Raw genomic sequence first — 243,793 nt, 5'->3', positions numbered from 1 at the left:
ATAAACAAAAGCTTTGTTAAAAAATGTTAACATCAGTTTTGTAATAAGGATTAGATTAAGTGTAGTGAACTTCCCTTCAGTGGTCAGATTTTCAGTTGTTACCCAACATGACCTTTACCCAGCTGTTACCCAAAACAATGTTTTTTAAACAAAAACTGTGTACCTTGAAAATTCTACATGTCAGATGATCTCAAAATGAAGATTTATTTAAGGGTCTGTGACTAAGGTCCATCAAGCAAGTCTGCTGATGGACTCTCTGGTCTTGTTCATTAGCTGCTTCATTAAGACTTTCAGGAGACAGGTTAGAGGTCTGTGTTCCTTTGCTTTCAGGCTTCACAGTACAGTGGAAACAAAAGCTACACTGCTTTTGTAAGTTTGCATTCATCCATTTAGTAATATTTTCAATGGATCCTGCTAAATTCTGCTTTAAATAACAAGCAAATGAAAATACAGTATAGTCAAACTTTAAAACTACCACCACAAACAGTACTACCAGTTAGCAGAAAACTCAAGTGGAGGACCCTGACTAGAAGCAATGGTGGGAGACATGGACACATACAGGTATGGAGCATTTGTCCAACCCCTAGACAATCAAGTTCAATACCTATTGTCTTCAAACTAGTGGCTTCCTGACTGCATGGTCACCTCTTTTGCAAACAGATCTTTCCCCGTGGCAAATCCCAGCACTAAAGTGGAGCCACACAATGTGGTTCACCTCTTGCTCCTGCACTTTGTGTTGCCAGCTCTTGGGTGGCTGGACATTGCTTCTGTCAGGAAAGAGCACAGGCAGCGACACTCAGAAATGTTGTGATAAAAAGAGGCAGCCAGTGCCCTCCTCAGTGTTTTGTTTTGATACTCTTCAGCTCTCCATTACACACGATAATGAGAGGCTGAATACCCTGGGTAATGACAAACCTAGCTAGTTTTTCTTTTTCTGCCCACTCAGTGTTTCTGCTCCATGGTTCCCAGGATGCTGGATTAGCTCATAGGCAGCAATAAAAAAAATGTGCCACCCCACTGGCAGCATCCTTAACCCCGGGCCCTGAGTGGAGCCGGCCAGGCTGGGAGAGCTCAGGTGGGTTCAGCATGGACAGAGCTGCACCACTGCTGGGTTTCTGGAAGCAATAGAGCTGTGTTCACACACCACTGCATTTGAGCTAAATCCTGCCAGGTCCACGCTGGCTTTTTGCCCTTGATACAGTTTACCCACAAATTAGATAATCCATCCATAGAAAATGAGAAATGGATCTATCAGCTGTTTCTTTTGTAAAACTACCACCCTGCAGCAGCAACAATGAAGCATGACCTCGGTGTAGGCACTGTCGCTGTTGCTTTGACACCTTGCCGAACACATTCTGCATGCCAACAACTACACCCCTCAGTGAGCTGACACAGGTACCAGAAGCTGAACCTTAGGAGGTCTTTTTGCCTGTGCCAGTCATCCTAATCATCCACTGCTTCTGACATCTCAGCTCCATCACTCGGCGCTAGTCCAGCTATTTCTATGCAGTCCTGTCATGTGCTCTGCGGGCACAGCCTGAACCTTTGCCATCTGACCATGTATTGGTTTGCCAGAAGCTCGCTCTTCAGTACTCTCACTTGCACTGGTTTGACATCAAGATAACCCACTGACCTGACACTTCAAAGCCATACAGGCAACTCAACATGTACGTAGATGCCCATGGATTTCTGAAAATATTCTATCTATCTGAGTGGAAAATAAGTAGCCAAATACCAGTGAAGGTCTGTGCCCAAAAATTTTAGAGTGTTTCTATCAGCATCTGCAGGTAAGGATTTGTTATGGGGACTTCAGCCTTCCACTAGTACTGGGAAATGACACATAGACACTTAGCTGCAAAACCCCAGTATTTGGATGTTCAGTCCCTAGCACCTATGTACCTCTAAACTTCCAGTCCTAAGGTCTCAGTCCTTTTGCCTGTGACTATCTGAAAAAATAAACCTCACAAAGCCTTATGAAAAGGGTGATGATATTCTGAAAGTATTAACCTAAATTAATAAGACCTTTGGTGGGCCATTTTAGTAGATCTTCTAGGTAGATCTGCTAACAGATTTGTTGTCTGGAGAGGCTTTCTGCCAGTCCACTGTATTCTGCCTCACAAGGGATTACAGTGGCAAGCCTGAACTTCGGTATTAAGAGAATCAAATTAATTATGGATCATTATATCTTAGTAACACAGTTTGGACTTTTTGATAAACTTTTGATATTGTACTGTTTATTGATAACGCTGAGTTGTTATACAGTTTCCGTAAGTGCTGGAGTAGAGATTCACAAATAACAAGTGATCACTTTCCCTTAAACCAAACGCATTTACGGGATTATTAGATCAGTAGTAGCCAGGAACTACATGTCTTTCCAACGTGTCTTTTGAACTCGATCTTCTATATTTATACTAGATTTTTTTTCACCAGTAATGAACTTAGATAAAACAGTGTATGTTCACTCATATGTGTTATCCATACACTTCTGAATACCTAGGTGGAATTGCAGATCATAGTTTGCATTCCAGCATCCTGGAATGTGATACCAGCCCTTTCTTTGATAATCTTGTAAATGCTGTGATCTTGATTGTCTCAATAAAATTTTCTTCTAAAAGTCACCCATGAATTTCAGAAGATCCTTGTACAGATACTTAAAAAAATTAGTCATTTTGTATATCTCATTTGGCCAGGTCACACTTAATGGGTGTTGGTTTAGAAGTCCTTGAGAGCATTTTGTTAAGTTCCCACTCCCAATTTCATCAGAAAAAAGTCCATGCTAACCCTCATGTCACACTTCTACTTCTCTGTGCCCAGACTCACAGGCTTGCTCTGTCACTAATCCTCCGACTTCAGGGAAACTGTTGGGGGAATACGATGCTATTCACATGAGTAAAGGCATCACAGCCTGTCTCTTCAAAAGTTATTTTTCCTCTTTAAATCTGACATGTACCTAATTAATCTGGTATTTATAATCTTGAGAGCTGTGTAGTTTACTCCCAGCTACTAGTTGTAGTCCTTCTACTTCAATGATGAACTGCACAGGGGGACTGAAAAAAATTCAGCCAAAACATCCGTCGAGTAAAGCTTCGCCTCCCAAAAGAGAAAAACTTGACAAATCTGACAGGCTAGTGCAAAAGCAACATAGAAATCCCTACCAAAAATATGTGGGAGGGAACATGAATTTAAAATAGGACCGCCTAATTCGGCTGCTAAATCAATGTAAGGAGCTCCGTAGGTCTGTGTGTGCGGGAGGGAGAGGGAGAGACAGACAGGGAGAGAGGAGCAGAGGGAGGGAGGGAGGGAGGGAGGGAAGAGGGAGGGAGAGCAACGTGCCTTTCACAGAGCTGGGAGCTTGATGGGAATGTTTGATTAGCTCCTCTCTGAAAGAGAAAAGGTGTCCAGGCCTCCCTCTGCTGCCTGCCTCTCCTTCTGTAGAATAATGTTGGCTGGAGTTTGGGGTACAGAAAAACTTGGAAAAAATAGCACTTTCATACTGTGTGGAGAAAAGGAATAAAAAGTTGCACACCTCAAGCAAGGTAATTCTGATGTCATTTCTCTGCTATGTTTATTTATGGGGGAGAGGGGGGAGTTGCTTTTTTGCCTGTTGATAATAGTTAAATATTTTCACTGCTAAGAAACTGTAGGGACGTAATTTTTTGTTTAGCATTCCAGCTGTGTGCATAGGATCAAAGACCTAAGAAGATGAAGACATAGATGTAGAATGAAACTGTACTTTAAATTATATATACTTTATTAAGTATTTATAAAAGCATTAAATCCCTACTGTTAAAGTGGACACATATACTCACTGCCTGAACAGCAAGAGCTTAATTATTTGATAAAGAATAGTGTTAAGTATTAATAAAGAATATGTTAGTCATGCACCAATAGACATATATATGCCAACTGTTCAAATAGTGTGTAACAGGTAATGCAACTTGTTCCCTAGGTTTAAAACAGTTTTGCTTTTAAGACTTTTTGTCTCTTTGATCAATAGGAAGGTGTGTGTTGTATCATTATTCAGCACTACCTGACACTGGGGAATACTAATCCCCAAGATACAGAATGGAAAATGGTATTATTCTATTGATATGTATTTATATGGTGTGAACTCCCTTGCTAGATGATAGATACAGATGTATGAACAGTACAGTAGCCTAGATGCTATATATCCTTTTGTGCTGAGTGCTTGTTTTGCTAGTGAGGTTCCAAAAATGAATAGCATTGTCAAGCCTGCCACAGCCATTCAGCTCTCTGTGGAGAGATTAGAGTCTCGATAAGTCTCTTCAAAATGTGATTTCTCTCAGACTAGTATGAACATGAACCAAATGCCCCAAGCAAACTTTGAACCCCAGTAAATATTTTGTTCCTAGAGTTTATGGGAACTACACCACATTCAGAGCAATAAAAGAATTACAGATTACAGAGGCAGATCCTCCTTGGAGCACATTCTTTTTCCTCTAACCTCTCCAAAATTTGAACAAAACTCCAAAATCAAGTGAGCACACACAGATAAAAAGTAGTTTAGATGGCTTTAAAAATACATTTGACTGAGAAGAGCAATGGAGTCATATATGTTTATAGTTTGTATTTTACCATATACATCCTAAAGTTAAAAACACCTTGTATTTGACTACGTTCAAAGAATATCTCTGGGTTTTTGTATCTGTAGTACCATGTTCTTCAGACTTTATTCAGTTCATCACTTGAATGACAGTCATGGCTGTAAGACTGGTCTCTTTCAGAGATGCAAGGAGAACTCAAGCAAAAATAACTGTATTACACACACACATTACTTTTGGAATATTAAATTAGTGTCTTATTTTAAACAGACTTATTTTGCTTGCATATTTTATCTAATCCTTTGAGTTGCTGGGGTTGTTCTCACTGGGATTACAGAAAAGACTTCCTGTCTTTCTGTTATGCAAGACATAAGAAATATTTTTTTAAAAAAGAAGCCTCGACTGTCCTACCAATAAATCTGAATATTGCTTTGTGCTTCCACCTCTAGTAGGAATGTTATGTTCTTAACTTGCTCACTACTTTATGTAAGACACTTCTTTTCCTAGTAGTATTCTTACACATGACTTACCACTGGCTGGTTGAATCAAGTAGTTTTACTAGCTAAACCAGGTTTCCTCACACTTGGGATGCAAGAAAGGTACCCTATATGGATTCTTTTCTGTCTAATAAGAATGAGATCCTACCAAAGTCTTTCCTTTAGTGGAGACATTAACAAGGTGTTCCCTCTTCACCCAGCTACTTACTTACTTTCAAAGAAGTAGTAGGAACTTAATTTTTACACTTCCTGTTGTCACACTTGATTAATTGGAATATTTCTAAAAGGAGACTGCCTGAGCTACAGTGTGAACACAGAAACTGGAAAAACAGGCTAATTATTTCACGTGAAACAACAGAATTATTTATTATTTCTGGCCATTGCTTTTTAGAAAACATTGCTAAAAATAAACCTGAAGTTTACATAACAGCAGCATCAAAGACTTGACTGTACCTGGTCTGCCTGGAGAATTTTTAACTTTTTCCTTTTCACCTCTGAGCCACAAATAAAGCTCTAGACAGCAAATACTGCCCAGTAGCTTTACATGCTAACCCAAGGCTCGGGACATGCATGTTTAAGTCTCCGTTTTACCAAAAGTCTCCTAAATGATGATAGGTAAGTCATTTGGGGCACCTGGCTGAAATGAGCAATCAAAGTGATAGCTCAGTTTACTATATGCAGCTACGACTGTATTCCTTCTCCAGTGTAACACATTGGCTAAACACATAGAAAAAAAACGCTGTGGCACCCATAGACACGAACTCCCTGAACACAGAGGGACTGGCATGGGCAGATGCCGGAGCAGTGAGGTGCGTGTTGGCCCAGTGCAATGGGGTGGGGAAGCACCATCTTTTCTGGATGGGTGGTGAAAAGTAATAGTCTAGGATTTCCTGACAGCCCTGGGGGATGTGCTGGCCCCCTGAAGCTTGGAGTCCACCAGGACTCCTCCAGCGTGCTGCAGCAGCAGCTGAGGTTTAAACCTCCCATTCAGGGCTCAGAAAGTAGACCCTAAACAGGTAGTATGTCCTTCCTTCTGAATGTCCATCCATCATACAGGTCTCATTGGTCTGTGTTGGAAAACAGAAACACAAAACAAAAATAAATGCAAACCTAGAGTTTTGGGGGGTTTTTTAAGGAGAGAAAAATAACAGTCATAGTATGTGTTGTATCTAAAGCCAGGGAGGATGGAGCTACAGCAGTCACAGCTCTGCCCTCCTCACCTTTCTCCTGTGGAGTAGTTTTTAAGGCCGGAGTCAGAGAGCGAAATAGGTGCTTAGCACCTACTTAGAGCACTTCGATTCCTCTTTTGAACTTGCCGGGGCACAAGGAGCCCCCTTGTCCCAGCGCTGGCCTGGGGTGCCTGCGCTAGAACTCAGCTGGACCCTGGGACAATGCAGCCCCTGTTCTGCGCCAGGCTGTCACACAGAGGCTATAATTATCTCTCTTCTAATGACCAGCCAGGCAAGATAACAGTTTTTATGCTATGTTTAGAAAACAATGTCTTACTACAAATTGATGGTTCATTCGCCTGTAAAAGAGCCTCTCTAACAGCCCTGGAGCAGCTGCCACTCTTTCGCATCCCAGTTCCTTTCTTTGCTGCACATTTCACACTTGGAAAACTTGGGTGAATGCTGCGCAGGCAGCGCAGCCTCCCCCTGCCACAGAAGAGGCTCGGAGAGCCGCAGAAGTGCCCAGAAAATCTGTAGCCGCTTAGATTGTATCTCTATTAGTAAATTAAACTCCGACTGTCTGGCTCACAACAGCCTGCATCGCCCTTGTGAACTCTCTTAGCCCCAGACCCGAAGGGGCTGCAGGCACTGCTGTCAGCACTATGGAGGGGAGCAGCGAGACTGCCTTTTACTGACTCCTGATAATGCCCTGCGGAAGGCAAACTGCTGCAAAAAGTGGGATGTGAAGGGACTTGCTGCAGATAAAACAGGAGCATGTATTACTGATGAGCTTTTCTTTCAGTGCTGTGGCCCACAGACAAGTCGGGGATCTGCTGAAATTATGTAGGCTCCTAAGGCATCTATGGGGTAGCTATGCTGGCCAGCTGAGATTGCAGCCTGTGTGGATATATCTGACCCTCGCAAACACCGGGAGGTATCAGAAGTGGGCAGTCCTGACAGCATGGCACTCATGGGTTAGCTACCTGAGTATTTGCTCTGGGCTCTGCAAACATTTTGCACCAAACTCCGGGCTGGGGCAGCTGCACATTTAGCGGTGTCTGAGGGCTGCTCCCACATCCTCTGCTGGTGCCCTGCCAGCAGAGGAGCAGAGCCCGCTCCCTCTTTCTGCAGCCGGCTCACCCTCACCTCTCTTGCCACCTTCTCTGAACTGTTATCTCTGCTCTCCTCTGCAGCAGAACGTGGCTGGGTCGCCTTGAGCTGCCTTTCCTATTCAGGCTCATTTTTCAACAAATGAGCCCTGGAAAAAAAAACAGAAAATGTTGATCAGAAGGAAAATTTCCCAATGACTTGGAGCCAGCAATATTGCTCATGAAAATGTATTTTAATTAAAAAAAATAACACCATCTGCAGCTTTTGCCTTCCCTTTTGAAGCAGAGCACCTAAATCTATAGCTCATATCCCAAACTGGAAACACATTTGCATTCAGAAGACTATTTATAACCACCTCTGCTTCATTCAAATCACCTAGGTTTAAGCAGTTATTAACCTGACAAATCTTACTGTCATGACTGAACGGGCTTTCTAGCACCCATTAAGTCCATCCTACCTTTGCTTTATCTCCAGAGCTTCAGAGTGCATTAAGAGGTCAGTGGCACATTAAGAACACGATCTGTGTCAGTTATCCATAATGTGTCTCATTCTACAGGACATCCCATAGACACAGATACAAAAAATACTTTCAAGATCAACTTGCATTTCCAAACTGTTTTTCAGCCTGTCACCTTATAAAATAGCTTTGTAAATGTAACACATGTAACACAGCAGCCAAGAGACTCTCAGCTGGCAGCTAGTTTCATATGAAAAAAAGCGCATAATTGCCAAGTGACAGTTTTACATGCGCCAAAATTCCTGGGAAAATTCTGCATGATTTTGTGTAGCTTCATGCAGTCCTTTAATGTCCCCACCAGGATGAGTTGGGGATTTCCAACACCTCCAGGTTTGTACATAAAACAGTGGAAACTTTTACCTCTCTAAAATCACTTATTTACAGGGAAGTTTGGACGTGGCCACCTCTGTGCCTCTCGATCTCCCTGCCAGGTTCTTTTAGGGATTCAGAAGGCTTCATTCTTTTTATTTTCCCCAACTACGTAGTTTACCCTTGAGTCCGTAGAACAAGGGTAAGACATAGAGGAAAGCTGGCAGGAGTACTGTGTATCCTGGCCCTGGTCACCTTCAGTGAGTCAGAGTTACGAAAGGGTAACAGCTTCATGACTTCAGAGGCTATTTTCACAGCTGCCAGCCCGGTGAGAAAGATGGGACCCCATCCTGCTCACCTTGGTGGGACCCCATCTTTCTCAACTCTCTTGCAATGCATCTGCAGCACTCCAGCATTTTGTTCTCCTGGGCTTGGTGGAAGAAGTTTTTGGACATGAAGCATATGAAGAAAGAGAGGCTGTTTGGAAATGAGGCTAAGTGGGAAGGAGGGGAGTGTCCAGATGAGGGAGCGGAAAGGTTAGAGAAGTTTAGAGTAGTTGTAATGGAACAATTTGGTACAAACGGGATTGCCTGCAAGGCATCACACAAGTCAGACAAGTCTTCTTTCACCCTGCTTTGTGGACAGTCTTTCCACCAAACTGCATCTCAAAATACGTGGTAATTTGGGATGTAAAGTGTCAGGCTTCCATGGTCTACATCTTCTATTCTCAATGGTGAAATCTGTGTGTAGAAAGAAATACGCAAGTTAAGCAATAATTAGATTTGAAGTAGAAGCTCGTATGGTAATCTCCTAAAGCCAAAATTCAGAACAAATGTCCTGAGCATGGAAGTGGATTATGCGATATTGAGGTCTGTAGGCTCAGTTTTGTTTTAAAAACAAAAGATCATAAATTACAAGTTCCTGCTCCCAGTCCATGTGATAAGCTCAATTTTCCTTTCTAATCATGGGCTCTCAGAAGCAGAATCATATGATTCATCTCTATGCTGAAACAGCATGTTTTAAAAGCTTCTAATACGCAAAATTAGTAAATCAGTGTCAGCCTGGTCCTGAGACACATTTCTCAACAATTTCTGGCTGCACATACACTGTCACAGTATCTGGGACCAGGCTCTGGAAGCCACTTTCTCTGCCACCATGTTTTCTAGCTTTTCAAGTCCCCTCCAGGGCACTCAGATATTGAGAGATGTAGTTTTGGAAGCATAGCCATCCCTCAAGTTGTCTGCATGACCCATATGCTAGAGAGCCCACTCCTGCCAGTTGTCAAGAGCTGCCAACACACATGCCATAAGGCTGCACAGCTTGGCCCACATTATGTCAGGTCTCTCACCAGCACCTCCACCAACAGCATGTCTTCAGAGACCCAGCACTACCCATAATAGCGTCATTTATAATGTTGGCACCCATGCAAACCCATAGCTCACTTTCATCCCAAAAGCAGCATGGAGTCCTCAGATGTCTTCTGTAGTCATTAAAAAATGGGAACAGTATTCACAGGTCCACAGTTTTCAAATGGCTCTCCACAACAGCCACATCTGGTGAGAGACCTCAGCTTGAATGTGTCAGTTGGGTTATGGGTGGGCTGCAGACCAGCACCAGGCGGGAAGGGTACAACTGAAACAGCCTGTAGCAAAGCCAAAGCAGCAATGACCATTAGGTGGGGAGGTCAGCCTGCCGCAGTAATGAGGCATAAGTTTCCATCCTCGCTGCAGCATTTCACCATGAGACCTTGAGGAGCAGGACTTGCCTCTGACCCAGGAGGAGGAGACGGGACAGACTTCCAAATCCAAAGACCTCTCTGCACACGACAGCAGAGAAGCATCCAGCTTATCCATAGAAATATTGGTAGACTCTGCCTAAAGACTAGACGAGACTAAAGACTAGCCTTCGATGTTCTCTGTGAGGAGCATGAGAAAGCGCAGGTCTAGTGAGGAACCTTAGGAGCCCCTCATGGCTCAGACCAGCAGGACAGGAATGCCACCTCCAGTAGGAGATCCAGATGTGCCTTTTGCACCTGGCTACCACAACAACTTATGCATATCCTCTGAGCATCCAGGTGGCACCTCTATATCCCATGCCCAAGGAAGGGGGGAGCCTGGGCTCCACCTGCAGGGCGTGGGTAGGGTGGCCACGCACAATGTCCTGGGATGTGGGGTCAGGCATCCTGCCCCTCGGCAGCCAACCCTGCAAGGAGGCAAAGGATTTGGAGGTCCCAGCAAAGCAGCACTAGAAGATGACTGAGGGCCATAAGGTGTTTTGGGGCTGTTTTCTAATCTGCCTTTTGTAGCAACCACCTTTGTAGCACAGGTTGGTCTTTTCTAAACTAAATGTATCAGAGAGGTATCAGAGAGCTGGAGGGAAAGGTTCCCAAGCAGAAAATGCACTTAGTCAGGAAGAAATAATATTTTTTGAAAAGTACAAAATATATAAAGGGAAAATGTTAAGCAGTGCAAGGAGCATGAGACTATCATTTTCACAGAGAACTATAATGCAAATTGAAACTACTTTCTTAACTTTGTTTCACTGGTTTCCACCACAGAAGCAGATTTGAGCCTAGCTTTTCAAAATGCTTTCTACAGCTTCCCCGGTGCTTCCTGATTTGCTGAAGATATTTTATATAAGATGCTTCCTTGATCAAGTTGTCATTACTAGACACTGATGAATTTCACCACTTACTGCCTTATTTCAAACCAGTGCCACATGCCAGGGTAGTTCCAGATACTTTTTTTAAATTACGTATATTTTCTGAATCCTTATCCAACCAGTCCATGACTTTGGCATGAGTCATCAGTAGTCATACTGACTGCAGGAGATACTGAATTGGTAAAGGTTTTCTGTGAGATAATGTATAAATTTACTAGCATGCTCAAGGATCAGTTTTGCTTTTGACCTAGACATATAACTCACTTTTGTAGTAAAGGGATACATGTAGCTTTAATAAGCAAAGCCTAAACATCCTAAAGTTTCGCTAAATTTCTGCTTCTAAGTTCCTACCAAAAAAAAAAAAAGGTGTCAAGTTTTGTTTGAACATGCTACAGAAATTCCAAAAACCATGCCCAGGGTGATGTGCAGTTTCTTCAGTGCCTTTAACACAAATTCTTCATTTTTAGACCAAATATGTACCTTCGGGGGAATTCTGACACACTACAACAATTCTTAGTTTGCAGACAGTTCAAATAGCATGGTTAGTCAGTGCTCTTTTCATTGTGAATCCAACCTGAGAAACCAAGTATTATACTTTAAAAAGTCACTTTGACTTGTTAAAACCATGTGTTGGAAATAGAAATTGTGCATTTTCTAAAAAGTGAAAGAAATGTGGCCACAAATCTCATGCCACAAAGCTAGCACAGCCCTCAGGCACTGCTGAATTGCAGGTACTTCCCTTTGCCCTTAGTTTCTTGGAGAAATGGCAGTGCCAGGGATTGATGGTACCTGGCTGGGATCTGACTGATGTTAAGCAGTAGTTAAATTATAAAAAGGAAATAAGTTCTCTGCAACAGTGAGCAAGCTCCAGTGCACAGAGGGAGCATGGGCTTGAGCCTGGGAGCAAGGGGGGCAGATACATGAGCAGACAAGAGCCGTGGTGGGGAGGAGGATGGAGAGAGGGAGTTGTCTGGACAGGGATTCACAGGTTTGAGCTAACAGCGATTCCCAGTGAGCCATAAAAGCTGCACATCAAAATGAAAAAAGTTAATGCATAATACATTAACAGAAACTGGGAAAGTACAGTGTACACCCTCATAGAAATCATCATCTGGATAGTCCAAATTATATTTTCTCTGTGAGTGGGTGATATATTCTAAATGTACCTCTTCCTTCACTGGAAGGGGCATGTCAGACCAGGATAATTGATGGTTATCTTGCTGAGACAGATGAAAAAGTATAATCATTGCAGTTTTATTTAGGGTCTGAGAAAGGTCCAGCAAGTTAAATCATACTGTAGTTTTAAATAAATTACCTTCTTCTGAAAGAGCTCTGTGGAAAGTACAAAAATCATTCGTCACTGTTACTTCAACCTTATATTGGTTTAATTTCAGGGCATTGCATGAACACAAAATGAGTAGTGCAGGGCTGCTTGGGTGTTTTTATTTGGCTCTAAATTGCTGGGTATAGCACCTTTTCATTATACCTACCTGAATGGAGCTATTTTGGACTAAATTCTTCTTGCAAATCTGCATATAAACGTTTCTTAAAGCAGCTCTGAAAAAAAGGACTCCTGTGCCCAAGGTGCAACTTGGGTAGAATTTAGACCTCTGAATCCACCCATAGCTCACTTCAATGACTTGAGAGTGACCTGACAGGTACCACGTGAGAGGTACTGGCTACCAGCAGTCCCCCTAGCCCTCTTCTGAGTCAGGGACGTCATGGAACAGAGTAGGCACCATTTAAAACATAACGTGGCAGCCACAACAATCAAAGCTTTTGTAATAAGAAGCAAGTGGTGAGAGCCCTTAATCAGGGATAACTGTATCAGGGCTGTCCGTGGCCTCAGAGAGTTTGAACCCATGTTTCCTTCATCACCAAAGAGGTTCCCCCATCATAAGACTCCAGGGCACAAAAGATTGGGATATCCCCCATTCTCCGTAATGAAGCAGGACCCCTGTGCAACCAGGAATGCCAAACGTGGGGTCAGAAAGAGAGCAAATGAGAAGGGGCCTGACTTGCTGTTTGCCTGGGAGCATAGCAGAGCCAGTCTCTGGCTTTGCTCCTGGAAGAAGCATACATTTCAGAGTAGCCCACTACTGCATAAAAAGCAGAGTGAGTCCAGGGAGAGGGAAGGTCCTAGGACCCTATGTCCTCTTCCCCATGTGAATGTCCAAACCACAGGGCTGCAGCAAGGCTCTGGGGGCACCTGCACATCTCTTAGCATCCCAGACACACAGTGGTCTAGTTTCAGTAGGGAGGGGAGAATGTGCCCAGGCATCCTCAGTACCCTTGGGGATGGCACCCTTGCTCTCAAAAAATATCTTCAATCACTTTGTAGAGGGCCTGCAAGAGGTGAGGCCTCTGCTCTCTCCAGAATCATTTTGAACTCTTGGGGCTTCTCCAAGCAGAGGCTATAACCTCTGACCACCTCTGAGCTAACACTGCTGTGCATGGGTAGCCAGGGTCTTTCAGGCCACACGGGGAAACTTTCCATGTTTTGTTTGTTAGGGGCAATAGGCCTACACCCGTTTCAGGCAGTTCACAGACCACCCAGCAGGCTAAACAGCCCAACCTGCCTGTAGTTACCGCACACTGACACCAGCAAGCCACGCCAGCCAGCTGAACTTAGAGAAACAGGGCCAACAGCTACGCTTGTATGGCAATATGGTGTAAACCAGCATGTGTTCAAGAAACGGAGCAGTGCCCAAGCCCCCAGCACCCATCTCTGAAGCAAAAGGCCTAAAAGGCAAGGAAAAATGGCAACAGCCATTCCCCTGCTGTCGAAGGGGTCACTGCTGGGAGGGTGGAAGACCACCACTGACCGGGTGTGGGATTCATGTGGCCACAGAAAACAGCTGGCAAATGGTCTGTAGCTACTGCTTAGGTGGTAAAGGAAATTACTCAAAATTAATAGCCCTGACTGTAATCCTAATGCTAGCTGTGTATGTTAATGCAAAGACTCTTTAAGGCAAAAGCACAAGCTGTCCCCAGGCTCAGAAACTCGTTTAGCAGTGGCTTGGTTGTTCATTTTATTAAACACACAATTGCCTAATGTGCAACGCCTGATACGTCTTACAACTCCTGCACTACAAAGGAAAGGCCTGCAGCCATAAAAGCCCGAGTTTCCTTGTCGGCTCTTTCTGAGGCGCTGGATAATTAAGCAGAGTGCATCATGGTGCTCTGAAGCTCAGCACTGCCTCCAGGAAGCATTTTTGGGTTCTCAGGCCTGATTCCACCTGCCTCTGGCTGTCTGGCCAAAATGGATTGCAACCACAGCAGAGGCTCCTCTAAAAGCTGAAGAAAGTTGAAGAATGCATATGGTACAGGAAACCTTGAATTTCTTATTGACACTTCCCTCAGTGTGGGCAATTCATTTCTTTTCTTCTCTTTGATATGATAAAGTGTATCATGTCCTACCTTTGCAGATGGTGCTAGTACAGACATTAGCTTTCTTTTCCTTCAATTATAGCAAGCCCCTTGCAATTTCCTTCATATATGAAAGAAAACAGGTAAGCATTCACTCACCTTTTTTATAGCAGAAGGTGATGAGGTCTGTGATATTTTTTAATTCCTGGACGCATATATTCTATTTCAGACCACTTAAAGAGTAAAGTCCAGCATCCCACGCAAACAAGCTCACCCTTGCAAAATAGCACATAGGATCTTACCTTTTGTGATCTGGCCTGGGATACCTACAGGGCAATCTAAGCCTCTGAAATGAAATATAGTTATCAACTCAGCTTTTCTGGCTCAGCAGAACTCATTACCTGCCTTTTTAAAATAAACAGCCGCTTGGATTTTTTTTTTTTATGTACAGACTTTCAGAGCGACACAGTGCACTGAGGGTACATCATTCCTTCACTCTGACAAGAAAGGGGGTGAAACTAAATCACATGTGACAAGCGTTAGCTATATTACTTACTGTGCACCAAAATGAACAGCTATTGCACTGCCGAGCAAGGTACAATACCACAGGGACAGAGTATGAGCATGAAACAAAGAAAGAGTTAAAAAATCCTTTTAAAATAGATGAAAGAAAACAAAAAAGAAATCTAAAATGTTTTATTCTAGAAGATGACTATCAGCTCTTGTTTATCCAAACCAGTTTACTCACACCTACACCAAGCCCACCTGATTTTCCCATAAAGGGCACATATTTAACTCAACCCACAGTGCTTAGAGATCATGTTGTTAACTCCATGCTACTTGCTCAGATAGCTTTCAAACAAAGTCCACTTCTGTTTTTTATGGTGCCAGTGCTGCTGCGATATTACAACCCCTTGAGAAGGGGAACAATAACACACACTATTGTGATACAAAGAGAGTACACAAATTAATTTCTGCAGCACAGGAGATTACAGGAAATAAGCAGCTTACTCCTGCAGAGACAAAGCACATGGCACCAGCAAAGAATTTCAGTTTGCACGTGGAATGGACAGCAGTGCCTGACACCAAAAATCAAGGACTTACTTAAAACCTACGCTTCCATCAGAAAAATGTTATAGTTTGCCATACAGTGACAATTTATACCGATTTAAACCATCTGTTTGTTTGTAGCATGTAGCAGCTCTCTCAGACCTTTATAAAAGTCAAGCTGCTAATAAAAGGTCAGTATAAAAATCTTACTTTATATGCAGAAAGAATAGTTTGCTAACTCTGGCTCTTCCCTAACATTCAAGTTTTTTCAAGTATCTGTGGTAGGGAAAAAGTAATCAACATTCTTTCAAATAGAAATTTGATTTTAAAAAGTAAAATAGGATCTGCACTTGGAAACACTAAAGGAGGTGCTTCTTACTACATTTATACTTGACTTAGCTGGGATTTAAGCACATGTTAATGTAATGCATATACTTAACTACTTTCCTGACATAAGATTAACTTCTGTTATGGCAGTCTGAAGGATACAGATGGGAAAAGGTACTCTGGTAAACAAAGATCCAGCATACAGTTTAGGAGATTTAATACTGAATCGTCACTAGTCACCAGGATGGACTGTGCTGCATTAATAGAAATCTGATAAGGAGAAATTGCAGCAAAACTCATACTCCAGACTAACCCAAAGTAGAAACTTTTGGGTTTGTTTCAATGGGATCTATTCATTTGGTAAAGGAACAAAGGAGCAATAGCTTTGTGTTTAATAGCAAAGTATCATTCTTGATCTACACATAAAACATCCCCAAACCTCCCAGTGGATCTACACGGACTAAAAAGCCTGTCATATGCATTGATTGGAGCCCTGCTTTCCCTTTCCTTCCCAGAGGAACAAAAAAACCCACACTGTTTTATTCCGGGCTGTTGCTCCTTTTACCAGTTTGAAGTAGTGGATGCCATGCTAGTGCACAGTATAGGAGATCTCATAGGGCTTAAATCAGGTGACTCCCTAGGCCCCTAATACAATGAATGCACACAGACTTACCACAATGGAAAGCTTGGAGGCTCTAAGCCGGACACTTAATGGTTGGCAGTGTAAATCCTCCTGCACTTTCCCCCATGTGACAGCCCAAGGTCTGAAGGCCAGGACCCCCCTTGAGAGTGTTGCCCCCAGAGCTGTGTCACAGGATGTCTATGCATTTTTCCTGGCATGCCAGTGCCTAATGTAGAAATTAATATAGTGGCAAAAATAAGTTTCTTTACTATTATAATTTATTTCCATCAGGATACTAGTATGAACTGCACCAGCAAAAGTACAGAGTCCACCACAAGATGCTTTTATGTGTAGCTATGACAAGAAATCTGTTAAGTAAATCTAACAGCCTTGTCTAAATGCTTCTGTTAACTTTCTTATTGATAAAATATCTGTTACTGCAGGCTAAGGGGTCTGCTGAACTCATTTGCCCCTGAGACGCTTTACAGATGAACTCCCTTTAGATTTCTTGGCCTCTTTCTGCAGGAAATTCATAATATTTTAGGAAAAAAAGCCCACTTTCTGTTGCCTTGAAAAGCAATGCCACCAGCAGAGTAGGTGGAAATTGCAATTGCAGCCAAGCCTGGGGTAGTGCCGCCCAAGAGGACTGGGATGGCTTCTGGGGCAGCTGGCCTTGGGGACAGCAGGGCCTTCAGAAAGCATGGAGAAGGCTTGCGCAGCACTGGTGATACAGGTGATTATACATTTTGTAAGACAGGAAAAGTTAAGTAGTATTGGACTCTCTCCACAAAGCGCACAGCAGCCCACCCATGAAGCTAGCTTTTACATGGATCCTTTACCATCTCAGACCTTTTCTACTCTAATTAAACTAGAGATGAAAATACCTCAGCACAGAGCCAAATACTGTCAGGACAAATTCTCACAGCTCTCTTTGACTTTAAATATGCCACTGCTGAATATATTCGCTGCAGATTTTGGGAATGCTCTTATTAAGATGCCTTTTCTGAAACCTAAGTCAGTGCCACCATAGTCTTTAATGGTGCACAGTGGTTCTGCAAATGACTTGCAACTCTTATTCTGCCTCTTTCTTTTTCTGGGATTGACCTGAAGTGAGAACTCATTGCAGGGGGGCAATTTTTTGATACTTCTGACATGGTGATGGCTTGAGACATATAACTGAAAAGCATCTGAGCTAAGTTCCTCTGAACTCTCTTCTACAGCTTGTTACTATTTCCTTTAGCAGCTTCATGGTGGAAATGCACTGCAGTAAATGCTTAAAATTTATTTTTCTTCCAGGAGATGGGCAAGGTTTTTTTCACAGAAACTAACAGTGACAGCAGAATATTACCACATAACTGCTCTTGCTGCTATGGCTTGTACAGTCTGGGGTCACCCCAGCTGCACTGTCTATCATTTTGCAGAAAGACACAGTCACCTTGTTTAGCCACTTTCCACACCCCCAGGATTCAGTTTGGTGTCTTCTGAGCAACCTCTGTTGCTTTCAGCTTTAGCAGCCTAGCAGGAGGACTGTTTTAGGAAAGACATAGTACTATTAGAAATTGATACTGTTAGTATGTTCTGGCATTTGAAGTTCTCTGACCGTAGCACAGAAGCAAAAATCAGACGTACAGCTGGCCCATGTAAAAAGGTTTATAAATTATATAGGCCTAGAACTGGCTGAACTCAGTTTAGTCTAGCATACTATTTTAGGCATCGTCACTCAAGAAGCATGTGGTTTTCTTGAAAAAGAAGAGCAATTAAAATAAAAAATGTGGAAACATTGTATATGAAGACAGATTGACAATTTTTTTCTCTGTCTCCTGTATCTGCCTTGTCAGTCTAAATTTCTTTCTGTGGCTGCCAAAGCCCTGTTTCTGAGTACACGAATTGCTATGTGACATCTGTCACTGCCATTTTTCCAGGAGGCAGATATCTTGCTTTTCCTGATCATTTGCAGCTTTAACATTCCATGTATTTTCTTCCTTGATAGCAAGCTAATTTTTATTTTAGTACGAATCTTTCCATTTGTAAGCATGTAATCAGGTTCTTTGAAGACCAAGTTTATTTTGATCCTTGAGTTTTTCCTGTACAACACACAAATATTTTCTCCCTCTCAGACTTTTTACTCTGATATTTGTCAAGCATCTTGTAGCATTTTAATGACTGAGATTAATTATGAGCGCCCAACCCAGGATTCCCTCAACAATCACCAAGTAACTGCAAAAGCAGCATGGAAGGTGATGCTCAGGAGGAGCTGAGACGGGTTATCTCTGATAAATTTGTGTTCTTGCAGCCTGGCCAAGAGCTTCAGGGATGGCAGGGGTAAGGAATTACATATGCAGACCTAGAAAAAACATCGTCCAGCTGCTCTGACAGAGTGCTCTTAATCTCAGGTGCTTGCGCATGCACACACACACATCTTCAGAAAAGGAAAGAAACCAGTAATTTGGCTCACAAATGATGGCACAACTGCAAGATACCTTACGCATCGTCCTTCAGGAGTGAACGGACTTATGTTCCCCATGTCTTTATGAGATTGCATGGTGTGGTTTGATGTGCAGACAATACAATTCTGTGATTGTGTCTTAGAAGAGTAGTGAATGAACTTGAATAGCTGTCACAGCATGCCTGTACCCATCGTGCCCTCTCCTGCCACTGGCTTCAGAAATAACTATGTGGAATGAAATCTTGGTTTCCTGAGGCAAAAGGCAAATCTTGGACAGAAGTAAAAAATTAGTCTATGGGAATACCACAGCCCAAACACCATCTCCTCTGTGGACATCAGCTGCTCTACAAAGCATGAGAAGAGGACGCAGCATGTGAGGACTGTAAAAGGTTGAAGAAGAGTGCACAGTCCCTCTTCCCCCACCCTTCCAGTGTCATCTGCGATACCTCCAAATGCAGCCTGATGTACTCTTCTTTTCCTTTTCAGTGCTCCTTAGTGACACATCCAGATTTTGCTTTACTCGCCATGAAGGCCACAGTCATTGCAACCTTCTTTGGTAAGTACAGCTGATGTGCTGCAGTTAGTTAGTAGTTTGTGGGTTTGTACTCTCCTGTCCTGGCTGACCAGTGGCTGCTGGTTTCTTCTCCTCCCTTTGGACTCCATGGCTGATGAAGTTCTCAATGGCAGGTGGAGTAAACCTTGGCACAGCTTTTCAGAAACAGCCTACCCAAACCTGCAGAGATCTCAAAGTACATGACCAGCTGCATGCAGTCCATATCAGAGGGCACAACGGGGCCTGAAAAATGTAATGTAAAGATTCCCTCCAAAGAAAAAGCAGCTGTTTCTTACATGGGAGCATCCCTTCCCTATTTTTCTCTGTGTTCTTGCTCTCTCCATGAACAAGAAGGTGCCAAAGGACAAAGGCTATAAATGTGTCTTATTTTCTTTCCCCTGCCAGTCAGACAGGATCTTGCTTTTTGGAAACACATAGAGACTCCAGAATTTGCAATTCATCTTACATGAACACTCCAGTTGATCAAGCATGATTTCTTAGTGTACTTTACTTACACGTCTCCCTTTGATGGAGATCCAGCCACCACGTAGCCTAATGGTGCTGTATGACTTTAATTGTGATATTCCCAGGCAATATTTCCTCTAGCTGCGGTCCTCAAGTCTGGCAGGATAGCCATTCAAATTCAAATAGCTCAAATTCATAGCTATCTATGTAGTTCTTCTATCTTTACTAAGAGACCAAATTACTTTCTCCAGATTAAATTATGCCCTAACATTGCATGTCATGTAGTTGGGACTTTGCACTTTATTTTCCACTGGTTCGCTCCTTTTTTTTCTAACTACAGTTTTGTTTTGGTTACACAACTGCACCAGTGACAAAAGGCCCATACTGCATCTATACACTGTCACTTCAGACACTGTGAGACTGATTTTTCTTTTGAAAAAGTTCTAGGAGTGATTAAGTCTGCAAATTCACTGCAGCCACTCTAGGGGGAGAAGAACATAAAAAAAAAGAACTAAGACTGCTGTTGCATATTCTAGTACGATTAACTTAACAAACGATGAGAGGATCAGCCAACACATCATACTTTCAATTCCCTCTGAAAGCTCAGAAAAGGGAAAGGTGAATAGGAAAGTCAAGATATTTGTAATGAAATTATTAATTACCCATAATACAGTGCTTATAAAATAAGCACAGAGAATGAAGAGTTTTTGTATGTCATGCACTTAGCAAGTAAACTTAACAAGGTAAGCTACATTCATATATTGTGATGTATGTTTTAACATAACAGTGTATGTCTCTTTTACTATTACACTTTTCAAATCATAATTCTACTTACTGAAGAAATCAGTGCCCTTGCTGGGACAGGATACTGGGACATGCCACACTAGAACTGATAATATTCCCATTTCATTTTTTCAATCTGTTGATTCAAATTTGCAAAATCTTGTGCACAGGAGCTTGTGGTGACTGATGTTGACAGTTCCCCTTTTTCCTGATACTATGTTTTCTTTGTTTTAGGCATGTCTCTCATATGTACATATGCAGCTAAGGAAGCCACAAAGAAGATGAAAAAGGCTAAGCTATGTAAGTGGTCCCAGTAGTATTCTTGGCTGCTTTACAGCAGGCATGTCTGATGCATAAAAAAAGTGCAAAGTGAGGTTATATTCTGGTGACTGTTCACAATTTTCTGCAGAGCCAAAGGGAGCATATGCTAACTAACATTCTTTTATTGCAATCAAATTACTAAGTAACATGTGCTACTGAACGTGTGTAAAGGGGAAATTGTGTACTTTACTACTAAAATGTATCTTCATAGGTCATTAGGTACCACATAAGGATCTAAGCAAGCACTAAGGTTTTCAAAGACAGAGACATAAATGTGTGCAATGGACTTGCTGTAACACCAAGCATAGGTAGCTGATTAACATGAGACAAGTGGTGCATGTCCTATGCACTAGGATGTATAAATTTCAGTTATACTGCTGTAAGAGCATTTCTGTCCACAGATTATTTTGCTGATTTAGTTGACAAACAAGCCTGCTGTGACATTGTGAAGTCACACTTAAACCCCTTGTTCAAAGTAAATTGCACCCAGCAAATAGTTTTAAAAATTAGGGACAAGATAACGGGCTGTGGCTGCAGCCTGGTGTTATGGAATGCACAGAACTACATGAGCACCGCAGGAGTCTTGGGAAGCATCCTGCCTCATGTGTGCACAGCCCTTCCTGGTCCTGAGTCGCAGGCACCTCTTCCCCTATCCCCTCCTTCCCACGTTAACCACAGCCTGGGTGACTACATTTCTTTCTCTCTCCCGCAAAGTGTCATAAGGGATATTTCCTTCAGAGAAGCAAACATTGAAGGTCAGAAATCCTCAGGCTTCTTTATTCCATCCTTAGTTACAGCCACATCCCTCGGTATAGAGGTTATAACGTGTTATATTGTAGATGCAGAACACATAGACATGTCTTGTATCCCAAAATCATTGATATGAAGGCATAAGAGGAGGGCATCCCTGTCACTCACTCATTATTGCATGACAAGGTCACTCAGCTATGAAAACATTCAATCTGACTTTACCAAGATTTTGCACTCACAGATGTACCCCAGATCGATTGTGATGTCAAGGCGGGGAAGATAATCAATCCAGAATTCATTGCAAAATGCCCTCCTGGATGTCAAGATGTAAAATACCGTGTTTATGGCACAGACATCTATGCTTCCTTTTCCAGTGTGTGCAATGCTGCAATTCACAGGTGAGCGAGTTTAATATGAGCAAGGCACTCAGACAAAACTGTCATTTCAGTGTAGGGAACTCTCTGCTTTTCAAACTCTTTAAAGTTCCCACTGCCTTGTAAGTTTGATTGCAGGCTGCTGTTCTAGTAGAAAACCTGCAAGAAAGACCATGTCTGATGCAATGGATCCAATCTTATAAAGTGCTGTCAATCTTGTATTCTGATTGAAATCAGTCATGTTTGAACACGTTCCTCAACCTTTGGAGAAGTGTCCTGAGATTTGCAGATCTCTCATGCATGCATAGCAAATTACTGTTGTACTATTATTATTCAAGTGGAAGATAGGGATGGAGCTGCTGCTACTAATAAAGCTTCAGAAAAAAATAGGCATATCACCAGTGATGAATACATATAACTCTCATACTTCTGGGATTGGTTTTGGTTCTCCAGATTTGAATTTAACTGTCCTTGACATCAAAGGCTGAGTAATGTGCTTTCCTGCCACAGAAAAGGACACTAGACAAGAAAATGTATATGACAAATTTTATAGCACAAATTTTGCTGAGTTTTATTAGCCATGCGAAAATGTGCATAAAATTTTAATGGAGAATAACTTCACAACCAACCCCGTAATTGTAGGCAGGATGCAGAAGGCAGGATGCATTCAGCTGAAAATGCAGTAAGAACTTATAAAACCTGATTGATAGCGTGGCTTCATTTGGAGTTATTTGAGCTATTGCAGTGCTTCTAGTTCTGTGAAATAGCTGGGATCTTGAGTAAAGTTGAATAGTTAAGGCTTTGGGACATTATACCCTACCTCTGCACTGCGCAGTGCACAGGCCAGCGTGCCTGTGTGCATAGGGCTGCCACCTCCTGGCTGCAGCTCTTTCTGCTCAGACCCTTGCTGGGGAGATGACTGCCAGGTGACTGGCCTTCAAACGGCAAATTCTTCCTTTAGATACTAGTGCACAGTGGAAATTGTTTGTCCCTGCACACAGAGCTTGTCTCAAAGGGAAGTTACAAAATACTGATAGCGACTGCAATTTCCCCTGTAGTTCAAATGCTGGCTGCCTCTATTGTTGCAGTGAGGGTTTCAGTTTTCCTTGTTTGCCAGCTGGGTTTGGCTTTGTTAGCTTATATGTTGAATTTCCACAGACAGTGAATTTCCTTTCCTTACAGTTATTTTACCAGCAGCTTCTTGCAGTCATCAGAGAAAGCTACAGCTCTAACATCTTCTTCACCATTGTTTGCTGCCCACTACTTATTTTCCTGCAGTGTCATTACTGTCATTACTGCCCTACCACCCTCTAGAGTCGCAGTCGCTTCCTGGTTTGCCTGCTTTCCTAATGATGTCACAGCAGGTTGCATACACTGAAGGTTTTCTGTTTGTCTTGAGACACATGTTACATCATATGTCAAACACCATTTAATGTGCACTGCACATGGAGCCTGCCAGGTTTTCTACAGCTTCCAGCAATATTGTGTTCAGTTTACTCAAGGCTGAGGTCAGAACCAAGCTTAGTTTTTTGCAGATAACATACTGGAACTCGAAGAGAACAATTTCTTTACAAAAAAAAAAGTCAAGCGAGTGGGAGGTTTGCCTCAAATTTGTACTTCTGGCACATGGGTGGCCTGAAAACTCCTCTGAGTACCTCTCCCTCCATCTTCAGTTACTCAATCAAGCTTGCAGGAATTTTAATGAAGGCAGTAGCTTGTTCTTGTGTGCAACTAGGTCAGTCTTAAACACAGGACCAGTAGATCAGTGGGAGGAGCAAACAGATCCTGACAGCACTTTGTAACAAACTGCTCTTTCTCAATGTGGAAGAAGCACAAGTATTTTATAGCAGCAGACATAGTAGTAGCATCACAGCTCCAATGTAGCTCCTGGTTTAAAAGTGAATGCTTCATACCTCTTGCATTGTTGAACAGTTTCTAAGTTTGGGGCGGGAATTTCCACCTTCAGACACAATGTTTCCCCTTGCAGTGGTATAATTGACAACACAGGTGGGAAGATCCTCGTCCAGAAAGTCGCCGGCCACTCCGGTTACCGCGGGAGCTTCTCCAACGGGGTCCGGTCCCTGTCACTGCCACGCTGGAGGGAGTCCTTCCTCGTGTCAGGTACTGTGGTGAGTGCTGGAGCTGCCTGCCCTCCCCGGCTGCTCCCCACTGCACGACCAGCCGGGCAGCAACAGGCGGAGGGGGAAGCAACCTTCTCATTTTAAAGACCTGTTTAGTCACCACAGGCCCATCCCACCTAGCTTTAGCATGAATAATGCACTTGAGACAGTTTTTATTCTGGGCTTCCTGTATTGCCCGCAGAGACATACACTCCACCAGCGGTGTGCTCCGTTTAGCCCAGTGTGGGTCTGAGCCCACTGCCAGAGGTGACAGGCAGTCTGGATTGACTCTCTGAGGGCACATTAAGTCCCTCTATTGATATATGAAATCCGAGCCTCGGTGCTGATGGGGAGCACTTCCTATTACACTTGCCCTCCACCCTGGTAAGTAGTGCTGCTAAGGGAACTAAAGGGCCTTTTGGCAGTTTGAAGCAACCTCAGCCCACACCTGAGTTCACATCTTCTGAAGTAACTTCTGACTTCTGTCAACCCATCTCAAGCCACATATAGCCATACTGTATTTATGCAAACCCTGTATTAAGCAATTCTATTGGTGTGTCCCAAGTATGTTATGAATTCTCCCCACCTCTGTTAACCAAACTGTTTTGATATCTACCCAGTGCAGGGAAATCCATCTTAATTTACTGTTGATTCCTTTTTTCTTCGCATAGCATATACAGCAGCTCACTTGCATTCACTGACAAAATTCACAGATTTTTTTTTTTTAAATTAGATCCCCTTTACACCAGCTTTAGATTATTTAAGCCCACTTGCACTCATTCTACCTATGTGAAAGAAGGGTCTAATTTACATTGCTTTACATACAATTTCTAAATCTAACTTCTTGCTGCATCCATACAGTGGGTCAGTTCTTGCTGGTCTGCACTTTTGGAGGTTTAAGATAGGTATGACCAATTGATATTGGCTAACTACATCATTCCTGGAAAAAGTCAACAGCTGAAGGATCTGAACAGCCACTGAAAATAAAGAAATGTTCTTTTCATGTGAAAGTTTGTGCGCAACAAAGGGGGTCTCAGAAACTGACCAAAACGAACTGTCATCTGGAGTTTGCATTAATACATGTGGATGCGCTTTTTGCAGCATTCTGCCATGGGTACACTACATTATGAGAAGGATTTATTTTGGATGAGTAGGAATTTCCCAGAATCGCTGAATTGCTACTTGTACTTGTTGCTGTTTTTTCCCCAGCAAACAGCACACTGTAATTCCAGTACATAAATGGAAAATAAGATGTTTTTTTTACCTCAGCAGCTGCTCAGTTGTTATCCCATAAAACTGTAGGAATTTTTGATTTATAGTAACAAATCTTTATTCTTAATTAATGAGACACTATACAAGAAGATACAAGAGAAAGTTACAAGTTACATGTAAGAGGAGATGATGAGAAATCTGGGTATGTGTAGGCATGATAAGATTTGTCCCTCATGCACTTAATTTTATGCATGCTGAGTGCTCTCACTGACGTCAGTGGAACTACTCAGTTTATAAACTAGCTCAAGAATAAATCTAACATAATATATCCTATAACATATATCATATCATATTACATATATAAAAAGGAAGAAAACTCTCACTATACCTACTGAAAATGTGGGAATTTTAGAATTTTAGAGAGAAGTTCAGAAGACTAAAACCCCAGGAAGGCTGTGCTATTCATCTCAGCAGCCTGAGGCTGACTGCAGACAGATCTCACTCTGATACAGAGATGAGTTGGGTTTGTTTTTTTTTTACAATTATGAGTCACAAAAAGACAGAGCTGCATAAAGCATTCCCCAATAAAAATACAAAAAGTCACCTAAGGGATTAATTTCAGAACAGCTTTAGAGCTTAAACTGAGTCCCCTATTCTCCAGCTGAATTCCCTTTCAGCAGACCACTCCCGTACGTGATACTGTACCCTGGAAATGTGCCAACAGTTTATTCCCAGTTAGGATATTGTCACCAAGAGTTTGTGATGTTTAAACTGTGAATGAGCATCTGCACAAAAGAGCACGGAAGAGGAATCCTCGGGGGACCCAGGCGATGAAGAGGTGTGATTTAGGGGCAGTGGGGAAGGAGGTCTGTCCTCTGGGATTAAAGCAGCCAGCACACCAGGAGGTATGCAAATGCACTGGTATTCACTTTCAAGCACTGAAATGCCTTGGCATTCACTTGAATGACTCCATTCAGTTTAGTGCGAGTTTTGCAGTTAATGGGTTAAGAAAATAGAGTCCTAAACCTCTGGGTTTGCTAGAGTGAGGAACCACCACCCCATAGCTTGTACTTCAATGGCCAGAAGTTGAGGTTTTCTGCCCACATGTAACCCCATTTTTAAGTACATTAAGCAAACTCCAACGTAGATGTAACTTTTTCCAGACAGTGAAAAAGACATGTTACCATTGCTCCAGAGAGCAGGGCCACATTCATGTCAGGCCTCAGACCTACCTTTTGGTCACATATGGGATGCAAGTTGCTGTTGATCAAAAACCCCAGACTCAAGGAGCAGCCAGCCTTCCCATCCTAGCCAGTTTATTTGCACAGCAGCGGGCTTCAGGTTTGCATTAGAAATCAGATTAGCACAGAAATATTCTAAATTAAGATCAGAGTATTATGCTATTACTGCATCCGTGTACCAACCACTCATACCTGACAACTTTGCCTCTGTTGGGGGTAAAGAAATGCATCTAGAAATCATCTGCAATCCTATAAGCTTTCCATCTTTCTACTAAATTGGCAGAAGAGCTCCCTAGTCCTGCTTGGCTCCTGATCCCAGTTTTAGCTTAGGGGGAAGTGGATGTGAAGACCTGCTGCCCTTCACTTAGGCCAGCTTCTGTGAGAGAGCCGAGGGCAAGAAGGAAGCTCTTTCCAGCTTGTCCTTGCATGCTAACTTGCCAGCTCTGGTCTTTGGCAGATCTGTGTTGACTTTAGTGGAGCTGCTCTCAGTTTATACGACTGTAAATGAGAAATGGAATAGCTCCTTACATCATTCATTGCCTCATTAGTAACTCAAACTAACTTCTTCATCTAGGTCTTTTTAATGACATCTGAAATTTCAGAGAGGAGTAAAACAAAGGAGACATAGACATGAAAAGGGACAAAGGACAGTGCCTCTCCAGCTCCAAGGCCATCCCTCCACAAAGAGGACCAGTTCCTCTTGCATATACCCTTCTTTGTGGGCCATCATGGGGGAAACAGCCTTCAGTTCCCAGGAGCGGCTCAGTCTGTAGCAGCTAATTCTGTTCAGTGCTGTTGGTCTCTGGATTAGTCACCCAGGATGACAACTGATATGTTCACAGTGCCATACAGACCTTCTTAAAGAATCCACTGAGGGAATAAAGGAAAGCAAACCTAGCAGCACCATCAAGACTCAGGTTTTGCAGGAGGTGGAGGTAGGTCTCACCTGAGGTGGTCCAGGTGCATGACACAGCACAGCATCTTGTAGAAACAATCACCAGGGTCTGGAGGTCCTACAACCACTAACTCCTAGAGGCCAGAGCAGTCTTTCCTACACTGGGCTTCTCTGCAACACTTTCCATTCAGTGATATATGGGAATATAAAAACTGCCCCAAGAGTTGGAATTGCATGGCCACATGTACCAATAGAGATGGCATCTGCTGCAGCACTAAAAAGATTTGTGGTTTAAAGCTTAACTGGGAAACGTACCTCATTGTTTTAAGACAGGACCCTCATTTTAGATCTAAATATAGGTACCATATGTTCCCACACACAAGCACAGCCTTCTCTCACTGTTATTACTGAAAAAGACTGTTGCTGGAAATGGCATCTTGCAAAAGTGAGGTCAGAGAAGAATGCTGTGTGCGTGACGAAATGAATCCCACATCAAACATGCTTTCTAAGTCAACTGCATAGTCCGGCACTGGAAAAGGCTGCCTAGGGAAGCTGTGGGTTTAAGTACAGGTTATACAGATGTCCTTCAGGAACAGTCTCCTTATGCTTAACACCATCTGAGAGCAAAGGAATGAACTAACTGACCTCTTCAAATCCTTCCCAGGACTGTGTTTTCATGCTTTCCAACTTTTTTTTTTTATGATGCTGGATTTAGGCATTGGTATTTTTAGTGGTACGGTTTTGAGATTTCTGCCATCAGATGAAAGAAATCTTCAAGAAAATGAGTTGGGCAGTAAAGAAGTGGGGTCTGATTCTCAACACATATGTTAGATGAGAATTTTATTGCACGAAAATTTAGAATATTTTGTGATGTTTTCTGATGGGGGTTTTTTTGTTGATTTTTCTTTTTTTTTTTTTTTTTTTTTTTTGTAGAGGGCAAGCCAAGAAAAGGTGTGACATATCCATCAACTCTTGAATATTCTTCTCCGAAAAGCACAGCTGTTAAATCAGGCAAGTAATTGTGATTGACTTTCCCTTACATCCATTCACAACTATCTGTTGTAGCTTCTTGGTTGTGTAATACAAAGATATAATTATTCAGAGCCAGAAGTTCATGCATCCCTTAGCATCTCATCCAAATCCCTCATGGTATTTTTTTATGTTAAGCATATGGAAATTATCCCAGACAATTTCTATTTTTTGGTTGTACCATGTTTCACAGACTTCTGTTTCTAAGTAGTTTCCCCCTTGCTTTAAATCTGTTAGTGAGTATGATGTTGTACTGATTATATGAAAGCATTTGAGGTTATAGATGTTGACATTCTCCTATTGTTATTCATGTTATCTTTTGGGATATTCAGTGTTGAGAGTATAATAATAAACAGTAATATAATACTAATGACACAGATGGCAATGCACAGCAGCTTTATCTAAGGATGATACGATAAGGAACTACTCTGTAAGACTCAGTTTACATAATTTAGTTGTGTTCAGAGATCTTTGATCAAGTCTCACACCAGGTGGTAGTTGATATTCAAGTTTGCCACTGAAATGACACTTGTTTATGCCCCCTGTAACAACTGTGTAATGTTCAGGCTCTTCCTTGGGGGTGTGAACTAAAACAAAATTAACGGCTCATACTACTACACACTTCCTTAACATGTCTCTTTTGCTGACTGCTGAGCCTAAGCCTTCCTGAGCTTATCCACTGTGAGCTGTGGTATAACAAAATGTGTTGCATCTTCCCCATGAACTCAAATGCCTGTCAGTGGGTGCATCCATCCAAGGCCACACAGAAGTTACTTGGAGTCCTGCTCTTCTCCTGTACGTTATTGTTTGGTCCTTGGAAGCAAAGTGCAGAGCTCTTTCCTCATCTTTAGGCTTTTATTTGCACAAAGGCAAATTTAAATCTGATAGCTGTAGCTGTTCAGACTGAAAATACATCACTCAGAGCCATGTCTCTAGTTTCTCATACCTTTGCATTTACAATCAAATAGGTACAGATTTGTATATATCTTGAGCAGGTATGCAGAAATTACTGACCAAATATTATACACTGCTAGAAGGGAGGCAATACCTTAGAAATCTTGGCTTTTTCTAAGAAACATTTACTAAAACTACATCTCATCATTCCCAAATGTACCCACACTTGAAGTATAAGCCCAAACGCCTCACACCAGACCAGGGACAATCGCAACGAGGGTAGAGCTTAGCAGGCAGCAAGCAATGATTTCTTCCACCAGTGCTAAAACCCACATTATGTGAAAATCAGTGTAGAAATGGGGACCATCATCAGGTCATATCTCTGTCACGCAAACAAAATACCAGGAGCTTGTTCCTGCAGCAAACCAGAGACTCAAGCAGCTTCCTTCACTTTGTTCTTGAATCAAAGAGTATGAATGAAAATGTTAGGATCCTAGCAACAAAGACTGTTGCATTCACGCAGAGAAAACCTGGGATGATCAAAGGAGCAAGTAATAACTGTTACATGAAACCCAGTACTTTAGGATGCCACTGCTTTGCTTTGCCCAGCCCTGTCCCACAGGTAGCAAAGAGATCTGATACTCACAATCCACCTTCCCCGAGCCCAGCTTGGCCCCGTCAGCCCTCCCACCTCAGCCCAGCCATCTCAGCTGTACTCTGTTAGAAACAGCTTGTTCTTAAGACAAAAATCTCTCTAATATGGTGCTGGGGCCATCTTGTGATAAAGGATTCCCTACTTCTCTTTTTAATTTAAAAAAACTACCTTTTTCTTCTGATTTAAATTATAGAGACCACATTGTTCACTTGGATACTTAAACCCACTATCTGTTGGAGGTAAAGGCAGTCCTTTGAGGATTACACTCACTTGCTGCCAGATTAGTGAAAAATCCTGCTTCACACCTGATCAGCTGTTGGAGATGCAGTTTTGGTCCTCATCCCAGGGATGCTGGAGATTCATAGTGCCTGACATTTCTTTAAATGCTGCTGGTGGTTACAGTGCTTCCCAAATGCTGGGCAAAGCAAGAAAAACCTTCGCAAAACTGTTCACAGCTGGTAAAACCAATCAAAAGATGTTTTAAAAAATAATACAAATCTTTAGGAAACCATCAACCCTGGAGTAATTTCTCAAATAGGTCAATGCTGCCAAAATCAACTAGAAAAGAGAAAAAAATGGAAGATCAAAATCCTCCACTACTCGGTCAAACATAAAAGCACAGGCAGATTCTTTTGCAGGGTAGCAGTAAATGAACTGCAATAAATGTTCCAAGTACTTTGATGACTTTGGGTCTTAGAAGAAAAAAAGGACCAAAAAAATCTCCCTTTTCCTTCTAAGGCAGTCCGTGGCATTGAGGATTTGGCCCCATGATGATCTGACAATGTCAGGCAAGAAAGAACTACATCTGAACGTGAATTAGTGACTGAAATATTGTATGTTAGCTGGTATTCCCCAAACAGTGTACACACACCGTGACCCTGATTCTCAGGACACACTGTTACTCAGAGGAAAAATCAACAACATGATGCATTAATCTTATGAGTATTGGTTTATTAGTGGTAAAAGCCCATATATATTGCTCAATTCAGAAATTCTATTGACATTGGCAGGAGCTTTTGGGCAGTAAAAATGCCTAAATTTGGCACCAAAAATATGGGGTGAATACTCTCTAGAGCCACCCAGCCATCACTTTTTCTTGCTTGGTGAGAAATCTCTGGTTAGACTGACTGACTACCTAATGCCAGGTGATGGGATGCCTTCCTTTGGAAACTGAAAATCTCTAAATAGGAAAGTTAAATTATTTTCTTCCAGAGCTGCCTTTCCTAATGTGCTTAATTTTGCTTCAGAGCCTAAAAAGCTAGAGCAAGACCTAAAAGCTACAAAGAGTGCAGATACCGCTAACGCGTCAGAAAAAGCATCGGAACAAGGTATGGGTTGGGGATCTCAGTGCCCTTTTACAGTATTCAGCCCGGTCTAAACTGCCTAAACAGCTTTACCTCCCCGTCCAACCTCCTCTCTACAGCCTCTTTCCCACCAAACCCACCCCATTACGTGAGTAGCTGCAGTGGTGCTTGAAGAGCATGTGCCGATTCAGAGAAGAGAGGGCACACTCTCAGTTTAATTTCTGCCTGTGCTTTGGGCGAGTTCAGATGTCATGAACTTCAAAACCCTGCATTAAGGCTCTCAGCAATCTCCTGTGCAGAGCATGTGCCCTGCAAACCCTTTGAAGATACTGTGAGGGAGATGGGCACTCTGCCTGCAGGAGCACTGGGAACGGCTAGCCCTCAAGAGCCCTCATCTTGTGTTAAAGGCTCCACCAGAAACCCAGCCAACATGTACCAAGGCAACATCTTTTCTCTGCTCTTACTATGCTGCTTCCTTGGGTTTTCTGCTAATACTGTTAGCTCCCAGCTTCCTTGCTCCTTGCTGCCTGGGGTATAAAGCTGGCTGATGTGCCTGCTCCCTGCTCCAGCAGCACCATATCACAGGAGAAGACTCACTGTGCCCTCTGTCTTCTTTCTTCTAGCGCAGCAGCGTGGAGCAGGGCACTGTTCAGCCCAGAGAGCCATTCACACTGATTTTTTCAGCTGAGTTGTTTTGCTTTTCTTCTGAGCTCTCTTTCAGCATTATCCCATTAAAACTGTCTGAGATCTGAGTTTTTCACTGGCTAGCATTAGGTGGTAATTAATCCACCAGACAGTTTCATGACGATGCTTTCCAAAAGGAGAACATCCAGCAATAAAATACAAGCTTGTGCTGTGCAGCAATGAATAGACTGCACACCATTCCCTTTCAGTGTACACAGTGTGTCAAGCCATCCCCAGGGCTATGGGCAGGAGGAAAGGAACAAGACTGAGGTGAACATGGAATATATTTTAGGGCAGTTTTTTGTAGGTAGATGGAGAAGATAACAGTGAAGGATCTTTTTTGAGACAATGACTTGAAAGAACTGTAAGCAAGTTAACAATTTCATATAAGGATATTTAGGATGCAAATTTTGCAACTAGAATTGTCTCTGTTCTCACAACAGATGATGCATTTTAAAAGTAGTGGCAACTGTGAGATGAGTCAAAGTTAGATGAAATCATCAGCACCTCCCAGGTGCTGCTCTCCCCCACTCCCCTCAGCCAAAGCCCTAATGATCCCTGTTCTGGCTCTGACCCGCTCCCCGAATCACCGTTACCTAGAAGTTGTCTTTCTGCCAAAAGCATTTTCAGTGCTGTGATGGGCAATGCATATTTTATTCTGGTCTGTGACTGAGAATGGCCATCTTTTATTACCAGGTATCAGTTGATTTCCATTTATATGGACTTTCTAGCTGTTTAATTACACTGAGAAAAGATGATGGCAAAACAGAAGCTGCAACTGACTGGTTGAACCATTTCATAGGTCTGAGACGTCTGTGAGGTTGCTAGGTGTTCCTAGCCAAAGCAGAAAAGTATAGGGGAAACACTAAGGCTGCAACAGGATGTTGTCAGCACCCCCCAGACAGTGGTGTAATACTGTGTCACACAGGCACCTGTGCGACACACCCACACAGCAATGAAGGCACTAATGGCTCCACAGATGAGGATGCTTGTACCATCCTGAGGAGAACAGCAGTGTCTGGGTTGCCTTAAACAGTGAGCGCTATTAATGATGCTTCCATGCATGTCACACATCCAGCTGCAGTGATCGTGTCACTGTTCCTACAGGCGATGCAGTCCGCAAAGAGCATCAGACATCTCCAGTGCTGACACCAGCTACACAAATGGCCACCACAACCCCAACACCAATGACCACGACAACAGATCCTTCCACCACAACGCCAAAGCCAGCCACAACACCTGCGACTATCAGAACCACAACAGTTGCAGCTGCATCCAAGACTAGACCTGGACTGCATAGGGTCAGAGATATAGGTCAGTAGCATGGATGTTTGCATTGCTTTCCTCCTGACCTACAGCTTTCCTAAAATTTAAGGAAGAAGACATGCAGCTGAATATACCATGATTTAGTGGACCATTAATTCAGTAATTCAGTGTAAAAATATTAGGAGTGGATAAAAAAATTAATGCCAGCAGATAAGTTGGAGTTAGAGTTGTACCTTTGAGATACATACAAAATTAGTGTGTCTCACCTAAACACAAACATGTAGATTCTCCGAGATGAGAGTTCATCTGCAGTAAAATTATGGCTAGTCTTTATCTTTATATATAATATACTGGCCTATAAACTGATTCATGTGGGAGTAAGCTCTCCATCCCCAAACGCTGTCATGATTTTCAGGGATAGGAGTCAACAAATAGTTCTTTGATTCACATGTCTGGACTGAGAGTTCAACAAATAGGTCAAGACTGATTTAGAATTAATTTTGTGATAACTTTCAATAAATGAAAGTTGTAGTATATTTTTTGTAACAGCTTTTGGATTTTAAAGATTAAAACACTGTGAAGGACATCTCATATGACTTTTGCACACCTGGTTTTCTTTAATCTTTCCTTCTCCATTTATTCTTACTCATTAACATTGGGGTTTTTGGTTCAGTAGCTGAAAATTAAAATCTCTTATTTTTAGGTTCTAGCAGTGTCCACCCAGCATACTCATCTGTGGTAGCTGCAGCATCAAGTAAGTATGGTAAAGTAAGTATGCCACAAGGCATGCAGTAGAGTGTATTTTAAGGCAGCAATGATTCAATAACCTTTCAAGCCTCAGCAAACTCAATGACTGAATCCACATCTGGATTTAAAATGAAAAACAGATGCTTGGCCTGAACATCAGAGATGCTGATCACCCACAGCTCTGGGGAAGCCTTTCTAGTGAATATCTGTGCATTTCAGCCTTGACAAATGCTCGGTTTTGCAACACTTGAGACAAAGCTTGTGCTGTTTGAATCATGATTTCCTGTTGCTTCCTTCTGTCTTACTCTCTCAAAGGGAGACTTGATTTAGTTGTAAGATACGTGATGCAGAGGGCTGCATAGCCATCTAAACTTAGGGCTGAGAGCTCTGAAATGCCGAGTTATGTTAAACCAATGCTCTTTCAAAAACCTCAGGCTGTGGTTCTGAGCCTGGCATACATGTGATGTCAATAACATGAGTGGCATGCCAGGAATAACAACAGAGTGGCGGCTGCTCAGAGCTCTGCATCTCAATCCAGAAGCCTGCTCCCATTCCAGCCCACAGCCTGCAATGCAAGTATTTAGAGGTGTTTTCCCGTACAATGTGTAATTGCTTAGCTGTGCGGTCAAGTAAAGAAGAATATTTTCAACTGTTTTCAAGTTTCTGAGCATGGGGATACGATTGCTTTTGAGTGAAAAGGGAGCTGGGCCATCATTAGGTTTTATGCTCTGTTGCTATTTCTGACTGCCTTGCGCTTGGCTTCGCTCTCATATACATAACTGCAGCCCTCCCTGCTGCCAAGTAATTCAGAGCCAAGCACACGGCAGGGCAGGTATCTTTCAGGCAATTCAGGTCTTGAGGGAAAGCATTGTTAAGTCAAATATAGCTGCGAGCCCAGAATAAGGGGAGGGGCTGGAGGGGTTAATCTTACTGAGTCAAATGTGCAGGTATGTGTATGGGAGGATTTACAGAAGTGCCAACACAATTCAAAGGAGTTTAAATTCAGTGGGAATCTGCATGATTCAGTACCTAATGTGCCTGTAAACCTGGTCCTGCTTGTTGCTTTCTTTTCTATTTCCTATTCGCGCAGGCTGAGCACAGAAGAGGCCATTACTGTCTTTACTAGCAATTAGGAAACCCTGTTTGAGGTTCCCCAGTCAGAGATGCATATTGAGGGTAAAGTTCTGGCAACACTGAAATCAGTGGGAAGGTTGTATTTGTCTTTAATAAAACCAAACCTTCAGTCAAAAAATGAAAAAACAAAAATAAAGCGCTCACTTTTTCAAGTCTTTCAATGGTCACTTCATTCCAATTTGGATCCATCTTTCTTCACAGTTTTCTTTACTGAAGTTCTAAACATAAATTAACTCCCAAAAGATTAAAGTGATCAGAATTAGGGATAGGTTATTGTGAGCTGGAGGAGTGGTGGAGACCTACTTCTGATTTCACAGACTTCATTTCTAGGACCATGTCCAGCATGTCTGTATTCAGTATTTGGCTTCCTGGATTCTCCTGATCTCTTCTTGATTCTAAAAGAGAAGAACTGGCTAAAAAAAAAATACAGAAAGTATAAATAGAGTTTTGAAGCAATGACTATACACAAAGCAGTTTATGAGTTTTCTCTGTCTGAGGAGCCTTTAGGACTTACTCCTATTATTCACGCCAGAGTTTCTGATGACGTCGTTGGCCTTAACCAGAGTTTAGCTTGACCGGACAGAATCAAATGTTCTCCTGTCCATCTTGGCTCACAGGGACTCACAGACCTACCTCTCACAGGGCACTGGTAGTCTGCCTGCAAAAGATGCCTCAAAAGTAAATAGCCTTGAAATAGAGCACAGTCAGAATGAGCACGGCTGTGGCTGCTGTTAGCTCCAGTGTTTCCATTTCCAGCCACTGGTGCTGGCAAAAGTTCACAGAAGCAGAAAAGCAGGACTTGCAGATTAGAGCATTAAAGCAGGGGCAAAACTCCTCTGTCCTAGCTCTTGCTGTTCTTTCCCCTTTATCTTCTGTTTGTCAAAGATACAGAAACAGGAAAAGTATCTGAGACTCTGCTCCATCACAGGACCCCTGCTTTAAAGACTTGATGTGGCAAAACTGCTAAAGGAAAAACCACTGATGTGACTAGCATGACATTTGACAGCTTATTCCTATCTGCCCTACTAGCAAGTGCAGCACTTCACCAGTGCGGTATGTCGTAAAGGATGACCCTGAAGGGGAAGCAGCAATGGCAGCAGGCTCTGAAAGTGGATGCAAACTCTCTGTGGCTCTGGGCACAACTTTAAGTTCAGCCACGCTCTGGTACGATGACAGCTTCTGCCTCTTTCCAACAGCAGTTAACTAAGCACACTCCCAAGGGCCACGAACTCACTTGCCCTCTCCCATCCCAGCTCTTCAAGCAATCCTTTCTTGCACAGCTGCTTGGACCCTAGGTGAGGATTGAGAATAAATCCAGTGCTTCTGTGAACACTGCAATCATAAACCATGTCACTATCCTTGGTGCCATACTGAGGCACTGAGCTGCAACCAAGCATCAGGCAGCGAGTGCCTGGGCATCCTCAGGCAAGGCGCTGCCCTGCTCTCTGTGCCCAGCTCGGTTCAATGGTTGCACCTCTTTTCAGACAGGGACTCTAACCTGGATGCTGCCTATCACTGTACACTACGTTGCTTTCATCCCCAGCTGCAACTTACTATAGTAGTAAAGAGAAAAAAGAAAAAAAGAATGAGGAAACAACAGTAGTGCAATTGCTAGAGAAAGCATTAAAAGCTCTTCTCCAGCAGCACCAGACCACCAGGGCTTATACCTTCAGGATGCACTGGGTAAGGGCTCCATCCTGGCACTAGGGAGAACAGCTGGCATTTATTTTTGGATGCTGCCTTTCCCCCCAAGTTAACCCTGACTACTTAGCCCATCAAAAGTGCCGACCAAGTTGCAGAAGGCCAGGCATGTTTTGTGCACAGCGTAGCTGCTGGCCTTCTCAAATCAGTTTCCATCATTTGCAAGGTCCACTCCAAATTGCATTCCTCGCTGCTGTCCGCATCCTTTACTGCCTCCACGCCTCCCTGCTCACTACAGGACTTGCTCCCAACCAAGGTTTCTCTACTCCACTGCTCTCATTTCTGACCCAGTTCTTGGGATTCTCCTGGTGACTGTCCATCCCCAGTTTGTTACAGACTTCTCCTAGTCCTGCCTCAGCCTCCAGCTTGCACAGAACTCTGCTTTAATGAACACACATTCATGGGCCACAGGCTCACTGGCATCTCAGATTTGAAGGAAGAACGAGCCTTGCACACCATGGAAGTGCGATTCCAACCTTTCCCCACTACCACCACTGTGTTTGCCCCTGCCAGCAAAAGCATGGCAGAAACCAGCTTACTGCAGGGATGTGGTAAGACGCCTTTGGGAGGTACAGCGAGAGGGAACAGCCCCAACGCCCAGCACAGTCAAAAGGAGCATAGAGAAAAATCCACATTGCTAACGGGGGTGTGGAGGGTAGGGCTAATTCATTTAAAAAGTGGCATAAAATACTTCTGATACTGAACTAATCTCTCCTTACCCTCTTGTACTCTGTTTCTACTGACCTTTTAAACAGTGTTATGTACACATTTGGACTCTTCTGTGGCAACCCCAAAACAAGGCGAGCTCTCAGGCTCAGAGTTAATTTTCTTCCACCTCTTTGCCACATACCGATCTCCTGCGTGGAAAGCATGCCCTGCACAACCCCATACAACACTGCTGCACAGACAGACTTTTCCCTCCACAGCCTGAAAACTCAGCCTGTGCTAACCATGGTCCATCTGGAGGCAGACCTAGAAGCTTACAGAGTTTAAAAGCCTTGACAGTTTTGGCAGATGAGCCTGTTATTTCCTTAAACAGGATCTCTTTGGTGTCTGGAGTTTACAAGGTCTCTCAGGCCAGCTCCTAGAAATCCCATCAAAGGGCTTCCAGCGGCCTGTGCAGGTTCGAGTTTGGGTCAAACACAAGCTATTTGCTGTCACCTAATTTTGCAATATCAAGTTCCCAAGGAGCAGCAATTCCTGTTTTCTGAGACAATCATTCAAAATTATCTCATTTATGTTATCATATTGATAAAAATATCTCATGAGCCCCTGTCCAGTGTTCATAGGAGTCAGCTAGAACATTCCCACTGATTTCACCAGGCTTTGGAATTAATCTTTCTGGGAAAACTAATGAATAAAGGCTTGTTAAAGGATAAGTTTGTTAACAAGCTTCTTAAGAATAATTAATGAAATGAAAAGCATGATTAAAGACGTGGTTTTCATCTGCAAATGCTTTGAGCCATTAGTATTTTTGAACAATGGAAATTTAATAACCCAATCACCTTAAAAAAAGCCTTTTGTGTACACAGTGGTGAAGACATTTCAGACACATGAATTCTCCCGCATTATTTCTGTCATTGTCTCATTATTTACAGTCTGCCTGCTTGCTTGTATCCACTCACTCTCTGCAGAAAGGGTAGTATCTGGTCTGGGGGGTTATTTTGGGTTTGGGGCTTTCTTTAACCTTTCTCACATGACCAGCACAATTGGATGGTACTGAAATAGAAATAAACATAGATAACTAGTGTGAATGAGAGAAGGAAAGTTATAAGGGAAAGCAAATCACAGCAGTGACTACAAATCTTTTAAATGCAGACCAGAGACCTGTAAAAGTAAATATTCTTAACTGAAGGGAATGTTAACTAGGCTAATTTATATGACAGACAGAGCAAGGCAATGCTTTTTTAAGCAGGCTCAAAATATATAGCTAACATCTGAGAAAGTATATTAATGAAAACACTCTATATATGAACCATTAACACTGATAGCTATAAAATAACACTCAGTGAAAAAGCCAGGTAGCAATAGTCCTGAACAAAACATGGTATAAATCACAGTTTTCCATTTTGATGTCTACTTAGGACAGGTTCAGGCTGCACAAGGAAGAGGACAGAATACAGGTATGTCTTAAATTAGTAATAACTAGTAGATTTGTATTGTGAGAATACTAGAAAACCTTGTGTTTAAGTTCCATGTACTAACTAATATAATATTTTCAAAGCATTCAGGGGCACTTCCACCTCTGCAAGTAACAGGAATATTTTACGACCCAATACAGGTAAAGGCATTACAATCCCTTCTCTAAGTCCTCCCCACAGCTAGTTCCACCACTCACATCTACTGAGTCATGCAGTAACGCACTGCTTTTCATTCCTAACCACCTTCATAGCAGGATGCAGTGAGAGCACATATCACACGGGTTATTGCGTGACAATAGTGCAACATTTAGGAAAAAAAATGAAACAAATAATTAAACTTAGAATTAAAATAGTATTCTAAAACCATTTATAAGGGTCTTTTATAACATTTGCTGTTGCAAAATGAGAGGGGAACTTTGTGTCTGTGTAAGTTTGGGGGATGAAGGCCTGACCCTGAGAGGAGACACATGTTTTTAGTTTCCAGGCCCTGAGCATGATGAGCATCTCAGGACCCACTACCAGTTGTTCCAGTGCACCAGTGAATAGCTGTACTGTGCAGCACCTACTAACATTTAAACTATTCTGCTTTTGCAACCTCTTTCAGCTTTTAATTTTTTTTTTTTTTTAATTCATTGTTTCCATCTTCCTTTTCCATTTGGTTTGAAAACGTGTGCAGAAAGACAGTTCAGGGCCACTGCATCCCTTGCGATCATGCTTCTCTCTCCTCGCCCACTGGTGTCTAACCTCTCACCTCTTTGTCGGATCACACAGGTATTCAGCGCCAAGAGCCTGTTGCCACCTTCCAGAGGGCTGCCGGCTCTCCAGCCCACCTGGGTGAGCAAGATTGCTAGCAGCAGATTTTCTGCTCTCTTTTATAGTTTTAGCAACCCCAAATTAGCCCTCAGGCAGTACTGTGGATCGTTTTCATGTGTCCTGGAGGAGGACCCGGGCAAGCCTCACGCACTGAATGCCAACTAGCAGCTTCCTAAATGAGAAAGGCAAAGGACAGCTCTGTCCCTGGCGAGCTGTTGTTTCAGGCCGTGGGAAACAACATCTACTGCAGTGTTTTCAATTTTCCTTATTTGTTAGTCAAAATGAGAAACAAAAAAACAGCTCTGTGCAGCCTATCAGGTCTGCGATCAAGCTAAATCTAATCTTCTGTTCCCAGGAGCCTCCAGGCTGATTGCAGCATAGAGGTTGACTTTAATACTGAGGGTAGAAACATCATCTGTACCTTCCTTCCTCCCTGGCTGTGCAATTTACCATCCTTCACCAGCAAGCAGCCCCATCAGCAGGCACTCTGCAAGGCCAACAACAACTTCCCAGGGCTCCAGAGCGCTCGGTGCATGCACAAACACTAACTCTCCCTTGACGGGACAGCAAAGTTTCTTAGAGATGGATTTTGTCTGGCAACACCCAGACCATGGTGAGGGATGGGAGCCGGGGTGGCAGCAAGGCAGGCAGGGCTGCCTCTCACCAACAAGGGCTGCAGACCCACAGAGCCCCAACAAGAAGAGCAGAGCCGGTCTGGTGGTGGTACCCAGGACCAGCCGACAGCCCAGGCTGCCACGCAAGTCCCCAGCGATGAGACAGGTCTGACCAACTGAGGTAGGACCCAGACTAGCAAGGCAAGGTCAGGATCAGGATCAGGATAGAAAGGTACAAGACTAGACACGGGTACAAGGAGCAGAGGCGAGGGTGCGCGCTTATGTGCTGTCCCCGAGCAGCGCGGGTGGAAGCCCCCACAGATGCCTCCCACAGCCCTTTCTCACTCACAGGCAGACCTTGCTCACAGCTCCACTGTTGCACCCAAGCCTGGGCCAAGGCAATAGAGCTGTGCTGCGACAGAGCTGACCTCTAGCATGGGCAACCAAACCCCTTGGGGAGGGAGAGGCTGTGGCACATGAGGGTGCTCCCAGGGCCCTGTGGGCTTTGGTGAGAGTTGGGAGGCACAGGAGGAGTACTGCAACAAGAGAGAGCAAAGTGGTCGTTGACACTGAGGTTAGAGGACATTATTATTCAGTAGAACTTTCTGGATAATACCGGCCAAGTAAGTTTACCCAGCAATCTCCTCATCAAAAGGACAATTTGTAGTTGACCTAGGTGCAGCATATTTAAAATGGGTACACTTCTTCTCCTAAGATTTACTCTGTTCCCTCACTTTTCTACCTCTCTTCCTTGCTTTAGTCTCCTGTTCTTTCTGGTGTCCATCCATGTTTGTCTTTCTCATATTTTTTGGCCGTATCAATGTCACAGCCATTTCTTTTTTTCTAATCTCACATTTTTTGTACTCCCCAACTCCCTTTGTCCTTCTCAAAGTCTAGTGCCCACCTTCAGAGGGGAGACAATATTTTCCTGGACTGAATAGCAGAGCAAATATGTTGCCTGTAAACATGCTGGTCATGGCAATGCACTAATTATGTGACACCACACATAGGGTGGGGATAGCCTGGGGTGGCAGACCTGACTTCCTGGGAGGGCTGAAATGGGAAAAGCTCTAACATCTGGACCAAAGGATGTGCTGGCTAATCCTCACGCTAGTAGAATCTTTGCCAGAGAAGCAGGGGAACATAGTGCTGAGTCTTGTTTAAATCAGAGTTTGACCCCACCTAATTGCTTAAGGCACCTTAAAGGTCCCCCCAAGGTGATTACAAAGCACAAATTTCCCATCATAAATGATTCTGTTTTCTTCATCACAGAACAAGATGGAAAAGAGCCACAAACACATACCTGCCATATTCCCAATGAGTCTTGATCTTTTTTTCAGCCCACGTTTTGGCAGCTTGGATGTGTTGCTTCCAAACAGCCAATTTTTCTAACAATCAAAGGGAAATTCCTGAACAAGTCCTTGCTTTCTTGGAAAGGAGAGTTGTTTTTCTTGATCCTACCAAGTATGTACACGCTGCTCTGCAAACAACAGTGATCAGTTCTGTGGGTTTGGCCAGGCTGTCGAGGAAGTTCCTCTCATCGGCTCAGGTTAGCAAAAGGGTGTGCTGGTAAAACACCCTCCCCGACACACTGGTTGCCTGCACAGCTTCTCACTGCACATGCTTCAGAAGGTCCCAAATCTTCCAAGCTCTTGACAATGCACATTAATTCTCTTGAAATCCCATACTCGCTTAGCCCAGAATTTTTTTTGAGACAATTATACTGAAGAGTTGTGGTGGTGGTGTCTTTTTTTTTTTTCTTTTAAAGACTAGTCTTGTAGTATTTTAAAAATCAACCCTTGATTTTTATGGGCATCATCAAGTGGAACAAAAAAAGCCCTAGCTACTTACAAGAATAATAATTTCGTTTTCAGATATGCATTTCATTGAGAGCTTTCTTCATTACGTGTCTACGACTACATGCAAGAAATAAAGCTCTTGCCTGGATTTATGGGTCACTCAGAAAGCTGTGTATTCTGCATATTTGCAGCCAGCTACCCAAAATCCTTGGCACTTATCTAGTGCTTTTCTTCATTAAGAAGGAAAACACAGGGGCTTTCTCACCACACAAAGTTTTAAAAGGGTGTGAGCCATAAGAAGACTGCTTGAAGAAGCAATAGACAGCTCCCACCCATAGGGATTTGGACAGACTAGAGCACCTGTGGTCATTTGAGTTGAAGTAGTTCTTGAGAAGAGTGAATCTAGAAAAACTTCAGCATTGCTCCTACTGACAAAAAGCAGTCTTTTCCTTTTTCAGCATCTGTCTGTCTTTTTTGAGCTTAACCAGTCAGAGAAGTTAGCCGAGTTTGTGCTCTGAGGTTAGTCCCTGGCAATGAGCTGGCAGCAGAAGCAAACCTGTGATACATGGGACGGGCACATTCCATTGCTCTGCATCCTTCAGCTCACATCCCTGCTTATGAAGAAGAGAAAAGACGGGCAGATCTTTGCGCAGCTCCTCGGCTGGTTCCACGTGCCGAGCACTTCCTACCGCTTTAAGCACGTTTTCCACTGCAACTCGCACAGCAGCATATTTGTACAGAAGACTCAAGGAGTGCGGGGTCTTCTTCATGATTTGCTCTTTGGCTGTTTTTTTCAGCTGGTCAGGCTGAAAAGTAGCTTCATATGAATCTTTTCTTTTCACAGTTACTGGACGCTTCTCCACCCTGGGAGGGTGAAGCACACCTTTTGAGATTATCTACTTACAAGCTGGTTTCACTGAAATCTGTTGTTCTTCTCAGTGACAGCATTCAGGAGACACGTTGGCCACTCTGGTAACAAATAAGCACCACCACATAGGGTCCTCCTGCTCTGCAACCAGCACCCCTAGCTTCAGTCGCTGCTGTTTCCTTATGACTCTGCTGAGGGATGTACAAAATTATTGTAAACGACCCTGCCCAGGTAGATGCTAAACTAGGAATATTCCTCCTGTCTCTCCTCCTGTTTCCTTCCCCGTTACCCTGGCCTGCCCTTCCTTCACCCTACTTCTCCTCCTAAGCAAAATCACACTAAAATTTCTGTGTGTATCATGACTGACTTCTCAGCCCTTCACTTTCCTCAGTTTTCAGATTCTTCATAGGGTGTCTAAGCAGTGCTCAGCATAAGGAGGGAAAGGGGTCTGGAAAAATCACCTTAGCAATGAAACTTGATGGGGTTCCTCCTACCCTAAGGGAGACGATACATCTTAATCAGCCATCTGTCTCACGCAACAAGTCTCCCTCCCAAAGAGAAGCTGAGAGCTCCTCGCTGGGACTGCAACCTAAGGACGAGGTCAGTGCTCTCACTAGGCTGGGGGATACTGGCAAGCCCATGACTTTTTCCAGACTTACATTATGGTTCACCCACTGGCTCTAGTCAAGACCAGCTGCCAGTCTGAGTAGGGAATCTCAGGCACAGGAGGCAGTATAGATTCAACGGGCCTGAGATATACGTCTTTGTAAACCACCCTGAACAAACCTGGAGATGGACTGTGAGGGGTCAAGGATCTCACCAGTGCTCCTTGGTACTGTTCTTGTCCTGGTCAACTGCAAGGGCTTTCATCTGGCTGTAACCCAGAGCAAAACATCACTTTTTGGGAAAGCTCTTCAGCAGGCTCCAAAAACAAAGACACTTTGGGGTTTATTTATGAAAGCAGAAGTTTTGATGAAGTTTTCCATGCCTGATAGGCTGCAAGCAAAATTTAGACAACTTCTTTGTGTTTGGATGGGCTGAGGGGATAGAGAAATCTGTAGATGAGAGGTACTTGCAGATTTTCAGTGGAAAACAACCTAAGGCCAGCAAAAATATACTGAAGTCAGTATACTTGCCTCAGTATCAATTCAATTTAGAGGAACAAGACTAAAACAGATCTAAAGAGGTGTATTTAAAATCATAAAAAAGATTAGTGTTCTGGAGGCAGTGATATGAGGCTCCTAAATATGGCTTGAAATGCATGCATAAAGGTTTCCAGGTTTACTGATTTCCTTAGCTCCTAGTTGTTTATGATAAATCACTGTATGAACTGACCATTCTAAATTGAGTCAGAACTTTGTAATCTCTAGTAATTCCATTATTTTCAGTAATATTTTTTCTTCTCTTTCATGTGTGAAAGCAATGGAAACAGACTCGTGGAAACCTGGATTGAGTCTTTTTGACACAGGTAAATATTTAAAGCACCCAGTAACTAGTCTGGGAATAGTCGGTTTCCATCGCACATGGGAAAAGCTAAATCTATTCATCAGGCCCATGACACTGCTGATAAAAATATAATTTTAAATACTGTAATTATTCCTTAAAATGAGAAGTGAGGTATGTTATTTACATCTTAGTAGTTAAAATTATTCTGTGCTTGCATCAGTCTCGAGTTCCTGCCTAAAGCAAGAGCAGAACAGATGAGCTCTGGAAAGAGTTGGCAGCTACACTGCAGGAAAGGGGTTCTAGCTACTGAAATCCATTCGTAAATAAGAAGGTAATTTGGGAATGCCACAGTTGGGATCGCAGTCTAGAGCTGCAATCAGTGAAGAAGACGACAGATTATTCTGATATCAATGTACTTACGAAAGACATTCAGATAAGAAAAGGTGGGTTTAAGCCAAGTGTAGAGAATAATGAGCATCATTGAATTTTCTGACATTTTAGCCTTAAAAACTTACAATATGGAGATGACAACATTTTTATAAATACTGGTGAGTGAGGGAAAAAAAACTACATTTGTAGCAGGCTCAAGTAGCAATGAGACTAAGACTTGCACAACCCTTAATCAGAAGCAGTTACCAGCTGCAGATTCTATGTGTTCAATATTTAAGGGATCCCTTTCCTCAGGAATATTGAAAGCAGACTACACAAACTACAGGCCAATTCGTGACAGGGTACTCTCTCTCTTACGAGGGGCTGGACCATCCAATACAAGTTGCCTTTTCCATCACTGGTTTTGTTGCTCGAGAGGGCTGTGCTGGTAGCCCTTGTAAAGACCATTCCCTTGAACACTCAGCTTACTTCACAGCTGAGGCATGACTAATCCTTGCACTGGCTGTGACGAGCAGCATAGCCCATACGCATTAGCTTGCAAATCTGGTGTCAGCAGCGGTGGCTGTTGAGTCAAAATTTGCATCGTCCCAAACATGAACATCTCCCTTCTCCAGCAGCAGCCGTCTGAGCCAGAGAACGGAAGCATTTCTATCCTCTGAAGCTTAAACCATCAGTGTGCTTATTGAGAAAAAGCTACAGCACTAGGGCCAGGGGTGCAGAGGGGTATTTTGAGGCAGAAAATGACAGATTGCATTAAATGCAATGAGAGGTTGGGCATGGGGGAAGGGATGTTGTATCAATAGTTTCTCAGCAACTGAAGTGCCTGCGTAGACTCGTGTGATAAAGTCTGATGAATTCAGACTGTCACTTCAAAGGAATGGTTTCTGGCGTAGATGTAGTCACTGCTGTCTTACATAAATGAATGGGAAGTTTAATCAGCATGGACAGCTGTGACAATCAGTGAAGGGAACTTTAATTAGCATGGAGTAGACTGCCCATGCAAAGAGTTGAAATTCCCATGGCAATAAGAACATTAAATTGGACTGGCAGAACAGGGACGCCCATAGAGACTGACCACCTCCCCAATTAGTTGGGGAAGATTATTTGGTGGGTGACCTTATTGTTACAGTAAGCACAAATCAGCCAGCTGACCCACAACCTTCAAGAACTGGTAATTGCACTGGCAAGTAAAAATGAAAAGTGCTGCATCGCCTACACTTGGGTTTTCCATACCAACAAAGCTAATGTCAGCTGTATGCCTGGGTAAGGAATACAGGTTTTATTGGATGCAGATAAATGCATGAGGCAGATAACTATGAATTAGCTTCCCTGTACAATTTAGTTGCTAAAATGAGTGGCGCATGTTAATATCTAATTTCACAACAGTGTTAAATCCACCTACTTTCTGTTCTGCAAATAAGGCAAGTGGGGAGAACTGCACATATGGGATACCAAGCTGGCACATGTGAGGTATGTGGTACGCAGGCTGCAGGATGAAGCATGGCTTTGGTCTATTACTGAGGAACTGTTATGTGCCCGTCTAATTAAAGACTGTACTAGAATCTACACAGTCAGGAGGGCAAGCTCCTGACTATATCAGGTTTTAAAGAAAAAAACAAAATCATTCTCATCCACGTGGATGACAAAGAGAGCCTATGTACCGGTCCAAGCCATTGCTTCCTTTGTCTCTTTCATGTTGCCCATAGCTTCTGCATCAGATAAACCCACCATAAGTCAGTGCTGCCAGCAAAAAAAGCCATCTTCCCTCCCAGCCACCCTCTACCCAGGCACCTGTGTGGCCAGAGGGTGAGCTGCATCAGGGAGCTGGTCCAGCCCATCATTAACCTTTTTCTTTCTTCCCAGTTTAACTCTGCTCTTTCCCCCTTCTCCCTGTGTCCCACCGACACCAGGCAGGCACAGGAGCTGGTAGGGGGGCAGGAGCAGGCAGGAGGGTGCCTGGCAAGAGGAGGGCTCTGCTTTCGGGCAGTGGGGCTGGTTTGCACCACCTGAAAGCGTCTGTGGGACTGTGCCTGCAGGCATTTGCACATGGGAAAAACAAAGGCAAAGAGGGGGCATTGCCAAATCATACTGGTGAGTTTTCCTCTCCTGGGTTTGGGAGGCCATGGCTGCCGGTGGAGCAGCAGGGTCGCCAGATGCGAGTGCACGGCCCAGCCTCAGCCTGCAAGAAACACTTGGCCCTGTGGCCACTTCCTTCAAAGTGCTCTCCTGCAGCTCCCGCTCCTTTGCTTTACTTTGCCTGGCTGCTGAACCGCCCTCCTTTGCATTTATCCAAGGAGCAGCCACTGACACACACCAGCCTAAGCTCAAAATTCACTCTCCTCCTCTAACCCTCTCCTGTTTACCCTCCCTGCGCCGCTGCTGCTTGCATCTCGTGCCACTGGCGTCTCCCCACGTCACACTCGTGCTTCGCTGCGCCTGAGCTAGTGGGTTTTCTCCCATCAAGTATTTTCAGTTAAAATACTCCTCAGTCACCCGCACCCCACTGCGCCTCACATGGCAGAGGGTTTATCTCTCGCGAGCAGCACCTGCACCTGTACAGGATTTGCCTCATGCTCTTCCTCAGGCCAAAAGCAGATTTGGTCGCTGGCAGCGAGACTTTCAGGCCCGAGACAGGTCAGAAATGTTTGCTGCAGCAGATGTCACTGGACAGAGCTCTTTTGCGTCCCGCCCTGTTCCAAAAACATCACTTTTCCTCAGTCAGGAGCCAGTGCCCACCCTCATGCAGGGCTGCCCCAGCACCACCACCCTGCCTCCCCCTGCCGATGTCTCTCCCACCCAGATGGGCCTCCTGTGGGCAAGCGCACACCACCAGGTGCCCTCTCCCCTGTTCCTTGCCTGCGAGCTCGTCCCAGGTGTGCAGAGGAGGGGCGAGACAAGAGGCACAAGCCAGCAACATGCTGGACAACAGCTCCAGCCAGGAGGGATGAAGCCAGCTGGAAGTCTGGCTCGCCAGCCCACCTTCGAAGGGGGCCAGCCTGCTCTGGCAGGAGAGGGCCAGCTCCACTAACCATGGGGGTGAGGCATTTCTGGCACAAAAGTCAGCGTTGGGATGGGTGGAGAGCCCCTGTGCCCTTTCCAGAAAGCATCTGCTCCAAAGCTTGGGTAGGAGCACGGGGAAGCTGCACACGGGGGCCGCAGACACGGTGTGCGCAGTGACAAAAAGCAACACCAGCCCTGGGGCTGTCCTAACCCAGCCGGTCATAGCCCATAGCCAGGGAAATTCTCAAACAAAACACACACAGAAATCACTAGCTCTTGCCATAAAGAAAGCAGGGTTAACCTTTGTGCCCTTCACCTGTTTCATTCCTATGTGACCACATGGGCTCCTGTACAAGGCCAAGCCCAGTGCTCCAGCTAGCTTAGTGTCCTAGCTCTAGCAACAGGCAACAGCAGATGGCTGGGGACGAGCAAAGCGGAGGGAAGTCACACAGTGCTGCCATTAGCAGGTCTGTTTATTCCCTGCAGTAGAAACTTTCTTCACTGGCAGCTGAATTTAAAAACAAGAAGCCAAAGCAACCTTTCTGTCCCGTGAAGATGCTGCAGTGTGCTATAGCCTCCTGGCAGGGGGTCAGGCATCAGGTTGGCTTTACATTAGGCACTGCATACTCAGACTTAATACAAACTTGGCCCCCGACCCATAACTACACACAGCTTTCAGCATGCATGTGGAAGGACTCAAAGTAGTTCTATTTGCCCCTTATGAGGGGTGGATCATTAGACATAACTGGAATGGAAGTGGGAGTGGTGATGGAGGGAGCTGGAGATGGTATTTCCACCCATTTTCTTGGCTGTTTTCTGCATTATTATGGCTTGGTCATTAATATCTTCAGCAACCAGTTTAGGCGGTGCATGTGCTCAGAGCTGTTACACCTCTGGTCGTATTTAGGTGGTGACCTTCGCTGATGCCCCTTTGCCACCTGCTCTCTTTACATACGCTCTCATGCTTGGCTTGCTTGTGGCTGGTGGCTGTGGAGACACAAACTCTGTAGCACCTAGTAATTTCTCATCTTTTTTCTATATTAAGTTCACATTTTCCAGAGTTACCTTTTTACTGTCTCTCTGAAGTCTGTAGTCTTTCCTTAACTTATTTGGTGATGGAGATTTAAGCCATTCTGCTGTTCTTTTGACCAACTGCTTCCTTGGTGAGCGTTTGGTTTGGGGCTTGTCTGATAATTGCTGTCTCTTCTGAGGATTATCCCAGCTAAATCCCCTTAATCTTGTCATGCTGTAGTGAAGAGAAACAGCTCTTTGCCCTTGCTTGGGAGGGAGATGCTGTACTGTAGGAGACTCACCAGACGTTCAAGTCATGAGTGAAGTTCAACATTTTCAAACCTTCTGACGCCAGCCTGATGATGCTCTGTGAATCAGTGCATCTCACAAGGATATAAACTCATGTTCCCAAGGCTGCTACCATCCAAATATCTCAGCTGGGGCCTCAGCTAAAATCCACTAGCGACCCGCGAGACTGTTTCCCATGACTTGACTGTAGCTCTCTGCCACTATCTACCCTGTTTCTTTTGTGCTTTCCAAAATAACCCCATCCTCCAGGAGCACCTGAGGGGCTGTGGCTTGCATTGTTTCCCCAGCTGTAACATGGTGGGGTGAGTCTCTGCCCATACCTTCCTCTCCAGACAGAAAAACAACATGCTAAATCTGTCGCTCGTCTGCTTCCGACGTTGTGCAGCTCATTGTAAAGCACAGGTGAAGCACGGCGAGCCAGTGGGGTGGCAGCGCCTGTTCTCTCAGGGGCAAAGCACTGGGAGGTCACCACCCCACACCATAGCCACCAGCCTCTGCACCTGAGGAACCCTCCACTTACACATGCTGCTCTCAAGCCCTTGCAGTGAGGGGACTGACTCACAAAGGGGAGTCAAAGTTGGTGCTTGGAGAGATTTTGGTGGCACTTCTAGAAATGCCTCCAGTCCTGTTTTATCCTAGAAGTGATGTAGGTGGAAAAAGGTAAGCTCCAAGGATGTGCTCCCCATCCTCGTTTCCCTCCCACGTCAATCCTCAGGCTGGGGGCACTCTGCAGCAACCCCCTTGCCTGCTTCCTTCCAGAGCGAGGGCAGCCACTGAGCACACACCGATGGAGCCTTTCCTTCCTCTCTCTAGGCTTCAGTTCAAAGGAAGAATTGAATCCAAAGCCGCTGGAGTCCACCTCCCAGGGGAACCCAAGTATGTACTTCAGAATTAATTTCATAATTAAGCATTACCAGTTTATTAATTACACATTGCTAGAATGCATTCAAATTAAAAAGCAAAGGGAAGTTTTCAAGAAAGCCTAAGAAACTTATGGAATGCATTTTTCCCTTGCAGAGCAACAGGGAGCATTCTCCGCTGACCTCTCTCAAATACATAATTGGTTTTTGCTTCTACAGGGAAGGAAATAACAGCCAAGATTTAGCTTACCTGGGCAGGGAGATGGTGGCTGCTCACCGCTACCTTTTGCCAGGCAGTATCAGCTCCATGTTCTTGGGGTGCAGAGCTTCACTCGGGGACTTTGATGGTGGAGGACAGCAAACCAGTGTGTTGCAGCCAGGGTTAGAGGAGCGAGCCCTGCTGACCAGAGCAGGCTCCCGCGGCTGTGCTGAGTGTGGGCACTCTTCCCCCAGCAGCAGGTGGGAGGGAAGGAAACCACCTGAAACGGGGACCCGGTGCCTGCCACAGCAAGGAGAGAGGGAATGCAGAGGGAGCATCAAGGATCCCTCAGTCCAGGGATGGAGATGTAGGGTCCCCTGCTCTGAAAAGGAAATCTTCTACAGCCCTTTATAATTAAAGGCAGATTTGCCCATTAACTCATCTTTAGATGGTGCCCAGAGTAGAGGGAGAAAGAGAACGCAAGCTGTGAGTGGAGAGATGGGGTCATCTGCCCCCTCCTCGCAGGAAGCCGCCCTTGGAGAGGGTGCTTCACCCTCCCACCAGCGCCTGGGTCCTCTCTTGCCCATCCTCCAGCAGCTGAACGCTGTCTCTCACAGAACTGGCATTTCAAGGACTCTTTACATTAACTACTGAACCAAATGTCTGTATATTCCCAGGCACTCCTCCTTATACTTAAAAGTATTTTTTTCCCTACCAAAGCTGTCAAATACACCTAAAACTGATACAGAAATAAGGGAAAGAAGAAGAAAAGGGGAAGGATCTGCCCTACAGACCCAATTGCACTGCAGGGAAAGCAGAGCTCAGTGTAGCAGAGACACAGGCAAGCACAGCTGTGTTTCCAGCAGCTGAACTGAGATAAGGCACACCAGAATCAAAACTCTCATCCCACTGATAACTTCTAGGACCATAAAAGCTGTAACTCAGACCTTGCCTCCCTGCAAATCAGAAAGTGCTCAGCTCCCTACAGAGTACCTTTTAGCCTGTGCTTTTGCAGAGTCCCACTAATATCCCAGCACCAAAATACTCCTGTTGTCTGAATCCTCCCCCGAAATTAAGTCTGTATATAAGTGTATGTACATCTTTGCATGCCCGGACCCTGCTGGCTAACAAACTCCCCTCTTTCCACATATAGCCCACATGGTGTAGCTCCCTTTGAAGGACAGGATATTCAGGAAAACTTGGCTGTTAATTGAGGTATTATTTGTTGTGGGTTCCTGGCCTTGCCTCACGATCTGCTGTGAATGAACACGGTTCTCAGTCACGCTTCTCTAATTCAGCATTATTAAAATTAGAAAAACAGACAGCTACAGGAGAAAAAATTGAAGGTAATGAGACGGAAGGCAGTTGCATAAGCCAATAAGAACAATTGGCGCTTTGTAGCCTTTGGGCTACCTAATGATTAAAACACACTATTTTGGACAGTCTGATTGGTAGGAGGCATCATCAGAGGGAAACCAAGAGATGGGGATGACCCGGATGCCACAGGGGGAAAAATGTTAATTAGCACTCTAGTTAAGCCAAATTTTGATCCCGCTCCTGGTTGCAGTCCAACCGATGAGTGTTTTGCCACCAACTTGCAGAGATGTAAAAGCAGGCTGGCAGTGATGAAGACAGCATTTGCAGAAGCACAAAAATGAGGTTCATCTGTGTAATCAGAGGGAAGAGTTTGTTTGGGTGCAGGTGTAGCTTTTTGAGAATATTGCTTTCAGCCTAGAGAGGCAACACACAACAGCACACTGCTGCTGCTGCACACACAGGTACAAGCCTACAGCTACCTGTGAAAAGAGCCCCCTGCTCAGTCTGAACACACCAAGCGAAATCATCATCCCCAGTGTAAGCTCCAGCCCAGAATGAAGCTGCTGAATGGTTCTCATTCAGAAGCACAGAGCTGCCAGGACTGCTGTCAGCAGCTCCTTGAAGAGACCTCACGATGTCCTTAGCCCCAAGGCACATCCTGGGCATCACACATTTAGGGAACCGAGTGGGTCTCTCTCCCTTCTGAGCAGCATTAACACAATATGCGAAGAACTGTTTCTGTTACATCTATTGTATCAATTAAGCCCACAAAAGCGTAACCAAGGAAATCCGTGTAGTCTGTGCTCTGCAGGTGGCCAGACCACAAAATCTAAGGGTCACATCTGGCTTTACAAACTCCCACCACCTCTGGGCTGTGAATAAAGCAGGCCAAGCCCAAGCCATGGCTGTGAGGGCACAGTACACGAGCCAGCTTGCTCCTGGTGTGGCTGACCTCTCCTCCCTAGCCCCCAAATGCAGTGCTCCCAGACTGACCCCTGGGGACAGCTTCTTGCCCTTTTGTTACCCAGCTGGGCTTGGATGTTGTGAGGGAGAAAATCATGCCAAGGACCATGTTTACCAATGAGCAGGACAATGAGCCCCCAGCTGTGACTTCTCCTTGTCAAAGGCTTTTTGGTAGAGCTTGCCCAGCAGGACAAGTCACTGAATGCAGACTTTTCAGGCCTTTGCTTCTCACAAGAAGCACAGCTATAAGAAAGGACTAAAAATATTTTCCGTGTTTGTGTGTCTCTCCTCAGATTGCAAGGTTGATTTGTCCTTTTTGATGGATGGGAGCTGGAGCATCGGTAAACGCCGCTTTCAGCTCCAGAAGCACTTCCTTGGTAACGTGGCTCAAGCCCTTGGCATCGGCAGCACTGGTCCTCTGATGGGCATCGTTCAGTACGGGTAAGAGCTTCTTGTGCAGCTACTCCCATTGCTGCGGGGCACAACTGCACACTCTGGCAGCTGTAGTTCCGTGGCTGATGCATGTTAAAGCTCTCGCTCCAGCTCATAATCAGGAACTGGGTAGCACGGATGGGTCCTGAAGCTTTTGTATTCTTGCATGTGAAGCAAGAAACTGACAGCTGCTCTCATCTCTTCTTTTAGCGATGACCCTTCCACAGAATTTAACTTAAAAACTTATGCCAACTCCAAGGACCTGAGAAACGCCATTGAGAAAATCCCACAGAAAGGTGGACTTTCCAACGTTGGTAGGTGATGGGGCTGCCTGCACGTTCTCAGCTCAGGGAGGGCTCCAGAGCCTGGGCTGTAGTGAGCCCACACCTATTCACCGGGTACAGAGGCTGTGACTGAACGGTGCTCAGTGCTAGGGCAGGGCTGGTGAGGGGGTACCGCTCCTCCCACTGTGACCTGCCTGCGTTGGTCCAGGACGCTGCAAGTCCATTGCAAGTGGACAGCATTTACCTTTCTCCTCGTGGGCAGGTCCCACTGATGTGTCGGGGATCCTTGCTAACCCACCGTGTCACCCCCAGCCCCTCTGGAGCGCAGGAAGTGGGCAGATGGCGTTCAGTGCAGGAGGGCTCACGAGGCACTGGCACCAACAGCAGCAACCTACCCTCCTGCTCGAACAGCCACACAAACCACTCTCCCCCGGCTCTCTCGGCAGGGCTCCAACACTCGAATCGGCCCTCTGCCTACCATTTCGTGAGATATTATCAGGGAGAGTGCTTCCAGACCTGTAACTCATCCTCATTGCCTCTTTTATTCCAGGGAAGGCACTTTCCTTTGTTAACAAAAACTTCTTTTCGGATGCAAATGGAAACCGAGGTGGAGCACCCAATGTAGTTGTAGTGATTGTGGATGGTTGGCCAACCGACCGAGTGGAGGAGGCCTCCAGGCTGGCCAGAGAATCAGGGATCAACATTTTCTTTGTCACTATTGAAGCAGCTGCTGAAAGTGAGAAGCAGAACATCATCGAACCAAACTTTGTGGACAAGGTACTTACTGGGCTGGGCTCTGGCCAGGAGCTTGGCTCTGACTACATTTTCCAAGCTGTTTCATTCAGGGCATTTCCCTTTCCTTCTTACCACTTATGGTTATTTCTTGTCCTGCTTATACTGTCTTGAGGTCTCCTGTACGAAGAGCCAGGCAGCAATGCTGGTCAGAAAGGGGATGAAGTCTCTAAAATTCTGGTTTGAGACACATCATGGAGCAAATAGCTTTTTACTAACGAACACTGGCACAAACGTGCAGTCATACTGACACGAGAGGTTTTCAAAAAATACAGTAGTGTGACGAAGCACAATTGCAGCCTGAGTTTTCCATGAGCCTCCTGCTGTGCATCTCCCACCTGGCAAAGGCTGAGGAGCCCTGTCAACATAATGTCAGTGTTGCATTTACAAACAGGTCCCATGCATGCAAATGTTGGGACACTCCCAACACAGGCACATCCCAGGTGTTCAGCTACTGGATAACTCAAACGTTTTGTTTCCACTGTTGATCTGATGTGGGTTATTTTTCTGTTATTTGCTTCTGCTGCTATGGACTTCACGGTAGCTCTTGGAGAGGGAGTAAATCCCTGCCATGTGCAGCAAAAAAAGAGAACACAAACCTTGAACGATTTGTATTTGGCACTAACGGTAGCTGCCTGCTCAACAGTGCTTCAGGGCAAGCTGGCACCCAGTTACAGCAGGAGGTATCTACCAAACGCCAGACCAGGCTGAGCTCAGGAAGCAGGGTTGAGTTATCTGGTATTTTCAGAAAACAGATTCCCATCTGAGCCGTGTCACTCTGCCATGAAATAATCTCCCATGAGTTTCAGAGCTGCTCCGGAGAGCTGCACTGCCTCTGGTCAGCGTTTAATTGGATTGTAGTCTCATTTGCATTTAATGTTTTTAAAAGGGCAAAGCTACAGTGAGTCTCTGCAAACCTGCCAGGGACACAGCAGAAGTGGGAGTAGAGTGGGCTCAGAACAGGAAGGTAAAGAGGGAACGGTGACTTGACACTGCTGCATCGTAACACTAAAATAGCTGCAAGACAGTAAGAGCAAAGAGCAAGAGAGCAGGACATGGTGAGGAGCCCAGACTGGTGGGAACTGCAACTCCCTTGCAGCTGTTAGGTTTTATGCAAGTCAAGACCAGGCACCAAGAAAACAGTGCCTCGGTCTTTTAAAGCATTCGCACACACACAAAGTTGATAGATAAAGCCTCGCTTAACAAAATATGCTTACCCAGAGACCTGAGGCATTAGCATTTAAAAGGTGTTAAAGCCAAGGACAATCTGATCCAGCCCGACCCCACCACTCCCCCCCACCCCACGCTTGATTTCTCCCACTCCCTCCTCTGTTCCACCCCTATTTCCTACCCACACTCACCTGACTCCTGCAGATCTGCTCCCTACAAGTATTCAGTTATAAAAATTAATGATTTTTTTTTGCTATTTGGCAGAGCCAGCACAATGGGGAATCTTTACGGGCTTTTTGCATTTTCACTGAAATTGCCTGGTTTTTTTTTCTGCTTAGAAGGGTATAAGCCAAGGATAACACAACTTCAGTGTCAGGTTTCTGTTCAAGGCAGTAGGGTTTGTCAGCAGGCAAAACCTTCCTTGTTGCCCTGAACGACTGGAGTTGATATTGCCACCTGGCAAACACACAGGCTCCCGAAATGCCCACTGGAGCCACTAACAGCAGCTCTGTGATTTGGATGCTTTTTCTGCAAACAACATAACTCTTCTAAAAAAGCCTGACAGGTGGCAAACTTGCTTATTACATTTCTTTCACTACTGTAATACCAGCTCCATCCCACAGCTTTTAAAAAAAAGGCAGGAAAAACTGTCTCATTACACAAGTATCTGTGATGTTACATTGACATCATTTCCCAGGGAAGGAGATGGTGACTGGAAGAGAGGCCACTTCAGACTCAGCATTGCTCTTTCCAGGAGCCTATCATTACAATTCAGCTACATACCCCAGCTGAAACAGGCAGACTGAATTTCCATTGCATTCATCCTTGTGTTACCTTGCAGGCAGTGTGCAGGACAAATGGTTTCTATTCCATCAACGTGCCCAGCTGGTTCAGCCTACACAAGGTGGTCCAGCCCTTGGTGAAGCGTGTCTGCGACACTGATCGGCTGGTTTGCAGCAAGACCTGCCTCAATTCAGCTGACATCGGTTTCGTAATCGATGGCTCCAGCAGCGTTGGCACCAGCAACTTCCGCACAGTCCTCCAGTTTGTAGCCAACATCAGCAAGGAGTTTGAGATCTCTGACACTGACACCCGCATCGGAGCCGTTCAGTACACCTATGAGCAAAGGCTCGAGTTCAGCTTTGACAAGTACAGCACGAAGCAGGATGTGCTGAGTGCTATTAAAAGGATCAGTTACTGGAGTGGCGGGACCAGCACAGGAGCAGCCATCAGCTATGCATCAGAACAGCTGTTCAGCAAATCCAAACCCAACAAAAGAAAGATCATGATTCTCATTACAGATGGCAGGTCTTATGATGATGTCAGAGTGCCGGCCATGGCAGCTCACCGAAACGGTAAGCTCTTCTATGGCTACCTGCTCTCCCTACATGCCTCAGCATTTATCCAGGTCAGAGAAATGCAGTTTGCTATGATTTGAAGGCACTAGATGAAACTTAATGAAGGAAGAGTAGCACCTCACCCTGGGGTCTCACTGAGCTCTAACAAGAACAGCATCTGTTTAGTATCTGAATAAGGAACTTAAAAAAAAAAAAAAAAATCACTTAAATCTAGCAAAATGCAGCTATGTCTAGGAGATGTCAGGGGATTCTACAGTCTTAGTAACACATGAAGCCTCCTTTGGCTTTCCAGTCAGGATAGTCATACATCTTCCAACACAACTGTAAGGCATTTGCATTGGAACAAGAACATGTTGTTCAGACCCAGGGCAGAAGCTTTACTATTGTTTGAACCTTTTTGCTGTTGGCAAAAGGTACTTCCAAAGCACAAACTACACCTTTCCTCCAATTGAAAATACCATTTTTTATACAGACAGAGAGCACTGCAAGTCACTGCCCACGTTTTTGTGGCCTGGCAACTATGTTTGCAGTATTGGTCTTATATTTAACGCAATGACAACTTTTATGCTCATTCTAAACTCTGGGTTTCTTTCCAGGAGTTATAGCTTACTCCGTTGGAGTTGCTTGGGCAGCCCAAGATGAACTGGAAGCCATCGCAACAGACCCCGATAAGGAGCATTCCTTCTTCGTGGATGAATTTGACAACCTCTACCGCTTTGTTAATCAGCTCATCCAAAATATTTGCACAGAATTTAATTCCCAGCCACGGAATTGATGAACTTGAGCAAGGCAGGACCCTTGGGCACCATGCTGAAGGCACGCCAAGTGCCACAGGAGTAATGCCAGCCCTCAGTTCAAGAAATACTGGAGGTGTTTTTCTCTGGCACTTTCCAGTCAGCAAGGCTGATTGCAGCTCTGTCCCTATGCATGATAAAAGCTCTGTGTAGATGGGTTTTTTTTTGTTATTTCCTTGCAGGCTTCAGAAACTCTGATTTAGATGGGTAGCAAAAGAGGCAGTAAACATGGAGGAAATAACTGGAGCTGTTTGAAAAGCTGCTTCCAGTATAGAGCCCTGGCTTGTCTGATTCCCACCTTTGGGCACACACAAGCTCCTTAAAATGTACCACCTGCTTCCTGAAGTGGCCAGGTCCCTTCGGGGAGCAGCCATGCTGTTCAGCTGCTGTGGCAGAAGCACCTCCATGTGGCATTGCCCACCAGATGACACCCAGGTCAGGGCTGAAATACCAGATGCTTTTCTGGGGGGGTCACACAACTCAAATTTGAGTACCTTCTTAAAAGCAGGCACTCTCTCCATAAAGCTGTCTTGCCAGCAAGTTAAGCTTCAGCTACTGTAAACTCAAGCATTGAGATTTATCCAAACCCAGAGACTGGAAAGCAAGTCAGAGGAAAGAGTCAAGCTGTGGGACCCTACAACTGTTTGTCAAGCCCAATAAAGCCCCAAATCCACAAAGCAGCCAACACGCATGAACTGGAATCTCGTCTCCTACAGTACGGCATTAATATTTGATTCTGAGAAGTGTCTTGTCCCCTTAGCTCTCTTGCTCCGCTCTTGTGAGGCTCAAGGCCTGCAGGACCACAGGAGAGCTCCCAGGAGGAAGAGACTCTTTGAGAAAAGCTGTGGGTTTAAGTTGCTTGCAATCAGAAAAGCATTTGATACCGATCACTCTATCGTTAAACCACAGCTCAGAATAGCTTACAGCAGTCTCTAGTGTGAGGAGAGCTATTCAAGAGCCATTAACAGGATTTAAGAGGGAATTATCTGAAGTTCTGTATTACACACCAGCAAAAGCAGCATTTCCAGCATTCACAGATACACTCTCCCAAATTTGGGATTGATTTCTGTTTTAAGGATTGATTTCAAAATGAACCAACTACAGTCCCGGATTATTCAAAACACAGTTGTTTCTTAAGTGAAGAACTAGCCGTATCACTAGTCAGTAGGAGAGTAGTGACACATTAATTGGAAATATTACTGAAGTAGCTAAAAAATTACCAATTAAGTAAGCATAATGCAAACTAACGAGAACAGCAGATTCTGCATGATCTACCTGGTGTGGTAACATAAGCCAGGCTGGGGTCCTCTCAAGAGGCTATCGAAACCAATCCTGGATGAAACAGTTTTACACAGAGAAGGTTCAGATTTTCCTCTCAGAACAAACATGCAGTTCCAGCTTTAACATCATCAATATAATAATCAATCAATATAATAATGCTACCCAGACAGAAGATGCAGGGCACCGACAGCTTCCAAAAAAAGCAAAACAAAGACATAAATTATATTTGTATGCAGAGTTTTTAACACTAATCTCTGCTGCTGCACTTCCACAGCAATAGCCTCTTGGCTTGAAAAAAGTAAAGATTAAGGATAGAGAGTTAGGTAGAAGCACAGCAACCCCCGATACTCCCATCTCCTGACCCACCTCCCTCACTACCATTCTGCTGAAAGCACTGTTCTCCGTCAACAAGGGACATTACATGGGCTGGACAAAACTCAAACGCATAAACTGAATTTACTGGGGACTTCAGTTCAGACACCAGATTTACTGTCCGAAGACCTGTTTGCTTGGGGTTTAATTTGGGGCTAGCTAAGAAAAAGGCCTACATCTTAACTATTAGCTACTCTTAATATTGTGGTTTAATTTTTAATGCAATGGCTTACCACCACATATTGTTTTCCATACTGGCCGTACTCTTGCAGCACAGAAGACTGGTACTCTGCAGAGACTCCCCAATGTTTTGCTTGTGCTCTGCTGAAAGCACAGCACAGCCAGCCAGACATTAGGAACAGTTAAAGCCACATGTGTCTTTAGGATATGCATTTTAATTTCCTCCAGAAGCTTAAAGTTCAAGCAATGACAGTGACCTTTCAAATGCTCTTTCAGAGGGAAGTTGCACAGATATCCTCTGTGTCAAGCATTTAGAAAGGGCACTTCATGGTCTGTTGCTTAAATGGTTTTATCTTAAGGCTAAAGAACAATGATGGCACTTGGTTGCCAATGTGCATTTTTATTAACTTCTCAGGATGATGTTGAAATTGTTGGATCTCAAAGCGTGAAAGAGATGTAATGTTTAATCCGACTCTCCACTAAACTTAGATGTCCTATTCATAAACACTGTAAACTTAAGCGTAAGCCTCGAAACTTGTAAGAATACACCCTTCCATTAACAGAACCGAGTGGATCAGCACAGAACACACTCCTCTTAGCCTTCACCTTTCATAGCAATCAAAATACTTGCCGTCTACTAAAGTCTCTAAATACTGTTTTATTAAAAACCAAGATAACTTACGTATAAATCTTCATAAATGTTCAAGGGGGGTATATTTGTTTGAAGAAAGCAGCAGAACTCCTTCTGTAACATATACAAGGTATTTTGAGCTTATCAATACAAGTTGCTGTATCTTTTGCAATAAAATTGTCCCAAAGGCATATGCAGTACATGTCATCTCATATGTGGTTAAAAAATAAACACCAAATATGGTTCATACCATTTTAGTTTCTGAAACACAGCTGGGGTTCTGACTAGATTATGGAAGACCTAGCAAGGTTGGTAAAGCCCCAGGTGTTACAATGTTGTCCTTTTAACATGCAGAGCTGAAAAAAGTCTGAGAGTGAGCTATCAGAGGAATCAGTCATTCAAGCAGAGTCTAATGGATGAAAGGCATCAAAATCGTATGTACTTTCCCAAGTCTGCAAGATCACATCTTACTCAGACCCAGACTTCTTCTGAAGCTGAAAAAAAATAAACACAGTCTCTACACACTTTCTAGATGCAGGGCTGAATCAGAAAAGGATCTAGACGTCCAGACGCTTGATGCTGGGCCACTTAGATGCCTGACCAGCACAGTGGAACCTGCGATCTGGCTGAGGCATCCCAAAAAGGTCACCAAAGGGTTGGACGTGGAGGCAGGCAGCCAGCCAGGACTGGGAGCTCTCTGAACTAGACACTGGATACATAGCCAAAAGGGGGTTGTCTGATCACCCTCTCCCTAGGAAATAAGCATCTTTGCACTCAGGAGTTGGGCTAGTGGCTCACCACTGCTCAGCAATCACAGTGCAGAACTCTCACCTGGAAATAAATACCAACATGCATGCTCTGGAAGCCTTGGGGGAGCTCAATGACAGCACCTCTTGCCTCTAACTCCAGCATTAGCTACTCACATTCTGGGTGCAATTCAAAGTTAAACCATCTCTTCAGAGAGAGGTAACTCAAAGTCCTGCTTCCCAGCAGTATCTTACCTTGCTGGTCCAGAAGTGGGACACTCGGCACCTCTGCTGTCACTGTGCCACCCTGCACAGAAGGCATCACCTGCTGTGAGCACCCTCCTGCTCCTCAGCTGCTGCTGCTTCGCTGGTTCAGCAAGAGGAGGGTTTCCACATGGCAGCTGCTGAATTTTGCTTTTCTGACAGATGGGCTTCCCCTTCCTTCTCAGGTTCCTCCCCCCACAGCTCTCCAGCACATGAGGGGAACCATTCCAGTGAGCAGGAAAAGCTCTGGGGTTAAGCATCCAGACAGGAGAAACCCAATCTAAACGTCCTCAGTGCATTTAACACCCTACCTGTAAACTCCACAGAAAATTATCCACATTACCTACTTGGCAAGTCAAATCAAGCTGTAAATATCAGAAATACTACCTAGACACCAAACACCAAGTCAGTCTTCTGTGGCATACATACCTTAGATTACTTCATGGTTGAACAAAGTCACTCACTCTCTATCATTCTTCTAGTTATTTTTCTCTGCCCATCAGCAACGTTACGGAAACAAGTTGATCCCTTTTCTTTTCCATTCCCGTCTCAGTTTGAGAAGTCTTAAGACAGTACCAGGCCATCTACATTTGCTAAATCACCTACATACTGAAAACATTGCAAGTGTACATCTATATAGCTGAGTGCCTCAAATTCCTCAAAGTAGTCTTTCTTTTCCTTGTTAAAAACTTAAACTGAGGGGTATCACAGGTTTTAGCACTGCATCAGCTACATCACTCACAATCAGCTCTCAGTCATACTGGATGGCAAGAGACACAAGTGTTATTTTTCTTAACACCAGCTTAACCCCTTCTCTGATTTCTAATACTCTGTTAATGCAGTTGAAGAACTCCAACACTCACACATAGAAATTACTTCTTTTTAAGCACAAAGAGAAATGGCAGTTAAAGTTTCACCATAGGGCCGAAAAAAATATACTCACTTTTCTCATACCCAAATCATTATGGGGACATGTCTTGTTCATAGGCAACCATAAGAATGCTAGGAAGGCCCCCCCATGTGGGAGGGTCACTCCTACATTGTTCATGAAATCTTCTTTCTCCCTACCTCAGGAATCTTCTACTGACCCTCTCTGGAGGCAGAATACTGGCGTGAACGCAATTGTAATGTCATTTCATAAAGCAATTCGTCCTTTCCTACGAGCAGGGAAGATGAGTAGGACTAAATCAGAAGGGTTATTTTACTTACCAAGGAGATGAGAACTTCTCTTATCCCACCTACAAGCTTAGAAAAAACAGGATGGACTCGCCAACAAGTTGTTCTGCTCAGATCTGTGTGGATTCCCATACCACCTCCTCAACAGTGCCGTTCTGAGCATCTTCCTGTAGCAATGCGACTGCCATCTGTGATGTGTGGTTTGCTCTCCCTCATCCTCTCCCCAAGGGCAGAACCATGCACTTATTTTTATGCTAAATATATGTTCTCCCCAAGAAGCGCACCACGTCTCGCTGCGAACAACGCACTGCTGACAGACCAGCTCCTGCGCAACGGCACCGTACCCACTCTGCATGCCTGTTCACCCCGCGAAGATACTGGGGACTGTGTGCCTAAGTGCATGGAAAGATGTATGGTGCTAACAGTGCCAGGATGGCAGAGCAGTACAAAACTGAGACATATGGAGAACAGGAAAACTGAGACACTACTGTGAATGGTAACATGTTGCACAGTTCAAAAGGAAGTTTGCATGAAGTTACCTCATGCCCCTCCAAACGCCCCTCTACTTGTTCTAGTCTGAGTGCACTTCCCCCTCCTAGCACACACTCCAAGAGTACAAACATCTTGTGATAAAATGCAGAATTATGAACACAATACAAAATGTTGAAAAATAGTATTTATTAGCACCCAATTTACATAATTATATGGTACAAATGACACTTACTTGCTGCTGTAACATTAAAGCTGCTCTTAAAAACCATTGCTTATTTCTGGAAGTCCATGTGATCTTGCTCAGCACAGAATGCGGGTACAGTATACAGCTACCCCACTTCACTACTGTCATACCAATACAAATATCTGCATGGTTACCTCAATGTGGTCTCATTTTAAACGGCACACTAACATAAGAAGATCTATATAATTTTAATGACAAAATATTTACTTGACTTATTCAGGCAAATGAATGTAGCTTTAACTATAACCTATCCAAGAAGTTTCACAAAATATGAATTGCAGTGAAAAAGAGAAAATTCAGGGCTGCAGTTGAGCAGCTCAAAAATATACTGGTGTATTTCAAAATAATCTCCCTCTGAATTTTCTATCTTTGCCATTTTAGATATTTAGGACTTTAAAGTATTGAATTTTAGTAAGAATAATAGTGTGTGTTTGAAGAAGCATTTTCATTTAAAGCAAAAATTTATACTTCTTATAATAAATGCTTATGAAATCTTTGGAAAACAAATCACTTTTTCACTTTTCTCATGTCCCATGATTAAGAAGCCTTTCTGAAATTATGAAATACATTAAATTTATGGACGCTTACTCCCAAGAAAACTATTTCCTTCACAAGTTTGAAAACAGAATTTCTCACTTAAAATAACATTCACTTTTGTACGACAGTAGCATTTAAACAAGGTAATTTGGTGGTACTGAAATTCTGACACAGCCTTGTACTGAGCCATACACAAAAACTGACAAGAAGACTATTTCTCAACGAGTAGGTATTTCTCATTTGGATCCACCACTTTGCAAGACACTTGAAGCCCAACATTGTTTCAAAGTAGTCATTCAAAACTGGCCTGCAAAATCATAACCTCAGCATAATTCTGAAGGGGAGTCTTAATTTCCTTTAGCTGTTTATGTATTGGTCACAGTAGCCTTTTCATATCAACTATCTGTCATGGAAATGACCCCAAACAGAAGAGGAGCAACTGTAATTACTAGCATTTAAGTGGTTATCACCTGTGGTATCTTCTCCAAAAGAGAACTGTCAGGTAACTCTAAAGTTCAATAGTTATTCTTGTAGAGTGGAAAAAAAGTAGATTAATATAAGCAACAAAGAAAATCCAAACTATGGTCCATACGGCAAAGAAATTTGTCTTTTTTAACCTGATGGTTTCTTTTAAAAGAAACCAATTGAAGATATTTATATGAAATACAATGCAGGTAGCTGATAGGCTGAGAAATGTCAACAGAAAATCTTAGAGCAACAATAGTCTTCTCGTCATGGGTTTTCTTCTACAAGTTTTTTCAAATGCATGATTCAAGGAAAACATAGCACAAGACCACTTTTCAGTCTGCTTGGGCTATAAAGGTACAAGAAATGATTAGCTAACATGCTCAGTTTGCATTTCCAGAAAAAGTGCTAACACATATGAGACAATTTTCAAAACCTATGCATGTTTGTAAATGTCTGATTGCAAGGAAACAATTCTAGGAGCCACACATCTGAAAACAAGCTACATCCAAAAAGCACTGTATCTTGATGACAGGAAGAATAAAAAAATAAATTCTTAATGGAAAAATATTAGCTTGAAGTCCATCATTTATCCCTTATACAATGTTTTTGGCTGCTTTTTGTAAGTAATCCAAAAATAATGAAAATATTTGGCTTGGCAACAAGTTATCCCCTCCCTTTCAGAATAGTACAAATCCAGCTGCATAAATCTTTTCTCAATGTCCCAGTCTAATACTCTGGTGTGAGGACCAAGGGTTTCTTGAAACAGCAAGGAAGTAATTTTGGGAGCCTGCAATTCAAACTGAGGGAATGCAAGCAGACCAGGCTTGAGGACTGTGTCAACACAAGGCTTTGAGCAGCTTAAAAGCACACATGCAGGCATGGTTTAAATGTGGGTGTGATCTCCCAGGATCACAGCGTGGCTTAGCAGCATGAGCAGGGCGAAACTAGTTTAACACACAATACTACAAACCAGACTTAATCAGGAAGAAACTTGGGCTAAAAAGCATATATTATTAAATGCCTTTTTAGCTCAGCCATAGTTTGGATTTTGTCATCTAGCAACAAATCTCTCCTGACAATGAACCAGTGGAGACCCACAAATTGTACTATTCAACTGGATTTACACCTTCTGTAGTGGAATTCAGCTTCTCAAAAACATGTTAAATGATACAGCACTTCGTAAGTTTTCACAACAGACTACAGAGCAGCAAAATTAAGTCAGCAGGTGGGGTAAAGAGATAAATCAGTACAATTAAATGAACTGTGAATAAGGAGGTACAAATCAGCCTTTTGGTGGTGGGAGGAGTAGGGCTGAAGCTGAAACCCCACCACCCTTCAAAGAACACTTTAAGAGAAAATCAATAGTCCTTTATGAAATTTACCCTGCAATGACACTCCACTGCAGGTGAGATTTTAAGATTCTCAGAAAATACAGCCTAAAGGAGGATTTAAGTGGGAAGATAAAAACCAGATATCAAAAGGATAGATAACCTGCACAACAGGTATGTTCATTAGCACAGGCAGAGACATAATTTTAAAGGTCTTATTTCCCACCATCCTCCCTCCTGGGATTAGTCCCACCAGCTGAACAAGAGCACTTGCCTGAGCAAGGACTATTTACACAAAGGTCATCCTAGTTCCCCCCAGCTGCCCAGGTGTTTGTTCATTTGCTCTATTGTATGTAATACTATCTTCTACAATATGGGTTATTTCTTGTAAAACACCCCTATATAACTGGATAGATTAACACTATAGTTTTCATCGGTTTCTCTGCTGCTCAGTAAAAACATTGTGGTCGTTTTGACTAGCAGTTTACAGGCCGTTCATTGCAGTAACAGTGTTTGTCTCTAAGCTTAAAGACACTGAGGATGAGTCAAGACTGTTCACCTATTGTAACCCTCTTCAACTAAAAACATTATTGACTTAAATAAAATATTCTCAATGCCTTCATGTCTTTATGGAAAAAGAGAGCTTCCTGAAACATCTGAGTGTTTTTTTCAGGGCAATCTTTGCTTCCTCTCTGTCACTTGATACTAACAGCTATGCTGAGCATCCCTACGATGCTCACCAACAGCAGATGCCCAAGAAAACTCAATAACCATGTCAAAGATTGAAACACCTTACATATGGTAAATTGGTTTGTGTAAGTGGTTTACTACCATATTCTTCATTCTTAACAGTGTAGTCCAAAACAATTTCCACTAAACAGCCACAAATTTCAGAATGATTTTAAATGCCATATTATAAGCAGCATCATGTTTTCACAGTTATTTCCATGAATCTTATCAGCTCACCCATAAGAAAACTGAAAGACATACATGCTAACTGAGTCACAAATTACCTGGAACCACTGGTCCCATTCACATCTCGTTTGTATGAGAAAGTACTGAAGGAGTATTTTTTACAGAATGGGCCATTTAATGTGAAGTGAGTCATACAGATGACACTGTATTTAATATATATTAAATATGTAGATTATGACCAAAGAAAAAAAAAGAAAAGAATGAGAAACAAGCCTAAAATTCTACTCCGCTTCCCAAATTTTGTGGGTTTGGTTCAATACTAACGGACATCATGACACAAAGTCTTAGTCCTGCAATGCTGTTTTTAAATAAATGTTTATCCAGAAACAAAAGAGTAGTCCCACTACAGTGTCTGAGGAACTTATCTTTGCATAACTGGGTCCCCAACATGAAGACTATGTTAGCAGAAGAGTAAGTTCTGTTCTTAGAATTTAAGTAATAAGCTATAACAAATCTCTTGCCATCTCCTCATCTAAAGTGTCATGGTTTTGAAATTTGAACAATCTCCACCTTTTACTTTGACACAAGAGTGCATAATTTGGAATCTGGATATATACTAGATTTTATCCTTCATACAACCGGCAACCAATTGACAAATAAATAAATCTGAAGAATCATTATGGGAAAGCCTTGATAACCTTGTTACTCTAACCTTTTAATGTTTTCTCCTTTGTGATACCATCGGGCTAAACTCTGCACTGCTCCCCAGCCAAATTCTCCCATGATGACACCAGTCACATGGAGGGCACATCGGTTCTGGCCATTTAACCCACTACCTATCTCCTACAGGGTACAGCAAAGGGTCTCCCTGCTTCCCTCACTGTTCAGCACACAATCAAAATGACCGCTGCCTACAGATCTTCAAAGTAAAAATACAAATAATCTCATTTCCAGATACTCCCATGCTGCAGAAATTACTTGTTAGATTGCAAACCTGATGCTTCAGCAAAGAGGACTCCAGGGAGAACACTGCTATAGTCTCTTGTACAGGCACAGGGACAACCACAATGGCTGTATTTTCTTCCTTAACTCAACCCACATTACTAGGTTTTACTAGGTTTACTAGATATTTCACACAGGTGTCAAGTAGGCTCCCTAGGACAGTCTGCAAAGACACTGCCAAACCACAGCCTGCAAATGCTTCCAAATACAGATCTTTAAAGGCATTAAAACAAACCCCAAACCTGCTTATCTGATGGCTCTGCCTGCTTTTTAATTTTTTGTTTCCTTTGGGATGGACTAACACTTCTGCCAATCAAACACTGCTCAAATGACCCATCAGTTTATGGAAATTGCTGCTCCCCAAAATTACATTGTTAAAACACGAGGAAGGAGGTGGGGAAAGGGAACTTCTGTGATCAAACAGGTGTACTGAAAAAGGTGGTGTAACTAAGTCCTTTATCTCTTACACATTTATTCAGAAGGACAAGTTTCTGGTTACTTTAAATTCACATCTGCAAAATGGTGTTGTATGACCTAATCACAAAGCTGTATGGTGAACATCACACACTTGCTCAAACACATTACATATGGGACTGCTTTAACATAACATTATTTGAAAACATACGGCCTAAAAAATAACCTACAGTACATGGCATATAGTTCTACAGGCTTCTTGCTAAAGAACATATTTTATCAAAATAAAGATGAATGAGATCCCAAAATATTCTTTGGGTGATTTTCTTACAAGTAGTAAAATCTTTTACATGGTATGTCTAAAGTTTTCTCTTTGAGGCACAAAAAAAAAAAAAAAAAAAATGCAGTCACTAGGATTTTGTAAGAGTGAAGATGATGTTTTCCACAATATAATTATATCTAGAGCTTCTTCCAGCTCCAAATCATTTTGTGCAAGCATTTTGGTAACTGAATCAAATATGTGAAAGCAAACAGCACAGTGAAGTAAATTAGAAATAAAAATGAGAGTATTTAAACCCAGTGAACCAATTTTCAACATATGGAAGGACTGAAAATTCTCCCATTAAATTAGTTAGTAAAACCAAAATCAGTAGCACAGGCTAATATACAAAAAAGATTATATGAGTTAACCATTAAAAAATGTACCATGTAAATTAGATATCGGAAAAATAGCAAAATCAGTAGCACAGGCTAACATACACAAAAAATTATATGAGTTAACCATTAAAAAATGTACCATGTAAATTAGATATCGGAAGAATAGTAACGGTAAAATGCCATATACTGATGTTGCACAAAAATGCTTTTCTGCAAGAATAAGCCTCAGGTCCAGGTTTGCTTACATCTTCAACAGATGCATGTATCACATTCATGAAGTTACCAATTACATTGAACCAGGAAGAACTGCACATAGAAGGGAAAAAATAAAAATAATTTAGCGCCCTCAGAGATCAGAAGTTCCAAGCTTATAAAACCCAGGATAATCATGAAACAGGAATTAAGTATCTAGCTGCAAAAGAATCATAACAACATACTGAAAGTGAAGAAGAAACTTAAAAAGCAACAATGCTCAAAGTTATTTAAAACAGTTGTCAGAAATAAATACAATTTGGGTTTGCAAGACATTAGCCAGAAGACCAAAGGTTTGGTCTTCCTACACAAAAGCATCATGTTAGAGGGAAAAAAAACCCAAACAAACAAAACCCACACTTCACAGATGACCTTCAGACTAAGTCCAACAAATCATGCATGTGGAATGGTGTTGTAGGCACCAAGCTATGGAAAACTGAACTAAAAAACTGAAAACAAGAAAAAGTTGTGTAAAAAGAGCAGACTAAAAAATAGCTTGAAGAAAGTGGAAAGGAATGGAAATATACAGCTAGAACCAGTGCGTGCCTGCAGGTTCCAAATTACAAAGATGATGAGGAATATGTAAAATGGCACAAAACATGGCTTAGAATACTGGCATGAAGTTACAAAAAAGAACTACTAAAGATTACGTAAATCCTCCTGTCAGTGAGACGTAATTGTTGAAATAATCTTCGAAAGCAAGCCTAATTGTTTAGAACATACATAAAACCTCACTGGTCAAGACAATATTAAAATGCACAAGTCTACAACCCTGCTTTAGCAAGCAGATGGACTAGATAACCTAAATAATTTTTTCATCCCTAACTCCTATGATGAAGTTCAGAAGATCTGACAGGCTCATGCACAATACCCTGCAGTCCTACAAGTATGTGAGCAAGTACAGTAAAAAGACATTGACATCGATTATGAAGACCAGCACAAAAATATATGTACTCCACAACCTCTTTGTAAGGCTACATTTGTTTTGTTTTTTAAAGGCACCTCATCCTCTAGCTATTGCCAGCTTTTAAAAAAAAATCACTTTTCCGTTTGAGCAAGAGCTCAATAGTGAGAAGGAAACATCTTTCAATTCACATTTCAACAGCCACTTCTTACATTCAAATTGTAATCAGAATGACAGTCTTTAAAAACAAGCATGCCGGCCTATTAGTTTTATGTACAGCAATTTAAACAACTGTAACTACATATTGTATTGTGTAAGCAAAAGCACAACATTCATTTCATACTCACACCATTACTCTTTGTATACACAAACTCAGGAGAACTCTTAATACTAAAACATTAAAATGCACCCATGGAGTCTTCCCTTACTAGACACATTTAATACATGTTTACAATATATATACACATATATAATATACATAACTTTTAGGATTTTTCAAATAAATCTTTGTAATTTCCTCTTCAAAAAGAAATAAAATAATGACACTGAAAGAAATATGAGTCAAGTACACAGAACTCTCACAAAGTTGAATGCTCAGTTTTGCAGCCAAGTTACCCCCTTTCCATCATAACCAAAACACTTTATAAAAACTAAATAATCTGAATTACTATCGTAGTCATCTGTTTCATGGTAAAAGTTCTAATCTTATCTATGGAAATATATTGCATATCAATATGATGAAGTGACATATCTGAATATTCTGAGCAATAAAAGGTATTCCAGGATATTTTAGCAGTAAATATAATGTGTTGCAGGCTCAAACAGCACAGGTCAACCTTTTATTCTAAATAATACAGTTGATTTAAACTCTGAGATCAGCTTCAAATGTGGTCCCATCCCCAAATGCCACTCTAAAGACAACACAGTCAAACCCTATATTGGTATCTTTCAATGATTCGTTTTTAAAAAAGTGTCAGTTTAAAGGTAAAGATTTATTTATCAGTTTCCAGTCTTAACCTCAGGCTGGTATGTGGAAGAGTTGCATTGGGTTCTTTCCTACTCTCACCAGCACCAGAAATCATCTCCAACAGAAATTCTGCCTTCTATTCCCATTAGAGGAAAACACCAACTTCAGGCTTATCAGCAGTAATAACTCTGATGATGACACACAATAGAAAAGAATCCACTCACCTCCCTCTTTAAGAAGGGATAAAAAGACTAAAAGATCAGATTAAAAGTTATTTGTTATTTAAATCAACAGAGAAACTCTGATTACATAAACAAAGCACATCTGTTGAGTAATTACAAGAAGCACTCACTCTTCAGGTAACCTGATCAATGGCACAATATGCCCAGTGAAGTGGACAAGTTAAAAAGTTCCACAAATGGTGAAGCTGGAAAATACCTCTAGAAGTAGCAGAATCTCTCAAACTGATGGAACTTTGTATAGATCCCACCTATTGCACTAGTAGGACTCATACACAGCATCACGTATAAGTTTAATCTTCAACAGAAATATTTCACTGTTACCCTTAATGCCCAGAATTATACCCTTTTTAGCAGGAACAGCAAGAGGAGATAAATGTTTGATAGTAAAATTGTAGGACAGCTTCTTTGGAAAGGTTTGTGATAATTTTTTGTGCCAGATCTCCAAGAATAAACAGCATTATAAATCTGAATAAGTTAAATCTGCTACTACAGTATATACAGACTGCTTCAGTCTGTTGTTAATTGGGACTAGACTAAAGGCTCAGCTTCTAGCCACGTGCTAATACAGTCTTTAAAAAATTATATAATTTTTTTTGCAAACTAAATATTTAGTGTATAACACAGAAGATGTAACAAAAACTTTACTGCATTTTAATTTATGTTAGTAATTTGCTTTCTTTTAATTGCATTTATCTTAGGCTAGCAGCCAGGTGGCTGAGATTAACTATCCACTACTACTCTCTGAACAAGATTTACTTTATTAATACCAAAGGAATGACAAAGTACCTCTCACATGACACAGTAATGAGCATGTGAACTGACACTTTTTCCAGGTGATTTAATTTTAAGTATATTAAGATTCCTCAATAAAAAGCATCCTAGGAAGTTTCCCTCCTTTCCTACTCCCTGATGCAATTAGACCCCTTCTTTCCAGTACTCTGTTTTATTAATAGAGAATACATAGACCTAGTTTCACCCAAGGCCTGCCTGGACGAAAATTCACACCCTCTGAAATAAAACCATTTCTTTTGTTTTTTAACTATTTGAAACTGAGAGTTTCCAAGCTCTCAGCACCAGCTGAGCTCACAGAAACCAGAACAAACGTCAATTTAGAAAACAGCACCCTGCAAAACTAAACACTTACAAACATTCTCTGAATTACAGGGCAGGATAAGAAGACTCATGCCCTCCTCTCCTCTTTTGTGCAGCTGGTTAAATATATACAAAGCTAGAGTTGAAAGGGAAGCACTCTGTCATACAAACACTTTAGCCAGGGCATCTGCTCCTGCACTGGCAATATAGCATTTGGAGGGGTGGAATGCCACATCATGAATGGACTCATCAAATTTTTTGCGATGAGCAGTAAATTCTTGGATGCAGGTCTTGCTTTCAAGATTCCACAAGCGAATTGAACAGTCATGACCTAAAAAAAAGGGAAAACAGTTGTCTTTATAATTCTCATGTCTGCCACCATTATGAGAAAAAGAAAATTAAATCTGAATGTACTTACTGCCAGACATCAAATACAAGCCATTAGGATCAACAGCTAAACTTGTAACTGCATCTAAGTGAGCTACCATGGAGTGGATCAATTTTCCTTTGAAAGAAAAGATTTATTTAGATTATTTTCTGCAATTTACTTTGTTATCTGTATTCACTGCTTAAACCCTACTGCAGTTCATATTATAAATACAAGATCTCGTCCCCGTGATTGAATCATTAAAATTTTGCAAGAAGTAATTCTTTTAATGTTTACAGTCTCAGGAGAGCCACAGTACCACTATCACCAACTTTGTTAGACCTTTGTTTTATGTCTGCAAAACCACCGAGAAGCTGCAATCACTGTGCATTTTAAGTATCTGCCCATTAAGTGAATTAAGCACGTTCAGGAATAAGATCTTGACTGGGAAGGAGGGCAGGGGCTGAGTATACTAATAAGTAATGAATATAAACTACATAAGAATATGGGATAATTTTAGTCAACTCAGAATTAATGTTCTATTACAGCTTATTATAATTACAGTAATGATTTCATGTTAAAAATAAGAAATCATGGGTCAAATGTGGGTTTTATTGTTGCAGAATATAATAAACCAGGGAAAAAATGCATGTCCGTTTCCTCTCCTATTTATTATAGAACTACATCATCAAACAAATCAGCTATTTTCAGCTTTTTCTTCAGCTTCCATTGGGTCCTTTCACTTCTTGTTATTTAATATACATCTGGAGAGTAGCAACCTTAAAATAACAAAAATATTGAAAGACCTCAATTTAACTTTTAAGTCAGTGTGACCTGGAAGCAGAGAAGTCACAAACTGAAGATTATCAAGATCCACAGTCAAAATACCAGATTAATACTACCATTCCTATCAAAAAGTCCTTTAAAACCTAAAAGGTTTATAATTACACATCTCAGTGCAACTCTCACTACAAATGAGAAAAAGTATTATAAGCTGTCCAGCTGTTTCTGCAGAAGTCAGAGATCTAGAGAAATACAGTGGATCAAATTGAGAACGATGCCTACAAGAGAACTTCTACCTCCAAGCCATCAGGCAGAGGTCTTGGAAGCACTAAAGGAGTGCCAGAGCTTCCTGCCCTCAGATCAAAATAACACAGACAACATAACAGAAGAAACATGAACATAAGCACATGAAGATTTTGAAAAAGCTTCCTTTTATGTGAAATATTGATAACTCCCATACATAAGGCATTTTAAAAGAATGGACAGAGGATGATGCAGGTTCCTTATGACTGTGCCAATAAAGTTTTAAGTGGGCTGGCAGTCTTTGGGCTCTACTGGTGATGAGAGACTTCTGTTTCAGAGGATATCCAATTCTTGACATCCCTCAGCATTTATGTGAATAATATTAATCATAATGAAATTCCATTTATGTTTTATGTTATACAACTGCTATGACTAGGACCTGCTGAAAAGATGCATACCTGTATTGTTGTCGTAGAATTTGATGTGTCTGTCTTCATGAGCAGTGATACTAATTGGAAGAGTTGGATGGCTGATGACTCTGTTTATCTGACAGGAGGAACTGACTGCTAAGAAAAAACCCACACATATCAATACATGTAAATTGCTAAGTTCTTTGAAATACTGCTACTAAGAAATAAATATGCAATCAATCTTATTTGCAAAGTAATTCTTTCCTTTATATAATGGAAATTCTCAGCCAGCACCTTATGTAACGTGGTTTACTCTAAAATACTTTCCAAATTACAGACACACAGAGGCATACATAAACCATATGTATGAGTGTAAATACGAACAAATAAGGTTCAACTTTTGGCCATGATTTTAGATGGGTGCATCAGCCAAGAACGTGAAGCCAAAAAGTGAGTGAAAATACCTTTTCTGCACTTCCCCACCTCCACATTCCTCCTCTTGTAAAGCCAAACTTTCTTCATAACATAGAGACAGTAGAGGAAAATTAACACCACAGGCAGTATGTTTCCAAGCAAACAAGATCCCATGCCCTCACCCTCACAGAGCAAAACCCACCTACTACTATTTGATATACATGGATTAAAATTCTTATTGAAGAAAAGGATGTTAGACTATTCATAGGAGAGCCACTTTCCTAGCCTTCAAGAATCTTGAAATATCATATATACACACATACACCCCACTCCCCCCCCCCCCCCCCCCGAAAAAAAGTATAGGACTTTATTGATTAGAAATCTAGGCATTGCTGTGACGCACAGCCTAGTGCAAGTGTGGTCTTAAGAGGCATAATTACCACAAAAACACAAATAGCCACTCTACAGAACAGCAAAATACACTTATCTTCTTTCATGTGGGGGTTGACTGTATTTAGTTAAACTGCTGCCAAAGAACACTCACATCATCTAATCAAAATTCTTACTAAAATAAACAAAATAGAGTACTACTATAGGACCACTTGCTACTGAGGTGGTAAAGACATCAATTTACATCTTTCTATAAAAATCTGAACTGTCAAGTAGTGTCAGCATCCACAGGACACTTCAAAATTATGGAAGTGCAAATTAAGGAAAAACCACATTCATATTAATAACCCCCCCTAAAATTACTAAAAGCACATGAGACTGCATCACAGCCAGCTATCCTCACAGTTTTAAAATGCCAAGTAGAGTGAGGCTTATACTGAACAGCGGAGTCCCTAAGTGGTGGTGGTAGGTTATTTCAGGTGACTCTTGCCTAGCTCTTGTAGAAATAATATTTTTTTTCAAATACATGTAAGCTTTATAGTACTGTTACATAACTAAATATACTAAACAGGGAATGCTGGTTGCCATACCACAGTCTCGTTTTCTTAAAGGAATATTACTGAATTACAGAAAGGAGGAGATGGTGAAAAAAATAGAAGAAAAAAAAAAAGAAGAAAGGTAACTTCCACTGAGTAGAGATAACTGATTAAAGACTTTTTTCAGACAGGAATAAAGATGTGAGTTAAAAAAGGAAATCCTGCACAGTAAGGAATAATATAAAGAAGGGAAACGGCACTTTCCATTCCCTCTTACAAAATGACAGAGTAATTTAACTGTTTTAAAACAGACAAGCAAAGCCAACAAGAAGGGCTTACTCCCTTTTAAAAATATAATTAAATGGTAGAATTCAGTTACAAAACTTTCAGGGGAAAAAATTATCAAATATTTAAAAAAGACTGAAGTTTATATTATTAACAGGCTACCATTTTAGCCTGAATATGAAACTTCATGCTTCAGCTCATTCCTGTCTCTTTTCTAATGCCAGGGTAAAATAATTTACTGATAGCAGGCTCCTTACAGTTTCCTCTAAAACTTCTGATCCAAGGCATTATATCGGACCTTGTGAATACTCTTCCACTGGAGCGTATATAAAACTTAGAAAAGGGAGGAAAATAAAATACGAAAAAAGAATCCACACACACAAACTTCCAAATTTTTAATAAATTCAACTTTAGATTTTCCTGATATTACCTCTATCTTGCAATTTTGACTATGGAGAGAATGGAAATCTTGAAGCTGCAAAGATCATTAGGCTGTATAGAAGAAACCTGTGCTTTTCCTTGTGCTACTGTTCCTTGAAGAGGAACTCAGTGTGGGCTTGTTTCTTCTACCTTCATTCAAAAGTACGTGTACTCTTCTGCTACTGAAATACCCACAAGGTCTGCTGTAGTAGTAATAATTTACTGTTACATCTCAAAAACACAGCTTGTAACATAATTCATGTTATAATTTATCATGACACTGCCTAATTGGAAACACTGAAAAGACTATCAACAGTATCGATCTTAAACAAGCTTTTTTTTTTTTTTTTTTTTTTTTTTTTAAATACATACTAGTATCCACACTGGACTCCAGGGTAAGAATTCGTTGCCGTGTCTCCATGTTAAAAATGCTAGTGTGTCCACTGTTAAATGATGCTACCATGAGGCTTGGGTCACTGCTCACAAGATCTACTGACGAAGGGATTCCCATTTCTAGAAAACCATGTAGAGAACATTTTCGTAAGATTTAGTTGGTGTAACGAAAACCAAAAAACAAACAAAAAACCCAACCAGTAAGCACTTTAATGTCATAAGGGCCATGATTATGAAAGGAAATGTTACATTTTAAAATCTACATTATGCCAATCTAAATTATTGCCCTGTATGATCACTATTTTAATCCTATTTTTCTGTCATACATATCAACATTCTTTACTAAGATGCTGTATCTAGAACTGCAGCTGGACAGAAATCTACTTTGAAATTAAGAAAGTAAGAACACCCTGACCCCTTTTCCTTCCTTTAACTGTAAGACCAATTCTCAAATAAACCTCCATTGCATCAAGTAAAAGGACATAAAATTGAAGTGGTAAAACCATCTACATGACAGATGATTAATGTTATTATTAACCTGGGCATAATCAGAGCTTAAAAAACTCCAGAGCTTTCCAGGTGCAGGTTTTATATGCTGACACTATCAGCATGGAAAGTTGCATAAATACATTATAAACTCATATTACAAGGCTTCGTCCATCCTGCCTATTATGGTATACATCTGATCTTCTTACACTGTAGCTACCTAAGCACTACAGGACAGAAGGCCAAACCAGCAGAGCTTGGGTATAGAAAATATCCCTTAGAATTTTTCTCTTTGAAAGTCCTGTTCACCACTCGCTATGTGAAAGAACACCACCGGTTGCAACAGATGCCAGGAGGAAGAGGTAGTATGAAACACTGAATGTTAAGCAACCTAATGTCCATGGATCCAGATAACGCAGGAATATCATCACCTCTTTCTAAACGTAAGATTCACGGGAAAAACATCTTTTTTGGACACATGACCTCAGGAATGCTGGTCAGCAATGGTGGTACTTATCTAGAGGTACTCCAAAAAAGCCAAAAAGGATTGGTGTAAGAAGAAAGCATGTATTGTTTCTGAAGTGACCTTTTCTACCACTGCCACGATTGCTTATCTGCAGCTTCCTGGTAAGCCTACAATGGTTAATCTAAAGGACTTAAATGATGACTGCTAGATATTTTAGAGTTTGTTCAAGGTTCTCAATAAGCCATAGGAAAACTCAGTTTCAAAGGAGGATCTTTGAATTTCACAACTGGGTTTCATTCCAGTTTGGAATATAAAAAACCCCAAGATTAAAACTCTGTGAGGCAAGAATACTCCCCCTCCCCCTCCCTTAATTTAATAATTAAAAACCAACCAAACAAAAATCAAAACAAAACAAACAAACAAAAAACCAAACAAAAAGAAAACACTACCAGGAAGTTTTCAAAGTAGACAGGTAGGCAAGCTGGCAGCAAACCAGTTATGTTTTTCACAGAACCCTGCAGACCTTTGGAAACATAGTTCTGCAAGAACTAAAACACATGAAACATTTCTGTTTTGCTCAGTCTATTTTAACTAACACGTAATGGCAGATCCGACCAGCTTTACACCGTAAATCAGTAAGTCTGTTCAGTTATGTCGAAGTTTATTTTGCCTCAAAGTTGTTCTGAAGAGCCAAGGAACTGTCTTGGTTCGTGAGTTGCCTTTAGGACCATCAGCTCTAAGAGAGTTTGGCAATGTCAACAGGCTCATTCTAGAGCGCTTAGACAGCAACTTCAAGCAATTATGCTCTAAACGGTAGGATTTTGATTTGTGCATGACATTTCAGTAACTGGAGTTAATTTTTGTGTAGCAGTGTTTAGGATGACTAGGTTATTGCTATTTAGTTAATGCACAAACTCAGAAATTCAACTAGAATATCTGTGTTAGAGGCACAAGGAACATAATCTGGAAGGTACAATGACACGGGCCTGAGACAAAGCACTGGTTACTCCAAACCTCTGTTGGGGGAAGAAAGGGTTTCTTTATTCTGGACAAACCAAAAGCAAGGGCCTAATGGAAACTCAGTTTGAATCTGAACTACAGAGTTGATACATTATACTCCATGGTTCTAGTAACATCAGCAGATCATCTGCAGCAGCTGGCTTTTAGATGTGACTGTCCCCCTGTGTGTAGGTATCTATTCAGCTGGCATCAAAGGAGAAGGGATCCAAAATTTACTCTTCCCAAAAACATGCATAACGATATAAAATCCAGCAAATCAAACAAGAAAGATTTCTATTCAGTAGCCAAAATTATGGCAATCTGAATAGTGATGCTCATGCACTTTAAGGTAGGGCAATTTTCTGTACCTTGATTATCATTAAATATATTGAGAGCTGGAGCAATTTCTGTAGCTTTCCATAGACGTATAGTGCCGTCTGCTGAACAGGATAGCAAACGCTGGTGTGCTCCACTGTAAACCAGACCCCATACTGCATCTGTATGGCCTACAAAAGCACCTCTTAGAACTGAAGGATCTGCGAACAAAACACAAGAAAACACATTTCAAAACAAAATTTGAATTAAGTCAATAGTTGTATCTTGGTCTGTGTTTATGGACCAACCTTAAAAAGCCAGTCCATAAAACAACCAAGACCAATCAGGTCATATCAATACAGAAGTCTCAATTATTCTTGTATGAAGATGCTTGAATTTCATCAGCATATGTGGCATTCAGTTATGCAGTTTACAACTAATGGAACAAAACAATTTCTCAGCAGAAGGGGCAGTATCAAAGTTTGAAAAACACACTTTGATTTTAAAATTCACTCTCAAAAAAACATTAATGGAACATCAGTCCCTTTTTCCCAAAAGCCAGCTTTGAGGCCAACCGCATCTCAAGCTATGAGAAGTGAAAAATGTTTTAAAACACAGACACAAGGCTGACATCCATTCAGATCTGGTAAATCTTACCAAACTGGGCCTTTTTAGCTGTTTGCAGGCAACATTAACAACTTTGGTCTCAGACTATACAACCTCTTTTTATCTCAGCTGCACAGAGATTTGTCGAAGAAAAGAACGTTAAAAATACATATTTGCTGTACTTGCCAAGTATCAGGTTTAGTCCTGTACTTTTTCAACCTAGCTGTTTCTCAAAACTGTGATGAGATCAAGGCCTTTTTAAAGAAACTGACAAATTCTATCTTCTCATGAACCAGGATCAGTACTAAAATAAAAATTTACTAAAAGTAATTGAAGCCATTCAATTTTCTCTTTTAAATTCTCAAAGAAGCATTACCTACAAATTTTACTATTTTAGCCACATAACATTAATGTCACTAAATGTATCATTTCACTGGTGTGTGTGACAGCAACGTACCGTAAGAGTCATAGGGATCGATGTTTGGGTTGGTTGTATTCCAGCCATGGATGAGGCCATCTGTTCCCCCACTGTAACACTGTTCACCATTACTGCTCATCACCACACAGAGCACTGGTCCACTGGAAGAAGCCCCCCACAAAGAAATGTTGACTATTAACATTTTCATTATTTAAAAAATAATAATAATAATAAAAAAAAAATCAATAGAATCTTCAAATTTCCCCGTTAGATACAATTCACTTGCTGCACGACTGCAATAAAAATTCTGCATAGTCAGACCATATGCTACAACACTTCCCACAAAAAAACCTCCACAGTATTTGGTACTGTAACTACAATCAGGACAATTTAATCATTATGCACATGAAATGTGAAAAGTGTCATGCTTTTAAACTATAGGCTTTGTTATTTTGCATAAACAGCTTTTTTCCCTTTTTTAAAGATCTAAGGCTCTTTCATGAAATCAATTCAGTAGATTTAAATTCACTGCAAACAGCTTCATTTTACAGATGCATATATCTGACAAAGAGGCAAAAGCTGCCATGATGAACAGAACACCTAATTGAATTTGAACTGTATAATTTGTAGGTTTTTCTTTTTACAGCTGTGGTGTATCTAGCTCCAGACATAAATAATTATGCAGAAAGGAGATGAGCATATGCAGATATTTTAAATAGCATGGGAACTAAAAGCATCACAAGCAATCACTTTCTGACAAGGTGGAAATTACTTTTTAAAAAGATTCTGCGTCTGTTTAAAAAATCACCTATTTCTCAAAATATGACAGTGTTTCTCAGGAAATACTCACTTATGTGCTCTGAAGGTATATATTGGCTCTACATCAAGAGAAGCACTCCTAAATGAAGTACAAGAAAATGTTAGCATGTATATGGTCTTACACAATGCTTTACCGTAATTTGCCAGAATTGCTAAATTCTTAAAATCACTGCTACGTCTTTTGAAGTGTTTCCCCACAACTTCTCTCCCAACATGATTTTTCATATGTCTAGGAATTCTTTGCATTCTTTCCAAATATGATAGGATTTGTTGGTTTGTTTTTTTGTTTAAAGACCTTCAAGGTAGAGAGGCCACAAACTCTCGCACACCAGTCAAACCAGTAGGTAGGTACTTCAGTTGTAGGGAAGGAGTGGAGGGCCATCAGTATCACATGGAATATATCATTAAGTGTTCCAAATCCCTACCCAGAGCAAAGGAGCTTATGACACCTTGGTTTTATATCAATGCTGTAGCACAGTTACAAGCCACTTCAAAAACTGCTGCTCTGGACTTTACCAATCCAGTGCTCATTACAGACTGTGAGAAGACCACATGCTTTGCCCAGTCCTCCTAAAAGCTATGATGTACTCCCTCTACTATATCAGCCCCGCTATGAATTTGCTCTCATTTCTGCAAATCCCCAGCAACATGCAAAAGACAGTGTACAAAGGAACCTAGCAACATCTCAGTCAAAGTTTAAAGCTATACACATCTATACGCATATATGTGTACACATATATATAAAAATGCATTTTTATACATTTATATACACATGCAAGCACACTAACAGGCCACACTCAAATATTTTCACTAGTAAATTAATTTGCCATGTTATCTACAAAGAAAATACAAAAAAGTGAATGGTTTTCATTTTCACAAACAAAACACATTCACGAACAGACATGGATTTCTTCTGGCACTCTTTAGAAATCCCCATTCTTCTCTAAGAGCTTGTTTTCCTACTCTTGAATTCAAGGAACAATTTCCATTAACTCCAAAGGCCATCCAGTGAAGTGGCATCTACAATTTTTTTTTTTTTCCATGAATGAAAATGTTTTTTGAAACAAAACAAAACAAAACAATCTTACTTTTTTGCTGGGGCTGTTTTTTGTAAATTCCACATTTTTAATGTATGGTCCTCTGAAGCTGTTATTAAGACTGGTTCAACCGGATGAAAAGCGAGACCTCTTATTCCATCAAAGTGACTTCTTAATGTGAATTTGGGGTTCCAAGTCTTTCTCAATGCATCCTTATTGTTTGCTATCTAATAAAAAAAAAGAAGCCAAAATTGTAAGTAATCTGGAAGGCACAAGGAAAGGAACAAATCAGAAATTTAGTTTGGCATTTTCAGAAGATGTCAAATTACCTCACCCACTTCTCATAACAACCTGCTCTTGAGCAACAGTCCCTTTAACACTGATCAGACAATTCAAAATGAGAACAAAGGCAGATGTATGCCACAAAAGCAACCAGTAATGTTGCATCCACAGTAATGCATTGTGTGCAAATCTGAAATACTCCATGTGTCTGTCAAGTTACACAACGTAAAAGCTGAAAAGTACCTCTTTGACTGATACTGCTGTGAACTTAGTTTGGTATTTGAAATTTGATCTATACCTACTGGCTCATTCATTAACACGGCCTGACTCAACCAAGCTGTGGTCCCTGAATATCCGAAGTACCACTGACAGGGCATCTCTGAAGTAAAGATCTAAGAGAAATAGAGAAGCATCTAGCAGCACAGAAAGGAACACAACCTAACTTACTCACCTAAGGCAACACAAGCTCTGTAATAATGCAAGACAAGTAAAGCTTGCCAGAAAAAAAAACAAACCCACAAGAAACCCCCCAAAACTGGCAAGCGATAAGCTATCATATTTACAGACATAATTATTTGGCAATAAATGCATTTTAGCAGATCCAAACAGAAAGCCCTTAAAAAAATAACAGTTACTTCAACATTGCTTTCTGAACAAATGTTGACATAAAATGCTGAACAGACTTTTATCACTCTGTCAGTCAACACTGCCATATTTAAATTTACCTTCCCATAATGACTGCTGATGGCGGTTATGGAAAACCAGGAAAACAAACCATTGTGACTCAAATATTGATTATGTCATTATGTTGAAAGCTACAGATAATTCCAAATGATTTAGTATCATTAACTGCAAAGAAGAGACAACTGTTTTGAGCTACTTCAAGAACGTACATTTCATTCTGGAATGTGGGGCGAGGCGGGGGGGAAGGTTTAAGAACAAAAGTGCTTTTTCTTAAGCTTTGTTACTTCTGGATTTAGTAATAAAAATATGCTCCAATTAACAGGTTCTACAGATTTTAAACAATGAGAAAGGAGTTGTAACAAACAGCAGGTTTAGTTTCATCATATTTCTTAGTAATTATGTACTGTCTTGCTCAGGAAGACAAGTCAGTTTTTTTGCCAGTGTACTGAGCTGAGTTGGCTCAACGAAGGAACAGACAAATGCTTGAGCTGGTGCAAGGAGGGGCAGGACTGCAAAGTTAGCAGCTCTGGCAGATTTTCTGGAGATTGGCCAAGAAAGTCTCAGCAAAAAGGGTATGAGATGTACAGAGTATCCACAAATATCTGGAGAGGAATTTGGTTGCCTCAACACAGGCATCTAATGCTGCTTAAGTGATGGAGGGAACCCTGCCTGTCCTCCAGCTGCCATAACAGCAGCACAGGTCCTGTGTCACATCCATGAAAGCCACAAAGACACCTCAGACAGCCTAAGAGTGCATGCCAGTTCTGGTAGGATAATATTCTCCATTTGCTTTTCATTCATTCAGAGATGTTCTTCCAAAGGAGTCCAAGATGATTAGCTTATAAATTGGGAAGTAGATGGAGGGCAGTCCCAGCCAGCAGACCAGCAGCAGAGGTGGGAACAGATCCCAGCCCTGACACACTGCCTGCCTGTCTGCACCACCATCACTCCTCTTCACCCACCAGTCTCTCACAAGCTGTGAGAGGCTGGGTTACTAACACAGCAGCCAGCCTTCTTTTCTCTCTCCCCACTAAAATACAACAGTGAGGTAAGTGAGACTTGAAAAGCAGTTTGGGGCGGGGGGCAGGAAGGAGGTTCAGACCACAAATTAGCACCTGATCTGGATTTGCCACTAATAGTAATATTAGTGTCTATACAGACAACTTGAAAACTCCAGAAACAGCAATTGTATTCAAGTAGGATTATGGACACTTCTCTTGTTAAAAGTTGCAGGAAATCAAGCAAGGGCCTACTGCAAAGTCCAAAACCTTCAAGTCAGTACATAGTATTAAATGTAATGATTCTGTAGTTCAGATACTCCTACATAACATACAGTACTCAGTCTATAATATTTTTATGAAGCTTCTTAATCTACCCAGAACACTAGGGAAAAAACAGAACCAACCAAAGCGAACATTTGTTAAGACAACAATGTGTAAAGGAAGAAAAACTTAAGAGAGTATTGGCTACCAATCTGGCAAATTTCATCTTGTTAGATATTCTAAAGAACTTACCCACAAAAGGAAAATTTTCTCTTTTAGGTAATAAATTAATAATCTCCATTACCCAGTGAAAACCAGTCTAATTTACTGACAGACAGAGCAACATGTAAAAAACTTAAACCATGAAATGAGGTAGTCTAATGCTGCCGTGTTTTAGAAAAAAAGAATCCAGTAAAAATGTCAGTGGGACGAAAGGGACTGAAAATAGGAAAGTGTCTGCAACTCTTGAGAGAAAATATGTTTAAAGACCAATTCACATGAATCTTTCAACTTCATTCTCCATATGATTCAAAATTGACACTTAAAAAAAAAACAACAACTAAATTTCCACTACTCCTACCTGATTCACATTTGGCAGCTGGAAGAAGGTATGAAGTAGTCCAAAATAAAAACAGATTATAGTATTTGTAAGCTAAATTTCCAGTGAAATTTGAAATGGAAAAACTAGCCTTTCTTTTTGCTTCAATAAAGAGCACAGTGACAAGAGCAAGGAGCTTTGTAAACAATTTTTTTTTTTTTTAAATTGTCAGCACTAGAAAAAGGTAAGAGTTGACGTAAGCATGACTATGAATTCCTGATCACAGGACTTCATAAAGGCATTTGAGAAGTGAACAAACAGAAGTTAATATTCTCAACCATACAGAATAGGATAGGGGTGGATAAAGAAATGTGAGATTCCATAAATGAAAGCTGTTAGCTCAGGATATGGAGACAGGGACAAACTCAATAGTTTATATGGAAACTTGAACAATGAAGTCAAGCACTGAAACATTAAGATCTTGTATGGATGGTTTAGGTTTGTCAGTCCTCTGAATTTAAAAATTCAGCATCTAAGTTTTAGATGTAACTGTAAAAGAAATGAAATTTGTACACCATCTTACCCCTTTTTGGAGACAAAGTTAGGGAAGATTAGCAAAAAAATTAAGAACTGAGCCCAAATTAGAAGATAATGCTAAAATACTGAATTTTAGCAGAGATGTTCTATATCATCGCAATCCTGATGATTCACAACACATCACATGCTCAGAAACTTGCTATAGTAGTAGAGCACATCTCTGCAGTGTCAGTCTCAAAATGTGTGTAAACTTTTGTTGACCATTTAATTTATTGCTTTACAGGTACATACAAGGGTAGAACTTGAAAGCAAGGACCTGCAGGTTTTTTCTGAAGTCTCAGGTTTGATTTGTGATAGTAAAATCCCACGTGGTGATTAATTAAGAGTCAGATTTACTGAAGGGCAGGATTCCTCCCCAACACACAATACTAAAAAATCATCTCTGAAATCCCTTAACCTTGACAGAGCTGGGCAGCGCAATAGCAAGATTAATCTGAAGTTGACAGATCACAAAGGCGCAAATGATTAAAGTAATACCTGAAGTATCTTTTCTCAAGAAAGCAGAAATACAGACAAAAATTGCATATGACTGCAAAGAAGCAATTTTAAGAAAGATTTTTCATAAAAAGTGAAAGAAGCTGTAGGCTATATGCATAGCCACAGAAGTGGTGGCCACAAGAACCTCCTAGAAAGTCTCTGGTTCAGCTTCCAATTTGAAATGAGACTACTGCCCACACCAGGTAATGTAAGCCACAGCTTTCCCCCAGACAAGTCTTGAACATCACCCGGGAGAGGGATTGCACAGTTTCTCTGGGCAACTTGCTTCAGTGCCACCTACTACATAACACTTTCTCCCCTAATGTCCAGCCGGAACCTCCCGAGCCATAATTTGCTCCTGTTTCCTCTTGTTTTAACACCAGGCACTATGGAGAAGCTTGGCTCTGTCATCCTTGTAAGTACCCTTCCAGTACCTGTAGGCTGCTATTCAAGCACCCCCTAGCCTCCCAACAACTGAACAAGACAGCTCCCTTAACATCTCTTCATCAGTCACATGCTAGTGGACTCTCCAATTTCTCTACAACACTCATGAAGTGGAGGGCCCAAAACTGCATACAGGTATGGCCTCACCAACCCCATGCAGAGGGGACATTAACTTCTCTCAGTCCGCTGGCCATGCTACTCCTAATTTCACTCAGTGTCACTGGGGTTACAAATACCCAGCTGTATCACTATCACTAATTACATTTACTTTCAACTATTTGAATGGCATGGCAGGCAAATGAGAGGAGGGGCTTGCAGAGAACTTAAAGGCTGCTGTGTACGGGAAGAACAGATATGTCAAGCAAAAATTTGTGACATCCTCTGGCGGCATAATTTTAACAAGAAAATGTTTTCTGCTGAGTCTACACACATGTAACTTGCATCTGCCTTCAGCAAGTAGACAGTAGGACCTTGAGCTACCATTAATAACCACTTACATCATAAGTCAGTGAATCTGCCTCATTGGCTACTGTAAGGCCTGCCAGTTCTCCAAGACCCAGCTCATTTTCAAGGGCTTCATCTGTTCCCATAATGAAAGATTTCCCTGAAGAAGGAGGGAATGTTAAAGCTTCCACTGCAAGAAAATAAAACAAAAATATCCTGAAACATAGGTTTATACAACATTGATTAATAAAAGCATAGTTTCCACTTCCAAAATACTAAACGTCTCCCAAGTAGCCGAGGGCAAAAAAATATAAAGATACACATAAAAAATAGCCATTCTAAAGATAATCACTGTACTTACCAATAAACAGTATCCTCTGAACATAATACTTACACTTGAGGTGTGCACGTCTCAAGACAGTAAGCGTAATTAGCCACAGGAGGGAAGAGTACACTACCATTCGCCCATATATAATGCAAAAGTAACACAGAAAAGCTCAGGCCCTTCCCCAACTCAGCTATAAAATATGCAAATAGGCTCTGGAGAAGTAGCAAAAATGTAGATAAGAATAGCTGGTGGGAGCAGCTGGACTGTTCCTTCCTAAAACCATATCCACACACATCCAAAAGCATGTCTACAATGAAGCAGTTTACACGCACTCCAATCTAGCAATATGACTGGAAGCTGACAATTCATCACTACTTGTAAAATCAGTTTAACTACCAAACAGGTTAGTCAGCACTGAATTCCAGGTTTTTATAGCAGTATCCAAACTTACTAGTTCACAGCTGCTATAGCACGCCTATAGGAGCTCCAGTCACTGTAACATAAACACGTCCATAGGCAGATTCACTAGAAATGGCAGGATCAAAGGCTAAGAGGAGTACAGTTCACACGCATATACCACATAAGACTCTGTACCGAGTGCTGCAACTCAAAAGAAGCTGTGTCTTTACCAACTTCCCTGTACAATAGCTCTCCAAGTCTACACATCACAAAAGGGGGACTGAATAGATGGAAATGTGTTATCTTCTGGACACAAGAGACTTCATTCAATTTTATACACCTTTTGTCTCAAATTACAAGGGTTTTTTCAGTAAATTACAATTTTTTCCCCTTTTAGTGCCATTGTAAATACAAGCCTTGGCAAATACTGTTGCTACCAGGGAGAGTAGAAAGGAAAAACCATCTCATTCTCAGCATCTTATTTAGTCTAACAGCACCAACACTAAGTTAAAACCAAGCAAACTATGGTTTACAATGAATAGCCTGATCTGTTCAGGCTGCTTCCCTCTTGTCCCAAAGGCATCAGATTCAGATGCTATTCAACTCCCCTCCAGTCCGCCCAGCGTAAAGCAAGCTAATCTTCCTGTCTTCTTTCCGTTCCACACTCATACCTCTATTGAGTGTCCTGTTTGCTTTCTATTACTTTTTACAACCAAATAAAAGCCTTTCAAGCTCTGCCATTTGATTAGGTCTCTTAGTTATTACCTTTTAATCACAAACATCTCTTACTTTCTTCACCCTGAAGCCTAAACTACCATTCTCTTTTTCTCTCTTTTGAACTTAGGATGTAATATTCCACTCAACAAGCAATACATATAGGACATCTAATTTGAAAAGTTACTAGAATAAAAAAAAAAACCTGTATGCCAAAAATATCATAGAGTCTCAGATTCATAAAGGAATACACAGCTAATACTTTGTAATACTGAACTCTGATAACAATCAGCTGTCCTCTTCTGTTTTTGTGAGAGTCCATCTGAGTCTCTGAATTAAAAAACACATTCTGGAAAGGACATGAAAATAGAGCTCTGCTAATACGGCTCTCAGTACATGTGAGAAAAGTTGGAAAGGAAACATTCAACAAAAAATTCCTCCACTTCTCAAAGTGTTGCTAAGTTACCCCCTTCGTTCATAAAGAAAATCACTGAGCGTTTAAGAAATAGAACTACTGAGATCTTTGGTAACTATGCCACACGCCGGGGCTTTTTATGCATCTTAATTATAACTTGGCCGACCTACTTTTTCATGCTCACTGAAAGACTGCTAAGTGAAACCCGTGTTTGGCTCATTTTTCAAAAGACATATTTACCATTTAAATAAAGAGCATGATATGATCTTCCACAAATTAATGTAGCCTCATGTATTTATTATTGTGCTGCATATTATAACAATTCAAATGCTGAATCAAATAGATGACTTAGCAACTTTCAGACATAACACTACAGTAACCACATGCCTCATTGCAAAGATGTGTGGCTTTCCATACTTGGACTAGCTGCTATGAGAATTTTTTTTAATTTTTGGAACACATTATGGAAATTAACACACTGGCAAGCTGTAAGTTGTTCTGTATGATTGACTACACAATCACCACATGCATTTAAAAGCTATACCTAGTCCCTTTTGTTTACCTGCAGAGCTTGTATCTTTGCACTTAAAAAAAGAACACATACATATATGTGTGTGTATATATGTATACATATACATACATTTATAATTATGTTCATAGGGAGAAAATAGATGCTCTTATGTCCTGAGAGTTTATGTTCCACACTTGACTGCCAGGCCTGAGTACAAACAAAAGCAAGTGACTTAAGATCCTCATATCCACCAAGTGCCAAATGTTCAACGGTATTCAGCCAAGACTTTACCTAGGTAGGTGTCTTGACCTTACTAATAGTGACCAGAGGGGAGGAATGGAAATGCCATTTATCACACTTAGACAGAACTCATAATGCTGAATCAGCATTTGTAAAGTGCTTGGACAGTCTTAGAGAATGATCTTTAAACAGAAGTAACTATAAACATCTACCCTTTACAAAGGTGTATGCACATTTTTAATACTTACCTTCATCCGTCCTGTTTATCTCATGTTCAATGAGCCTTGAGCTACTGGGCCTAGAAGAAGGTGCAACAGATGGCTGTAATGAAGGGAGATCATCAACATCTCTCAAGTTTGCAAGCATATCTTGCAGCTTTGACCTGTTGGGCCCTAACCAGAAAAAAAAAAATAATTAAATGGTTTATGCATAGTTCATGACGGCACGACTTACAGCAGATATACTACGACAGCACATGCAACAATGGATCCTACCCTACATTATAATGTTACCACAGAAAAACTAATGAGCACCTATTTTCATCAGTAACTAATCATCCAGCATGAAATGAGTTTCTTGAAAAGAAAGTGATAGAAGCAACTGAGAATTGTGAACGCACAATTTTCCCCACATTTATCAACTCATACTGCTGCTTGCATGGGATGCTGAAGAATGCCTCCAACTGAGTCACACTGATTATTAGAATATTTACTTTTCCAAAACAATAGCGGACATTTGTGAATATTTTAAACTTTGTGCATCAGGTACTTTGTGCAGCATATTCTTATGACAACATGATTATTTTAAATTTATTTGTGCAGTAGTGCAGTATTGTGAACTATATAATCCAAAAAGTTATATTAAAAAATATAAATGCAACTGGATTCACTGGCCTACTTCCTGAAGCTACGTATGGTGAAGACCCATGCCCTTCTTGACACTTACCTGTGCTTTGCTCCATCATTTTCCCACATCCCTGTTTTGACTGTTTTATATAGGATTGAGGCTGAAACATATCTTCGGTAGTTTTTCCTGTTGTAAGTTTAATTAAGAATGGGAAAATGTCTTACCCATAGTCCATTATGTTTTTTCCTAGACCAGTAAATAATACAGCTATTTTTAAGCAGCTTTAACACAGAAGTGTACTCTAATATATGTATTCTCTCATAAAACCATTCTATGATTCTATTATTACTTCACAGGAGTGTTTACTACAGCCTTGCAAAATCATAGTTTACTAATGCAGTTGCAAACTCTACTTTGTCCACCCTAACATAATGACTGATAATAAACTAAATTGTATTTAACTTGTCTGTCACGAAAATATTACTTGATTCAGGAAAACAGTAGGTAGGATTTTGCAAGATTGTTTTACTGTAATATCTGATTTATAAAAACAATATTTTACTTAATAGCAGTTCCGTGTCTAAGCACCATTTATGATGAGATTAAAGTCATAGAAACAAACTTTGTACAATTTAATGTCAAGATATTTAGTCCCTTCTTTTTCCCTGGACTTCCTTCCTCACACTCTTCTTCACTATGTGCAATATCATGAATAGCTGAAAACACGCTGTGATTCTTCCTGATTTTTCTGCATTGATGCCCTTCCAACGATGGTTTGTCCATGGAAAGATGCTTAATTTCTGTACTGCAGTAAACCATTTGGTATCCCAAGATCAAACCAATCAAATCAATCCAAAAGGTACTGTAAGTGTACTGAGCAGTAGTTATCTTCGTGAAGGAGCACTAGATGTCCAAGTGCTGCCTTAGATCAGGAATTTTTCTCATAAATATATAAAACATGTTCCAGTAATATATATGTCTATATTAACAATTAAATATTAAGTTTTATTATAAAAAATAAAAAAGCACTCAACAGCTGTTCAAGAATATAATTTCAACAGTTTGATTAAATAATTTCTGCTAAGTTAACCCTACAACTATTTACCCTGAACTACACAGAACGTCTGTGTATTTTAAAAATAACAGACAAGTTACAAAAATCAATTTCACTGAAGTCATATATTGGTATGCCCTCTCCATCTTAACTATAAAGAAATTTAGAGTCAATTTTGTGAATCGTGAACACTTTAGTTGGCCAGCTCAGCTTCTTGTCAGACTTGCAATTTATTTCCAGTAACTTAAATGATTCCAAAGATGACAAAAATATCACTTGAGAAATTTCAAGTATGGTAACAATTTACTTTTTTTCATCAAAAAGAAAAAAAAGTGGTTTAGTTTGTGTATTTGATAGCATAATTTCAGCAACATAACCAACTGCTGAGCAGCAGCTTATCACAGTATCAATACAAAAAGTAAAACAAGTCAGCCTCAATGATGCGAGGATCTGACGCCTTTTGCGTCGTTACGCATGTCTCTTCAGAAGTGAGAATTTTCTTGGTATTCATAAGCATCTTCCCACAAAGAGAGAAACATCCCTCAAATTTCTTACTGGGCTACATGCAGTATTATTAGTTTACATCATTCACATATGAATTCTCAATATGGCTAGACGTTTGAAATATAGCTGTGAATACAGTGTTTCATTTTAAACACTTCATCTGAGTTCAAAAAGTTTTAAAGCTTACTTATCAAAAAACATCAATTTTACAAAATAGATTTGTATTTCAAGAAATATAACAAAAAATACAATACAGGGCTAGAAACTGTATCTCAGATACTGATCACAGTCTTTTTGTTTGGATAACAATACCCAACATTTTAAAAAGCTAGTCCCACAGGGATGAAAGTCAATAAATAAATCCTGTGATTTACAAATAAACTGATGGTCAGAGTTGCTTCCTATTTCGAGCCCTGCATAACAAATTACGATGACAGCATGATTTTCATGTTGTGAATGTTAAGTATAAACAGGGGTAGAAATTAACCTGTTTTCTCCCTCTGTCATCTAATAGGATACTCAAGACAGTTTCTGTTTGCTTTTTTTTATTTACATACCAGACTTTAACTCTTCCTGTGAAACTGGCATGTTTCCAGCTAAGAAAGGGTTCTGAAGTCTTCTATATTAAAGCGTGAAGTATTAAACCAATGCCTTTTACAATTTAAGTTTCTGAATAACAGAAGTATAATCCATGCTCAAAGCAAGAATTTTTAATTAATCCAACACCTGGTTGGAAGAAGTTATATCTAATCCACCTATTTATCAGGTAACTTGATTGACTGTCATTAATTTCAACCCCTGAGAACTGGTGAACAGGAAAGCAGTCAGGAGCAGCAAAGTAAAAGAGTAAGTAATTTTAGGAAAACATTGAAAGAGAGATAGAATTAAGGGTGTGAAAGATGTGAGATTTATGATTTTAAGGTGCAATGTTTTCCACTTACTCTTCACCCCCTTTTTCCCCTTGCGCTCCTTTTTGTATTGTTCCTTGAGTTTGGTTATTACTCCCTGGTCGACATTCCAGGCTTCAGGCATGAGACACTGGTCTTCCTTTTCTAAACAAAGTAAAACAAATGAAACATCCTTTTTCAATAACGTCACCAAGTGATCTCCACTGAAGGAGGTAACAGCTGCTGTCAACGGCATTTGTCTTTTATTTTAAACAGACAGAAATAGCACCAAGCTTGTGAAAGCTGTAAAACTGCTACTCACATTCCACTTCTACTGCTCAGAATTTTCTTAACAAAAAATTGAGATGAAATTTCACATGCCTAATTTCTATAACCAAGCACATAGCTGTTCAGAAATGTAAGCAACATTTACTTTAAAATAAATCAGGACGTATTTTTCAGCTTTTTTCTCCTCTAGGGAAAGAATTATTACATCTAGAAGCAGCAGCTATGTTACTGGTCAACATAACTTTACAACTCAGATGTTGCGTTGCATTTCAAATTCTCATTTCATTGCCTTTGTGCTATGTTGTCATTTACACAAAGCAGCAACACATTTAAATCATTTTGGAACACAGTATACATGTCACTAAGGTTTGAATAAAATCTTAAAGCACTAAAGCCATGAAATTTCACAGAAACTGGAAGACCTGAGTTACTGAGTTACTAGTCTTTGAGAAAATACACAAAACATTTCAACATGCCTAATGAAAAAAAGAATCCCCACTTTTAAAAAACAAACAAACAAACAAACAAAACAAACCAACCCATCTCTCAAATTGCTTCCCCTGTGACATGATACAGGGAAGTATGATACTCGGAAATTTTGAACAAAATGTGTTATGTGAGTTCAAAGCTCTAAGTCATTTTTTCCATATATAGAAAGACTGTACTGAGGCAGCTTAAAAAAAATAATTTATGAGGAAAAGCTGTATTACCTCCCTCCTCACATATATTTATTTTCATGACCATTACAGCTACAAAATTTTTTGACATGCATTATCTTTTTGCTTTTTTTCCCCATTAAAATCTCAACCTTATTATTTAAAAATTAATTCCTTTCAGACCAAGTTTGCTTTGTACATCAATAAACTATTCTAGACCTTTTAAAATACGAACAATAATAAACTTATCCTCAGACTAATATGCAGAAAGAGTATTAAATGTCCATAGAGGAAGCAGAACACTATCAGTCACAATCTGAAGGAGTCACTATGGTTGGACAGAAGATACAAAACCAGACATGGGTTATTATGGGGACTGACTTGTTAGAAATAAACTATGCTGAAAAACACCTAGGGATTCTCCATCAACATCAAATCAAACAGGAGTCAGCAACATACTCTTGCAGCAAGGGAGATCAATCCTATCCTGGGCTGTATTAACAAGAACATAGAGAGCAGGGTGAGGCAAGCGATTACTCCCCTCTGTTTGGCACTCATCAGACCACACCTTGAGTACTCCATCCAGTATAATATTTCTTATACTGGGAAACCTTGTAAATGTAATGCTAAGTACCTACTATTGACATAGTATAGCAAGTCCAGGGAGCCACTAAGATGGTTAAGGCAGCTGGAGCAGGTGAGCTACAAGGAGGGGCTGAGACTACTGTGAGTGTTCGGCAATGGCAGAAGAGGCATCTTGGTACTGCCTACAACTACCTAATAGGCAGGTGTAGAGAAGACAGAGACAGACTCTGCTTAGACTTGCATTACAGAAGGGCAAAATACTTCTTACTATGAGGACAGTCAAATACCAGAATACTGCCCCTGAGAGTTTATGGGAACTCCTTTTTTGGAAGATACTCAAAACTTGACCAGAAGGCCAGAGTAACCTGCTGCAAATGGATCTGAGCAGGAGGTTGGACTAGATGATCTCTCACCCCTTTCAGTCATGATCCTATACTCAGGAGTGACAGATTAAATCAAGACCTGAAGTCTTGAGACATTAGGCTTTTTGCAGCTGCTATGAAAATACAGAGGTATTAATAAGCTGAAGAGAGGCTCTAAAAAAGATGGTCTGTGGGCTAAGTCATGTCCTCTTAATACACATGCCCAATTAAGTACCACTAATGATCACAAATTGTGTGAAGAACTGAAAAGAGTTATGAGAAAATCATGCTTGAGACAAACAAGTACGTATTGTTTCTGGGACCAGGTTATAAGTTTTAATCATGCTTTTCCTCCCTGGCTAGACAAGATTTTTTGCTCTCCTCCAACAAAAAGTTTAAATGAATTTATATTAGAGTGTATTGTTGCCAGGAAAATACTTAATACATTAATCTTCTACAGACTGTCCCAGGATGCTTCCTGCATGTCCCACAGGTTCTGTTCAACCTCACAAGTGGATCCTGAACTACTACCGTGCAAGTGCTTTATAGTTTAAAAATTACTTGAACTCTTCTGAGGACCTGTCAAGCCAAAAGGGTTCAACAGATTACTGTAACTGATCACTAGTGGTTGGGATCCAAAATGAAGCAAGGACTTCCTTTGTTTGCTTCTATCCTCACTACACAACATCACTCTTCCATGCTACATTTAACAGTTTCACTTAAATCAAATTAAAGTGATTCATAACAGCAGTTCCTTGAAGAAGCTTATTCTTATATCCAGTTACAATAAGAGACACAGGTTGTGAAACAAGTAACTGAAAAACGTGAACGTCTATACTCAAAAAACCCCTTAGTATTTCTAGAAATGAAACTACTACTTTCCATGACAATTTATTTTCAGTGTTAGACTTTTGCTCATTTGTACTGAGCTGTCGTCAATGAAAGTAAAAATAAACCAGAAGTGTGAATTTGAGAACAAAAAAGCTCCTGTTGGCATACTAACTTTTCAGTGACACAAGCAATAGCTACACTTATCAAGCATAAATGGATAAAATTTAATATTAAAGACAAGTATCAGAACAACCTAATACATAACATTCCTAAATTTGTTTGGTGAACAGAATACTGACTGCTGTATCTAAGGATATTGAGGCACATCCTCTTAAGCAGAGAGACTACACCACACTGTACAATAATTTGGAGTCCAGCCAGGAGCTGGACATGGCTTCAGTGAAATACAGCATCTTGGAGCTGTTAGCTAATGTGAGATCCACAGCTCCCATGGCTTATTTGTCTGTCGAGGTTTCAGATCCATTATAAAGCTCAGTTACTTCCCATTCATCTCCCATAGTCCCCTCTGTGTCCACTTATGCTTAAGACTTTCCAGAGCAGCTTAAGGAGGAAACAGCTCCCCATCAAGATATTTAACCAGTCTCTTCCTTCTTCCCTTCCCTATGCAGTGGGTTTATGCGGAATAATTATGTCAAGGTAAAGTGGATGCTGGCATTCTGGATTGCAGGACACAAACCTCAAAGGACAGAGAACAGTTTGTAAAATGTCTCTCTAATGACTAGGGAGCGTAAAGATCTATTCTTCTGATAAATTATAAAAGAAAATTTGAGCAACTGAATAACTCATATTGCCCAGATTGCTAACACACAACAAGAGTACAATTAAATCAGTCTTTATGACTCACATTACTCTCTGTATCAAAGTGGGAGAAACCAAAGACGACGAATAACTTTCATGTCATAACTGTAAAATACAACTTTATCTGAGCCCTTCATTAGCATGGGTCACTGGGAAAACACATTGAAATTCCACTCCTAAAATTCAAATTCTGTCTACCTTATTATTAAAGAAAAGGAAAAAGATACTGACCAAAAACATAAACCTTGAAGAATCCTTAAAGCAGTATACAGAAAAACGAGAATATTACATCAAGACGACTTCAGTCTGCCAATTATTTACTGTAGGAATACTCAGAAGGTGCTGTGATCATGACAGAGATCTCAATCAATCAATCACTCACAATATATTCTTAGCACATTTTTTTTTCTCCTGGTACAATCCATTAAACTTCCTTACCCCAGTCTGTTCCATCTCCTGAACTTCTTGATTCCCCATCACCTTCATCAGAGGTAACCAAAAAGTCAAACTCTTTCAAAGCTTCTTCTGTATCTCTGTCTTCACTGCTGTCAGATAGCACTCTTTTCCTTACAATCTGAAAGGTCAGGAAGGAGACAAAAAAGCTGAATCAAGTTACACGCACATCTTTATACCGAGCAGTACCGTCTTGTCTTCTATGCAAAATCCTAACAGGAAGTTAAAGAAGCAGAAAAGTATATATTAATAAGCAAATCTGGAATAAGCATACAGACTTTGTTCAAATTTCTAAGTCAAAATGAAATTTGTCTGTAGATCTTTCTTCCCACGAACACCAATAATCGATCACTGGATAGTAAGTCTACACTGACCTAGACCACTATTTTTTTTTTAATACCAGAGAAGTACAAACTTTCTCTTAATACAGATTTAAAAAAAAAAAAAAAAAAAAAAAAAAAAAAAAGCAGCAACACACAAAACCCACAAACAAAACCCCCAGAATGCTGTAAAAGGGACTTCAGCAAAACCAAACTCACTCTGCTTCTCTGAAAATAGCCTTTTTAACTCTCATCCCTGAAATCACTCTACATGTGGACCAAAAGACAAGCCTAGGGAAAAAAAACAAACCAACTGACAAGAGATAATTTGCTTAGGTTTAGCAAAAAGCATTCCATCCTGAATACTTTCTCAGATATTACTGTTATTTAAACATGGTACTTCCATGTTTAAACTGCATTTCCCTTTCAAATTCAAAAGCAAATTTGGTAAAAAAAAATTATAAAATTATCAAATTTTGGTAAAAGAACAAATACATGTTTTCATGAAGGACCACATTGTATGCTTTCTGCATACAGAAATGCAGTAAATTTACTTTTCCTCCAATAATCAAAATGGACTAGAAACTTTACAGTTATTTGACTAACAGGTGAGTTGATGCCATGATACATGAAATCTGTAGCATAAATTTCTACAGAAAAAGAAAAATTACATTCATCACAGCATTTTGACGTGGCACCTTGTGAAGGGTCAAGTCTGAGAAGACTTCAATATCCAATAGTTGAACATCTGCCAACATCCCATCGTTCATGAGGATGAATGACTGTTTCCTCTAAATACAACGAACCAATTTCAAAACCTGAAGCAATTCTAAATTTCAAGCTTCATTCCTTCAGCAGGCTTATTGAACATACTGTATTACAGATGATGTTACAGAAGAGTCTCAGACATTAGTTCACAGCCCATGGATGAGAGGAACAAGCTTACAAAGCTCCTCTTTAAAACTGATGGGTTTTTAAGTGTTCATTCTTAAAACTGATCATAGAAACAATCACGTCCATCATAACTCTTATCTACTTCAACTGTTAGGGAATGCAACTCATTGAATAAATATTAACTTTGAAAAGAAGAGGATAAAATTGAGTACTGATTGTATGTATCTATCTTATGTGATCATATGACCAAATCATATAGCAAAGTATAGATCATGAGGGAGTTTCAGGTATTTAACTGAATAAACAACAAAAAAGTTTATTAACCACATGTTAGAGTTTTTCCAGTTATACTTTTTCTTCTGTCCACAAACTATTTAAAGAGAAATGTGGTATTTCAGTTCTGTACCCTACAAGGACAAATTTCTACAAGTAATTTTAAATATCAATACATTTATATAAGTATTCAAGAAACAATGCATTTTTGACGTGCAACATTACGAACAATACCTCCAAACTATCTGAAAATTGTAAAAAAAGGACAACCGCTACCTTAAAAATTGTATCCAATATATATAAAAAATACTGGGCAGGATGGAATAGTAGAAAGACAATTTAAAAAATTTTAATCTCTTGCTGCAAACTTAAAGCAATAGAGATGATAAAGCTTAACTTGTATGCACAAACTCAGATATGCATATATAATTCCTCTTATGCACACATGCTTGGACAGACCATCATAAAGATGCATTAATGATTTGCACGTGTACATACACAGTGATATACTTTGCATATAGGCATCTCATTAATCTCATTTTTTCTGTTCTTCGTAACTTTTTCAATTATTTTTTTCCACTCACTGTTGCAGTATCAATGATTGTTTTCTCTCTTCCTTCAATATCTTCTTCATCTTCTTCATCACTAAAGTCTGCAGCTGCATTTTCAAGAAACTTGAAGGTCTCTAGCAGAGAGGCAGAGTCAGTCAATTCAGGTTTCCTAAACAACAACAACAACCACCACCATCATGAGCCGAAAGAAATCATAACAACATCACTTTTGCAATTTACCAGTCTGTTCTGTATTATGATGTCCAACAACACGAGACTAAAATAAGCCTACAGATAAAACTAGACTATTACAGGTAAAGGGCTTGTGGATTAAAAAACTAAACATTATCCATAAATTATTAGAAGCAACTGTTTCTCATGCAGCTGCAATTACCAGGACAGACACTTCAATTTTTTATTTTAAAAGCATGTTAAAGCAACGTTCATCTGGTATGTGCCCAAAAGCAACATCAATACTGATATACCATCACTGAAAGCCTCAGCAGCAAGGATATGAGTTACAGATACTAAGTTGGCCTCCCACATGTACATCAGGGTACAGGAAAATTTTGCTGCTGCTATCTGATGTTCCTCACCTTTCTGGGAAACATCAAGCTCTAGGTCTATCATTCATTAACTTCTGAGACACGGTAAATTTGCCACTATAAAACAATATAATGGGAAAATGTCACTGATGACTAAATAATGTTTATGTAGATGTTAACATTAAACAAGCAAACGGATGAAGACTGGGTAAAATTACAACTGCACTAGCACAAATTCAGGCAGTGCCTCAGAACAGGAAGCGTAAGGGTTGTCATATTAACAACTGAAGAGCAAGAATCCAAGAAGCAGGACTGTAACCATTATTAAAACTCTGATGAAAGTACAATTAAAGAAATCCTAAAATTAACAACAGGTACCGTGTTTTCTATGCAGAAGACGCACTTCTCCATCAATCCCTCAAAGATAAAGTGGTTAAAAAAAAAAAAAAATTCAGTTTGAATTGTAATGATTACTTCCAGTAAACCCTTTTGCATTCTTTATATGACTTTACAGCAAAGACAAGCTTTATTGTTTCCTTACCTTTAATCAGTAGTCTTTTTCATAGTTCATCACTAAATGCACGTCATCTTGATTTTCACAACCACTGAAACAACAGAATTCTCTCTCTCTTTCAGAATTGTAGCTCTAAATTGTCTTGAACAGTCACCCTTACTACTAGCAAGTGTCTTGCTAATGCTACATTTTGCTTCTGCTATGACCCATTTCAAAATGTTCAACTAACAAGCCTATATAGTAAGACCTATTAAACTCCCTGCAGTGTAAACACCTGATTATCTGCCCATCACCCACTTATTCCAGTGTTTCTTCATAACACTTTTCAAAGGTTTATTACAGGAAACATCCAATGGCAAAAGCTCTGATGTGTAATAAGGCATGACAAGCAGCACACTTCCTTCTTTACGCAGTCTCTGCTCAAGCAGTTCTACGCTTACATGACAAAAATTAGCAGGAGTGGCTTCTTCATAGCCCCAATATGTCTGCATCTCACTAAGACTATTTGCTATTCTATCCTTTTTTCATTTACTCATCTTTACAGCCCAAAAATACCAATAAAGATTTCACTTGCCATTAGAAATTCCACATACACAGCACCATAATATACCATGATGTATAGTATGTTTTCATGGTCACTGGTTTTACTGAGAATATTCCTTCCACTTCCCATAGCTTATCTTAAGATAAGAACAAATCTCAAACATGTTTCCAATTTGCCTTGCTTCCTGCAGTATTTTGACCCTCTTGTTTCTATGACACACCTGAAAGCGCTCTGTAATATTTTTCCTTTTCTTAAGTAGTCAATGCTTTGGCAGACTATGATACCTCATGAATCTGTAGTAATAATGTACATTTTCACAGAAATCCTAAGGTACTGTTATTTCACTGTTTCCAACATACAAATCTTGATAAGACAAAACTCGTAATGTGCTTCGCTTGACTAACTTCTTGATTTTCAGCAAATTTTGTGTGTCCTGGTCAGCTTTTAGTGGACTAAATCATCTGACCACAATTGTATTTCTGTTTTTTCCTCTCTACTTTGCCATGTAAAAACATCATGGCTGCTGATCTATATTAGCAACTATCAGACACGCTACAGTAAACAACATATGAACCAATACCAAACAGAGAATGTAAAATTTTAATCAACAGAACTTCCTATTAAGCGACAGATATTGTTCTACAGGTACAAAAATTTGTAGTAATTCATATCTAGATTTGGCTCAGTCCTCATTTGATCTTAAATCAGGCTTTCTCACACTGAAGTTCAAAGTGACCACCGAAAGAGAAGGTTGTATCTTTTTTAAGTAACTGGTCTGAATTCAACTATCATATTAACTGTTACATACTTTATTGGGCAGGTCATATACATAATTGTATATCTCTATTTACACAGTAGGGTAAAAGGCATCTCATGCATTGCAAAACACAGTAGTTTATCATATTTCAGAATTCCTGCACAGTACAAGAAAGTACAAAGTCAGCATAGTACCACAAAAGATTATTTGTGCTAAGGCACAACTTCCGAGAAAGAATTCCTAAGAACTAAAAAAAGAAAACAGAAGTGACGGAATATTTAAACTATTTAAAGGTTCTACAGGGAAAAGAAGCCTCAAGCTGACAGACAGGTTGCTTGGCTACATTGTACTCCAATACACTTTAGCAGTCAAATCAAAAGTGACTCAATAATTGAGCTACTTTTCATTTAGCTATTTTTGATCCTTTAGCAGCACATAAACATAATGCATTTTAGATATTACTGTCAGCATGAACACTTAGGAATACTGTAAAATATACTTAAGAAAATGTCTAGCCTTAGCTAATTTATGTTATGTACTTAGATGGCAATTTGAAGCTTGCTTGTTTCATTATTTTCCATCTGTTTATTTTGTTTCTCTTATGGGGTCTTTCACAAAGCAACATAAAAAAGTAGAAGTGGCAAAAATATATTCAGAGATAGGGTAGTATAATAAATGACTATAAATTCCATTTTAGAAGAAGAAATTTCCAGGGCTTTTGCAGTCTAGAATACTTAAAAAAAATCAATGGGTGAAAACAACAGAATAGAGCTCCAAAGGCGGGGACTGATACATGCACTGTAGTATTACAGGCATGAGTGAGGCAAGACTATGACAAGGTTCAGGACCTGTTGCAAATAAAAAGAAGAAAAAGCCCAAAAAGGTCTCAGAAAGGACAATTCCTCTTTACTGGACTGTCCTGGATCAAAACATATGTAAGGGAGAACATAATTTTCAAAGTGCAAGAACTTAGGTGTTGCTTTTTTCTTCTTCCCCAGCCATAGCATTTAAAGAAAAACTGCTAGGGAAGAACAAACCAGAAACCCCAGACAGCAAGAGCAGCTACAGAAGCTGCCAAGGCAGCGAGCATAGAGCAACCAGATTTTGGCAGGACTTCCTCAACCCTGTGCTCCTCAGCTGCTTGTTCTGAATCTCTTTCCCACTGCTCCTTCCTCAATTGTACTCTGCAACAGCACCCTTGCATGGTTTTCTCCCCAGCACCTAGCCTTGCCTTCTTTCCTTCAGGGTTTCATCCCAGTTGACTTACCACTTCCTAACCAAACCTAAAAAAAAAAAAAAAAACCAAAACCAAATCATTTAACCAATATAACATCTTCTATCAGATACTCTGTGCATTGCATCCTCCTCTCCAGTGGCCTTATCCAGTTAGACAGGAAAGTCTTTGGGGCAGAAAGACTACCTGTTACTTGTGTCTGCACATGATTAAGTACAACAGGACTCATTGCTTCTCACAAGGATAACAAGTACATTAAGTAGTGCCAAAAAGTGAAGTATAGCTACACTAAAGCTGCTGGGTTTTCCATCTTACTAGTAACAGATGGGCAGTGCGCAGATTTTGTGAATATTACTCTTGACACAGGGAACTTCTGATCCCTAAAGACACTTTTTCCTGTTTAAAACACAAATTTCTTGTTACAAATGGGCTCATAACTGAAGTACTTACCTCCCTTAAAGCAACATAAACCTGAAATCACATGAATATTTTTCTCCTCAGGAGAAGGTGCCAGAACTTTCTGCAGCTGTGACTGCCCTGAAAATCTCATCCCAACTTGAATTTTACAGGCTGTTCAATTATTCAGATTTGTCTTAACCCCTCGGCACCTTTAAGACTAAATAATAATATCTTCCCATGAAATCTAAGAAATATGATTTATGGATATTCCACATGTATTATTTAAAGCAAGCATGGCTCTCGCTGGGTATCAGCAGGCCATACAGCCAACTCTTCATTTTCTGCCCTACAGTGACATGGCTCAAGACAAGTTTTTTGTGTAAAAATCCAGTTGTCCCTGACATTGAAATATTAGCAGCTTTACAAAATGTATAGCGTTCAATTGGCTTTCTACATTTAATATTCAGGATCTTAACATAAGTCCTGTTTCTTACTGAGTGAAAAGTAGAAGCCATAACCTATAGGAAAGGTGAAGCTGCTAATGTGGAAACTAAAACAGCACACTGATGATACCTTTCCTGCTCCCAACATGATCCAGAACGTTTCATATTGCAAAGTCAAGTTTAACTTAGACTAAAGCCACACTACAGACATATATTTCCTTTGTAACCAACACATTCAATACTTCTATCATTACCTTCTCCTTTGTTGATAATAACTCTTGCAAGTCTGTGGTCATGTCCAGGGAGACTCTCAAACTTCTCCCATGAATTGCCCAACCACAAGGCCATTAACTGTCTCAGTCCTACTCACTCTCCCAAAGGAAAAACTAGAGGGTTTTTTTGTTTGCTTGTTTTATCCAAGACATACACAAGTTATCTTAAATAAAACCAGATTTTATTGATAAATTCAGAAGCAGGAAGAAATACCACAGTAAAGTTAAATAAACACAAGTCCAGCTTAGGCTGAGAAATGTTTCTGGGGCCTGTACAGGAAAAAGCCTGTTGTGACCCAGCATTCAAAGAGCTATTCTAGCATACTCTTTCTTAAGTCATTTTCCTTGGCTCATTTTCCTCCTACTATCAAAACCTGCTACTGCAAGGTCATAAGTTTTATTAATTCCTGATAGAATTTAGTTATTTTATGTTTTAACACAGTCTTTTCAGTGTGGCTACTTGAGTTCTTTCAAACTGGACGCAGTAAATAAATGCATGCAAATTCAAATATATTCTTTCTATGAGGACTATCTTTAAGAACAGTTTGTTAAATCTTCAATAGTGTGCAAAATCTTTCATAACGCAGCACAGAAAATATCAAACTAATAATTTATAAAACTATGGAACACTTACAACCATCAAAATTTACACACAAGGAACACAGGGCAGGCTAGACAGTCTGTCACAACCTTTGAAACCTCTTATGAATTCACACCACACAATGCAAGAACCAGTGCAATACATACTACAACTGGTAAGCAACACTTACAAAATGGTTTGGATGTAAATTGGAATTGCAAAGGAATGCCATTTAAAAAGGAAAGGCCACTTCTCTTGCCAAATCTAGTCAGATAACCATAATGTGTCAAATAAACAAGCTTTTTAAAGAATAAAAATAAAAAATAAATTTAGCGTTTGAAGAACTGAGTAACTTTCGTAAGTTATTTCTCTATTCACCTCCCCTCTCTTTGCTTCTTTCTCCCACTGCACAAATTCTCTGTCTTTCTCCCCATTCCTTCTGTACCATGAGTCTTATGTGACATTTCCAAGAAGCATCCCTCAAACCCTTAAGCCATAGATCTGTGCCAATGAAATCGAGTGGTCCACTGGTACTACTTTCTTCACACAAAACCCCAATTTACCTTTTTTCCCCCCCCCGCTTTAATGCATCTGTTGAAAGTGTCCAGGTCTGACCTAAATCAGGTGTCTTTGAAATGCCTGTTAGGTCACTCCAAGATGGAGGCAGGGACAAACAGGAAAAAGGTGGAAAAAACCACCAGTAAAGGGAATAAAGCAAATAGATTTTGGATTTTTTTTTTTTTTTGTAATTCAATATTTTAGTCTTGCATACTATATTGGAAATCTTTTTCATGGCAGATGTTGAAATGAAACAGGTTGTTAAATTCAGAGATAATTTTCCCAAATAAACCATTTTATAAGCTAGTCAACACACAACATTCATCAGCCAGTATGCAGCATTTTCATTACATGGGTCAGTGTTAATACGATTTAGAAATGCAAAAGAGTTATTCAAGGCTTTCTGGTATAGAAAGATGTTCATTTGCTGAAGTGCCAGTTGGAATGATGTGTTGCACATCAGAAAGATAAGGTCTTCAAAAAGTTTAATTTTAATCTTTGAAAAGGTCTTTGGATTTGCTCTGAAATGTTGATGTTTGATGCCTTTTTGCTCATATAAAGTATAGGCAGTAGAAGCCATATGCGGTTCAATAGGAAAAAAAAAAGGTCAGTAGATCGGTTTCAGAGAGAGACTGATACATCATTCAGGATCATTTTTCTTTAACAAGCTTCTTTGAGCTATTTAAACATAGTTCTAATGATCAAACCTTTAGCAAGAACTCAGATGTTTTATCTATATTGTTTTTATATATACACACATCCATATATATGTGTATATACATTCATATGCTTGGTATATACCCTCATTCCTTTCGAGGTCTATTCCTTTATTCTATTTGCTTCCATTCATATCAAATGGTAGTCAAGTACATACCTTCAAGAAGGTAAACTAATTTGACTGTTTAGGTTTCAGTCACTAAGATAAAGCTATTAAAAAATGAGGTAATAAGTGAACCTAAGATACCTGAATACTCTCATGTTTTCAAGGCTACAAGTGACATTTGCAGGCAGCTTTCATCTCTGTTTCAGTTTGTTGGGGGAAAACACCAATTCCTCTCACTGCAGGTGTTAAGAATTTCAACTATTATTATAAAGTTATTATTTTAGTATCTACTTTTGAGTCCAGTCATGCCAAGTGGTACTTATCTTTTGTAATGCAAGTGAGCTGATTGAAGAAACTGAAAACAGATTCCCTTTTAAATTCCATGAAATAAGTGGAAACAGGACTATAACTATCTCAGGTTATCATATTAACATTTCATTTATCGAATCAAAATCTTGCAGGATGCATTCAAAATCCACATGATGTCTTGAGTGCTAAAGTTTTCAAGACGATCTGTACATTAGCAAATAAATAGGCAATGTAAGAATACAAGTTTGGCCACAGATGTAGCAGCTAGTAACACAAAGACTGAGGCTATTTCACCTAATAGTAAGAAGAGAAACTGGTTTGGCTTTAAAAGACTTTCAGACAACAGTAGTTTGTTCATCACTGTACCAAAAGAATGAAAAAACAAAGAGGTGGGGGTAGTTCTCTGATGTAACTGCAACCCTCTAAAGCATACAAAATTAAGCTGAGAGGTATGAGGGACCAGATGGCAATTTTCTAAGGTAACTGGAGCCTAGCAGAATTCAAGTTACATATTATCTGCTGCAAATAAATATTATTGTCTTAAATACTTGCACTACAGTGACTACTGTACACTTCTCCATACAAAGTAAACAGCATCAACCTCACAATAATCACCCCAAACATTCTCACCAGCCTTTCTCATTAAAAAAGCTTGACTTGCTGTCACCATCACAGCACTGAGTGTCCGAACGCCAGCTGTTGAAGTAGGTATAACTGATATAACAGACAAGTTCTGGTATAACAGACAACTCATAAAAATTTGTAAAAGATGTAGTGAGCTGAGCAGAGGAGGCATACCCTCCCTACCCACCACAAAGTATACACTTTACACATTCCTGGGGTCAGAGGAAAAATGCCAGGGCTTACCCTTACAACAGTCTAAGGCATTTCCAAACGAAAAAAGATAAGTGTGGGTGTCTGCTGTTGTCAGAAGTACAGTCAGAAGTAGATCAGAGGTATTGCTGAAGGAGGCTAAGTGGCAGCAACAAGCACTATGCACAGATCAATGGGCTTACACAAAAACCGTGCTAAAATCAGACTGTGTTGAGAAGTACATCAGGTCTTCCATTCTTTTACTGGAATTTCTCTCAGTACCAATTTGGTTTGTTCTCCACCACTTTCATTTCACTGAGAAAGTATTTGCCCATTACCAATAAATGATAATCAAAACATAAAGGAAGTTTTCTTTCCTGTTTCCGTTACCCCTCTCTCCTCCCAAAGAGGTAACCATATGGCAGCATAAAAGCATCAAATACCGTTTTTGGTTTTTTTTTTACTTTCTTTGGGATTTATCACGAGTGTTCAGTTGTACAGAAGGCAGTTTTAGCCAATCTGTTCTTTCTGCAATTTACATTGCTATATGGAGAAATCTTTAAGGAAATTTAAAGCTAATGTGCCTTCCATTTTCCTGTTCCTGAAACGCATCAGTGTATCCATTTTCCTTCTGTTTTTCACTGTGCCATTTTCCCCTCTATTTATGTTATCTTCATCACATTCCCCCATATTCTTTCCAAACTCCTATTGATTTGTCTTCATTGCTTCTCACCCACAAGCGTTCTTTTTGTTCAATCCCCATACTCCACTTCTCATATTCTTCCTTCCATGTAAACATTTTTCTAAAAATCAGACTTAAAATCCAGAGTCTCAGCTGGGTCCACGATATTAAGCAGTTCTTCCAAGATCAAACAAATCAAATGCTCTACGAGCTGCATTTTCTCACTTTAACAGAGGTATTCCTTGTTAGACTAGATTCATTTCCACACATTACATTTTGTCCAGCACTGTGCTCTTCAAATGTAACTAAAACATCTTCAGGTTGATGACTAGCCTCAGACTTGCTAGCAGGTGTTTGGCATCGATGTTCATTAAAAGTTTTGAACCACAAAATTTGCCAGACTGCATTGGCTTGAGCAGCTCACAGGCTTCTGTGGTGATTAGCAAAGCTTTCTCCTACAAAAAGTTTCACTGTATCCATACAAAGCCACAGAGCATCTTCAATCTGCGTTTTAGTTTGCAACTGTCCCAATGTCTGGCGGTTCTGGCATACACATACATATGTCCTTAAACTTCCTGAGATTGCACTGTTTTGGTGGTTTCTTGTTCTTCCAATCTCTCACCGTAACTTTTCTCCTCTACCACTACCAAACCGCAGGCACTTGTTCATCGCACTCCTTCCGACCGTACAAGCTTGCTGCGGCCCCAATCCTCTTCTCACTTCACATGCATGCTAGGAATAAGAGGCTGCTAAAAGAACTGCCAATCTTTTTGCCCTCCCAGTAAGCAGCCTAGCACTGGTGAGGTTGCTTCAAAGACTGCCCCTACCTTGACTGTGAGCCAGAATTTAGCCGAGACACCTAAATTTTTCCCAGTTCTGCCAACCAGGTAGAAAACAACCACTGAATTAAGTTTTCAAACACTCAGTAAGAATTCCAATTGGGATCAGGAGCAAGATCCATGTGCCTTAAATCTTAGTCACCTATTCAATGCTAATACTCTTCAAAAAGAAGCTGTTGTATACATGTTTAAGTAATGCCAACAATATAGATGAGGCAGGTAACAGGTAAGTATGAGCTACTCAAGAACAACATCTCATCTCTTTTCTGATTTCCCATCTGCCATAAAGCTGCACTTGGAAATCTCAGAAGCAAGCAATGATGCAGTTGGGAGGAGGTGAACAGTGCCACATGCCACAGAAACAGTGAGGTGTAACTTTTTACAGTACCTAGTAGCACAAGATGAAATAGCTGTTAAGTAACAGGCAGTCTCTGCCAGGAAGAAAGCCACAGAATGTCTCCTGCATGTAAAATTTAAAGAGATGGTCTGAAAGCATACTTGAAACACAGACGAATCACAGCATTGAAAGCTAGTCCTGAACTTAGATTGACCAAGGAATTTTAGTAAAATCCCAACTTTTTCCTCTCATTGAGAGAGATCTCAGCAGACATCCACAAACTCAGAATCACCCACGAATACTGATGTGACTATGCTGAACAAGATCCCTGGAAAATTTTTCCACTGTAAAACCCTGGAGTCACTTCTCGCACATCATGTATCAAAATGCTCCCCTAAGCTTTCTAATACAGCCTGCCATTTTATGTATCTCAAGTGAGATGAGAACAGTTTCTCAAAGCGTGCAGCCTGACCAGCCTTGCAGCTGACAAGATTGCAGAGCCACAATGGAAGGGAACTAATTTTTCTCCATCAGTGAATATCCTCAGCCACAGGGTAGATTACAAAGTGTTAAACATAATATCAGATCTAACCAGAGAGCAAGTAGATCGGAAAGAAATTAAAGTGTATCCAAAACCGCTGTATCAAAACCACTGTCCAACCATTTCATCCATCAAATAACTACCTTATAAATATATCCATCTGTTTCAAAACCAAAGTAAACACATTTAAAGAAATTTTGAGGTGTAAGAAGAGGAGCTTTATTTACCCACTTCCCCTGAGAAGAAGTGACCCCTTCACCAGAAAGAGAACTAAAATTGTTATTGTAATCTATCAAGCATTCCTTGTTCTTCCAAAACAAAGCTGCTGTACATAAATGACATGGCTAGTAAACTATGTAGCAGCACAATATAGTTTAGTAGCTTGCAGGTTTTCTTATACATTTAAATTTTCGACCTCACAGCATTAAATTTAATTACATAACAATGAACTTCTACCCTTATGTAACTTGTTGGCCTGACGTTGCTGCAGCTATCTGCTGGGTATAAGGAAATTTTACAAATGCTTTAAAAGACAGAATGTGTCATAGAACAGTATTAGACCTTAGGAAAAAAAAAAAAAAGTCTTGAATTTTGCCACATCAGTATAGAAAAGGAAAAAAGAGGGAGAATCTTTGAGGAAAGCTGTGCTTGTTGATGCAGCACAAACTACTGGGAACAGCTACCTCATGTATTGTTCAGACAAACAATTCTGCATCATTTTCATTATTTTTCAAGTTTTGCAACTACAATATCTTAAACAAGAACAAACAGATTGTTTTCCTGAAGCCTCTACAATTAAGTTTCAGATTTAACTCACTTTTTTTTTCTTTTTTAAACTCTACATGAAAAAGAGAAGAAAATGGAAAAAAGCCTCTTGTTTTCAACATCACTTAAAAGTAAGCACAAGGTTTTACTCTCCTTGACTGACTTTTCATAGTATTAGAAATATTGAAAGACAGAAATGAGGACCTTACATTTCAGTCACATTTACATATGTATATCCATTAGTGGAAAATCAAAAACTTACAGGAATCAGAATGTAGCAAGTGACTTTGTTTTTGAGATCCAGTCAAAAAAATCCTGTATCTCACATAGATTATCATATCATAGTCAGCACAGACCAGAAGAGCAAAGGCAGTAATCGATACAGTGAAGTTTCCAGCAACACAAATAAACCGTTAATTTGAAACAACACTGACCTCTAACCACTTAGCAACCCTTATCTCAAAGAGGCGTGATTTGACTTTGTGCTGCTATCCAACTGAAAAAAAACTTACTGTGCTTTTAAGCTGTGAATCTTAAGAGTTACTTCCATACTTACTGCTTAATGTAATAAGATTAGTTAGAAATGCTCTGATCTCCAACTAGGGAAAAAATCCTGAAATATTCTCAGTAAACAAAAATCTGTTCTACACCATTACATGCATTTATGGAGAAAGATAACAATGTCATCTTGATGCTTACCCAATCATTGTGTTTTCTTTAATCTGGCCCTCTGTGCCATTTACCATTGGCTCTTGATTTCTGTTTTCCTTCTCTGAAGCATCACTTGAGAGGCCCAATAAAGCTCGTACTCGTTTTGACTTCACATCCAATATCGTGTCGGTGTAGCCTACTTCTTGTAGATACCTGTAGGAACAGAACTCATGCTAATCTTCCATGCACATCTCACTTATTCAAAAGAGTAAATGAAAACATCTCCCTAAATTCATCATCTTCAACCCCTTAGCTTAGCAAAGTATGGTGCTGTGCTAATGAAACATGCTTATAAATCATCCTGTACCAGCTGCAGAGGGATTGCCTCTTGCAGTACCAGCCTCTACAGTCACTGAAAAATAAATAAATAAATAAATAAAAAATCAAAGAGCCTAGCAGTCAGAGGTTATACAATACGTTATTCATTCATTTACTAAAATGGATGGAAAAGCACTTTCAGTTAAAATATTTACAACTGGCTTATAAAAATCACCACAGTTGCATGTACAACATGGCCATTTCATTCTTCAACACATGGAAACTACACATGAAGCCTTACAAGAAGTATCAGATATGTTCCTTATGTAAGCATTATTAGAAGTGTAGAAAACAGCAGGAATAGAAACAAATTCTGTAGCTGTAGTTACTAGTAAGAGTTATTATTTATAATGCACTAGGTTTGATAAAATCTTTGTTCTGCTTCTTCCTTATGGATCTGCAAAATATTAATTTGTCTTGCATATAAGGGCTGGGCAGCAAGAATCTTGGACTAGCTCATATGAAAACCTCAGGGTCTTAAGTTGACTCTTTCATCAATATGCCATACTGCCAGGGAGGAAATAATAATTAAAAAAAAAAAAAAAAAGGTAAAAATTGATCTCTCTCCTTTCCTCTAGAATATGGAGTTAATAGTACTGTCTTCTCAGGAGCACTGGACTGATTAAATGGTCAATACTCTAGAGGACTCTAAAGAGGGGAAATTCTATTTTATAGTAACAGCTGTTACAAATCAAGGACATGCACTTTTCCTGCAAGAACATTCTCCTCCCAATTATTTAACAATATCCTCCACATAACAACATTAGAAGAGAAATTCTTGGCTATATAAAAATCAAACAAGTCACCTATGCAAAACAGAGTCCGTCAGTAATACGCACTCTGTATTCGGCACTGTGTCACTTATTTATGAATTGCGCTGAGAAGAAATGACTTGTCTTCAAAATCACTGATTCAAGTCAGACCACTTTATTTACATTTATTCAACATACATGCAAAGATTTGAGCCTGCAAAAGAAAAGCATGTACAAGCCATCCAACAGAAAAATTTAACTTTTGTATAATTCCTGCAAAAATCTGGAAAAGCTCCAGACTCTCCTTACTGTCTCCCTCCCCTCTCATTCAATCCTCTGTAACACACCAAAAAAAATTAGAAAGCAAAAGTTTTGCTAGCTGATTAGAAGACCTTAGAATCTAACTATCAGCATAGGGGATGAGGCAAATGCATGAAAAAACAGATAGAGACACTCTGATGAGAGGTATTTAAAAGACCTCTTCAATTTAAAACAAGGGTTATAACCAAGGCAAAAAAACCCACACAAAAATGTGACCAAATATCTTGGAAATTAATTAATTCATTATGACCACAATTCAAATACTAATTTAGGTTAACAGACATTTGCTTCATTGAGACGAACTGAGAATTAGAAAACTTCTAGTCTAACCTTCTGGATATTAGTCTTTTCTGCACCTCGAGCAGGTGAAAACAAAACTTATCCCTCTCCAACACCAGTTATTTTTATTTTTCATAGCTTTTAACAGAATTACTTGTATGTGTTGTTTTTTAATTGCAAAAAGAATTGCAGAGTGTCACAACCCACTGGTCTCCCAAGCAGACTGTTTTATTATACTCAGTGAAAGAAAAGCAAAGGAGATTAGGTGTTTGTGATTTGACAAGGCTTCTCTTCTGAAGTTCTGAAATATTAAAATTTTTCAAAAACCTAGGAAAAGCAGGGCAGAAGCTGAATGAACTTCATCACACGCGCTAACTTATCTTGAAGGAAAATCTAACAGAAAAAAAAAAATCAAACACCACCATCATCACATTTCGTTACCAGATTCTTTCCCTTGCATTCATTATTCAAGTCCTTTTTTCAACACTTACTGTCTTAGCAGCTGCCGTCCTTGTTTCCATATTAGCTGACTGTTCTGTTGTGGCTGAATCTCTGTCTCATTCCCTTCATCTGGAAAAGATTATTTAATTACGAACATTCCTTTTCCTTGTCCTAATTTTTAAAAAGATGCCCATCCACTTGAAAAGACAAATGTGATTTGTCTTAAAATGATTAGGAATGGTTTAATAACAACATAAAAGACTCAAATCATCAATAATCAATCAAGATAGAAAAAAATGCACATAGCACATAACTGTAGTACTACATGCACATAAAGATTGTCAGGTACATCCTACTGTATAAGAACAAGTTCCACTAGTCATCAGTGCCTTCCCTTCTGTCTCACATCCAAAAAAGCCCCATCTTACTCCTTTTTCTTTAAGGGCACATAATCACATACACAATCTGGGGTTCCATTTTTGCATTAACCTTCCAGTATAATTGCTGCTCATAATTTAAGTTTGAGTACAATCATCTTTAACTGCTAACAATATCAAATGCAACTGCAGCATGTTATCTATTTACCACTTACCGTCCAACCAATTTCCTTAACACTTGACCGTTCAACATAAAACCAACAGACCTACTCACATCAACTTTAAATTCATCCATATTTGTATTAGTTTTGTGGAAGGAAAAAACAGATACAACAGGGGTTGTTTCTTTTTTAACCTGAAAAGCTCTTGAAAAATTTTCATCATGTTTTCCACAACCATAACTTTGTATCTAAACAGTACTATTCCACGAAAATCCACAAAAAAATTATGTGGCTGTTCTGGTGAGAAACCTATCTCAATGCTGGCAACCAACAGCTACACATTTATTCCACACATAGCTTCATACTACATGATGGTGGGGGTTTTTTTCCCCTCCTCCAGGAGATACATAAGCATATGCTTCCCAAGATAAAAGATCTTGGTTCATTATCTATGAAAGCCTCTACAAAACTCGAAACCCTTGTGGGTCCAAACACTGCAGGATGAACAATCTTCTTGTGTAAACAAGAATTAAGAACCAGAAAAAACCACTGGTATAATCCTATGAGTAATTTGATATGTGATGTGGGAAAGCTATTGTCCTTATTGGGAAGTCATTTACCTTTAAACAACTGAATTAACACCACACACAAAAACACCCACCACCCACCCAAAGAAGCTATCACAGACTAATCAGAATTCACATGCAAGGAGAGCCATATGAATTTTATCCATCTCAAATTCACAAATCCATTTAATAGCAACCATAGGAAATAATCAATTGCACAATGATTTTCTGATGACAACTGAACACAGCTGGACCCAATGCACAACTACCAAAGCACAGTCCATAAGAATTAAAATATGACTGAAATAAATCTGCCTGAAAATTACTTTCAAAAGCAAAACCCCTTCTTCCAAAGGCACTATTAAGTATATCTACAGGCAAGAATTCTCTTTTGCTTACTCTCCTCAAAACTGATGACTGCTAGTGGTAACAGCAGTTTAGAGATGAGAATGAAGGGACTTGCATTATGACCAAATAATACCAGAAGATATCACAAGCAGGAAAAAAAAAAAAAAAAAAAAGGCATCCTTTTATCAGGAGATTGAACTCTTTCTTCTAAACTGTATTACTGACTCCCCAAGAGATCATAAAGAAAACAAACAACAAGGACCCATTTGGAAGAACTACAAGAAACACTCCCCTGTTTTTTCCTGACTGGGCAGGAAAAACAGGGGCAGGGAGCAAGGACAGGGGGGGAGACACAGGCATACAAGTATCTATCAAAGACAACTCCAAAGAAGCATGATAACAATGCTTCTAATCAGTCCACATTTGATACAGAACAAAAGTGTACATTTCTGACAGCTACGTATATAGAATGCAATGGGATAAATCAGGATAACGGAGTTTTAACAAAGGTAATTCCACTAATGTTCACTTTGCAGAAGTAATACACTGGCTACAGCTCTGCTGGGCAAGCCAGGCCTTGCACATTCCTCAGCTGGAAACTGGAGCAACATGCTATAGCTGCATCCTGAGAAATTACAAAACCCAAGGATATCTAAAGTCCCCACTCTCAAACTCTCACTTACGTCTAATATGCACTTTCATTATTTTTCTCCTGGAACACCATTGAAGTAACTGAACCAAAAATTATGTACTATACATTTCATGTCCTTTGCCATTAACTCTTTAATTCAGAAGAATTATTCAAAGATAAAAGGATTCTGTAGCTATAAATCTAGTATCTCCCTGTTCCAAAATATCCATACACATTACTAAGGAAGAGAAAATTATTCTCTCCAGAAGCAGTTTGTTAGTTTGGGGCTTTTTAGATCTAAGCTCATTTGATTTACTAATAGACTCTTTCAGAGCACTAGTATATACTTTTAATTTTACAAGAGTCAAACACAATCTTTATTAATTACCTCTATTCCCACTGCTTCCATTAAGTAGCTTATTTTATCAATAGTATCATTTCAGCACTTGCACAAACCACAGTTAAGCTTTTATGCCGGTAATGAACTCATTCTTAATAAATTCTTACCAGAATCATAGTTTGGTGGCTTCATATCTCCCTGATTCAATTCTGTGCCATATTTTAATTTGTGATATTTAGCCCTGAAAGAAAAAAAAAAAAGAAATAAAGAAAAGAAACTATTAGCACATTTAAAGGGTATCTTTAAACAGATAAATGTCACCTGTCTTCACTTGAAAAGCCACTCCTTCCTTCTAGGCTAGGAACAAAACAAAACAAATAATTTCAGCAGGACTTCAGATATGTAATTTTGCTTAACTATTTTTTCCAAGGTTGACATGTAATTGCAAAGTGAATACTGATGAAACACAGGGATCAGTAGACTGCAGATTTTACAAAATGTCCTTGCTACAGAAAAGGTTCCTTCCCTGTGGACATGGGCTTCTCTCTGCTTCCCTCCCCATCTTCCCCCCCCCCCCCCCCGCCCTTTCTTTTTTAGCCATCACTATGAAACATTTTTATTATCCATGTCAGTTCAGTGCCATCTACGTTGTATTTCATATTGTCACCTCAATTAAGCAAACTTTAGTTTTTATTCTTTGAAATGCTGTGCTTTCCAACAGCAGCAGGCCCTCGGTTAGAACTATTCTAAATGAGATTTAATACTGACAGCAGCCTGTCTACACCAGTTTCTCTTAAAGCTGCTAGATCTGACACTTGACCAAGTTTGAAAATGGAGACTTCTCTTCCAAAAATAATTAGCCTACAGAAGGCCTACTGTAATAAACCCCACAAAGCATGCTATACAATGACAATAAGAGCAGGTAGAAGAAAGAGGAAAACACTTTTTAATTTGAAAAGCTTCATCCTACAGACTCAGTGTCTATAAATTTTAAACACACTAAATAATGCGCCAGTAGTACAGCATAACAAATGCACATATAAGTTATTAAAGATTCATTAGAGTAATCTTATAACACAGTAGCAGAGAAAGTGAAACAAAGAGAGCCTTAGTCAGTTTCACAGTCTTTCGCCCCTTCTCGCACTCACTGTAACTTTTGTGTCTATGATTGTTTTCTGCCAAACATGAAAATTTAGATGACTCAAAAAAAACCCGATTCCCTATAAAGTTTTGTAGACACTCATAACTGGGTAGAAAAGCAGCACTCGTACTAGTTCCTACCCTGAACAAAAGGCATGGAAGAATTCAGGCAACACTGGTGTATTGGGTTTGCACGGCAAGGTTTTGGTAGCAGGGGGGCTACAGGAGAGGCTTCTGTGAGAAGCTGCTAGAAGCTTCCCCTGTGTCCGACAGAGCCAATGCCAACAGCTCCAAGAGGGACCTGACGCTGGCAAAGGCTGAGCCCATCAGCCAACAGTGGTAGCACCTCTGGGATAAGTTTTAAGAAGGGGGAAAAAAAAAATAACAAACTGCGCAATTGCAGCTGGAGAGAGGAGTGAGAACATGTAAGAGAAACAACCCTGCAGACTCCCAGGTCAGTGAAGAAGGAGGGGGAGGAGGTGCTCCAGGTGCCGGAGCAGAGATTCCCCTGCAGCCCGTGGGGAAGCCCATGGTGAGGCAGGCTGTCCCCCTACAGCCCATGGAGGTCCACGGTGGAGCAGATATCCACCTGCAGCCATGGAGGACCCCACGCCAGAGCAGGTGGATGCCCGAAGGAGGCTGTGACCCCATGGGAAGCCCGCGCTGGAGCAGGCTCCTGGCAGGACCTGCGGACCCATGGAGAGAGCAGCCCATGCTGGAGCAGGTTTTCTGGCAGGACTTGTGACCCCACAGGGGACCCACGCTGGAGCAGTGTGCTCCTGAAGGACTGCACCCTGTGGAAGGGACCCATGCTGGAGCAGTTTGTGAAGAACTGCAGCCTGTGGGAAGGACTCACACTGGAGAAGTTCATGGAGGACTGTCTCCCGTGGGAGGGACCCCATGCTGGAGCAGGGGAGGAGTGTGAGGAGTCCTGCCCGAGGAGGAAGGAGCGGCAGAGACAACATGTGACAAACTGACCGTAACCCCCATTCCCCATCCCCCTGTGCCGCTGTGGGGGAGGAGGTAGAGAAAATCAGAAGTAAAGTTAAGCCTGGGAAGAAAGGAAGGGTGGGGGGAAGGTGTTTTTAAGATTTGGTTTTATTTCTCATTACCCTACTCTGATTTGATTGGTAATAAATTAAACTAATTTCCCCAAGTTGAGTCTGTTTTGCCTGTGACGGTAACTGGTGAATGATCTCTCCCTGTCTTTATCTCAACCCACCAGCCTTTCATTATATTTTCCCTCCCTTGTCTAGCTGAGGAGGGCAGTGATAGAGCAGCTTTGGTGGGCACCTGGTGTCCAGCCAAGGTCAACCTACCACAGCTGGGCATGCAGCCTGATGGTAGTGGGACAGCCAACGAGCACATGCACATACGCAGCTCCAATGCAAATGTACGGAGCTACGTGTAGGGTAGCAGGATACAGGCTACAAAAGACAAAAAGAAAAAAAAAACCCTCACATACACCAACATGAAAATCAGCTTCATTAGTTCCACTACTCACAAGGGAACACTTCCACTTAAAATTTGTTGTTAAAAAAATTAATGGGTGTGACACTTCATAATTGTACGAGGCAGGTCTCACTAAGCTCGAATGACTGTATCAAGAATGACTGTAGATAATTTTTTCAAGTTACCCGCGCCTCTTGATTGCTTCTCAGACATCTTCATTACATTACTGTTTTCTTTTGCCTTTTCCTATTTCATCAAGAAAACATACTACTTCTAACCAAATGGTGCTGAGGGAAGCAATGCTTGCTAGTTCTTATGCTTCAGTATCGACAGTATTGGTTTCCTACTAATCCAGCTGCATTTTAATTATAATAAACATTTAATTCTGGATGAGAAGGGTAAGTGCAGAGTAAAGAAATGCCTCTTAGGTATAGCAACAAAGACAGACGAAGGAACTGACTTCCTTCCTCCTCAAGAGCTAGAGCACTATGACTAACTCAGCTGAGCAGCAACCAGCAACGAAAGGAGAAAGGATGCACTTGAAATGTATTAACAACAATAAACATTTTGGTCAGTACTGAAAAGAATAACCAAGAAGAGAACAAAATTAAAGCTGAATGCTCAATCAAAATATTAATTTTTCCTTTTCCAACTATCTGTTTCCTACATCTCACCAGCAGAGAGATGTTACCCTGGTAAAACAACTGCATTTCATTATTGTTAAATACTGATGCTATGTATACTTTTTCCCCCACATCACTAATAAAAAGCAATGACTAACCAAGAACTAAGAAATCCTCTACTCTGTCAGTAATCTACCTCACCAACTTTTAACACTACACTTTGTCAAAAACTTCAAGTTTTCATGCAGTCATCAATTCAAGTGTTCCTAATGTTTAATCCATTTTGATTTGACTTAAAGTGAGGAAATATTCATAATTTACTTTAGTCTGGATTAGTGACCTATACTGCACTCAATTCCTGCAAACATTTCAGAAAGCAGTTAGTTTTGTGGCAGGAGGCATTTGCTTTTAGCTCATGGGTCTTATATAAGGTTCCATTATCCTCTATGCATTCACTGATTTTCTTATCAAAGTTTTGTTAATAATTTTCACCCTATGAACCACAGTAAAATGTTTGCTAGGTTAACTGAAAGGATCATTCCTTGTACCTTTCCTATTCCTCAGATCTCTCACCTGCCCTCCAAAATCCATTTTTCAATAACTCAGCCTGCATTTTTTTTAAACTTCTTTGTATATTTATTCCAATCTGTTAAATCTGTGTATGCTCATTTTTTAAATTTCTTCTCCTCTTAAATCAACAATAATAGCCTTCTATCTTCTTAGTGAAGTTTTTCCCCCTCGTTAAAGGCATTATAAAATCAGTTCGGCAAAGTGAGGTTATTCATTCTATCCACATTCTAAACTATTAGTCTGGTTCCTCCTCATAATGCAACAGTTTTTAAAGCCTTTGTTATTCTTCTTTACTTCAAGAGGATAACCTAGATTACATGGTCTTGTACACCATTGGCCCTTAAATTTATTTTAAGGCCAAATTGGACTAAGATTTCATCTTTCAGAAGATTTAACTTTGTATATCACAGGCAGAGACCAGTAGAAATACAAAGATGGCAGAAGAATCACGTCCTAACAAAGACAGGCAATTGAAGAGCTGACAATCCCCAACAGCAATCCTTATTTTTAATACTGCTGGTAAAGTTAAAAACAAAAAGCCATAGACCTTTGCCTGCACAAAATGACAAAAAAACCAATGCCAAAGTCAAACCGAAATTAATTAGAATTAATTAGTATAAGTTCAGGTATCTGAGCAAGACACGAGTTAGATGTGAAACAGAAACATGAATATCAAGTCAGAGTACTTGACCCGGTGAACTCACCTTCAGCTATGGTCAGCTTCTAAAGTTCAGAGGAATATTTAAAATAAAAAATAAAAAAAAAAAAAAAATCAAGAGCTAACAGTCCATCAGGGAAATATTTTCTACTCTTCTTCAGGCAGCAAGTATGAGATTTATTATTAGAAACTTTCTTACAGTACAGCTGAAAATGTCACAGGTATGAAAGACAAACAATCACCTTTTTTCCACAGCACACTAAGGAAAGGGCTGAACACAACGACTCAGACTCCAAGACTAGAACGGAGAGTCTTGACCATTCAGTTACACACATTGCAACCAAAGGCTATGAAACTTCTCACAAAAGAAACTTTAATTCCTTTCTATACAAATTCTGAATATAGCTTATTCCATTAGCATTTTTATATTTAATCTATTTCTACAATAACAGAACATCTCCTGCCCACCCGTCATGCTTAATTTCTCTGCTTTTTCAGAAATCACATAGTCCACTTGTTAACAGCTTTGGACTGGCCCTCTGCAGTTCACACAGTTCCAGTTCACACAACACAGCAGTGAGATACTATTATCACAAAAAAGAGCAAACGTATTTTTTCTGTAAATAAGTATAAAGAAAAAAGTTTCTCCAACCTTTGTATCCTGTGGTGAAAAACAAGGACAGTGGTTTTGGGGCAGGGGAAGAAGGAGGGAAACAAATGACAAAGATGAGCCTTTATTATCTGAAACTTGTTCAACTTGGATGATTTACCTTCAATTTCCAAAAATTACATCTGAATTATTAACAGTATGCAGAGAATGAAAAATTACTTGAAAATAACTAGCTGAAGGATACAGCTTTATAGAACGTGTTTTCCATCTGAAAACTAGCCTCCAAGTTGTTTGGAAGAAAGCCATTTTTAGGCTGTGAAACTGTTACCAGGTAGATGCCCTTACTCAGGTAAGTATGAGTATTACCACCACTCTGGCTTTTGCACTTCACCACACAATTCTCCTTTTTTGATTAGCAGTATTTTCTTTAAACTACGTGTCTTCTATGCAAACAGAGCTTGGAGACATTCAACATGGCTGCCACAACACTTCAAGACCTGCTTAGGAAAACACTAAAAACTTTCATCCTTCTAAATTTCCTAAGACTGAGAGCAGTGAAACTTTTCTGAATACTTCACACAGAAACAAGTTTGATCCTGATCAAAAAGGCCACTATTTCTTGGAAATATCTGCCGCCAGACCTGAAGCATCTGATCCAGCTGTGCTGAGAGCGCCTGCCAAAACATCCGTAGAAGATCTGGGAGCCGCCGCCAAACCAAGAGACATAAACAAGAATGACTGCCAGGAACAGCACGGCAAGATATTCTGCCCAGGGGAGAAGGCGCCAGCCTTACGCTGATCAGACACACCAGTGCAGAAAACAACATAAAATTAAATCAAGTGTTTCTAGAGACATGGCTCAGGAGTCCAGTTCTTCGGTTGAAATACGTTAAGACAGGAAATGAGCTAGACTAGATGAAATAGCACATGTACTTGAAAGAAACAGTACTACATTTCAGCTAGCTCCCAAAAATCCAGAGGAAACAATGCAATTTACTGGTGGTGGAGCAAGTATTGATAAAGTAATAAAAAGTAACCCTCAACTGTGAACAGCCTCACACTGCAATCTACTGGATGTTGGCAAAACTACATCAAAATTGCTGTTGAACAAAGGATAGTGCTTAACTATGAACCACCTCCTTCAAAGCTCTTTGCTATTTAGTATATTAAAGACTCTTCAGCAGAAATAAGTGGGCTTCCTATACATCCAAAAAAAAGGTAATCTTACAGTTACTAACATAAAGACCGAACATTAAACTCAATGTCAGAAAAAGTTGACAATCTGTAAGTAAAACTCATTTTCTACCTTACCCACAGTGAAACTACCTAAGTGTCATGAAATAGAGAACAATGACAATGCTTCCAAAGTTGTTTATTTATAGTAAACTTTGAAAATATTTGGTTAACAAAAGAAATGCTGAACACCCACTATACAGAACAGCAGCTCATAAGCGCATGTATCTGAGAAAACCAATGTAGCTCACTTCTTCCTCATCGTTTCCTGAAGGCACTGCGAACATGGACTACTCTGGGCCACAATTTCATATTCTGTCCCATTACCCATAACTTATTTCATCTAGCTAAGAAAGATTTGGTATGCTGCAAGGCCAGGGCAGAAATGAAGAAACACAGCAATGCTTCCCTGCCCCCTCCCACCCACACCAACCTTCCCCTAACTCGACCAGAAATGTTTTCCTGCTACCTTGTAGGATCTCACTTTCCAGCTCTGAGATCCCAGTGGAAAAAGCCAGCATCCCAACTGACTACTGCCTGACCTGGGTGATGGCTGATTTAGGAAAATGCTGGGAAAGACAGCAATGCTTCCAAGCCCAGTATCTTGCCATTCTCTTAAGTATCAAGTAAGAACACTTCCTGGGAGACATTTCCAGCAGAAATACAAGACTGTTTCTTCAGGAACTGGCAAATAATACTGCTGTTTAAAACCACAAACTCTTATAAATATCTGTCTCCAGCACACACCATTCACAAGTATCATATTTACTTTAAAAACCATTGCACACCCATACTGAAACTGTCAAACTGGATTGGATCAGCTGACTGTAGCCTACTGACCTGTGTAACTAACTGAGGTTAATACCATACACTGCAGAAAAAAATACAACAAAAGATAAAAGATATCTATGTAAAAACTGCTAATAAGAAACCACCAGGTGTTTTTTCCTAATCCTGACAGTGACTGATGCATTAAGATTTAAATGTCTTAATTTAGGTGGATTTTACTGAATGCAACTGGGAGGCATTTTCACTATCCCTATGGAAGCTTAAAAAAAAAAAAAATCAATCTTAAAAAGCTTCTCTGATAGCACATGGAAATGTATTTACACAGTCTGACAATTTTAGATAAATAGCTAATTTACCTGGGTTATAAACATGAAGTATTAGAGATATCGCTAAGTAATCAGGAATAGCTCCCTCAGTTTTGAAATGCAAGAAATCTTACTGAATTTATATACCTTAGAGCATATTTTTAACTGAACAAGAACATACTCTATTGCCTCTGTCTTTTTAAAGTGGCCCTAATCTTCATAGTCAGGCCCCAAATGTAAGCCTTTCCACAGCTATAAACTGCAATCTCCATTATGCATACATTTGATATTTTTGTGTGCTATTTGATATACGATCAGTACCATAACAAGGCCTGGGCAAAAAGGGTATCTACCTTAAGCACTCCTCTAAGACCTCCCCAAAGAGAAAGCAAGTATGCCGGAGCCCTGCAGCTACTGCTGGCCAGGAAAGTAGCTGCAGCTCCATGCTAGCGGATGAATTGGTGGCTACCAGAGATGGTGCAAGGCATGTCTCACGTGCTACAGCAGCCCATATAAGATGAGAAAATCTAAATGCAATACAGTGATGTACAACAATTAGTGTCCTTTTTAAATTACCTAGCAGCAACATCCTATTCCTCATTTGCATATGTGTATATTTCTAATCTTATTTCTACTAATACAAACTATTTGAAAGAGGATTATTTTCTTAAAGGTAAGTAGGGATTATCTAATAGGAAAATGGTATGTAAGCAATGATTGCTTTGCAGTAGTACCATAAATACACTCTTTGGTCAAGAATTTTAAATGACATTTTACTAATAAAAAAAAATTTAAAACTAAACTTGGCCTAAAATAAATCAGTTGAACACAAAGACTTCTGGAAACATGATAAAAAAACAATTTGTTTGCCTCAAAGATCAGAAAAACAGGAAAGTATATATAAGAATAAAATTGTAAAGTAGACTGGGGACTTCTACTGAAATCCCCGTGAACAAAGAAACAGACATTTGATTAACTGGTAAACACAAACATTTTTTCACTTCTCACACAATTAGACTCCAGAAGATATTCCTGTAGAGCCTATCATACTGAAAAGACTAAAAACTTAGCAAGATTAAAAACCAGCAATTATGAGACTGAAGACAGTTATTCAAGATTTCACTTGCCAGATATTATTAAACAAAGCTCATACTTTTAACAAAAAGAGAATACACTGTAATTCTGGGGTATAATCTATACAGCTAGGTGAAATTTTACCAAGAAAAAAGTATTCATCATTGATCAACCACGGGTTTTATTTGCATGGTTTTGGAGCCATACTATGTTAGCTATTGTTTTTACCGTAATGCGGACATTTACACTACTAGGTTTATTAGTATAATAATATTTGTCAATTTGAGAACTGAATATATACAGAAGAAACATTTCTTGTTTTTGTCAAATACAAAGGCAAAAGAAAGTATCTCTTCAGAATTTCTTCATCATGTACTTATCACTAAAGCAGCATACCTTTCCTGTTTAAGTGCATATTCCAGCATTTTGATTCTTCGCACTAGATCCTTCTTCAGATTTTCTTGTCCTTTTCTTTCACCTTGAAGAAAGGCGATCTGGGCCTGCAAAAGGAAGTGTTCAGTTTAGAATCTGCTTCCTCAAAACCATTCAGCATAGCTCTTAAGTGTGTGTGTCTCCCCCAAGTTATTTTAAAATTTATTTGTACAGTTCAAAAGAAATTGGCTTAATGTGTTTCATAAACATTAAACACTTAGACAAAACACTGCATAGATAAGCCTTCTAAACTGCATGCTCATTACAGATCAAAATAGAAAAAGATAACAAATAAAGCAATTTTAGTTTGTTTGACAGGGTTTATTTCCTCTCTTCGCTAAATATTCAATAAAAGATTAGATAAAATAAGCATGCAAAAAGCCTTCATCAGATAAAAGCATTTACCAACAATAAGCAGAACATGATAAAGTATTTCTGCTCACTAACTGAAGTAGTATATAATTAGTGTACTGTTCTATAGATACGTTAGATACTTTATACTGGTGGAAGAACTGAAGTACAGCAGGTTCAGCCAAAAGAAAAATAAAACCCTGCTTGTAATACCATGTCAAATGTTAATTATAATGCTTACTAAAATATGTTAAAGAAAGCTCTCCAGAAATACTGTAATTAAGAGAGAAAAAATGGAAAACAGGGAAAGGTATTTTGGTGAGGGAGACCAGGAGACAAATGGTATAGAAGTAAATAGAAGTCAAGCGGAACACAGACACCTAACCTTTATCGACTTCCAGCAGAGAATAAGTATTTAGTTGCCTGTGAAAAATCTCCTTTAAATAGAGAATGTTGATATATACAAGATATTAATTCCTAATCATAAAGGCAGAACTACCTGCTTTTGTACCTCGTGCTCAAATCAAGTCCATTATAAGAAGCAGGTTCTTGTGCTCTCAACTCACTAATACACTTTTAGACAAAAATACCTACAGGCAGACCCCAGCCTCCCCTGCACTGCAAGCCACCTGCCATTTTCAGGATCAGAAGCTTTCTGCCACCTTTGCAGCTAAGTCTCCAAGTATCTCATCTGCCTCTTGAGAAGCACAAACAGGATAAAAAGCAGCTGGTCTAGACCATCAGCTGTTGAACATGAAGAGCAGTAAGCCTTTCATTTATAGAAATGCCCACTGCAGTTCTATAAGCAGTGTTTTCTGTAGGTACTGCAGTCTGTACCAATCTCTAGTGAAAGTGAGGAAGAAACCAGCAGGAGTATCCTCTCCTCACCTGCCACAGCCTTGCATGCAATCACCAGATATCTTAGTTAATGGAGACAGACACTTCTAAAGAATAACTTAGCTGACTTCAAATTTTTAAAGAAAATGAGAAAAATAGTGTCTGTAAATGCCATTTTCTCTCCACCAAGTATAAAGGGAATCCACACAACTACCTCGGTTGAATTTTGGAGATCAGGCAAGATGAATCTTACTCCAAAAGGCCATTTGCTGGTGGGCAGCTACAGCAGCTGATCTAAAATATGACACCAGCTGACATAATTTCATTGCTCAAGTACAGTTAGTAAACAGCTTGACAGACACCTGAATAATCCTTAACCACCAGTCACCAACTAGAGCAGCCAGTTTATGACAAGTGAAAAACACTGGCTACTCTCCAATGAAGTCAGTCTTCACATTCACTAGGGTAAATGTATTTGCCAAAAAACCCTCAGCTGAATCAAAGGACAGGTCTCTGTCAGTCTGGCATCGAGCTTCTCACTTAAACTGGGATGAACAAAAAACCACAATTGAATTCTAACATTTGTTTTATGCTCAGGTTTAGGGAAAGACAGAGAAGAAAGAAATGGTGTCTTTAGAGTCAGCATTTCCTACCCTGAAGAATGTAACTGTGCAGGAAGCATGTCAACTCAACAAGGTCACCATATCTCTCAGCAACAAGAACAACACCTCAAGCACATACAATTTACTGCAAACTACGTAACTGTACAGACACCCAGATTATAATGCATGTACTAGTGCACTGTGATAGTGATTTCTCTCTCCCTGCCTCCACATAGGCCCAGCAGAAATAAACAAGTGTCCTTCAAGCCAAAAAGTGAGAGAACATCAAAGTACACTATTAAAAAACAGTACAACATGATGTAAATTGCATTTGGCTGAATGAAAAAGATCATCCAATGCCATCAGAACACAAGCCGAAGTGATCTATGATGTGACCTGCTGTCTGCAAGTAATTTCTAGCTAAGAACGAACTGACTGAACAGGCTGGAATGAAGCATTTTTACCTGGCAGGTTGGCAAAGGACAGCCGGTAATGGCCTGGCTCATGCACTGCTCTACTACAAAGGTCAAACCAGCATTTCCATGCTAACAACTGAGGTTAAAGTCATCTTCCACTGGTAGCAGCCTAAACAACGAAAAAAAATGCAACTGCTCAGTAGTTTTGATAGCTTACTTTTGTAAGAGAGAGATGTAAATGGATTTGGTTAAGAAATATCATACAACACCTCCTTCATGTGAAAATGAACAGAGTCACACTTCTGATTCAGGGCAGGCCTGGCTCCGTGACTTCCCTGACTAACCATTTGAGAACCAAAATTCAAAACTGTTCCCAGAAGCTTCTTAAGCGCATAAAATAATGTAAATAATGTTCCTAACTCTACCTCTGGACCTGAAGCATCTACATCTTATGATTCAACATGAAGCAAAAGGATTGTGCTCTCCCTCCTCGGGGCCACTGGCAGGCTGTAAGTATTATACACATATTGCACAGGAAGAAAGAGCACTGGAAGAAATATTAACTGATTCTTTGAAGATCTTTTATTGTCAGTGGTATGCCAATGCTCTTACTGATATCTTATAACTTTTCTTTTTCCTGGACTTCCAAGAAATTCATGTGTTTCTTACTCGAAACGCATGCAGCAATAACAGAGTGGAACTCGCGGCCCAAGAGCCATCTCTCCAGCCCTACGCAAGCTTATTGCCAGGATTTTTCAAGGTTACTATATACTTTACAGATTGGCAGTTTTCCTGGCAAATCAAGAAACCGACAAGTGCACCACAGGGCTTGAGAATAATTTTGCTTTCTCCTTGGAGGCTGTGCAGTTTCTAGCATAGTTCATGCTTTTCTTCTAAGTAGCATCCTTATATCCAATACTTGTTATTTTTGAGAAATTCTGGCTCTGAAAATGAGAATGCTTACATTTGGTCTTTTTCATAATATACAAAAAGTAAGGAGAATATTTCGCCTCTTTCCCACAGGATGTTAGCAACCCTTATCCCTCATTTATATAAGTACTGGATAATTACAATTAAGTCAGCCTCAGCAGACAACAAAACATCAGTTATATTTGTAAGCTCAATTTTATTGAAAAAATTCTTAATGATAATATTCAGGCTTATTTGTAATGCACATAAGGACAGCATTAAAATAACTGAAATTTTATACCAACGATAATACTGTAACAGTCCCTATGTCCTAAGCAGATTTCATTCTTTGCAATGTTTGGCAATTAACTGAAAACATGCAGAGGAACCTAAATTTTCATACCATAAATGAAACAATTTGTAGTATAAATGAAAACTGAATAAATGAGTACACTGAGTTTAAATATCTAAAATGACAAATTATGACATCTAGCAGTATTTTCTCAGTCTCTAGAACATAACAGTGGTAACTCTAGGATCACCGTTTCCAATCAAAATATTTAGCCAACACCTGTCTAATGTCTGTGCAAACATTTAAAGTGTAAGAGGTCTGGGTTTAAATACGATGAAAAGTATAACTGAACTGTACAACTACAGTTTTCTTGTAATTCGGACGTAAACAGAATTTTATCAATAGATTGAGACTCTACAGGCCACTTCCCATTGTTGCAGCTTTAGTGCAAATCAAACCTGAAGCTTGCGCTACCTGAGGGAGTAGGAGAGCAAAGGAGGATCGCTTCCAATCTGAATGATCTGCAACACTGTCCTACACTTATGCTTTGACCACTCCCGGGAAGGTTTGCCAAAAATTTCAAGAATTCACAAATATGCCCAACAAACAGGTTCTGCGACAACTGACCTTCTAGCTAATAAGGTTAAAATGCATCAAGTTGTAAGCTAGTCATTGCAAACCTCTAAACCACCTACAGGGATCAAGCAAAAACTCAGATTGTTCCTTGCCTTATGGGTGGGGCACATTGTCTCCATAAAGCACCTGGCCCCGCTGGATCCGCAGCAAGGAATCAAGGCAGAGTCCGCCTCAAGTTTATTCTAGGCTAAATGCTACAAGTTACTGTATTACAGCTAAACTGTAAAATTAAAATCAAAAGAGTCAGGAGAAAACAAAAACAAACAAAAAACCCAACCCCATTGGACGTTGGGAATACTGGGACAAGAGATGCCTGGAACAGTCTATTTCAGCTACAACCGTACAGTCCAGTATTATTTTTTTTTCTACTTTATCTCATTAAAGTTTTTAGTATTGCCAACTGCAACAAAACTTAGAAGTTTTATGAGTATCCAGTCTAAATTAATAGCACTGTAACTATCTTAACTATTCCACTTCTTTACCGAGAGATTTTAAAAATAACATTCGTTCTTACATTAAAAAAAAAAATCTCATGGGCAACAACATTGTTGTTTTAGAAAATTCCCCAAAAGACTCTAAGGTCACATTACTGCAAAGTGGACAAAAGGATGAGGCAACATTTTAGGTAGCACTGGGTTAGAAACAACTTTTTTTTAAATGTTGTTGACTACCTCATACAAGCTTAGCAGCCATAACAATATAATCAAATAATGAAATTGGATCTTAATAAATCTGGATTTCACCAATGTTTGAAAAAGTAAACTGAAATTTACGCTTCCTGGAATCAGCAACCACAACGACAAGGATGTTAAAAAGTATACCACATCAGCACACCTTTTTAGGCTGACACCTTGACATTACAAAACAGCAAGAGATTAAAAAAATATTTACCTTTAACAGAAAACGTTTAAAAAGAAACAATGCTATCGCTGCTAAACAAACAATGCGTGTTTAGTATCAACTTCTATCAGCTCCTGAATTTTACAGCTATTTCAAGTTAAAAGGTGAATTATTTTTTTTAGTTCCTAAGACTCAAGAACTATAAGAAGCCTTTCCATTATTTTCTTTAAAATATTTACCTTAATATTTTAAAGTAAACCTCACTGCAAATTTATGGGCACTTGAAGGTCAACAGGCATCATGTGACAAAGTAAGAGCTACTAAGACACACAATTCAGTATATACTGCTTCCGTAATTCAACAACAAGGTCTTCACAGGTTGAGAGAAAGAGAACAAGGGAGGGGAAGAAACTGCAAGAAAAGTATTGCAAAAAATATGTAGATAGCTAAAATAACTAAACACACATACAGATGAATCAGCCTGGAACAGTTGTGCTAACCAGTCTACCGAGACCTGCCAGAACAATTCCACAGGCTGGGGGGTGCTCAGTATTTTAGACTATAGTTGGCTCACTGAAGCACTACATATTTAAGTATATTTGTAAATAAGCATAGGTAAGCCCAGGGGGTAGGAGGAGAGGACATAAAACACAGGTACAGGGGAGGGGGAAGGGAAATATCAGTGGTCTAGTACAACTGGCAAGCAATTTTTCAGGCACCATCCTTAACATTGCAACACACACCAACTAGCGCTCCATGCGAAGAGAGGCTAGGAAGCTTTTGTAAGTGCCTGTAGCCATTTAAGATAACACAAAACTGAAGTGGGGCCACAGGCTGAAACGAGTGGCAGGCACTGAGGCATATTTAGCTCCACCCCGCACAGAAGCGCCTCATCCCGTTTGTCGCCTGCACACTCACACTGGACGATAGCGCCTCATGGAACTAAAGCCCAGCACAATCTGCTACTGGCAAATTATTTTTGCTGGACTTCTCAGAGATGTCCTAAAACTGGCATCAGAGCTAAGCCCTGAAAAAATTAAACCATCCAAGAGATCAAAGATTTAGCTTACAGTAAAAAAAGTTGGTTGAAAAAGCCATTTACTTACATTCTTCATTTCTTTGAAAAGATTGTTTGAAAAACAATTTCTTATCACTGAATTCAAAACTCCTAATAGATCATCCAGAATCAAAAATTATTTAGTAATTTATTCCTGGCAATACCTTGATTACTAATTTAAGCATGTCAACCAACAGGAACACTTTTCTTTCTGCAGTTTGAAGTGTTTTATCAGGCAGATCTCTGTTCAGATAGCCATATCCACTCTTCAGTGCTGCCTTTCACTGTTCTAACAACTGCTAACATCAAAATACTTGCTCAGTTAGCCAAGCAACGTATATTCAGCTAATTTAATCATTCTTCATAAGCAAAAATTTTCTCTAACCCTCCAGTCATTTTTGTAGTACACTAAGTAAGTGGTGAGCGTTAACTACTTTTCTTTTTTCTTTTGAGTCCCAGGAGCATGCTCTATGTAGACTGATTTAAGGACAAATAGAGAGCAAGTTTTAAACCTGATGTAATTCTATAGGCAACACCGCAATGACACGGCACAAAATAATCATGTATTATGAGCCAAAGTCCAAACTGAAAATGCTCAAATTAATTGCTTTCCACTTGCTGTACAAGAAAGGCAGAAATGCAGCAACAGCAGTCAGCAGCAGAACTGATAAACAGACTTAGGGCCCACATTTAAACTCAGACAATGGAAGTTCACAGGCTGAATGAATCACTTGGGGTATAGTAAGACAAGAGAAGAAATCTGGAGGAGATTTTTAGATTTGGCTTTGGTAACAAAAAGAGGAGTGAACCAGACTTGACCACACGAGTATTTGCAAAGGCAATTGGCACATTCTCGTTTCTCGCTCCTACAGCCAGGAGCAGCTACTCCTTGTATTCAAGCATGCACCACCACCCTGAACTGACCAGAGCATCCAGTGAAGCAGATACAAAAATAACTGATTTCATTCTCACCTCCTGTTTACAAGCTTGGATATGAACATCATGCATGCCATTTTTGTTCTGATGCTTTTGCAATCCTGCCCTGTGTGACTGCCCTAAACAGAAACATATTCCTGGCTAAGAGCAGAAAAAATGCAGTCTTTCCACACTGTGATCTTTAATTTAACTTCTTTGTCACTGGGTTATTTTCAAAATATTCAATATTAGTTAGCATATAACAAACTCTTTTCAAACAGGAAAATAACATCTTCTAGATGAATCCATCTACAGGCCCATACAGAATAGGTCATTATGATAAAAGTGAACCTTTGTTTCCACATTTCAGAGTATTTTTATTTCTAGTGTATTGTCTGCAAAGCTTGGATTCTGAGCACTCTGAAGTGATTCAGAAGAGCAGTTTCAAGTATCTAAGCATTTCTCAGCATTTAAAAACAAAACATAACAATCCTTCATCTACTTCTAAGTCAATTCTTGCCACTTTTTGGCTAAGGAACTTTGAAAGGAGGACTTGACAAGGCCTGGCAGCCTTGTAAAGCCAAATATGTGAGTAGATTGCTGACCAATACCTATTTTCTCAGAAAACCGTCTATGGGTATCAATTTTAGTCAAGGCTTGGCATTTGTACAGCCTTACTTCTTTTAGCATTAAATTAAGATGAACCAAAAGTCTCTGGAGATCAATGTGATCCTCCTTAGGGAATTTTATGCAGCCTGTTCTAGAATTAGTAAATAAAGTTTCAGTGTCTACAGAAATGTCAATAGAGGCCGAGTTACATTTGCAACTTGTTGTTCAAACAATGCAAAGTTACTTACCCCCAAGGCAATAAAACTGACATAAGACAAGACCTTCAACAGAAAAAGGAGGGCTACAACTTGAGTAGGATGCAGAAATACCAATTTAAATTATAAACGTGCATTAGTGAAGACACAGAGGATGTTTCACCATATGCTAACCTGACAAGGAAAACCAAAGTTTTCCACCTAGAATATAACAACTTATTCCATTTTTGCTTAATTCAATAATTCTATACCAAATCATGAAAATCAGAAAATCCTCTTCTTTTTTAAAGTATAACTTTGTCAAAAGCGTCTGTAAGCTTTAAAGACCACTTGGAGACAATGTAACATTGCAAAACTCCCTGTCCATGCCACATCAATATTTACAGCAGCACTTTCGTAAAAGAGTTAGGCCCATTTAGGAAACACATTGTCATTACACTTAAACTAAATTACAGCTTTAACAGATTTGAGAAGAATGGGAAAATCTGATGCTGGGAAATGCTCAGATCATTTATGCAATTTAAAAAAAAAAAAAATCAAACAACTATAAAAATCAGGTGCAGACCTGCAATGAACCAGTCTCATCAGTTTGTAGTTACATACTACTTCTCTACAAAAGCTACAAATTTCTATAATGCAGCTCATTCGTCACTGAACATTTACTCCCACCAGTCCTCCTGGCTTAAATAAAACAAGCCATGACAGCTTATCAATGAGCATATTGGGATTAGCTGGCAAACATGCATATAAGCAAACAGGAAAGAAGAGTACAGAAGCTTCTCTTTGCTTCACATGAATTTGGCAACTACAAAGTTTGCTAAAAAAACTTAGCAAAAGAAATGATATCTGGTAGTCACTGAGACCCATTTAGCATCATCTTCCCCTACTAAACATGCCTCACTATTGTGACCATGGCTCATTTTCTTCCACCTTTCTTTTGATTTATCTGATGTATTTAAAACAATAAAGTTGAGATTATTGTCCTTCTGGTGTGGAGAGGAATTTAACATTAATCACTGTTTTCCTAGTAACATCTGCCTTATACGAAAAAATATTTTATCGAAGACTTCTACAGCACTTCTGCCAATTCATCTTTCACAGAGAATCTCAGAGATTCGACCCACACCATCATATTTGAAAATCTTATACAAAACTTCTTCAAACTGTATTTTATCTTCTATTTTATTGGCCAAACCAAATTTTTAGGAGTTTTCTATTAACTAAATAACTGATTTCATCAACTCACTGCTCAATCCTTTTTCTCTGAACAATATTTTCAAATTATCTAGCTATCAGAATAATTTTTAACTAGAAACTTAATCCAATAAAAGGACCGTTATCTAAAAGCCAACAAACTGTAAATATCAACTATTTCCGAATCAAGTAATGAATGTCCTAAACCACACTATAAATAGCCACAGCCATCTGCCTGATTTGCCCCTTCTCCTCATTACTTTAACTTGTCTATCTCCAAGGACAATCTTACCATGAAGCATGCCTGGTTTCACCGCCTGCCTCCTGCCTCAGAAAAGCAGCAGCAAGGGGGAAGATCACCATCCATGACCCCCCTCCAGAGAGCTAACATTACTAAATCTGACTTCCATAACTGACCTCAAGTGCTTACCTATTATTTCCATCATATTCCTTCTATTACAGTTGTCTGCTATCATTTAACCACTTTTTACCTCATTTCACCACATTTTATCTCATTTCATTAACTCTTTCCCTATCATTTAGGGGTTTGTTTTCTTTTTTTCTTTTGGCACTGTCTTACAAGGAATATTTTTAACAAAGCTGTGGAAAGACAAGCACATTGTATCCACCCATTCTCCGTAATTTCCCTGCAAACCTTTTCAAAGGAAAGTTTACCCAGGAAAAATAATTTTAAGGTAAACCTATCAGGTCCCACTACTCCAAAGCAGTCTACTACTCTCAAGAAACAGTTACCAGTTAGAAGAAAGGAAAACCTTAGCAGGAAAGAGGACAAGAAGTATAAAATTCCTTAGCAGGATATGGGGTGTCTATACACGCAGTTACATACAGCATAGCAGTTTGTCACAATTTAGAACATTTGTGAAATGCGGAGAAATGCCAAAGTCTGCAAATCAGCATTTTTGCCAGAAAAATGTTTGTCAGAAGCACAACTTTCCACAGCAACATATGCATTGCTTGCAAAGACAAAAATTCCAGTCAAAACAAAAGCCACACACACACACACAAGTGCCTTCCAAGCTCATCCAGCCCAGAAGCAGCAGAGCTCAACAGCTTTGACGCTTGCTGGGACAAGGATGTGCATCAGCAGCGCACGGCTCTGCGGGGGTCCCAGCCGTGGGGGCAGAGTCCCCATTGCTCTCTCCCAGGGGTGGCAGATGGCTAATTAAAAGGAAATGGCATCCATAACAGAGAATCACCCCCAACCAGTCAGAAGATGTATGGTTAAGGCAAGACACCAATATGGGAGGCAGTTCAAACCCTGCTTGCCTCAAGCAAAGATACGAATTTCAGTGCCCTGCATATGCATTTGATCAAACTCTTGGCTATTTTAGGATGGGCTTGTCCAATACATAACAACAACTCTGAAATGCCTCGGAAACACAGTCCAGGAAAATGCAGAATGAAAAAAACCCCTTAAGTTTAAAACTTTTGCAGAACAGGAAACCCCTTCTTGTCAACTCTCCCAAGCAGCTGCTAGAAGAACCTAAGAAAAGGAAAATTACTCATTTCTGAAAAGATATGAAAATAAATGATAATGCTATAAGACACAGTTTGTGAATACTAAAATGAGGATTAATAATTTTAGTATTTATTCTAGTGAATTACTTCACAGGGCATCATGAAAGTTTATTCCTAGGATAATTTTTCAATCTACAGATGTCAAAGGACCGTAAACAGAAAGCAAGCATTAAAAGTGAAATATGTAATTAGCAGATAAGCATCTACAGGAACTCTGTGTGAATCCATTTTCATTCTTATTTGAAATACACAGCTTAGTAATGATACTTGCTTAGATATAAATATTGAAGTCCTCTTTCACCCTGAATAAGGAAGATTATAAAATAGAGGCAATAATAATTTCCAAAGGTTCAAGAAAAATAATTAGGAAATCAGAGTAAACATGAATATTTGCCAGGGAAAGCAAAATATAGGCATTTGATAGGAAGAAAAACCTTGGAAAGGCAGTACTAGACCAGTAACTAAGAATAGAGAGTAAGCTGCCTGGCCTGCCAACTCACATATGTTATAAACTTAGGTGTGTGCCACGCAAACAAGCATCACATAATGCAACAGAAAGGTAGGCTACCTGAATGTCACATTTAGTTCTACACAATTAATTACAAGGAAAAGAAAAAGAGAAAACAAAAAGAAGCCCAGAGGAGAGCGAAAGGAAGACAGGAAATCACAGTGGGTCTGACTTACAAGGTGTTTTCTGGAGAGAGGATATAGCTTAACTAACCAACAACTACAGAGCAAGTGTCAAGCATGGTAATACTGTGGCATAAAGTATCTGAAGTATTTAAACATCATGACAGGTAAGCAACTGGATATAAAAAAAGTCTACCTCTAAGAAACAAGATGAACTGCAGAAAAAAATTACAGGATACTAAGAAGACCATCCAAAACAGATCCTCTGCCACACAGTCTCCCAAGAGAGCTATTATCTAACACTGAAATTTACGTAGGAGAGACGACTAGTGAAGTACAATCAGGAGCACTGCACCTTTAACTCAAGAGAGACAAACTGCCCAACCTCAAATTTCCATTATTCTGTTAAACATTTCCAAATATATAGGCCAACAAAAGGCTTCAGAAGGAGCACGGAACCAGTTTTTAATTAACACTGCTCATCCTTCAGCTGTACATGTACAATTTCTAAAAGCCATCCTGTAGTTGCTGAACCCCTAACACAAACCTCTCACATGGATCAAAGAACATTCAACTGCAAATGGTCACAGCAGATGTAACGCCTGATGACTACAGAAACAGCCAAGAATTTTGCACCTTTCTGAACATGACTCCGCAGCAGATAAATGCTGTTACAGCTTGTGGCAATGCCAGCCACAGCTAATTATAACTTTATTGAGATGTTCTGGAAAGAGCCAAAGGCGTTCAAGCAAACAACTTGTAATGGGTTATATTCCCAGTTCTGCCACTGACAATGCACGACTTTGGCAAATAGTTTAAATACTCTACTTCTTTCCTCCTGTCTCATCCATAACACTTACCAAGCTTTTGAGGGATACTTGGGGGAGGAGGGAGGAGGAAGAATGGCATGCTAGCTTCTATTGAAGGGCACTATAAACATGCAAAGTGTTATTACTAGTAACACCCTGGCAGAATTTCTTAGGTCCTGTAAAACAATTTTTTTATCCAAAGCAATGTTTCAGATCTGTATCAGCTATGAAAAAATGTCACAATATTTATGAGACTCCACTGGACATATGACACATGACGTTCTTATACGTAACTAAGCTAGTTACTTTCCACATAGTATTTACTGGATGTAGGAGATAGAAACACAATTCAGTCGCGAACCAATTTTTCATTGAATCATTGAAGTTAAAATAAAAATTACTCTCTTGTCCCCATGACCAACTAATTTAAATTCCTACAAGGGAACCCTTGGAGAAGAATGTCACATCTGCAACTCTTCTCAGAGCGGTTGTTTGATGTTACCATAGAAAGTACAATTAAAAAGAAGACTTCCCTGCTAATTAAAAAAAAAAAAAAAACCAAAACCAAGAACCAAGAAAGAGAGAAGTGCTTCACATTGCTAAACAGGCTGAAGACTCTGTTGACAAAGATGGTACTTTGAAGGAAAGACACAGAAAGAAAAGAGATGGATAGGAAGCAAGAGACAAAGAAAGGAGACCTAAAAAGGAAGCAGAGTAGATACTTTTCAGTCTCAAATGTGGCCAAATGAGAACCAAACAGTGGGCTGCTGGTAACGTGGGCAACATGAGGTTTACAACAGAGATCTTCTTGTAAGCAAAGCCAAAGAGGAACAACCACAAAGGCTGCGTTATCGACTGTTATTAATGTAACATGCCCATCACTGAAGTATCTGACAGTAATGGCTTTAGGCCAGCAGTTCCCAAGTCCTTTAACCACAAGACCCCTACCAGTCCTTTAACACATTAATGAGCATATCAACTCCACCGCTTTTCAACTGAAAACACTAGGTAACGTGTCCCATAGTACCATAGGAGTTGCAGCCGGTCCCGCAGGCCTGCCCAGGGGGCCGAGGGCCCAGAGGGGCTGCGAGCCAGCACCGAGGGCCGGGGGCAGCCGCCGGCCGCGGAGGGGCAGCGGCACAAACGGGGCGCGCAGCTCGCCGGAGGCGATTTTTAACAGCGGGTTATGAAACCGGTGACAAGTTTAGGCAGCCGGCCCCGGAGGGGCAGCCGGCCCCGGAGGGGCACCCGGAAAGGTCCGGAGAGGCGCCGAGAGCCGCGCGGCGGGCAGGGGCCGCTCCCCTCAGGGCCGGCCGCCATGTCCCGCCCCTCCGCCCGGCGGCGGCGGGGGGCGGCCGCCCTCTGAGGGGGAGGGAAATGGCCCGCGGCGGAGCCGGGCGGCCGCTCCCTCACGGGGGAAGACGGGGCAGCGGCTCCGGCGGTCGCTCCCCTCCGGCTGCCGGAACGGTGAGACGGGGGGGGAAGAGGTCGCGGGTTATTACCTGCAGCTCCGCCCGCTCCGCCTCCCACTCAGCGCGCTCCGCCTCGAAGCGGCCCCACTCGTGCTGCAGGAAATGCAGGATGCCCGGCACGCTGTACTGAGCCCGGGACGCCGACACCGGCGCGGCGGCTCCGGAGGCCGAGACCCCCCCGCCGCCGCCGCCTCCTCCTCCTGCTGCCGCCGCGGCCGCCGCTGCTGCCGCCGCCTCGCCCGACTCCAGCCCCGGCCCGCCCGCCGGCGGCGGCAGAAGCAGGGCGTTATTGTTGTTGTTGTTACTGAAGAAAACGCCGGGCCCCGCTTGCTCGTCCATGGCTGGGCCGGGTCTGCCGCGCTCCCCGCCGCCGCCGCCTCCTCCGCGAGCCGCCGCCCGCACCCAGCCGCGTCCCGGCAGCAGCAACAACCTGGGCGCGTCCCGCCCGCCGTCACCGCCTGACAGCCGCCCCCGCCGGCTGCTACGGCGGCCCGGCAGGGACAATTCCAGAGAGCGATTCGCCCCGGCCCCTCTCACGGCATTCTGGGAAATGTAGTTCCGCCGAGTGGCGGGGCGCCCGGCGAAGGGAGAGGCGGGAAGATGTCTCCGATCGCCTTTTTCTCCCCCGCGCTGCCATTACGTCGAGGAATGACGTTACAGCGAGTGAGCCTCATCCCCGTGACGTGCCATGCTGGGGTAGAGACTGGCAGTCCGTGGCAGGCGGCAGCTGGCAAGTCACCCGCGGGCCCGGTCGGCTGGGCGGGGGTGAGGGAGAGCGCGGGGGCCCGCCCCGCCAAGCCGCGGCAGGAGGGGCAGGGCAGCTCTCAGCAGCGGCGGGAGCACGGACTAATGGTCATGTCCACCTCAGATCGGTATTTAAATGGCTTTGTCACGCTCGCAGCCCACCCTGGGGACATAAAAAGGGCAGGTGTCTCGCAGCAGTTCCACAAACTTCGGTGGAGCCCTGCCTTTTCACCACCGTTTTTTTCTGTTTCGGCCCTGTTCTGAGCAGTGCTCAGTGTGGAAGTACCAAAACCTGTAAATCCAGCCCAGGGCCACAGCAGTTTCTTAAAAATCTTTAGAAATGCTCTAAAGGGGAATGAAACAACATTGTTCAGGAATTACCATGCTGTCTCTTCGCCGAGGAGAGGGAAAACAAGATACTTTGTCACTGACAGCACAGCTCTGAGCTGAGGGCACAAGCTGTCAGCAGCACTGCTCTCCCCTACCTCTCCCAAAGACACAGAAAGACAAAGTTAGGCTTGCTTTCCACGCTACTTACATACTAGCACCAGAGCCTTGCTGAAGACAAACAAGCGCTCCACTACAGCAGGCTTTACAGTATGGCTAAGTGCTAGCAGTGCGTGGAAGATGGCGCATGGCCCCTGAGGCTGCTGTGGTAGGGTTGGTGCAGGTGCTGACAAGGGGCCCTGCCGCCCCTCACCTTGCCCTGGGCACACCAGGAGCACCCCACTGGTTACTCAAGCAGCGCTTCCTGTTTCCTTCTGGCTGTTCCGAAACTGTAGTCCCCTGCTTCGTAACCCTGCCCTCGGAGATTAGAGCTGTGGCTGGTGGACAGCCTCTTTGTGCTTTTAAAGAGGGAAAGACAACTAAGGAAGCTTACAGAGAGCGTCGGAGAGCAGAGGGGAACAGGAGCGAAAGCACAGAAGAGGGAACGCACTCTGGGGGACCTCAGCAGGGACCCGGGGTAGAACAACAAGGCTCACCCAGAAAGGAAGGAAATGGCAGAGAGAGGAAAGACATGAAGGGGAAATGGAGCAAACGAGCTTCATGAAAAAGCACATTAAAAAGGCCACTGACAAAGACGAAAAGGAGGGTGACAAAGAACAATAAGCATTACGGGCATTTCAAGTTATTTCATTTTTTTTAATCAAATGAAATTTGATGCCAAAATATTACGTAAAACCACACAGTTATACCTTTAGTATCAGGAGCAAGCAGAGAAGCAAACAAGGACTAAACTGGGAAAGGATGTATACAAATGAAAGTTGTGCATGTTGTATACAGTCACACAGTATACAAAGAAAAACCTCTCCCTTCTCTATCCCTCTGCATCTATCCAGTGCCATTTTCCCTTCCACTAACTTTTTTCTATTCTTCTACTGAATTCTTAGTTACACTTGATTGCTACACTTCCCTCCCCCCATCCCTTTTTCTGAGTTTTCAGACATCATGTAAACTAGAGTCTAACCAAAACATAAAAGTGCTGAGATAAAAATTAAGGTAAATAAAACCTAGTTACAGACAAAAAGTTTCTAACAAACATTGAAGTCATTAATTACTAGACTATGGGGGGGAGATGGTGTGGTCTAAAACCAGTTATAAAGTTGTTTTCTTAGTTTTACTTGCAAAATTTTGTGTTCAATTTTGTACTGAAAGAGTTTCCTTAATACTCTCTCTCAAATGCTAAAACAGGTTCAGAACTTCTTCAAAGCAATATAGCTTTATAATGCTGGAAACACTTATTAGAAAGTGATATATTTTAATCAATTTAATTCCCACTACACATACAAAGATGAAAAAAGTAGTGAAATTACTTTCCTCCTCATGTAGGGCATATTGTTTTTCCTTTTGCATGCATCTTTACTCCTGTAGGACAATGGAACAAGACTTGGAAGTTATCATCTTTATGAAAAAAATATTTGAAAGATTAGAGTATGTACCACTTGTGTCCTCACTTTAGTACTAAAATATTGACTATGAAATAAAAGCTTTTCTGATTTTATGTTAAATATTTTGCACACACCAAATACAATAGGGCACAAGAGCATTGTCTTGTCCTCCATTTTGCATCGGTACTTAAAGGGTTATATAAGGTCTTGTGGGAAAAGAGAGACTAGAGGCAAGTGACTATGCAAAAATAATGATCTACAAATATTTCAACCAACTACTAATCATATTCAATTCTATCTACTATCCCTTTGTTATATTTGGGTTGAAGTAGAAGCTTCTGAAATATGCAGTTTTTACAGAGTATCCAGAAAAACATCAGAGATGAAACTCAACAGGCCTAGCCAAGGCTTCTAGTTATGTGGCTTCTCTCTATAAAGCAAAATGTATAGAAAGATCCCTATAGAAGCCCATAAATTCAACGGCAGTGTCAAAAAATTCATCAGTCAGTCTCGTATACACAAGAGAATACATAGTTCTGCACTTCTGCCAATGGGAGGAGTGAGGTCCGGCAGCAGACATTGGGAGTCACTGGCTCTGCACTGTAAGGTTAGCACAGCACTTGAGCTCTAAGCTCCAAAATCTGCAGATCAGACTCACTCAGATGTGAGAGGTGCTATGTGCTTTTCAAGAAAGAAAAGCCTGGTAGGGAAAGGAAAGGCTGGAGGAGCCTGGCTCTCACTTGTGTTCTGCTCCCTTAGTCAGTATAGGTGCAAAGCACTCAAGTAATTTGGCTCTCCAAACTTTATCAAGGACTACAGATAAGATATACCCACTGAGACTAAAATCTTGCAGGAAGTTTAAATACCTAGGAGTCTGGACAAAGAGCAGAGCACTGAATCATCATATTCAGCCAGCATCTGGCAGAATAGGAAGACTCCTAACACACAGTGCCTTACAGGGGCCAAAATCTACACCTACACAAATACAGACAGCAGGCAGCTCTCTTTATAAACTCAATTTCCAATGCATTCTTTAAAATTTATCTTAGAAGAGATAGGGGATTAGATTCTTTGCATCCTTTATTAATTTTCAAGCATGGAAACGGATCTGAAAGAAATATACACCACATAAATAAGGACAACTTATTAAGACAGCATGCTTGATCGTTCACCTTGACAAAGGCTGAAAATTTTCAATTGTTTTTTTCATGCAAGCTGAAATGATCTACAACGTCTGATAATCCCCTTCCCTACTTTGTTTTTAAAAGGAAAAAGTGCATACTTCTACACATTAAATTCCCCATGGTACATGGTAAGTACTTGGTAACACTTTCCCTTCTTTCCTCCCCACTGTGTCGGTTGTGTTGACACAATGGTACGATAACCACCAGATTTCAAAAACCAGTCAAAGGTTTGGGGTAGCTTTTAAAAATAAATAAAACTATTTAGTCAGATAGAGAATAGGGTTTTTTTGGTGGATAATTTATAACACAAATTCATAAATATGATCACATTCAATTTCCTAAAAATCTATACAAGTAACACCACTTCCCTTGTTAATGCATGGATTTCAAGTAATTACACAAAGCTCTATTAGACAGCCTTTCACATACAAATTACACAAAATTACAGACATATATGCAGTAACACAACGGGGGTAATGTAATGCTTCTGACTACTTAATGGTCCAAAAATAATAAAAGTAATTCAAAAAAAGCTAGTTTTCAGTTTAATTGTTGGGGTGGAATGTACTGTGGGTGGTGGTTGCCTAGCAGCTGCTTTTGCTTTGCTGGCCTGACTTGCTCGGACTGCAGTTTCTAGACGCGTTTTTAATTCAGGAGCAGCTCCCATTACTGTCTTGAAAGCATGTGGGTAAAGTGGACCAATGTGCATTAGATTCTGAAGTGCAAATTCATGAAGATCCTTAGATGCTGTAGATGCAGAAGCAAAGGCATTTTCATTCAGTAAATAGGAAATCAGAGTGGGAACGAGAAGGGCAAGCAACTGTACTCCTAAAAGTGAAAGAAAAAAAAAAGTAATTTAATAACCATATCAGAGAAGAAAACAAAAGAAAATTAATTTTATCAGTTACTAGACTGATAGAAGTAATTTTGTTTTCAGTATTGACAATAAACACTGTAATTAAAAAATGAACAAATAAAAACCCAACTGATATGTAGATCGTTTCCTGTCCTTTGGTCACTCAAATCTTTCTTACCAGGATTGTGTTTCAGACTTGTACTGTTGTTCATCACAGTTATTTTGTTCATGACACTTCTTTAAAGATGCCTTTGCACCATCTGATTGCAGATGATTGATAAAAGATCATAAGACGTAGAGTGCCTATCATATTAAAGGATTCCAAGAGGACTTTTCAGGCAGACAGAAATATTATTCCATTGAATGTGAATATCAGCCTCTGCAGTGAGCATAACAGAACCACTATTACTATGCAAGTGTTCACAAAAAAGTTAGGGACAGTTATCTGCTATCCTACTCCTTTCTGGAAGATTCCAGCATTAGCAAAAATCAGATGGTTTGTTTCCTCATTCGCTTCAGTTACTCTCTCATTTTACATGTGTTTCAAACAACTGTGCCAGAAATAGAATGGGGCTCAAGAAAACATACATTTAGTGTTTGGTCATTAATGAAGAGAAATACCAACAGGGAGTATGTTGGGAGGAAAAAAAAAAAAACCAAACCCACACTAAAACAACAGTAATATTTTTACAAGGAACTTCATCAGCATTTAAAGCCAAATGCCTGCTGAGAAAGTCTTTAGAAAACACATTGTTCAGTTAGAGAATAACTGAATTTAAAGATTAACTATAAATACTGTATTCTATCTACTGAAGCAAACAGAAGGCTCCATCTACAATCAAGATATTCTGACCAGTACAATTCAATTTCCTGGGCTTTTTAGATAAACTTTGTTGAGCTGGTAGAAGCAACCTGATAAAAGTGATGAGTCTGCTAAAATAAATAAAAGTTAACAATGGGAAAAAGTAAATATAAACTGTGTTAACTACTCATTTCCAAACAGAAGAAAACTTCTCTCATTACCGCAGTTCATGTTTAGAATGTTTTTTCCTGCAATCACCACAAATGCAAAGGCTACAGCACATCATAGTGTATGTGCTATGCAAGTCCATGTATGTAAGAGTTCTAATACTGGAATTACAAAAGCATGTTGCACAGACATCGTCTATTCATGACTATGTCATCAAGTTCCTAACTGCAAGATTTCTACTGTTCAATATTCTATTTTAGCATTACATGTTTCTCTAGAAAAACTAAATACTTACTATTCTGCTCCTCACCAAGGGCAACCAACGTTTCAAGGACTTTAATTCCTTCCTGGACTGCTAACAGCTCCAGGTTGTTGTTTGGGCGGCTCCTTTCCACAGCTTTCAACTTCTCAACCATGATAGGGGCCAATGAATGAATATATGGAGTTGACAGGGCACGATTGGTGTGTTGGAACACAGAAAGCAGAAGCTGGTAACACTTGGCTTGAACCTAATCAAATCAAGATAAATACATTGTCCTGAAAGTTATTTGTTAACTCAGGGAATTCTAATAAACTCTGTTATCTATGTATGTGAGAGACATGTGATGCCAAAAAAAAAAAAAAAAGACGACTAAAGGGGAAGGAAACATACTGAATAAGAGGAAAGCAGCAACACAGCCCATCTGCTAAAACAATATTAGCCCAGTTTTCAATAAAAGGAAGGCCAGTTAGAAAGAATGTGCAGGTACTATGTAACAATATGAACTCAGTGAAAATAAAGGAATAGTTAATGTCATACAAGTCAGTCACACAGGTCCACAGAGAACTACATCTTTAAGTCTCAGAACCACCAGCTCTAATAGTACGTGTACCTGCAAAATCATGAAATGCTATTCCAGTCTCAGAAGAGTAAAACAGCCCATAAAAATGACTCAGATCAAAGTGATCTTATTGCTCTAACATGAGCCAAGACTACAGCCAAAAGTGGCAGGCCTGTCCATCCTTCCTTCTCATTCTCCATCTTGTGCTGGTAGTAGCATAGGAGTATACATGTAGCCATACAGTGAGCTGGATCACAGAACCCTCTCCTTGTCTTCTGCTATTTTCTTTTTCCCTCCTCCCTCTTTTCTCTGGAAAGCAGGGATTATTTAAGTCAACATGTGGGAAAATGACTCACTGATGATCTTGTTTAGATGAACTTATGAATGCATTTTATTGGGGTGTACAAAGATCTTCATCCAAAATCCCACACAAATAACCCAGAACTTTTGAAAAGGTAAAGCCCCACAACAAATACGAGGATAAAACATTGCACATGGTTTCAAACTGCACTCAAGTCTGAACAGGATGAGTTACTAAGGACATGCTGAACAGAAACATTCTAGAGGAAGTATTATTGAACACAATGATCTGTGAGGAGATCCGGGGATGACTGGAAACAGATATATAAATAAAAACATTGAATAAAAATGATAGATAATAAAAACTAATTATAAGAAAATACAAGTTATGCAGCTCAGGTCACTGTTAATTCACTAGTATATGGCTGCAAGTTTTCCATATAATTAGATTTTTAAGGCCTGAAGTAATAATACTTCTTCTAATACCATCTGTATGCTTTCTAACAGAGCTCCACGGAAGAACATTTTCTCCTAATGCCTTACTCAGCATCATCTTTGACCTGTTTCAACAAATCATTCCTCTCTCTCTCTCCATACCACTCCAAATAATTCCCTTCCCTTCCCTTTCTGTCTACATTCTTTAAACTTTACTCCTTATTAGCTGTTAAGACTATCTGCCTTCAAAATAAGGAGTACAAGTCTCTTTTCTTACATGCACGCATAATTCAAATAAGAGTTTTACAACTGCATCCGACAGAAGCTTGGATGAAATTCTGCTTTTAATCCATCTATATAATATAAAACTTTTGACTATTCCACATTCACAGGAGTTTACAAAAACTCCAGTGAGGTAAAAATCAGGGCTTCTTCAAAGCGTGCAAGGCACACTCTCATGTAAAACTTACCCATTATCACTGGAGACAAGGGTGTCTTAACTAAGTTCCCTTGTTGGGGCAAAATGAAATTGAGCTCACCAGCCTTCTGGTTATTACTATACACGACATCTAACAATTCAGACTTTTGCAGGTGGTAATCGTTTCAAAAATACTCCTGTCTTTCTTATGAGGCAGCGGTATTTCTTTAGAAGACTTTTTTCCATAATCGGTTCAGTGCTTTTAGTACAATCAGTATAATGCTTTTACTACAAACAGGTGTCTAGTTACTGACCCCAACAATGAGTGTTTTGTATTTAAAAAACTAGAACAAACACACAAATATTACAGAGTATATGTTCTGCACATCAGCAAGGACAGTGGACACAATCTGGCTGCTGTGAAAGCATTCTCTTATCAATTACAAAAATAGTGGTAAGTTCAGCTCACTGACAGCTTTCCAGCAGGGTGGTAGGCAAAGATGTACTTCTCTCACTGTTATGTGTTTATATGGAGCTGAGAGAGAGCATGACATAAAAGTTTCTGCTTAATACGACTGCCATTTCCATTCACACACTAAAATTTTAAGTAGCTTTCCACCCAAAGTCAGACTTCAGAACCAACTGAATTTTACATCCACACTGGAAAACACCAGCCCTGCTGCAGAGAAGAATTATCAGTCTAAACAGGATTTTAAATGCCTCACTGTGACCCTCAACACATCAGCATTTTTTGCGTGTTTTTCTTCTCAGGAATCTCTGCAATGCTTGCTTGTGGAAACTCTATAGATTTTTCTTTTTAGCTTCCACATGCAGATTTGTATACCCACTCAAACAAACTGATGTGTATGTGGCTGGAACAGTTAAGCTTAACTATACAGTGCATTTAGCCTGTTTGAACAAAGTCAGTCTACAACTTTTTAGTTTCCCTCTTTAGTGAGAAAATAATTTAGAAGATAATTCTAAAGATAAAGACAAACCAAAAGGGCAAAAGTGAAATCAGGAGACAGATGACTCATAATGTACAGATATTCCAATGGTGACCATAAAATTACATTTTTGCACTCAAACTAAGTTCTGTATGAACATACAAAATAAGCACAGGTTTTGCACAAACAAATATAAAATTCATCAGAAACGCAGGCTGTAATTTTATCTACAGAAAAAGTGGTTTAGTTTGTATTATAAAAGATCAGCATTAATGTAGAAATATCACCACTCTATAGTAACCAACCTTTTCATTTACTAAAATTTCACCTATCAAAGATTCTTTTCCTTTTAAAAAGCCGCAAGTCAAGAACCTGACACAAGGCTGTGAAGACACATTATCTAGAAGCACTTAGTTTGGGTTGTTTTGCTCACTAAAGAGTTTCTATAATGCACTGTTGAAAATTCTAGTTATTTTGACAAGCAGTATCTGTCTCTGAAGTAAAGGCATCACACAAAGCATTCAGGAAGTATGGTAAATATATCACAATTAGTTTGTTTTTCTCAGCTATATATCATTCACACTCCTAAAACATAATCTTACCCAAGGATCACAGGAATTTAATGCACTTTTAAATCTGTTCATACATCCGTTTTGTAAAGACTGCACTCCAATTACTTCAGTGCTTGCTGACCAAAGGAAGAGAGCAATAGCTGTAAGTATGCTTACTTCATCAAGAATAGGCTTAGAGGCTTCTGAAAAACAAAAACAAACACGCTGTTAGCTTACTCCAAAAAGGGTTTAGAATTTATTTAGTAAAAGCCAGTGAACACAGACAAACTCAGAGAGGAAATAAACGTACTTGAAATTATTTGCAACTGCATACAAATATGCATCTACTTATTACAGAATCACTTTATCATTATTGACTGTGACTGACAAAAAGCTGAGCAACTCTATTCTAAACTTGTTTTAATAAAGTAAGTCAAACTTTCTGAAGCTTAAATATCAAGGAAAAAACATCACCCACACTTTCTCTGACCAAGTCATATTGTTTGTTTTCAATATGTAAACAAGAGAGGAAAAATATATTTTTTAGATCCTTTCCCCATTAAAAATATACCTCACTTTTTTTTTTTTTTTGTCCTCTTCAGCTGATACAGCAGAGTAAGAAACTGATATCCAGCATGGCAACAACTTTTACTTAACATGAGGTTTCACATAACAGACTAGCTGATCTGATAGCTACCTGTCACCAATAAGAACAGTCCTACTTTAACCTTTCCTGCTTTTCAAATAGTCTGTATTTGCCATGGTCATCCTCTTTTTCCTTGCACAAGCTCTGTCTTCATGGATCTCATTCATGAATTTACATCAACAGGAAAAAAAGAATTATATTTATATATAGTTACTATAATATATATACTGTTCTGCTGGTTTTGTTGTCCAGATTGGTTCTGCTCTCCCTTGAGAGGCACCAAAAACCAGCAGATACATAGGCAGCAAAAACAGCATAACTGCCCTTTACAGGTGTCAGCTAGTTCACTTGATTGGCTTAGCCATGGTGTGAAACCTCACTTCAAAAAAACTACTCCAAGCATTTTAAGTGACAAATTTAGGGGAAAAAAAAAAAAATTAGATTTGTTTAAATTTTATGGAATTATAAGACTTGACATTGTGTGCAGTAGACCTTGCTTAGATTCTTGTGTGTGTGATGTGTCCACTCCACAGAAGACTGGAAAACATACACTCTTGCAAAGAACCAGGAAAGATTTCTGAAGCCTGAAAAAAAGCCCAAAGCCAGTAATGTTTCTGGAGAGAGGGACTGGGAAATCTTTACAGTAACAAAAGGCTGGAAGACAAGAGCTGATGTGACAAATCAAATTAGAAGTTTGACTTGGTTAACACAAATCTACTGATCCTTCCCCTTCAGACATTTTCAGGATCATTTGCAATTACCTACTTGCTCCCTATCTCTCACATGAGTAACTCCATTCAAGCCTCTCTTCAGTCTCTGTAAATGGCTCTTTGGGGATGTAATGGGATGTTTTTGGCTGAACTACCATTATGCAAATGACAAATCTTTGTGTCTCTCTTTTGCTAACTAGGCAGCTGAGACCATACATCTTCTTTGTTTTTCGATGGGCAAGGCAAAGTACAAATGTGAACCAAGAGAAGTAGTCTGCAGTTCTCTAAAGAGACACGGTAGACATCCTGCTGGTGGGTAACAGATTTTTTTGGCAGCAGTAGGATTCTTTCTCTCCACTGAAAGCTTGTAACGGTACTGTGAATATCCTACTCCAGTATGAACCTTGCCACAATTATCCCTTACTGTCTTCACACTCATTGACTTTAACAGTCACTATCATAAAGACCATATGAATCGTGTCAGCAGACACTTAAAAGACACAGATTGCCATTTTTCTTGAGGTTTAATTCAAGGTGTTGAGTCCACATACAGTACTGAACAATTAGCTTCAGTAAAGAGATCAGTTCCCCTACAAACAGTTTTGGCAACTAAAATCTCCTTTCCTTTAAGCTAGCAGGTATTCTGTGGAAAGAGGAAAGGAGGTGTGGAAATGACAGTTTGCTCAGGCCTTGCCAACATGTCTAGAGCTGCCAGTAGTCAGAGAAATTGAGGCACAGTCCAGGAAGTGAAATTAATGCAGCTTGGAACTCCTTTAGATTTTACTTGTGAAACATTCAGCAGACGTCAGAAAGACCGATCAATATCACAAGGTAGATTTCCAAGTTCCAGAAACAAGTCACTAGCTGAAACTATGAAGACTAGTAAGGTCAGCCTCAGGAAAAGAGCTAGAAATAATAGAGCATGAAATAATCGCATCATAATGGGATTCAAAATGGAAGAGGAAGGTCTGAAGTAGTACAGAAAAATACCCTAGAGAAAGGAGGTGAGAGATGCGGGGCTGCAAGATGAGTTGCAAAGGCAAAATTTCTAACAGGAAGTTATCATCAATATTGTCAAAGAAAACAGACCAACAAGGACAAATCTGGGATGGGAACTCCTGAGATGTAACTGTATTTTCTTAAAGCCAATGCTGTGCTTGTCTTCAACACAATCTATTAAGTAACTCTGATTAGTTATGCTCTGTGCACTCAAGTCTTTCTCCCATTTCAATTTCACAAGCAAATCATCACCACCTTTAATCTCCAACCTTTAGACATGAAGCCTATTAAATTATAGGCAGATACAATACTTGCCTTTTTGTTACAGCAAAACCTAGTTCACTTTAATTTAACTCTTCTGCACTGGGAAACCACTTACCAGGCTGAGAGTATTCCAAGATAGATGCCAGGGTGCTGCGGATAAGACCTGTCCACTGTTTCTGAGTTTCATCAGTCTTGACTGTTGGAAGGGTAACAATAGTTTTTATCCCTTGAAGGGCTGCACTGACTGGAGGTGGGACCTGATTATCTGCTGATTTTACTGCTGTTTCTTTCAATACTCTTGTAATAAGAAATAGGATAGTGGGTAAGACTGTCATACATCCTAAAAAAAAAAAAAAAAAAAAAAAAAAAAAAAAAAAGACAAAATAGAATTTCTGAAGTTAATTCCAACAAGTGTGGTAGATAACCTCTTTAGCTTTCCCAGTATGGATATATATGGCTAGGAGACAAAGGAGATACCAAGTTAATTGCAATTCAGGTAACAAGTGATACATGCCATTCAATAGTTTATCATCAAATTCATTCATCAGTACTACTGAAGTGTATCGTAACACAAGTCATACAAGCCAACACTTAAAATGTTCCTGTCAATTCAAGAATGATGATTCAGCTATTAAAGTTTTGCCCTACATGGCATGTATCATATTGAACACCTCCAGACTGTTAAATATCTTAAAACAGGATCTGCATATTGCTAGGGTCCTATAAAGTAAACAACAACAGTAAGAAATCTGGAAACAGGTATCCAAACCAAGTCATGGCACTTTCCAAGGAAGCTGGTGTGTGGTGTAAGCCCCAGAAGCAAAGTAAGGAGGTTATCTGGGTGTCTCACATCCTAGGCGAAAGCTGTAGCCATCTGGCTACTCTACAAAGGAGACAAAACTATCCTCCTCCTATTGCACTGATTTTCTGAAGAAATCAACACCTATATATGTTTTGTGCAGCAAGCCCTGCAGATGCAAGTTAGGCATCAAGAAATATTTGTCAGGTAACACATAACCTGACTTTAGACACATGGGAACTTTATTAGAAGGAGTTTCACTAACACATGTAGACCTTAAGACCCTGTAGGACTAAAAGAAGGGTGCTGTTGGGTTTAGGCATGTAATATCAATCTACAGCTCACTTCAGACTGTCAAGTCTCTTTCCGTATCTTTTCTATGCCTCATGTTCCCACATCTGTGGAAACTCAAATCCCGCCATTTCCTTACTTCTGGGAATGCTGTGAGGATGAATACACTAAGTAAAATAATTATGACTGAAAGGCACTGCTGGAGGTCATCTAGTCCTAACCCCTTTTTCAAAGCAGCAGTTCCTCTAGATCAGATTGCCCAGGATCTTGTCCAATGCAGTCTGCAAGATGCTCATGTTTTAAAGAAAGAGGAGGAAATATAAAAAACCCTCTCAATCACAGAAAGTGATGAATTCTCTTTGTTCACAGTTTCCGTTACACACAATGGCTCAATTAACACAAACATTTGTGCATGTACTATCCCCCTCTCTCTACAGCTATCAGCTGGCTACATCTTCTGGATGAGGAAAAAACCCAACTCTAGCAGTCCCTGTAGACTAACAATAGTTTCTGAGATACTTTCGCTGGCCACTTGCCAATTGCTGGGAGTCATGCCTTCACTCCAGTCAACACAGTAGTAGTACTGTTACTCTTTTTGCCCACCCTCTCCCCACCCTGCTGCCCTCCTTCCTCTCCACCCCACCCCACCCCCCAAAAAAAAGGGGAGAAAAGAACAAGAACCAGGAATCAAAACCAGTGCAGGATTCCAGATCAGCTCAAAATCTACTATTTTTTAAAGAACTGTAAGACACAAATTGTCTGTTTGAAGACTTTATCCAAGTATGTTATTTAGCATGCATCTCATTAAGGGACCAGCCTGCATCTCATTAAAGGACCAACCTCCAAAATGTCTTATCTACATCAGTGTGTGAAACTTCCCAGAGATCCATGAGACAACTCTTAAGCAATTTGTTCTCTGAAAAGCAAAACTCAGAGAGCACAGCTTCCCATGCAATTGTGTCCTTTACCCCTGAATTCCACTCACTGCAATTACCCTAGTTTACACATATCCTTTGTGACAGTTTCCCTGGGCAGAAGAAAGCTCCATTTAGTTTGGAGTCACATTTGGGATGACTGACAGCCAACGGCCGCAAAACCAAGAGTACCACAGCTGAATTGTGCTGTTTTTTCCTCAGTAGGATTCTCTTTTCATCCAGCTGCTGCTTTTCGTGAGCGTCGCAGGAATTTAATTATCTCCAAGATGTCTATGCTCTTTTACAATATGATTAAAATTGGCCAAAAGGTTTCAAAATCATGAAAAAAAGAACAGGAAAAAAACCAACAATAAAATCATGGTGATAATATAGCTCATTTCCTCAGCAAACTTGCAGCACACATGCAAATTTAAAATCAAATAATTTCTTTTACATTGCTTCCTGGAAAAACCTGAATTCTTAATTTATTTTAGAACCTAAACATACTTTTCAATAGATGACCCTTAAAGTATCCCATAAAAATATATTTACAGTTTGGTTTTAGCATCATATGATCACTATGCTTCCCCTACAGTAACCACTTACACGTATTTTATTACAATAACTTACCTGCTGGGGAACACAGAGAAGGCAGGTCAGACAGTATAGTAACAGTGGCAGCCACAAGACGAGCACTTTCCTCAGAAAGGTGGGATTTGGCAGCAATGTGACTTGGAGAATCTGACACTTTTGAACTCAGATGGGGCATGTGCCGTACCAGGATAAACATGAGCAGTTCCATGGCTGCAAAGACTAGAGATTTTCCAGGCACAAGACCACCACTCTCACCCCCTTCTCCTAAAGCAAGAGGATTTTCTTTTTCCTCAATATCATCTTCATCTGAAAAAAGGAAAGAAACATCTGAGGAGACAGTTAAGAAAGATCCCCTACCAAAGACTGCATGAAACACTCAAAAAACCCCCAACTTAAAAATCAAGAAGAACAAGTTCTTTCACAGTAAGATATGACAAACATGGCTCATGTCAAACTAAATGTTTTAGCTAGAATGACTTAAAGGGGTTTAAAATGCTTTAGAAGTACTGTGATTACAACAACACTTACTAAAAATCCAACCAGAGCTAGAAAAAAAAGTAGTAATACTTACACAAAATAAAAATGCTGTAATTATTTTGCTTCTTTTAAAACTGATTGTTAAATTAACAGCAATGACTACAAAATAAATAGGCATAACAATATTTTTTAATTTAATGGCTATTAAATGTTCCACCCTGACAAAAAACTTATTTCAGCCTAAATTGATTATGAAATAAGAGAACAGAAAAGCATTGTAGGATTCTATGTCTGAGTTCATGATTTCAGTGCATTCAGTTCAAAAAGTCTCTCTTTTGAATGGCAGCTTGGCCAGCTGCAGTCTTTTCTTCTCTCATTAAACAGCAACAGAGATTCAGTAAGTCAAAGCTGGCCTGAACTACCCCTATGGAGCTCCTATGAATTTAAATGATTGCTAGTGTTATCACATTCACTGATTTGAAAAATGCAACTTACTGGGCCTACAGTAAACAATTCCATTAATTCATATGAAGGAACAGAGCTTGCATTTTTAGCTGTGCTGGTTCCTCAAGTTCCAGCAAAATCCTCTCTCTGTTTTTATGTGGAAAACGGGCAAAAGCTAACAGGTTGGTTTTTTTCTCGGCAGTATATTGTGCCAGACTAAGATGGTAGTTTTCCTTAGTAAGAGAATATTCTTTGAGTTTTACTTTACTTCTTTCAGGTAAAAAAAAACATGGCAGACTTAACCTAACCAGACATCAATGAACTATTTGCAGGTTGCCATTTGGAAACTAATTTACCTGGCAAAGATGGAAACAGTACATCCAATGCAAGATTTTTGAAGAAATGGTAAAGGGATGATTGAAAAGGAAGATGCTCTGTTAAAAGGAAGAGGTTACCGAAAGTACCTCAGAAAGTAGCTTTCAGACTGATGCTAATACCATTATCAAGGATATTCTTACATAAAGTAGAAATAAACTAACGGAATATACTGATGAAAAGCCTAAGCAAAACATCACGTTGCAACCAGCTGTCAGTTAGACTTGAATCACCGAACTCCATTCAAGCACAACAGTCCAACCAGTTATCCTCCTACTTTTCAGTCCACATATCTCCAATTTGACAATGATACTATGGGGTACTGGGTCAAAAGCCTTGCAAAAGTCAAGGTAAACAATACCCATGACTCCTTCATCCAAAGCCAGTTATTTCATCACAGAGGGCGATTAGGCATTATTTGTCCTTGGTAAGTCTGTGCTCACTTTTCAAATCACATTCTTCAACTTCATGTACTCAGAAGTCCTTTCCAAGGGAATTTACTCCAAAATCTTTCAAACACACACAGTAAGCTTACTGGCACATAGTATCACAAAACCTGCCTCATGTCTTTACTTATTGGAAATTAGACATAGCATCTACTTTTTGCCATCGATTGGAAAGCTTCCTTGAGCACCACAGCTTTTCAAAGATGACTGCAGCAGCATGTCATCAGCCAGCTCCCTCAGATGCATCCCATCCAGTCCCAAGGTATGTCCAGCTTTTACCTAAGCAGTCCCTAACCTGATGCTCATCTACTGTAGGTAGCAATTCTCTCCCCTAAACTTGCTCACTAGACACAGAGACACAGGAGGACTAAGCAAAGAAGATAACAGTGCTTCAGTTTTTCCCCCAACGTGTTTTGTCATTAGATCACCCAATCCATTCAGCAGCAGGTCCAAATTTCCTTGGTCTTTTTGCTGCCAACTTATCTATGAAAGCCCTTCTTGTCACGCTTGACTTTCATCACCAGTCTCAGCTCCAGCCAAATAGTGGCTTTCCTAATTCCACTCCTCCGTATCTGAGCAGAAATCTTCAGTAGTCTTCCTGGGCAGTTTGCCCCCACTTCCACCATCCATACACTTCCTTGTCACACTTGAGCTTGGTCAGAAGTTCCTGCTCAGCCAAGTCAGCCTCCTGCCATGCCTGTTTGGCATCCTACACTTTTGGATGAGCTATTTTTTGTCACCAAAGATGAACCATCTCTTTCCTTTGCCCTTCTGGGAAGCTGACCACAAGATCTCGTCTGCAAGCTCCTTGCACAAGCCCAAGTCTGTTAAGTCAGGCCAAAGCTTTTGCTCTGCTACTTGTTTTCTTCATTTCCCTCAGGATCATGAACTCCGCTACCTCACGGCTGCTACGGCCACAGCTACCATTAACCTTCATAACCATTTCTTCCGTATTAGTGAGGAGCAGATCCACTGAGCACCTCCCTTATTTGGACTGTCCGGCATCCAGACTGAAAAAACCTGTGCCTCATACGCTTCTGAAAGCTTCAGATTGTTAGCATCCTGCAGCGTTGCCCTTCCAGCACACGTCTGGATGGTGAAAGTCTCCCATGAGACTCCCGCAGCTCATGATTGGAAGGCTTCTTCCAGTTGGTTTAATACGGCTTCACCCACCTCCTCTTCTTGATTAGGCAGTCTGTGGCAAACAAGAAGAGAGTTCCTGACTGCTATCACCCTTCACTTCCCCTTAGAGGTATCAGTTCTGACCTGTCAAAGATGGACGGGTGGCACAGATACCTACCCTGACAGCTTGTTCCTCTTCACCTCTTGCCAGATGTCTGTAGTGTTCTGCAACTGGATGTCTGGAAATAAAGCCTTTTGTTGCTGGAAGTCACAACCTTGCAGCCTCCACCTTTGTGCAAGTCTCATCCTCCAGGGCTGTATTCCAGCATAGCCTATGGCTGTCCCTCCTTGTAACACATGGGGCTTGGGCTTCTGCACCTGCAGGATCTCTGGGAAGAACATGTAATTCTTCCATTTGCCTTTCCTGACACTACACAGTCTGCTCACCTTCACATGCATTTCCTTCAGATCTCACAGGTGAGACCAATGTCACTTCCAGCCCTGGCTGCACAGACAAGTACCTGGAGGACAGTCACATCAGGGCTTTCATCTGAATTTCAAGCCAGGTCATTAGACCTCTGATACACCAGAGGTGATTGTTCCTCAGTCAGCAGACTGTGTCTTGCTGTATGTCACTGCCATCATTATGCTGACTCTAGCAGTCTTGTACAGTCTCGAGCAGCACTTCTAGGCTGGGTGAGCATGCCCTTCCACGCCAACAGCTTTGCTCCTGTTTGCACACCCTGTTCCCAGAGCTGCTGGATGCTGACACACCCTGAACATCAGTGAAGTAAGAACCCAGACACAAGTCTGCTCCACTTCCTGGCAAGTTCTCCTGGGCAGGCAACTTTTGAGCAGCTCACTCACCTCATGAATTCCAGTTGTGCCAGGGACACACCACAAGAGCCTACATTGGGGGCTGAAACATTAAACTTCAGAAAAAAGGTAACTGAAGTGCTAACGAGGCAGTCAACAGAGAAAAATTAATGAAACTGAGCAAGGTATTAGTAAGACCTTAAGTAGTGTGCTGGGTATAATTTTCATCCTTCATATTTGAGAAAAATCAATGAAAACCATAACATGAAAAGAATAACCACAAGAATGATCAGAGGAAGAAAAACTATATCTTACAAGGGTTAAGAAATCAGCAAGTAAGATTATGAACACATCAAAAGTATCTGTGGAATACACAGCATTTTCCTCCTCAGTGTAACCATACTCTAATGTATTTGAGTTCCTTTCCCAATATGAAAACCTGTTGCTTATTTACTCTGCAAAGCAAGCCGTGTTTTCAAAATCTTACTTAGGGTGTTCCTTTTTTCCTGCAAATAATCTTGAGCTGCTCTTACTATCTGCTGGACAACTCCTGTAACCAGTAGCTGCACTGAAGGAGGATCCCAGGTCAGGAGGAGTCGGTGAAGCACACTCAAGAGTTCAACACCAAGGAGCTACAGTAAAACAAAACACATATAAAAAAAATTAGTTAGGACTTAACAATTCCTAATTGTTATATCACTTGCTTATGATGAGGAAATACTTTTCTCACATATGAATAATTACAGCTTTTGTAATCATCGCAGATGAAAGACCAACACCTAGAAAAAGCTGATTGTTACAACATGCTCATACAGTACCTGATCCTCTGCAATATGGATCCTGGCACAAGGGGAATCCAATAAAGTATGAAGTGCTTGTAAACAAGATGTAACATGCTCAACAGGCTCTTCAGGTCGTGGGGAACACAGAAACTGTATACTAACACCTGAAAAGAGCAATAATTAAAAAGAATGTTCACATCATCATAAAATCAAGTTTTCTTTTTTTAAATTTATTTGTAAGTACAGCAGATTCTTAACAAATTTAGAAAGATACACGTTTTTCTCAATTCTTCTTCCTTTAAAGGAAAAGAGAGTTTATCTATTAGAAACAGAGTTGTATTCGCTTTCTCTTCTGCATCATGTCTTCCCCAAAATTTAGCAGGAAAAATATTAAACAGTGACAGCAAGCAACTTACGATTACTGAATGGAAATCCACACTTTGTTCTAAAGATCTGTAAATCAGAATTCTGAATCCTTCAATTGTAAACTGAGTTTTATTTAATTTAACTCTTAAATTTAAAGATAACTGAGATGAAGTTAAGCCTCAGAAATCATCCAATATTCATATTATACATATGGCACTTAATTCTGGTTTTAAATATCTATATATCTCAGCAAACTGTTGACATTCCTCAGAATAAGTGATCACATCCACCTCTTAAAGCTGTTAGATAACAACAAAGGGAAACAGTGAGTGCTACTCTCAGATGAAAAACTGATGCAAAAGCTACTCCATGTGACCTGACAAATATCCATCTCTACTGAACTGGGTTTTTATGAGGGTGTGTACTTCAATTAACCTTACAGCTTTTGTGTCTTTGAAGCATAATATTTTGTATCATCTGAATTATATTGCAGTGTAGAACAGTTCCTACTCATTTTATTCAATTACATAAATAAACTAGATATACAACTTGTCTATAAAAACAACAATAATCACACCAACAAATAATCTGTCAAAGCTATGAAGAACACAGAAGGCAGAGAGCTATGGAGAGGACGAGTCAGAGGTACTTTGAAACATTACTGTCCAGATGTGATGCATTTTAAACTTCCCAGATTTCAAGTCAAAGTATCTTTTCTTATTCCCATACCATTTCATACCATAATCTGCTGCTACTGAACTCTAAACTTATAACTCTTACCCAAAATTAAGTGCATTCGGTCTTTGTTTATCTCCGGCAAAGATTTAGCAGTAGGTGGAGTTCCAGGTGTCTGGTTTAACATAATGGCTGTAGCACATTTCTGTGAATTGGGCATTGCTGCAGCAGTCTCTTCTGTTGACTCTGAAGCATTAAACCCTGTACTGTTTAGCCAAAGCGCAACTGCATGTAGTATGGGAGCCCAGGAGTTTCGGTAATGCAGTCTAGCTGTATCAATTGTTTCTGGAGTGTAAAATGCTCCCCCTATTAAATTAGCAAAGCAAAGGTAAATTCTGAAATTCTCTGCAAGTAATAGACAAAAAGCACATACTCTGTACACGTTTGATAACGTACATATTCAGACGTAATCCTTGTTAGTGACAGTGCATTCCAATTCTCCTTGTGAAGGAGCAACGTTAGTACCTCTCATAAGACAGTGCAATGGCCACAGTGGAACAGTAAGCAGAGAGCAAGAAAGGCAGGCAAGGTCATCAGGTCTTGCAGCATTTTTCATATAGAAGATGCATTCTTAACTCAGTAAAATATTATAAGACGGTATCTGCTCTGATCTCAAGGGCTAATCTCAAGATGTTTTTCTTACAGTAAACATCTCTTTGCATTTGATATCAAAGTATTAGAGGTGTAGAAGTATTCTTAATTCTACAAAGACATGGTTTTAATCATCTCTGTGATTCAGATAAATAATATCTTCATTGCAGATTAAAGGAAAAAAGCACACGCAAACTTCAAACATACTTTCTTATTACACATCGGCAGAATTTTATCGCTTGCATAAAAAACATGCCTGCCAAATAATTTACAGAATTTTGAAGTCTCAACTAAGGGTTTCTTTCTGTTTTTCACAACACCACAAAAAGAAATTCCAGTGCTTACCATCTGGTGGAAGCTGTGTAGCAAATTCAGCTGGTAAAGTTAAAAGAGCATAATCTTTCAGTGCAGCTAACCAGAGACGGCTAAGTGCAGGCAGTTCAGGTTGTACAAGTGTTATCAAACTGTCTGGTGGCAACTCATCTACAGTACCAAAATCATCCTCATCCTCCTCTGTGCTCTTTAAAACACGCTTTGGTTTGGTCTCTGCTTCTTTCTTAATTTTCATGGCAACAACGTACACCTAGAAGAAAACCAGATATGAAAGTACATGCTGTGAGATCCTAAAAAGAAAAAAAAGCAGCAGTCTCTCCCATGTGAAAGTAACAGATTCCATACGCAGATGACTCACTGGAAAATGACTGGGAAAAAGAGTATTGCAATACAATTACGTTTTATTTAAATATTTTTTCTTTTATTTCTACCAGTATGTAACACTCAGGGGCATAAATGGCACTTTCCTAAAACAATCTGACTACACACTTTTTTCTAAAAAACGTCAATTACTGCTGCTCTACACAGACATATTGATTTGAATAACTGATTTAATTAGATCAATGCATGCTTATTGCAAAGGTTTCTTCAATCTACATTAAGAACTACTAGATAAATTACAGTAATTGTCACTTTTTGGGAGCAGATTAGGTATCAAAGACATGAAAATGGCTTTAAATGTGTTACATGAATACAAGAACATTTATAGGTTTGTCTTTGACAGATGCTATGAAAGAATAAAAGGATTTTCAAAAACATAGATAAATATGGGAATAAGCAGAAAATTCAGAAAAATACAGTAAAAATAAGCATTTTTAGAAAAGAAATAGAAGTAAGTGTCTTCACACAACAGATGCTCCATAGCAAAGCTGAAAATTACAGTATGGGGTGATTAACATTACACAGCTGAAATGTTAATACTTTCCTTTGTAATTTCAAAAGTAACTTCCAAGAAAATTTAATGAAAAGAAAAACCAAACCTTTAAGTACTACAGTAACAGAAACCAAAATACCATTTGTGTACTTATATGTAGAGCTCTACAGCATGCAGGTAACATTTTGGGAAGCAAGGCAATGTAAGTAGTGCTAACTGTTTTTTGTAAATAGTTGGAAGATTTCTCATATTCCAGCCATTCCCCAACAATATCTACATTAAGCCTGTAATTTATTACAAACACTGTGATAAACTCCCAGTTAATTAACTGCAATATTTTCTCAGAATATATTTTAATGTTGTTTGGGTTTTGTTTTTTTAAGTTTAAGAGCAAAGATGGAAGGAAAATCAAAATCCGAGAGGGTATGAGTGTATACTTTAATACAGAAAAGTGCAGTAAAACAAAGAACAATCAAGCCTCACTGTAAAAATGGATTGACAGAATGGCAGAAAAAGGAACAGAGAAAGATAGAGATATGAAAGCCTCACAGTAGTGGAATTGCAACAGGTAAGAAGGAGGGCAGGTGCAAGGCTCACTGGCTGTTCAGCCAGTGAGGTGTAAGGCTGCTATTACGCTGCAAAATCTTTTCAAACTTTTAAAGATTTAATGGTCAATGTTTACCTCAGCCCATGCTTTCAGAACTGCAAGTTTTTCCATAGTAGTTGCACTCTCTCGGTAAAGCTGGCTAGAAGAACCCTTTCCTGCTTGCACTTTATCCAGGGAAGAGACAAGAAGATTGTGAACTCGGCGGAGATCATTCAGGTCACTTACAACGCCACTTCCTATCCAAGCACTACATACCTAGACAACAAAGTTTAGAGTCATTCTAAACTAGCAAAAAACCAACAACCTTATAAATGAAAAAAACTCCAGCCCTCTAAGAAAACAGAACCCAAAACAACCACCACAAAAAACTTAGCAGCTCTTTTCCTGCTTAATATAAAAATTCCAAGGTTTTTCTTATTTTCTCCCTACCCCTGATAACAGAATTACTTAGGTGAGTGGTTACAAAGGCCGTATTTACAAAGTATATTAAAATGGACCTTAGTAGACACATGGAAAATATTTAAAATAGTTTTTTAATCCTCCATAAATAAGTAATAATTTTTTTATTCTGTTCCCAAGCGTCTGGTCAAATCATTCACGTAATGGGGTCATTGCATTTACTGTGAAGAATATATTGGACAGCAATCAATAAAAGTACACCTTTAAAAACCCACACCTCTCAAATTATGTATCAAGGCTCTATACTAATGAGAAGCTTTCAAGATCGTTAATGTCAGGAAAACACCCAGAAATGAGTGAAATAAAAATCTTTAAGCAACTGGACTCTGATCTGGAACCAACAGTTCTAAATGTAGAACAATCAATTGGAGACATGGGCGACAGACAGTTGGGTGTCTCCCCACTTTTCATTTGAATTAAATGGACCCAAACAGGTACTTAAAATACAAACATCATACAGATCAGCTATTCCTGTCTAGTGCTATACATTGGCATTCATCCTCTGCAACACATTCACGCCCAGACATAACTCAGGCTATAAAAGAATTCTGGTGCAGCTGCTTTTCTACAAATAGGGAAAAATTCTTTCAGAAGAGCTGCTTTGATTCTGGTGGCGACTCTATCAGGATAAGGAACAGAAGCAAAAAAAAACCCACAGAACTCAAGTGGTTCAGGTTTTACAAACTCTTTTTTCATGGCATTTTTGTCCTATCTCCAATTTATTTATTTTGCTTTTAGAGAACCAGTTCCATGAAAAACTTTGGGGAAATGCCTCTCATGATCTGGAATGATGAATATATTTAAAGTAAAGTAAACACAAACAAAAAAAGCATCCCGAAGGTTCACAGGACAAGGCTGCTGAAAATCTGTCACAAATCCGTAATTCATTCACAGTAGGACTAAGACCAGCTTCACTCCTGCTGCTGGGCAAATCAACACCTGTTTCAGTAATGACATAAAACTATAACAACATCAAACTCATTCAGTGCAGCTCATCTCTGTCCATGTAACTTCTAGAGAGAGTTAAATATCCAAACCTCATCTCTAACCATTTGGTCCTGTAAGTGCACACATCCACTTTGAAACTGGTTGAATAAGAAAGATTTTGACAAGTTATAAGGAATGTTACATGTTTTCACACAAAATGCCTCTTCATCCAGCTTTAAATGCACAGAAACATTCTGTGAGGTAAGACAAGCACATTCTTTCCTATGTATAGATACCAAATTATGCCATATTTGATCTATCCTTACAAGTTTTGCTGGAAATTAAGAGTATAAAACACCACCACAAAACCACAGTCCTGCTGGACCTAGATTTACTAAACAAAACTCACATACACAAAGTTATTGTTTTAAAACTGATGTTTGCATAGCTAATTAAACTGCTGATTTAAACTACAGTAGTAATTTAGCTGTGTAAACCACATACCAGATACTACTACAGCTATGTTGCTGATAGCTGTTTTAAACTATAGTAGCACAAGATCACACTCAAGAAAAAACACACACACACACACACAAAAAATCTTTCACTGAATTTTCACTGAGAGGTTGTTACTATGACTGTAATGAGAATGCTCAGATCTTTTAAAATCTAAAATAGAGTATTAATCAGAATGGAAGTTTAGTGTTTAAAGGTAAGTTATTAGTAATCTGAATATTTGGTCAGACTGAAAGGCATCTCAATAAATATATTACTATTGGTCTCATTAAGCAAGGGTTTTTTTCTCTTTTTTTTTTTCTTTTAGCAACAAATGAAGAATTGACATCATTACTGACATAATTAGTTTCAGAAAGACTAAGTATTTCCTGACATAGCTCCCTAAAAGGACTTCTGCACTTCTGAGGAACAAAATATGTTACTAGGAGACTAAAAGATGTTGCAAGAACATCACGGCTTAGGTTTACAAAATTTTCCAGCCATTTGCTACTACTTCTCTTCTGCACCCTTCTTCCAAAGAGAAGGAATATCAGTTTGTCTTATACTATCTGAACATTTTCCTCTGTACCTGGCAGGCCTTTGCAGTTATATCAGATGGTGTATCTTGGGAAAAAGCTGGCCTCAGAGCAGCTCCAACCTGTTGACAGGAAGAAAAATTTAAAAAAATCAACTAAAACAACAGTGACACAACATTCTTCATCTCACCTGTTTAAGGCTCAATCACATATACAGAACAAGCAAGACAAGACTGCCAATTTTGGCATTATAGTTACACCCCAAACTTATCCGTGCTGTCTAGCAGACATTTGCAATAGTATTGTTTAAACAACATCAAAATCCTAAACCAGTTTTTTCCTGCTTGCCCATTGCGTTTTTAAGCCTCAACTACCTTTGTGAAATATGTGGTATTATCTTCCTTCTGTTAATGGATATTCTTTTATTCATTAAAGTATTACAGGTGCAATTTACACTAAGGCTCAAGAAGCCAATGACTTTTTGATGTCCAAAGGAAGAATGATGTGAAATCAAATGTTTATGGTTGGATTTGCATCAAGTTCCCAAAATGACAAATACTAACAAAAAAACCTTTCAGGCAGTTGTTACAAGGCAGCATTTTTCTGAAACAAAAGGAATGGAGTCAAAGAGACAAAAGCAATGGTTACAGCACCACAGAAGGAAAAAGAAAAAGGCAGGAAGTGAAAAGGATGAAAGCCTGCCTTTAGAAAGTATTTGCAGAGACCTTGAAGACACAGTGAAGACAAAAGAGGTGAAAGAGTTAAGCTATGCAACAAAATAAAGCAATAATACCCCAAAATAAATCTTCAACTGCCCACTTCCCATTCCTGTACTTTTGTAGCTTTCATTTAAACAGAAGTATATTCATTAATTACCAAGAAAACAGATTTATTAGATTCAGTCTGGAACTGAATCAGCGTTATTTTCCAATTCCTAATTCCAAAAATGAAATGCCACTCTTGCCAAAATTAAATGTAACTTGTAATATTTGGCTTTCAAGAATCAATAGCTACTGAATTTTTACTTAAGTCAGCTACTAAATTACAATAAATAGGAAGAGATACAAAAATAAATTTCGAAGAGGTAAATAGAAGTGTCTCTTCAGTACGTTTTCACATACAAAAATCTCTTCACATGCATTCTGAAGTTATAAAATGTTCTCAAAGTTAATACTGGCATATTGGCATAAATATACAATTTCCTGAACTTATAAAGGAGGTCTCACATTAGCCTGATACTGCTCCAGTATCACATGGCCTGGAAACTCTGGCTCAGGAACCAATGCAAATTTCTTGATAATGTCTTCAAGAGCTTGAAGACCCGCCATTCGTAACTGGTTGCTGTGATCAGTTGCAGCCATGAATGCCATTCGAATAAGGTCAGAGAGATGCAGTACTAAGAAGTCATCTTAGAACAAAACAGAAAGAACTATTTAGTGACTTAAAAGATAGAAAACATGATGGATATTTGTAACATTTTCCTCATTGACATGTACAAATTTTACCTAGTCTTTTTCAAAGGTCCACTTTTAGGGTATGGAGGAAGGCAGGAAAGAATGTAACCTATTTTTCTTTCTTTTTTTTCCCACCCCTTAAAGTGATACAAGGGCTTCTATTCCTCAGACAACCTTAAAAATTAAGCACAAATTTGAAACAAAATTAAATATATGATATACAGAAGTTGCATTGAATAGAGTATGTAAATGTGGCTGAATAGCTTAGAAGAGAACATTTAGTAAAGCTAATTTTAGCAATCTCGCCCCCCCCCAACCCTACAAAAAATCTTCAAGTAAATTCCTGTTTGAGTCCTATGCTTACAGTGACCCCTGCTGATACAGGAAAACCTCGTCAAGTTTAAACACCGAAAAACTGACTGCCTCTAGTTCTGCTCCCAAAAGCCACATCCAAGCCTGTAAGTGAGCAGCAGACAACATGCAGAAAAGAACAATATCTAACTCAGTAACATTTCTGAAAGGATTCTTCTTCTCTATTTATTCATTTTATTTCTTTCCTTACTCTCAATATAAAATTACCAGATGTTGTACAACTAATATGAAAATAAATTATCTAAAAACATAATATCCAGGGTGACTAACAAAACCCACAAATTATGAAAGCTCTAAATATTTTCAAGTCTCAAGGCAAAAAAGAAAAGTTTATTTTGTAGCTGAAACTTTTTGGAGGCATGTCAGTAAAGACAGACTGGAAATTACTTAAAAACTACGAAGTGGTAAAGTCTGCACTTACTTTTTCAGACTGTCACAGCTGTTAGTAAAATTTAAATATTTTGGAAGTTGAAGTTGGGGGGTAGAAGTTTGCTGAGTTTTCCTTTTTACAATGATACCAAACACATCAAGTTCACTTTAAATAAATCCAGAGATGTAAATTCTCAGGATTATTATATGCAATCCTCTGCAGCATCCTATAAGCAGCAGTTATTTCATGATGTTCTCTATAATACAACGCCATCTCAAAATAAACTTTCTCAAAACTCTTCCCTCTTAGTCTTCAAACAGTGACCTCAGCCTCAAATCAAGTCAGAAACAAGATCTCACAAAACCAATGCACAGTGCAGGAACCAGACTGCATCAAAGCAACACAAGGAAAGACTTGATAAATCTCCATATCATAACAGACACCCTCAACAACACAGACACTAAAATCCATTAATCCCATGCATTCTAGGATGCTCATGATATTCATCCTACATGCACAGAGTCCTCATGAGCACTACATGGGTGAAAGCAAACAATCACTATGCACCAGAAACAATACAAATGGGCAACTCAAGAACAGAAACCTCCTAACATCTGTTAACGTTTTTTCACAAAACAACTATCTCATCTCTAACCTCTCAATTTTGATCCTCTAACTCATAAAAGTACCTTCAAAACATGAGCTTTAAAACTAATATTCATCACTCTCATGGATACCAAAAGAATGAACTTTATAAAGCAGCTGTGTCCATGTCTTATTATAACTCCCTCCCACACCCCTCTCTCCGCAACCAATGCCACATCAATAATTACCTGGCCTTATCTCTTTCTTTTTTCCTAGCATCCCTTCAGTCTGGAGATGCCAAAATAATCTCTGAAGTCTAATTCATTACTATCATTATGTTAAACTCAGAAACTGTTCCCAGCTCACCCTTAGCTAGAAGATACTGCTTCTATTTCAGACTGGAGAAAAGGGTTGCAAATCTAAGGGTTTTTTTTCCCAAGCAGACCAGTCTGTCAATTTATACTCTCCAGCAAACCTCATTCTTTGTGTTCATAGTACGGTAACTACAGTGGTTATACAACTACAGTTTTATTGACTTTTGCTGGCCATTTCCTTTGTTTTTAACCATTCAAGTGAAAGGGTAACTGCTTATATTTTTTTCTTGGTTGTATAATCTTAAGCTGTAAAAAGGTGTCAAAAATAAAATAAAAAATTAAAAACAAAACCAAAAATGCACATTCTGTAATTACTTTTTGGGTTTTTAAGTCTGGCTGAACGAGCCAGTGCCAGATCAAAGTGCGCCTTGTTCGCATTCTCACACAGCATGATAACTCGGCACAGACAGTCTGCTGCAAACACACGAGTTGCCCAGCGAGGTGCTACAGAAGGCTTGGATTTATCGTCTTCGCCCAAGGTGGTAAACATTGTATCGTCGTCCATCTCATCCTTCTTCTCAGATTCTTCATCCTTCCCTCCTCCCAAGGGAGCAGCAGTGCTCATGTCTGTAACAGTGAACAATTAAAAAAAAAAAAAAATCCCACTTTTGCAATCCACAGAAGACAGCTAAGGACATATTCAAGCCTTTCCTTACACTCTGATTCAAAACAAACTGATACTTCTGTTGAAACAACAACATTTGAAAAATGTCGAAAGGCACAGGAATATCAGTAAACAAAATGTTTTTCACCTTTAATCTGGGCTATATTACCCTTTATTTAGCTTAAATGATATGAAATAAATTCCTGTACCATTAATTCTCCACAGATACCAACTACAGCTGAATCCCATATCTAAACTTCTCAGCTGTGAAAATTAATCTATTAAAATTGCCAATAAACAGGGTAAGGAGATTACCAGACTCAGAACCAAAGAAAGCTTGGCTTTTAACTATTCAGCTCCTGTTTCAAGTAAAAGCTAGAGTGCATGTTAAACAAACAAAACTAAGAAGTTCCATGCCATGGGACAGATACACAACCAAGTAGGCAGTTTATGGCACCCACAAATGTGCTTAACATTCAAAAAATTCTTTTCTCTAAGTGTGGCTGTGAGACTTCATTTCAGAAAATAAAATTATCTCAGGGATCACATTAAAAAAAAAAACAAAATCCAAACAGGGACAAAAACCAGCTCATCAAACATGCATATACACTTCTACTATTCAGAAATGAGAACATAAAATCTCAATGACAAGGTCTAAATTACCAAAATGCCAAGATACTGACAAAAATTACTCTGGCAATAACTAGAGGAAAATGAGAAGAAGTTATTGCAAGGGTAACCTAACCCACCCCAACTAAGGCATGCTTCTTAGAAAGTCTAAATTTAAGCAGCTGAAGAGCCAAGACATTCAATAAAGAAAGAAAGAGGCTATGGCAAATCAAACATGGATGACGTCAGTTCACAAGAAGAGTGTTTTCAGAAGGCATCCAGGACCTTATGTGCTTAAAAAGCAAACCAGATTTTGTTCATATGCCAGTTAGTTGGATCAAAGGAGTTCAACATGAAGTTGCTGGCTTAAAATACAGCTGAGAGAAATTTATTTAAATATGTTTCTCTCAGAGTTTATTGCACCTACTAATAAATAAATAAGAGATTGGACAACCATGTTAAAAACTTTAAAACCCATCCCACATGAAATAAGAAAAGGACATGCCAACTTCAAACTTGGGAAACAAGGTCTTTCTCACTGGGCAGATATATGGTAACTACATTGCATAAAGAAATCATTGGTAGCATTACTCATCAGTAGACATAAAGCTGGCAACATTTAGAAAGAGCTTCAGGATGAACTCACAGTATGCCAATAAACAAGTATAAATGCAAGGGAAATGAGCAGAATCTGCATCACAACCATCCTATAAGCTGAAAAACAGGAATAAGGTCTCTGAGGACAAGATCTGTGCAAACAAGTCCGCAAAGCTGAACAACAAGCAAAAGTTTCATCACCATGGTAACCCATCATCACATCAGTAACTCACAAAACCTCATAAAAGAAAGGTCAGAGTGTGTACAGCACCCCTCTTTCTGTATGGTCCTGATGTATAAAGGCTAAAAAGAATATGAGTGCTTTCACTGAGATACTAAAATGTCAGAGTAATAATCACACTGCTTCTCTGCTGAAAATCCTACTTTAAGGCAGCTAACTTCCTAATCTTAAAAGCAATATTCTAAAACTTAACATAACATTGATAATTTCTTCTTTCTAAGGAAGTTTTAATGCACTATAATCAAAGTTCTATATATAATATAAGCTACATCTTAACTAGGATAAAAAACTAGATCCAAACAAATATTGCCAGAAGATGCTAATCCTAAGGACGTACTGTCGTTTATGTGAACGCTATAGAACACTTACCACTGGAAGCTGCAAGGACATCCTTACAAAGCATTAGCCAGTGAGAAAGGTTTTCTACTGCCAGTGATGAAAGCATATGTCCCAGAGTATCGTGGATATCTGAGCACAACTTCCGATCAGTCTCCCGATCCAACATTCCAAAAAGGACACCTTCGAGGCCTGTCTCTTTTATATTAACCCCCTGATGCCGGGAATGAGCATCTCGCCGAGAACCAGCTCCTGGTGCGAAAGGATTAATATCTGCAAAGCCATAATGAGAAATCTTTTCTGAAATCACTAACTCAGTTTTAGAATTTGGAATAACAGACTAGAATTGGACATTGTGTATTTGTGTATGTATAGTTCACGCAATGATACACCACGATGTTACTGAATTTCTTCTGAATTAACACCAGAAAGATTTTAATACAGCAATTCATGTAATTTATTTTCTGCAAAGCAAGTAACACCTCCTAGTATTACTTCAAAAAAAAACAAACCAAAAAAACCCCAAACCAAACCTCTCTCTCTTCAAGGTACATACCCCATGAATTTGTAAAAACCCCTAATAGTACTGGACTCTAAAGAATCTTTCCAGAGACAGACTTAACTCGTGTGATTTAATATGAATAAGATCACGATTCCGTGTTTTTATGAAGACTGTGCTGATCAACACTGTTGAGCCTCCTGTTTTCAGAATAAAATGATACATGTATGAATTGAACCAACCAGCAAAGTCCACAGGCTTTGCAGACGTGCTGCTAACAGAATATAACACAACCAGGTATCTCAATCAAAGAGCATACAATTAAGTTAATTTTCAAAAGAGCAAGACCTACAGTACCAGAAAAACTGTAAAATGTTTCCACTGCAGATACACTGTGCTCCCTATCTGATTGCCAGTCTTAATGGGGCAGAGAATTTTAAGTCCGAACTTTACAAAAAGCTAAACGACAAGTGAAATTCAAGAGGTAAGCAGAGGTGTGGACAGAAGTTATTGGAGCTGGAAGGGACAGTTTTAGGGTTTTTTTCTGTTGTTGGGGGGGGGGGGGGGTCTCCCCCTCTCTGAAAGCAAACCAAGTATAAACACACATATGTGTGCTCAACTGTTACAAAAAGGCCACATGAAAGAAATACTTACTGATGCCACTGTTTTCTTTGTCTCCAGCATTTTTTGCTAAGCTCATGGCATATTCACATACTTCTGCTGCTTCCCTCTGAGCAAGCTGTCGTAAACATGCAACTGCAGCCCGGCGAAGCAGCAAGTGGGAACTGCACAAATGAACCTAAAAATCAGAACCATTACAGGTGAGTGAACTGCTGCACCCCCACATCAATAAATCAGTGCTGCTAAGGACTAACAGCATTCTACTTTTCAATTATATGCCCATGTGTGAGCTGCTGGGTACAAAGCTCTTTACAATATCTTGAAAGTTCAGAAGTAAGCACTTTTTATAATGTAAGAATATGAAAATAAAGCTGATATATACAGAGCTGACAGCTGTTATCTGGTTAAAGAGATAAGAGCTTAAATATTGCAACTATTGTGCCAGTGTGATTTAGACTAATTATACTTTCCAATCTGTTACACTCTTCAGCACTACTCAACCTCATATTCTACTATAGCTGTAAATCACATTCTTTTAAACAAAAAGCCATCATCAGATGCACCACACATGAGAGCTATCATAAAAACTTCTATTTCAAACTTGTAACAGAATTTATAGTGCAAGTTTTTATAAGTGCCTCTCAGTAAGACAGCTTTAGATTTCTTTGCTAACCAACACTGGCTTCTAATTCCTTTTGAATCACCTCAAGTACAAGCAAATATTTTTCTTATAGAAGAATTGTGCATGGTCCCTATTTTCCTGAGAAGTAGCTGCACAGAGAACTGTATGTTTTTCCACAGTGGAAGAGAAGAGTGCTCTTTAAGGAACTCTGATTCTTGATTTACCCTGGGGAATTTGTTTTTAATAAACCAAATACACATTTGCTTTCTTGGTATTAGGTTATTATGTGGATGGAAATTGCTTTCCTAAATGAAAGGGCTGTATAGTTTATAAAGCACTTTAACAGTAGATCTTTGTTCCATATATGAATATACAAGATTTTAGTCCTGAAAAAAACCCCAGACTTTAAAGAACCTCTAAATTTCACAGTGAGGTTGTTTTAATGGAACTAAAACACATAACATTTGGGGGATTTAATTAATGGAAAGAGTATTCCCCGTTTTAAGTTACAAAGCAAACAACTAGTGGTTATGAAGGCAATGCAGGAAGAAGAAATGAAACTACATTGTGGAACTGGGGGGTTTGATTTTGATACCTGGCATTAATTCATTAATTCTATTCAAAAGTGAGTTAGAAAGCAATGAAGAGTTTGCTAATGGGGCAGATAAGGCAGACCTTGCCTACAAATCTATGTATTTGCAGTATAAAAAAATACACAAGACAATTCAGAGGAAAACTTATCAAACTAAGTATGACTTGGAAATAAGGAATATGAAAAAAAGAGAAGGAAAATAGCTTTTGTTTAGCAGAGGACCATAAAGGAACAGGAAAGAGACAGCAGAAAACCCTGGGAAAAGTTTTCGAAACAGCACTAGTCATTCCTGTATGAACTTCATTGTCTGTAATATTAACCACTGGTACTTACAGAGTAAATGGCTATAGGGATTGTTTGTCACGTTGTACATTGTATTCATACAGAAGGGTCTACCTACTTTTGGGTACGCTGCACCCCTTTCATGCAAAATTCTGTGAAAGAACAAGCGACAGATTCTGGGAACACACTGCACTCTCAGGAGTGCTCCACCAGGGGTGAGGAGCAAGGTTCAGTGCGGAGGGGGAAGCATGTAACAATGAGAGGATGCCCTAGGGAAAGTCTGGATTGCAGATTAAGAAAAAGGTCCAATGTTGACATAAGTAGGATTGCACTCCTTCAGGTCACAGAGAACCACCAGTTCTACAAAGAACGACACAAAGAACTTTGCAAAACATCCAACAGACATTAGGGAGAAGCTTTTCAAATTTCTCAGTATCGAACTGCTGAACCCTCTAAAAAATAATTTTAAAAATAGTACTAATAGACACCACCCCCCTCCCCCAGACAACACCTTCCCTCTTAGTCATATTTGGTATGTTTTGGGTTCCAGCCTCTGCCTCACTTCCAGGCTTAAGCCAGGACTTGCTGACAGAACCCTAATGGAGGGAGAAAGCAACGCTAACAGCAGCAGCACAAGAATTTGAATGTCAGCATCTACTATGCTGACAGTGGTAAAATAAATCCAGAATCTCCTACCTTCCCCAACTCACTTCCTTCTGTGCATGCAATCAGTTGGAGGAAACAGAGCATTTCAGCATCTTTTTACTCAGTCATATTATATATAAATGCTTGCTTTCTTGTGCTCTCTAGGGTGAAAGAGAATCAGAACCTATGACTTCAATTTGGGCAGCGTTCCAAAAAGATCTAAAATGGCTTGGGGACAGACATCCTTTTATTGCACTCCAGTGTTTTTGCAAATGTGACTTGCTTATTACACATGGGTATCCTTGCTAAGTACTTCTCCTGTCCTCTGCTAAGCATGTACATAAAACTTTGAGGAACACAAGGGATGCATTTTGTACTCACACAAAGACTGGGAACCAGACTGGACAGGTTGACATGCCGTGGTGCAAACATATGAAGCTGCTGAAGGCAGGATATGGCAGCTGCCTGAACAAGTGAGTCTGAATGGTCTTGTGTGATTGCACATCCCACCAAACAGGACGAACGGATTGTTGAAATTGTAGCTCCGTTACCTAATGAGGTAATAAGATACCCTTAACACAGCAAAATCTTTGTATGACAACGGTAGACTTTAAACCTTTGAGAAACAAGAATTCTTAATGCTTCAAAATTCACATATTAACATTCAACTTTTCTGAATTCCTACCGCAAATTAGTATCTACACAACTTCACAGAAACATTACAGTGTTTCAGTACCTCTTTTTTAGCTCAGTTAAACAATGTCCTGTCCAAATAAAATTTGGATCAATGATCTTAAGTCAGAAATATTTTGAGAGTATCTTCCCAGGACATGAAACCACTAAAACTATCCGAGTTTAAATTTTGAAAGTCTCTTTCATTCTATACATGTGGGCAACATTTCATGGACAGAACCATTTCCTAAAATATCAAATAACACTTAAGCTAGCATACATATATGCAGGTGGTTTTAGTTAGCTCCATTAGATGAGTTGCACCACACTAATAGGACAAGCATTCAAAAGAACAGTATTTAATTTGAAAAATAATCCCATTCTGTATTTTAAGAATTAAACTGCATCAGGTTTATAAAAAATCTTGAATTGCAGAAAAATGTAACCTGCAGAAGACATTCTACATAAGTTGTTGTTTATTTAAAAAGTTAATGACACTCCAGATCAAAAGGTTAACACACAGCAAGCAGATACACAAGTTCAATTAAACCATCTAGAAATTTTTCATAACTAGAAACTTAAGTCCAGTTATTTAGAGTTAAAACTTCACTAGTGGCTGTCCCGCTGGCACTGCATCAAAGACCATCGTGTAAATATTACTAAAAATCCAAGTTAGACAAAGTTACAAATCTGTGGTTTTGCCATCTGAGACACAGAATTTTAGATACAGTGTTTGGCATGACAAGATCTTATTCTCTACAGTAGTAAGGTACAGTGATCTAGAAGTATGAAGAATGAGTGGCAATGAGTTATAGTTCACAGTATTATCAATTATGTCAAACTTAAGCTCTTGCCATCAGTTAAAAATAAAATCACCGTGTGTTGAAAAAGTGGAGGAAAAATCTTGCCTCTTGCCCCACCTATACACAAAAATATACACAGCAAATTATGCAGCAAGAGTGTTTTTCATCTTTTACCTACCATGCAAATTTGCCATTAGCCAGAACACCATACATCACTGCAACTTCTTTATACAAATCTCAAACTGCAGACAAAAAAGCCCCAAATAGTCATAAGTAAGTTCAGAAGTGAGGTTGCTTGCAGGACTGTAACTGAACTTGTCAACATCCCTCCCCTGCCTGCAACTGCAACAAACAAAAATGTATTTTCTTCCATTTAAGACTGCAATATGTTATCTTTATACAAGTTAGATTTTTTTGTTTGCTCTTCAAATTCCCACTAACCTTGCAGCTCAGGCCCAACAGTAGTTATTATAGCTCCAAGACATCGGCCTAAGCATTGATGTACTTCCGTATGTGATGGTGGAACAGTTAAGAGCAGAGTAAGAACTAGAGAAAGCGTTGGCTCCACATAGCCACGGTACATTGGTCCACTAGAATCTACTATCAGGGCAAGTGAATGGAGAGACCAGGTCTATCAAAAAAAACAAAGGAATATTTTTCAGTAATACATTCAGGAAATTTAAACAATTTTGTATGCAGACTGAGCCTAGATCTGTATGTCCTTGCTTAAACATGTCTAGTTAGCCACTCTGACTCCAGGAGTGTTTCAAGGGTCTCAGAATCTCAGGCAATCACCTGGGAGTTCAAATATCTCTAGCATACTCTTTGGCTATCAGCAGTTTTGAGGATAATGAAGATGACAAAGAATTTGAGCAAAAAACGGTTAGGTGCTTTGAGGAAGAATACAAACACAAACATCACACCCACTTTAAAAAAAAGGAAAAAAGAAGAGTGACTCAAGACAGGAGAAAAAGAGAGAATCATTCCACTGTAAAACTGGATGTAGAGTCTGAAATGGGCAGCTGACAAAGTCCTTAGTGGGGAGTGCCTTTGACATTCCAGTAGAAACTGATTTTCGTGACAAGTTGAAAGGTTCACATGCATGTTCTAATTAATTTTCTTATTAGATGGTGCAAGAGAAGAAAGCAGTGATGTTCAAAGGCAGTGTACTACAGGATGAGAAAAAAAAAAAGGTGAAAGATCAACCTATTTCAGTTGCAAGATAAGTAAATAACAAAAGAGCAAAATAATTTATTGTAATTGTCAAAGCAAGAAGTGGGCAAGGGGACAGTCTTTTTGGTCACTGATGTTTTGTAGGAAATGAATTCCCCTGACAGACCTGAAAGCATTAGCTGTGTCTCCATAATATCTTACTAAATTATCTTATTTCAGAATCTTCTTCCATTAAATGAATGATACAATTGCACCGAAAAGACTAAGTTAAAAGAATATTATGGTTAAAAGCTAGACTCTTAGGAATGAGCTGGAAAACCTGCCTTTAAAACTGCTCTTTTTTAATCCTCTCTGATTCAACCCAAAAACATTAGCACTAGCAATCATGTAACTACTTCTACAGTCCTAACAAAATGGTAGCACATTACAGCTTACCCTTTCATTCCTGCAAATTTCCATTACTCGTATTCCCATACAGTTTCTGTGTATCCACACTGATCTGGTGAGGGATGAGGTTGCAAAGCTTAGCTTTTCACAGCGGCCTGGTGTTGTATTCTCAATAGAAAATAAGGTAGGTATGCAAGTTCCACCTGGGGTCCCCCTTTATACTTCATATTTTATTCATAGAGCAGTAACCCTTTCCATTTTGTTTTTTAACTGAATGGTACACAATTATATGCCTCAAAATTACTTAGTCATATGTGAAATAAGTTACACATGCAAACGGAACTTTGTCTTACCTTAAATCAACTAAGGAAATTTAAGAGACTTTGAATCGTATTTATAGATTATTATTTTTTAAACATTATCTCCAAACAAAACTAGGCTTTTTTTCTCAAGTGATAAGCTTGATTCTTTTATTATTTTTTTATTGCCCTGAGGAAAAGAAATAAGAGGGTACTCTAGTATGTGTTCTATCAAGGTAACAATTTAAACCAAGGTGCAAGTATGATTCTGTACAGTTACTGAGGCTTCAGCTTCTTAATCTGTGGGTATAAAGTGCCCCTACTCATGGGGGGCACACAACTTCCTGCTACTAAAACATTATCGTCAGTCACTATTCCAGATAATTGTTTCCTTGCAGTAACTTGTGAAAAGAATGACAAAAAATTACCTGTTATATCATGCAATTACACCATAATCTTTGAAGAACAGTAATTACAGACAAGACACTTGCTTTTACTCAAAAAAAGTTTGGTGTGTGTCCCCCCACCTTCTGAAGTAATTCTTTTATTCTAGTGCTTTGATAGATTTCATTGCTGGATTAAAAAAAAAAAAAAAATCAGCACTTTTCCCTCTAATATTCAACTTCTTACTGTAAAGACAGATGTACTGGTCCATCTAGACCTCTCTTCTCCTTACAGCAGCAGCCACAAACATGCTTAAAGGAGAGTAAAGACATACCAAGACAATAACCCCTCAAATTTCTCCTGGGAGAGTAAAGACAGCATATTCCCCCAAATTTCAAGTATTTTCAACTTAGGCAACTTTCTGAACTGTGCAGTGTGTATACATATTCAGCAACTCTAAAGGCAATGCTCTTTCAGCAGCGTGTTTAGTCCCCTTTTTACTCTACCAGCAACTTTTAGCAGTCAAGTTGTCCTCATGAGACATGACATCTCTATAGTCCATAGTGGATAGAAACCCCTCCCTGCCTTTGCCTTGTCTTGGACTTGGCCTCTAACTGCAGCTTAGCTTGCAACACATTTTTCTTGGCATAATATAACCCCCCAAAGATGAGGTACTGCCATACTGTGTTCACAGTATCGCATATACGGAAATTACTTGGCAAAGAAAACTACTGCTGATCGCCTGAAACTCCAGTAACTGATCACGTTAACCATTAGCCAGTTATTAAAAACTTTAGTTTAGGCAGCTAAGGTACAACTAACACACTGTGCTTTACAATTACAGTCAGTTAGGAATATGCCCACAGTGAATTACTCTGGCTCAGGTGACAAGCAGACACTTGTCCATCTGAATTAACGTGACCACTTCCAACTGCCTCCCTAACTAACAGTAAGGTTACATTTTAATTGCAGTACATATTTGGGATTCTGTATTGTAAGAGTTTAGAAGGAAAGTTCCGCTTTCTTCACACTCCCTGGCACATCCTACATCCATATGATTTGGCTTACATGTGACAATCTCTATTAAAGAACATCTGAACAGGTAATTTAATTTTCAATTTTAATCCTGAACATTTTAAAGTAGTTTTGTGGTGACTGTGTTTTTTACCTGGACTTCAGGAGAGGTTCCATCTTGTGCCAAAGCCAAGAGAATACTGACACTAGTTTTCAGATGCTGTCCAGAACCTATTCCACCAACATACCGATGGAGACAGCCCAGAGCCAAAGAATGGCCTGTTCTTGATACAACATCTCGAGCAGATTTTAACCTATCAATGTTTAAATAAAAGGAAATCATGTAATTCACTAAGTTTGTTACAAAGAACCCTTCAAGTACCAGAACAGTTCAAATGATTAACAGAATTTTGCAGGCCACCTTACAAGATCTTGAGAAGCCTTAACAACAAAAGCAAAAATAAGGTACTTAATCCATATTGCTATTAAACCAGATTACATATAAGGCAAGTGAAGGAAGAAAAAAAAAAAAAAAAAAAAAAAGATATTTTAAGTTGTTTTTTTATTTAGTTGTTTTCTTCTTCCTGGCCAGAACTTGACATTTTAGATGAAGAAGAGTTTTGGAAGTGAAAGAATATAGGAACATTTTCTAGTGTTTACCCATCTTTCACAGCAGACTAATTTAATAATCAGAAAAGTCACTGCTAGACCACTGCAGCGCAAAGGAATCAAGAACAGAAAAATGACAACACATACTGAGAAATGACACAGAAATCCACAGCTATGTCTTCCACTGCAAAGTCAACTGAATAACTTTTTAATACAGCTGTTTTCTTCTATAGCTGAGTTCTACAAGTTTTCCAATAAAGCTTTTTTTTTTTTTTTTTTTTAAAGTGTTTTATTACTGAAACTAAACCACAATGAATAGCATTCTGAATGACCTAGTTGCATGAAGTAGTGACTTGTTGAGTATTTGCCATAATACTTCTACTTCCAAATGCACATCACACAGTAACTTTTTAATTAAAACCTTTTCAGGGAGGTGGAGAAGAGAGAGAAAAGAAAGATATCCTAATTAGAACAAAGAAAGATTTTTTTTTTTTCTGGTTGTTCATATATCAGAGGCAAGCATGCTCTTACCAATTAGTTAACAACAAAGTAAATGCAAATCTCAAATATAAAAAAAATTACTTGACAGTGTCAGCAGATTGGCAACCATTAACAACTTGAATCCTAGGTAAGAAACCAAGGAAACAGTCCCGGTAATTGAAATTCAAGGAAAGATAGTAAAGATGATGTACTTTATTACAAGATGAAATGATGCGAAAAATTGAATTACCCAGAGGTAGGAGAGCTGGACTGAAGCTATGTGCATACAGCCTGGCCAGCCAAAAACATGTGCTGCAGCCCTGAGGCAGATGCATTCTGATTCACAGACAGGCTGCTGTCTTAAATTTAAGCCAAAAATTGGGAAACTGTTATATCTACCAGACATCTTTCTAAAGACCGGAGATTAACAACAGACTATGCAAAAAAATTATGGCCCAGTAGATAAGTTAAATCAATATGTAAAGAGGATGTCTTGATGAAACAGAACCACTATCACACAATTCATATTACAGACATACTTAATGTAAGATGCATTTCTCTATCTCAAGCAGTTTAGTCACCTTCAAGCAACTCATCAAAAACTATTCATTGGTATCAATTCACGTTCCAAGTAGTTTAACAACTCAGCTTTTATTCCTGGAAGAATCACATGAAATAAATCAAAAAGAGAAGACTGAGAAGGTTTGTTAGATCTACATAATCACAGCAATCAACCATGAAGAGAACAGAATAATCGATATGGTATTTAGTAATCTTCCAAACTACATTGAATTATATTTTTATTTCCTTTTCTGAATCAAAACCAACTTACTTATCAAAACTGTATTGAGCCATTCTAGCAATGAAAGAGGCTTCTCCAACCACTTGAGCCATTCTGCCAAGAGCTTCACCTGCTGCACATCTTAAAATAGGGTTAGGATTATCAAGAGCACCCATTACCAGCGTCAGAGCAGATTTGCGGACTTCTTCTGGTCCTAACGTGCTTTTATTCTCAGCTAAACCCTACATGAAAAAAAAAAGAAAAAAACATTCCAAAGCAAGGGAGAAAGGGAAGATGTAAGAGCAATTTTACTATATTTAAGATCTTCAATTAAAAATTATGTACTTTTGTTTGAATTTGTGGTCATTTATCCTAAAATATACTGGCTGAAAATATTTAAAACTCAAAATCAACAACATACTCAGTCTTATGTTTGCCAACACTATGTCACATACAGGAAGACCTGCTGCACTAGTCTTTTTTATCAAATGCATTACAGTGCTACATGCACCCTAGTGCTACTGAATCTGAACTAGCTTTACACAGGATACCCCAGAAAAAAAGAGAAGCTTTAAAATCTAACAGCAACATCTCTTTATGTCAGACAGGAAAACCACAGCTGAGTTATGTTTCTGCAAGAATCACTTAATCAAAGACATTTTAGGTACATGAAAATATTTTTTTCTTAATAATCACTTCTTTGCAAACATTTACACAGCCTGTTATATGGACATTCTACAGAACAGTAACACTAAACACAGCTTCTGCAGCTTCTTTGGTTCCAATATTTCATTAATAGTATATCACCTTTCACTACAACTTTCAAGAAGCCTTTTACTTTGGAAAAAATTATCAGACTTGTGAAGTACAAACACTGCATGTATTATAGAGGAAGAAGTTGATGGCTCTACCACAGGTTCTCATTTTCTGTTCTGAAATCCTCATTTCAGCTCAATTTTGACAATTCTTTGGCCATTTGGCATGGCATGGGAAATTCCAGGCATCGGTCTCAGAATCTACTTTTCAACTTGCAGCAATATGATTCACGTTTCTAAGAACAATGCAAGGAAGAGAGGTGCTGTTTTGCCCATCATCCAAGGACATGGAACCCTGGTAACAATTAGCTTGAACTAGGAAGCCATTTTTTGTATGGCAAAAGTCAGACAAGAAGAAACTCATCCAATCTTTAATTACAGGCTGGCAGTTCTACAAGGGTAGCTTCCTCAGTGCACAGGACTTAGTTGCTCTGAAGAGGAACAAGGATGACAATGACAGATGTTGTCCAACGGATTCATGAATTGGAAACTATATAAAACAGCATCAGGAAAAAACTAGAAATGCCTTAAGAAATTTTACTAGCAGAAAGAAAATCCTACACTCTTAAGACACCATTCTAACAAAGCCATGAGACAATGCAAGTAACTGAAACCAAGTATTTCTCAGGAATATTATTTGCCACTTGCTGTCTAGCTTCCTGACTTGATGGCATGAGGTTGGATTTCCAAGTGTAGATAGAGAACACAGAGCTGTAACTGAGGTCAGTGGGACTGGACATAAGCATCTAGAATTCTATGCAATACTAAAGAGTCTCAAGGAAAAATTAAGACATCCAAAACAGAAACCCAAATCTATTTTTGTTTTTATTTCCATGAGCCTCATCTGTACAATACTCTGTGACACATTTTTGAGTATATATGGCAAAGTACTTAAATCCATGAGTACAGTGCAAATAAAACTATATGATCGAAAAAGACAAAAAAAGTCTGAATACTAATAGAATGCTGACTACATGAGCCTCATCTGTTCTCTGTGCTGATACATGCAGACAAGAGCTCATGCTAATATCTGAAAAAATTTCAATTTTGTTATTTTCAAACTTTTGAATGTTTAAGTGGTAACTTTAGTAATGTTGTTCTAACAGCCTTTTGTATTGAATACAAATCAATGAATCAAACTGCTGAACTTTGGCAACCATTACAAGTTTACAAGTTTTACCTTCAAGGCACTAAGAACAGCAGTAAAGATATTAAGTTGCACAGCTTGCTGGCGAACACCTTTAGCCTGCTTGACACATTCAGCGAAGTGATCCAACATCTGTAATCTAAAACAAAGGAAAGAATGTAATTTAAGTGATATTCTTTTGAAATACAAACTAAAACACAGCTGGTAAAAAACCACACACAACAAAATGGCCTTTTAAGTTCAGTCACAGAATTTATGCTTCAGGGGCTGCAGAAGGTATTCACTTTAGGTAGAAAGGGTAGAGTCACTCAATGTCCCTTGGCTGGTTCTTTTAGCTCATCCACAAATGTTTACTATTCCCTTTGAAGAAAACACCACCAAGAGGAAGTGAGTCTTCAGATATATTTGGCTGTATAACTAGAAAGCTATGAGGACAAGAGTAGAAAAATACTGTCTCTCCACTACAATTCAAAATAGTGTTACCCTCCATATTCCATATTTGAAATGCGTCTTAGAGAAGCTTTCATTCTGTGCTCAGTGACGAATTAGCTAAACTGAATGACAAAAGTAGTCCTGACAACTCATAACTCTGCAAAGGTAATGTGGAACACAAAGGAAAATAAGACGAATTCCATTCCCTCTTTCTCATCATGCATAAAATCATTTGCTGAGTATAAACCAAATGGTCTTACTCGTGGAAGCCAAATGAAATTCAAAGGATGCCATTGCTATGTTTTCAAGGCTGATTTGAAATTAGTTGCAATGGATATTTTTGCAGGAAATTTTGGTTGCAGGAGACATTAGTATTGTAAAATACAGTAAGAGGAGAGAAGAATCTAGTCTCCACCTCTGAACCCTCACCTTCAAAACTGATAAAACTGAGGAAATCACCTTATTTCTGAACTGAGTACACACATTCTGGAATCGTGAGACACAAAGAACACCAAATACTGAACTTGGAATTTAAAAACACTTGATATCGAAGTAGATTCTTATTTCAAGAAAAAAAATCAAAACATAATACTAACCAGAGAACAAGACATTAGACTCTGAAATTGAACACTGATATAAACTGACCTATGTTTGTAAGAGACATGAGGAAAAACCACACCAAAGAGAGCCACAGATGCATCGATGACAGATACTCCTAAAGGAAGGGGACCAGGTACAGCTTCACCAGCAGGGATGCGTAGATAAATAGAAGATGGATCATGTTCCAAAGCACCGCTTCCAGATGCACTGTTTGGCTGAAGCTGCAAAATGCCACATAATATGAACACCTCTGAATATATGTTCACACACAAAATTTGGAACTAGAGATAACCAAAACACATAAGGAAGCATCTGTCCTGGTTTCAGCTGGGATAGAGTTAATTGTCTTCCTAGTAGCTGGTACAGTGCTATGTTTTTGAGTTCAGTATGCGAAGAATGTTGATAACACTGATGTTTTCAGTTGTTGCTAAGTCATGTTTAGTCTGAAGTCAAGGATTTTTTCAGCTTCTCATGCCCAGCCAGCGAGAAAGCTGGAGGGGCACAAGAAGTTAGGAGGGGACACAGCCAGGGCAGCTGACCCAAACTGGCCAACAGGGTATTCCATACCGTGTGACACCACATCTAGTATAGGAACTGGGAAGTGGGGGCGGGGAATCGCCACTAGGGGACTAACTGGGTGTTGATCGGCAGGTGGTGAGCAATTGCACTGGGCATCATTTGTACATTCCAATCCTTTTATTATTGCTGTTGTCATTTTATTAGTGTTATCATTATCATTATTAGTTTCTTCTTTTCTGTTCTATTAAACCGTTCTTATCTCAAGCCACGAGTTTTACTTCTTTTCCCGATTTTCTCCCCCATCCCACTGGGTGGGGGGGGAAGTGAGCAAGTGGCTGCGTGGTGCTTAGTTGCTGGCTGGGGTTAAACCATGACAGTATCTTACAACAACAACAAAGCTTACAAACACCTGAATGCAACTATGGTGTCCCCATGCATATGCACACTAGCATTTACAGGGACAGCTAAATTCCCGAGGGCCAAAGCAGTTAACAGCTGGATAAATGCGTAAACTATCACTCCTGGTAGTAAGAGATGGAAGTTAGAGAAAAGCAGATTAATTCTGGTACGAATAGTAGCTTCTGAATCACTGACTATGAAGTGACATTTCAGAAAAAAGGTTATTCATTCACTCTCTGAGCATTGAGTTACAATAAAGTATACTAAACAATCAGTTTTGGCTGTAGTGATTTCCTACACAGTAATTTTAGTACTGTTTCTAAATCTTTCTAACATTCCTATCATCATGAAAATACTTCCTAACCATCATTCTTTCAGGAAACATAATTAAACAATCATCTATTTTCTCTGAAGAAAACTTATTTTCATAACTTTTTATTTCATGATTAAATAATTAACATTAGAATTGAGTAGCTCTGTATTCTTAAAAGGCCAGAAAACAGAGCAAACATCTGTTGAAACCTCCATATCACTAAAAAATAAAATGTGACCAAGCACAAGAGAATCCTGTGATGCACTGCAGGCCCTCAGTTACCAACACTGACACTTTTACAGGTTAGAGGTTAAAAAAAAAAAGGGGGGGGGGGGGGGGGGGGAGGAAGGGGCATGGGGAGAGGAGTGTCCCAGAAAGCTCTGTGGATTGAAGACTGAACTGGAAGTCTACTATGTCCACCACAACAAACAAGGGAAGTTTATAAAACCCTTTTTTCACTTTGACATGCTGATCTTTCCTCCGAAACAACAGTTTCCCCTTGGATTCTCACACTTGGTATCAGTCTTGGGTTTTGGATCTGCTCAGTCAAGACAGCTGCCTTCTGAGAAACCTTGCCGTTATTAGATAGGCTGTGGCAAAGAGGCATTTTCAACTCCCGCCTTCTTCTTACACCAAGAAATTTCTGAGAAGCTAAGTTGCAAAGTTTATGATGGCACAGTTCAGCAAGTGCTCAGAACAGTCAGCTGTCTAGGGAATACAGTTCACTGAGAAGTCAAAAATTAGAACAGAATTATGAAGACAGAAATAGGTTGGTGCATATACCCAGATGGACAAACGTTTTTTCTCCATGTCATTAAGTCCTGAAATATATGAGGGTAAAAGGCTTGAAAAGAGGCAGCCAGCCCCTTCCTAGTCATCACAAATTAGGAAAGAAAAGAGAAGGCTATTAACAGATAGTTTCCTAAACTATTTAACATTAACAAATTGTTCCCTACGCTACATTTCTTCTGCAAGGGCCATATGAAAAATGATTAACTGGATCAACATTACCAGTTGATCTGAAAAATTTTATTGAGAGACCCCCACACACAGCAATACTTGCTTGCTTTTTTTAAATTTTTAATTCCTGTTTCAAAGATTCACCTTTTTTAGAAATGCAGCAAATTCCTTATAATGCCAAAGTTGTGTCAACACTTCCAAATGAAATGTCGGATTTCATACTACACCTATAAAACCAGTTAAATCTTGTTTTGCTGTAACACCATTTGCAATTCTGGTTTTTTTTACAGCAGTTTCATTATAAAACATTTTAAGTGGAACTTACATTATTCCTGGTTCAAAAAAATATATAAGAGAACAACTGCTAGACTAGGAAGATCAGGGAGTGGGGGGTAGGGTGGGGGTGGCAGGCAGGGGATGTTGTTTTATTTTAAAGAAATTAGGTTAGTTCACTAACCGCAACCATATGAGTAGGGTTATGCAATTTGTATCTCAGCTGTAGGCAGTTTTTAATCAAAACAGTACACTGTAGATAGAAGGACTTACATCTAACAAACCTCTGAAATAAGACTAAAAACAAGGCATGAAGCTTCAGTTTTAAAAGGCTTCTCCCCCCCCCCCCCCCCCCCCCATCACACAGACAGATAGTGCAAATAATTCATTATTCTTCTAGCTTTTTATTACCTGGTCTTCAATTGACTTATGATCCGTTTCCTGCAGCCAAGAGCCAAGAAGAACACTATCATCATAATGACAAAGAGATCTTAGGAGTGATGTGGTTGTATTAGCAGAGTTGTCTGTCAAAGTAAATTCTGCTACCAACTCTCGAAGAAGTGCATTAAATGATCCTAAAAGGATGGACATTAAAAAGAGTCATTGCTGCTTCTTACCCAAAACAGTTCAGCTAGTGACCAGAAGTTACAAATCAAAGCATAAACCATTACCTCGATTTTATACGTACCAAACAGACAAAAGTAAACCTGACAAGACTAGAGTTGAGAGCAAGGCTTCAAACAGAACCCTGGGCTCCCAATTCCCAAATCAGTGTTCTAAACAACAGACTGGGCCATCCCTTCCAGGATGACAATCCAGATTTTGCAAAAATTTGCACATCCACATGATCATGTAAATGTAATGAATGAACAAAACCAAACAAAAACCAAAAAGCTAATCTGTCAGATTGTGTCAGGTCATGTGACAGTGCCTGGCAATTTGAAAATAATAGCATAAATCTGTCTAATAGATCAGGTCAGGTTAAAAAAGAATAAAATCCCAGCAACCAAAACTAAATCTTCATTCTCACATCTGCCCTTTGAGTACACTAAGAAGTAATGTTCTTTATCTTTTAAGTAACAGTTACATAAAACACTTAAATTGGATTTCAGAACATGATCTCCATACCTCTCAATCCTATAAACAGGACTGTAACTTTTATACTCTAAGTGTTACTCTAATATTTTGCAATATTCATGCTCCGTAGTTATACTGTCAAGACAACATACAGAAGATGAGGAATACAGTACAAGACTCTTGGAGATTCCTAGGATTCTATTTTGAATCTTCTATCTGCTTCAAAGGCAAGCACCGAAAATACATCAAAAGGAGTAAGTAGAATTTTACTTTAATAAAAATTGTTAAAAATGTATGTACCTTCATATGTCTTCGGAGGTAATAAAGCCAATATATCATAAAGTCTTAAACGGACCATAGCTGCACTAGCTTTGAGATGAGCTCCATGGGCTTTAATTACTGATGGAATGCTATAGAATCAAAATAGAGAAAGAAATAGCCAGAAATATCGCAGCTACTGAAAAGAGTATTTTCAGATTTCTTTTCACAAGATACGGCTCTAGCCAATACAAGAAAACAGTGTTCAGAGAACTACTCTGAGCAACACTACTCAATTATCAGTACATTTTCAGAGGTAATTGTTTGGAGCAAACTTTTTTTAAAAAAAAACACCACCACAAAAAAACCCACACACTGCTGTAAATCAGAGACATGTCCCTCCTCCTCAGAAACTCCTATTGTAATTCAGGGATTTGGGGGTGGAGGGCGGTGCAAACCAAACCACAAAACCGACCCCAAAACTGTGGTTTCTCTTTTATTCTGCAAAACCTTTAAAGCCTTTTCATTAGTACATTCCATAAGAGGAGAGTTTATTGATTAACATCTAGTATACCGATATCTTAGCCTTCTCATTTCTTGCACGAGGATAAGCAAACCATGAATTCAAAAGCTCACTGAACTGGCAATCCAAAACACAGTTAAAAGTTACCACGGTAGGCCCTTCAGCATAGGCTATGCCATAACATACTTTTACAAAGCTAATGACCATAAACACAATGCTCATGTAAGTTTTTTTCAACATGGACAAGCAGCAACAGCACAGTACTAGGTCAGAATACAAATTAAAACAGATTAGTTCTAGTATTTCAGGTCCAGAAAAAGACAGGAGTGAATAAAGAGCAAAAACTGCCTACTTACTGCGACATCATTGTCATGGCACATTCTATGGGTGTCATCAATTTCCTGATTACATCCTCAGTAAGGAGCTCAGGACAGTGAGCAACAAAACTTCTCATAGCTAATAACAAAATAGTTTAAATTAAAATTTTACTGAAACAAACAAGTATAAAGCATGAGCAAGATACAGATCCTAAGATAATATCAAAAAAGCAGCAACTAAAAACGTTTATTGAAAGACTGTGTGACGTGTCAGATTTTCATCAAATGTGACCTGGTTTTGGCATATGGTTTTATGAACATCTTACTCATTTTCAAAGCAAGCAGGGAAGTTATGAGAGTTCTCTCCGAAATACTTGGCATCATGTTCTAGTTTACTGCACACTTGTAATCTTGAAGATGAAATTCTTACCACACAGAGCTCCAGCGCGGCCTTCCAGTGTTACTTGCCAAGTAAAAGAATCTCCTCTTGCCTTCTCTGCTTCCAACTCCTTCAGAGAACGTGGAAACACGTTTCGCCATAGCAATAACATCTTAGGCAGATGATACCGAACAACAGAAGGACCTATGCAAAAAAATAAAGTGACAGTGTAATAAAAACTTGTATTTAACTAAGTGTGAAAAATCTGCCATGAAGGCTTTTGCACTTTAAGCTATTTTTCTCTTATTTCACTTCTCTTCCTTTTCTCCCTACTTGAACAAAGAAAAACAAAGGAAATTCTTTCTCATTTGTATGTTGAAAGTGTGACAAATAAATAGTATAGGTAAGTCTGTTTGTTGATATCAGTACTAAAAATCAGAAATAGGCAATTCTATACATTGTCATGTAATACGTAACCACTGCCAACTGTCTTTTTACTATCTTTTTATTCTGACTTCTAATTTTTTTATACTACTATTTTGAAGGCAAGCTCTTTAGCCTATCCTAACTTGTTCATAAAATGAGCATAAAAATAACTGACAGTTAGTGATTATTTAACTAGTTTAATGGTCAAGTTTAAAGAAAACTTCTGAAAAAGCTCCAGAAGATCCAGTGCAAGCACATTAAAAATATATTGGAGGAGGACAACCAAAAAAGGGCTACTCTGTTAGAAAAACATGACAATATGCTGGCAAAAAAGACAGACAATTTAGAGAAGCAAGATGAAACACAAAATGGTATTTGCTGAGAGATCAAAATACTGCAGAATGCATCAGAACTTTATCATATTTTCTGGTATAAAAAAAACCAAACCAAAAAACCCCACTAGTGCTGCAAAATTCAAGAGTATACTTAAAACTTTTCAAAATACAGCTTCTGATATTTCTTTGATAGCAAATATGAACATAAGGTTGGTTTTTTTTAAAATACAACTGAATGGCTTTTAAACTGGTAACACTTCTAATCAAGTACTGTTGCCTATCCAGAGGCACACATGCAACTTGTTGGAATGCTCATTAAGTTTTATTTACAGTTCATTTCTTCTGCACCACAGTATTCAGGAAGGAAGACTATGGGCAATTTTGCCCTTCTCACAGTATGACTAAAGGTTGGGTTTCTAAAAACAGAGCAGAATTTTTTTTAGGTGTGACACCTTCTACTATCCTTCAGCTTACGTAAACACTAATATTTTACTTCTCCCCAGCATAAACAACAGTGCTGAAATAAATGCACTAACACTCCATTTCCCTCGGCATAAATAGCCTTGTGCTAGATACTGGACTGATTATATGTAGAGACCATTTGCCACAGTGGATAATCAGAAATGTTGGACTAGCAGTAAAATAAAACAAAAAGCAACCGTTTTTACAAACCTAAAGTCATAAGTGCTCCAAGTAAAAGCCATCCAGCTTGAGTCCGCTGCAAGGAGAGTCTGCTGTTTTGTGCAGCAGTTCGTAACAGATCCTCAGCAATACTGACCACCATCTGCACCAATGACAAAAACAAAAGGATTTTTAAAATATAAACTTAAGCCACTGCAAGCTACTGCTACACATCCACCCTTACAGACTACATATAAACATGTTCTCAAATAATTTAAATTGACCTTCCATAAAGAATGAATGCAGATTACATTTCATGCAGATGATTAGTGTTTTGTGTATGACAATACAGACAGTAATATTCTCTTCAGCAATTATTCATTTAATATGCCAAACAAGAACACAAATTTGAAAGACAGGGGGAAAAAAGCTGGTAAATATTGCAAGTGAAATACTACAAACACATACTTTGGCCATTGTTCTCTTGCTAGGAACAAGTTCAATTTCAATAATGCTTTAACTTGTTACCATGTCACACACTTTGCAAAGCTATTACTTCTAGATAAAAAGGTACCTTTTAGTACACTCACAACTGAAACTCATTATCTCACCTTTCCTTTGGCGTGAGGAATACCTAAGGGACACTGATGCACACCACCTAACAAAGCAGCCATTGCAAAACTGTAGCCACTAACAGCTTCAGGGGAGGTCTTGAGATTGTTGAGTCTTTCTGCACATCTATCTAAAAATGGAGTCAACTGAAAAGGCAATGCCACAGCTACACACCGCAAGCACCATGCGGCAGCAAGCCGAGCAGCCATGCTGGGATGAAGAAGAACTGAAGTTACTGTCTCCAGCAGACCTACAGAAGAGAGAGTTTACAATCTTAAAGTTATGACGCGCTTTTTAATATACGTAGACAAGTAAACTGAATCGATACTAGACAGGCAACATGAAAGTTAAGAAAGCCAGAATTAGAGTACTTGAATTTTATGACTTCGCCTTTTTCTTTAAGGAAAGACTGAAGTGTTATTAGCATTATGCTGTTCCACATCAGCTTTTACCAGCAAAGCTGGAGCTGTCAGAGCCATAGCACTGACTTCTACTACTTGAACAACTGAAAAGAGGCAGCAACCCTATAAAAGGGAACAGGTACTAGATGAGATGATTCCTACTCTGCCCATCTTTTACACAGATTGCCAATAACAGAGCAACAGTAAGACTGATCTTTGGTTTTGCTTCACACTGTAGGAAAGCACATGCCATAGATGTCACTGACCGCTGTACTCTGCTTTTGACACAGCACTGTCTCCCCTGCACCAAGTTACCATACTTCTACACTTTCCAAACCGCCATGCCTAGCTAATCCTGCTTTCTAGCTGTGAAGTCTTCAGTCCAATCTGTCTCCACACCAACACCTTCCTCAGTGCAGATCTCTAACTTTGCAAACTCCTACTTCAAAGTCCCTACTGCTGCCTTATCTCTACAGCTTTCTCTGTAGCTGGTGAACAACTTCTACCTGCTTACTTCACAGCAGCTAGCAAAAATAACAGAGATACAGTGCCCTCTGTTCTCATGGGGCACAGCAGTCAGAAGGTATAAATATGAGCACAGTGTTCCCCACCCCATAGTTGGAGCAAAATCAGTATGAGAAGAATGTCATGTGCACCGTGACAACAATCTACGTAATGAAATGTTTAAAGGAGCTTGCAATTCCATTGGAAAAAACACAGGCATCCACAAACAGAAAAAAACTTCAAACTGCAACACTACAGTATAAATGTTGATTAAAACAAACAAGAGGAAAGTCCCACATAAACACCAGTCAACTTAAGCCAGATAACTAGCTTTTTATAATGTGACTATCCACAGCTTCATCTCCTCAAAATACTCTTAACCTTCCCACAGAAATTTGGTATCTGAATGCAATACAGCTTTCCAGGAGCAAATATTTCAGACCTTATATAGCAAAACAATGTATTTCCTATAAAACCATTATCAGAAAAAAAAAAAAAAAAAAAAAAATCAATGCTAAAAATCACAACTTTAGTCACCCTAAAAAAAAACTTCAGGCAGACTTTGATCAAAATAGTTGCTTAATACTTTGTCAAACTTGAACTAAAGTTAGGGTACTAAACACGATGAGCTAGACAAATGTAGCTACCTGGAGTACTACAGGGAGTGCCAGTTTCATAAATTTATTTCTTACATATTAATTTATTATTTAAATAGATTGAATGATATTTCATATTCATTGCTCAAATGTCTCATTTAATCTATCTAAATTTATTGCATACCAATAGAGGGTTCTTGAATAAGAGGAGATGCAGTGGCATTCAGACTCTGAACCAGACTACCCAGTTCCTGGAGGGCACACACCATTACATGCTGGCTTGCAGCTACATCAGCAGCTCCTGATTTATTTTCACTGTTAGCATCATTCACAACTGCTTCTGCAGAAAAGGAAACAAAAAGTATCTTGAAGTATCTTGCTTACCTACCATTTGAATCACACCTGAACATAGTTTTGACATCAACCCTGTATTGAAACAAAACCACAAGCTTCGTCATAGTGTGAATTCACAAAGCAAACACATTCTGAAGAGAAATAGTTTTACAGCTGTCATGGTTTAACCCCAGCCAGCAATTAGGCACCATGCAGCTGCTCGCTCACTTCCTCCCCTCCCAGTGGGATGGGGAAAAGAATTTGGGGGGGGGGGGGGGGGGGGGGAAGTAACTCATGGGTTGAGATAAGAACAATTTAATAACTAAAATAAAATATAATACTAACAATAATAATAAAATATAATAATATGAATTGTAATGAAAAGGAATATAACAAAAAAACCCCCAAAACAACCAAGACAAGAGAAGCACAATGCAATTGCTCACCACCTGCTGACCAATGCCCGAGCAGCAATCCACCCCTCCCAGCCAAGTCCCCCCAGTTTAGATACTGAGCATGACATTCTGTGGTATGGAATATCCCTTTGGCTAGTTCAGGTCAGCTGTCCTGGCTGTGCTCCCTCCCAGCTTCTTGTACACCTGCTTGCTGGCAGAGCATTGGAAACTGAAAAATCCTTAACTTAGGATAAGCGCTACTTAGCAACAACTAAAATATCAGTGTGCTATCAACATTATTCTCACACTAAATCTAAAACACAGCACTGTACCAGCTACTAAGCAGAAAATTAACTCTATCACAGCCGAAACCAGGACAACAGCTATCAGCCAAACACAATCATCCAAAGACCATGAAAAACAGATGCCCAGCAGTTACTATGGATAGCAATGCACTAAGAGGTAGGATTAATAGGATAACACAGCAAAAGCAAATGTACACATATACACTGTATTTTATCTATACACAATAACTAAAAATATAATCTTGACATATCTACAGTCTGCATATAAATTCGCATGCATATATATGGAATAAAACAAACAAAAAACCCCAGACCTTTACTAAATAATTAATCACAACCTCTAATCACCTTAAAGTTACCCAATTAAGATCCTAGATCCCTCTATGTTCCTTCTCCTACACAGTATCCCAAAAGCAGCAACTGTCACTTCAAAGAAAAGGGACTTTAGTATCAGCTTAATGTTTATATGTCTACTACAGCACAAATTTAGAAAATTGTCCCCCTTATATGAAGGGAAGCAATCATCACCAATTAAAAATCCTTCCAATTTATTATCAAATTCATCAGAAATGCTCAATAAATGAAAAAGTTCCTCCGAACATCCAAATACATAATGGAATTTCCTGCAGCTTTGATGAGGTGGCAGGAGGAAGAATTTCTGCAACTGTTTCATCTCAGAAGTAGCATTTCCAATAGACTTATTTTCCTGGAAGTAATACTTATTGTAGTCAGAATGCTTTTAAGATTCCATACCTACCCTATCAAAATGTACCTACCCTATCAAAAAACAGTTATGAGAAGAACCTGCAAAAGTTTCAAAATCAACTCCATTTCCGTATGTTAAACATTACTTTAAACTCAGATTAGATGGCAGCAAAAAAGGAGAAGAAACAGATGTTTGGTAAATGCATTGTTGTGCAATTCCAGTTTACTTTCTCCATCTCCAGCTTGAATTAACTCATTTCCTAAGAAACAAATGCCAACACAGTTTTGTCAGTCCTCTTAGTGATTATATATTCTGCAAAGTCCTGCAAAGGGGGCCACATTTATCTTCTCTAATTCTAGTCTTCAGATTACATCTTTATTTGTCACCTGTAAAATCCAATTGGATATCAGTATGGGTATTAGTGGGGGATACAAAACGACCTACAAGATCCTGATCTACAGGATCTTCAACACTGGTAGTAAAGAACTCTGTGTGACTTTCAATATAATCTATCCCAAGATAGATTGCAAATGCACACTTTTTTCCCCACTTCCATTCTAAGCAAATGCAATGTCAAAAGCTATCACGGGATAACAAGCCAGTTTGACACAATCACTTTTCAAGTAGAACTTACATTTTGGATATCATCTTTCAAACAGAAAGCAGATGAATTTTCTTTTACCGTAACAACAAAATTATTCCTCACAGTAGAAGAAAGCTGAGAAACAGCTGACCCAGTATAATGACAGTAACTTTCAACTTGTCTCAAATAAAGAAAAACAGTTCTCACCCACTGCCTTCATTTGTTTACCAATAGCTTGACATATATCTTTTGCAGCTGCAATCTGTGCTTTCTCCCCAAGTAAGCTGCCCACAGTTGCTCTCAGGATAAAGGACACGCATCTCCGAGAGTAAACTGCTTCCACATGGGTCTGAGTTGCACGAGGATGGGAGACCAGATCAAGTACATGAGACAAAAACGTAGCGAAGTTGCGCTCCAACCACTGACCTCCTAATGTTGTAACAAAGACAACGTAGGCCTGCAAATTCAGAAGTTACATACAGATCCAATTAAAACAGAAACAAAAGACTACGTGCGGTCACTGAAGACTAAAGACTATAGTTATACTAATGCATAATGCAGTACAGTAGCAATACCAGTTAGTAATAAGCAACCCTAATGACGCTAAGCAGGATGAATCAATCCATTAGCCAGGTCTTTGTCGTTGAAGCTAAACTGTCTCCAGAGCCAAGAGTAGCTCCTGTACTACTACATATACTGTGAAGCGCAAAATACTCTCGATGACAGCAAGAAAACCCAGTCCGTTGCTCTAAATGTGTGTGTGTCTAAAAATTTTAAGAACATAATGTCAATAACAATAGCAACATGAATGCGTTCTAATCCACAATGAAGACCAGGCATTTTTGCCAAGTTCACGTGAAAAGGCTGAGAAAAGTAAAAGGGTTTCACAAAACACCCTACAATCAAAAAATCTGGATTCTGGCAAGTTACTGCAGCATATTGAAATATATGTCAGAGTGAGAATGCCAGAATTTGAAGAGATGCTGCTGCCACCTTTCTCTACCAGACAAGTGGAGCTCCGCATACAGCAGATTTCACCTACTCAAGACAGACATATGGAGAGAAGAAAAATCAGGGCTGCAAACTTTATCCAGAAGCTGAAAAAAGAGCCAGCACACACTAAAGGACAACAGTGTGTCCTCTCTAAAAAGAAATAAAATTTAAATATGGAGCTAAAGTCTTTAGCATATCAAGTTTTCAAATATTTTTTCAAGTTAATCCCACCTAATATACACTGATCAAATAAGCTTTCCTTAGCACATATTTTAATGTATTGTTACTGCACATCAGTAACGAAAGTAGCTCAGGTGAATGACACTGCATGTACATCTCACAAAACAGGCAAGTCAAACTAGACTTGTAAATTAACTTACAAACAAATAAAGAGCAGAAGTGTGTATTTTTCCTACTACAAAAGTTACAGCTATGTATAAATGTTACTTTATTTTAAAAGAATAAAAAATATTACAGCTTATGACAAACCTGGGTAACACCAACTCGCACTTCCCTATTGACAGATCCTCCTACTTTTAACATCTCTCCACCACTCTTTAGAAAACCAGATCCTCCTCGCAGAAATCCTGTGGCCATGAGCTCCAAGACCTCCTCAAGTGTGGCTCTCTTCACATTCTGTCGCATCACTTTTGCAAAAAGAAAAGTAATCATTTAATCCCAAAGTTCCAACCAATACAAGCAGTGATCATGAAACCAGACTTAGAAGTCCAAAACTGTCTTGCAAACATAAATCTAGCCAACATTTCAGATAACATCTTGTTTTCATGCCTAAAAAATAAGCTACTTTTCCCAGGTGACTTTTGATAGTTTGCTCGCTCTTTCTTTGTACAACTACAACAGGGATTCTGCACTCTTTTAGCTTACAGTTTATAAAACCAAACAATCCACCAAGCTTCTATCTACCAGAACAACAATGTATCGTGCAACACTCATATAACACAGTAGTGAAGGTGCAGTTTGTCCGCTTGGAAATAGAATCCAGAAGGACTTGTACCTGTTGCTTGTTTCGGTATCAGTGCTGTAGCCATGACCGTGCCCAAAAGCTTTGACACTGCAACTCGCACACCATAGTTTGAGTTTTCCAGAGCTTTAAAGCACAGTGTTGCAACATTCTCTAGTTCAGCTGTCCACATAAACACTGCTTCATTCTGTAACTCCAGCAGACACTGTAGGAAAAAAAGACTTGCTGAGCAGCAACGGAGGCCATTCTTACCTTTTATCTAAGTATCAGTGTAATTATCAGGTTTATTCAGCAAATACTTTAATATGAATATCTTAAGAGTTAATTTCCACACACACACACACTCTCCCATTTACCCAATAACTTAGCTGAGTAAACAATCAGAAGACTCATGGAATAGGTTAAAACATAAATAAAAATTGAAAGAGAAAAGCACAACAAAAGAACTATGTTACCGAAACCCTCTCCCACTGAGGCTCACAGCTAACATGTTTCTATCTCGTATTTGTTTACAATTGGGGAAGACAGTATTACAGTACCTTCATTTACAGGAAATAAGTCAAATGTCTGAGTCTTCAGTGTAAACTAGTAAGGACTTATCTTGCCCAAGTAATTATCAAATTTCCTACCATAAACAACAGGTCACAGTTCAACTGCAGGTACTTCACAGTCACAGCACAAGAATTTCTAGGACTGGTGAGAAACACACCCACCTTAGCCACTGCGCATCGTACAGCCATAGATCTGTCCGTCAACAGAGATCGGGCATTCTTATAAATATCACGGTGACAAGAAGCTGCTGCTCCTCCAAGTCCATTTAGGACTTTCTGTAAACTCATCAGAATTTCACTGCGGCCCTGAGACTGCACACACACAAAACACATTTATGCAAAAATGTGGACACAGTACTTATATCAAGAACCAGGTACATAATTCCGCATTTTCCTGCTTCCGTGCAGGAATATTTTTTGAAACATTGATCATATAGGTCACTGAAGTCATATACAAACAACACCTAGTTCGTTTTAGATAGCAGTAAGCACTATACACAGCTTTACTAAAACTGCCTCAGTTGTCACATAAATAAAGATGAGCCCAGGCAATCCAATAAATTGACCCTAGACAAGATGCTTGTCCTGCCCCACCATTTATCTGCTTCAGCCTTTGGGCAAAAAGGAAAAACAGTTGATGAGAGGGAACAGGAAACCCAAGTAGTCAACAGCTTCCTACTATACCTGCACACAGGCTGGTACTTACAGTTGGAGGGCACACACACACAAGAAAAAAAAAAAAAAAAGAAAAAAAAATCAAAAAATCACACAGGTATGAAAACACAGCCAAAGAAAACAGCTGCCAGGACAAGATCCACACAATCAGTACTCCTTCCAACTTGTCATAGATTTTATAAAACAAAAACAAACGAACGAAAAATTCCCAGAGCTATTTACATCAGATCAGACCCACTGACAGCCCAGGACACATTCTCTCAGTATTATGACACACTCTTTTCAGGGCACAATGTATCCTGCCCACATGAAGAGTAACATCGTTGTTGAAAAACTTAAGTAGTTATTATTAATTTTTAAACAACTGAATTTTATTCAGGGTACCCGACCAGAAATACTAACACAGTAGTTAGAAATGGTACATACAACCATTTTGCAATTTTAATTACTGATGCTGCTATGAAGCAACTAATATAATATTCATATGACAAAACTCTAAACTCTCTGCAGTAAAAATACATGCACATGTTTAGCTTGATACTAACTATGTAAGTGATTTGCATTTTTCTAGGTAGAAGGCTAAAAATCCAGGCATTTTGGCAAACACCTGCAGAGGAAGCAGGTTTCAGTTTAAATGGAATCGAGACCACATACATAAAATAATCTGAAACTTACCTCTGCACTTTTCAGAGACTTTAAAAGATTATTCACTGTTTCCGGAAAAGAACTACCCAGCATTCTGCCCATTTTTTCATAAAATGCTCCAACACATGCCACAGCAGCCCTATGAAACAACACATAAATCAGTGTATCCTTCTTCTGTTATCTAAATGAAGACAAATACTTAAATAGAAATGTTATGTTTTAATCATGATTGATGAATAAAAATATTTATTATCGACTAGTTATACTGGCTGTTTAACACTGTGCATTTAAATAATTTTTTTGTTTAAAAAAAAAAAGTAACAGAAAAGTTACTAGCTTCTAAGAACACAAACGTATTTGAACAGGTATTATTACAGGATCTACATACAAAGTGAAAAATTCCAGAGAAGATAAGTGTATGCTGAAATCTCAGCAAGATTAGGGGTTTGTGTTTCAATAAACTGTCTCTTTCCCAAGCACGTGCAAGATAACCCCTATCCTTTAATATATCCTGACACATTTTTGTAGATACTGAATGATGGTTTTCTTTTCAAGCTGAAGAACTTAAATTTTCTTGTGTTATGCAATAATTTATGTATTTTATAGGTGCCGTGAAAATCACTGGATCCATAAACAGTTATATACATGTTTTCCTTCTCCTACCATCTGAGATAAGGAATATTTTAAGTAACGCTGTACTGCGGTTATATACACAAATTGCTCCAGGACAGTCACAGAAGCAGCTCGTGAAAACTTGCACTTTTTCATCACAATGGAACAAAGCTTTTTTTAAAACCTGAAATTCTTGGGTAAATAACTTCTTAGCAAAGCTATTTGTTACAAAGTCATTACAGCCTACCCCTTAATGGGCATGTTTCCTACACAATTCTTCTACAGAAACACCAAAAACTGAAGTTTGAAATCACATAGTAAAAAACCTTCTGGACTATCACTTGAGTGAGCAGCATAAGTTTCAGGGCATGTTATACTACAAAACCCTTTCCACTTACACAAGTTCCTCACAGAGTTGCAACAGCTTCAAATAAAAGGAGGACAGTATCTGCCCAAATGATGACTATTTCAGATTTTATTGTTAAATCCCATTGTTATGATAATGTCTGAAGGCAAGCCCAAATTGGGGTTCACTAGACACTGTGAACATATGAAGCAGTACGTGTGAGAAAGTACTAAAAACAGTTTCAGCAGAAGCCATTTGTGGCATTAACCAAATTCCTACCAGTGAGACTGCTCCTATATGTAAAGATGAACTGGATCAGACATACATGGACACACACATCCAAGTATACACACTCTGAGTGACTTGTCCAGTATATCACAGTAGGGGAATATAAACAGGCTACGTTTGATGGGGAAAAAAAACTTGAACATTTGGTTACAATTCTCTGGGTATAGATCATAGAATGGTTTGGGCTGGAAGGGAACTTAAAAGATCGTCTAGTTCCAACCCCCCTGCCATGGGCAGCGACACCTTCCACTAGACCAGGTTGCTCAAAGCCCTGTCCAACCTGGCCTTGAACACTGCCAGGGATGAGGCATCCACAACTTCCCTGGGCAACCTGTTCCAGTGTCTCACCACCCTCACAGTAAAGAACCTCTTCCTTACATCTAATCTAAATCTATCCTCTTTCAGTTTAAAGCCATTACTCCCCGTCCTATCACTACACTCCCTCATAAAGAGTCCCTCCCCATCTTTCCTGTAGGCCCCCTTTAAGTACTGGAAGGCCGCCATGAGGTCTCGCTGGAGCCTTCTCTTCTCCAGGCTAAACAACCTCAACTCTCTCAGCCTGTCCTCATAGGGGAGGTGCTCCAGCCCCCTGATCATCTTCGTGGCCCTCCTCTGGACTCGCTCCAACAGGTCCATGTCTTTCTTATGTTGGGGGCCCCACAGCTGAACACAGTACTCCAGGTGGAGTCTCACAAGAGCAGAGTAGAGGGGCAGAATCACCTCCCTCAACCTGCTGGCCACACTCCTTTTGATGTAGCCCAGGACACGACTGGCCTTCTGGACTGTAAGCACACATTAGTGGCTCATACTCAGTTTTTCATCCACTAATACCCCCAAGTCCTTCTCTGCAGAGCTGCTCTCAATCGACTCATTGCCCAGCCTGCATTTATGCTTGGGACGATAGCTAATGCTCTTGTTTGACAATCTGCAGGTTCCATCTTAAATGGGGTACCTGAGCGCAACCAGCAATAATCCCACTGGTGGAATTTCTTCGTTGCATTACTTCATCAACTGTTACCCTTTCCATGATATAAGCATGTGAAGAAACATAAAATAATCCCTTGCCTAGAGGAAAGCATCTCACTTTCAGGTAGCCATGTACGTGTCTGTCACCTTTGAGTCTTGCCCTCCACAATCTCAATCCTGCTCTTTTCTCTTGCTGTATCAAGCACATGTAAACTGCACATAAGCATGCAAAATATAAGTAAACATAATGTGCACTTAGACAGGCAGATTCTTCTGTACTATCTAGGACAACTTTGCTTAAAAATCATTCCCCTTTCCCTAATAATATTAAACATACAGTTTTGTGGGCAGGTAGGCTGCAGTATCATCTTTGCTCTTGATGATGTCATTACACTTGTCAAGTGTCTGAAAAACAGTAAATGTGTCTCCAATGCTGTAGAGAGCAGCAAGATTTTTTGCTAGTAGTTTTCGCGTAGGTGGCCCAGGGGAACTGTTGATCAGTCCTGTCAGCTGTTCTACAAGTTTCTTCTGTTTTTCCTTGACATCTGTCTGTTAATGGACCAAAAACAAATAAGAAAAATCTTTAATCCTGTGTCTTGCCTCCAACACCCAGAAAAACCTACAAGAGATTGAAGTAAATCTTCTACCACTCCCACTGGCATGTTATTCAGCAAATTGCTTATCTCACAGAGATTTGAGATACATTCAATAATGGCAGAGACAGATGCTAAATGCTCAGAATTAGCTGTTACCCTATTTAATTTTTACTTTTTAAAAATTAAAAACTGCCTAGAACATCTTTTAATTCTCTTTACCATCAAGAATCCCTACACTGGGAAGGAAGGTTTTGCCTTCCGAATACTTACGACAATGAAGAACTCAAACCAAGCTATGTGTTATATAATTGAGAGTCACACTGACTGCCTACAATTAAATACTTAAAAGCTACAAACTAATACAGAGGCTCTTCAGGCTGAATCTGAAGTCATACTGTTATCACCTGGCCATTACCTCTTAACCTTCTCTAGCATGAAATTAATACAAATGTTTTAGAAAGAAAGGGAAAACAACCATTAAATTACCTTGTTAGCAGCTACCAGCACTTTATCCAAAAATCTTAACCACTCAAAGATAAAGACTGGTCTCTTTGCTTCTGTGATTTGAGCTAATGCTTCCTCGTTCAGTAACAAACTATGAGCCAGCTCCATACCTGGTTAAATTCCGGTTTTATTGTAAATTCCTGTAGCAACTCTAAAATAAAAATGTAAGTATTAGTATGAAGTATAGTATAATAGTACAAAGCTTTGAAAATCAAATGAAAATATGAAGATGAAATCTATAGATTACAGTATCATGGTTCCAGCCTGCTTAGACTTGTCAGCTAAGCAGTCCCACATAAAAACTACTCACATATTTACAACTGAGTACATCTGTTAGTACTTCAGGGAACAAAGGTGTTACTTGTAAAAAGAGCACCTACAGGCAACTTCAGGGTGCTAGAAGTCCCTGTTTAAAGAAAAAGAAAGCGCCACACAAAAGAGGTAAAGGAGTCATTTCACTGTCTCCTCTTACATAAAACAGAATAAGGATTGTCCCTAATCAAGACCCTTGACCACACTCCCAAAGCTTGGTCATGAACATGGCACGTCCTCAACACCTTGAACAGACACGGTGGAAGGAGATGACCATATCACAAGTAGAAATTTCCACCCATTACATATTCGAAAGAGGCAGGAACAGCGACAGCATTTGGCATCACTGACGTAAGACTTCCCAGATCCCTCTAGCCTTGCTTGAAGCGCTGGACAAATAAACCCTCTGAAACCCAGCAAGCCTTATGTGTGACATCCTGGAATACAAGCAGCAACAAAATGACTGCAAGTCTCCCCAACAGGCAAAACACTACACACCAAACACTGGAGATCCTGCTCAAACAGCGAATGGGGGGTAGCAACAAAGCACTACCAAAAGCACACTATGAGTGTAAGCAAACACTCTGCAGACAACTTAACCTTAGCAAACCACATTTAAACAAAGTGTAGCTGCTTAATGCAGAACAGATAGAAAAAACAAAACTTATCTAAAAATCACAAAATTAAGTCAACCATCTTCAGCAAAAAGAAACCCAAAAAGCGAAAAAACCCAACCCAAAACCTGAATGCAGTGATGCTGAAACTAGGATCTCAGGCAGAAAAGAAAAAGTAAAGCAACTAAGGAGTATTATGTAAGACATCATCTTTTGACAGCTGCACAGTTCCACTCATGCTCTCAAGTGCTCACAGCTGCTTCCTCATTCATGGACAAATCCAACCAATTCTTGAAGTCAAATGAAGTGACTTAAATTAAATAATTTAAATTCTTTTAATAGTCCCCAGATTAGGCAGTAGTAAAGGGTGACATATTAATACTACAACTGTATTACAGTTCTAAATTCACCTTAATGATTTGGTGCTGATGAAACTGAAGCATCACAATGTCTGTAATACTAAGCTTGTTCCATGCTCTTTGGTACTTTGCATTAAAGTATTTTTCACTGCTTATGTCTCCAGGGACAGATCAGCAAAGGTGGAAGAGCTACATATGGAAGCACATACAGCCCTCCCCCAACACCTCCAAAGACATCTTCTGGCACTTTTTTTTTTTTTTTAAGTTATAAATAATTGAGGAGGTATTGCCTGTCACTAATGCACAGACATATCACCTCAAAACACCTTTACATGAGAGCAGAGAGAAATGCAATGAATGACGGCACTATGATTCTTTGGATATCATCCCAGAGGTCTACACTGCTTGTCACACCCCCACAGCACAGAAGTACCATATGACAGCACAGCTCATTACTCCTTTTCCTCCCCAGATAAAAGTTTTAATTTTCCCCCGGCCTTTAGAGCCATGAAACCCCTTATACGCCTTCCACACACTCCCTTACTTCTTCATCTAAATTTAGGAAACACAATCTCTGAGCAACCAGATCTGCACATACATTCAGCTGTGCTGCTGAAGCACAAGGGATTGGATACAATTACAGGAATATTCAGATAACTTAAGACTCAGTCTAACATACAGCTGTGCAGGTAACCAATCCAAAGCTCACCTACATGGGCCAAAGGTTTGCTCCAAAATTCAGTGAAAAACGCCTACCAAGTTCTACTGATTCTGGTGAGGGCTGGGTCTTACTGTGCAAGTTACAAGTAATAAATACCCTGTTATCTCCCACAGGATGCAGAGCAAAAGCCTACCAAAGTCAACTAGCATCCAGTACGTTATGTTGAAGCATTATAGAGATTATAAAACGTTCAGATGTACTAGAGCTCCTTTCTATTCTCCAGCTATTTTTCTGTATCTAAATCAACTATTTAGATCTTCATCACGCACGCACTTCGCTGGGCTAACTGAGAAAGCTGAAAAAAGGGCAAGTTTAGGAGAAGTAACATCCTCCTGAAGAACCGCATCAGGTGAAAAGGCTTTTGTGCCTGGGTCCTTCTACCTGTACCGGTGACTTTAACAAGCTGTAGCACCTCTCCCAGTGCATCTTGCCTGATTCAAAAACCCCTCAGGAAGTCATCCCCCAAGACCGCATTACAGCGCTAGCTATGCCCCAATTCCTCAGTAAAGGAAGAACGCTAAGGAACAGCCAGAGGCGTGCTGCCTGCCGTACACACACACCCACACCCCTCCATGTATGCACATATGCGTACCCCGCACGCACACGCCGCCGTCTCTCCGCTCGGGGCAGCCGGGGGCAGTGGCACCGAGCCGAGCCGCGGAGGGGAAGCGCGGACCCACCGGCCCGCTCCACCGCAGCCCCACGGGCCGGGCCGGGCCGGGCTGACACCGCCCGCCGCCGTTAACGGTCACGACGCGCGCGTTACGCTCCCACCGTGCGGCGGCCGCGTCCTGCCAGCTCCGGGCTGCGCGAGGCGTTACAACGCGGCCGCGGCCCCCGGGAGGCGGGGAAAGACGACACGCTCACGAACGCGCGCGGTCACGCTCCGCCGCACGCGCCCCCTCACTCGCCGCGCCCGCGCCGCCCCGGCCCGCGCAGCGAGGCGCCCCCCCCGCCGCGGGGCCATCACCGGCGGGCTTGGCTGCTTCAACCCCCCCACCGTGGCCTGGTCCGGCTGGCAGGGAGAGAAGGAACCCGCGAGGAGGACAGCACCGGCTTCGCCCCCAGGCCCGGCCGACGGCCCCGACGCACCTCGGCAGCGCGGAGGCACCTGCGTCCGCGCAGCAGGAAGCGGGAGGCGCGCAGGCGCCGGCGGGTGGGGGCGGCCGCGCGCAGGCGCCGCTGAGCGGGCCGGGCCGGGCCGGGCCGGGCCGAACGGAGCCGGGTGAGCGCGCGGGTTCCCTCAGCTGCCCCCCCCCCCCCCCCCCCGTTCCCTCAGCTGCCCTGCCCCTGCCCCCGCCCCCCCCTGCTCTGCGGCGGCCTTGCGGGCGCCTTGGCAGCGGGCGAAGGCTGCCGGGGGTTGAGAGGCGTCGCGGCCGCCGGTGCTCGGCGGTAGCGGAGCCCGGAAAAACGCGCTGTGTGGTCGTGAAGGCTGGCGCGGGTACCCCGGGCGAGGGTGGGGGCGGCCCGGTCCGCCGCCCGCCGCCGGGGCCCGCCGGATTCACGGGTTTTCGTCCTTCAGCCGCCGGCCGCGTACCGAGCGCGGCAGGCCTGAGCGGCAAGTGTTTCTGCGTTTGAAAGCGGGTTCTGCGTTTCGGGTAACCTGCAGAGAAATAAAACGCGTGATAAAGCGTGTTGGCTGTGTTTATAGGAAAGGGGTCGGAACAGGGCATGCGTGCTAAACATGGAGGAAGATGGAGAGGAAGACTACATGTCTGATTTATTTATTAAGTAGGTGGCTCTTTTTTTTTGCCTCTTAAGTGGTTGTAAACTGGAAAAAAAAGAGTGCTAATATTTGCTGGAATTATTAACTCTTAGACAGGATGTAAGGCCAGGCTTGCCCATGATGAGGCGGATGAAGGAAACTATTCAGAAAGAAGAAAAGCAAAAAGAAGCCAATGAGAAAAACAGACAAAAGAGTATAAAAGAAGAAGAAAAAGAGAGACGCGACTTGGTATTGAAAAGTGCATTGGGCACTGAGAACAAAGGCTTTGCTTTGCTCCAGAAGATGGGCTACAAGAGCGGCCAGGCCCTTGGCAAAAGTGGTAAGCTTGTTGCTGTCTGGTAGTGTGTGCCTATATTTGTAGATCGTAGAATTATTTAGGTTGGAAAAGACCTTTAAGATTATCAAGTCCAGCCATCAACTTAGCACTGGCAAGTCCACCACTAAACCATGTCCCTAAGCACTGCATCTACAAGTCTTTTAAATACATTCCGGTGTACCTTTATATTTTACAGACTATACCTGCCACTTCATTTGTAGACAGGGTCAGTAAACACCTGTCTGAGAGCCCTAGCGTAACTGAACTGTGAATGTGTTTTGGCAGAACAAAAGATGAGAGCAAATCTCTAAAAACTGAAATAAAAATGGTGCGGACTATCGAGACATGCAAGGGAAGCAGCAGTACTAGTACTTCCTGCTCAGTAAATGCACTTCCATATGTGCATGCCTACAGGAATTGCATTACGGATCTTTTGATGGTCTTGCAAAGTTAATAGTGTTCCAAAAAAAGGCAACCCCTCTCTTTGAATTTATAGTTGGATTCTGAAGAAGAAATGGTACACACTGGCCTACCCTTATGAAGCCTTAATAGAGGAAGTAAAATCAGTAAAACAAGGTATCGATAATTGCTGTGCCAGTTCAGCATGTCTCTAGCACACAATCAGCAAATGAACTGGCCCAGATAGATTCTTTTTATTCTTCATCTTTGTCAAGGTGTGAGATTCTAGAATGAAAAATGCTACAGAAGGCTGTAACAAAGCAGTCTTCATCATGAGTATGATACCCCTGTCAAGTCAACACCATTTTCTTTCAGTTGGGTAGTGTCCTGAAAAAGGTGTATAGCAATCCAGCAGACAAGCCAAAAAAGAGAGGGAGTTCCAGTTCAGCTGGGTCATTTGTACTGCACTAAATGTACATTGATGTGGGATTTTTCAACTTCCAAGGAACAAAATCACAAGAAAATGCACATATTTAATGGCAAAAAGCAGCTTGCTTACTTGAATATACTGCACAAATCATAGTTTTAGAAAGACCTGATTTCTTAAATTGACCTATTTTTTCCCTTACAGGAGAGGGTATTGTTGAACCTATTCCTCTGAACATAAAAACAGGTTTGTGATATTTCCTAATTTACTTAGTTGCATATCAAGCTTCTCAACTGCTTACATTCATCTTTTGAACTTACATAGGCAGAAGTGGGCTTGGTCATGAGGAACTAAAAAAGCGAAAAGCTGAAGAAAAACTGGAAAACTATAGACAAAAACTCCATATGAAAAAACAAGCAAATGAACAAGCTGCAGATCAGTTCAGGTAAAATGATGTAACTGATATTCCAAGCAATGTCTAAACAATGATTCTTTTTATGTTTTAAGTTTGGTTATTTTTTTAATGTGTTACTGTTTCTGAATGTTTTGACTAAGAGGTAAGAGTTGAAATACAGAGTAATTGTTTCTCAGTTCTAAAGCAAAAGCAGATGAACATTGTAATGATAAAAGCGTGTGCTGCATCATTTATTTTTGTAAATGTTAATAATGCAAACAATATACATACTAACTTTTCTCAAGTAATTTGCAGCTTTCTAAATCAGAGAACCATGTCATCTTTAGTGTAAAATGCACAGATAATCCTGGGCAACGTTGCTACAATGGTTTTAAAAATCAGGGAAAACTTGTTTAGGTTTTATTGTTTTTATCTTCTCCTGATTTACTTGTTATATGTGGAGAAGGAAAGCCTAGGAAAGGCTGTATCTTTTGCAGATGTTTAGTTAACCACTGTTTTCAGGTCTTATGAAATCCTGATGAAGAAACAGCATTCAGTGTAGTGTGATCAAAAAAGCACTGTCTTGAAGGTATAATTCCCAAGAAGCATATGTGTGCTCCCACAGAAACATGTCAGAAGGACTTCTTAACTTCAGTGTTGTCCTGGGCTGAGAGAATTAGAATCTTATATTTTCTATTCTAGAAAAGCTGTACAGTATAATGCATCTCACTGTTTGTCTACTTGCTTGTTTTAGCCATCTACTTTTTCTTAACAGAATAAGATTCAAAAACAAACAAGAAGAACGCAAGATGGAAGGGGACCTCAGAAAAAGCCAGAGGGCCTGCCAGCAATTAGATATGCAAAAAGTGAGACCTGTGTTTTTGGGGGTTGGAAGGAAGGCTACAAACAAAGTAATGATTCAATTCTTGGAAGTTCTCTAAAATTGTGGGGATTACTAGCCTTGATATTTGGCAACACTTCAGTCCTCTTAAAATGATTCATGATATATGCTTGCACTGTTAAAGTATTTGAAGGTGTACACCAACCTCATGATAACTTATGTGAGGCCCTGTGTTAATTTGAGTCATCAGAGCTTACCTGGTTTTGCTCCTGCGTTCTTGTGGTTACTTTTTAGCTGTTTGCATCTCTTTCAGTAGACAGTGTCAGGTTGTCCTAAATGATGGTGCTTCTTGCCTCAAGTGAGGGAGCAACATCATCACAGAATGGCTGACATTGGAAGAGACTCTGGAGATCATCTTGTCCAACCTTCCTGCTCAAGCAGGGGTACCTAAAGCAGGTTGTCCAGGACCATGTCCAGACAGCTCTTGAGTATCTCCAAGGATGGGGATCATCATTGACGGAATCGACAGATTCACCAAAGAAGCGTTTAAACAAAAAACAAACCCCAAACAAAGTATCTTCCACCTGCAAGGAGTAACATGGGTAATAGCAGTCAACTACTATAGATTTTTGTCACTTGAAAACTTCAGGTATTTTTCTTTTCTCTATTAACCTGTTAGACGTTAATACCACCCCACAAGTTCTGCTGAGATTGTTTGATACTCCTTAGTCTGCTTCAAAGTTGGCTGAATTAGCTTAGATCATCTTTGTTGACTCTTCTTCCTTTAACTTTACCTGAGGTGGATTAGGAAGCACTGTGTGATCTCTTGGTAAAATAACTTGGGGCAGCATGTCTTCAACTGATAAAAAGGGTACCTCTTCGCAGCCTTGGTGTGAGATTATGTTGCTGTGTAGCCTTAAACATACTGAATATAGATGGAATAGAACTTAATGTCAGCATGTATTTACTTGTTTCAAAAAAAGTGAATAATCCTTCTTGGGGACCACTGAACTTAGTTTCCCACTACAGCTTTAGTTATTCTTGGTTATACTACACAGGAAAGTTTTAAAACCTAACATCTCACCTATTAGAAATTGTTTCTATCCAGCATCTTACAAGAAAACCTACAAAGAGAGATAATTTTCATTTAAATCCTTCATTATTTAAGGGTATTGATGTTCCCAAGGAGACTTGGTTTTGGCTAGAACCTGAAGAGGAAGAGAAGGATGAGGAAGACGAGGAAGATGAATGCACAAGCTCAGACATAAGCGTAAGCTCTGTAACTAAACTAATGGCTTGATTCAGAATTAAATTTAATATTCCTTTTAAAAGTATGTATGTATACATACATACATGTATAAAGGATACATGTATACATGTCATTTTCCAAGCTGTAGTGAATGGCCTCTTTGCAATCTTAAAGCAGTGATTTTTATAGCAGTTACACCATAAAATATAAAACATTAAACCACTGATTATTGCTCATCTGTTTTGAAGCTGATCTTTGGAAAAAGTAGCCTAGAAATTAAATTCTAAACATTTTTGTGTCTTATCCAAGATATGCAAGATCACATGTTTGATCAAAGTTATTTGCTTTTGAGTTTTAATTTTGGTTGCCTCATCTCATGTCTGAGGCTGAATTTTAGAATCACTAAGTAATTTCTGAAAATGCTTCACAGATTATCTCAAGATGGACACTGAAAATTCACGTTTTTTGAGAACTAGATTCCACAGCTGTTGTTAGCCTTATGTGTTTGATTTGCAGAGATTAGGTGTGAAAGATTCCACTGAAAATACCATATACTTGAAATAAGGTAGCTAGGTAATATTTTTAGCTCTCTCTTCAGTGCAGGTTTCTTAGCTGGAAAGAAGGATGAGCAAACAACAGCCATTAACTTGCCAGAGATTATGAATTCCTGTGCCCTATGCTACAAATTTGGGAAACTTCGTGCCTTACTGAGCTACAGTATTGTGTAGTTTTTTCATAGCAAAAGGTTAAACAATCTATTTTAGCAAAGCTAGTAGCTCAAACTGTTTTGTGTCACATGAGCCCCAGATCATTGCATACCTGTACATATCTCTAGGTATCAGAAAAGTTACACATCCTGACTGCCTATTTGAGAGAAGAACACTTTTACTGCATTTGGTGTGGAACAACCTATGAAGGTGAGAGTAAACCTGTCTTGTGTTTTACTTTGCTTATACAGCTAGACTCAAACAGTACAATACATCCTTTATGTTTCTCTTACTGCAGTCTTTTAGATCTGCATAGCAAGTTTTCCTTCCAGGCTGCTGTTTTTGCACAAAACTTTGCACATTTTGATTATAAGCCAATTTTTAGATGTTTACATGTACAAAAAAACCCCCAACAACCAACCATACTGGAATTTATTTGAAATAGTATTCATATTAATTTTGTTTTGAGAAAACAAAATTCAGATATTAAAACTAGTACCATAAAAAGCTGCAAAAGGTTGCAGGTGTTTCTGAAACAGAACACTATCCAGTTTCACTGCACCAAAGAGGGTAGAATTGGTGTTCACTGTTTTAAAGCAAAGTTTGGAATTAGTAACTTGCAAACCTTCTTGAGTTCTATTTAATCTGCTTTACATGGATTCTTCAAATAATTCTAGCAACTTTTTTTTTCCCTCCTTTGACCTGGAATTACTCACTTTTTCTCTGCTTATGCTGTAGACTCTGAAGATTTATCTTCGAACTGCCCTGGAGACAGTGCTGCAGATCATGACTAGAGCCTTTCTAAAGGAAGGAGTCCTAGATAAGTATGTGTAGTTCATAATATCTTTTAGAAGGTTTGGAGCTGTGCCATACTGAGGAATTCATACCAAAGTATGCAGAAGAATAGTTATGTTGACAGGTTAAATTCACATTTCAAAGCATCTCGTGGATCTTCTGCTTGATGCACAATTTAATAGGAATTAAAACTTTGCATTTATAATTGAACTACCATAATTGAGGGGCAGGTTAAGCCTTCCACAGTCTTTGGTTGTGCCGTGCCCAACTGAACAAGAGCAGCTGATAATAAAATTCGAGTTTGAGTAAGGGAATAAATATTGGCTAGTTACCCTGTTGTATAATGTGTTAAATGCGTTTTTTTCATCTTTACAGAGATGACTAAACATCAGACTTTTTTTCCTTACTATCTGAGACCTGGTGGGTAAAAAAAGCTTGTGAAACATTACAGTGATGTTATTAGAACCAATATTCTGTTGCATGTAAAAGTGCATATTTTGCATAACTAAACAGAACCAGATTATGTTGTTGGTTGGTTTTTTTAATATAAAAAATACATTTTAATAGACCTTCTATTTTTAGGGAACAACAATTGCTACTGTAAAAAGTTACTAATAGAAAGGTGCTGCTCAAGTATACAAATACTACGAAAAAATTATCAAAAACTACTGGGACAAGCTCAATATTACTTAACAGTAAGAAGATAATGGTATTATGGATGCTCTGTCCAAGAACTGTAAAGAATATTCAGCCAAAGTTTGTCACTTACGAATTTTCATATTATAAGAGTAGTTTTATGGGTGAAAGGGAAGAGGAAGTAGAACTAGTGGTATTTTGTCTGTGTCAGGGTATCATTTCTCCCAGATCTTGACCACTGCAAAGAAATACTGATGAGTCCAGAAGAGTGAAATGTTCTGTGTATCCCAGCCAGGGATCAGGTTAGGCAAGCTAAAGCCCCGATAGAATTAAATCTGGCCAGGGACAGCAAGAGCAACAAGAAAAGCTCCTGTAGGTATGTCGGTGATAAAGGGAAGACTAGGGAAAATGAGGGCCCTCTCCAGAAGGAAACAGGAGACCTGGTTACGGTTACCCAGGATATGGAGATGGCTAAGGTACTCAATAACTTTTTTGCCTCAGTCTTCACCAGCAAGTGCTCCAGCCACACTGCCCAAGTCGCAGAAGGCAAAGGCAGGGACTGGGAGAATGAATAACCGCCCACTGTAGGAGGAGATCAGGTTTGAGACCATCTAAGGAACCTGAAGGTCCATGAGTCCTTGGTACCTGATGGATGCATCCATAGGTCCTGAGGGAACTGGTGGATGAAGTGGCTAAGCCACTTATGATGGTCTTCATCATATTTGAGAAGTTGTGGCAGTCTGGGGAAGTTCCCACTGACTGGAAAAGGGGAAATATAACCCCCATTTTTAAAAAGGGAAAAAAGGAAGACCCCAGGGAACTACAGGCCCAGCAAGATCATGGAGTGGATCCTCCTGGAAACTATGCTAGGGCACATGGAAAATAAGGAGGTGATTGGTGACAGCCAGCATGGCTTCACTAAGGGCAAATCATGCCTGACAAATTTGGTGGCCTTCTATGACGGGGTTACAGAACTGGTGGATAAGGGAAGAGCAACAGACGTCACCTGCCTGGACTTGTGCAAAGCATTTGACGCTGTCCCACACAACATCCTTGTCTCTCAATTGGAGAGACGTGGATTTGACGGATAGACCGCTTGGTGGATAAGGAATTGGCTGGATGGTCGCACTCAGAGAGCTGCAGTCAATGGCTCGATGTCTGAGTGGAGACCAGTGACGAGTGAGTTCCTCAGGGGTGGGTATTGGGACTGGTGCTGTTTAACACTGGTTGGCAAAATGGACAGTGGGATTGAGTGCACCCTCAGCAAGTTTGCCGATGACACCAACTTGTGTGGTGCAGTCGACACGCTGGAGGGAAGGGATGCCATTCAGAGGGACCTTGACAGGCTTGAGAGGTGGGCCTGTGTGAACCTCATGAAGTTCAACAAGGCCAAGTGCAAGGTCCTGCACATGGGTCGGGGCAATCCCAAGCACAAATACAGGCTGAGTGATGAGTAGATTGAGAGCAGCCCTGCAGAGAAGGACTTGGGGCTGTTGGTTGACGAGAAGCTCAGCATGGTCCAGCGATGCGCATTTGCAGCCCAGAAAGCTAGCCGTATCCTGGACGGGATCAAAAGAAGCGTGGCCAGCAAATCGAGGGAGGTGATTCTGCCCCCTCTACTCTGCTCTGGTGAGACCCTACCTGCAGTACTGCATTCAGCTCTGGGGCCCCCAACATAAGAAGGACATGGACCTGTTGGAGCAGGTCCAGAGAAGGGGCACGAAGATGATCAGAGGGCTGGAGCACCTCTCCTGTGAAGACAGGCTGAGAGAGTTGAGGTTGTTTAGCCTGGAGAAGAGAAGGATCTGGGGAGACCTTATGGCAGCCTTCCAGTACCTAAAGGGGGCCTGCAAGAAAGCGGGAGAGGGACTTTTTACAAGGGCATGTAGTGATAGGACATGGCGTAATAGTTTTAAACTGAAGAGGGTTTAGATTAGATGTAAAGAAGAGGTTCTCCACTATGAGGATGGTGAGGCACTGGAACAGGTTGCCCAGAGAAGTTGTGGATGCGCCCCATCCCTGGCAGTGTTCAAGGCCAGGTTGGATGGGGCTTTAAGCAACCTGGTCTAGTGGAAGGTGTCGCTGCCCATGGCAGGGAGGTTGGAACTAGACGATCTTTTAAGTTCCCTTCCAACCCAAACCATTCTATGATTCTATACTTCTGTGATAATGGATGCAGCACAGTAAGAGCATGCATACAGGGATTTGCCATAGGCCACTTAGCACCACATCAACTTAATCTTCTAGGAGACAAGGACTAGGTTCCTGTACTTATTGTACAATACAGTTCAGCTCATCCACAACCTGTGTTTCCAGGTAAAAATCACAAGTGGTTGCTTGCAGAAGTATGCTGTCCTGGTGTGCAGCTGATGGGCATGAATGGTGATGCGACCCTTTTGGCTGACAAGCTCCTCAGTGGCAGAATGGCGAAACATGAAGGAAAAGACATATCCTAAGTCTTGTTGTTGCTTCTGACATTTACTGTTATTTCATCAGTTTCAGACGTCAAACTCTGGATTTAAACACATCTGAAAGCCTTTTTACATCTGAAAGGCATTTACCGAGTATGAATTTTAAATGAGTTGTCTTTATCAACAGACTTAAAAAACTCAAGTATTTCAGATGCAGAGTATCTTCCTGAAGGGTCTCTTGAAAGCATCTTTTTGATTATGGGTGCCTGGAAAAAGAAATTAAATGTCAATAAATTATTTTTTATGAGTAAATAAACTAACTGAAATAATGTATTAAAATCCCATACCATTACTGGAAATTGTTTGGTGAAGCTCTCTGGAAGTTGACCTTCTCTAACATCATGCCATACCTGAAATTCATAAAAGAGAACAGTTTCAGTATGTTTTCATTGATTATATTTTGCATCTCACTGTATGACCCATATAATTTACTCAAGTAATTAGGAAAATATAGATCTACAAAAAAAGGTAAGTCTTCAAAAAGAAAATAATGCTAAACAGTTTGAAAGTTTTTTCCATTTAGTTGTACTTTGTTTTGGTTTTTTATGGTCTTTTCATCAACTATTGTCCCTTTTTAAGCTTAACAGCTTCACACTCTACAATGATGTGTTTGTTTCAGCAATCCTCTCTATTTCAGAACCTTTATCCTTCTTTCCTTAATTTAAAAGTAGTGGGCTTATATCCTCTTACCACATTTAAAAAAAAAAAAAAAGGCAAGACAACTAAATTTCCTACTTTGGATGTTACTACTTGCAAGCCAAGCAGGTGTGCTTCCTCCCTTTTACCTTGTTCAGTACCACACACTTACTTCTATGTCACTGCAGAAAATGCTACATGGAGTTCAAAGCAACTAACATACAGAGAATTTCTAATTACATGCCCAGGTAACAACTATATTTTCCACATGGTGTAGCTTTCTGGGTAAACAGAGCAGTCCACATCATTCACTTTGCTGTTAACTAGTGTAATATGTGCGTGAAGAAGATAACAATCGTATTCTTGCACACTTAGCTATGCATCCTCAATCATTACCTAGTCTTATGGATGTTATAGCATGGCTTAGCAAGCCCTTATAACCAGTATCCAGTAAAAAAACAGCTCCCATGAACTTCAAGCTTTTTCCTTACTCTTCAGCAGTAGCTTTAGGCTTGTGACCCTACCTGCCAGTGATCATCAGCTGAACCAGTTACTCAGCTCATAATCAACTTCACTTTTGCATGATGTTCTTTCAGCAGGGCTTGCCAGCACCATACAACAGAGTTTATCAAGCTCCATTAAGTGAAATTATTTTCTAAGCTGATGGAGCAGCTGAAGACCATCCTCGGCATTCCCATCCGCATGTCTTCCCCAGCTGGCTACAGACACAAGATTTTTATGCCTTAAGGAAACAAGACTAAATAATTGGTCTTGCCCTTTTGACTGTAAACACCGTGGGACTGTGGACACATTTGCACGGTCAGCTGTGAGCAGGAACAAGATGTCTCAGAAACTACTACACAGTAGCTAAACAGAGCCAAGTTGAACCTGCGAGACGCGCAGACACATTGGTATGGTTTTCTCATATTGGCAAAAGGACCAAGCTAACTGTTCAAGAGTTTCTGGGTCCAACCATGTACATATATCTTACAATCACTTTAGACAAGATACTCAGCAGGTACATTGCTTCCTACAAATACGTAGGTTTGAGCATACAAGCAGTTATGCTAATAATGTGCAAAGTACCAAGAAAAAGCAAAGACACATAAAAGATGCATTTTCAAAATAAGCTTAAGTAACACCGGTTTTCTTTTTGAAATAACATCTTTTTCAATTAAAGCTACATATTCCAAATTATTTTTGTTTTCATTTTGGAAAAACTGCAAGTGTTTTTGCTTGATAGAAGCTTTGTTCTTGCTCCACTATGCAGTGAAGACGAGAGCATGGCAGAGACAAAACTCTCCCATTCATAATTTTTCTAAAATTAGAAAAATATTCCCTTCAAACACTGATCAAACAAAAAGATTTATCAGAAACTTGAAACCCTTTTTGCTAGACATTATTCTTTAGCATGCTTGGGCTTTAATGTGTATGTCAGTAGGACATAAGTGAAATAAAACCAGTAATGTTTCTTTACTTCAGTTATTACATTTCAGCTGAGGTGTGAGGACTCACGGGCCTTACAGAAATGAATTGACGGGAAAATGTAAATAGAGACAGTACTCCAGATATAGATTCCTTCTAGCATGCAATCAGCATGCGATACCAGCAGCAAGGCAAAACAATAAGACTTGGAGTTTTTTAAATTTAAAGATTACATACCTTAATTTTCTCATGACCACTGAATGCTGAAAGAATTTCAAACCAAATTAATCCCAGTGCATAAATATCTACTTCCTTTCCATATCTGTCCCCGAACTACAAAGATGAGAACAAGAACAATAGAGGTGTCAAATCCAACTGGACAACAGTTCCTAAAGCAAAATTTGAAGTCAGTAGAAATTTCCACCCCAAGGCTACAGGACTGGCCCTACTTGATCTTCTTAGTAGTCGTTAACCCTTTCTGCTGCAGACCTGTTAAATAGTGACTATTATGTCACATTAAGCACACTGAAATTAAGACTTTTACAGACCTATACAGATAAGGCATGCCAATATCTCTGTCACAAATAATGAAACAAATAGAAGGACTCAAATGCCACAGTTAACAGAGGTCCTAAATTCAAATTGGAATACATGGCTGGCAGCCTGGTTCTGCAAGAGCATTCCTTACAGCGCACAGTGTCAGACCCCACAGGTCAGCAGAGCGAAATAAAATCACACTTGCAGACAGCTTTCTCCAGAATACAGTTATCCTCATATACAATCATACCAGGGAACTTTAGGCAACTTGGTTTAGTACTGAAATTAGGATTGAGCACATCCAATGCAAAGTTTATATATAATGCAAATCCAGTTACAGAGACACAAATACAGCAGGATATTTACCTGTTCTGGTGCCATATATGATTTTGTTCCTCTGTTCTCAGTCAGAGTCCCATATGCCACAGAAGTCACAAGACCAAAGTCGCCTATTTTTATTTTATCTTCATGGGATATGAATATATTCTGAGGCTATATATATATATTAAAAAAAAATAATCACCATATGACCTAGGTCTATTGTCAAGCATAATGAGCCACAGAAGTTCTCCCCATAAAATTTGATAATTAGCATTAAGGAACTGATGGGGTGGGAAACAGAAAAAAGTTCAATTAATTTTTTAAAAACACAAACTAAATTTAAAGTAGCACATGCCACAGTAACTGCAATGTTTTTTCCCACTCAGTCGTAACCATATCATTCTTTAATGCTCTTCAGATACATTATGCATATAACATTTCATATCCAGAAGTGCTTTTTAGTCTTCAGTCCTAGCCCTGGGATTTGATACACTTGGGCAAAGCATTTAGGCTCACATGGAATTCCACTCAAATCATAGTTTCTCCTAAGCACAGCAGGATTATCTGTATGAAGTCAATTGTAGAGTTAGGGCTTACTATAGGCATCTCACAGTCTCACATTTAAGTTTCCATTGAACATCCCATTTTTAAATTTGACAAACTCATAAGCAACTAAAAATAGAATTGTATATGCTTGGATGAAATTTGCCAAAGAAGATAAAGAAACTATATTTCTGAATGTTATTAAACCAAAACCGAATAGCCTCATGCAATCTTTTACTCAAAGAGGCCAGGAGAGACTTAATATTTAACAGGAAGAGATCTTTGTGTCAAGAATGCCCAATGTAGTTCTTCAGTTCAAGTTTGACCATGTCCACACACATTTAATACAGTACCTATACCTGGGTATGCTATTTGAAGACTACATTCATACCAGACACAAATGGGATTCATCTCAGCTTGAACCTATCCTGCAGCTTTGATTCTAGGGCATGGAGATCTCAGATGGCCAAGCATCTAAGTTGACAGCAGATCAAAGTGGGGAGAAAAGTTCCTAAATTCAAATGCAGACAGGCAAGTTAGCAATAGGACTTGGAAGCAGGTTACAGCCAGATGCCATAGATAAGTGACTGGGGCAGCAGATTCATATGAATAGGGAAAAGTAGGAGATTGAGCTGAGACGAAAATAAAGTCGGACTGAAGGAGCAAGCAAATACAAAGCACACAGAGTAAGAAGAGCTAAGAATTAATGGGTGAGGAGAGAAAGCACTTGTTAGGCCTCTTCTCCCAGGCATCTGGGGAAAATAGTGAGTGTATATTTGTGGTTCATTCCGGTATTGTAGCAATAAGCCTGATAGAAAAGCTCTAGAAGATATGAAGATTCTATGAGTGGGCAGTGAATGTGATCTGGAACTACACTGTGAACACAAAATGCAAAAGATTTCAATTTCTGGTTCAAGAAGTCCATAAACTTCAGGTTACTGGAAGCCTTGAAAGGAAGAGAGTATGCATCAAGGACAGCATCACTGTATCACCTCTCAGCTCTAATACGCTCTAGGTGTTTGGAATTAGCCACAACAGAAGGAGAACAGCATCCTAGATTGACATTTAATGTGACCCACTAGAGCCATTTTTAGGACCACCACCATACTAATGACTTTTTCACAAAGTGAGTGATTTAAAACTCTGTAAGCAACATTATAGCTGGCATATGAAGCTCTGAAGGCTTGCAACTTTGTCCTATATAATCTTCATATTGAAATAAAATCTTTCCATGATTGTGCACTTATAGAGACTGAAATTCTATCCAAAAAGTAGCATTCAAATATTTGTATGCATACATGATACAAGAGCAACTAGAGTATGTCGTTATCAAACACAGCATGTATTAGGATAGATAAACTATCTCTTTACAATATGGCAAGAGCAAACTTCCTAGACTCAACTTTTCACTTTCTTGCTTTTAATTATTTTATCAAGTAAAGTTAGTATTTCTTTTTCCAATAAGCAGTCTTGTGACCCAGTAACACATAGTACACTGAAAATGCCTGTTAACTGATGACTGCTGATTTTTGAACTGCTGCATTCCGAGATCCTCCAGTTTACCTTCTGATTTTAGGATGAAATCCAGCCAGTTGCTGAAAAAAATTAATCACTAGCAATATCAAAAGAGGCACACTACTAGGGTACATAAATTGTTCTTGTCTTTGTTTAGTCTGTTAACATTTTCTGAAATTCCAATAAGTACTACTTTTATCTGATTTTTTTTTAATTACCTATCCTACTTACCTTGAGGTCTCGATGAATTAACTCTTTAGAATGAATATATTTCACTCCTTTCAGTATTTGTAAAAATTTGTTTTGTGCCATCTCATGATACTTTCGGTCTAGTCTATTCTTTTCAATCCAGTTTTCCAATGGCCCTTGTTCACATAATTCCATTTGGATGAAAAGACAGGTAATTTCTTTGTTTGACTTCTGCCTGCAAAAGAAAATTATATACCATATTGAAATTGGCAAGATACAATTCCTCTCAAGCCATCAATGATTCTAAGGTTCTTCTTTAAAAAACCTTTTTGTTAATTATTATTTTTGGAGTTCCCCACAACAAAGTCTGCAAGTCCCTTGATTTTAAAAAGATCATAGACTAATTTCTTCTAGATATAAATAGAACTGCAAACCAAAGAATCCCTGCTCAGTTGCTACATACGCCTGTGTCGTGGTTTCAGCCCAGCCGGTAGCAAAGGACCACGCAGCCGCTCGCTCACTCCTCCCGCCCCCCTCCGGTGGGATAGGGCGGAGACGGAGGAGAGAAAAGAAAAAAAACTGGAACCTCGAGGGTTGGGATAAGGGCAGTTTACTGGGACAACGCAAAAAAAGTTACAACAACAACGACGGTACTAATGAAAGAGTATACAGAAAAGAGTGATGCACAGTGCAACTGCTCACCACCCGGGACCCGACGCTCCGCCACTTCCCCCACCGAAAGTCGAGAGCAGGAGCCCCCTCCCCCCGGCCCACTCCCCATGTATATACTGAGCATGATGTCACATGGTATGGAATAGCTCCTTGGCTAGTTCAGGTCAGCTGCCCCGGCTATGCCCCCCCACCTCCCAGGTTCCTGTAAAAATTAACTCTATCCCAGCTGAACCCAGGACACCCTGGAATATTCCTATGTTTTGCTTTCTTCCTTGTTCACACTGAAAGTTTTCTGAGTGCCCAAATTTTGCTCCCCTCATATCTAGAAGCATGTCCTATACAGGAAGAAATAGCACTGTCCTTGGCTCCCATCTCGCCCTCTAGGAACTGCTGCAAGTCCCTGGCAGGTATTCTCTATTCCGCTCAACAAAGACAGCATTAGCCTTCCTCTCCTATCCAGTATGATTACATTCTTTCAAACTCTGTCCCTTCAAGAAGGTAGTGCAGTGACCATCTTTGACATCAATCTGTGAGTTAGAGAAACCCTTCTGAAAGCTGGAAATCTAGATGAAATATATTGACCCACCTGACAGCCTCACACTTTCCAGAAGAGTTCCCTCACTATCAGCCCATAGGATAGGCTGAGGCTGGAGATGGTGAGGGGAAGGACAATATGAAGAGGAGGCGGCACCACTTTTTCCTACTTGCAGTGTGTGATCTGAGTGCCCTGCAATAAAGCCACCCGAGGCACTGAAAGAACAAGCATTAAGTGGCTCGGGACATTCTGTAGCTTTGAGGTCAGGGCACTAAGTGGAATTCCAGGCTGGGACTTCAGCTTTTAGGACTTTTTTTGTGTCTTTTACCCAATAACTGCTCAATTTAGAATGCATAAGTGATATTGAGACTCCAACATATTAACGGTTGGGTTTTGACACAAGACTTTCCCCCCCCCCCCATTTTATTCCTCATTTACTGAGCACACTGGACAGATACCATACCAACCATAATTTTGAATCCATTAATATTTTATGGATCTAGGTAAGTGTGGCAATGTATCTGAAGGGTACGAATTTACAGCTAGTGAAAAAAGCTTACCACAGAAGCTTTGAAAAGTTAATAACCTAACTTATGAGTAAAACTCTCACCCCTATCTTCCCAGAAGTCTTAATGTTGAAGACTGCCTCTAAATGAAAGAGCATTTAATTTTGTTTCTGTGTTCTCAACAGCCAAAACTGCTTCAGGCATCACAGTTAAAATACTAACTTAGAGAAATAGTTAAATCTATGAGAGCTACTGGCTGACCAGTACTTTAAAAAAAGAAACTTCTGATCAGGGATTTGGCAGCCAACTGACAGACAATTTTTTAGTTTCTGTTGTTAATTCTAGCCCCAAATTTTGAGTTCTGCACTCTTGCACTCCTCTATAGATTCAGCAAGTTCTGTGTATTAAGAGAGAGGAGCAAGATAAAATTACATAATGTATCTTATCCACCAAGGAAAAGAAGATATAAATATATTCAATTATATATGACCTGCTGCTGAAAAGTACTGTGCCTTTTTTTCCTAACAGTAAGTATGTAAGTATGTGTATGCATTTATATTTGTATAATGATTTATAACCAATCATCAGCCTTTTTTTTCACAACACAAAATTCACTATGGCAAACAAGTTTGTGAGTGCAAACTACTATCTTGTAGTTACCTTGAGTCTGGATAAGTTACGTGGTCATACCCTTTCCAGCTACAATAATACCGCACTATGTTTTCGTGGTCAAGTCTTGCAAGTTCTTTTACTTCACGCTTTACATTCCTATTTGGAGGGGGAAAAAAAGAAGAAAAAAAAAAAAGAAACAAATGTCATTTCCCTATAAAAATGTAATACTAAGTTAAATAAAAGACATGATATCAAGTAGCAGTATACAGATAGTTTTACATTAGTTTAGAAAAAGAAGATAATATTCTCCTTCATACAAGTTCAAAGTTGTAGTTACAAATTCTGTGGGTTTTCTTTCATCTGCTCAGTTATTAAAAGTGCAAAAAATGTTTTAACCATATTAGAAATGAAAGCCGCAGTCAAAAAAAGCTGAAAAAAGCAGATAGTTGCAATGTGTAATTACATTAGGTAGTCAAACAGAATGTAGCAAACACCCATGTTTTCTCTTCACCTCTATGAAGTTTGTTTACATATACAGAAGTCCGTGTAAATACTCATGAAGAACTATTACTAAATTTGGCCTGCACTTGTAAAATTGGCTAGCGAAGTAAGTTCAAACCCATCAGCAGACCAGCAGTCTTTATTTAAAGAACCAGTATTATGTTTTCTAGTATAGTTCTCAGGATTGCAATACAAATGAACATAACATATATTTGTGAAGAACACAAGAATTTGAAGGGCAGTTACACAATGTAAGGGACAAGTATCTCCAACAACTTGAAACTTTTTCAATAGATTACCTAAAAGAAATTCCAGTTTTTCACCTGCTGATAAAATACTCCACTAGCTACGGGTTACAGAAAATTACTTTAAAAAAAAAATTAAGCTCATCGTTCTCTGTTGAGATTTATAAAGGACAAGTAATACAGTGTGAGAATGATGACTACATGGGTCATCTATAAAGCATTTCCCAATTACAAACCACAAAATGTATTACTTTCATTTTTCTCTATTTTCCCTAATTATAGTCATTATGCATTACTGATAAGTAAATTTTCCATGTAACCTGTCAAAACTAACAGTGCTGCTTTCACTGTTTTATTAATCAGCAAGTTTTCTTCAAACGCATTCTGCAATATTAATAACCAGAGCACTAGCGTGTTCAGGGAAAGTAGAACTTAACAAATCTACTTTTTTACATCTGCATCTGAAATTCTTCCAGTGCACGCAAAATTTAACAGAGTTACATGCCATTTTCAGCTTCACTTAGAAATAAAGGAAACAGTTTACCAGAAAGAATGTACAATTAATAATGAAAATTGCTTAAGTGCTCCTAGGATTATTAAAGAGACAAAACAAAGTACTAAAATCTTGATTAAGGTTGTCCTAAAATAAAAACCAGAAGTAAATATACAGTACGTACTCTGTGAATTGAACTCGTTTGACTGCATAGGTTCTCTCATCAAGCTTTCCTGTTGCTTTGAAAACATTCCCAAAACCACCTTCACCAATAGGCTCTATGTTTTTAAAACTCTCAAGAAATCTTTAAAAAAAAAAAAAAAAGATATATAACTTAAGTATACTTAACCTTAAATTTACAAGATATAAAAATGATCCTGACAGATCTAATACATCTGCTGAAATACCATTCTACAGGGATCACTCAGCACCTATACAGGTCTAAATCATAGTCTTGAAGATTAAAAAAACAAGGGAAACTGACCCTTGAAAGCATGTACGGTAATTACCCTCACATCTTCACACAAATGACTTTTGGTTGTAAGCATTAAATACCATTGCATGTCAGTTGCTATACTATATTTGAAATTTCCAGGAAAAAAAAAAATAGTACCTCAAATACCAATTTTCTTAGAAAGTTATTTTTAAAACAGTGTTTTCCCACATTCTGTTATAAATAAACAAACAAATCTAGACCACTACATATTGTAATTGCCATACAGATCTTATTAAAAAAAAAATAAAATCCTTTTTACCTTTTATTCACTGTGTATGGACTTTCATTCTCCTCACTGGTATTTGTGTCCAAATCTGGCAAACTTTCATCTAAATCTGACATCTTTTTCTCCTCTTCCTTGTTTCTTGCATTATCAAAATTAGCTGCCAATTTTCTTTAACAAGGATAAAAGCAAAACTTATAATGAGCCATTTTTCTAATATGTGACAAGAGAAAAGAAATGTACCTCCCAATAGTGGCATTTCTTTGCTAGGTATAGAAACATTAAAGTGGTTTGCAATATAGTTTATGGCAGATAGCACCCCAGAAATAAACATATACCTTCTGGATTTCAGGGCAGAACTTTGTGCGTCTCTCTACATGAAAAAGAGAAAAAAAAGCTGAGATATCTTGAATGTTTTCACTCTACTTAGTTTAAAATGTGTCTGAGAAAGTAACTAGGAATTGTCTATAAATTATAAACATATAAATCATAAACAAGGTAATGTTTATAATTATAAACAATGTAATAAGAATGAAGCCATATCTTAGCTTAAAATTTTTCACATGTGCTATGTATGACATCATCATTCTTCCCACAGAAAAATATAAGCTCAGTGTGATCCCCTTCCTTGGGAGTACTGCCCATTTAGTCAACAGTACATAAATTGGGTCCACACTAATGGTAACAGTAAGAAAGTACTGAATATTCGTAGTAAAAATGTGCATGTGTTTTCTAGTGATTAGTGGATAAAGGAACAAACTGGTGCTACACTCTGACAAGAAGCTTGCCCTGTTCAGGGTCTAAAATGTAATTATGAGGAAGACCATTTTCATACTATACCTGAGAAGGTGAAGGCTTTTCACATACTGCCATGTCTTTCATTTTTTCTACTAACTTTGCAGCTGAGTATTCAAAGGAAATACTGCTGTTATTGAAAAATAGTAGACTAGTTTTAGGTGAAAGTAACACAATCAAATAAATAAATAAAATAAATAAATAAAATTATGGCCACAAGAAAAATAGAAGCATAAAAAACCCCATAGTTTTTAAAAGCAAAACCTGAAAAAGCATTAACAATCATGACTGATTTGAACTACAAAACTTTATGCTAGAAAGCTAATAAAAAAATAACATTTTGTAATATACTCCTCTATTTCTATGATATGATGCCATGATATCTAGATGTCTATATGATATATTTTCTATTATATCCTTAAAGTAAATAGGTTAAATACAGATGTATATTTCAAGGCAGTGCAGCCAGCTCTAGCACTGTACGTATCAGCTTGCTTTACAATCGCACAAAGAACATAAAAGAGGTGGTAGTAGCACTACAGTCAAATTAACTGCTGGACACAAAAGGGTTGATCTAGGGTTCCCAAATCACAGATGAAACTTTATGTGTGTTCATTTTCTTTTGCTAAGCAAATTTTCCCTTTGGTGGAAAGGAAGATTTATGGAGAAGGAAAAAGGAAAAAAAAAAAAAAAAAAAAAAAAAACCAGAAGAAAGCAGAATGTGGAGCACAGGAAAGTACTGAAACTGAATTATACTGAGTTCACAACAGTGTCACAATAGGAAAGTGCCTATTAAAAATGGCATGAATTAACGCTACTGAATGAGGTAGTTTATTCCGTTTCCATCACAGTAAAAATGCTTCTGAAAGAACTACTCATGGCAAAATATAAATATATTAGAAAGCTCTAAAATTATTATAAGCTAACCCGTAAGGACTCAAATAAAATTGCACAAGTACAACAAATTTTGCTCTGAAATCTAAGAAATAGAAGCTTAAATTAAATGGCTTTATACTGCAAAAGACACTATGACAGATTTTATTTAGAACTAGATCACATGACCCTTTAAGATTAGTAAATACATTTTGTTTCACATTATCAGTGAACTCAACTTACTCCGAGTCAGACTGAGTTGGCACTCGAGAGGAATTACTATGTTCAGTAAATGTAGAATTTCCATTAGATTCTTCTCTTCCCATCTGAAAAAAGAAAAAACAAGAATGGTTAACAATATCACATTAAAAAAAATCCCTAGCGCAATAGATGCCATTCAAAGAGGGGGGAGGGAAGATTACAAGGTCCTATGTGGAAGTTGTTAATGGCACTGAACATTCAAAGCCCTACAGAAGAAAGGCATCTGCCTAACTTCCATCCAGAGGAGTGAAATACAGGGCCATGTCACAGTAAGCGTTTTCCCACTCATATTGAGACTATATAAGCACATTTGCAGAAGTAGAGTCTGAGATCTATTAAAAATCAGGATAAGACTTACAGTTACTAAAAGCAAATGTTTTCATTGTTTACTGCATATGCAATTGTCTGTGTGGAAAACAAGATATATGTAGGTTTTGGTTTATGTCATCAGCAGAACTGAAAATCTTGAGTCTGTACAAAAAGACATTCAATGTCTTCAGTGTGAAAACCCTGCGAAACCTGAATTACTAAATCGGGGTCGACTAAAAAAATGAATCCTAAATACTTAGTAGAGGTTCTTCCCCCAGCTTTTCCTTTCCCCCTATATCATAAGAACATAAACGTAACATTAAAAGCAGCGCCTATGATTGTTGTAGACCATAACCTGACAAAAATTAAAAAAACTTAACGGTTTATGTTTCGATGACAGCCAACAAACAAAACCCATTTTTTTGAATGCAGGAGTACTGGGCCTTTACTACTTTTTACTAGTTACATTTTGTGTGTTACACAGACATGTCTTGGAATTAATAAAAATTAAAACCAAAGCAAAACAACCCACCCCAAATTTAGAATAATTGCTACAGAGGTTCTGCTCGAGGTAATAGATTTCAGACTTTGATGAAAATGCAAAGACCCATGAGCTTGCAACACAGGAAAATATTAAGGAAGGATCTTAGGGCTATAAGAGGCCATTAATTACATGGTTAACTTAAAAACAACAATAAAAGAAGCATGTAAAATTCACAGTAAACAGCCAAATAATGAAAAAAGTACTTAAAGTAAAAAAGGTTTCTTTCCTCCTCCATACTGCCTTCCTTCCCTTTAAACTACACTTCATTTAAGTTAGCTCATATGTACTGTTCTGTGCATTTCAGAAGTGGGTTTAGATCACTATTAGAATTCAATAATTTTTTGCATGTATGGAAATGCGATCACCAACGTGAAGACAATAGCTCTGCTCTCCAGAGGATGGTGTTAGCAATTGCTTCACTAGACTCTGCCTTGGAATACTACAGGAGGCAAGTCCTGTTGAATCTCACTCCTGCTTTTGTTTTTCTCACATTTCACAATAGATTTTTCATCCAGCACAAGACAGTAAGAGATTTATGTTCATAGCCAGTCAGCTCGACAACACACAGGAGACAACCCCTATATTAGAGTAGTCAGGATTCAGAAATTTTTAAGATACGTGCATCCTTGAATGACAATGTATCAGACCATATTCTGAAATACACAGAGATATCAACTGTGAGATTTTTTTAATCCGGCAGTTGAATATAGAAACACAACATAAATTTTACCAACAGAATCCTGTAGCCAAACCAACCCACCAAAATATGGATTGTTTCCCTCTTAAGTGAAATCCATGGAATATGCTTTTAAATACAATGAGGAAATCTGTTCAGAGATTAAAGATACAAGAATTAAACTTCTGTCTTAAGGCTAAATATAGCACATACTGTTAGAGTGCCTTGCTTATGTAGCTTCTCAAGCGCTTGTTTCGCAGCAGCTTGTTTTGCAGCAGCTACAGATGTTCCAGTGCCACTTCCATACACAAAACCACTAATTGTACAGCTACAAGAAAATCTGTAAAATACAACAGGGAATAAAGTCTTATATCCCATATGACAAGTCTTAATTTAATGATTTTAAACACTACAGTCAATTGACATTATAGAATGGAAATCTGAAATATACATCTTCAGGACATTACTTCCAATATACATTTAATCTAATTAATAATGGTAGATAACTAATTTGACATGCCTTCAAGATAATCAATTTTCAGAGAGTGAATATTTAGCACTTTTTAAGGTGGAACTCCTCAAAGCATCATATCATATGCACCCACAATCATAAATTATCTGCAATTTAGGTTTTAAAATGGCTGATTTTTCAGGGGAAGAGAGGAGTTTTCCAGCAGACATTGTCAAGACAGTTAAAATATGTAGATATTCTTCATCATCCCTCAGCTGTCATTAACTGAAACGTTTCTACAACTCACTGACTGCAATGCATACAGGAGACACAAACAGGCTCTCCTTGGCACTTGGTTCCTAGGGGTCTCCAAAATACATGCCGAGAGGTCCACAAACGTGCCAGAGCTACAACCAAGATAACGGACAATTTGTCAACACTGACTACCATTTTATCATCATGCCATCTCTCCTCCCAGCTAAACAAACTCAGTCCTCTTAGCCTCTCCTCCTATGCCGTATCCTCCAACTCTTTAACCACCTTAATGGCCCTCCACTGGATTCTCTCCAGACTACCTCCAAATTTTTATTGTATTTCTAAAGATTCATCTAACACTACTCAGGGTAACTAATGGTAGTGTTAGTAAACACCAGAAGTATTAAAAGCAAGTACGAAGACAAAGCACATCTTACATGGGAGCATGGGCTTCTCCAGTACATTTTGTGTTAGGATAATCAACTTTTTCCAGTGTCCTTTGTGAATACATATTTAGTTGGCTGACATAGTCATTGGCTGGTACAGGTAATAAGGTCGTTTGAGTTGTCATTAATTCTGAAGCTTGCATGTTTGAAGGGCTCTCTGGCTATAAGACAAACAAGATAGGTAACTTAAAAACTTAAGCTTAATAAATAGATTAAGATAAACAGGGCACAAAATCTAATATAGCTGCAAGGTTTGTCAGCATTTTAAAATATTTTTAAGAAATCCCAAGTTTGCACTAACAGAGTCCCTTGTGGCAGAGGACAGTCATCCCAACCTAGAATTATTACATTTTGAACTTCCAAAGAAATGTAAATCCAGTTTTCCAAGTACTGCACCAATGTCTAACAACCTCTCACCATGTCTCCTCCCACCTCTTTTAAGAAAAGACAGGGAACGAGCTGTGAAATGTCTCATTAAAAAAAAAAAAAAAACGCAAGTGCTGCCTTCTGAATTTTCTGAAATTTCTGAATGCCCTGACCAGAGACAAGAAAAGGGATGGCAGCATTAGAAACCCTTCTAAAATAAAGAAAACAATGATACTATATTGGCTACTTTTAGAGATTCATCTTCAACCTTTACTAGCAAAAAAAAAAAAAAAAAATTAAATCCTACAGTTTACTCACCTGTTTCTCAATCATTTCCCAGGTTTTTTTTGCTGCTACTGCTTTTGCTTCCTTCTTATTTTTACCAGTGCCTGTACCATATTCTACATCGTTTATTTTAACCACAACTGTGAACCTGCAATGAAGGAAACTTTTCTAAAACATTGTTACATTTTGTCTCATGTATACTTAATAACCTTCTCAGATTCAACTTTCTTTTTCTTATCTACAAAGCACTGTAAGTTAACTGTGGAGGTATTTGAGTATTAATGTGTTTTTATTATATCTAACTCCTGATTATGATAACTCTTTAGAAGAAATATTTTTAAATGCTTCTTCACTAGTCACAAATGCATGTACTTTATTAGTTCTAACAGTATTTTTAAATGCTTAACTGCTTTTTAAAAGCAAAATTATTTAAATTTTTAAAAGCAAAAGAATGCATAAAGTCAACATTGTTACAGGCAAGGTGGTGAAGCCTTAACACCAGGACACAAAAAAACAAACAAACAAAAAAGTCCTGCCCTTCCACACTGAACCACTGATCCCTTACCACTCCATTGCACAACTGTGCATGCACTGCTTCCCATACAGCAACTCCGTGAGTCAGAACACGGAACTGACACAGCTCAGGACTGACTGTACTGGGTCTGGCTGCGATGGAGTTAACTTTCTTCATAGCAGCTGGTATGGTGCTATGTTGTGGATTTGGGACTAAAACAGTGTTGATAATACAACGTTTTACCTATTGCTGAGCAGTGTTTGCACAGCATCAAAGCCTTTTCTTTTTCCCCACTCTAGCCTCCCAGCAAGTAGGCTGGGGGTGTGTGAGAAGTTGGGAAGGGACACAACCAGGGCAGCTGGCCAGAGCGATATTCCATGACACATGGCATTGCGCTCAGCAATGAAAGCGGGGGGGAGAAGGAGGAAGATGGGACATTTGGGGTTATAATGTTTGTCTTCCCAAGTAACTGTTACACATGATGAAGCTCCGCTTTCCTGAAAATGGCTAAACATCTTCCTGCCAATGGGAAGGAGTGAGTGAATTCCTTATTTTGCTTCGGTTGCACATACAGCTTTGCCTCACTTATTAAACTGTCTTTATCTCAATCCACAAGTTTTTCTGCCTCTCACCCTTCTGATTCTGTCCCCCATCCCACTGGGGGAAAGTGAGTGAGTGGCTGGCTGGGGGTTTCGCTGCCACCTGGGGTCAACCCACGACAGTGACCTAATAACGAATGGTTGGTTTTCAGCCAAATCAGTTCTTACCCAGATCTGACTTGTCCTGCAACTGCAAAATCCCTAATGTTTCTGCTGCTGCCTTTGCACAAAAGGCAACAAAGCAGAAAACAACAACTAGATTTCTGCTTTTGACAGCAGCACAGGTTTGTGTCATGTTAACGTGACCATTATTATAATGGCTGGGTACGTCCGTACTTCAGATTACAACAGAGCATATAAATACACAAGCTCACAATCAACAAGATAGATTGACACAAAGAAACAGTCTAGGTATAGCATCACGAGTTTCTCTCTGGGATGATTTGTCTCAAATACTGGAATGACTTCAGGAATTCACTTTTTTCAGTATTCCAACTTCACTCTCCACTTCCCTTTAATGAAATGTTTGGATGGAAAACAATGCAGATGCAGAACAGTGCTTGCAGTCATTGTGTAAGCAAGCCTTAATGAGATATCTTAAGGAGATAAACAGTATGACAAAGCACACCAGTGTGCCACATACTCTACACACAGGAAACAGCATACAAAAAAAAAAGCATGAAAGATCGTTCTTTGGGAAAGGGTTTGTTAGCCAACCCGTACCTAAGCTCTGAATACTACATACATTCAGCTATGACTCTGCATCCAAAATTCACCATTTAAGCATCCTGAGGAAATCTGCAGTCTGAGTCCCAATGACCCATGAGTTAATTACCTGAGTTGAGGATTATCTGAATGAGTGTTACATGAGTTGGTCCCAAATGTACAGTCACGCTTATCCGCCATGTTAATAAGCACTGCCCAGACTTGACAGGTTTAGGCAGCACTGGCCTGATTGTCCACACACTGCGTTCCCAGCCCAAGAAAACTTGCCACTCGGGACTGAACCAGCCTGGGCTCTCTCAACCTTCTTACATTGTGTTCAGCACCGACCCTGACAGACATTGCAGCGGAAGCAGCTACAGCACCAAAACCAGGATAGGAGGGGAGGAGATGGCAGGAGGTGTCTCTGCATCATGCCTCAGACAACTTCAGGAGGACTTATGAGGCGGGACACAGAACAGAAGAGTTAGGGAGCCAGCTCAGGACCAGCAGTAGCCAATGTATCCCATTAGCAGACAGAGCACTGGGAAAGAGCACCACAAAGGCACCGAAGGAGGTTTACAGCATTCATCACTGTAGCCAGACACTGTACATTGTACTCCTTGGAACAGCCCAGGTTACCCAGGATTTTCCTAGATACCACTGTCACACCTCACATCACTTACAGATCCAAGAAAATGGTTTGAATTATATTTGTGAATGTAGCAGAGCACACAGAAAAAATTAAAAAGCACAATAAATGGGATAAATTAATAAATTTGAAATGTGTGTAAATTCTGTTAGTCCCATGCCATCACTTTTGAAGCATGAAGATGTAGCTGTGTGACCACAGCTGTGGCCATTACTGCAGTAAGGGTTACTTTTTTGAATTATGTGAGCTGCACGGGGAAAAAATTAAGATAACTGATTAACATTTGAGACTCAGCTAATACTTATTAATTTATTCCGGGACTATGGTCAGGTCCAAGAATAAGTCAGCACAGACAATGCTGGCTGGCGACATGGAAGACATTAAAAGAAACATACTAATCATTAGCATAAGGCTTGTCTTCATGCAAACAAGCAAAAAAAAAAAAAAATCACCCAAGGAAACATCATAGATCTTGAGTATCTATGATCTCTGGCAAGGGAAAAAAAATTAGCAAAACACCATGCTTGTGTTAAAAAATAAAGCATATTCTATCACCTGTAATTGTCTCGAAAAGTAAAAGCAAAACAGCTTAAGCAAAAGACTCTTCTCTCGTAACAGACGTTCAAAATTTAACTACACATAAAACATGTTGGTACTCGAACAATTAATATACACCCAACCTTTATGGTTAGAAATTAACAACATAAGTCACAAATAATTTCCACACTTTGTAAAACTAAATAAAAATCAAAGCACTCAAGTTAGCATAGATCATAAACTGAAATACTTGCTGCAACCCACCCCACCTCCTGAGAGATTTCATGGCAGATGCAGAGCATACGTACAATATAGTTACCAGTAACAGGTGCATTGCTGTTGCTTTCCAAAAAAGGGTCATGAACTCTGAAATAAGTTTTCTCCTCAAACTCTATCACGACATCCTCCCCACCCACCTACCACTCAATTTATGGTTTCAACCAGCTCTCCTGCCACATACACACTTTCATCAAATTAACTTTTACGATTGCAAGCCTTAGCCAGTTCATTCATTGCAGGAAGAATCTTGATGTTTATTGACATGCATAGTGAACTTACTCAGGATCATGAGATGGGCCGGTCATCCTGACATTGGCATAAACCAGTGTCAGTTTCTGCTTTTGACAGTAAGTGTTGATCTTCTCCATACACTCACGTTCCATTTTGACACAATCTCAAAAAGGTTCTGCAAAGCAACATTCAAAGATAGGTCTGTGCCTCCAAGCATGGTATAGAGACAGCCCCTAATCCTGGCAGACCACTGCTGTGGTAGAAAACCTGTGCCAGTAACATAAAGTTCACAGAAAACTAATTCTAATTTCTAACTCAAGCATTGATCTGCAACTGTTTTTGAAGATTCCTTGCTCGAATAACAGATTTAGAAACCAAAGCAGAGAATTTAGTGATTAGAGAAGATTTCCTGGCAGATTTCTTGGCAGGAAAAGGCTGAATCGTTCACCGAACCCTGTGAAGAAAAAAAAATCAGTAACGTTTCTACAGACAGAATTAGAGTCGATTCCTTCAGAGGGGAACCAAGAGGCATTTTAACACATCCTTTCAAACCGCGATGACTGTGAGGCTCAGTCACACGTACCGCAGACGAATCCAGGCTCCCGGCCGCGCAGCAGCCGGCAGGCAGGCGGCAGGCAGGCAGCCGCTGAGCGCCGCTACAGCCGGGGTGCGGGCAGCCTGCCTCGGCGGGACCGGACGGCTCCCCTGCCCTCCCCGGGCCGTGACCTCCGAGCCGCGGCAGACGCCCCAGGACCCCCGGCAGCCGGCGCGGCGCAGCACGGCAGCACGGCGGCACGGCCGGCGGCGATGACGGCCCCAGTTTCGTTTCCGCAGCACCGCCCGCCCCGCCTGGAAGCGAAACCGAAAGGGCGGGAAGGGGCCCCGGATGTGGTACGGCGGGCGGCGGCCACCGCCGGGCTCCGGTCCTGCGGGCGCGGGCCGCGCGGGGACGAGAGCCCCCGCAGAGAGGGGTGGCCGCTCCGGTCCCTCCCGGGCCGCAGGGAGCCGGCTCGGCCCGCCGCACGCTGTCGGGCTCTGCCGCCTCAGCTTCGCCCGCCGCTGCTCAGCTTAGCGGCAGCGAGGGCTGCGAGGCGAGCGAGTCGCTGCTCGAGGACCAGTGGTACGACCCCACCGGCGTTTTTCCCTGACTAGCTGTTACCTTTTTCCGTTACAAATGATACAAGGCAGCTACAGGAACCACGTACTATATAGAGCTCGTCTATATGGGCAGCGGAGAGCAGTGACGCACCCAGCTTTTCCCAAATACATCCAAGTAGCCCTTTTCCCTCTCTGACTAGCCGGTCAACACTCGCATCCCTTACAAAGTGTCACAGAGTTAACTACAGCTCCGAATGTTCCTGGTGTTCCTATCGGTATCTGTGAGAGACTGAAAGAGTTAATGTCTCAAACATTGTGGTGGGGCAAATTCTGCTTAAGGACAAACCCTGCACAGCAAGGAACCAAGGTGAAAAGCCCATCAGCTCAGACATCAGCAACAGGAGGGGGAGGGCGTGCTGGAGGGGGCACAGCTCCCTGTTCTGATACAAAGATCAAATAACGGCCACGTCTGCAGGGAAGGAGAAGTTACTCCACAGACGACCCTCAAGCCCAAAGGCTCACAAACTGCTCATTAGCCTGACAAGTTCGGGCGCCCACCCGAAGAAGGACCAAGGATGATAAAAGGACACAAACTGAAGCCCCAGGTGTGCAAGCCCACCGGGACTGGACCCCTCGGCTGACTGAACCAACGCTGGACCCAGGACTGGTGAAATCTTCCTCTCTTCCTTTTTTCTCTCTGCCTTCTTCTCTCATTCCTTTTCCTTTTCCACAATCCCTACACCTCATCCCTTTAAGACATAAAACCATTGACCAAGTCTGGGACTAAGAGTGGATCCAGCCGCCCCTGGGCCCTTCTCTGAGGAGGAGTCTGGAAAGCAAAGGGGTCTGCTCTGAACCTCGTTACTCAATGGCAGGGATCTCCTTATTCCCTGAATTGATGTATATGGTTACTCTGGTTACACGGTTTACAGAAGTAGTCTTAGGCCAATTCCTGTTGTGAGAAACCCTGCCACCTACTACCATGCCTCCCCAGTTCAGTTTGCTTCTGTCACGAATAAAATCTTTAACTGATCATTTGGTGTCGTTTTACCTTAATTTAGCCCGAGGGAATTTCGAATTAAACATGACTCCCTGGTCTGTCCAGTCTGGGTCGTGACAGTATCCCACCACTCTGCAATACTGCAATGGTCTCAATCTCAGCAGCTTCCCAGAGAAATGAATTCCAAACCATAGTTAGGGCACGTAACAAAAAGTATTTCCTTTTATACATTTTGAATTTTCAATTCAGTTGCTATCCTTTTGGTTGGATATTATTTTATTGCATCGTATTACTTTATTGCATACCATTTTACTGCAATCTCTCTCTGTAAGTTTTTCCTCAGCCCTTAAACACCTTCTCTACCCTTCCAATTCTACATCTGAAGGAATTCTTTAATGAGGTGATCAGTAAGCACAAGCCATTCCACATGAAGCTGTACCACTAATGTAAATTAAGGGGGGAAAAAAAAAAGTCAACATACTTTTTACATGGTGCTTCAACACGTTCCTCCTGTATTGAAAAGAGCTGATTTTACAAAGGTGGTCTTCCACTTTTTAGAGATCACACCAAACTGCACATACTGAACTTAGAAAAGTTAAAAAAAAAAAAAAAAAAAAAAAAAGTGTAACTTAAGCATTTTTCCTTCCAGTCTGGATTGTCTGCATTTATCAGAACTGAATGCTGTTAGTCAATCCACTCAGCCTGGTCAGCTCTCCTTAAATTTCTCACAGTTCTCTTTTGGTCTCAGCCAGCAAATAACTTTCTCCAACACAAGAGCAATTTCCCATCTCTCATTGTTTATCCCTTCTTTAAACTTAACGTATGTTATGGGTATCACTGAACATTAAGGCACTTCATAGTAAATCTCTTACTGGGATAAAGAAAAAAAAGATCAGCCACCAAATAAATACATTCTGGAGAAGCAGGAAAGCAAATAAAAGCAGAAAACAAAATAATAAAAGCAGGAAAGAAAATAAATCTCCAAGATTAGTTTCCAGAGGCTGTATCTAAGGTATGGAGCAGATGTGTTTCACTGTGTGCACTCAACACCTACTCCTGATCACCCAGCTATGTAACCTGTTGGTCTCTGCTTTGATTCCCACCCCCCCCCCCCGCAAGATCTCTTTCTGGTAGAAACCAGACAGCTGTAGAGGAGAGCAGGAAAACAGCAGTAAGCTTTAGGTCTCATCCTTAGTATGAGGAAATGACTCGGGCACCCACCAGCACCCAGGAAGCACACCTGCCTTCCCATAGCACAGCCACAACCAGCAAGGAACGCATTCAGATGCCAGTGGGGATGCAGAGAAAAACATCAGAGAGTGCACAATGCTAAACTTCTAAATATCATCATCTCATAGAAAAAAAAAGACAAACCATGGTATGAGTCACATAATTCACAAATTATTATTTCCATATGTATGGACAAAACAGGTTTTCTTTGAAAATGTTCATTACATTCTTTTAACTAAATTTAAACAGAAAGGTAGATTTAGATTATATGTAAGGAAGCAGTTCTCCACTATGAGGGTGGTGAGGCACTGGAACAGGTTGCCCAGAGAGGTTGTGGATGCCCCATCCCTGGAAGTGTTCAAGGCTGGGTTGGATGGGGCTTTGAGCAACCTCATCTCTAGTGGAAGTTGTCCCTGCCCATAGCAAACGGGTTGGAACTAGATGATCTTTAAGGTCCCTTCCAAACCAAACCATTCTATGAGTCTGTGATTACTCCTTGTTAAAACCCACCTAGAGCAATTCCATAATTCTATGTATGGACCTCATTTAAAGATACCAAAATGGCATTCTTACATTATCACTTCTAGAATGTGCAATACACCTCATGTTTCAACTTGGCTCCTACTTAGGTTTCTGACCACTGTCTTTTCCCAGCTCTGAACTTCTGTGAGGCATTTCTAGCCTCTAGCGAGCCTGCAGAAAGAACAACGAGAAAGTACTGTGCATGTCTGAAAGCATAAGATTGCACGCAGATCACGCATGCTGAAATGCTGATAGAAAAAGCTGTCACGAGTGGCGTTGGTAACTGTGGGGTTCATACAAATACAGCATGGCAAATGGCTGTCTGAAGTTAAACAACCTTGCAGTGACTTTTACAAGTATACATGAAAGCATGTTTTACAACTGCAGTCCTACTCTGAAGTGAATGTGAGTTTTCCACACACAGTCAGTTGATGAGAAAAATGAAAATAAATAAGTTTAAAATATAATTATAATCCATGCTTTAACTGCTTCAATTCTGTATCTGAAAGCTTCTATTAAAGATATATCTCTTATAAAATCTTTTATTTTCCAATTATGAGCTCTTTGACCAACTGTCAAAGAAAGCACAAAGATTACTTCTATGTAAATGTACCTTTTCTGAAAGGTACACATTTCATAGGATCCACTGGTCACTGACTGGAACGCTGGGCTGTCTGAAACAGATGCCATCTTCTTAAGCGGAGAGAATCCTAGAAATTCAGCTATTTTTAATCACTCTTCTATGTAAATTCTGAAAAACAGTAATTCAGTAGAGGCACATGAAACCGGCATGCCTAACACCTTTTCTGTTTTATCAAATGAAAGTAGCACATTTTATTACAAGTCAACTACAGCAATTTTATTAAAACTCCTATTTCCTTAACTACAGGATCCTTAGTCATGTCCATTTCTTCTCAGAATCCCTCCCTCTCCTTAAATTCCTGCGTTCTGTAGTTTTACTTGCCATACACCAAGCTCTTTGGCACAATTTTTTTGGCCTGATGTGTGACCCAACATCTTTTATCAGACAAGGAGATTGCTATCAAACGTGCAGTTTTCAGAACGTGAAAGTGGCCTGGGGTGAATGTCCAGTTTCTCTGGCAAGATACAAAGTTTCCTCCAGCTTTGTGAATTGCATTTAATAATTAATATCTAATCGACGTTAGCAGTATTAACAGAAATCAAATCAACAAAAGCTGCTTGCTGGCTGATAAAAAAAAAAAGATACTGTGTTCATCAAAACATGTTGTCCAACCACAGTAATATTCCTACTTGAGCGATCAAGCCTCCTGTTAAACTTCACCCTGGGGAAAACGATCTGTTCTGAAACAGCAGTTGGTGCATACACCTGTAGAACTTTGTTCTACGATACCTTTCAGGCCTTCATCCGGACGCCCTTCAGATTAATTTGCTCTAGCAAATACTGACGTTTGGAATTTCACATATTCTACTATCATACCCGTTGCCCAAACACCGAAGTATTTATAGCGGAGTCATCGGCTTTGACTTTATCACAAACAAATCACCCTGGTGCTGTGCAACGACTGTGGCTCGCTTTGCCCGCGGGCGACTCTGCAGGAGAACACGCTCCAGAAGGCAAGCGCAGCGGCGGGAAACACGTCGTGCCCGCACGCCGAACTAAAGCCAATCTGCTGCCTGTACCTCCTCCTCCCCCTCCGCGCCGCTCCCTTTCACCAACGCCTGTTAAGGGAACGCTCCGGACTACAAACCCACGGACTTTGGCATCGTCGGGCGCCGCGCAGCGACACCCTGAAGGGAGCTTACCGGTAACGTTTTGTACGGCTGATAACGGGCTTCATCAGTGACGGCAGCCGCGGTCATGACAGCGATAAGGCAGCGAGCCCCGCGGACGGCACAGGGAGCGGAGCTGCCGCCGCCGCCGGGAGGAGGGAGCGGGGGCGAGGCTGCCGCCGGCAGCGGGCGGGGAAGGGGCGGGGAGCGCCGCGCACCCGTTCCCGGGTGGAAGCGCTACGGGGGGAAATCCCTTCACGGTGAAGTTGTCCCCTGGCAGCACGTCGACAGGTATTTTCAGATCACATACCAGCTCTCGGCTGCCTCACCCAGAGAGCATTCCTTAACAGAGAAAGGGGAAAAAAACCCAAACAAAACCAACCCACCAAAAACCAAACCCACACAAACCAAACGACAAACCACAGGCGCGGCCCCACCCACCCTCACTCACTTCCGGGTCCCCGTACCGCCGCTTTCCGCACGACCCGCTCCCGCCCCCCCCACGCCTCAGCAGCGGCCGCCGCCTCGGCTCCCCTTTCCCTCGCGTACCGCACCCCGCCCCACGGCCCGCACGGCAAGAGACGCGCAGGGCACTGCGGCTGCCGGGCAACGGGAGCTCCCCCCGCGGCCCTCCTGCAGCACAAGCCCCCCGGGGACCCGGGCGGGGTCTCCTCACAGCCGCACTCCAGGGCCCCGCGGGACTCCCACCCCCCCTCTTCCGGCGGGCGCCCCGGGGCGCGCTGGGCTCCACCCGCAGCCCAGCACGCGCCGGGGGTGGGGGGCCGCGTTTCACGGCGGAGGGACGCGGCGGCCCCACGCCGCGGGCCAGGACCCCCCGGCGGCGGCGGCGAGGGGCGGGGCAGGGGCGGGGCCCCGCCGTGCCCCGGCAGGGGCGGCTCTGGCGGCGGATAGGGCGCTCCCCTCCGCCCTCGCGGCTCAGCCGTTAGAGCGGGGCGGCTCTCGCGAGAGGCGGCGCCATGGGGGCGCACGGCGTCAAGGCGGTCTTCTTCGACTTGGACAACACGCTGGTCGACACGGCGGCGGCCGGGCGGCGCGCCATCGAGGAGGTACTGCCTTTGTCCCCTGCCGGCCCGGCGGCCGCGCGCCTCCCGCTCCCCTCCCCGCCGGCCGCGGTGCCGCCTGAGCGGCACCGACGCGCAGCCGGAGGCCCCTCGGGGGCCGTCAGCGGGAGGGAGGGAGGGAGGGGGGCGCGGCGCCAGGCTCCGTGCCTGTAGCGCCCTGATGAGGGGCCTCTTGTCTGTTGAAGGTGATCAGTGTCCTGCAGTCAAAGCACCACTACGGCGAGGGGGAAGCCCGCGTGATCTGCGATAAGGTCCAGGCCAAGCTTCTCAAGGAGTGTCACGATCCCGCCAAGATGTGCATCACCGACCTGCGGATTTCGCACTGGGAGGAGGCGATCCAAGAGACGATCGGGGGGGAGGTGAACCGAAACCTGGCCGCCGAGTGCTATTTCCTGTGGAAAACGACCCGCCTCCAGCACCTCACCCTGGCCGAGGACACGCGGGGCATGCTCACCGAGCTGCGGAAAAGGGTCCGCTTGCTGCTCTTGACGAACGGCGACAAACAGACGCAGAGGGAGAAGATCGAAGCGTGCGCCTGTCAGCCCTACTTCGATGCCATCGTTGTGGGAGGAGAGCAGAAAGAGGAGAAGCCGGCGCCATCCATATTTCATTACTGTTGCGATCTCCTGGGGGTGCAGCCCGCAGAGTGCGTTATGGTTGGTGACTCTTTAGATACAGATATTCAAGGAGGCCTGAATGCTGGCTTGAAAGCAACTGTCTGGTTAAACAAAGCAATGACTACCCCGGTAGATACCTCCCCAGTACCTCATTATATTATTTCTTCTGTTCTGGATCTTCCAGCAGTTTTACAGAAGATGGAGCACAAAATTAATGCTAACGTAGGAACTGACCATATGGCTAGTAGTAATGAAGCACATTGATGGTTCCGGCGTACTACAATCAGAGACATGCTGAGCTGTTAGGTGACTCATGCTCTTTTAAAAAATTTGATCCTAGGATTTTGAACTCGTGTACGGTATGCTTTCTTAAACAGCAGATGGATGAATAAGAGCAGTTGTCAGTGAAAACAGGATAGAAACAAAGAATTAGATTAATTTGAAAGATGCAAGTGCGGTTAATTTAAAACAACTGCCTCTGTCCAGAAATTATTTTGACAGACTGTGGCTAACGTCTATCTGTCTCTGACCTAAGTTGCCAGTCTCTTGTTTTTATAGTGGAAAAGAAAATTTGAATGTTTTGATCTTTCTCATGCTTTGCTGACTTGTAAGTTTAGCAGAAGCTTCAGTTCAAACCTTGTTTGCAGTGTGTAAAAGGAGGTGAGAGAGTTTGGTACAATCTGGTAAATCTTCGCAATTGATCTGCAGTTTATCTCAGGAACTGGAGTGAATTTTGCTATTTCTAAAACAAGAATTTACTGACAGAGTTTATTATGTATCAGACCATTAGAAAATGCTCTACCTTTGATCTTTTTTCAAGTTTTCAAGTTTTAGAATTTTTTTCAGACTTTGCAGTGACTTTTCTTTTATGGAATCTGTACCTCTTGCCAAAAGTACTTAAATGTACATGAACAATTTTCATTTGTATAGGGGACCATTTATCAGAGGGACTTGATGGATAAGTTTTTACTTTATATTATCTTGGTGCTTACGCAGATATGCAGTATACTTGTAATTCAGATTATGTTTTTTGTTGGAATGTAATCGATAAAACAGGGATATTTTCAATGGTCTTAGTGTACTGTCAAACTCTTTAAAAGCTAATATTATTGTTCTGTCTGATTTTATCACTGAATTTTGATCAGACTTTTTGGAGAAACTGTTCTTGGTCTTGCTCAGGTGTATGACTACTCAGATTCAACTGCAGGATCAGTGCTTTTTTTGACTATTTTAATGACATTGCTATACAATCCCTCCTTACTCCAGTTTCTACATGTATTTCATGTCATTTACTCTGGGGAAAATATGAGCTAGTTGTTTGTAAATGGTTTTCACAACTCTCTTCCAGGAAATTGGAAAATTATGTCATATGTATTACAGTACTGTGTACAACTTTATAGTGTATATGTGCTATTTCCATTAGATGCAGGAGATGACTCTCTAAAACACCAAGATTTCTCTTTCCCAGATCATTAGCTTAATTAATTTTTCTGTACTTCATATTCTTACTATATAATGGGGAAGTATTCACATATTAAATGGAAATGTAATCAGTTGTTGGAAAACCTGTGTTTTTCAAAACCTATTTGCTATATATACATTGGGCTGAATATCTGACCGTGTATGAGCAATCAAATTTTGTATTTTAGGATAAATCCATGACAAATCTTTTGAGAATGGGGATATTGAGGTGCTGGCACAGGAGTGTCTGGCATGTGGGCAGCAATAGAAGATCAGCAAAAAGTACAGAAACCTACCAGGAAATGGGTGTGTAGAAGGAGTCCTATATACAAGAAAGGTTCCTTTGTTTAACTTGACATGAATTTAAGTTGATGTAGTTAAGTCTTGCATAGGATGACAGATTCAGTTTAGAAGCGGCTGTTAGTGATGTGAGTTAAATTATTTGGCAAAGAGTTGAGGTTGCATCAAAATGTTGCTCCTGCATTATGCGGAGTGGGGGGTGGGGGAAATACTCATTAAAGTTTGAACCCCTTTCTTCCAATTGTCCCTTAAAAAAGGTAAAGCAGTCCAGGTTCTTCATGTTATCTAGCCAAGACCTTTGTGGCATCAGGATCAATGAAGAGAACAGAGGCAGGCCCCTCCTGTACCTTTGAGGAAATGGGCATATGCTAGAAATGATCCAGTTAATTACAGTGGTATAGTAAGTTGCCACATGTAACGTGAGCCAGTGGGACTGACTTGACACACCTTTGTTACTGAAATAAGAGGCCTAAGTTAAGGTTTTATTTTGCATTTGGAAGAGCAAGAAAACGGTCAATATTTTAGCTGATGAGCAAAGCGTTGCTAATAACATTCCTTAAAACCAGGGATTGAGAGAAAAATCATAAAGATCATTGAGCCCCTGAGGAATATTGTGTAAAACTAGAAATGTATGCAAAAGGTTAGATGGGTCCCTGAAAACATAATGTATTTGAAGTAATCAGTTTTAACCATACTGTCTGATGAAAAAGGAACAACTTTGCTCACAACAGCATCCCAAAGGAGCCGCAGTATAACTCTGCATTGTTTGCACAGCACCACGGTAATAGAACTTGGGTCAGAATGAGGATTCTGATACAACTGAGATTTAAAATAATAAATAGTAATAATTCACAATTCTGTCTGTGGCCTTGAAGTATCTATATATGCCAGGTTACTATTTTTTAATATAAGTTGAGGCTCATATTCTCTTGCTACTGCATCATGCTGAAGTGGGATGCTGAGCCTGCTTATTGTATAAAGGGTCTCTTGTTTTAGAAGAGACTGCTCTTTGTTTTCCACGTGACCAGCAGTTTTCTTAAATATATGAATCTATGAAAAACCACTGTAACTGAACACTCAGGTGATAGTGTGGTCTGTAGAGGCCACATCCAAATATATTTTTTCTATTGCTGAGTACTGTACCAGGCTGGATGTGACGACCAGTGTCCAGATAGGGCAATAGTGTTACGATGTTTCTGTAAAATAAAAAGAAACAATAGAAGGGATTTCTCTACCTAGCGGTCTTCTTAGAAGCAGTTACTCAATAAGCTCAATTAGGTACCTGGAGTATCTCTAAATACTCAAGATGTTTTTCTTGGATGGAGCTCTTACAGAAAGCCTAAGGAAAAATAATTATATTTAGCAAAATGGAAACGTAAATGTAGTGATGGGGTAATTTTCACTTCAGAAGCAGGAATAGATCAATAAAACAGTCTATATTCAGTTCCAGTTAAGTTCTGATTTATGGTCTATTAGCTAAGTTGTCTAGTTTAAATTATATTGCTGAAACACACTAAATAAAAAGAGGAAAAAGAAATTCCATCTCTATTTTTAAAAAACTTTTTTTTTCAGATAAATATTACCTCCTGAGGTTGATCTACAGTAACTTTGACTTTAGTGAAATGAACTGAAACACTAGTTTAATACCAACTGTATTTTAATTCTTGATTTAAAATAACCCATGTACTGGTCTAATAAAAGTATTTTGTTTATAAAATATTTAACGCTCTGTATTACTGTGGATAACTATGTTTGTGACCAGGTTTACAACATAGGGCAAGAGTTCTGTTTGTTTTTTAAAATAGCACAGATTTAGGCTTCAGAATCTGTGACCTCACATTTAGATGTGGTGACTAGGTGTAGTTTCCATCATTTCAAACAGAGGCTGGAACATAATCATGTTTATGAAGCATCTTGGCGTGACTGTGTGTATTGAATTCCTAACTGTAGTTCGTTGCTAGCTGAACCTGACTTGCCAACCTGAATGCCAGCTCAGATATGCCTACGTGTCCTCATGACATGGCACTGGCCACTGCAGCAGCGTAAGAACAGACTGCAAAGCAGGTAAGATAAATAAATACAGTAATCTCAAGTTTGGGAGACCGGTTTCAGCAGGTTATGGGTGCACAAAGCCATGTCTGAGCTATTGCTACACTCACCTGTGTGTGACTTTAGGAGAGGGGAGAGTAGGAGGTTGCTCATCTCATGGCGCTCTCGGCTGCAGAAAAGGAAGCTGTCTGTCCCCCGATAGTTTTCCGTTGGGTAGTGGAACAAATTGTCCATCTTCTGGACCTGTGGAGATAGATGGAGAGAGGCGGAAAGGTATTTAAAGGTACTCTAGTTGAGGATAGGGTGTTAAACTGAGTGAACGGGGAGTCAGCCTCCACTGCGGGCACTTGGCTGAGCCAGCTAGCTGTGTGAAGTATCACAGCACAGCATCTCTGTTCTTGTTGAGGAGGAAGCTTTGTATGTGTAAGGCATTAAGCTGGACAGTGACAGCCTCAGAAATGAGCACATTTTCTTACGCGCTTGGGAAACTTCAGCACAAAGTTAGAATTCTTAGAAGCTGACCTGAATGTTCCATACAGGAGATAAGTACTTTTCATTAGCAACACTAAGTTAATGCAAAGAGGTAAGATGTTTGGATGGGGTAACAGCTAAAGGTTTTCATATTTCCTGGAATACGGACAACGGACAACTTCCTGTACCCCAGCTAACCTGAACCAGTTCTATTTGTCTTTTCCTCTGAAGCTGCTGTTACTTGACAACACCAGTAATAGGGCTTTGAACTAAATTGAAGTTGTCTGATCCATCACAGCAATTTCTCCTTTTCACATATGTAGTGATTCTTTTTTTCAACTTCAGCTCCAAAATGTGGGGATTTTTACTCCCAGGTTATCTTGAGGCCTTTAAATGAAATTTAAAATCCTACCTTAATTCTATACTAACAAAACTCATCGTCTGGAAATCATTTGAACATGTTGAGAAGTACAACAAATAGAAATGCAATGTATCTCTGCTGTATGTAGCGGTATACTGTTCTTTTGTGCACAGCTTTTACTATCAGCCTTGCAGTGGGATTGTCTCCATTATAACTCGCTTTCTAGATCACACTGTGCACATACAAGAGACATAACAATGCAGAGATGATGTCAGCTGTGTCTAAAGCAAAAACTGCAACTTTCTGCCTATGTTGCAAGGGACCTAGACACAGGGAATCACGTTGTCTGCTCCATATAGCATATTTTCACATTTTATTCCATCTACTAAAAACAAGGTTGCATGAGAGCCTTCTGAACAGCCCTCAAATGCCAGGAAAAAAAAGCCTTTTTAAAAAATATGAAATTAAATTATGGTGTTAATATATGAAATTTCAGTCCTTTAGAAGTGCAAACCATGTTTCTCAAGTCAACACCTAGCCAAAAACCAGATGATAAGTTCGCATAGGGTCTAATTTAATATAGGAGAATGTTGACATTTACATCAGCAGAACTTCACATGTTTAAGTAAGATATGTATGCTCATTTCTGTAAGATCACCTGCAAATGACTTCTGCCTTCCACTTCTCCTCTCCCAGCTAATTGATCTCCAGCATCTATTTCATCGGTTGCATTTCCCTATCTTTCTGAATCACAATGGTGTCTAGCGTTTGGGATGAAGTTTGCAGAGGAGGGCAATAAAAAGTGATGGAAGAGAGCCAGCTTTTGTAGGAAGATCATGTTACGTACATACATTTAGTACCCGCTCCTTGGCAGCTATGTGCTATAAGCATGTGTTTGGGCTGTGTTTGTTTTAAATGGTCTTTCCTCCAAGGAAACTTCCATTCGTATCACACAGAATAGGCAAATTTGTCAATTTGTTAAAAAAAAAAGTAAAAAGGGGGTGGGAGAGAAGCCTCCAGACAAAATCCACTGTTAGTCACCTATAGATATTAAAGTTTATAAGGCAAGTTTAAAATACCAAATCTGAGATATTTTTCTCCAAGTTTCAAAATAAATGATGATTAGTTGACTTAAGAAGTGAATGTTGTGAGGAAAACAAGATGCTACTCATCATTTCAACAGTTTCCCAGTGTCTGTTCAGTCCGTTCATCACTGGCTGCCATCATTTTTCTGTCAACTATATTCAAGAACAACAACTTTGTCACACTGAGAAAATCCAACTTCTTTACAATTTGGAAATAACATTACAAGGCAACATGGAAGAAACTATGTATGTACCTTCGACTGCATTTTATGATACATTTTAAGTGTTTGATGTATTAATGCACATTTTTGTTGAGTTCTTTTTTGTATTTTGCCCTGGAAATATTTGTTTTGCTACACCACCAATATTGCAAAAATGCAATAAAATACAGGGCCGGTAAGGTACAGAGTTGTAGCTGAGTATATATGACTGTGGTCATCTAAGAGCTATGCTTTAGATCAAGGATTTAGGAAATTTTTTTGTACTTCTCAGTGAATCTAGGAAGTCACTTAGAATAGTTATGGCTTGGTTTCCCCAGAAACGAAGATGGAAAGCATGAAGATGAAGTGGAAAGCATTTCAAATTATCTTGCTTTCCAGTCAAAAATCCAGCCTGGTGAGCATCAGATGAGCACGTTTTTATTTACTTGTGCTGTTGCCAAGTCTGCTCAATGGTACTGCATTCAGGCAGATGTGGGAAGACAATTTTCCCAATGCAGTGACCAGTGTAACAGAAAGGTCCAACTGGAAGTGAAATTATTTTGCATCAAAATACATCAACTACTCAAATACATGTTTTACTAGTTCTTCTGCTATGCAAGTATTAAGCATGGCAGTAAATTCTTATCTTTTATTCTTTTCATGAATTAGGCCAACAAGTATCCTCAGTTAAGTGGTGGTGTTTTCATCAGTGCACTAATGTGTTGTTGGTCTGTCTTTGATAAAGACAGGTTTAACCGTTTTCCTTTGTGCTACTGGTTGGGTGGTCTTTGCTGTTAACGATGTGGCCTGTTAAATCTCACTGGGGTTAGGATTCATCAGGAAGTCTGCAGTGGATGGACTGACAGCCTTTGTTTTCCAAACTGTTGATGCCTTCCATTGTGTTTTGTTTCAGACATTTAAATGAGAAGGGTCCTGAATATTCTAAGTCCTTTTTTCCTTTCAGGAAGAAAATGCATAAACGACACAAACAGTTTGTTTATTTTTCTTTCAGTAAATGTAACTGGGTAAAAATACTTCTTTGCTTCCATCCCTCTCATATGAAAGTATTTTAAAAGGTACCTAAAAACTTGATGTCTAAAGTACTTTGATATATTTATCCTGTTACTTTGTGAAACGTATGTCTGTTTTAAAAACTGCTACTGCTGCAGCTAGAGGTTCATCTTAATATTGTATTGTTATAGTTTCACACTGTGTTTCTATGCTGTATCTCAAAATGAAAACAAGCCCCTACCTTAGAGATATTTTACTTTGAGATAAATCTACCTAGTTAACAATTTCTTTTTATTTTGAATACTGTGCCCTCTGTTTAACGATGTTCTGTCCATCCAAACCACTTCCCATTTGTTTTTCTTTTCTGTAGAGCAGCAGTGTTTGTGCATATTTGCAGGGTGAGCAGCATGCAATAGATGTTCGCAAAATGCAGAGGAAAAAAAAAACCCTTTGGCTTCTAATATCCTCTGTGTTAGGATTTGCATTCCCAATATTTTACAGGACTTGGCAGTTTTTAGGTTGACTTAATAGCCTTCTCTGCAGCTTAAGTTCTGTCACCAGTGAATGATGACCAAAGAAGATATTTTTGAATACTGCGTAATAATTTTATAATATGCTGCCAGGAAGAATTGTAATTGGCCTGGATTCTCCATTTTGGTGCCACAGTACAACTGTTCAGGTATCAGCAGATTCATGCTGGTATAAAACATTTTAAGGATATTCAAAAGTAGGCCTCACTGTTTTTCTATTTCTATTTTCTATTATGAAGGACCAGTGCTGTATTTGGGGTTGTATGCACTTGCTCTATAATGGGGTTTGATTAAGAAAACACCTTTTTTTTCTGTTTTGCTGAGTGCTAAAGCAATGTCCTTAAGGAGTCACAGTGTTGCTAATAAACTATTCTTTCCACATTAAAAGATGCAAATGTATTTTAGGATAATTTTTGGGTGGCTACTTTAAGAGTGAAGAAAGAGAAAATGAAAGCTGAATAATAGGACCATTTCTTGATTACAATGAGTTAGTGTCTGGAGTAGGGTTGAAAAGAAACTCCTGTCTTTTGGGTATTTTAAAAATACACTCAATTTATTATACTCACAGTTGCTCATGTAAGTTTCTTAAAATCCTTTCAGTATTTTTATATAAAATAAATTTTGAAAGAAATCAATAACAAGAATAATGCAATTAGTCTGCTGGAGACTTCAGTGTTTTCTCAGCAGGTGGCATTAGAGGTTTGTTAGACGTAATTACAAGCACAGGAGGGGTTTTTGTTGGTTTGTTTTTTTTTTTTTGGGGGGGGGTAGTGTATTTATTTGGGGATTTTTTTTCCTGTTCTTATTTTTTTCTCCATCACTGCTTTAAAAATAAAACATACCTGGTACTCACAAATGAGGTCAGAGTAGTCTTCATTTCACTTCAGACTACCTTCCAGACATCATAAATTATGTTGAGATCCTATTTACTAGGCATTGTAAACATACATGGCAAAATAGCCCTGCTTAGAGGAGGTTTTTGACCTAGGTGGATAAGTATTAGCTTTATTTTAAGTATGAGGATCTGTGGCTTATTTTGCAAACTGCACAACAGTCAGTTGAAAAGGAGCATGATTAAGAGGATCAGCAATGTTTGCCATAACATCATGGGCCCAAACAAAATCCAGCCTTCTAAGGTACTGTCACACTATGCTTGAGCTGAATTTGATTTATATCATGTAGGTATTGGATTTATTTAAGAAAAAGGAAGGTTTTTTTCCTGCAGCTGATGCTGCAGTGGCATCTTTATGATTTCAAAATTCTCCTGATGAGCTCCTCTTTCTATAATTAGACAACACACTAGCACTTTATTTCTATGACCTCATGTAAAGGATTAGTCTAAGCTGTTACCTGTTACTGCATCGTGTTTTTCTCGCTCTGTGGAGTTCTTGGTTGCATCCCCAGAGCAGCAATTCAGACCATGGTTCTAAAGTCAGCACCCCCGTTCCTATTCGGGCACCTGAAAACGTGGGCTGATTTTCATTCACAAACCCAGTGACATTGTGTTTAGCATCTCCTCACGGCTACTGACTTGAATTTTGGCGCTCAGTGACAGCTTTAGGTCCCAGCATTATGAAGCCTTGAACACAGGCAGGAATTTCTGCTGCATTTTCCCTCAGTCCTCAGCAGGTGGCAGTTGAGGATGAGTTTTCAGCAGAAGCAGCCCACAGGCTACCACAACCCTGTGCAACTCCAGTAGCCCATCAAAGGGTATCTCCACCCCAGTAATCACGTTGACCCTAAGAGTATAGAAAAACTGATCAACACCTGCAGTGGGCT

General features: G+C 40.0%; 6 protein-coding genes and 1 long non-coding RNA gene across 48 annotated transcripts; 3 read left to right on the top strand and 4 right to left on the bottom strand.

Annotated features, from left to right (window-relative positions):
* The first annotated feature begins 3,164 nt into the window (after positions 1-3,164).
* Positions 3,165-59,982, top strand: VIT (vitrin). 14 transcript variants are annotated; one of them, XM_030035607.1, is made up of 19 exons: positions 3,167-3,536; positions 19,126-19,195; positions 20,675-20,740; positions 21,738-21,909; positions 23,873-24,006; positions 28,287-28,364; positions 31,179-31,259; positions 33,027-33,233; positions 33,889-33,939; positions 38,852-38,890; positions 38,992-39,048; positions 39,671-39,742; positions 44,423-44,470; positions 49,972-50,034; positions 52,791-52,938; positions 53,140-53,243; positions 53,764-53,990; positions 56,017-56,530; positions 57,130-59,982. In XM_030035607.1, exons 2-19 carry the CDS (start codon positions 19,165-19,167, stop codon positions 57,306-57,308), a joined length of 2,271 nt encoding a protein of 756 aa, XP_029891467.1. In that variant the 5' UTR covers positions 3,167-3,536; positions 19,126-19,164; the 3' UTR covers positions 57,309-59,982. The 14 variants fall into 14 exon arrangements, with proteins under 14 accessions (XP_029891475.1, XP_029891471.1, XP_029891481.1 ...); XM_030035608.1 differs by having other exon boundaries at positions 3,168-3,536; positions 39,680-39,742; XM_030035609.1 differs by having other exon boundaries at positions 3,170-3,536; positions 21,753-21,909.
* On the bottom strand, positions 3,580-50,922 carry LOC115350215. The gene is made up of 4 exons (XR_003926347.2): positions 50,269-50,922; positions 9,607-9,806; positions 8,523-8,904; positions 3,580-7,486 (listed from the first exon to the last, which is right to left on the bottom strand). It is a non-coding gene; the product is annotated as an uncharacterized LOC115350215 (long non-coding RNA).
* A 2,658-nt stretch (positions 59,983-62,640) lies between the features above and the next one.
* On the bottom strand, positions 62,641-136,458 carry STRN (striatin). 4 transcript variants are annotated; one of them, XM_030035037.2, is made up of 19 exons: positions 135,976-136,458; positions 122,587-122,690; positions 113,904-113,977; positions 111,364-111,442; positions 109,191-109,355; positions 97,570-97,705; positions 95,484-95,619; positions 91,559-91,669; positions 89,159-89,245; positions 88,462-88,605; positions 85,660-85,796; positions 80,930-81,105; positions 79,873-79,920; positions 79,062-79,183; positions 78,052-78,219; positions 75,712-75,852; positions 73,343-73,450; positions 71,910-71,996; positions 62,641-71,822 (listed from the first exon to the last, which is right to left on the bottom strand). In XM_030035037.2, exons 1-19 carry the CDS (start codon positions 136,282-136,284, stop codon positions 71,653-71,655), a joined length of 2,502 nt encoding a protein of 833 aa, XP_029890897.1. In that variant the 5' UTR covers positions 136,285-136,458; the 3' UTR covers positions 62,641-71,652. The 4 variants fall into 4 exon arrangements, with proteins under 4 accessions (XP_029890897.1, XP_029890898.1, XP_029890899.1 ...); XM_030035038.2 differs by having other exon boundaries at positions 73,343-73,447; positions 135,976-136,383; XM_030035039.2 differs by lacking the exon at positions 89,159-89,245 and having other exon boundaries at positions 135,976-136,383.
* Positions 136,459-139,640: 3,182 nt separating this feature from the next.
* Positions 139,641-200,240, bottom strand: HEATR5B (HEAT repeat containing 5B). Of its 11 annotated transcripts, none has more exons than XM_030035318.2 (36): positions 200,153-200,239; positions 197,037-197,205; positions 196,292-196,503; positions 193,773-193,881; positions 192,585-192,734; positions 191,905-192,076; positions 191,379-191,536; positions 190,104-190,353; positions 187,759-187,914; positions 186,073-186,323; positions 185,513-185,624; positions 184,131-184,283; positions 183,740-183,839; positions 182,903-183,012; positions 181,937-182,100; positions 179,107-179,282; positions 178,063-178,168; positions 176,119-176,309; positions 174,352-174,511; positions 171,382-171,571; positions 169,847-170,016; positions 167,358-167,502; positions 166,238-166,477; positions 164,133-164,384; positions 161,889-162,070; positions 160,716-160,784; positions 158,321-158,500; positions 156,777-157,014; positions 155,886-156,146; positions 154,776-154,903; positions 154,445-154,589; positions 150,314-150,583; positions 147,795-148,019; positions 145,112-145,263; positions 141,884-142,097; positions 139,641-140,590 (listed from the first exon to the last, which is right to left on the bottom strand). In XM_030035318.2, the coding sequence occupies exons 2-36, from the start codon at positions 197,160-197,162 to the stop codon at positions 140,286-140,288; spliced, it is 6,222 nt and encodes a 2,073-aa protein (XP_029891178.1). In that variant the 5' UTR covers positions 197,163-197,205; positions 200,153-200,239; the 3' UTR covers positions 139,641-140,285. The 11 variants fall into 11 exon arrangements, 9 of the variants coding, with proteins under 9 accessions (XP_029891178.1, XP_029891180.1, XP_029891179.1 ...); XM_030035320.2 differs by lacking the exon at positions 200,153-200,239 and adding an exon at positions 199,835-199,893; XM_030035319.2 differs by lacking the exon at positions 200,153-200,239 and adding an exon at positions 199,653-199,805.
* On the top strand, positions 200,222-214,694 carry GPATCH11 (G-patch domain containing 11). Of its 6 annotated transcripts, none has more exons than XM_041128572.1 (10): positions 200,222-200,285; positions 200,712-200,791; positions 200,879-201,105; positions 202,133-202,174; positions 202,253-202,373; positions 203,098-203,233; positions 204,332-204,433; positions 205,248-205,329; positions 205,858-205,943; positions 208,867-209,320. In XM_041128572.1, the coding sequence occupies exons 2-9, from the start codon at positions 200,745-200,747 to the stop codon at positions 205,911-205,913; spliced, it is 813 nt and encodes a 270-aa protein (XP_040984506.1). In that variant the 5' UTR covers positions 200,222-200,285; positions 200,712-200,744; the 3' UTR covers positions 205,914-205,943; positions 208,867-209,320. The 6 variants fall into 6 exon arrangements, with proteins under 6 accessions (XP_040984506.1, XP_040984507.1, XP_040984504.1 ...); XM_041128573.1 differs by lacking the exon at positions 200,222-200,285 and adding an exon at positions 200,384-200,491; XM_041128570.1 differs by lacking the exons at positions 200,222-200,285; positions 208,867-209,320 and adding exons at positions 200,386-200,491; positions 214,670-214,694.
* Positions 209,010-233,339, bottom strand: EIF2AK2 (eukaryotic translation initiation factor 2 alpha kinase 2). Of its 11 annotated transcripts, none has more exons than XM_030035334.2 (17): positions 231,709-232,867; positions 231,147-231,266; positions 227,294-227,420; positions 223,765-223,879; positions 223,072-223,241; positions 222,142-222,268; positions 220,382-220,464; positions 219,311-219,392; positions 218,809-218,843; positions 218,507-218,641; positions 217,936-218,055; positions 216,561-216,668; positions 214,230-214,422; positions 211,986-212,111; positions 211,320-211,415; positions 209,309-209,371; positions 209,010-209,227 (listed from the first exon to the last, which is right to left on the bottom strand). In XM_030035334.2, exons 3-17 carry the CDS (start codon positions 227,395-227,397, stop codon positions 209,108-209,110), a joined length of 1,677 nt encoding a protein of 558 aa, XP_029891194.1. In that variant the 5' UTR covers positions 227,398-227,420; positions 231,147-231,266; positions 231,709-232,867; the 3' UTR covers positions 209,010-209,107. The 11 variants fall into 11 exon arrangements, with proteins under 11 accessions (XP_029891194.1, XP_029891187.1, XP_040984499.1 ...); XM_030035327.2 differs by having other exon boundaries at positions 219,311-219,395; positions 231,709-232,866; XM_041128565.1 differs by lacking the exons at positions 227,294-227,420; positions 231,147-231,266 and adding an exon at positions 232,881-233,339 and having other exon boundaries at positions 219,311-219,395; positions 231,709-231,846.
* Positions 233,340-233,706: 367 nt separating this feature from the next.
* On the top strand, positions 233,707-238,024 carry LOC115350105 (N-acetylneuraminic acid phosphatase). The gene is made up of 2 exons (XM_030035346.1): positions 233,707-233,914; positions 234,115-238,024. The coding sequence occupies exons 1-2, from the start codon at positions 233,825-233,827 to the stop codon at positions 234,808-234,810; spliced, it is 786 nt and encodes a 261-aa protein (XP_029891206.1). The 5' UTR covers positions 233,707-233,824; the 3' UTR covers positions 234,811-238,024.
* Positions 238,025-243,793: the final 5,769 nt, after the last annotated feature.

Source organism: Aquila chrysaetos, chromosome 13, assembly GCF_900496995.4.
Source record: "Aquila chrysaetos chrysaetos chromosome 13, bAquChr1.4, whole genome shotgun sequence".
NCBI lineage: Eukaryota > Metazoa > Chordata > Aves > Accipitriformes > Accipitridae > Aquila > Aquila chrysaetos.
The sequence above is the reverse complement of the archived record's forward strand: the minus strand, read 5'-3'. Positions and strand labels throughout refer to the sequence as shown.

What these genes read in the sequence shown, in the direction of transcription:
- GPATCH11 (XM_041128570.1), top strand. Translation starts at nt 200,745, where the DNA reads ATGGAGGAAGATGGAGAGGAAGACTACATGTCTGATTTATTTATTAA. An exon ending in ATGTCTGATTTATTTATTAA is followed by an intron (nt 200,792 to 200,878) that starts GTAGGTGGCTCT and finishes ATTAACTCTTAG; the next exon opens with ACAGGATGTAAGGCCAGGCT. An exon ending in CCAGGCCCTTGGCAAAAGTG is followed by an intron (nt 201,106 to 202,132) that starts GTAAGCTTGTTG and finishes TTTCCCTTACAG; the next exon opens with GAGAGGGTATTGTTGAACCT.
- LOC115350105 (XM_030035346.1), top strand. Translation starts at nt 233,825, where the DNA reads ATGGGGGCGCACGGCGTCAAGGCGGTCTTCTTCGACTTGGACAACACG. An exon ending in GGCGGCGCGCCATCGAGGAG is followed by an intron (nt 233,915 to 234,114) that starts GTACTGCCTTTG and finishes TGTCTGTTGAAG; the next exon opens with GTGATCAGTGTCCTGCAGTC.
- STRN (XM_030035037.2), bottom strand. Translation starts at nt 136,284, where the DNA reads ATGGACGAGCAAGCGGGGCCCGGCGTTTTCTTCAGTAACAACAACAAC. An exon ending in GGGGAAAAAGGGGGTGAAGA is followed by an intron (nt 89,246 to 91,558) that starts GTAAGTGGAAAA and finishes AACTTACAACAG; the next exon opens with GAAAAACTACCGAAGATATG. An exon ending in GATAAACAGGACGGATGAAG is followed by an intron (nt 85,797 to 88,461) that starts GTAAGTATTAAA and finishes ATTTTCTTGCAG; the next exon opens with TGGAAGCTTTAACATTCCCT.
- EIF2AK2 (XM_030035333.2), bottom strand. Translation starts at nt 227,397, where the DNA reads ATGGAACGTGAGTGTATGGAGAAGATCAACACTTACTGTCAAAAGCAG. An exon ending in GGCCCATCTCATGATCCTGA is followed by an intron (nt 223,880 to 227,293) that starts GTAAGTTCACTA and finishes CCTTCATTGCAG; the next exon opens with GTTCACAGTTGTGGTTAAAA. An exon ending in ATAAGCAAGGCACTCTAACA is followed by an intron (nt 220,465 to 222,141) that starts GTATGTGCTATA and finishes TTCTTTTTTCAG; the next exon opens with ATGGGAAGAGAAGAATCTAA.
- VIT (XM_030035607.1), top strand. Translation starts at nt 19,165, where the DNA reads ATGAAGGCCACAGTCATTGCAACCTTCTTTG. An exon ending in AGAAAAAGCATCGGAACAAG is followed by an intron (nt 31,260 to 33,026) that starts GTATGGGTTGGG and finishes CTGTTCCTACAG; the next exon opens with GCGATGCAGTCCGCAAAGAG. An exon ending in ATTGAGTCTTTTTGACACAG is followed by an intron (nt 44,471 to 49,971) that starts GTAAATATTTAA and finishes TCCTCTCTCTAG; the next exon opens with GCTTCAGTTCAAAGGAAGAA.
- HEATR5B (XM_030035318.2), bottom strand. Translation starts at nt 197,162, where the DNA reads ATGGAGCTGGCTCATAGTTTGTTACTGAACGAGGAAGCATTAGCTCAA. An exon ending in GATACCGAAACAAGCAACAG is followed by an intron (nt 191,537 to 191,904) that starts GTACAAGTCCTT and finishes TTTTTGCAAAAG; the next exon opens with TGATGCGACAGAATGTGAAG. An exon ending in TGTTGGGCCTGAGCTGCAAG is followed by an intron (nt 170,017 to 171,381) that starts GTTAGTGGGAAT and finishes TTACCTCATTAG; the next exon opens with GTAACGGAGCTACAATTTCA.